The sequence below is a fragment of the Molossus molossus genome, unplaced genomic scaffold (genome assembly GCF_014108415.1).
Source record: "Molossus molossus isolate mMolMol1 unplaced genomic scaffold, mMolMol1.p scaffold_m16_p_2, whole genome shotgun sequence".
In the NCBI taxonomy this organism is placed as follows: domain Eukaryota; kingdom Metazoa; phylum Chordata; class Mammalia; order Chiroptera; family Molossidae; genus Molossus; species Molossus molossus.
In genome coordinates, this window is record NW_023425355.1 from 11,686,834 (window position 1) to 11,975,191 (window position 288,358).

At 36.3% G+C, this 288,358-nt stretch overlaps 2 protein-coding genes and 3 pseudogenes across 2 annotated transcripts; 4 read left to right on the forward strand and 1 right to left on the reverse strand.

The window, feature by feature from the left end:
• The first annotated feature begins 79,856 nt into the window (after positions 1 to 79,856).
• POU3F4 (POU class 3 homeobox 4) lies at positions 79,857 to 81,178 on the forward strand. Its single transcript, XM_036271485.1, has one exon. The coding sequence runs from the start codon at positions 79,915 to 79,917 to the stop codon at positions 80,998 to 81,000; it is 1,086 nt and encodes a 361-aa protein (XP_036127378.1). The 5' UTR covers positions 79,857 to 79,914; the 3' UTR covers positions 81,001 to 81,178.
• Positions 81,179 to 82,229: 1,051 nt separating this feature from the next.
• On the forward strand, positions 82,230 to 223,815 carry LOC118636080 (annotated as a pseudogene).
• Positions 223,816 to 227,845: 4,030 nt separating this feature from the next.
• Positions 227,846 to 229,548, reverse strand: LOC118636081 (annotated as a pseudogene).
• A 43,614-nt stretch (positions 229,549 to 273,162) lies between these two features.
• Positions 273,163 to 273,737, forward strand: LOC118636428 (annotated as a pseudogene).
• A 32-nt stretch (positions 273,738 to 273,769) lies between these two features.
• On the forward strand, positions 273,770 to 286,473 carry CYLC1 (cylicin 1). The gene is made up of 5 exons (XM_036271136.1): positions 273,770 to 273,795; positions 275,482 to 275,522; positions 277,553 to 277,671; positions 279,048 to 280,781; positions 286,441 to 286,473. Exons 1-5 carry the CDS (start codon positions 273,770 to 273,772, stop codon positions 286,471 to 286,473), a joined length of 1,953 nt encoding a protein of 650 aa, XP_036127029.1.
• Positions 286,474 to 288,358: the final 1,885 nt, after the last annotated feature.

Consider the following 288,358-nt stretch of genomic DNA (forward strand, 5'->3'; position numbering starts at 1 on the left):
CAAAGATAGACCACATATTAGGGAACAAACTAAGTCTCTACAAGTTCAAGAAGACTGAAATCATATCAAGCATCTTCTCAGATCACAATGGCATGAAACTAGAAATCAATTACAAGAAGAACATACAAAGACATTTGAACACATGGAAGCTAAATAGCATATATTAAACAATGAATGGGTTACTGAGGAGATCAAGGAAGAAATTAAAAACTTCCTGGAAACCAATGAAAATGAAGACACAACAACACAAAATCTATGAGATGCAGCGAAAGCAGTTCTGAGAGGGAAGTTCATAGCACTACAGGCCTATCTCTAAAAAACAAGAAAAATCTCTAATAGACTATCTAACCTCACAATTTAAATAACTAGAGAGCAAACAAAAAGAAAACCCCAGAGCAAGTAGAAGGAGGGAAATAGTAAAGATCAGAGCAGAAATAAACGACATAGAGGCAAAAAAAAAAAAAAAAAAAATTCGAAGGATCAATGAAACAAATAGCTGGTTTTTCAAAAAGATAAAAAGATTGATGGACCCTTAACTAGACTCACCAAGAAACAAAGAGAGAGAACCCAAATACACAAAATCAGAAATGAAAGAGGAGAAGTAACAACTGACACCACAGAAATACAAAAGATGGTTAACAACTACTATGAACAATTATATGGCATAAAATTCAACAATCTAAGTGAAATGGACAAATTTCTAGAAACACATAGTCTCCAAAACTTGAACAGACCAATAACAACAGAAGAAATTGAAGATGTAATCAAGATTCTCCCAGCAAACAAAAGCCCAGGCCGGATGGCTTCACGGGGGAGTTTTACCGAACATTCAAAGAAGAACTAATACCCATTCTCCTCAAACTATTTCAAAAAATTCAAGAAGAAGGAACACTTACAAACTCGTTTTATGAAGCCAGCATAATTCTAATTCCAAAGACACTACAAAGAAAGAAAACTACAGGCCAATATCCCTGATGAACATAGACACCAAAATCCTGAACAAAATACTAGCAAATCGGATCCAGCAACACACCAAAAATATTACCCACCATGACCACGTGGGATTCATCCCAGGGATGCAAGGCTGGTACAATATTTGCAAATCAATAAATGTGATACACCACATAACTAAAATGAAGAAAAAAAAACACATTATCATATCAATAGATGTCAAAAAAGCCTTCAACAAAATCCAGCATCCATTTCTGATAAAAACACTCAGCAACGTGGGAATAGAGGGATCATATGTAGACATAATAAAGGCCATATATGAAAGACCTACAGCCAACATCATACTCAATGGGCAAAAACTAAAAGCATTTTCCTTAAGAACAGGAGCAAGACAAGGATGCCCACTTTTGCCACTCTTATTTGACATAGTACTAGAAGTCTTAGCCACAGCAATCGAACGGGAAGTAAAAATAAAAAGGATCCAAATTGGAAAGGAGGAAGTGACACTGTCATTATTTGCAGATGACATGATACTATACGTAGAAAACCCCAAAGACTCCATCAAAAATTTACTAGACTTGATAAATTAATTTGGCAAACTAGCAGGATATAAAATTAACGTCAAGAAATCGATGGCATTCTTATACATCAATGATTAACTCAGAGAAAGAGACACTAAAAAAACAATCGCATTTATCATCGTGGCAAATAATTATGATACCTAGGAATAAACTTAACCAAAGAAGTAAAGAACCTATTTGCAGAAATCTAAAGGTCATTGAAAAATGAAATAGAGCAATATATAAATAAGTGGAAGCACATACCTTGTTCATGGATTGGAAGAATTAACATCATTAAAATGTCCATAATATGCAAATCAATCTATAGATTCAATGCAATCCAATCAAAATACCAATGACATATTTCACTGAACTAGAACAAATTCTTCAGAACTTTATATAAAACCAAAAAAGATCACAAATAGCCAAAGCAATCTTGAAAAAGAAAGACAAAGTAAGTGAGATCACAATACCGGATATCAGGGTGTACTACAAAGCTACTGTAATCAAAACAGCCTGGTACTGGCACAACAACAGGCATATAGATCAGTGGAAAAGAACAAAGAACCCAGAAATTAACCAAAGACATTTTGCTCAATTAGTATTTGACAAAGGGGGCAACAGCATACAATGGAGTAAAGACAGTCTATTAAATAAATGGTGTTGGGAAAATTGGACAGCTACATGCAAAAAAATGAAGCTATACAACCAACTTACAGCATACACATGAACTAACTCAAAATGGATAAAAGACTTAAACGTGATTCATGAATCAATAAAAATCCTAGAAGAAAATGTAGCCAACAAAATTTCAGACGTCACACGCAGCAGAATTTTCACTGATACATCTCTTAAGGCAACAGAAACAAAAGAAAAAATGAACACAAGGGACTACATCAAACTGAAAAGTTTCTGCACAGCAAAGGAAACAACCGTTAAAATGGAAATGGAACCCAGTGTATGGGAGAGCATAATTGCCAATGGTACATCACATAAAGGGTTAATTTCCAAAACATATAGAGTGCTTATACAACTCAACAAAAGAAAGACAAAAACTCAATTGAAAATGGTCAGAGGAGCTAAATAGACACCTCTCCACATAGGACGTACAAATGGCCAGAAGACATGAAAAAATGCTCAGCAGCACTAATCATCAGAGAGATGCAAATTAAAACAACAATGAGGTATCACCTCACACCTGTCAGAACAACAAGTGTTGGTGAGTGTATGGAGAAAAAGGGACTCTAGTACACTGCTGGTGGGAAAGCAGACTGGTGCAGCCACTATGGAAAACATTATGGTGTTACCTCAAAAAATTAAAAATTGAATTGCCATTTGACCCAGTGATCTCACTTCTAGGAATATACCCTAAGAAGCCTGAAACACCAATCAGAAAGAATATATGTATCCTCATGTTCATAGCAGCACTGCTTACAATAGCTAAGATCTGGAAACAGCCCAAGTGTCTATCAGTAGACGAATGGATAAAAAAGCAGTGGTACATATACACAATGGAGTACTATGCAGCGGTAAGAAAGAAAGATCTCTTATCCTTTGAGACGACATGGAGGAATCTGGAGAGTATTATCCTAAATGAAACAAGGTAAGCAAAGAAAGACAAATATCACATGATCTTATTTATTTGTGGAATATAATGAACATAACAGTCTGAGGAATGGGGTAGTCCCAGAGATGTGGAATAGGGTACAGACTGACAATTCTCAGAAGAGGGATTGGGGGGGGATGGAAGAGATAAACCACATAACTTATATGCATGTATGCATAACCAATGGACATGGGCAACAAAGCTGGGGACGGGGTGAGGGGGATGGGGAGGAGGGTGTCAATGGGGAAAAAGGAGAAACATTTGTAACAAAAATAAATTAATAAAAAAGAAGAAGACAGGGAACAAATGAAAAGAAGTTATGCAAAGTTAAATAGCAGTGAGAAAAAGTTAAAGCAAAAGAAATAATGGAAATAAAAAGGCAGAAATACACCAAAACAAGGTAGAGTAAGAAAATGAAGGAGGCCAATAATGGATATAAATATAACAAAAGAGAAAAGAGCAAAATTATTAACAATAATTATAATAATATTAAAGTGAAAAATGCAGAATCTATTGAAAAAAAACAAAAAACAAAACAAAATTTTTTTTAAAATTTTAAGTCAAGCGATGGTTGTCTGGGAAGTTTATGTTGTCTGAAACTCACTGTTTTGTATAATAATTTAGGCCTCCTGGGAGGTACTTTTGTGTCAGCCAGTGTCAGGAGTTGTCCATATTTGTCTCTGGGAATCTTGTAGCTGTGGTCGGTTGAAGCTTCTCTGAGCACCACCTTCACCTGTCAGCTACTCTACAACCCCCTCCCAGGTTGCTTGGTTTTCCTCTTGTATCTTCCTAAGAGAATCATTAGTGTGGAGCCAGGCTAGCACAGCTGGGGCTAGTGAGCCTCCTACTTATAGATTTTCCTGTCAGGTACTCAATGAGGGGGGATTAATCTCTTCTTCAAAGCCAAACCCCTCAGTCTTTGCCTTATCCTCCAACTCTAGTTCTCCATAAGGTGTCCTGGTGCAGGTTCAGATTGGATACAGTCTGCCACCTTTTCTACTGTAGTTTACGTTGCCCTGGGCTGAGTGGGATTGATGAAAATAGTCTCAGTTGAGCATGTTGCTGTCCAACCCACAGGAAGGGCTAAGCATTTTTTACTGATGCCAAACAATAGCCTCTAAGCGTCTTACTTTTGGAATATCCTTCTCTGAACTGTTTTCCCTATCCCCACTAAACTGTAGGCTTATCTGGGGCTTCAGAGAGCTGATCCGCAACCTTTCCTTTTGGAGGTAGTGTTCCCAGCCAGCAAGAGGGGCAGAAGTCCTGAATTCCTCCTTCCTAGTGCTGACTGGCTGAACTCACAGAATGCCCAGTTCAGCCTCCCCACAATGCAGTCACAAAGCCCAGCTAAGTCTCCTGAGTGCAAGCCTTCCCTGGGGATTCCCTTCTAGGCCATCTAAGAATAAAAACAAGCAAACAATCAAAAATCCCTGCTTTGCTAGGGCCCATCACCCCCACACTACAGATCCAAACAGAATGGGTTACCAAGTCAGCCCTTCACAGGACTCCACTCTCTGCACACAGTTGGTCTCAGTAAAGCTAGAGAGAGTCCCAGATCTGCTCACTCTCCCAAAACTCCTCTTTGTGTGCCAAGAATCCCAGATCTGCCCTGCTAACAGCACCACTGGATGGAACAGCTTTTGCATTCCACAGGTGGGTTGAGGAATCCCAAAACAGCCCTGGAGGTGGGATTCTACTCTACCTAGTCCCCATGCTGTATAGCCCAGTTGCTCTCTGGGGCCCTGTACAAGGCTTTTCAGGAAAGCTAAGGGTCCCTTTAAGTCACTGTTGGGTGCAGCCCTCAGACCCCTCCCTTTCTATGCTGTAGCCACACACTGTGGCACAGCTTTTCTAGCAGTCAGATCCCAGGGTGAATCTTTCCCATTGGGGCTGCCACCATTAGGTGCACTCTTTATCTGATAAGGTAAGGACTCAGCCTCCCAGGCAGACCAAATCCATCTGCCTGATGCTGCATGGCTCTCCTTCCAGTCTCTGCTGCTCTGGGTTTGGGATCCCTGCTTGGGGATGGGAGCCCACACTCTCAAATGGAGGGAGCTTTACAATCAATATCACCTGTGCTTGTCAGCCAAGAACCAGCTCCAGGGGAGGTTCCCCCTTTCTGCTACTCCCCTTCTCTAACCAGTGTCTAAGGTGTTTCTTCAGCACCCCTTAGACAAAATATATCCAATCAGATACACTTCTCCTGATTTTTCATACTGATCATGCAGTATTTTAGCTGTAAATCTGATCCATGGCTGGGAGCAAGGACACTCAGTCACCTGCTACACCACAGCCATTTTAATTCCCTATTGTGTATGTTTTTATATAAGCACAGTAAATGACAACAATTATACAAGGGACAAGAAGGAGGAATTTAAATTATTTTGTTATCTTAAGGTACTGATGCTGTCAATGAAATGGTATAGTGTTATTTAAAGAGTTATTGCATTAGCCCTGGCAAGTTTGGCTCAGCGGTTGAGTGTCGGCCTGTAGACCAGAGAGTCCCGGGTTCAGTTTCCGCTAGGGGCATGTACCACAAAAAAAAAAAGTTATTGCATTAGTTTTAAATGTATATTGCAAAGTAGGACATCCATTAAATTAAACAAAAGACATATAACAGGTATGCCAAGAAAGGAGAAAAATGAATCATATAAAACATTCAAAACCACAAAAGGCAGAAAGGGATGGGAAGACAAAAATGGAAGCAAAGAGCAAAGGCAACCAAGAGAAAAATAGCAACTAGTATGGTAGGTATGAATCTAACTATGTTGATAATCATTTTGAACATTAGTGATTTAAAGGCATCAATTAAATTATGGGGATTGTCAGAGTGGATAATAAAAGCGAGACTCAATGATACATTCTCTGCATAAAACTCACTTTAAATATTAATACACATATACGTTAAAAGTAAATGGATAGAAAAAGATATGTCATCATATCTCTAATAAAAATAAAATACTAGTAACTTTATTATTTCAGACAGAACAAACCTAAAAGCAAGAAAACGTATCAAAAATAAAGACGCTTACTCCATAATGACAAAGAAGTAAATTACTCAAGAATAAACTACAGTTCTTAATGCGTATGTGCCTAATAACAGAACATCAAAATATGTGAGACAAAAGCTGATAGAATTGCAAGGATTAATAGATTAATTTCCTATGATAGTTTAGACTTTATTGTTCTTCTATTAGAAATGAACAGACCTCACAATCAGAGAATCAATGAGAATGTAGTTGAAATCAATAACAGCATCACTCAAACTGATATATTGGATATCTATAGACTACTTCATCCAACAAAAGATATACATACTTCTCAGATTAATACAAAACATTTACCAAGATAGGCCTCATTCCATGCCATAAATCACAACTTAACAAATTTAAAATAATGAAAATCATACAATATCTACTCTCAGACCCAATAAATTTAACTAGAAATCATTAACAGAAAAATAACTGGAAAGTCCTTAAATACTTAGAGATTAAACAGCACACTTACAAATAACGAATGAGTCAAAGATGAAATCCAAGAAAAAAATTTTAAAAACATTGAGACCTAAGTAAAAACAAGAACACAATTTATCAAAATTTATGGGATGCAGTGAAAGCTTATAGGGAAGTATTAGCATTGATTGCATATAATAGAAATGAACAAAGGTCTAAAAGTCAATAATGTAAACTTACTTATTAGGAAACTAGAAAAAAAAAGAGAAAGTTTAACTCAAACATAAGAAGAAAACTATAAATAATAAAAATTAGAGTAGAACAAATGAAGTAGAAACAAGAAAATTTTATTTGATGGTTACAAGAGGGAAAGGAGTGATGGAAGACAAAGAGGGTAAAAGGGATAAAAAATATATGGCAATGAAAGAAAACCTGGATTAAGGTGGTAGGCACATAATAAAGTATACAGACACTGCATTACAAAGACATACATCTGAAACATATATATAATGTTTTTGTTAACTAAACTAATCCCAATAAATTTAATATAATTTTAAAATAGGAAATCAGTCCTGGCCAGTTTGGCTCAGCAGTTGAGCATTTGCCTGTGGACTAGAGAGTCCCGGGTTCAGCATTACTAATCACCAGAGAAATTAAAATTAAAAACACAATGAGATATCACCTCATACTTGTCAGAATGGCTATCATCATTTCTAGCCTGCGGACCAGAGAGTCCTGGGTTAGATTCCCGCTAAGGACACATACCAAAAAAAAAAAAAAAAAAAAAAGAATGGCTATCATCAATAAATCCACAAAGAGTAAGTGTTGGTGAGGATGTGGAGAAAAGGAAACACTTGTACACTGCTGGTGAGAATGTAGACTGGTGCAACCACTAGGGAAAAGACTATGGAGGGTCCTCAAAAAAAAATTAAAATGGTACTGCGTTATAACCCAGTGATTGCATTTCTGGGGATTTATCTGAAAAAACTCAAAACAACAATTTGAAAGAATATGTGTACCCATATGTTCATTGCAGTATTATTTACAATAGCCAAGATATGGAAGCAACCCAAGTGCCCATCAATAAAAGAATGGATAAAGAAATTGCAGTACATATATACAATGGAATAGTACTCGGCCATAAAAAAAGAATGAAATCTTACCATTTGCAACAGCATGGATGGACCGAGAAGACATCATGCTCAGTAAATTAAGTCAGACAGAGAAAAACAAATACCACATGATTTCACTTACATTTGGAATTTAAAGAAAAGAATAATTAAGCAAACAAAATTGAAAGATTCATAGACATTGAGAGTGGACTGGTGATTGCCAGAGGGGAAGGTTTGGGGGACTGAGTGAAAGACGTGAAGGGATTAAGAAATATAAGTTGGTAGTTACAAAATAATCATGAGGATATAAAATACAGCATAGTGAACACAGTCAATAATAATGTAATAATTACATATGTTGCCAGATGAATACTAGAAATATTGAGGGGAACACTTTGTAAAGTATATGATTGTCTAACCACTATATTGTACTCCTGAAATCAATACAAAATAATATTAAAAGTAAACTGTCATTGAAAAATACAAGCATTTTTTTTTTTTAAAAAATGTACTGGTGTCTGAAAAAAATCTCAGGAAATAATTTTGACTATTGAAAACATGTTTCTAAAGTTCATATAGACACAAATGACCCAGAATAGTCAACATACTATTAAAGAAGACCAAAAAGTTAGAGAACTGACACTTCCTGACTTTATTATTTATTATAATTTGAGAGAGAATAGACAGACAGATCAACAGAACAGAAGAGAGAGCCTAGAAATAGGCACACATAGATATAATCAACTTGAACAAAAGAGCAATGGTAATACAATGAAGCAAACATAGTTGTTTTAACCAATGGTATTAGAAAAACTGAACATTCACATGTAAAAAAAAAATGAGTTTAGACACAAACCTTACCTTCTTTACAAAATTAACTCAAAATGATTCAGACATAAATGTAAAATTCAAAACTATAAATTTCCTAGAGAATTTCCATAAGAGAAATGCTAGTCATTGGATTTGCAGTGGTTTTATAAATATGACTCTAAAGGTATAATCTATTAAAAAAAAGAATTGATAAACTGGACTTCATCAAAATTTAGAATTTCTATGCTGTGAAAGACATTGTTAAGAGAATGACAAGACAAGCCATAGACAAAAAGAAAATATTTTCAAAGGGTATCTGCAAAAAGAATTGCTATCAAAAATATACAAATAACTTTTAGAACTCAACATAAGAAAGCAAATATCCCAAATAAAAAGTGGACCAAAACTTTAACAGATACCTCACCAAAGAAAATACACAATGAAAAATAAGCATATGAAAAGATGCTTAATATCACATCATCAAGAAAATGTAAATCAAAACATGAGGTACTACAGCACACTCTTCAGAAAGTCCAAATCCAACAATAAATGCTGATGAAGCTGTGGAGCAGTGGGAACTCTTATTTATTTATGGTTGGAATGCAAAATGGTACAACCAATTTAAAAGACAGTTTAACAGTTTCTTATATAACTAAACATACTCTTCTCTTACAATTTAGTAATTGTGCTCCTTGTATTCACCCAAAGGTCTTGAAAACTTCTATCCACACAAATCCTACATAAATGTTTATGGCAGCTTTATTTATAATTACCACAACTTGGAAGCAACCAAGATGTCTTTCTATGGGTGAATAGGTAAACTGTGGTACATTCAAATAATAGAATAGTATTCAGTACTTAAAAAATGAGCTATCACACCATGGAAAGACATGGAGAATCTGTAAATGCATATTACTAAGTGAAAGAAGCCAATCTGGAAAGCCTACACATTGAATGAGTCCAACTTTATGGTATTCTAGAAAAGACAATGCTAAAGCTATGGAGACAGTAAAAAGAAATAAGTGATTGCCTGGAGTTAGGGGCAAGGAAGGCATGAATAGACAGAGCACAGGAGATTTTCAAGGCAGTGAAATTACTCTGTATGATACTATAATGGTAATTATATGTCATTATACATTTTTCCATATCCACAGAATGTACAAAACTAAGAGTAAACTCTATATGCAATGGATGATTATTGATATGTGGGTTTATCAATATAACCAATGTACCACGTTATTGGGAGATGCTGATAATCCAAGAGGGTATTCATGTGTGGGGGTGGGAGAGTACATGGAAATTTTTTGTTCAATTCTGCTGTGAACTTAAATGACTCTAAAAACAAAATTTATTTTAAACTACATTAACATAAAAAGTAAAAAGAAACATAGGCTGCAAATAATATCCACAGTATGATGCTTTATTAAACATAAAGTATACATAAATATACATTTGTCGCTATATAAAAAGCTCTACATCAAAATAATAGTAGTGATTTTCTTTGAATATTTACAAATTTTTTATTCATTATTTTCTAAATTTGTAATTTTGTACAAGTTGTAAAAATGGTAAACCTATTTCTATTTTGGAAAAACATCAGTAAGTAAAGATCATTAGGACTTTGGTGACGTATTTCTGTTCTCAAGCAGTATATGTTTGCATTAATTAACTAAATATCAAAGATGTTTTACATTTACATAAAAGGCTTCTACTGTGTTGTTCATTTAGTTTTTGAATCTAGGAAACAATACCTAACTGTTTCTACAGTTGACATGGCCTGATCTTCATAAATTGAGTTTATATTTTTCAGTATAAATATGCACCCCAAATCCATAAAACTAAATATTATCCTTCCAAAATAAAAGGATATTTGTGTTATTTTCCATCCTTCCTCAAGATTAACATATTCAGCCTTAAGTACTTAGTATATTAGTTGTCCACTATAAATAAATGTTGAAAGGATAAACTGTTTCATAAAATATTATGTCTGCAAAATTGTAAATGAAAACCATGTCAGAAAAAAATATTGGCATTCTTAATGGAGAACATTGCATAAAACCATTTTTTCCTCCTACCTGAGACATCTCAGAGAAACCTCTAATGAAGAAATTGGAAACTGTCCTTTCAATGAAACAGTGTGCACAGATAGAAAAGATTTACTGCAAGAGTGAGGAGATATGATATATTTTAAAAATCAGCAGATATTCATAGTAATTTCTTCATGAAGTATAAGCCAACAAGTTAACTCTCTCATGTGTATACCTACATTATTATCGATATCCATAGAGGTCTCTTCCACCTAGTACAATATGTCATCATTTACTAACATGTGCTCCCTCTGCTGGATTGCTGGTCATACAACAAGAAAGAACATTGGGTATGGGTAAATATTATTATTCTTAGTCATTATATCTGTCTTGTGTGAAATATACAAGTATTAATTATTTTAAATTTAATAAATATAAATAAATGTCATAACTTCGTGACAGGCATTTTTATGGCTTGGCCCAACTACTGTTTTTCAGGGATCGTGAAATGTGTATTTGTAGCCCAGGGTGCCTTTAAAACAAGACATTTGTCATTGTGATATATTTTTCAGATCCACTATCATTTTTTCTCGAGGCTGATATCTTATTAGTGGATAAGGTAAAAGATTTCATGACTATGATAAAAACAAAAATTAATCTCCACTGTAGAAATTTATTTTACTTTTAAAAGTTATTTATTTTATTTAATTTATTTATTTTTGTTACAGATTTTTTCCTTTTTCCCCCAACTGATACCCTCTTCCCCCATCCTCACCCCTCTCAATCTTCACCTCTCCAGCTTTGTTGTCAATGTCCATTGTTCATGCATACATGCATATAAGTTCTGTGGTTTATCCCTCCCTCCCCACATCTTTTCTGGGAATAGTCAGTCTGTACCCCACTTCCAAATCTCTGGGGCTACCCTGTTCCTCAGACTGTTATGTTCATTATATTCCACAAATAAGTGAGATCATGTGATATTTGTCTTTCTCTGCTTGGCTTGTTTCACTTAGGATAATACTTTCCAAGTCCCTCCATGTCGTCTCAAAGGATAAGAGATCTTTCTTTCTTACAGCTGCGTAGTACTCCATTGTGTATCTGTACCACTGCTTTTTTTTATCTATTCCTCTACTGATGGACACTTGGGCTGTTTCTGGATATTAGCGATTGTAAATAGTGCTGCTATGAACATGGGAGTACATATATTCATTCTGATTGGTGTTGCAGGCTTCTTAGGGTGTATTCCTAAAAGTGGGATCACTGGGTCAAATGGAAGTTCAATTTTTAATTTTTTGTGATAACAGCATATTATTTTCCATAGTGGCTGCACCAGTCTGCATTCCCACCAGCAGTGTACTAAAGTCCCCTTTTCTCCACACCCTCGCAAACACTTGTTGTTTGATGATTTGTTGATGGTGGGCCATTCTGACAGGTGTGAGGTGATAACTCGTTGTTTTAAATTGCATCTCTCTGATGATTAGTGGTGTTGAGCATTTCTTCATATGTCTCTTAGCCATTTGTATGTCCTGTTTGGAGAGGTGTCTATTTAGTTCGTCTGCCCATTTTTCAATTGGGTTCTTTGTCTTCTTTTGTTGAGCTGTATGAGCACTCTATATGTATTGGAAAATAACACCATATCTGATGTATCACGAGAAATTATGTTCTCCCATAGAGTGGGTTGCCTTTCCATTTTGATGTTTGTATGTTTTGCTGTGCAACTTTTGAGTTTGATGTAGTCCCATGTGTTCATTTTCTCCTTTGTTTCTGTTGTCTTAGTGATGTATCAGTAAAAATTCTGCTGCGTATGATGTCTGAAATTTTGTTGCCTACAGTTTTTTCTAGGACTTTTATGGATTCTTGAGTCACACTTAAGTTTTTTTATCCATTTTGAGTTTATTCTTGTGTATGGTGTAAGTTCATGGTCTAATTTCATTTTTTTGCATGTAGCTGTCCAATTTTCCCATAACCATTTATTAAAGGGGCTGTCTTTACTCCACTGTATGCTCTTGCCACCTTTGTCAAATATTAATGGAGCATATTGTCTTGGGTCCATTTCTGGGTTCTCTGTTCAGTTCCACTGGTCTATATGCCTGCTCTTGTGCCAGTACCAGGCTGTTTTGATGACAATGGCTTTGTAGTATAACCTGAAATCTGGTAATGTGATCCCTCCAACTTTGTTCTTCTTTTTCAAGATTGCTGTGGCTATTCGAGGTCATTTTTGGTTCCATATGAACTTTTGAGGTATTTGTTCTAGTTCTGTGAAGTATGTCGTTGGTATTTTGATGGGGATTGCATTGAATCTATAGATTGCTTTGGGTAGTATGGACATTTTAATGATGTTAATTCTTCCAATCCATGAACAAGGTATGTGCTTCCACTTTTTTACATCTTCCTCTATTTCTTCTTTCGATGAACTGTAGTTTTCTGCTAATAGGTCCTTTATTTCTTTGGTTAAGTTTATTGCTAGGTATCTTAATTTTTTTGCCATGATAGTTAATGGGATTGTTATTTTAGTTTCTCTTTCTGTCAGTTCATCATTGGTGTATAAGAATGCCATCGATTTCTTGACATTAATTTTGTATCCTGCTACTTTGTCAAATTTATTTATCAAGTCTAGTAAATTATTGATGGAGTCTTTGGAGTTTTCTACGTATAGTAGCATGTCATCTGCGAATAATGACAGTTCACTTTCTCCTTTCCAATTTGGATCCCTTTTATTTTTTCTTCCTGTCTGATTACTGTGGCTAAGACTTCCAGTACCATGTTAAATAAGAGTGGCAAAAGTGAGCATCCTTGTTTTTCTCCTGTTCTTAAGGGAAATGCTTTTAGTTTTTGCCCATTGAGTATGATGTTAGCTGTGGGTCTTTCATATATGGCCTTTATTATGTCGAGATAGAATCTCTCTATTCCCACATTGCTGAGTATTTTTATCAGAAATGCATGCTGGATTTTCTCGAATGCTTTTTCAGCCTCTATTGATATCATATGATTTTTATCCTTCATTTTGTTTATGTGGTGTACCACATTTATTGATTTGTGAATATTGTACCAGCCTTGCATTCCTGGGATGAATCCCTGTTGGTCATGGTGAATAATTTTTTTGATGTATTGCTGGATTTGATTTGCTAGTATTTTGTTCAGGATTTTGACATCTATGTTCATCAGGGATATTGGCCTGTAGTTTTCTTTCTTTGTAGTGTCTTTTTCTGGTTTTGGAGTTAAAATTATGCTGGCCTCATAAAACGAGTTTGGAAGTGTTCCTTCTTGAATTTTTTGAAATATTTGGAGGAGAATGGGTATTAATTCTTCTTTGCATGTTTGGTAAAATTCCCCTGTGAACCCGTCTGGGCCTAAGGTTTTGTTTGCTGGGAGAGTTTTCATTACATCTTCTATTTCTTTTGTTGTTATTAATCTGTTCGAGTTTTCTATCTCTTCCCGGTTCAGTTTTGGAAGACTATGTGTCTCTAGAAATTTGTCCATTTCGTTTAGATTGTCGAATTTGGTGCCGTGTAATTTTTCATAACATTTGTTAATGATCCTTTGTATTTCTGTCGTGTCAGTTATTATTTCTCCTCTTTCATTTCTGATTTTGTGTATTTGGGTTCTCTCTCTCTTTGTTTCTTGGTGAGTCTAGCAAAGGGTCCATCAATCTTGTTTATCTTTTCAAAGAACCAGCTCTTTGTTTCATTGATCCTTTGAATTGTTTTTTTGGTCTCCATGTCATTTATTTCTCCTCTGAACTTTACTATTTCCTTCTTTCTACTTGCTCTGGGGTTTTCTCTTTTTTTGCTTTCTAGTTCTTTAAGTTGTCTCCCACCCATATTAACATGGTTTCTCTCCCAATCATTTTGTGCGCAGAACTTATCTAGTCATTCCTCAAATATTCTTCAGTGTGGATTGCTCTGTCTATAGGAGTGGATTCAATGTGTTTGTGGAAAAAAGTGAGTTTAGGGTCTTCCTACACTGCTATCTTAGACAGATTAAAACTTAATTTTCTTAATCAGAATGCATACAATTTAAACTCTAAGATTATATGGTATATTTATGATAGTTAGAAGACTTAATTTTAAAAATTTTAGTTCCTTTTTTTTCTTAAAAGATAGAGCAAAATATCTCAACATTAGTGTATATAAAAATATCATTCGTCTCAAAGGATAAGAGATCTTTCTTTCTTACAGCTGCATAGTACTCCATTGTGTATATGTACCACTGCTTTTTCATCCATTTGTCTACAGATGGACACTTGGGCTGGTTCCGGATCTTACCTATTGTAAATAGTGCTGCTATGAACAGGGGGGTACATATATTCTTCCTGATTGGTGTTGCAGGCTTCTTAGGGTATATTCCTAGAAGCAGGATCACTGGGTCAAATGGAAGTTCAATTTTTAATTTTTTGTGATAACAGCATATTATTTTCCATAGTGGCTGCACCAGTCTGCATTCCCACCAGCAGTGTACTAGAGTCCCCCTTTCTCCACACCCTCGCCAACACTTGTTGTTTGATGATTTGTTGATGGCAGCCATTCTGACAGGTGTGAAGTGATACCTCATTGTTGTTTTAATTTGCATCTCTCTGATGATTAGTGATGTTGAGCATTTCTTCATATGTCTCTTGGCCTTTTGTATGTCCTGTTTGGAGAGGTGTCTATTCAGCTCCTCTGCCCATTTTTTAATTGGGTTCTTTGTCTTCCTTTTGTTGAGTTGTATAAACCCTCTTTATATATTGGAAATTAACCCCTTATCTGATATATCATTGGCAATGATGTTCTCCCATACAGTGGGTTGCTTTTCCATTTTGATGGTTGTTTCTTTTGCTGTGCAGAAGCTTTTTAGTTTGGTGGAGTACTATGCAGCGGTAAGAAAGAAAGATCTCTTGTCCTTTGAGATGACATGGAGGGACCTGGAAAGTATCATCCTAAGTGAAGCAAGCCAAGCAGGAAAAGACAAATACCACATGATCTCACTTATATACGGAATATAATGAACATAACAGTCTGAGGAATACGGTAGACCCAGAAACATGGAAATAGGGCACAGACTGACATCCCTCAGAAGGGGGGTGGGGGTAGGAAGAGATAAACCACAGAACTTATATGCAGGTTTGCATGACCAATGGACATGGACAACAAAGCCGGGGACGGGGCGGGGGTGGGGTGGGGAGGGGGGTGCCAATGGGGTAAAAAAGGAGAAACATCTGTAACAAAAAAATAAATAAAAAATTTAAAAAATATATTATTCTAAAGATAATTTATGAAGAACAATTATTCAATATATTTTACAGGCTTCACATATAAAAATTCTTGTCATTCAACAAAATTTATTTTCAAATCTATCCTTTCTAAATAACTTTTAAATATAGTAGACAGTAATTTTTCTCTGATTGATTATGTTTTATTTAATGCCACTTTCTAGATAGATAAGAATGTGACTGAATCAAGAAAATCCTGTGTTAAGTTTCCCATGAATAAAAGAGAGGAGACTTGGTAACCAAAGCTGAAGAACTTTGATGCGTAGTCATTTCACAATTAACTTCCTTGAGACATTTTCTAAAAGCAGAACTTATGCAATTGTATTGAAACTGCCCATTTACCTTTTACTCTTTACAAAATGGTTAATGAAAATATTTTAAAGTAAAAATGAAAATTTTATTTCACATATTAAAAATACCCCATCAATCTTATCTGTCAAAAGGTGAGATATTAAAGCTTTATTTTTTAAAAATCAGACACTTGAAATTCATCTGAAAAATGATTTATACATAATAATTTAAAATAGTTACAATGGGAGAGATTAGAAAAATATTAGCGACAAAACCTTCAAAAACTTTAATATCTAAGAAAATTTATCAGAGTTGCCCTTATTCTCTTTGCCTAGAGCCCTTTGATAAACATGCTTTGTATTATTTTGTGTTTCACTTTATTGTGAAACATTATCATTTATTTATTTGTTTTTAAATAACATATTTTTTATTTTGACATTATTGCAGGAGTTCCCCTTCCTACCCCCTTTACGCACTTCCACACTCCCTTGCCTCCTACTTTCTTGGCATTTACCAAATTATTGTCCATGTCCATGGGGTATGCATATATGTTCTTTAGCTATTGCCTTTACATTCTTTATCCAGTCACCCCCCGCACCCGTCTTCCTTTGGGAACCAGTCTGTTCTATGTATTCATACTTCTGGTTCCATTTTGATCATCAGTTTATTTTGTTGATTAGATCTCACATATTACTGATATCATGTGATATTTGTGTTTCTCTGACTGGCTTATTTTGTTTAGCATAATACTCTCTAGGTCCAAGCATGCTGTCCCAAATGGTAACACTTCCTTCTTTTTTACAGCCATGTAGTATTTCATTGTGCAATCTGATATATGACTTTATTTTAATTTATCTTTATTGTTGAAAGCATTACAGGTGCCCCCCCTTTTTAAATTTTTTCTTTATTGATTTTAGAGAGAGAGGAAGGGAGAGGGAAAGAGAGATAGAAACATCGATGAGTGAGAGCATCAATTGCCCACCTCCTGCATGCCCCCCACTGGGGATTGTGCACACAACCTGGGCATGTGCCCTGACCAGCATTTGAACCTGCGACCTCTTGGTGCATAGGTCAACACTCAACCAGTGAGTCACATCAGCCAGACTAGGTGTCCCTCTTCTTTTTCCCCATTGATGCCCTCCATCCCACCCACCTCCCACCCCGGTCTTCACCACACTATTTTCTGTGTCCATGGGTTATGCATATATGCATATAAGTTCTTTAAAGCCTCATTATAGATCATTTTGAATTTATCTCCCAATTTAATTTCCTCTGTTTGGTCCTGCCTTCCATTTTTGTCCTTCAAAATTTATTTAGCTCTCAAATGCTTACTTATCTCATTATGTTGACTTTGTTCTTTAATGTATACATGACCAGAGAGAACTGGCAACTTAGACCAATTGACTTTCTTCTTTCTAAAAAAAAAAAAAAAAAAAAAATGTCCCTTTAACCCTTCTCATTTAGCTTTCAACAGCATTAGAACACTAAGCTTAGTTTTTTTGTTGCCCAGAACTAACTTGTAGCTTCACTCTGTTAGCCATAAGATATAAGAAATACTATTGCCTTAATTACTTATATTCCTCTTGCTGTCCAAAATTCTGCTTCTCCCATCAAAAAGTTCAAACTTCAGAGAGCTTGATTTTCCCTCTTATTCCTTCTATCGATGTTATTAAAGCTTCTCAGATGTATTAAGTGATCTTTATTTTAAAATCTGGCTTGTGACTAAGACTAGGAAGTAGCTAGTTTATCAAATATTTTAAGAACTACTTGTGAATGTTTTAGAGTTGAACATTTACATAAAAAGAGAATATATTTAAGTTACAGAGTAGATGAATGCCTAATACATGTAGTACATTCTTACCACTAATGATTTTTCTATGCAGACGTCTATAAAGTGAATTTCTTGCATTGTAATTAGTTTCAAACTGTTAACAGCAAGCACATAATTTATCTGTATTTTCTACCTGCAAGTTATATCTTTCAATATTTTCTCATTCCATTTATACATTTTAATTTGCTTTAAAATACACCTTTAAATTTTATTTCACTTTAGATAAAATCCAAGGTGGTTTCTCAGTAGTCTTGATGGTGTCTTGGGGCTTTAGGTTTTCTGTTTACTAATATATACCATTATTATTGTTAGTGGAATTAATTTTTAAAAACTAATTCTTTTACTGATACAACTTGAGCACCTTAGAGCAACTTGAATGCATAATGTCTCAGTTATAAGAAGCACTAGAATTCAAGTAGTTTTTAAAGAGGGATCTGATTTGTCCATTTATAATTATTTTTTATTAACTGATTTTGTCTATCACAAAGATAGAATTCAGAGATGAGATATACATTTTGTTTTCAATGCAGTAATTTTTATTGTATTCATGGCTATGCTTTTTATGTATTCATTAGTGCCCTTTGTTTCCATAGTCATCATAGTCAAGGAAAGTAATCTGGAACAAAGCAATCCTTTTAACTATACACAAAGGACAAAGAATCACACTAAAGTAGAAAGGCCTAGGAATAACTCTTGGTTAAACAAAGTGTTTCATTGCAAGATATATCTGAATATTTGTGAGCAGGCAAGGTGTGCAACATTATGCCATCATTATTTACCCTATTAAAATAGCAGTTTTCACAAGAGCAGTGGGAAGTCGGAGCCCGAAGGGACTGGTGCAATCTAGCTGCCCAACCGTGGGACCTGTGGGGTGCTGAACCACCAGAGAGGCCTGTGCAACCCAGCAGTCCATAATACAGGCATAGAGCCGGATCCCCAAAGGGACTCTGCTATTCAGTTACCCATCGGACCTACAGGGTGCAGGAGCACCACAGAGGCCTGTGTGACCCAACTACACACAAGATAGGCATAAAGGATGTGAAAATGGAGGCAGAGTGAATAAAAACTACACAAACGATCTCCCAGAACCAAATGGGAATTACAACTAAAATAAAAACAAATCCTCAGAAAAAAGCAACAGAAAATCAGCAGGACAGGACCATATAACTAGGGGCATTGGTAGGATCTATGGAGGCACAAGGAGGTGGTGAGCTGGGAGCCTACGGACAGCAGTAGTCTTAGCTGTGAGCAGTGCCCTTGGAAAATAAAGACCAAGCCCATTCCACAGCACAGAGAGCAGGGAAAGAGCGCTAAGATAGCCGCAGCCACTCACCTGGGGGCTACAGCACAGGGAGGGTAGACTGGGCTGGAACTCTGTGGGGACAACTGGGATTTGGAGGGCACTCAGAGTTTTTGCTGAGTTGTGGCCACAGAGGACAGTGGCCAATATGCTCCTTCCCTGAGCTGTGGGTAAAAGCAGCAGCCATGCCCCTCAGAGATTCAGCCTTTCCTAGGTGAGGCAAAGAGCAAATTGAGGCTCATTAACAACCAGCATCTATCCGAACCTATTGAAATCCTCTTATGCAGACCACTAGGGCTACATTACAAGGCACTGAGTAACTGAGACTACTAGCCTCCAGGAAAAAGCTAGAGGATAACTGAATCTTTCCTGGGCTTTCAAATCTACCCAGAACAGTAAGACTTGACAGTGGTGCTTAATGTGGGCCCGCCCAGGCCCATCCAAACCCAGTGGAGGGAGCCACAAACATCAGAACACCAACACCCACAGGGAAAATTTGGCAGGCTCCAAAACCCACTGAAATAGCCAAAATGGTGAAACAAACAAACAAATCCCCAATGAAAGAATGGGACAACTCTATCAAAGATGATATCTGGGAAATGCAGCAAAGCAAATTATCAGAGGTAGAGTTAAGACCCATGATCTTGAGGAAGCTCAACAGCATGAGTAAGGACATCAGCACCATGAGTAAAGATATAGAAACATTGAAAACCAACCAAGTGAAAGTGAAGAATGACATAACAGAAATTAAAAACAGATTGAAAGGAATAATCAGCAGAGTAAAGGAAGGTGAGGACTGGATCCGTGAATTAGAAGACAGGGTAGAAAAAATCAACAAATCAGAAAACCAAAAGGAAAAACAATTACAAAACAGGAGGATAGCTTAAGAAAACTGGGACAACTGGAAACGTAATAACATTCTCATTATAGGAGTCCCTGAAGAGGAAAAAATGGGCAAGGGTTAGAGAATATATTTGAATAAATAGTGACAGGAAAATTCCCTAATTTGGTGAAGGAAGAAGGCATTCAGATTCAAGAAGCACAGACAGCCCGAAGTAAGAAGAACCCAAACAGGCCCACAACAAGACACATAGTAATTAAAATGTCAAAAATTAAAGACAAAGAGAGAATCTTAAAGGCAGCAAGAGATAAGCAACAGGTTATCTACAAAGAAAACCCCATAAGGCTCTCAGCTGACTTCTCACAAGAAACACTACAGGCCAGAAGGGAGTGGCATGAAGTAATCAAGGTCATGAAAAACAAGGATCTGAATCCAAGACTACTCTACCCAGCGAGGCTATCATTCAAATTAGAAGGTCAAATAAAGAGCTTCCCAGACAAAAAAAAGGCTAAGGGAATATATTAACACCAAACCAGCACTGCAAGATATGCCAAAAGGACTGCTGTAATTAGTAGAAGAAATGGGAAGAAAAATAGAACCACACTAAACGAAAATGGCAATAAATAAGTACATATCATTTATCACCTTAAATGTGAATGGTTTGAATGCTCCAATAAAAGGACACAGAGTAGCTGACTGGATAAGAAAGCATGACTCATATATATGTTGTTTACAAGAGATCCACTTCACGCCCTGGCCGGTTTTGCTCAGTGGTTAGAGCATCCACCTGCGGTCCGGAGAGACCCGGGTTCGGTTCCCGCTAAGGGCATGTACCTCGGTTGCAGTTTGTCCCCGGCCCTGGTTGGTCATGCGGGTGGCAGCCACTTGATGTGTCCCTTTCACATCGATGTTTCCCCCTCTCTCTCTCTTCCTCTCTCTCCCTCCCACTCTATCTGTGCAAAAAATGGAAAAATGTCCTCCAGTGAGGATTAAAAAAAAAAAAAGGAAAAAAAAAGAGATCGACTTCACAACAAAAGACTCACATAGGTTGAAAGTGAAGGGATGGAATAAAATCTCTGAAGCAAACAGAAAGGAACAAAAAGCTGGGGTAGCAATACTCATATGTGATAAAGTAGACTGCAAAATGAAGACCATAACCTGAGACAAAGAAGGACACTACATAATATTGAAAGGATCTATCCAACAGGAAGATAAACCTTGGTAAACTTATATGCACCCATTTTAGGAGCACCAACATATATTAAAAATGTTCTGGAAGATTCAAAGGAAAAATCAACAGCAATACAATCATAGCATGGCAATTCAACACCCTGCTGACATCACTGGATAGATCATCTGCACAAATAATTAACAAGGAAACATAGACTATAAATGAAACACTAGACCAAATGGATTTAATGGATATCTACAGGGAATTACACCACAAAACTACAGAATTCACATTCTTCTCAAGTGAACATGGGACATTCTCAAAGATAGACCACATGTTAGGGCACAAACAAGTCTCTACAAATTTAAGAAAATTTAAATCATATCAACCATCTTCTTATATCAAAATGGCATGCAACTAGAAATCAATTGCAACAAGAACATGCAAAGACATTTAAACACATGGAGGCTAAATAGCATGTTATTAAACAATGAATGGGTTACCGAGGAGATCAAGGAAGAAATTAAAAACTTTATGGAAACCAATGAAAATGAAGACACAACACAAAATGTATGGGATTCAGCGAAAGCAGTTCTGAGAGGGAAGTTCATAGAACTACATGCCTACCTCAAGAAGCAAGAAAAATTTCTAAGAGACTATCTAACCTCACAACTTAAAGAACTAGAAAGCAAACAAAACGAAAACACCAGAGCAAGTAGAGGGAGGGAAATAGTAAAGATCAGAGCAGAAATAAATGACATAGAGACCAAAAAAAAAAAAAAAACAATTCAAAGGATCAATGAAACAAAGAGCTGGTTCTTTGAAAAGATGAACAAGATTGATGGACCCTTAGCTACAATTACCAAGACACAAACAGAGAGAACTCAAATACACAAAATAGAAATAAAAGAGGAGAAATAATAACTGACACCACAGAAATCAAAAGGATCATTAACAAATATTATGAACAATTACACGGCAACAATTTGACAATCTAAGCGAAATGGACAAATTTCTAGAAACACATGGTCTCCCAAAACTGGACCAGGAAGAGACAGAAAACTTGAACAGACTAATGACAACAAAATAAATAGAAGATGTCATCAAGACTCTCCCAGCAAACAAAAGCCCAGGCCTGGATGGCTTCATGGGGAATTTTACCAAACATTCAAAGAAGAAATAATACCCATTCTCCTCAAACTATTTCAAAAAATTCAAGAAAGAAGACTTCCAAACTCGTTTAATTAGGCCAGCATAACACTAATTCCAAAACCAGAAAAAGACATTACAAAGAAAGAAAACCACAGGCCAATATCCCTGATGAACATCAAAACAATTATTCACCATGGCCAAGTGGGATTCATCCCAGGAATGCAAGGCTTGCACAATGTTTGCAAAGCAATAAATGAGATACACCACATAAACAAAATGAAAGATAAAAATCATATGATCTTATCAATAGACACTGAAAAAGCATTTGAAGAAACCCAACACACTCAGCAATCTGGGAATAGAGGGATTAAATCTCGACATAATAAAGGCCATATATGAAAGACCCACAGCCAACATCATACTCAATAGGCAAAAACTAAAAGCATTTCCCTTAAGAACATGTGCAAGACAAGAATGCCCACTTTTGCCACTCTTATTTAACATAATACTGGAAGTCTTAGCGACAGCAATCACACACGAAGAAAAAGTAAAAGGGATCCAAATTGGAAAGGAGGAAGTTAAATTGTAATTATTTGCAGATGACATGCTACTATACATAGAAAACCCCAAAGACTCCATCAAAAATTTACTGGAATTAATAAATAAATTTGGCAAAGTAGCAGGATACAAAATTAACGTCAAGAAATTGATGGCATTCCTATACACCAATGATGAACTCACAGAAAGAGAAACTAATAAAACAATCCCATTTACCAATCGCAGCAAAAAAAAAAAAAAAAAAAAATAAGATACCTAGGAATAAACTTAACCAAAGAAATAAAGGACCTATTCACAGAAAACTACAGATCATTGAAAAAAGCAATAGAGGAAGATGTAAAAAAGTGGAAGCACATACCTTGTTCATGGATTGGAAGACTTAACATCATTAAAATGTCCATATTACCCAAAGCAATCTAAATTCAATTCAATGCAATCCCCATCAAAATACTAATGACATACTTCACAGAATGAGAAAAAATACTTCAAAAGTTCTTATGGAATTAAAAAGACCCCAAATTGCCACAGCAATCTTGAAAAGGAAAAACAAAGTTGGAGGGATCACATTACCAGATTTTGGGTTATACTACAAAGCCACTGTAATCAAAACAGCCTGGTACTGGCAAAAGAACAGGCATATAGACCAGTGGAACAGAACAGAGAACCCAGAAATGGATCCAAGTCAATTTGCTCAATTTGCTCAATTAATATTTGACAAAGGTGGCAAGAGCATATAGTGGAGTAAGGACAGCCTCTTTAATAAATGGTGCTGGGAAAATTGGACAGCTACATGCAGAAAATGAAACTAGACCATCAACTTACACCACACACAAGAATAAACTCAAAATGGATAGAAGACTTAAATGTGACTCATGAATCCATTAAAATCCTAGAAGAAAATGTAGGCAACAAAATTTCAGACATCATACGCAGCAGAATTTTCACTGATACATCCCCTAAGGCAAAGAAACAAAGAAGAAAATGAACACATGGGATTACATCACACTCAAAAGTTTCTGCACAGCAAAACATACAAACATCAAAATGGATAGGCAACCCACTCTATGGGAGAGCATAAATGCCAATGATATATCAGATAAGGGGTTAATTTCTAATATATATAGATTGCTCATACAAGGAAGACAAAGAACCCAATTAAAAAATGGGCAGAGGACCTAAATAGACACCTCTCCAAACAGGACATACAAATGGCTAAGAAACATATGAATAAATGCTCAACATCACTAATCATCAGAAAGATGCAAATTAAAACAACAATGAGGTATCACCTCACACCTGTCAGAATGGCTGCCATCAACAAATCATCAAACAACAAGTGCTGGCGAGGGTGTGGAGAAAAGGGGACTCTAGTACATTGCTGATGGGTACGCAGACTGGTGCAGCCACTATGGAAAACAATATGGTGTTACCTCAAAAAATTAATAATTGAACTGCCATTTGACCCAGTGTTTCCACTTCTAGGAATATACCCTAAGAAGCCTGAAACACCAATCAGAGAGAATATATGTACCCCCATGTTCATAGAAGCACTATTTACAATTGCTAAGGTCTGTAAACAGCCCAAATGTCTATCAGTAGACGAATGGATAAAAAAGCAGTGGTACATATACACAATGGAGTACTATGCAGCTGTAAGAAAGAAAGATCTCTTATCCTTTCAGACTACATGGAGGGACCTGGAAAATATCATCCTAAGTGAAACAAACCAAACAGAGAAAGACAAGTATCATATCATCTCAGTTATTTGTGGAATATAATAAACATAACAGTCTGAGGAATGGAGTAGTCCCAGAGACATGGAAGTGGGGTACAGACAGGCAATCGCCAGAAGATGGTGTGGTGGGGGAGAGATAAACCACAGATCTTATTTGCATGTATGCATGAAAAATAAACATGATCAACAAAGCTGGAGACAAGGCAGGGAGGGAGCCAGAAGGGGGAATCAGTGGGGGGAAATGGAGAAACATCTGTAACAAAAATAAATTAATTAATAAAAATAAATAAATAAATACAAAATAATTAAATAAATAAATATGGGTGAGAGAGATTGAGACATGGTATATAGTAGGAAAAACACACCCAACACCTTGTCGTGCATTAGGAAGGAATCACTGAGAAGTACATGTACAGATTGTCTTGTCCTGGAAATACAGGGAAAAACAGTCGCTTCATGGGCACCTAGAATGTATGAGTAGGAAATCCATTTACTAACCCTGGAGCATTTGCCAAACAGGAGGGGACCTGTGGAAAATTTCTATAATGTTGGAAGCACTAGACAGTGACATTTGTTGTATTTCCCCCACTTCCATTTTATACAAAGGAGCATGATCCAGGTACTCTGCTGGCCAGCTAAGGTACTCACAGTGTGCCCCAGCACCCAGAGCCAACAGCAGCTCTGTGGCCTGTTCCTGGGACTCCCAGGACCTGAGGCCCCCTCAATAAAACTCCAACCAGCCTGCTAAGATGGCCCCATACAGCTTGTCCCCTTGATTTCTCATATACCACACCCATTTGAGCTATAAGTCTGGACTCTGGCAAAGCTTGCCCCTGGTATACTCTTTTTTTTGTTTTTTTATCCTCACTCGAGGACACTTTTCCATTTTTTGTACAGATAGAGTGGGAGGAAGAGAGAGGAAGGAAGAGAGAGAGAGAAACATCGACGTGAAGGGACACATTGAGTGGCTGCCACCCGCACGACCAACCAGGGCTGGGGACAAACTGCAACCGAAGTAGGTGCCCTTAGCGGGAACCAAACCCGGGTCTCTCCAGACCGCAGGCCGACGCTCTAACCGCTGAGCCAAACTGGCCAGGGCACCCCTGGTATACTCTTTATCCTGAGCTCACCACAACTACAGCTCCAAAAGCCCTACAAAGAGGTCTCAGCATGACTTACCCCTGAGACTCCCTGTGGCTTGAACTTGTTATATTTATAGCTCTGGGCCCCAGATTGGCTTACTCTCGGGATTCCCTGCAGCCGGTGCCCACTCCAACTCCAACTCCAACCAGCCTGCAAAGGCTAGCCCAGTTCAGCATGTCCCTGAGTCTTTTCCTGGTCTGAAACCTATACAGCTACATCTTTAGCCAGTTAGCAAGGTAGCCCCAGCATGGCTTGTCCCTGGAGATGTTTTTTTATCTTTATTGCTGAAAGTATTACAGATGTCTGTCTTTTTTTCTTTCCCCATGGACACCCTCCTCCCTGCTCCTGCCACCTCCCTGCCTTCACCACACTATTGTCTGTGTCCAATGGTTATGCATATATGCATATAAGTTCTTTGGTTTATCACTTCCCGCCCCCACCCCTTCCCTCTGATGTTAGTCAGTCTGTTCCCTACTTCCATGTCTCTGGATCTATTTTGTTCATCAGCTTATTTTGTTCATTATATTATACAAATAAGTGAGATCATATGATACTTATCTTTCTCTGACTGGCTTATTTCACTTAGCATAATACTCTCCAGGTCCCTACATGTTGTCTCAAAGGGTAAGAGATCTGTCTTTTTTACAGCTGAATAGTATTCTATTGTGTAAATGTACCACAGATATTTTTATCCACTCATCTACTGATGGACATTTGGGTTGTTTCCAAATCTTAGCTATTGTAAATAGTGTTTCTATGAACATAGGGTTGCATATACTCTTACTGATTAGTGTCTCAGGTTTCTCAGGATATATTCCTAGAAGTGAGATCAGTAGGTCAAATGGCACTTCAATTTTTAATATTTTGAAGATGCACCATATTATTTTCCATGGTGGCTGCACCAGTCTGCATTCTCATCAGCAGTGTACTAGAGTCACCTTTTCTCCACACCCTCAACAGCACTTGTTTGATGATTTGTTGATGGCAGCCATTCTGGCAGGTGTGAGGTGATATCTCATAGTCATTTGAATTTACATGTCTCATATGAATAGCGATGTTGAGCATTTTTTCATATGTCTCTTGGCCATTTGTATGTCCTCTTTGGAGAAGAGTCTATTTAGGTCCTCTGCCCATTTTTAATTGGATTGTTTGTCTTCCTTTTGTTAACTTATATGAGTACTCTATATATTTTGGATATTAACTCCTTATTCGATGTACCACTGGCAAATATGTTCTCTCAGAGAGTGGGTTCCTTTTTTATTTTGATGTTGGTGTTGTTAGTTGTGCAGGAACATTTTAGTTTGATGTAGTCCCATTTATTAATTTTTTCCTTTGTTTTTCTTGCCCTAGGTGATGTATTGGTGAAAATTCCACTAGGTGAGATTTTTGATATTTTGCTGCCTACATTTTCTTCTAGGATTTTTATGGTTTCACAATTTACATTTAAGTCTTTTTATCCATTTTGATTTATTCTTGAGTATGGTGTAAATTAGTGCTTTATATTTTTGTTGTTGTTTTGTTTTTTGCATATACCTGTCCAATACTCCAAACACCATTTATTGAAGTGACTGTCTTTATTCCATTGTACGTTGTTGCCTCCTTTGTCGAATACCAATTGAGCATAATGTCTTGGGTTGATTTCTGGGTTCTCTTTTGCATTCCATTGATTTATGTGACTATTTTTGTGCCAGTACCATGTGGTTTTAAATACAATGGCTTTGTAGTATAACCTGATTTCCAGGATTGTGATCCATCCAATATTGTTCTGCTTCTTCAAGATTGCTATTGTTATCAAATGGTTGTAAAGAGATGTCCACCCTTTTCTGTCATTCTCTCAAAAAAATTAATCATAGACACTCAACATAGGAAAGAACCTTGCGGGTCATCTATTCCAGTGCCTCCAAAAACTTCAATTATAGAGACCAGTAGACTGCTTTTACTTTGTAAATGTTTATGAGGAAACTTACATTGAGTTGTCAAATTGTTTTGCTAGAGAAGAACATGTCATTTTTTTCTAACACCAACATTAAGAATACATTTAGTTGCATAAAATTCACTACATGTTCTATATAGTTCCTCATTATGCCAGCATTTGATTCTTCTCTCTATAAGCCCTACATGCACTTATACAGATGTTTAAACATATCAAGTGACAGAATTTGCAATTTCCTGAGACAATCCATTCCAGTTTTTGTCAGTTGTGACTGTTAGAAAGTTCTTGCTGGAATTCAAACAAAGTTTGCTTCCCCTTGACTTCCATCTATTGATTTAATTCTGACTCTTGAAGTGATAAAAATCAAGTGTAATTAGTTTTCTACATGATGGTCCCTTAGACATTTGAAGACCTCTATTTTGTCCCATTCCAAATCTTTGTTAAGCAAACAGAGTAATCTATTTCCAAGCTAAATAGCCTCCATTTATTTTAGCTGCTCCTCATGTGATGTGGGCTAGCTTCAACTTAATCATCTTGGTCACTTTCTTACCACTTCATGTTTTTTGTTTGTTTGTTTTTATGACTGACATGATTGATTGACTGAATATTTATACTACTCTGAATAGACTTCAGTTTATCAATGACTCTCTTCAAGAATAGCACCAATAACTGGATTCAATTACTAGAGGATCTCCATATCAGGAAGATTATAGTTCATTTTCTCTGTACCTCTACATGTAATATAAAATAAGGTACAACTAAACATCAGAAAAAAAGTATTATTTTTATAAATGACACAAAATCATATGAGTGCTGAAATTTAAGTATTACTTGGTACACAATGACAGTACCCAGAAATGAAACCTGCATTCAAAGTGTAGTCTGAAGTGCATGGAGCATAACACAGTTATTACCTCTGTTAAACACAATGCCTTGACTATAGGGAGCAGCCACATGATGTTTCCTTAACTATTAAATGCAATGATCTAAACAGTCAACTTTCTCAAGTAACTTAATTCAGCAATTCTTTACTGAGTAGGACAGTTGTTTGAATGCACAGACTCTGCCCGTTGTAAAATACAGTAGCAGTATTCTTCATGGTTTCCTTCCTTGCACATGTTGAATAACTCATCTGCATCCACTTTAAGTAGTTAGCTATAAAAATGACACTTTCCTCTCAAATTTAACTTTTATTCAATGTATTATTCATTTATCTTACCTCTGGGAGGAAATACTGTTTCATTGAGTAGGTTTCTCTTTTGACTTTTCAGCAAAGTTTGCAGTGAATAAGAGAAAGGAAAGATTTTTTCACTTTTCCTCATTCCATGTTCTGTATGCTTCCATTCTGACCCCTATGTGGTTTTTTTGTTTGTTTGTTTTTGTTTTTTGTCTGTATGATGTTTTATTTTGCTTTTTGATAAGATAATAAAAATCATACCAAATTTCTGTTATGTTTCATTGCATGCACTACTTTTAAGAGTGTATTTTGAGAGTATTTTTATAATTATTAAAAAGTAACGGATAAAAATGACAATGATGTATCACCTCACACCTGCCAGAATGGCTGCCATCAATAAATCAACAAACAACAAGTGGTGGCGAGGGTGTGGAAAAAAGGGGACTCTAGTATGCTGCTGGTGGGAATGCAGACTGTTGCAGCCACTATGGAAAATAGTGTGGTGTTTCCTCAAAAAATTAAAAATTGAACTGCCATTTGAGCCAGTGATCTCACTTCTAGGATCTATCCTAGGAAGCCTATCGCACCAATCAGAAAGAATATATGCACCTCTATGTTCATAGCAGTGCTATTTACAATAGCTAAGATCTGGAAATAGCCCAAGTGCCCAGCAGAAGAGTGGATAAAAACAAACAACAACAAAAAAAAACGTAGTACAGCTCAGCCAATGTGGCTCAATGGTTGAGCGTCAACCCAAAAGGTCACCAGTTTAATTCCTGTTCAGGGCACATGCCCAGGTTATAGACCTGATCCCCAGCCTGGGGCATGCAGGAAGTAGCCAATCAATGTTCTCTCTCATCAATGTTTCTATCTCTCCTTCTTCCTTCCTCTCTCTTTCTAATATCAATAAAGAAAAAAATTATATAAAAAATCTGTGGTACATTTAAGAATGGAATACTATGCAGATGTAAAAAAGAAGGATTTATTACCCCTTGAAAAAGCATGGAGGGACCTGGAGATTATGCTAATCAAAATAAGTCAGTCAGAGAAAGCCAAATATCACATGATCTCACTTATATGTGGAATCTAATAAACGAAATAAACTCATAAATAAAATAGAACCAGAGACATGGAAATATGAAAAAGACTGACATACCTCAGAGAGAAAGGGGTGGGGCAGGAAGAGAATAACCAAATAACTTATTTGCATATATGTGTTGCCCATGGACACAGACACTAGGATGGCGAAGGCCTGGGGTGGGGCAGGAGCCAGGTAGAGGGGGATAATGGCAAAAAAAAGAGGCAACATCTGTATACTTTCAACAATAAAGATAAAAAAAGAATAAGAATAAAGTATTTACTCCATTTATGCAAATGTTATAATTATTTTCCAATTCTGAAATTAATTTCTGTCATAAATCCTGATATGACAATTTAGAGTTTCAAACATTCATTCATTCATTCAATATTATCCACCATTTGTACTTTAATAACATAAGAGAGCTTAACTTATAGCCTAAGACTTTAAGGTAAAGAGATGATTTGGAAAAGGCAGAAAATAAGAGTTCCTCATAGTGTACAAATATTTCAGGAGTAATTTTTGAGGGAATTTGTCATACTATTCAATTGCCAAATTATTGCTTCAGAAAGAGCATGACAATGAAAGTCTTAAATATCTCAGTTTGAACCTCCATTTTGCTTCTTTCTTTGCCCTCAGTTAGCACATGTTCAAAATTGAGATAATAATAGTACTGGCTCTTACTATCTCACAGACTTTGTGAATTTCAAAGGAGATGGGGGATGCCTTTTCTGGCCACCCTCCAGGTAACATAAGGCCCCCAGATTATAGTGTTGTTAGAAGCATTCTATATGTCTTTTTGTAGTATAAATTTTCATTTAAATCAATAATTTATGTTATTTTTTTAATGGTTCTTATTCCTCTTGAGATTAAACTCCTTGAGAACAGGAAATGCCTACTGTCTTGCATACTACTGTATCTTTGAGAAGAGGACAGTGAATGATACAAAGTAGCCAATATATAAATATTTAATGAAAATGCCTTACAAACTTTACAGCAATTTACTGATTTTGTTATTGCTATGATCTGTTAAAAGGAATGACAAAATTCTGGCCAGTGTGGCTTAGTGGCTTGAGAGGTCCTGGTTTGATTCCCAGTCAGGGCACATGTTTGGGTTACGGGCTCGATCCCCAGTAGGGGGCGTGCAAGTGGCAGCTGATTGATGTTTCTCATATGGATGTTTATCTCTCTCTCCCTTCCTCTGTCTCTAAAAAAGTCAATGAAAACATATTTTAAAAAGGAAATAAATAAAACCTTTTTAAAAAGTGATGACTAAAACACAATTGTACTGTGTTTCAACAACAAAAAAAAGCAACTGGAAAGATTTGGAGGTGATGGATATATTTAGTACCTTGGCTGTGGTGATGATATCACAGGTATGTTAACTAATCAAAATGTATACAGTAAAAATTTGCATTTTTGTATATCAATTATACCTCAATAAAGTTTAAAAACAAAAAAATAGTAATCATACTAAAAATCATATTTAGCAATTAGATGAAATTATACTCTTAAAAATTTTACAGATAAAACACTTAAAGATAAGGAGCAAAACTAAAATCATAGAAGAAACTAGGTAGTAAAACCTCATTTTTCTCTCATAACAACATTTTTATTGATATATCTCTTATGGCAAGGGAAACAGAGGAAAAAATAAACAAATGAGACAGCATCACACTAAGAAGCTTCAGCACAGCAAAAGAAACCATCAACAAAGTGAAAAGGGAACCCACTGAATGGGAGAACATATTTGCCAATGACACATCTGATAAGGGGTTAAGTTCCAAAATATGTAAAGAACTTACGCAATCTGACACCCAGAAGATAAACAACCCAATTAAAAAATGAACAAAGAAACTGAATAAAAACTTCTCCAAATAGGACATACAGATGCCCAATAGACATATGAAAAAAATGTTTAATGTCACTAATCATCAGAAGAATGCAAATTAAAACCACAATGAGTTAACACCTCACAACTGTCAGAATAGTTATCATCGATAAATCAACAAACAAATGCTGGTGAGGATATGAAGAAAAGGGAACCCTCATGCACTGTTGGTGGGAATGCAGACTGGTGCAGCCACTGTGGAAAACAGTATGCAGTTTCCCCAGAAACTTAAAACTACCTTTCAACCCAGCAATCCCACTTCTAGGAATATATCCTAAGAATCCCGAAACACTAATTCGAAAGAATATATGCACCCCTATGTTCATAGCAGTGTTACTTACAATAGCTAAGATCTGGAAACAGCCCAAGTGTCCATCAGTAGACGAGTGGATCCAAAAGCTGTGGTACATTTACACAATGGAGTACTCTACAGATGTAAAAAAGAAGGATCTCTTACTCTTTGAGACAGCATGGAGGGACCTGGAGACTATTATGTTAAGTGAAATAAACCAATCAGAGAAAGACAAATACCATTTGATCTCACCTGTATGTGAAATCTAATGAAAAAAATAAACTGATAAACAAAATAAAAACAGAGGCATGGATACATAGAACAGACTGACAGATGTCAGAGGGGAGAGCAGAGGGAGAGAACTAGAAGAAAGAAGGTGAAGGGATTAGCCAAAAAACATATATGTATAACCTTTTGACATAGAAAACAGTGTGGTGTTGGCCAGAGGGAAGGGGGGTGCAAAAGCTGGGTGGAGGTGTACAGGGAAGTGGGTAATGGGGACATCTGTAATAATGTAAATAAAAATAAAGTAAAATATGTATATACTAAAACAATCAGTTAAATTAGTGAATTCAAGCAGGTTGAATTATTAATAAGCATTATTTTTAATTTTTTTTTATTTTAGTTTTAAATACTGAAATTATTATTTTCATTACAGATGTCCCTCCTTTTTCCCCCTTTGACACCCTCCTCTCTGCTCCCAACCACCCCTATCAGCCTTCACCGTACTGTTGTCTGTGTCTATTGTTTATGCACATATGCATATAAGTTCTTTGGTTTATCTCTAAATACCACTGTTCTCTCCATCAAACATTACTTTTCATGATGAGAATACAAATTATTCTCAAATATATTTATTCAAATATATAATGCACTACAGTATTCTTAAATATTAAATAAATTCAAAGAGGGGTTCCATTCCCAATGCTGAATCACTGAACTATGATAGAAACTTATTTTCCTTTCCCATATCCTCACTTCTTTCCCTGTTTGTGGCTTCACATACTGGAGCTTCATTATGACAGTAATATAAAGGGCCCAGTGACAAACTTGAAGGATTAAGTCCTCCTGCTTCTGAGAAGTGTTTTATAGAACCTATGTCTATCAGCCACCATATTCCTCTACACTCTGTGTCAACCCACACCTTGTACCCCTCCAACATGGGCACACAAATCCATCCTACTCTCATAAGGACCAGAAGGAACTCAACAATCAAACGGTTTTAAAAACATTGCATGTGCTTACAATTTTTTGAGTTTTACTATTTTAGAGTTTATTTTCCTAATGTGCACTATTAACACTATGCCATAATATAAAACATCTCTCATTTTTTACAGAGAATTACTGTCTCTTAAATTTGATAGGAGATGGTTAGCTTTAATTTGCAGAGTGAAAAGAGCTTCCAAACTTTAATCTGAATAGAGGGTCACAATGACCTCTGGTAACGAGTTTGGTAGTTTAAAAATGTTCCTCATTTTTATTCTTTATAGCAAAATACATATAGTCATAAATCAAATCCAACTAGGGATTGTGTGGGGAATTTCTATATGATATAAAACATAAAATGTAACCTTCTTATTTAAAATTAAATCTGATGGAATTAGTAGTCATGTTATTAGAGACAGGATAAATGTCAAGAATTCATTACTTTGTTTCAAACTTAGTTTATCATAAATCTGCCCTATGACACATAATAACTTGTACTGTTTTGCAGGTTATTTGATAGCAAGTTCAACAGTGTAGGTGAGTGACAACGTGAGCTGCATGGTAATGACTCCCCAGGGAAATCAGCCTTTAGGACACAGTCTCAGGCATATATGGGCTTTTATTCAAATGGAATAAAAACATATGCAAAAGTTTATTTTTGCTTTTGTAAGACCATCAGCTAATATACAGAAAAATCAATTCAATCAGATAAGTAAGCTTAGAAAAATAACATAACTGAAAAAAATATAATGACTCTGCTAATCTAAACTAAAAATATTTATCATGTGTTCTGAAACGTTTGAGTTGATTGTATGTAACAAAATTTATTTTACATGGTTTTGGTCTGTTACAGAACTATACGTTAAAGAAATGGTAGTCTAATCTGGTTTTGTTATGAAAAGATAGAACTATTAATTAGAAAGCACATAAATTAATCATTTTAATTGTTCCATATACAATAAATGTATCTAAGTATGAATATGAACTGTATTAGTAAAGAACATAAATCAATAGAAATATATGAACTTTTCTGCACAAATCATTAATAGGCATTAATATATAGCATTGTTTATTTGTTTGTTTTCCCAGGAGATGGATTAAGCTTAAAACTTGAAATTTAGTAGTTACCTGGTTATTTTTTTGTGTATGGAAAATGTCTGTGTTGGAAATGTGCAGTGAGAAATGTCCAATTAAACATATATATCATGCTTTTAAAATGCTAAACACAGCCCTTTCCAGTCCTTAGTTATAGAAATGCTAGCAAACGGCCACCAACCTAACATAGTGATATCAAAACTCCCACCACACGATCCTGCCTACTAATTGTCCCTGTACAGTGGAACTTTGGGTTGGTTAACTTAGTCTCATTTTTCACTAAGATTTTCAGATTTACAACTTTACTATTTATTTTTGTCACAAGACATGCATGTTTTCTTTGAAAAGTTTGTGTGAGGAAGATAATTTATTTTTAAGAAATATGCATTGATTTTGTTCAAGAAATAGCCAACATTTATTCTAAATAACAACTTGAAATGGTTGAAATATTTCTACACTACTCATGCGATTAGATACATGTTGTGCTTGTCAAACACTCTAATTTGCTTTAAAAATACATTCACCTACCCCTTTGTGTGCAGTGAAAGTCTGACTCAGAACACATCCCTGGTCACTGAAATAAACATTAGGCTTTACTTTCAAATTTTCTTCTTGAGTTTGAAATATTATCATCCACACATTTATATTTCATTCTTATTTTACTGTATGTCTTCAGCGTGAAGAAGCAAAAGTTCTTGGAAGATTTTATCAAACATTAAAAATAAAATCATGGGACTGAAAGAGACCTTATAGGTCATTAATAATCAAAGAATGGCATTTTCATACATATATTGGCAAGTTACACATTTCCAGTTACCAATTTGATTATGTTCTTTTATTGTCTTTGGCATGACAGGTTATCCATTAAAAGAACAGAAAGAAAAATTAGTGCAAGTAGCATATAATAAATATAGTATAAATACAAGAGAAACATGAATCCTAGAAAGAATTATATTCAATTAATAGCTTAGCATGAGAAAAATCTGTGTAAAAATAAAACAGCAGTATTACAACCACATAGCTTTTTCTATCTATAAAGGTATTAACAAATTGTTATTTTAAATGTATTTAAATAAAATTCAAAATTTGAATGAAAAACTGTAATAGGCACATGAAATATTGTTCTTTAGTACCTAATACTAAACTACTACTAAATGATTTTTGAATCATTACTTGCACACACCAAATTTTCCCTTAAAACTTTTCAATAATGTTAAACAAATAGTTTTAAATTCTGAATTATAATATAATATTGAAAATTTGTTCTCAAAAAATGCAAATATGAAAATCACATCAGATAACTATAATATACTCTTGTTAACTAAAGTTATTATTTTGCTTAAATGATCAGTTTGAAATGAAAGTTGGTAGTATATGTTGAATGATATAGTATAAAAACATTCTTATAATGTACAAATATTAATACACACATTTTCTGAAAGGTAATTTAACAAAGCTATTCTTGGTTTTTCTTCTGTGTGGTCTTTTAGAACTCTCATTGCCAGTTTTCTGTTTATTAATGTGCTTACTTTAAAGGGAATTTGCCAAGTTATCCCTAGACTCCAATATTTAGGTCTATTTTCAGGACAAATTAATATCTATAGAAACCCAGTGTTCCTCAAATACTATCTATCAAATGCAGGATCAATGGAGACACTATATAAGTATCTCTGTATAGATTGCTGGGGATGCAGGAACAGGGAGGAGTACCTTGAAGAAGTAAAACAAAATAAAGTACACGATAAAGTCAATAGGCTTTTAATTTTAGGTAATGACATTTAAAATAAAATAATAGGGACTTCGGTCAAGATGGCACTGTAGGTAAACATGGTACTCGCCTCCTCCCACAACTATATCAAAATTACAACTAAACTACAGAACAACCACCATTCAGAACCATCTGAAATCTAGCCAAACAGAAGTCCAACAACTAAGAATATAAAACAAGAACCACATGGACACTGGTAGGAGAGTGGAGGTGGTGGGCTGGTCCTACATACACATGTGGTGGATAAAACCAGGAGAGATACCTTGGCTGTGAAAGTCCTTCCTAAGGAGTGAGGGGTCCCCGTCCCACACCAGGCCCCCAACTCAGGGTTGCGATGCCAGGAAGAGAAGTCCCCATGACTTCTGGCTGTAAAACCAGCGGGGAATAGAGGCTGAGGGAGGCTGAGGCTCCTAGAAGCCCAGGAAGCTCCTCTTAAAAGGGCCTGCACATGCACTGGACTAATTTGGACTTGTTCCTTCCAGGCCAGCATGGGGGAGACAACTTGAAAGGCACCAGAGACATATCCGGAAGAACTGAGTTGTTTGGCATCAGGGCTAGAATTATAGGACAGCTTTCTCCCAGACAGACTTGCTGGTGGAGGCCATTGTTCCTTTGGTGAACTCTTCTCCCACAGGGCAGGCAGATGAGCACCATACCTGGAACTCCAGAAACCTGGCTCACACTGTTTGCCCCACCCTGGTATTTCTCTGAGGCCCTGCCCCACCCACCTTCCGGCCATCCCACGCTGTTTTCAGTGGCTTTACTATAGGATTGGCCTGTCTTGGCTCCTGCTTCAGAGTTTCCTAAATTCTCTCAAACAAGCAGCATTTGGCCTCAGCGAGCCCCATACCTCTCAATAAGTGTCCCCAGGCCTGGCACTTGAAGCAGCCAGCTTTGGTTCACAGGTTGACTTTGAGGTACATCAGTCTAACAACTGATTTATACTTCTTAATAACTTCACCTTTTTTGTCCATCCCACCAACCGCTCTCACATCTGGCAATCAACAAAAACTTATCTGTAGCTATGAGTCTGTTTCTATTCTGCTTGTTCATTTTGTTTGTAGATTCAATTGTTGATAGATATATATTTAAAGCCATTTTATTGTTCATATTTTTATCTTCTTTAAGAAGATCCTCCAACATTTCATGTAATACTGGTTTGGTAGTGATGAACTCCTTTATATAGGTTTCAGGTATGCAATTCTACAATACATCATCTGTATATTGTGTGTTTACCACTCCAAATCAACTCTCCTTCCACCTCAATTAGGAAAAGAGGAAAAACTCATGACTCTATGTCTGGTATATATTTCCTATGGCTAAATATTTTCAAACCACATTTATCAGCAAAACAAGGAAACTTTCACACTTGATGTCTCCTTTCTGCATGAAGCATCTTTAACATCAATGAAAACTCTAAAAATAATTATCAGTATATATGTTTAGGTAACTGTAGGATACTGACATTATAGAATATAAAATAGTCCTCCCCACCCCCCCCAAAAAAAACGGAAGCTAAGGAAAAAAAAATGGCAGCGGAGTGAATGGAAGCTACACACACCATCTCCCAGGACCAAACTGGATTTACAATGAAAATAAAGACAAATCATCAGGAAGGGGCAACCGAAAGGCAGCCTGGAGGACCACATAACCAGGGACACTGATTCAATCCTGGTAGGCTTGTGAAGACGCAAGGGGGTCGGGAGCCCATGGTCCTCAGTGGCCTGGACTGGGACCAGCGGACTTGGCTGGAAGCTACTGGGGCCTTGGCTGCGTCCAGCTACCATGGATGAGTCCTGAGAACTCAGCTGGGTGCTACACCCTCGGGTGGTGCCACAGACTCCGACACCCTTAGCTGGAAGAAGCGCCCTCCGGTTAAAAATCCCGGGCGGTGCCCTGGCCGGTTTGGCTCAGCGGTTAGAGCGTCGGCCTGCGGTCCTGAGAGACCCGGGTACGGTTCCCGCTAAGGGCATGTACCTCGGTTGCAGTTTGTCCCCGGCCCTGGTCGGTCGTGCGGGTGGCAGTCACTCGATGTGTCCCTTTCACATCAATGTTTCTCTCTCTCTCTCTCTGTTCCTCTCTCTCCCTCCCGCTCTACCTGAACAAAAAACAAAAAAAAAACAAACAAGAAAAAATCCCGGGCGGCTCCAACATGCAGAGTTCGGACAGAGGCTAGATTGGCAGCAACCACTCACCTTGGGCTTCAGCAGAGGGAGAGCAGCCTGGATTGGAACTGTGAGGGGACACTCGGGATTTGGAGGGTGCTCAGAGCTTTTGCTGAGTGCAGCGACGCAGGACGGTGGTCATCTTACTCCTTCCCAGGGCCCTAGGGAGAGGCAGCGGCCCCTCCCTCAGAGATTCAACCCCACCTGGTGGCCATCAAAATGCTAATTGAGGCCCATTAACAACCAGCATCTGCCCCACCCTCAAGAAATCCTCTTACACTGAGCACCTGAGGGAGTTTGTCAGGCAACTCAGAAACCAAGGTTCTTCAGGTGACCTCTACTAATAGCCTCCAGGCAAAAAACCCTAGAAGATAACTACCATTCCCTGTGCTAGCAACTCTAACCAATATAGTTACGACATAACAGTGGTGTTTAAAGTGGGTTCTCCCTGCCTCATCCAAACCCAGGAGAGGGAGCCACAAACAGCAGAACACCAACACCCACAGGGAAAATTTGGCAGGCTCCAAAGCCCACTGTGATTGCCAAAATGGTGAAAGACAGAAACAAAAGCCAACTGAAAGAACAAGAGACCTCAACCGAAGATGAGATAAATGAGATGCAGTTAAGCAGGTTAACAGAACTAGAATCCAGAGCCATGAACTTGAGGAAACTCAACAGCATGTGTAAGGACATAGAGATGCTGAAAATAAGCCAATTGGAAATTGAAAACCACCAAGAAGAGATAAAAATGACATATCAGAAATGAAAACACATTGGAAGGTCTAAAAAGAAGAGTAGAGGAAGCTGAGGACTGGATTAGTGCATTAGAAGACAGGGTAGAAAAAACAACCACTCAGAAAACCAAAAGGAAAAAAAACAATTAAAAAACAAGAAGAAAGCTTAAGAGAACTGTGGGACAACTGGAAATGTAATAATATTCGCATCATAGGAGTCCCCGAAGACAGAGAAAATGAGCAAGGTTTAGAGAATATATTCAAAGAAAGAGTGACAGAAAACTTTCCTAATTTGGTGAAGGAAGAAAGCATTCAAGTTCAAGAAGCACAGAGAGCCCCAAGTAAGAACCCAAACAGGCCCACACCAAGGCACATAGTAATCAAACTACCAAAAATTAAAGACAAAGAGAGAATCCTAAAAGCATCAAGAGAAAAGCAACTGGTTACCTACAAAGAAAACCCCATAAGGCTCTCAGCTGACGTCTCACAAGAAACACTACAGGCCAGAAGGGAATGGCATGAGATAATCAAGGTCATGAAAAACAAGGATCTGAATCTAAGACTACTCTACGCAGCAAGGCTATCATGCAAAATAGAAGGTCAAATAAACAGCTTCCGCCACAAAAAAAGGCTAAGGGAATACATTAGCACCAAACCAGCACTGCAAGAAATGTTAAAAGGACTGCTACAATTAGCAGGAGAAATAGAAAGAAAAATAGAACCACACTAAACAAAAATGGCAATAAATAAATACATATTAATAATCACCTTAAATGTAAATGGATTGAATGCTCGCCTAAAAAGTCACAGAGTACCTGATTGGATAAGAATGCATGACTCATCTATCTGTTGTTTACAAGAGACCCACCTTACAACAAAAGACTCACATAGGTTGAAAGTGAAGGGATGGAAAAAAATCTTCCAAGCAAACAGAATGAAAAAAAAAAAATGGGGTAGCAGTACTCATATCTGATAAAATAGATTTCAAAATGAAGGCCATAACTAGAGACAAAGAAGGCCACTACATAATATTGAAAGGATCTATCCAAGAGGAAGATATAACCTTGAAAAACATATATGCACCCAATATAGGAGCACCAAAATATATTTAAAAACTTCTGGAGGACTTCAAAGGAGAAATAGATAGCAATACAATCATAGTAGGGGATTTCAACACCCCTCTGACATCACTGAATAGATCCTCTAGACAAAAAATTAGCAGGAAAACAGAGAATCTAAATGAAGCACTAGACTAAATGGATTTAATAGATATCTACAGAGAATTACACCCCCAAAACTACAGAATTCACATTCTTTTCAAGTGCACATGGGTCATTCTCAAAGACAGACCACTTGTTAGGGCACAAACAAAGTCTCTACAAGTTCAAGAAGACTGAAATCATATCAAGCATCTTCTCAGATCACAATGGCATGAAACCAGATATCAATTACAAGAAGAATATACAAAGACATTTGAACACATGGAGGCTAAATAGCATGTTATTAATCAATGAATGGGTCACCAAGGAGATCAAGGAAGAAATAAAAAAGTTCATGGAAACCAATGAAAATGAAGACACAACAACACAAAATTTATGGGATGCAGCAAAAGCAGTTCTGAGAGGGAAATTCATAGCACTACAGGCCTACCTCAAAAAAACAAGAAAAATCTCTAATAGACTATTTAACCTCACAACTTAAAGAACTAGAGAGCAAACAAAAAGAAAACCCCAGAGCAAGTAGAAGGAAGGAAATAGTAAAGATCAGAACAGAAATAAATGACATAGAGATCAACGACATAGAGCTGGTTTTTTGAAAAGATAAACAAGATTGATGGACCCTTAGCTAGCCTCACCAAGAAACAAAGAGAGAGAACCCAAATACACAAACTCAGAAATGAGAGAGGAAAAGTAACAACTGACCACAGAAATACAAAAGATTGTTAACAACTACTATGCATAATGATATGGCAACATTCGACAATCTAAGGGAAATGAACAAATTTCTAGAAACACGTAGTCTCCCAAAACTGGACCAGGAAGAAAGAGAAAACATGAACAGACCAATATCAACAGAAGAAATTGAAGATGTAATCAAGACTCTCCCAGCAAACAAAAGCCCAGGCCCGGGTGACTTCACGGGGGAGTTTTACCGAACATTTAAAGAAGAACTAACACCCATTCTCCTCAAACTATTTCAAAAAATTTAAGAAGAAGGAACACTTACAAACTCGTTTTATGAATCTAGCATAATTCTAATTTCAAAACCAGAAAAAGACACTACAAAGAAAGAAAACTACAGGCCAATATCCCTGATGAACATAGATGCCAAAATCCTGAACAAAATACTAGCAAATCGGATCCAGCAATACACCAAAAAAATTATCCACCATGACCAAGTGGGATTCATCCGAGGGATGCAAGACTGGTACAATATTCACAAATCAATAAACGTGATACACCACATAAATAAAATAAAGAATAAAAACCACATGGTCATATCAATAGATGCCAAAAAAGTCTTCGACAAAATCCAGCATCCATTTCTGATAAAAACACTCAGCGGTGTGGGAATAGAGGGATCATATCTAGACATAATAAAGGCCATATATGAAAGACCTACAGCCAACATCATACTCAATGGGCAAAAACTAAAAGCATTTCCCTTAAGAACAAGAGCTAGGCAAGGATGCCCACTTTCGCCACTCTTATTTCACTAGTACTGGAAGTCTTAGCCACAGCAATCAGACAGGAAGGAAAAATAAAAGGAATCCAAATAGGAAAGGAGGAAGTGAAACTGTCATTATTTGTAGATGACATGATAGTATACGTAGAAAGCCCCAAAAACTCCATCAAAAATTTACTAGACTTAATAAATGAATTTGGCAAAGTAGCAGGATACAAAATTAATGTCAAGAAATCACTGGCATTCTTATACACCAATGATGAACTCACAGAAAGAGAAACTAAGAAAACAATCCCATTTACCATTGCGACAAAAAATTTAAGATACCTAGGAATAAACTTAACCAAAGAAATAAAGGACCTATTCGCAGAAAATAACAGGTCATTGAAAAAAGAAATAGAGGAAGATATTAAAAAGTGGAAGCACATACCCTGTTCATGGATTGGGAGAATTAACATCATTAAAATGTCCATATTACCCAAAGCAATCTATAGATTCAATGCAATCCCCATCAAAATACCAACGGCATACTTCACAGAATTAGAACAAGTACTTCAAAAGTTCATATGGAACAAAAAAAGACCTCAAATAGCCACAGAAATCTTGAAAAGGAAGAACAAAGTTGGAGGGATCACATTACCAGATTTCAGGTTAGACTACAAGCCACTGTAATCAAAACAGTCTGGCACTGGCACAAGAACAGACATAGAGTCCAGTGGAACAGAACAGAGAACCCAGAAATGGACCCAAGGTAATATGCTCAATTAATAATTTACAAAGTTGGGAAGTTCATACAGTGGAGTAAGGACAGCCTCTTTAATAAATGGTGCTGGGAAAATTGGACAGCTACATGCAGAAAAATGAAACCGGACCATCAACTTATACCCTACACAAGAATAAACTCAAAATGGATAAAAGACTTAAATGTGACTCATGAATCCATAAAAATCCTAGAAGAATATGTAGGCAACAAAATTTCAGACATCATACACAGCACAATTTTCACTGACACATCACCTAAGACAACAGAAGCAAAGGAGAAAATGAACACATGGGATTACATGTAACTCAATAGCTTCTGCACAGCAAAAGATACAATCATCAAAATGGAACGGCTACCCACTGTATGGAAGAGCATAATTTCCAATGATACATCAGATAAAGAATTAATTTCCAATATATATAGAGTGCTCATACAACTCCACAAAAGGACGACAAAGAACCCAATTAAAAAATGGGCAGAGGAACTAAATAGAAACCTTTCTTTTTTTTTTTTTTATGAATTTTTATTTATTTTTTTGTTACAGATATTTTACCTTTTTACCCCATTGGCACCCCCCACCCTACCCCCCCTCCACCCTGTCCCCGGCTTAGTTGTCCATGTCCATTGGTCATGCATACATGCATATAAGTTTTGTGGTTTATCTCTTCCCACCCCCCCACCCCCCATCCCCTCTTCTGAGGGATGTCAGTCTGTGCCCTACTTCCATGTGTCTGGGTCTACTGTATTCCTCAGACTGTTATGTTCATTATATTCCGTATATAAGTGAGATCATGTGATATTTGTCTTTTTCTGCTTGGCTTCTTTCACTTAGGATAATACTTTCCAGGTCCCTCCATGTCATCTCAAAGGATAAGAGATCTTTCTTTCTTACCGCTGCATAGTACTCCATTGTGTATATGTACCACAGCTTTTTTTATCCATTCGTCTACTGGTGGACACTTGGGCTGTTTCCAGATCTTAGCTATTGTAAATAGTGCTGCTATGAACATGGGGGTACATATATTCTTCCTGATTGGTGTTTCAGGCTTCTTAGGGTATATTCCCATCAGTGGGATCACTGGGTCAAATGGAAGTTCAATTTTTAATTTTTTGAGGTAGCACCATATTGTTTTCCATAGCGGCTGCACCAGTCTGCATTCCCACCAGCAGTGTATTAGAGTCCCCTTTTCTCCACAACCTCGCCAACACTTGTTGTTTGATGATTTGTTGATGGCGGCCATTCTGACAGGTGTGAGGTGATACCTCATTGTTGTTTTAATTTGCGTCTCCCTGATGATTAGTGATGTTGAGCATTTCTTCATATTAAATAGACACCTTTCCAAACAGGATATACAAATGGCTAAGAGACATATGAAGAAATGCTCAACATCACTAGTCATCAGAGAGATGCAAATTAAAACAACAATGAGGTTTCACCTCAGACCTGTCAGAATGGCTGCCATCAACAAATCATCAAACAACAAGTGTTAGCGAGGGTGTGGAGAAAAGGGGACTCTAGTACACTGGAATGTAAACTGGTGCAGCCACTATGGAAAACAATATGTTGTTACTTCAAAAGATTAAAAATTGAACTTCCATTTGACCCATTGATCCCACTTGTAGAAATATACCCTAAGAAGCCTGAAACACCAATCAGAAAGAATATATATACCCCCATGTTCATAGCAGCACTGTTTACAATAGCTAAGATCTGGAAAAAGCCCAAATGTCCATCAGGAGATGAACAGATAAAAAAGCAGTGGTACATATACACAATGGAGTACAATGCAGCTGTAAGAAAGAAAGATCTCTTATCCTTTGAGACAACATGGAGGGACCTGGAAAGTGTCATTCTAAATGAACCAAGCCAAACGGAGAAAGACAAGTATCATATGATCTCACTTATTTGTGGAGTATAATGAACATAACAATCTGAGGAATGGGGTAGTCCCAGAGACGTGGAATTGGGGTACAGACTGACTATACCCAGAAGAGGGGGTGGTGGGGAGAGATAAACCCCAGAACTTATATGTATGTATGAATGGACAACAAAGCTGGGGAGAGTGTGGGGAGGGAGGGAAAGGGGGAATCAATGGGGGGAAAGGAGAAACGTCTAACACAAAAAAATAAATTTTTTAAAAAAGAATATGGATAGAATAAAACAACTTGCATAAAAATAAAGAATGTTTGCCACAAGGACACTCACTAAAGGAAATTCTAAAGTGTTCACCAGGTAAGAAAAGTAATCCCAAATGGATGATCACAGAAGCAAGTAGAAATGAAATGAAGAGTGACAAAAAGTGACAAATATGTAGAGAAGTCTATATAAATATTGGACTTATAGACAAATAATATCTCGTGTGGAGATATATATATGTGGAGAGAGAGAGAAAAAAAAGACACAGAAGAGAAAGAAGAGGGAGAAGAAGGAGGAAGATTAAAATAAAAGCTATGGACAGGGTGGCAAAACTGAGTTCAAGTGTTATAAGGTCCATGCATTGTTCTGGAGAAAGCTAAAAATAACAATCATCATTCTGTTTCATATTTCATGGATATCTATGTAATTTTTACTGTAACTAAAGTGTGTGTAACTTTGAAACAAATAGATGGTGAAATGTAATAATAAAAATTACCTAAAAATAAAAAAGCAAGCAATAAAATGAGAAGAAATGGAAAATAGGACATTAAATGCACAAAATAAGATGATAGATTTAAAACCCAATGCATCATTGACCACATTAAATATAAATGAATTAAATGCAGTAAATGTAAATGGACTAAATTCTACCATGGTACACACACACAAATATATACATACATTTGTATATATAGTCAGCCTGGTTGAAAAAAACTAAATTATATGCTCTTTTCAAAAGACAAATAAAAAATACAGGGAAACAGAAACGTAAAAATAAAAAGATAGAAAAAGACAAAGCATTAAATAAAAGAAAGCAGATGTGACTATAGAAATCTTAAACACATTTTAGAGCAAAAATATTGCTAATATCAAAAAGTTAAATATAGAATGATAAATGTTTATTTTATCAGGATGATATAAAAATTCTAAATGGCTGTGCACCTAAGTACTACAAAGTAAAACTTGATAAACCTATAGGACAAGTATACAAATCCACAACTTTAATATATTTTTGTGTGTCATTAAGAGCACAAGCAGAAAAAAACTTATTATAAACCCAGATTTGAATATTATAATTAACCAATTTGACTTAAGGCAATTATGTTTATATATATACCCAATACAACAGAATATACATTCTTTTAAAAAATACATGAAATATGCCCTGGCCGGTTTGCCATTTGCTCAGTGGTTAGAGCATCAGTCTGTGGTCCAGAAAGACCCTGGTTCGGTTCCTGCTAAGGGCATGTATCTCGGTTGCAGTTTGTCCCCGGCCCTGGATGGGTTGTGCAGGTGGCAGACACTCGATGTGTACCTTTCACATCGATGTTTCTCTTTCTCTCTCCCTCTTACTCCCTCTCACTCTGTGTGAACAAAAAATGGAAAAATGTCCTAGGGTGAAGGGAAAAAAAATAATACATGTAATATTTGTTTTAAAAGAAAGACCATGTATGTGGCCTAAAAGCAAATATCAATATGCACCAAAGAATTGAAATAGTACAGAATATGCCCTCTGTCACAATGTAAGAATGCTCAAACACAGTAACAGATAAATAGAAACGTCCCCATATGTTTGAAAATTAAGAATACATTTTACATAAGTATTTTTGAAATTAGAAAATTAAAATATTTTAAATTACATAATAATGAAAATTCTGAATATTGTAACTTGTGGGAAGTCAATGTAGAGTGTAAAAGAAAATAAATAACTTATAAAGTTGTACTAGAAAAATGTGAAAATTAATCTGCTCATAATCAGTTTTAAGTAATTAGGAAATATATATCAAAATAAGCCCAAATAATAAAGTGTCGGGGAAATAGATAAATACACAAATTAATAGAGGAATAATTTAATATAAAGAAAAACAAAAATCTAAAATGTAGTTATTTGAAGGGTTCATAACAAACACACTTTTTAGAAAGGAGCACACACACAAAAAAAAGTAAGCACAAGTAACCAGCATCAAGAATAAAAAAAGACAAAACCACAAATCCTTACTTCTTTATAAAGATAAAGAGATTGTTATTGATAAATATATGAAAATTCAAGTGGAAAGTTTAGTCAAAATATATTCCTAAGAAAATACAGGTTATCAAAAATATCCCCAAAATAAATAGAATGACTGAAAGGTACTGTAACTATTAAATAAATTTAATACATAAGCTAAACATTCCCAATAAAGAAATCCATGACCAGGTGACTTTACCACTGAAAGAAGTAACTTCAATTTTACACAAGCTCGTCCAAAGAGTAAAGAAGAGATATGTTTCAAAATTTATTTTAAGAGGCTACCACATTGTTGATACCAAAATGTCAAAAAGAGGACAATGACATCAGCAAGATGGAGGGCTAGAAAGTACCAACAGTCATTCGAACACAGAAACATCAACATAACAATAAAATAAACACCAAAAATATATATGATTACCAGAATCCAAATAAGAAATTGTTGCATTCCATGAATGCAGAAAGCTGAGAATAGCCACACTGAGATGACTAAGAAAAGTCATTTTAATTTTTCCATATCAGCCCTAAGCCAGCACAGGTCTGCACTTGGAGATAATGCTCCAGCTTATGACTCCTACCTTCGGAGAGAAACAGAAGAGTTGAGCATGAGTCCAAAGTTCTAGTTTTTGGAGGGTTTTCCAAAGGACTGGTTTCTGTTTCATCTCATTTGGAATGCTAATATAACCAATATAGTTTGGAAGCCTGGGAGCCACTCACAGCAAAAAAAAAAAATCGAATTGTAGACAGCTTGCTGTAATCAGCATGGTTTAGCACAATTGGGTGAAGGCACACTACATGAGGTTTCTTTCTCAGGAGGGAGGGAAAAAGAAGAGAATGCATGTCTAGCATTCCAGATATTTAGAGAACTTCCTGTGACATAGTACAAATCTTACCCGACTCAGGGTACTAATGGGGAACTGGCATAGTTTGGATGTTTGCTGGCCAGGAAATCTAAAGAGAGAAGGGCTGTTTACTCTTGTAAAACCAGAAAACTTGCAGTGGTAGAAAGAGACACTAGAAGGAGCAAGAGATTATGAGCTCCTGAAAGAAAAAAATTACAAATCCCCTTTTATTAAGAAATTGAACAAAGAGACCAAGAGAAGTTGCTTCCCTACTCAAATGATTTCATAACCCCCAGAATGTCTAGCCATGTTGATTAGTGACAGTCTTCACCTATAAAAATTCAGTCCATAAACACCGGGAGAGATGGTTGTTTCATCAAATGCACATATCCCAACACAAAGTTAAAAGACATTAAAAAAAAAGAAAAAAGAAAACATGAAATTGTGGCCTCCATAAAAGAACAAAATAAGTTTCCAGAAAATTATCCTAAAGAAATTCTGTTTCTGTCATAAAATTCCTCTCCAGACTTGTGAAAATAATATATAAATAAAATGAGAATATGAACAACAGTATAGAGACTTTTTTTAGAAAAATGAAAATTTTTTGAGCTAGAGAATACAAGAAGTGAACATAAGAATTCTGTAGAGTGTACCAACAGCAGATTTGAACAAAGAGAAAAAGAATTAGTGAAAGGAATGGCATGGCATTTGAAATTATCCATTCAGGGGAATAAATAACAATAATATCAATAACAATTTGAAAAGTAAAGAAAATTCAAAAGGCGTATGGGACACCATGGAGCTGAGCAATATAAGCATTATTATAATTGCAGAGAGATAAAAAAAAAAAAAAAAAAAAGGCCAAATGTTTGATTTAGAGAACTAATGGCCAAGAACTACCCAAATCCAAAATAAAGGAAGTAGACATTCATATGTGAGTATCCAAAAGAAATTCAACAAACAGGAATCCAATAAAATCCACACCAATATATACTAATCAAACTATCAAGATAAAAGAGAATTTGAAAGCAAGAGAAAAGCAACTCAGCACATACCAAAAATAATCTACATATAACTAGCAGTAATTTCTCAACAGAAACCTTGCAGATGAAAAGGGAGAGTGATTCAAAGTGCTGAAAGAAAAATATTCTCATCAAAAATATTATACATAGAAAAATAATGCTTGAAAAATAAAAGAGAGGTAAAGACTTTCCCAGATAAACAAAATCTCAAGGAATCCATCATCCCTAGAATTATGTTAACAGAAATGCCAAAAGAAGCCAAAGTTGAAATTAAAAGATGTTAAACAGCAAAACGAAAGCATATTAAAGTATAAAGGGTGATGATAAAGGTAAATGTATAGACAAACAGAATATTGTTGTACTATAATGGTGATATATAAATTAATTTAATTTTATATAGAATTTAAGAGAAAAATAACTATATAAAATGTTAAAAGATACACAATATAAACATTATTTAATTTGTGACATCAATAAAATAAAGTGTGGGGGAAAGAAGTAAAACTGTAGGTTATTTGTATGTGACTAATGTTAACAGCTTAAAATATGTTGTTATAACTATAAAACATATTATATAAATTTATTCTAACCATGAAAATATTCCTATAGAAAATACACATGTATTTCTTTGCATGTCATGGCAAAGAAATCAACAAAACACAAAGGTAAACAGCAAGAAAGTAACTGAAGGAAAATAAGATACAAGAAAGATAGGAAACAACAAAATGGAAATAGTAAGCTTTTATGTATCAATAATTACTTTAAATGTAAATGAGTTAAAATATCCAGTCAAGCCCAGTGGGTGTGGCTCACTGGTTGAGCTTAGACCCATGCACCAAGAGGTCTCCAGTTTGATTCCTCGTCAGGGCACATGCCCAGTTGTGGGCCCAATCTCCAGTGGAGAGCATGCAGGAGGTGGCCAATCAATGTTCTCTCTCATCACTGGCCAGTTTGGCTCAGCGGTTAGAGCGTCGACCTGCGGTACCGAGAGGCCCGGGTTCGGTTCCCGCTAAGGGCGCGTATCTCGGGTGCAGTTTGTCCCTGGCCCTGGTTGGTCGTGCGGGTGGCAGCCACTCGATGTGTCCCATTTACATCGATGTTTCTCTCTCTCTCTCTCTCTCTCTGTTCCTGTCTCTCCCTCCCACTCTACCAGAACAAAAACAAAAAACAAAAAAAAGGAAAAATATCCTCGGGTGAGGATAAAAAAAAAAATGTTTCTATCTTTCTTTACCTCTCCCTTCCTCTCTCTCTAAAATCAATAAAAAAGAAAAAAAATTAAAATAGAATAAAATATCCAGTCAAAAGCTAATAAGTTCTTGAATGGATAGTAAAACAAGATCCAACTATGTACTGTGTAGAAGAGACACACTTTATATTTAAGTACACACAAAGGCAGTAAGTAAAAGGATGGGAAAAGATTTTCCATAGAAATGGAAACCAAAAGAGAACAAAGGTGGCCAAAGTTAAACAGAATAAACTATAAGTCGCCAGCAAAAGTTTATAGAGTCAATTAACCAAGAAGGTATAATAATTATAAATGTTTATGTACTCAACATTACAACACCCACATATATGAAGCAAACATTGATAGAACTAATGAGAGATATAGACAGCAGCACAATTATAGTGGGGACTTTTAATATCACGCTTTCAATAACAGATAAAACATCCACACAAAGGATCAACGGGAAAAAAAAAAAAAAAACGTAAAGATTGAATGACACAATAGATCACATGGACCTAACAGACATATACAAAACATTCCACCAAACAGCAGCAGAATACGCATTCTTCTTAAGTGAATATGGGACATTATCCAAGATAAATGACATCAGGTCGCAAAGCATTTCTTTAAAAATTAAGAGATTGATATTATACCAAGTATCTTTTCTGACAATAATTAAATTAACTACATATTAATGGCTAAAGAAAAACTAAAAAAAATAAGTAATATATAAAAATTAACTCTTGCATATCTAATGTGTCAAAGAGGAAATCGAAAGAGAAATTAGTAACTATTTTGAGACAAATGAAAATAACGCACATATCGAATCTTATGTGATGCATCAAAAGCAATATTGACAGGAAAGGTTATGGTGTTAAATACATACATTAAAAAAGGAGAGAGATCTTTAGAAGACAATCTAACTTTAAAGCACAAGATATTAGAAATAAACAATCTAAGTCCAATGTTAGCATAAGGAAATGTGGAACTTGAGAAAGAAGATATCTACAAGGACTTCTGGTGGGTAACTAGGCTCAAATTTCAAAGCAGAGCATATTCAATAATAAAGATACATTAAAAATATTTTTAAAATAAAAATTACATAAATTATAAACTTACAGAATAAATAAAAATAATCTATATGCATGCTGCATGATCACAGATAATAGTTTGGTGAAGGCCAAGGGAGGGAGAAGCAGGAGTGGGTGGAGGTGGGCAAAGGCTGGGGAAAAGGGGGACACCGTCCATTATAAACATTAAAATTTTTTAATAAAAATGCAAAATAGTCCGGCCAGTGTGGCTCAGTTGTTGAACATAGACCCATGCACCAAAAGGTCTCTGGTTCGATTCCTGGTCAAGGAACATGCCCAGGTTGTGGGCCCAATCCCCTGTGGGGGGCATGCAGGAGGCGGACAATAGATGTTCTCTCTCATCAACGTTTCTCTCTCTCCCTCTTCCTTTCTCTCTCTCTAAAATCAATAAAGGCAAAAAATTTTTTTAAATAAAAATACAAAATAAATGGGGGAAAAGATGTTATTAACTCCCATCTGTAATAAAGATAATAAAGAAAATAAATAAATAAAAGCAGAGCTTAGCAACCATGTATAAACAAGGACCTCTCTGGAAACTGCACTTCAGAGAGAAGCTTGCACTGAACTTCCTGCCTTTCGCACTGAATGTACTGCTTGCTCTCTCTTTCTGCTATCTGAGCTAGTTCTTATAAAGGAGTTCCCAGAATTGTTTTTCAACTGATAAGACTGAGGCTTTCTCCATCCAATCAGAGATGGACAGTAAAATCCTATCATCAATTTCACCAACCAATCAGAGCAACTCTACTCTGACCAAACTGCTAGGATTTAGAATCCTCATTTGCATGAGAATGGGCTAATCAGGGACCAGGGCTTAGGACTTTATTCTCTATTTCCTTCATTTTTGCTCTAATCTTTTAAAATACTTTTTCATTATTGATTTTAGAGAGAGAGGAAGGGAGAGGCAGAGATAGAAACATGGGTGAGAGAGAACATCGATTGGTTGCCTTCTGCATGACCCCCACTGGGGATTGGGCCCAAAACCCAGGCATGTGCCCTGACCAGGAATTGAACTGGAGACCTCTTGGTGCATGGGTCAACATTCAATCGGTGAGCCACACCAGCTGGGCTAGAGAGTGAGCATTCTTGTCTAGTTCTTAATCTTAGAAGAAAAGATTTTAACTTTTCACCATTAAACATGATGTTAGTAGTGAGTTTGTCATATATGAACTTTAACATGTTATATTCCTTCTGTACCTTAGTTGCTCATAATTTTTATCATTAAAAATGCTGGATTTTGTCAAATGCTTTTTCAGCATCTATTGAGATGATCATATAAGTTTTATCATTAATGTTGTTAATACGGTGTACTATGCTGTTTAATTTGTGAATGTTGAACCATTCATGCATCTCTGGAATAAATACTATTTGACCATGGTATATTATTTTAATGCATTGTTGACATCAGTTTAATAATATATTGTTGAGAATTTTCATATCTGTTTATCACAGATATTGGCCTGTGATATATATCTGTGCTTGTGTGTGTTGTGTGTGCATGTGTGTGTGTGTGTGTGTGTGTGAAATATCCTTGTCTGCTTTGGGTATTAGGGTAATGCTGACCTTGTAAAGTAAATTTGGAAGCTTTTTCTACTTTTCAACTTTTAGGATAATTTTGAGAATAATAAGTATTTAATCTTTGAATGTTTGGTAGAATTCACCAGTGAAGCCATCTGGTCCTGGATTTTTGTCTGCTGGAAGGTAAATTTTTTAAACATATTTTTATTGGTTTTTAGAGAGGGAAGAAGAGAGAGAAAGCAAGAGAAACATCAATCTGTGGCCTCCTGTATGCACCCCGACCAGGGATTCAACCTGCAACCTGGATATGTGCTCTGACCAAGAATCAAACTGGCAACTTTTCTGTGCATGGGGCAATGCTCAACCAATGGAGTCGCACTGGCCAGGGCAATACTATCTCCTTAAAGAGTCTATCCAGATTTTTTATTTCTTCATGTTTCTGTCTTAGAAGATTGCATGTTTCTAGCTATTTATTCATTTCTTCTGAGTTATACAATTTGTTGGTGTATTACTGTTTTTATTTTTTTATGGCATTCTTTTTTTTCTATTGTTGAAAGTATTACAGATATCTATCCTTTTCCCCCCATTGACCTCCTCCTCTCCACTCCCACCCCTCTTCTGCTTTCCCCAACCTAATGTCTGTGTCCATTGGTTGTGCATATATGCATATAAATTCTTTGATTTATCTCTTCCCACCCTTCCCACCCCCATCCCTCTGAGGTTTATCAGTGTATAACTGTTTATAGCAGACTTTTATGGGTTTTTTTGTATCTATGTGGTATCAGTTATAACTTCTATGTTATTTATGATTTTATTTATTTGAGCCCTCTATTTTACTTGATGAGTATATGTAAATGTTTGTCAGTTTCATTTATCTTTTCAGATAACCAGCTCCTAGGTTTTGTTAAATCTTTTTTAGTCTCTATTTTATTTATTTTTTACTCTGATATTTATGAACTTTGAGCTTCGTTAATTTTTTTATCGTTCCTTTGGGTGTAACATTAGATTCTTTATTTGAGATTTTTCTTATTCCTTTTTTTTTTAAAGATATTTTTATTGATTTTTTTTTTTTAAAGAGAGGACGAGAGGCAAACAACGATGTGAGAGCAAAACATCCATCGGCTGCTTCCTGCATGCCCTCGACTGGGTATTGAGCCCAGAACCAGAACATGTGCCCTGACGAGGAATGGAACCAGCAAGCTTTCCATGCACAAGAAAATGCTCAATCAACTGAGCCACACCAGCCAGGGCTTCTTATTTCTTAAATTAGCTTGTATCACTATGAGCATTTATCTTATAACTGCTTTTGCTGAATCCCATAGGTTTTAGTATGTTGTATTTCTATTTTCATTTTTCTCAGGAGATTTTTATATTGTTTTTTATATCTTCATTGACCTATTGGTTGTTCAGTGCCATGTCTTTTAATCTCTATATAATTTGTGACTTTTCCGGTTTTCTTTTTTATTGATTTTCAGTTTCATACCATTGTGATCTGAGAAGATACTTGATATTACTTCAATTATCTTAAATTTATTGAAACTTTTTTTGTTGCCTAACATGATCTATCCTGGAAAATGATCTATGTGCACTTCAGGAGAATGTGTATCCTGCTGCTTTTGACTAAAGTTATATCTAATTTCCATTTGATCTAATGTTTAATTTAAGTCAAATGTGTTTTTATCTAAATGATGTATCCATTAAAAAAAGTGGGTTCTTAAAGTTCCCTACTATTATTGTATTACTGTCAATTTCTTCCTTTATGTCTGTTAATATTTGCTTTATATGTTTGTGTTCTTATATTAGGTGCATATATATTTATAAATGTTATATTTTGTTGAATTGACACCTTTATCATTATTTAGTGTCCATGTTTGTCCTTTATCACAGTATTTGTTTTCAAGTCTAAAGTAAGTATAACTACCCAAGCTTACTTTTGGTTTCCATTTGCATGAAGCAATATTTTCTATTTTTTCATTTTTTGTCTGTGTCCATGTATCTGAAGTGAGTCTCTTGTAAACAGACTATATGTAAGCCTTGATTTTTAAAATCAGTTTAGCCATTCTATGGACTTAATTTGATAATTTAGTCTATTTTAATTTAAAGTTATTTTAGATAGCTTTATGCAAATTGCCTTTTTGTTAATTTTTTTTTTCTGGCTGTTTTCTGGTCCATATCTATCTGTTTCTTCCTTCTTCTTCTCTCTTTGTTTTTCCTTGGGGCCTGATTACTTTAGTGTTAAATTACATTCCCAGTGTCTTTGTGCATCTACGGTAGGTTTTTGTTTTGTGGTTATCATAAGACTCACATATATCAGCCTATATATATTTCAGTCTATTTTAAATTGATAGTAAGTTAAGTTTGAACATATTCTAGAACTCTACATTTTTACTCTCCTGTTCACATTTTATGTTTTATGTCAAATTTTCTATCTTTTAATTTTACATACCCCATTAATTGTTTTAGTTATAATTAATTTACAACTCATAGACACAGACAACAGCATGGTGATTATCAGAGGTAAAGGGAGTTGGGAAGAGGCAGAAGAGGATATAGGGGGGATAAATGGTGATGAAAGGAGACTTGACTTGGGGGTGGTGAATGCACAATACAATATACAGATGATGTATTATAAAATTGTACACCTGAAATCTATATAATTTTATTAACCAATATCACCCCAATAAATTCAATAAAAATAAAAATAAATGAAAAGAAACAAATAAGTCCTTAAAACCAATTATTAAATAAAATAAAATAAAATAATTTAGTCCGTTACATTCATTATACATTTATCTTTACCAGTGAAATTTATATTCACTTGTGTTTTCTTATCACTTATTACTACCCTTTCTATTCAGCTTAAAAGGTCCCTTTAAGTTTCTTTTAGATTAATATAATTGTGATGAACTTCCTTAGTTTTTGCTTGTCTGGAAAGCTTTATCCCTCCATCCATTCTGATTGATAATCTTGCTGGTAGAGTATCCTTGGTTGGCAATCTTGGCTTTCAGTACTTTGACTATATCATGCCAATCCTTTCTGACCTCCTTTTTTTGGGGGGGGGGGGGATGAAAACTGCTTAGAGGCTTAGGGTGTTTCTGTGTATATAACATGTTGTTTTTCATTTGCTGCTTTTAAGATTTTCTTTTTAATTTAACATTTGATATTTTGATTACAAAATGTCTTGGTATGAATCACTTTGAGTTTATATTATTTGAAAGTCTCTGTGCTCGCTGGATCTGAATGTCTGTTTCCTTCCACAAGTTAAAGAGGTTTTCAGCCATTATTTCTTCAAATAAATCTGTCTCTTTCTTACTCCCTTTTCCTTTTAGGACCAGTATAATATACATTTATTCTGCCTAATATTATTTCAAAAATATCATAAGCTGTCTTTACTTATTATTATTTTTTTTTCATTTTCTGATCTATTTTAGTGAGCTCCACTGCCTGTCTTCCAGGTCATTGATCATTCTTTCTGCTTCATGCAGTCTACTGTTGAATCCCTCCATTGTATTTTTCAGTTTAATTATTCTGGAACACTGTGACCTCTTTTTGGTCTTTATTATATTTTCTATTTCTATTTCTTTCTTTTCTTTTTTTGGTATGTGACCTTAGCGGGAACCGAACCTGGGACTCTCTGGTCCGCAGGCCAACGCTTCAACCGCTGAGCCAAACTGGCCAGGGCTATTTTCTATTTCTTATTTGAAGTTATCTATGTGTTCATCCAATCTTATCCTGACATCAATGCACACATATATAATTATTATTTTAAACTCTTTAAAATTACTGCTCTGGCCAGTTTGGCTCAGCGGTTGGAGTGTCAGCCAACGGATCAACGATTCGTGGGTTTGATTCTAGTCAAAGGCACATATCTTGGTTGCAGTTTGGTCCCCAGCCCTGGATGGGGTCATGCAGGAGGCAGCCAGTCAATGTGTCTCTCTCATATCGATGTTTCTCTCTCTCTCTCTCTCTCTCTCTCTCTCTCTCTCTCTCTCTCTCTCTACCACCTCTACCACTCTATCTGAAGATAAATGGAAAAGTAGCCTTGAGTGAGGATTGAAAAAAAACATAAAAGGTAGATTAGTTATCTCCATTTCATTAGTTCGCCCCCCACACTGGCGTTTTGTCTTCTTTTTTCCTTTGGAACAAATTTCTTTGTTTCTGTTTCTTGCTTGACTCTGTGTTTGTTTCTAAATATTAGGTGAAACTGCTGTCTCTCCTAGTCTTATGGGAGTCTTCACAGGAAGACTAGGCTTGTGCTTTAGTCTATTGTATGTACAATACCCTGAAGTGGTAGTTTGCCATAAACTCTCTCTTTGATTGTTTCAGTCTAGTTGGGCCCAGAAAAATAAGTCCCCTGGACACCAGCACTAGGCATTCAACATGCATCCTCTATATGGAGTATATGCACCCTCCGGTTCTGGCAGGGCAGTGCTGTGATGGAAGAGCATCAGGCTAGGCAGAGTCCACTTGCTAGGTGTGGCAGGGGGAGGTGCCATGTTGGAAGTAAACCAAGCTGGGAAAAATCTGTCAATTGGGTCTTATAATGTGTGGGCCAGTGTGAAGGATTATCAGGATGGGCACAACCAAGGAGGAGTGCTAGGCTGGGACATGCATATTGGATGAGGCAGGGCTGCAGAGGAACACCAAGGCTGTAAAAGACACACTAGCAACATGGAGAGCACTAAAAATGGTGCCCACCAGAACCCATCTAGCAAGGTAGAAGGAACATACAAAAATAATACCTGACATCACCTTCATACGTTGGAGATAGTTTAGAAATATACCTGACCCTTATGTGTATGCCCAAGATTAGTCAATAAATATCCTTCATATGCGGGCCAAGCAGTTTTCTTTTTTTTTTATCAACATTTATTTCCTCTATGCCTTCTTCTAACTCCACCCATCCCCCTGTCATCCCCCCTCTGTAATCACTTCCCTGTTGTTCATGTCCATGAGTACTCTCTTTTTTTTCTTTCTTATTCAATCCCTCCACTCCCCCTGGACCAGAGTTGTCAGCCTGCTCTCTATCTATCAGTCTGTCTCTATTTTGCATGGTAGTTCAGTTTGTTCATTCAATTCTACATATGAATGAAATCATATGGTACTTGCCTTTCCTGACTGGCATATTTCACTTAGCATAATGTCCACCCATGCCATGGCAAAGAGTAAAATTTTCTTCCTTTTTACAGCAGAGTAAAATTTCATTGTGTAAATATATCACAGCTTTATCCATTCATCTACTCATAGACACTTGGGTGGCTTCCAAATCTTGGCTATTGTAAATAATGCTGAAATGAACATAGAGTACATATATTCTTTCAAATTAGTGTTTCTGATTTCTTCAGATAAATTCCCAGAAGTAGAATCACTGGGTCATAAGGTAGTTCCATTTTTAAATTTTTGAGGTAACTCCATACTTCTTTCCACATTGGCTGCATTACTCTGCATTCTCACCAACAGTGCACAATGGTTCCCTTTTCTTCACATGCTTTTCAGCACTTGTTCATTGATTTATTGATGATACCCATTCTGACAGCTATGAGATAATATCTCATTTTGGTTTTAATTTGTATTTCTCTGATGATTAGTGATGTTGAACATCTTTCCATATATCTTTTGGCCATCTGAATGTCCTCTTTGGAGAAGTGTCTATTCAAGTCTTTTGCCCATTTTTAGTTAGATTGTTTGTTTTATTGGTGTTGAGTTTTATAAGTTCTTTATAAATTTTGGATATTAATCCCTTATCAGTTGTATCATTGGTGAATATGTTCTCCCATTCAGTGGGTTGTTTATTCATTTTGTTGGTGGTATCCTTTACTATGCAAAAACTCTTTAGTTCCATTTGTTTATTTTTCCATTGCCCAAGGAGATACATCAGAAAAAAATATTGTTATGAAAAATGTCTAATATTTTACTGCCTATGTTTTCTTCTAGGATTTTTATGGTTTCGAGCCTAGTATTTAAGTCTTTGGGCTAAGCAGTTTTCAAACTGCTTCCATTGTGCCAGGACTCAGAGCAAGTGAATTGTGCACGAGCCCTTTAGGAAGAGATTCTCAGTTTCTTACGGGCTTTGCTTCTCCCAGACATAAGCCCCACTGGTTTCCAAAGCCAGATGTTATGGAAACTCATATTCCACATGTAGGTCCCAAGGCCTGGGATGCTTGATGTGGTATTCAAACCCTTTTCTCCTCATGAAGAAGTTATATGTTTGTGATATCCATCTTAAATGTGGGTTGACATGCTGGGGATGTGGAAACTGAAAAGACCACATATCTGCTTCTCTTACTCATCTCAATGTGGCTTATTCTTTTTTCTCTTAAGTTGGGGAGTAATTGTTCTGCATGTCTTCCAGTATTTTTCAAGGAGAGTTGTTCCATATGTACTTGTAATTTTGATGTGTTGTTGGGAGGTGGTATGCTCAGAAGCTTCCTATGCTGCCACATTGAACAGTCCCCAAATGTCCATTTGCCCCTCAGAGACCCACAATATAACAATAAAGAAGAAAATAATATGATTGTTTGAATACATGGAGAAACTTTATTTGGTAATATTTGACAGCCCTTGATGATTTTTTTAAAAAAGACTTAGTAAACCAATGATAAAAAGAAACCTTCTTCATGTTTTTTGAAAAGTAAATACTACAATCCACTACAAAATCATACTTACTCATGGTATATTGAAAGCTTTTTACTTGAGATAAGGAAAAGTACAATAAAACCTAAAACAGGAAGTCTTAACTAGCACAGAAAGTGAAGAAAATGGTTAACTTAACAGAGATAATTTAATAATATGACTGTGTTAAAGAGATATTAGAAGACTGAAAAGCCAATTAGGAACACTGAGGTGACAAGAGGGTAACTTTAGTAACAGATACCAACCCTAGGGCTGGAGAGACCAAAGAAAGAGTTTAGGGTCATCGGATCCTAGAAGTTTTGAGGAAAGGTCATAAGAGTCTGGTATCCAGTTCTATATGAGGTGTGCTGCCTGGTTAGTGACGGTACTCAGGAGCTTGAAGGGGGACCTAATGGAGTTAAGATTCAGATATTTGATGAGAGGGTATAATTAATATTAGCAACTTTCGTTAATACCTCTGAGAAAGTACAATGAACCTGGTTCTTGGAGCAGGAAAACTACTGAACACTGGAGCCAACTGCTACTGAAACCAAATGTCACTTCTGCAATAAAGGGACATTGGTTGAATGATGTTCACAGGAATAGGAAGCAATGAAGAAATAGAAAATTCCTTTTCCTCTTCTCTAACTTTAAAATCTTTTTCTAATGTATACTATTGAATATATCTGAGGTGTAACTATCTTGCAAAGAGAAATTCACTGTGTGGTGCAACAGTGTGGTGATAGCCAGAGAGAAATGAGGGTGGGAAGAGGTGGTGGTGGGCAAAAGGAGAGGAGGAAATAAGGATGGAAAGACACTTTCCTTGGGGTGATGGGTACATGATACAGTGTACAGATGATGTTTTATTGAGTTGTACACTTGAAACTTGCATAGTTTTGAGAACCAATGTCACCAGAATAAGTTCAATTTAAAAATAAATAAAGTACTATTTATAATAAGCAAAAATATGTAAAGTGTTTGGACATTAATGAAGACTATATAAAATGTCTTGTTAAAAAAGAAAACCTTTTATGAAGAACACAGAAGTTGATTTGAATAAATGCAGAGCCATATTCTTAGAATGAATAGCAATATTATAAAGATGTCAGTTCCCTCCAAGTTAACCAATAAATTTGATGAAAAAAAAAAAAAAAGTAAAGATTACTGCCCTGGTCGGTTTGACTCAGCGGTTAGAGCATCGGCCCGTGGACTAGAAAAGCCTGGGTTCAGTTCCTGCTAAGGGCACATATCCTGGTTGCAGTTTGTCCCAGGACCTGGTTGGGGTTGTGTGGGTGGCAGCGAGTTAATGTGTCTCTCTCACATCGATGTTTCTCTCTCTCTCTCTTCCTCCCTCTCTCCCTCCTGCTCTATCTGAAGATAAATGCAAAAATGTACTCGGGTGAGAATAAAAAATAAAATAAAATAAATAAATAAATAAAAATTACATCTGATTTTACTATGGTAATGACTCTAATAATTCAGCAACATTTATATCTTGTTCACATGACTTAAGAATTGCGGGTTGGCTGAAGTTATAGTCAGCTCTGCTTGGCTTCAACTGTCTTCTTGGTCTTGGCCCCAGTTTAAGCACCAGCCCCTATCTGGGATATACTCTTCTTCAGACAAAGATCACACAAGTGTAAGAGAGCTTAAGCCAATCAACAAGGTGTCATTTAAAGCTTTGATTGAAACATGAAAAACATATTAATTCACATGCCATTAGCCGAAGCATGTCATATGTCCACTTCCCAAGTCATTGATGTGAAAAGTATAGCCCTTCCGTGAGTACTAATGGATGAAAAGGGATACACAAACAAGTCACGTAGCAATGGTCTAGGTTGTATAATCCTATTGCACAGAGACAATGAATAGCTGGGGAAAATAATCCAGTGCTCTATAGCTTTGAAAGGCAAACATAAAATACTTCTAGATTATGTGACTGTGCTCCTAGAAAATTCCACGGAATCTACATGTAAAATTTTAAATTCATTAAATATTTTAGTAATATTGATCTAAATAAAACAACAAAGTGAAAAACAATTTATTGTATTTCTATAGAATAGTAACAAATATTTATAAAATAAATTTTGCAAAAGCGTGCCCTATACAAAATATCAACAAATAATAAGACAAATAATTTGTGAAAAAATATAAAACTTTAATGACAGAAAATAAAGACCTAAAAATATAGAGTGATACCATGCTTATGGATTGAAAGACCCCATATGCTATAAAAACATGTATAAATGTAATGATATCCCAATTAATATGACAGTAGGATTTTTGTGAAAACTGACAAGATTATTCTAAAATTTACATTGAAGCACAAAAGTCTAAGAATCGACCAGACATCCTTTATGAAGAACAAATTGGAACAAGATTGTTAATAAGATTGATAAAGATTAGTAATAAAAAAATACAATATTTGGACAAAAATACTAAAGAGACAGAATTGAGACTCTTGAAATAGAACAATGCCCATAGAACCCTTTGATTTATGCTATTTGAACACTGTAAAGTAGTCTTTTCAATATATAATGGTTAGACAGGTAAGTATACATATAGGAGAAAGAGAAATTAGAGCCCAACCTCATACCATCACAAAATAAATCCCATGTAGATTATAAACCTAAATGTAAAACACAAAGAACAAATTTTCAGATGATAACATAAAAGAATGTCTTTATGCCCTCAGGATAAGAAACTATTTCTTAATACATAAAAAGCACTAACCATAAGTGGAAAAATGAATATATTTGACTTCTAAAACTAAAATTTTATATTTATTAAAAGACACATTAAAAGAGTGAAAAGGGAAGGCGCAGGATGGTAGATGATAATTGGAAAAACATAATCAACAAAGGGATCTTTTTCAGTACACAGAAATATCCCAAAGCCATAAGAAAAAATCAGGCCATTCAATAAGTATGTGCATACTACTTAAAATCTTTACAAAAGAAGAAATCCACTTAGTCAATAAATATATTGAAATTCCTTTAACCTTATTAACAATTAGATAAATGCAAATTAAAATAATTAAATACCCATATACACATGTCAAGTGTCTAAAATTTAAAACTTAAAAAATCAAATATTATCAATAATATAGAACAATGAGAAATCTCTTACCCTCAAGATGGTATGGAAGGAGTAAGGGTTGCTAATTTGTACAACCATTTTGGAATATTCTAGTAAAATTGGCGATATCTTACAACTCTAATTCTATATGCCTAATGCACATATAAAAATTCTCATAACACCATTGCACATAGACAAAACTAGAAACAACAAAAATGTTCAACAAGAATAAAGAGCTGAATGTATTTTAATATATTCACCCAAAGGAATACTATACAGCAATTTTGATGGATATTCTATAACTTGTACAACAGTGTGGATGAATCTCATCAATATTCTATTGAGAAAAAGCAGCCAGACAAAAAATATAATATACAGTGTGATTCTCTTTATATAACGTTCAAATACAATGAAAATAAAACTATGTGATTAAGGAAGTAAACACAACTACAAAATTAAAAAGAAAACCAAGTCAGAAGAACAGTAATCTCCAAATGGAGGACAGCACTATATTAAAGAAAAGGTACACAGGGAATTCTAGAGTATTGACAATGTTTTGTTTCTTCACCTGGGGAATTATACTTGGAGTTGTTTTACAATTATTTTAAATTTATATTGTTATGTATAGTATGCAGGTTACAATTCACAATAAAATGTAAATATAAGTTATTGATTAGCCAAAATATATTTTATGAAGTCTTTAGTCAAAATAATTAGGCTTGAATCAGACTGTAAAATCTTGGGCACGTCTCTGAACTTTCCTGAGCCTACATTTTCCCATCTGTAAATTGAGAATAGCTATATCTATTCACCCCAAAGTGACAAATGTGATTCTATGCTTACTAGAGTGGAACAAGTAGTTTTGGGGACCAGTCACAAAGCCAGATACTTTCATATATATTTATTTAACACCATACAGCAATGTGATCACACACATATTTTCTAAATTTTTTAAATTGTTGACACTTACAAATGTACCTTTTTTTCCCCTTTTTACTCTCCTTCACCCAGCCCCCAACCCCACCCCCTGCCTTCAACACATTATTGCTGCTGTCCATAGGCTATGCATATATGTTCTTTGGGTAATCTCTTCCAGTTTCTCCAACCCTCTTCCCCTCTGATATCTGCCAGACTTTTCCATGCGTCCATGCCTCTGGTCCTATTTTGTTCATCAGTTCATTTTATTCATTGGGTTCTACATATAAGTAATATCACGTGGTATTTGCATTTCTCAGACTTGCTCATTTTGCTTAGCATAACAATCTCTAGTTCCATTCATGCCATTGCAAAGGGTAAGAGATTCTTCTTTTTTACAGTTGCATAGTATTTCATTCTGTAAATGTACCACAGCTTTTATATCTACTCATCTATTGATGGGCACTCTGGCTGTTTCCAGATTTTGGCTATTAAATGAACATATGAGTGTCTATATTCTTTCTGATTTGTGTTTCAGGATCCTTAGGATATATTTCTAGAAGTGAGATTGCTGAGTCAAACAGCAATTTCATTTTTAATTTTTGAGGAGACTCCATACTGTTTTCCATAGTGGCTGCACCAGTTTGCATTCCTACCAGCAATGTACTAGGTAAGGTTCCTTTTGCTCCACATCCTTGCCAGTAGTTGTTGTTTTCTGATTATTAGTAATAGCCATTTTGGAAGGTGTGAATTGGTACCTCAATGTCACTTTAATTTGCATCTCTCTGAAGATTAGTGTCCTTGAGCATTTTTTCATATGTCTATTGGCCATTTCCATATGATACTTTTTATTAATCATCTTTAAATCTTCACAACTTAAACAATTGATTCTTTTGTTACTTGTAGATATGTCATTATCGCTTTAAATATGCCACATATGGCATTTTTTTCAGGCAATTTAGAAACTCAGTCCACTACCTCCATAGGTGTATTAATCATCACTTACATATTTCTATACGTTTTCAGTTTTTCATAAAATAATTAAAATTTCTATTGAATAAAGTTTTAAACTGCTTTCAAAAATACATTTGGAATCACCCTGGCTGGCATGGCTCAGATGTTTGGAGTGTCGTCCCATACACCAAAGTGTTGTAAGTTCTATTCGCAGTCAGGGCACATACCTAGGTTGTGAGTTCGATTGCTGGTCATGGTGCATACAGGAAGGCAACCAATCAATGTCTCTCTCTCTCTCTCTCTCTCTCTCTCTCTCTCTCTCTCCTCCCCCTCTCTCCCTTTTTCCCTCCCTCTGTGTCTGTACCTTACCCTCTCTCTAAATCATAAAACCTTTTACAAATAAATTCGGGTTCAAATATAAATGACACTATATATAGTATTTGAAAAGTTTTTAAAAAATCATATGTACATTATGGTATACCCTCAAGATAAATTAGTATGCAATATTTCAATATACATTTAGGAAGAGTTTGTAATAACATAGGAAATTCATATGATATAATGTTAAGTCAAAAATATAAGCAGATAAACTTGCTCATAAAGTTTTATCACAATTATGTTTACCGATAATTAAAAGCAAAGAAAAAAAAAGGAGAAAGTCACCAAAATGTTAAATGGGAGTGATGGGATATTTATTTTCTACATTAGGGCAAGTATGAATCTTAAACAAATAGCTACTGAAAAATTGAATGCAGTCTTAGGTCATATTAGTGAAATTATAGCTTATTATTCAAAAAGAACAACAATCCCACTTCTCAGATCTCACCTGCTTTATGTCACTACATTTTAAGAGTAACTGACTATACCAGAAAGTAAAGTGTACGGAATCCAGGATAGTGAGTGTTATGGACTGAGTGTGCTCTTCCCCCAGTCGTATGTTGAAGACCAATCCCCCATGTAACTCTACCTGGGGATATGGTCTTTAGGGGGTAATTGGGTTAAATGAGGTCACAGGGGTGGCACCCTAACACTATAGGATTTATGAGGAAGATCTCTCTCTCTCTCTCTCTCTCTCTCTCTCTCTCTCTCTCTTATATATTAGCAGGCTAATATATAAAGTGATCTTAAAAATCACTTCAGTAATGAATGGGTGGAGTAACTAAAGTTATTAAGAATGAGGAAAAAGCCCTGGCAGGTTTGGCTCAGCAGTTGGAGTGTTGGCCTGCAGAGCAGGGAGTCCAAGTTTGGTTCCTGCTAGGGGCATGTACAAAAAAAAAAAAAGAATGAGGAAAAAGAGGAGCAAGGTGGGGCAGGTAATTTTTTTTCAAATATTTAAAGATGTGTTATGTGGAAACAGAAGTAATCTTGTCAAACTAGAAGGTTGAAAGATGGGTTCAATATAAGAAATATATTTCTAATAAAGCTATGCCAAAATAAGATGAGCTGCTTTTGGAAGTGGAGAGCTCCTTACTAGTAGACATGTCCCAGTAAAAACTAGAGGACCATTGCTCAGGAATGCTGTAGAGCAGTGGTTCTCAACCTTCCTAATGCTTCGACCCTTTAATATAGTTCCTCATGTTGTATGTGGGCATATTTGCATGTGGGAAGACCTGCCTCGAGATGGATAGAGGAGTGGTGTCTTGGTTCCTAAGACCATCGGAAAAATGTGTTTTCCGGTGGTCTTAGGCGACCCCTGTGAAAGGGTCGTTCGACCCACAAAGGGCTCGCAACCCACAGGTTGAGAACCACTGCTGTAGAGGATATCTGTGCATTAATTTAGATAATTTTTGAAGACCCAATTAATTTCAACTTTCTCTGGGTCGAAGTTTTATCCTAACATTCCACACTGCTAAAGGTTTTTGAAATTTTAATTCTCATACAAAATATTAATTATCCCTAAAAATATCTAAATATGATATCTATGCTTTCATTTCAGTCATTCATTAAAAATGAAATATAGAGCAAGGCCTAATACAGAGCCTTATCCCACACTCCTAGAAAATTTGGATTCACTAGCCATTAACAATTTCCATAATACAGCTGTTCTTTATGTGATAATTTTTGCTGGTTATCTATACCTATACTTATGTTATTTGTTTAAAATCCACTTTGACATTATTGTCTGTTCATAAAAATTAATATTCTTACCTCAACTGATCTATTTATTTGACTAAAACCTAATTTCTGCAAATGTGAATAGTGACAATGAAATCCATGATAAGAATTTTAAAACTTATGTCTTTGAGAAAAACACTTATTTTTTTATACACAAAAAAAATAATTAAAACATTGCACATTTTTTCATAGAAACAGGCCTTAACTACCATTTATAACTTTATTTTTGTGAGATAGTATTTCTGAATTTAAGCTCAGGCCAATAGGAAAAAATCTTCTTCCACTTAAGTATTAGAAACAGACTCAGTCTTGGCAGAAGTAGCAAGACCTGTGCCCCAATCCTACTCTTGTCACATTTCCTCTGGAAGGGGTTTTTGGATAAATTCCAGGAAAAAGAAACATCTTACAGGGACTGTGGTTCTATAGGAGGCTTTGCATGCCAAGGATAAAAGTTGAAATGTTTGGGAAAGGCCCACAGGGGCTCTTGTATTAAAGGAAAAGATTTGCAGCAGTATTGACGAGGTTCCAGAAGAACTGCCAGAATACAAACAAGAATAGAAAATAGGACTTGGGGTAAAGAAGAGGGAAATTATGATGGCAAGTGATTGTTGGTAGGGATACTAGTGATAGTAGTTTCTGAGTAGGACAGCAAGGGCCATTCCTCTACATAGTTATTTTAAAAACCCATATTGGGAAAGACATGCAATGTAAAATTGATATTTAAATAAAATCAAATTAAGCCCTGGCCAGTTTGGCTCAGTGGTTGAGCGTTGGTCTGCCGACCAGAGAGTCCTACGTTTGGTTCCTGCTAGGGGCACATACCACAAAAAATAAAATAAATAAAATAAAATTAAGATGAATTATAGAAATATCACAATAAAATAATAAAACATATATATTTTAAAATCATTAACACTCACTAAGCATTACTATAAGTCAGGCACCATGATGAGCATTTTATATATATCATGTCATTTAATTCTAATAACAAACCCATGAAGTAAGTTCTGACGCTATATTCATTTCTCTAAAGGGAAGTCAAAGCCTCAAAACCTATATGTGATTTATGCTCATTTATTAAGTGGCAGGACTGAGATAGAAACCTGAGTCTGCCTAACTCTCAGCTAAACTCAATGAAACTCTATGCTATTCTATGCACTTGCTCTCACTGAGAACTAAAGAATATCTGGCTTTGTCCCATGACCAATCTCCCATTTTGGAGAAATATACAGCTAGTCAATGTGTTGAATATTAAAAAGTGTATTTCACTACTCAATACTGTCTATCAATCATTTCACTTCTACGCCCCTCAACCTTTGACAAAGCATTATAGTGTAAACAAATTTGGGGGCCACTGTGTGATTATTCCCACTTGAAAATTATACTGTTTCCCTTCCATAAAACTAAACAGAAGGTCTAAGAGAAAGGAAATTATTAAGCATTCTACTGAGTTTTTTCCCCAACAGAAACTAAGATAGAGGTCAATGAATAAGTATGTGCAGACTGGAACTTGAATCCTCTAGGGTGACTGTAGGCTAATTAATAATTAATGCCAGAGCCATGGTGTTTGAAATGCAGATGTGATAACTGGAGGCCTGGCAGTGCTGTTCAGAGGAAGCAGATTTAGATGCTGTAGGGAATAGACACTCCCTTGCCGGCTGGCTCAGAGAGCCAGCCTGGGTGCAAAGCAGGGCCTATGGTTTAGATTATATTCCCCTCAGCTGTTAATTACCTGAACCTACTTTGAAGTTCTTCTCTTCTTATCCTCTGCATGAAAAGAGATTGGTTCAGCCAAGGGACTTAGAGAAATGATCAAATGCATGGGGTGGAGGGAAAGGGGTGGGAATAGAACTTCATATATAAGAAGATAATGAAGAAAAACGCATAGAACATACAAGAACATACATTATTAGAAAATGTCGAATTGGGGCTCATTGTTTCAAGCACGTTGTGTTTCTCAGTTGTTCTAATAAAGTTGATTTTAAGTAAGTGTGTAAACTTTCTCTGAATACATATAACAGAATTTCTGTGTGTATTACTATAAAAAGTGGTGCCTTGACTAGAGATAGGTGTTTTGTAATGTCATATTTAATTCAATACAATCATTTAAACTTCTTCATATTTGCAGCTATTTACAGATGAAGGCAACATTAATAGAATTAGCCACAAACTGCTTCTATGTAATCTGTTTGTGTTCAAATCACTCATTCTCAGAACAAAAGTAGAAAGTGCCATTGTTCAATGGAGGAAGCTATAGGATATTAGAAAATTGTAGAAACAGACTGCAGTTGAAAGAAACCTAAAAATAAATTATGATAGGTTTAACTGAATGAAAAAGCACCCTGGCTTGTTTTTAGGATGTGTATGAATGCACACAAGTTAAAGAAGCATGGCCATTAACTATTTAGCAAGTAGAATACAACATGTCTGGATTAGATGTAAAGCTGAGGTTTATTTTAAATATTATTTTTAGTTCAACTACTCAAGGCAAAATAATTTGCTGAGATACATGCTACTCACATATGAATAAGATTATCTCCTTTGCTGTGAAAGCACACAGTCACAAAATAGCTAAGTTTCACGTGTGAGAGTTTTTCCGAATTTTTTTGACAGAAAATGGTACTGAAAGTACCACCAAAGGAAAGTGTGTACATACATTGAAACTGACACCTGTGGATACAGTATCATCTGACTAAGATGGCAGCAAATGCACACAACCAAATGAGTGAGTGATGATCATAGGCTCAGACACAACACATAGACCTCCATGCAGTGATCTCGTTTGAAGAGTCCATTTTATTTATTTTTATTTCCATTTACAGGGGCATTTTTTGAGTACAGGCCCTAATCTTTTAACTCAGGATGAAAAAGTAGAAATTTTCTCATTAAAATCTATTGCTCAAAATGCAAATTCTCAAAAAAAAGTAGGCTTGCATTATTGCACAATTTTAATTTTCTTAAGCAAGAAAATCTTCATGTAACTAAAGATCTAATATCAAAGGCAAACACATTGAGAATTTTTACAATTTGTATGTAAAACAGCTTTCCCGATTGTGGTTTTCATTCTAAGAACACATATAGTATATGGAGAGTAATATTATATAAAATTAACAACAAAAAACAAATCCATGTCCATGCAAGTTTGATTCTAACTTATACTGACACAAGGCAGGAGGACCAAGTCACAGAAAACAGTCTATTTTCATACTGATTTTATCACCAATCAGCTATCTCTACAGTATTATATTGCTAGTGTCCAAACTGTTAATGAATATATAGCAGTTTTTTCAGGTTTTAAATATGAACTTTGCATATTGAGTTCCCTGCTACTAAGAAAAAAGAAAAAAAAGAGTGCTTGAAAGTTTAAGCAGCAAACTTAATTTTTTAATTTTGTTAATTTTTATTAAAAAAATGCAAACACTAAGATCAGCACCTAAGAATTTATGGCCATAGCTCATTTCCTCTATGGACTTTCAAGATTATGCGTGTGTTGTTGGTAACACTCAATTTTAAAACACAAACAAAAACAAAACCCATTTCCTATACTAGAGCTGCAGTTCTCTTTCAAAGATGAAGTCCTAATTTTGAATTATTGTACCTCAATACCAAATGAAACAACATTTGAGACTGTTCATGTTGGGGCTTCATTTGCGTTTTTTTTTTTTTTTATTTAAATGTTGTTATATTAACAATATGCTAACAATTCAATTTATTTATATATTTTCAATTTATATTTTAACACTCCCATCATGTGGTCAGTCCGATTTAGAAGATAGTTGAAAACTTTATCTCCACCTAAAATTCAGTGGGAACATGTCTTACCTTAGAGATATATGAAGATATAAACTAAAACCACCCAATCATGTCACCACAGCATTAGATTAAGCTTTCTACTTTATTTCACCCTGTATGTTTACATCCCCACTTCCATCACCCCCACATGACTGTCTCTTTGACTAACAATTCCATATTTTATAAAGACTTATTCAATTTATCAAAGCAAATTTTTAAAAGTTTTAATGTGATCTAGTGGGATAATCTTGCATAAGTCTGCAAATTTTAATATATTTAAAAATAACTCTTCCCATAGCAAAAAAATATTTAAGTCATAGAAAGTTTAAGGCATAGTTATATTAATTTGGAACAACTAAAGCTTTCTTGTCCATGTCAACTATATTTTAAATGTTTTTTCCTCTTGATATATGCTTTCCACAGTTCAGTTTTTATCATACTTCATATTGTAAAACTGCTTATGATTAGAAACTCCTACACACGTGCACAATGTTCTGACTCTCCACTGCAATCTAAAATGTGGTTAGATTATCTAATTTGTTTTGTGTTCTTTTTACCTGCAGCTACAGGGAGACTGAAATTAAGTTCTCAGTACTTTATTAGTAAAATGCAATGGAAAAGTAAATAGATCTTAACAGAAATTTTTTTTTGTGTGTGTGTGTGTTTGTTTGTTTGTTTGTTTTTGCCTCCAGTATGAGTGATGTATGTTGCATAAGCTATGCACTGCAAAGCGGAGGGAGACTTCTTTACCCTGCAAAAGGAAAAGTAAAACATTGAAAAATAATATTAATGAAATCATAACATTAAAATAGTTTTATATTAAATCCCGCTAATTTTCTAGGTGAAGGCTGTGAAGTGAATGTGAGGAAACATTAAAAGGGAATTGAATTTGCATTCCTTATGCTACAGGCACGTGTTTACATGACCTTTAAAACAGAATTAAAGCTGTATCATCAGCAGCTGTAGGCAATTCACATTACTAAAGCAATCAAATCAGAATGCTAAACTAACTATAAAACATAAAATAAACTGATACAGAATCATCTCAATTCACTAGATTTACTTGCAATCTACTTATATACTACTAGTCATTTCAAAGCAGTTTGTAAATCCACTAATTCAGAAATACTCCAACACATCTGAAAACAGTGTCCAGCTATAAGTATGTAAACTAAGAATACTTTAATATATCCTCCTCAACAAACCTCCATCATTCATCATAACTAGCTTATTTAATGATCATTATTTACTTCCAGTAATCAACTCCAAAAGTATCATCCCATGAAGGCACAATGCTCTCTGATATGTTGTAAATGGAAGAGATGATTTTTACTTCCAAACCAGTACTTGGAAGAGTTTATAAAGAATGCTTAAAGGCTACTAAAAGTTAACTGCACTTTTTTTTTTCTCTCTAAACTTTATTGTATTGTTTCCCAGCATCCCCCACACCTTATAATAACTCCATTCTGGTTTCCTTTAATAGCATTTACATGTATCATATATTTTAAAATATAGTAGAATTGATTATAAAGGAGTTTTTAATCCAATTGTCTGGGATGAGACTTTCTCTAAAGCGATAAAAAGAGAAGAGAAAATATATTTATAATGTGAGTCATCTCATGAGAAGGGTTTTTAGAAAGCTTGGTCACTTTCCATTTCCAGTAGTAAAATCTCAGAAAAACAATATTCTATCCTTTCTAACATGTTTCTATTTGTGTGTTATGACTTATTTCCCTCATTTTTAGAAAAATTTGCAGATTTTTTGATAATATTGATAACAGAATGTATTTGACAACGCAGTTCTGTTACTTTAAGCGGTAACGAAAGTGAGGGAGGACTAAAATGCTTCTCTCCATCACTAATGTGGGTGTTTGTATAGGACAAATATTAGTTCTTCACAAAGCTGTAAACTAGATGTTCAAAGAAAACTAAACTTCCACAGCTATAAAACTCAGTTTCTGGAGAGTTCAGATCCATAAGTAGAGTTCAGATTATTTTTGAAGGCAATTTACACTCAAATTTATTTGTTATTAATATGCAAAACTTGAGCCATGTAATTTCTCTCTCTCTCTCTCTCTCTCTCTCTCTCTCTCTCTCTCTCACACACACACACACACACACACACACACACATACACACACAAAGCTGTTCAGGATCCATTTGTTTAAGGAGAGGGGGAATATCTAATGTTTACATCAAGCGCCTGAGGAAATATTGTATTTAAAGATAAAGATGACAGCAGATGTGATTGAATTATAGATTAACAACAGGAAACCCTCTTTTTCTCCAAAAGTAGAAGTAGTAAAAAGAGGGTAGGTGGGAGAAAAGAGAGAGCTTTATTCTCACTATCATTTGAGTAAGTTAAAAACCAATATTTAGAATGTACAAAAGAAATTTGAGCTGTTGGTATTTAGATTATCCAGAGTTTTTTTGTTTGTTTGTTTTTTTAGAAGCCTAAGGTTTCTCTTGCTCCTGTTAATTGTTAAAAAACAAGCAATTTGTTCTTTTTAAGGAGGATTAGGCAGGTTTCAATGCTGCTAACCTCAATGTGATCTGAGTGAATATCCTAGTGCCCGAACAAAATATTTTAGGGTGACTGTCACCCCCAATACACACAAGAAAAGTCATGGGGTGCTGCTCTTCTAAGCATACTTCAAGGGAGGGTGTCACTGAGGCAGAGCTGTAGTAACATACAGCATTTGGCAATGAAGGGGCTGGGAATTCCCTCCTGAGAAAGGGTTTCCTTGAGTACTTTTGTGCCTGCCTAGAGAGGGGTACATTGGCATTAGGAATGCTCAAGGGTCCCACCTGGCAAGAGACAGAGTCTTCCAGGGACAAAAATGCTGGGCTTCCCTGATCAGGCCCAGAGGATTCCGAGAGACTCACATCTAGCATGTACCGCTCTCATGCAGCTCATACAGCTGCCTTGGTGCCAGCTCTTCTAGACCTTCACTCCCTCCATTCACTTCCAACCAGGGAAATTCAGCTTCACATCCATCCTAAGAACCCTGCTCCAAATAGAGGACAAGAGCCTGGGAAAGGCAGGGCAGTGAGGGCCAGGGGGCTGGCAAATTAGTCCCTCTCACTGTCAACCCACCAAGTTATCTTAAGACAGGATTTCTCAACTGAACACTGCCACCCTGGTTATGGCCCAAAAACCTCTATTTAGAAGGCTTAGGTCTGCTTTAGTCACTGGGATTCAATCCAGTATTTTAGCCAGGCAATCCAAGAGGTGAGGGAGCCTGTTATTGTTCAGATAGCTCCCCCTCCCATCAGTGAGGTGGTGCACTGAACTTTGGAATCAGTTCCTGGATTCTCTCTGGCTGTGACTTTTTGCAGGGTGGAGCTATCAGACAGGCTAGCCAAGAGGGAGTCATGGCCTGGGTATCAGACCCACCAAGAGGAAAAACTGTTAGGGGTTAGGTTCTTTTTCTGGCTGCCTGAGCAGCAGTAACTTAAAGGGATTCCAAAAAGTTATTAGCTATAACACACACACACACACACACACACACACACACACACAATGGCATGTATGTGCAGGCAGCAGAAATCCCAAATACCAGATAAAGTAGATCTTTCTGAGCAGGGAAGCCACATTGATTGCCCCAACGGGGAGTGAGGCAAAGTGCAAAAGATGTCCTAAAGACAGTTACAGGAGATTTTAAGAGCACCTGGGAAACCAACACCCCTCCCCCAATAACTGACACAACAATAACAACATAGGAAGCATTATCATTCTTGTAAAAAACAAAGGCTTTTCAAAAGTCTTTGCAAAGTGGATTTTTCCCTAAACTCCCTCTCACCCTCCCCCCCTTTCCTTTCCCTTCTTTCTCTCCTCTCTCCTCTCTCCTCTCTCTCTCCTCTTTCTCCTCTCCCTCCTCTCTCTCCTCTACTCTCTCTCTCTCTCAACAGAGAGATATAGACATGGATATAGATGTATAGCTATAGATATTATATATATGTATTTAATCAGTTTTTCTCAGAATCCTCAGCCCTTTTCTCTGCCTAATCCCATAAAAATAATATAAATTTTGTAATAATGATAGCAGGTTAAATCTGGTTGCCTGCACATTTTCAAACGTGATATGTGTTCTTTACCAATGTGAGGCCCAGAAATATTACCATGAGCCCCCAACACTCAGCAGATTACATACTTAAAGTGTTTTCCTAGAAGGAGCCTATATTTTGCCCGGTAATCGCGTTTTCCATAGTTCCATCACCTCAACTCACGAAGACAAAGAATGCCAGTTATTTCAATAAATACTATTTGCTGAGGAAGGTGGGGGGCCAGTGCAAGGAAAACAAGGTCTCTCATTTATAAATGAAGTCAGAGCATTCTTACAATTTTGCATGTTAAAACATTAATCCATCCACAAAGAAGGAAGTGAATTGCAATTTTGGGTGCCTCTATTAACTACTAAAGTGACTTATAAAAAGCTTCTGTTGTTCAACAAGGTGACTTATTGATGCTTTGAATACTGATCCACAGACTTTAAAGTAATAGATCATCTCTACATGCCTTCTGATCTATCACGCAGCTGGAATTATTTTTTCTTATCTTTAAATACCTCCATCATTTCTGACCTTAAGAAAAAGTCAAGATACAAATAAAAACAACCACCACGATTTAAATTTGGAAACATTCTGCTACTCCTTTAAAAAAGAAAAAAAAAAAAAAGAAAAACAAGGCAATTTCACATGGAGTCTGTATTTTGTAAAACCGTCAACTGGATTCTTCAAAACTATGCTCTGTCTGCAATGCAAAACAAGTGACTGGCAAATGCCCACAATAATTCCTAGACACCCCAAATACTGGTGCAGGGTAAATTATAGCCACACAGAGTACTGCACAATAGCTCTGTATCCATAAAGCTCTTTCCCTGGGACCCTGGAAGAGCAGGGTTCAACCGCTGACAATGGCAATGGCAAGAGAAGAAGTGACCTCAGAAGAGAAACTGAGACTGGATCAACATGACTTTACCAACTCAGCGGTGGGAGCTAGAATCCTTTCCCTCCACAGTGAGGGTCTCTATTGTCCCAGCCTATCCTCTAACCATCCTGTCGGCAGCCGCTACACAATACCTCAGCACTTCCCCACTGACATTCGATTTTGCTAGCAAATGACCAGTGTTCTTGAAGGTCGGGGGTATTTTTATTAAAATTTTATGGTGAATATTTTATGTTTTAAATTACCTTGTATTTTCTGTGGCATTCGCTGTATTCTACCACTCCTTCTCCTCCCTCTTGCCTTTCCTCTAAAGATTCTTTTCCTCACATTAAGAAAAGCCAACAGAGATCTAAAAAATAAACTAATTGAGCTTGAATCCTTATTGGCTAATGTCTGCTAATGCGGGTTTTTTTTTTTTAATTTCCCCAGAATATTATGAGCCTCTTACCTTCCCCCACGCAGTTTGCCAAGAATTAAAAAAGAAGAAGAAGAAGGACAACAATGACAACTATTAGAGTGGGCTGGTGCTCCGAAGGGCAGCTGTGTCTCACACCAAGAAAGTCTCATGAGCTCTATGTACAAACACCAAGAAAAAGGCTTCTTTCTCTGCTGCTTTCAAAAGCTGTTCAATTGTTTCCCTTCCCTTATGAGCTCCCCGGTTATAAAAAGAAAATGTATGCTTATCGCTACCAAACCCAATCTAACTCATCCTGTTTCCAAAGTGAACTTGTGTTGAAGGTGAAGTTCTCTATCGTGAGGTCACGCCTATGTTCCACATTCTATGATCTGGAGCTTCATGCTGTATTATAGACATTAAAATCTGGCCTTTTGGACTTTCCTGACCCTGCTCTCCAACGTCCAACAGCCCCAACCCCAGACTGCCTCCCCTTCCTCCAATTTGTAGGGATAATGAGTATGCTTCTTAATCTATACTCATATATGAAATCTATAAGAGGCATAATCCCCGTGGCTGGGGCACTTTCTGAAAGAGCCTGGCACAGGCTGCCCAGCTGCAAACATGCTCTCCTTTTTTCCACAGGAGTGCAACCTGAACCACATTAATAGGCTTAATTTATTTTGTGAGTCTTTTCTTGCCGGAAAGGAGGGAGGGGGTTTCCTGGGAAGACTCTCAAGAGTTGTTATATATCCTTAGATGTTGTGAGGGAAGAGAGCCACTGTGAATTCCCAGGTTACAAATAATTGAAAAACATACAAGTAAATCAAGCCAATCTGACTTGCTTTTGTAAATTAACTGAATTGCCCTCTTAGAAACCAAGCAACATGATGGGTAGTGTGAGGTGGCTGGCTAATTGAGGTATGAAGGCAACCCAAGGAAGAATGAAGTTGGTGTCTTGTACTAGCCTGGCAAGGGAAGGGAAACTTGTGCTGCCTTGCTGGAGATGGGTGTGTGGATTTACTAAAATTACATTTCGTCCACTTGTAAGTCAGGCTCTTCTCCAGGGGAACTTTTAGCTGCCCCAACCTGACAGGGTTGTGGCAGCTATTATTATATTAAAACCATAGCTCTAGAGGGGGTGGGGTAAAGCAGATCTGAGGACCCAGCAGTGGACTTCAAGATCAAGGTGAGGAAAACACTAATCTGTGTATATTGCCAGCTATGCAAGAGAGCAGTTTACCAGTGTCAATGTTGAGTTTAAAGCAAAATTCAGTCTATGAAAAATAAGTTACCAACTATTTGCAACAGTAGCTTCACATGGACTTATTTTTCTCCCATGTCCAGATGGGGTCGGCTATTGAATGAGGCTCTTTTATTTTGCATGGGGCAGGGGATTTGTGACCATGGTCCCCCCTTTTATTCCTCTCTCTATGGAAACCCAGATCATGGGGAGAAATATGCGAAGCTAAATAAAGAGAAGCCGCAGAAAGGAGCGCTTGAGAGCGGCATCTGTTACACTTGGGAAGTTAGACTGACAGGAGAGGGCCAAGGAAACCTCTCCAGTAGATTAGTTAGAACAGCAAGAAGATTTGGCTATATTCAGATATTTTCTTCAAAAACAGAACACCTTACTTGGAAGAGAAGATTCTACCACAGCTGCTGTAGGATGTGCTTGCACCTAAATTTCATAGGTGTTATCTGTATTCATGGGAACTATTTTTTAAACAAATAGAAACAAAGAGAGAGAGAGAGAGAGAGAGAGAGAGAGAGAGAGAGAGAGAGAGAGAAGAATAAGAGGGAGGGAAGGAGGGAGGGAAAAATAAAGAAAAGGAAAGGAAAGAAAAACACTGCAGTCAGGTTTTGCTCCTAACAGAAGGTATTCTTGCATTAAAAGAATGCAAAACAAGGGTGTAAAAACCTGTCGCTGGGCACAGATGCCTCCTACTCCATAATCCCCCCCACCCCCGCCCCCGCAAGCCTGGGAACAAATTGTCTGAACCTTTTTTGCGTGTCTGGCCAAACCAGTTGCCCAGAGCAGAGGCCAAGGGCAAGAGGAAGGTTGATTGTAAGAACTCAGGCAAATCAGACTTGGAAAAGGACCCCCTTCTTCTTCATGCAAAAGCCTTATCAATTGATAATTGCCTTAACCCCCTGAATGGTCAGACTAAGATTAGCAACTCTTTCACCCAAAGGCAGCTGCAAGGTGGGGGTGGGGAACCTACCGCCGCCAACAACAACGTGGCAATGATCATGATTTTTTGCTGGTAAGGTTTTTTTTCAATGTGCTTCCTTCTGACCTCTAAAGTGACCCAACAGACTGGCAAATGGATCCTCAAACAGGCAGCCTAATAGAGCACCTGAAAACTTTTATTTTTGTTTGATTTTAACAATTTCTTTTTTTCTTCAGGAAGCAAGAGTTCAAGCACAAATAAGGCTGCCTTCTTGCAAAGGAAGATACATGCAGTGGCAGTAAAGAAACGAGGTAGCTTGGCAGGGAAAAAAAGGGGGGGGGGAGAGAGCGGAGAGAGAGAGCGAGAGACTGGTTCTAGGTTAAAAGCAGATAAACCTTTACAATAGGATACCAGCAAATGAAAGCACAATTTCAGTGAGGGAGGAGGAGGGAGGAAAATGGCAAACGATCCTATCTGCCAATAATTATTAAACGTTTATCCTTTTTTTAAGAAAGAGAAAAAGAAAGAAATACATCTCAACCAGATGCCAGGTTTTTCTGCCTAAGACACAATTTACATTTACCAACATAAACTCCTATTGCTCTGTGCTCTCATAAGTAATTACTTATTTCACAGGAAATAGATGCTCTTTAGCTATATAAAGGAATGGCAGAATAAGCTCACCTTGTTTTTATTTTTCTCATTTTCTTGCATTTTCTTCAGATCTGTCTTCTTAGAGAAACTAATGCCTTAATGACTTTCTGGTAGCTGCAAGCCTTCTTTTATTTCTGCTAAATATATGAAAATGTATGCAAATTTAAATCAAGCTTAACCTAGGAGCTCTTGCAATATATTTAATGGAATTTCAAACCAATAAGGGAACTCTAATGCTGTCTTCTGTAAGTGCAAAAATAATTATGCAGCTAGGTTACCTCAAATATTATGCAATGAAAGGTCATTTTTAAAATTCAGAGATCGCATTGTGTATCCGGTGTTTCCTTATCCCAGCTAGAGCAAATCTTTGTATTTCATCCCACTCTGCTTACATGCAAAACCTTTACTGTGGGGCTCTGGAGCACACGAACTTATCCTTCCCTAACTTCTAAAAGCTTAGGAGGAGTGCAAGTCTTTCTCCCTTTCTTCTAACTAAAAATTAAAACAGTCTTGTTCTCTCAAGCTGAAACAAATTCAAGCTTGATGGGGATGATGAGGGTAGCGGTATTAATGCCAAGCAATCTCTCTCCCTCTTTCCCTCTCTCCCTCTCTCCCTCCCCCTCTCCCTCTCCCTCTCCCTTCTCTCTCTCTCTCTCCTCTCCCTCCCCTCTCCCTCCCCCTTTTTCTCCAGGGCACACTAAATAATTCCCACTTACTTCAACTGGTCTTCGATGATGGTGGAGGAAATAGATACGTGTTAAAAAACAATTTTCCCAAAAGACAGCATAGGTCGCGGTAGCGGAAACTTCTCATGTGTACCTATTGGGAATCGGTCTGCTGAGAGTCCGGGGTGAGTATGAGGAAGGGCTGCCAGCTTCTGCCTCTGACAGAAGTTGTGGGACCTTTGATGGGAGCTGACATACAGCCATAATAAAAACCAAGTCTTCCAATTAACCAACAGGATTGGAAGGCAAACTTCAAAATAACTTTGAATTTTGCCAGTATCCCATTAGATTTCACTTTCCAAGAATATTCCAGTTCTTCATGCCTTAAACAATGTTTTTTTTTTGTTTGTTTGTTTTTTTCTTTTTCTCCAGAAGAAACTGGGCATCTCTTTCTTACATGGCTTTCTGACCTTGGCATCAAGTTTGTTATAAATGTAAAATGAAATATATAAGTCAAAATAACTCTTATTGGAAACATGGACTTCAGTCTATAGATTCCAGTTCCTACCGAAGACATCCCCTTTGCTCAAAGTTTGTAGCGAAATTTTATTTTGCAGTCCTTTACACACAACCAACCCAGAAAGCCAAATGAATCTGAGGAAAAAAATCCATATGAATTAATATATAGATGGCATTTAAACTGGTTACATTATTTTCTTAATATATTTTTCGTTCTCCATTTGAGTTAACCTAAATAATGTAAAAGCCAGTTTGCAGCCTCACCCCCTATCAGCCTAAACACACACACACAAACAAACCCATCCCTCTAATTCTTCCCCCTCCACTACAGACAGGGACGAAGTATGTGGTGGTGGTGGTCCTGGTGGTGGGTTAACCAAATAATCTGCTGCCGCCACTCAGCGCGAGGCAGTCAACGAAGCAGAAAGATTTGATTCACTTCCTGCTTGGATCTCACTGAAACTCTCAGAGCTTCGCCAGCCTAATTTGGAAAGCTAGCCCAGCCTCCCGCACAGCCATTGGCCGAACCCATGGCTGGCCAGGCCGAGACCCGCTGCGATTGGCCGCGGTGAGTGCCGGTAACTCGCTCTGGCTGCTTTGGCTCCCCCGCACGATAGATGTCAAAGGCTGAAGCTGCTCCCTTTGCCACATTATAACTAGTAGGGGTTCCTCACCGACCATGGCCACAGCTGCCTCGAATCCCTACAGCATCCTCAGTTCCAGCTCTCTGGTCCATGCGGACTCTGCGGGCATGCAGCAGGGGAGCCCTTTCCGAAACCCTCAGAAACTTCTCCAAAGTGATTACTTGCAGGGAGTTCCGAGCAATGGGCACCCCCTCGGACATCACTGGGTGACCAGTCTGAGCGACGGAGGCCCATGGTCCTCCACACTGGCCACCAGCCCCCTGGACCAGCAGGACGTGAAACCCGGGCGAGAAGACCTACAGCTGGGCGCGATCATCCATCACCGCTCGCCTCACGTCGCCCACCACTCTCCGCACACTAACCACCCCAATGCCTGGGGGACGAGCCCAGCTTCGAACCCGTCCATCACGTCGAGCAGCCAACCCCTTAACGTGTATTCGCAGCCGGGCTTCACCGTGAGCGGCATGCTAGAGCACGGGGGGCTCACCCCACCACCGGCTTCTGCCACCGCACAGAGCCTACACCCAGTGCTCCGAGAGCCCCCAGACCACAGCGACCTAGGCTCACACCACTGCCAGGACCACTCCGACGAGGAGACGCCAACCTCGGATGAACTGGAACAGTTCGCCAAACAGTTCAAACAAAGAAGAATCAAGTTGGGTTTCACACAGGCCGACGTGGGGTTGGCACTGGGCACATTATATGGAAACGTGTTCTCGCAGACCACCATCTGCAGGTTCGAGGCCTTGCAACTGAGTTTCAAGAACATGTGCAAGCTGAAGCCGCTACTGAACAAGTGGCTGGAGGAGGCTGATTCGTCCACAGGGAGCCCGACCAGCATTGACAAGATCGCAGCGCAGGGCCGCAAGCGCAAGAAGCGAACCTCCATCGAGGTGAGTGTCAAGGGTGTACTGGAGACGCATTTCCTCAAGTGTCCCAAGCCTGCGGCGCAGGAGATTTCCTCGCTGGCAGACAGTCTCCAGTTGGAGAAAGAAGTGGTGCGTGTCTGGTTCTGTAATAGAAGACAGAAAGAAAAAAGAATGACTCCACCAGGGGATCAGCAGCCACATGAGGTTTATTCGCACACCGTGAAAACAGACACATCCTGCCACGATCTCTGACTGCAGGAAGCAAGCAAGTGACCTGCCGCACTGGGAGCAGCGCGGATTCCTTTCTCTCCCACTCCCTTCCTTTCAATGCAGCTTCATTATTGCCATTTTCTAGATCTCTCTCTCTCTCTCTCTCTCTCTCTCTCTCTCTCTCTCTCTCTCGTTTTGTTTTAATTTTCTTTCTTTACCCTTCCCCCCTTTCAACAGGGGATCCTAACTTATGTTAAGAAAGGAAACACACACACATTCAAGGCTTCTTAACGCTGATACACAGTTTCATTAAGCAGTCCAGGTGGGGACTTCTTATCCCCTGCGGCCCAGGCAACATTTCTCTCCGGCTTTTTCTACTGATCAATACATATTGTTTACTTTGAGTAAGATTTGTCTGGTTGCTCCTCTCTAGGAAGAGCAAGGAGTGGGGTAACTTGGGGGCGGGGTAGGGATGTGGGAGGGAGGTGGGAAGACAGATGTGTGCCTCTGAATAACCTTTCAGCGCCTTGGTTATAGCAGCTGTATTTCAGGTGAAATCTGTATTACAATAGACTAGTTTTGCATTTTTTAAAACTTCTATAGCATTTCTAAATGTCTGCGGTGTTTTACTACAAACTGTACACAATATTTGTGAGATAATTTGTATCTAATCGACCACTCCATATTATTATTGGTATTATTATTATTCCTTCATTGAGCTGATGGTTTTTTAACTGCTTAGAAAAGGGAGGTGAGGCTGGGAGGAGCGGAGAGATGTGCCTACCACCATTCACTCACCCTCCCCCATCCCAAATCTGTAAGGAGAAGAGAGAATACAATGGAAAGAGTTATTGATGATACACACACGTGTATATATATATATGTTTGTTTTGTTTTTTGTTTTTCCCCATGGGTGGAGCGCCTAGAATGGGCAGAATAGGCAAGCTGATTGGGTTTGCAAACTAGTGCGAAGTAGGAGAGGATATTTTGAGGGATTCTGCCCTCCCTGCCAGAACTGTTGAGCCCTTGCTGGGCTTCTGCAGCGAAGATCTGGGTGCCAGAGAAGAATTCGGCAGCAGTGCTCCAGCGATAGAGGTCGGCGGCGAAAGGAGCTGAGGGGACTCTGAAGGTACCGAGGTCTGGAATGCCTGCATTCGGAGCTCCCCAAAGGCCCAGAGCCTCTCCAGGTCAACCACCAGCGCTACCCCACCTCGACCCTCCTAAGCGAAGGACTTTGCCTTCACATGCTATGAATTTCGCTGGAGACTACGATGCCGAGACGCTGGCGACAGACTGGGTCAGCGCCTCCCCGTTCAGTTCACCTCCAGTTCAATGCCTGCTCCTTGAATGAGAAATCCTGGGGAAAGGGTAGCGAGGGCGCTCTCTGCTTTGTGAAGAACGACAATGAAATGATTGGCAAAGGTCACAGGGATTTTGGTCTAGCCTTTTACCACATCCTTTCCCGTGTATATACCGCTTTTGCTGAGTGGGCTCACACGGGTGGAGCCATCTCCATGCCTCGGACAAGCACAGCTGGTGGAAAGTCCATGCAGACTATTGAGCTAGCTAGTGAGCGTCTGGGTGGCTGGGTTTCTGTTTTTTATCTCTCTGTGTGTATGCGTCTCTCTGTGTGTGCGTGTGTGAGCGTGCAAACGTATGTGTGTAGATAGTTGTGTGTATATTATTACTATTTACAAGAAACAAAAACTACAAAAAAATCTCGCTAGGCTATGTAGATATCCAAAAATATGCATTTGCTGTGGCTTTACTGCTAGCTCTGAAGTCCACATGCCAGGTCCACAGACAGACCTCATTTCCAAGGAGCATACATGTGCTGGCCAGTCAAGCACCCAACACCCAGCCGCTGCCCGCCAGAAATGCCTGGGAACTTGTATGCCCTGGCTGGCCGCCTAGCTGGGCCTCCAGGCGCAGCTGCAGTAGACAAAACTTCAAACTACCTAAGGACCAGATAGCCTAGGGCCCCTTGTGGAAGATGCTCCAGTATGAATTGCCAGAACTCTGGTCCACCACACTGTGTTCCACAGCTGCAGGTCCAAGAGCACGAGTTAATTCAAATCCCGAACCGTTTTTCTCTTTTGTCAAGCCTCTGCACTCTGTTGGTACTTGGGTTTAGTTCTGTGATTTTTTTTCCACATTGAGTTTATATTTTACAACTGTTAGGATTATTCGTTTGTTTCTATTTTTTTCTTTGCAGTTAAATGCTATGGTTCAAACCTGAGTTAACCCAAATATTTCTGCCAACTTTATAATTGTACAGTTTTGTATATTAAACGTTTTTGAAGTTATTAATTTAAAGAAAGATCATTTAGTTTATTCATTTAGTAACTGATGTATAATAAACGCTATTTTCATTAAGAGTTGCTTTTTCAACTATTTTATTCAAATTGCCTATTGCAGTTGCCAGCAATTATTTATTTTCAATAAATTCTGCATTGTGTTAAAAAGGAGACTCTTTCAAAGATGAGTTGGGTGTCAGAAAGAAAACAATTCGCTGTAATGTTTGATGTGAACAGTTTTAGCAAGGGGTTTATATTGACACAATATTTTATTGTTGTAAAAGATTAAAAACGTTTAAATAAAACATTTTTCCAAAAAAAAATCTGTTTTCTTTTTTTCTTCCTGGCTGTATCGTGTGGTAGTGTGTGAAGTGAAACATTGAAGCAGAGGCACATTCTGGGTGAACATTGCATCTGCTTTGCTTCAGGTTAGAAATCATTAGTCAATGTTTTGATTCCTGATTCTCTCCTTCTGATTTTTGGCCTTTCATACAGTTGCACACACAGCAGGGCCCGTTATCATGCCCACGCCCACACCCATACTCAGACAAAACACACCCCAAATGTTGGGAAACACTGTGGCTTAGGGAAGGCTGGCAGGGCAGGAGGTTCATTTCAGGAGGTGCTATCATTTTAATGTTCTTCTAAAGCAGTGTCTGTCTCTCTAGTCTAAAAGATAGATACTTCTCTGAAACTGTGCCTCCTGAAATTGGACCCAGACCTTCTCTGTGGCATTTATCTCATCTAGTTGCAACCACCCCTCTTCTTTTTCTTTCCCATGCCTGCCCAGTGCTCTTCTGGTAGGTGAGCCCCCATTCTCCTGAGAAGGGATAGGCAGGTGACCATATGAAAGGAGAAATGCTCTCCTTTTCCTTGGACCCAGAAACTCGGGTAAATTGTCCACCTTGTGTTTCCCACTAAAGCTAAGTTCTATTCATTCTTATCTGAGTTTTGGAGGAAGGAAAAAGATTACACAAAGACATTAGGAAGAAAAGTTCGATTTATTACTCTTCATCCTACTTTTGCATACCATTTCACTTCTGTTATTTTATCACAAGACTCTCCATAAAATATGGGAGAGTTAAGCTGTAGTGATGACTGAGGAGTAATTTACTAAATGAGAAGCAGTTATGTGTTAAGGCTTTGTATGTACAAGCATGGCTTTTCCAACTTTTATTTGGTAGATGCATATCAAGCAATAGATAAAATATTTAACTATAATTTTCCAACAGTAAAATCCTTCTCAATTCATACTTTGAAGTGTTTTTTTTTTTTAGACAAAGCAAAATTACTTAATCATTTAATAAGTAATGATTATCATGTGTAATGTCTTGCATTTTTCAGATTGCCATGATTTACAGCTACACAGTGCACCACACACATATGAGCGTTGTATAGAAAATATGCTATATGTTGTCTGTATACTCATGGGCATATTTCTCTTTATAAATAACACAGATTTTATAGAGATGTATCTGCAGACACAAAATCCGTAGTCTTAAACCTGTTGGTCCTCTATCGGTTCAGACCAACTAACCTCTTTCTCTTTCAATATTATATAACATTAAATTTCTTTTCAGTTACAGTTTACATTCAATATTATTTTGTATTAGTTTCAAGTGTACAGTGTAGTGATTAAACAATCATGTACTTCACAAAATATTCTCCCTGATATTTCCAGTGCCCAACTGACACTATACTTAACTATTACAATATTATTGATTTCCTATGCTATACTTTACATTCCCAAAATGATTTTGTAACTAACAATAAGTACTCCTCAATCCCTTCACCTTTTTCACCCAGTTCCCCCCAACCTTTTTCCCTCTGACAACTATGAGTCTGTTGTCTTGATTTGATTATAAAAGTTATAGCTTATCTTAATAAAGTACACAGAATCCAACTAGCAATGTATTCTGAACTCTTTAATGAACCCACAAAGCAGATATTTTAGGAAATACTTATATAAATATAAATAGACATTTGTCACTATAAGAATTTTTACTAAGTATTACTGATACATATATTTAACACATATTTATAGGACTTGTTTCCTTTATTGCCTCTTTTCTTTCTCTTAAAATATAACCATAGTTTAGTTGGCTTTCATGGTGACCTCCTTAACAACCTCATTATTTGATCAACATTACATTTTCATTAAAATTTAGGGGATGTTGGTGCCTCTGCCTGGGACTTTCTTTGCATTAAGGTTACCACCACCCCAATTCCAACCAGGCCTTTGTAGGAGAAACAGCTTTAACCTCAGTTTCTCTCAGGCCTGGGTAACAGTGGCTCTCTCTCCCATAATAAGAATTTGTGGGTTCAAAACAACAATAATTCTTTACCTTATTTAATTGGATAACAGAAAAAAAAAAAAAAGCTACATTCTTATCACCTAATCAGAGCAATAGAAAATAAAGATGTTGGATAGTGGAATGGGATATGAAAAGAGTAAACATTTAGGTGCTACAAATATGTAAACAAAGTCACAAATGCAAATCAAGTATACATTTTTATGGTAGACAGACATAGATTGATTGTCTATATGGCTGTGACTTTCCGCATGTGTAACAAAAGGGAAATGGATTATTAAACTTTAGCATTTATCTTTCGAACAAGAAAAGAAAATAAATGTCATGCCTGGAAGTCAGTTCTTATCTTAAAAAAAAAAGGGTAGGGGAAACCATTGCCTAAATTAGTACCTGAACTGTGGTTGTCTTTAATAAAATAAAACACATTTCCCTTGGAACTGTTTAACATTTAGATATTTCCCTTGCTCTCAAGTCAGGGTGCTGTTGTTGTTTTAATTTTCCGTAGGCTATAAGTAGCCTTAACATAAATTTCTGTTTTTATGTTATTTATATTTTTAGTAAGAATGGAAGAGAAGAAGAATGAAGATATAGAAAATTATAAGAGGTTAAGATATAGTGTTCCAAAGAAACAAATGTATTTTTCCACCTGTCGGGTCTTTTTAAATACACGTACGGTACCTCAGAATTGAGAAATTACATCTATGATATGATATGTAAAAATCCAAACATGTCACCCTTTAAAAAAGCCTTGAAAGGAAGAGAAAGTAACAACGAAAAACAATATCATGTGAATCGATAACACTCACACTCATCCATTGTGTAAAATAAAAAGATAGAACACTATACATGTCCCAGATAGTAGTTTTAAAAACAGCAATCTTCCAATTTACTCATTTACATATATTAATGTTTAAAACATTAAGAAAAGTGAATATAAAATATGTGAAATCAATTAAGGTATTTTTTTATGAAAGAAAATAAATGTATCTTTTCTTAAGAGCACTGCTGATAGAACATTTCCAATATTAGGCAATTATTTAAAAGAATACAGTCTCAAAAACGAATTCCAGTTAACTTCTGTTACATCTGAAAAGGTGGAGGTTAGGGTAACCCATACAAGACTTCAACTATTGTTTTTGTAAAGAGAATTCACAAAATTAAACTCTTGCGCCTTCTGGTGAAAAAATGCATTAAATCACTAAGCATTCTTTCATAAACATGAGTATAGAACCTCTACCTATTTAGACATGATATAACTCACTGACTAGAAAACTAGGTTCCCTTTACAACACTATTTTTTATCAAGGAGGATTTAATATAAGATGGGTTCATTTTGGATAGCTTCCAATGGGGCTTGTTTACTCAACTATCAAAGGGACCTTGTGAGAGGTGGCTTTACTCTCTAAAGGAGGAAATCATGGGACAGTTTGCTTTTGGGTGAAACTACAGTATTTAATATATGTGTGTAGACACATAGGGACAGCTGTAAACACGCTCTCTTTTCCCTCACCCTCCCTTTATCCCTGCCCTTGCACAGAGACAGGGTGATTTAACAGAAAGCAGACTGTCTTCAAAGACAGGAAAGAAATCAACTCATTGACCAATTCATTAGGTATGTCTTTTCATCTCTCCAGCTACTTACACTGTGTCCACACTATTCTGACACAGGCAATTGAAATTAAAAAAAAAAAAAAAGTCTATCAAACTCTTGTTTTATCTGTATAATGTCAAAAAACCTAGTTTGAGTGTCCTGCCCCAAACTCTTGACATACACCCTGAACTGACGGCTTGCATTATCATCTTGTAAACAATGTTTGCTAGATTTCAGCATCGATTCTTGAGACTGGGTTCATATAAACATTTTTAAATTGCTTTTTTTCTTGTCTTTCCAGTTATTTTTCACATGCTGGAAAATCTCATTATAATATGGCTGATTATCTCCAATATTTGACCAGACCAGAGATGAGCCTTTGCTCTGCACCCCCCTTTCCACAGACATGGAAAAGTCTGCTATAAAAGTGAACATGTAAACTGGGTTTTAGTATCACCCCAACAGACCAATATTAAAAATAGTTTTCTTCCACAGAATTTATATCTGGTAAAAGATTTTCCTTTACCTTATACTTGCAATCTAAGCACAGAAAACCACCCACATATACATACCACCTGCTAAGATTACTTCTTGAGGTCTTTTTTTTAAGGCACCAAAAATAGTGGGCTATGGACAAGGGCAGTAGTTTACTGAACTTCAAATGGCACATAATTTCAAAGTGCAGAGAATAAGCTACCAGGGGCCCTGGCTGGTGAGGCTCAGGTGGTTGGACCGTCACTGAAGTGTCACAGGTTTCACTTGGTCAGGGCATGTTTGGGAGGCAACTGATGGATATTTCTCCCCCACTCTCACACCAGAGTTTCTCCTTCTCTTTCTCCCCTTTGTCCTTCCTCTCTCTCTTAAAAAAATCAATAAAATAATAGCTACCTGGGTGAATTCAATGCACAGAGGAATGTTATTTTTCTTAATGTTTTACTATTCAGTCTATCTTTGGAGATGTTGGTAGTATTGTTTAATTAACATCAGTTTTTTAAAAATTTATCTTTATTGATGAAAGTATTATAGATACCCTTCCTTTATCTCCCAATTAACACTCTCCTCCCTGCTACTGTATCCCCTGCCTTCATCACACTGTTGTATGTATCCATTGTTATGCATATATACATATAAATTGATCTTTGGTTGATCTCTTCCACCCCCACCCCCTTTCTCTCTGAGGTTTGTCAATCTGTTTCCTATTTTCATGTCTCTGGACCTATTTTGTTCAATAGTTTATTTTGTTCATTATTTTCCACAAATAAGTGAGATCATGTGGTACTTGTCTTTCTCTAAGTGGTTTATTTCGCTTAGCATAATGCTCTCCAGGTTCCTCCATAGTGTCTCAAAGGGTAAGAGATCTTTCTTTCTTATAGTTGCATAGTATTCCACCGTGTAAATGTACCACAGCTTTTTTATCCACGCATCTACTAATGGGCACAGGCTCTTTTCAGATCTTAGCTATTGTAAATAGCACTGCTATGAACATATAAGTGCATGTATTTTTTTCTGCTTGGTTTTTCAGGTTCTTAGGATATATTCCTAGAAGTGGGATCACTGGGTCAAATGGCAGTTTCATTTTAAACTTTTTGAGGAAACACTATATTGTTTTCTGTAGTGGCTGCATTTCCACCATCAGTGTGCTAGAGTCCCCTTTTCTCCACACCCTAGCCAGCACTTGTTGTTTGATGATTTGTTTATGGCAGGCATTCTGGCAAATGTGAGGTGATACATCATAGTCATTTTAATTTGCATCTCTCTGATGCTTAGTGACACTGAGCATTTTTTTATATGTCTCTTGGCCATCTGTATGTCCTCTTTGGAGAAGTGTCTCTTCACGTCCTCTGCCCATTTTTAATTGGAGTGTTTGTCTTCCTTTTGTTGAGTTGTATGTGTACTCTCTATAATTTGAAAATTAAGCACTTATGCAATGTAACTTTAGCAAATAGGTTCTTCCGTAAAGTGGATTCTCTTTACATTTTTATGCTGGTTTCTTTTGCTGTGCAGAAGCTTTTTAGTTTTATATGGTCCCATTTATTAATTTTGTCCTTTGTTTCTCTTCTCCTAGGTGATGCATCATTGAGAATTCTGTTATGTTTAATATCAGGTTTTGCTGCCTACATTTTTTTTCTAGGATTTTATGGTTTTACAACTTACATTTAAGTCTTTTATTCATTTTTAGTTTATTCTTGGTATAGTGTAATTTGGTGGTCTAGTTTTTGTTTTTTGTTTTTGTTTTGCATGTATATGTTTTCCCAACACCATTTATGGAAGAGATTATCTTTACTCCATTGTATGCTCTTGCCTCCTTTGTCAAATGTTAATTGAGCATAATGTCTTGGGCCAATTTCTGGTTTCTCTGTTCTGTTCCACTGATCTATGTGCATTTCTTGTGCCAGTACCAGACTGCTTTGATTACAATGGCTTTAATATAGTTGGATATTCTGTGTTTTGAGCCCTCCAACTTTGTTTTTCTTTTTCAAGATTGCTATGGCTATTTGGGGTCTGTTTTGGTTCCATATAAACTTTTGAAGTTTTTTCTAAATCTGTGAAATATGCCATTGATATTTTAATAGGAATGGCATTGAATCTATAGATTGTTTTTGGGTAGTATGAGTATTTAATGATGTTCAATCTTCCAATCCATGAACGTGGTATATGCTTCCACTGTTTTATATCTTCCTCTATTTTTTTTTTTTTCAATGTCATGTAGTTTTCTGAGAACAGGTCTTTTACCACCTTGGTTGAGTTTATTTCTTGGTATCTTAATTTTTTTGTTGCAATAGTAAGTGGGATTGTTGTTGTTTTTTCTCTGAGTGTTCATTATTGGTGTATAAAAATGCCACCGATTTCTGGATGTTAATTTTGTATCCTGCTACTTTGCCAAATTCATTGATTAAATCTAGTAGTCTTTTGGTGGAGTCCTTAGAGTTTTCTATATCATAACATCTACGAATAATGACAGTTCCACTTCCTTCTTTCTTATTTGGATGCCTTTTATTTTTTCTTCTTGTCTAATTGCTGTGGCTAAGACTTCCAGTACTATGTTGAAAAAAAGTGGTGAATCAGATATCTCTGTCATGTTCCTGTTCTCAAGAGAAATGTTTTAAGATTTTGCCCATTGAGTATGATGTTGGCTGCAGGTTCTCATATATGACCTTTATTGTGTTAAGGTATGATGGTATGGTCCCTCTATTCTCAGTTTGCTGAGGGTTTTTAATCAAAAATGGGTGTTGGATTTTGTCTAATGCTTTTTCAACATCTGTTGATATGATCATATGGTTTTTATCTTTTATTTTGTTTTGTTGTGTATCACATTTATTGATTTGCAAAAATTGTACCATCCCTGTACCCTAGGAATGAATCCCACTTGGTCTTTGTGAATAGTTTTTAAATATATTGCTGCATCCTATTTGCTAATATTTTGTTGAAGATATTGGCATCTATTTTTAACAGGGATATTGGCCTGTAATTTTCTTTCTTTATAATGTCTTTATCTGGTTTTAGAATTAGAATTATGCTGGCCTCATAAAAAGACTTGGTAGTCTTCCTTCCTCTTGAATGTTTTGGAGTAGTTTGAAGAGAATAGCTGTTAGTTCTTCTCTGAATATTTGGTAAAACTTTCTTATGATGCTCTCTGGACCAGGGATTTTGTTTGTTGGAAGTTTATTAATTACTGCTTCAATTTCCTTAATTGTTATTGGTCTGTTCAGGTTTTCCGACTCTCTCTCATTGAGTTTTGGAAGCTTGTATGATGTTAGGAATTTGTCCATTTCACCTAGGTTGTCCAACTTGTTGGCATATAATTGTTCATAATATTTTCTTACATTCTTTTGTATTTCTGTGATGTCAGTTATTACATCACCTCTTTCGTTTTTTATTTTATTTTTTGGGTCCTCTCTCTTTGTTTCTTCATGAGTCTGACAGCAGTTTTTTGTGTTTGTTTTTTTTTAATTGCCACAGGAGCACATGTATATTCACATGTAGAAAAAGTCATTATCAAGGAAAGTGGTCTGTCTTGAACCTGTGATTGCCTAGAAAGTAGAATAAGATTTGTGAGACCTATTGGCATAATCAAGGACTGTGTTTGTTCAAAACAGTGTACATAGCCACTGTTAAGGGATAAGGATTGACTTGCTCAAAAGTGAAGAGCAATTTTCTATAAATGAATTCCTTTCATCATAGGAAAAGGAGTCACATGTGTTTAACCTAGAATTCTAAATTCTGACCTTTTGGGGTGAGAGTGTTTGAAATTCTAGATGAACATATTTTCTTTATTCACTTTCATTTTTTGTTATATCCTGGGAGAGAAAACCTGAACTTCTCCAGATTTTACATTAACCATGAAACTAAAGTGCTATTTCAAAGTAGCTCTTTATCCACCTTGAGTTCTCCCTCTATCGCTGTCCATCAATGAGTGGGCAGTGTTAGCTCTGCAGATTCTCCCCACTGGCCTCCTTAAGGCAGGTGTAAGAAAATTGTCATGGAATGGATTTCAGGACAAAGGGCCTGCTGCCCACCCTGAGTGCTCCAGTCTCTCATCTACAATGGAAATTCAAATAGTATATTCTCCTCTACTGCTTAGTGTTCTGTTTCTGCACGTCCTGGTATAGTATCTTATGTAGAATTAGAAAGCCAACTAGCTTTGTTTTCAATGAATTGAAAATATGTCTACAAGTGGAGATTTCAAAATTGCTATTCAGAAATAATTTTATTTTCCACAGATTTCTCTTGCACTGCATTTGCACTTTGTACTATATTTATGCGTGCTTTAGAAAACTTGCAAATAAAATAATTTAAAGTAAAGGCAACGATAATATTTTTAATTTATGCACCTAAGTTTCCTTTGTAAAGATCCTTAGGCGCCTTAGAAATAATGTATACACTATACTCTGCAACAAGCAATATGCAAATCACAACAAAAACGACCACTTCAGGCCATATAAAATGACCACACTCAGTCCAGGCAAAAACTCATTAATATCAATAGGAGTTCTGTGCACAATCGAAGGGCAGTATATGCCATGGGTTGCATTCATTGGTGTGTGAGAGTATAAAAGTACATGGGCTCACACTGCAAAGAAATAAAGTCTTATATTTTAAACTCATGTCATATAGGAGGAATAAAGACAAATAGAATGCACACACATTCAATAATATTGGTTAAATTAGTTTTTAGCCTTTTGGAGAAAAACAAATTATTTGGTAAGTGAAAAAGCAGTGATATTTGAAAGTAATTATGTATTTGGGATGTGTAATATTTTAAATTAAAATCGTTGCAAACATCATAGAAAAATCTTAAAAGGATAAATAGTTAATTTTAAAATCACAGTCTTTGGGCTACTCCTAATTATACACAGACACACAACATTATAACACACACTCAGGATTTCTTATTTTAAAAGTAACCATTGAAACTATTCTTAAGCTAATAATAATCACTGTGTGAGAAACTCCCTTATCCCCCACTAACACCACCCACATTTCAGTCTGTATTTTGTGAAAATGACCAAGCTGTTCAGATGAAGGGCGGCAGACTTGATATGTTTTAAATGTATTTAGGTAAAGGGGACTTTGAGGGCAGAGACCCTTAATACTTAAAAGAGAGTAATTTATTTTCTGGCTCACTTTTAACCCTTTTGACAATGAGATATGTGATGAAAATGGTGACTCCTCTTTACTGAAAGCAGTGCAAACTATACTGTCATTACCTTCCGATGGTATGCAAACATTTTTCTTAATTTTCTGAAAAACACATCAAATATCAACCTCCTTAAAATGAAGCATATTATTTACAAGAAACTATTTGTTGCTCTAAACTCTTTGTGCCTGCCCTGACCCTACTGCATGCCTCTGGCTGTCAGAATTGTGTAGGGCCTGCTCAAAGCTCAATGTCAAATTAAAAAGTGACAAGAATGGGGCAGCATAATAATAGCTTAAAGCTATTCTCCACCTTTCCACATACACACATATGAATTTCAAAACCAAGTAATGTTTTAGCTAAAAAAAAATATGTAAAAAATGTTACAATACAAAAAAAGCAACAACATCTGATTTAACAAACATTTATTAACTGCATACTATTTAGAAGACATTGTTGGAGTGGGATGTAAAGAATGTGGAGGAAGGTATGAACTTTGCTTTGAGGAGCTAGTAATGCCTAGTGAAAATAAAAATAAGAGAAATGTACACACTAACTATTAATTAAATGATATTCAGAGAGTGCTGGAGATATGTATTATTGTCAATTTCAATGCCACTACTCTATATTTTTATTGTTAATTTTTATAATACACTTTAATATTCAAAAAAGCATGTATTTATACTAGTTTCATAGTATTGTGCATCTTTGTTAATTCCCAGATAAATGCAATAGTTAATTAACTTATCTGTAAACACACTAAAAATTATAGCATGATTTATTAATTCCTAAAATTGAATTTATCCCTGATGAGCTTGAATTATTCTTGTAGAAAAATTTTTAAAAGGGGATAAAGTGTGGAAAGATAAACACATGGCAAGATTCTAAATCTTGCTTCCTTTCTCTCTTTTGCACATTTTGAAAACTTGGGATAAATATCAGGTAAGATGAGCAAAACAAAATGTTTTCCTACTTTCATCTCTTTCTTCATTAGAAGATTAGTCTATTCCACAGTTCTGCAACTATTAAGTTCGGCTTGAATTTAGAGAAGTGAAATCCTCACTAGCAGATGTTGAGAATCATACTGCAAAACAGCTAGATGCTGTGCAAGTATTTCACTCTCCCTATGGATTTCAATGCACTAGATTTATGACATGGTACAAACAGTAGGCAAAGAAGAGCATGAAATATATATTTCCAGACCCAAAATTCCTGTTGGAAAATTTAAGGGTGTTGTGATTTAAATAAAATAGAAAAACACAAGTTTGGCAATCACTTTCTTTTTGTAATCAAATTGTTCCCAGATAAAAGCCAACCTTATTGAGATTTGTTTGTGTCTTTCTTTTGATTAGCAATAGGTAAAATAATATCTATGAATTCAGAAACCTGTGGGAAAATGGCATTGATACTTAAAGTGTAACTGTTTAGTTTACTTGTTAGGATGATTTTTAGATATTGAAGAAAACTAAATTTCTCACTAAGACTCATTAAGTGTGAAATGCATTCTGTTCTTTTTTTTTTTCTTTTCTTTATATATTTTTTCCTTTTCCAAATGCACTCAACAAAGTGGGACTTGTAGCACTACTTCAAAATGTCCAATTATTTTGGGGGAAATATTTTCCTTAACAATGGTAAAATAAATAAGTAGCGGAATAAGAAAATCATTCTCAATGGACCTATATTTGCAGAATTCAATAAGCAAAAGTAATAAGATGTAGAGACATGATTATCTTAGGGGAAAGGGCTAGAAACACAGTGGACAGTTCATGATTGTACTGTCTTCTTAGATAAGCTTTCTAAGACAGAGTGCCACTGCTGCTTGCCACTTTCTTCAGGGAACAGAGATAAACTTTGGGTAGAGTCACATAAGTGCAATAATAGACAGTGGGCCAATGGGAACCTAATTGACTAAGCAAATGCATTTGAGTTTGTCAAAAAACAACCCAGGTGTATCTATATCAATATCTTAGTTGTGATATTGCATTATAGTTTTGCAAGATGTCATTGGGCGAAACTTGGTAAAGTGTACACCAGTCTTTCTATAGTATTCCCTACAACCTTGTATATATCTAAATTATATCCATAAAAAATTTATTTCAAAAACCAAAGTACAATTTTAACAATGAAAAATAGCTGATATAAATTATTTTCTTGCCATTCAGTACTTCAAGACCCTAAACATTGATCCTTCATTTTTCTGCTTTTTTTTTTTTTTTTTTTAAGGGAAAGGAGATGGTGTTGGGGAGCAGTGTCATAATAAAAACATTCTGCCCTCAGTTCTTCTTAAACTAGAAATAAGCTCCTGTTGCTGGTGCTTATAGAGCTCCCAAACACACTCTGACTCTGGAAACCTGGTGATTTACCTGAAATTATTTCTGGTTTGTTTAATATAGTCTGTTCTTAGCTGAGTTGACTGCTTACAAAACCAGTCTTAGCTCCAACTCAGGGAAAGGCTACACAATTAACTGAATACCCAATGAATACTTCCTCAAAAAACAGATATAGACTTCCTGAGGGGATAGGGTTTTTATGATTCAAGAACAATTCATTAATTCAACAAATATGATGAAAGTCTGGGGGAATGGTAGCGGGGTGGAGGGGGTCAGTACAGGAAAAATCAGGGGACATCTGTAAAACTTTCAACAATAAAGATAAATTAAATATATATATATATATTGAGCACCTGCTATATCCCAGAATTTTATAATCAGTACAGCTTTTGGGTATATATTTTTTGGACTCTTAATTTTGACCTGGTTTGGAAATCCAGGTCTGCAACTTAACTACTTATAAGATATTGAGCAAATTCTTTAACTTCTGTGTTTAATTTTCTCATCTGTAAAATAGGAACGATAATAATTTCATCTAACTAATAGGGTTTCTGTAAAAATTAAAAATATAATCTATGCCAAATGTTTAACTTATTGCCTGACACACAGTAAGTAAGTAATCATTTGATATTGGCTCTTATTGCTTTGCTCACTTCTTCTTTTTTTCTATGTGCTATAGTTATAAAGAACATTGAAATATGGTTGGAATTTATCCAAACAGAATGGAAAGAAAAAAACCTTTTTGGTAATGACTACTGTTGTACTTCACAACATTCACCCGCCCCCCCCCCCCCAAGGCAATACACGTGACAGTTGACATTTATATGAACAACACAGGTGATGGTTTTTCTCAGGGTTAATTTGAATTCCCTGGACATTAATTGTAATGCAGGAGCTTGAGAGTTACAGCATGAAGAGAATCTGAAATGTTCTGATTTAATTTTTTTAAAAGCAAAAAATACACATACTTTGTTCTTAAAACTATCATCAATAGCACATTCTTTGTGACACAACTCACAACACATTAAACACAATAGTATGTTATCACACCAACTTTGAAAATTGTTTATACAGGGATGTCCATAAATTTCTTAAACTAAAGCACAGGCAACAAATAATGGTATCCTCTGGATTTAAGCATTTTAATGACCAATGTGTCCTATTCCCATTAAGAAAAAGAATTCAAAAGTATCTCCACTATAACAATGTAGGAATTTCTTGAAAAGAGTGTTAAATATCTCTTTTGTGTTCAACATCACACTATCTTATTTTCGTACACATTTCTAACTTAAATCCAAAATGGTTTCCCTGAAATTGTGCTACCTTATATACTCTTTATGATGACAGATTTTCAACCGGCGTGCAACAAGAATTTGTAAAACATGCAATACCTGATGATTTAGTCAGGAGCATTGACTCTTTTTCCTTACGTTTCCAAATTTAAAAAAATGACAACAGCCAACACAACAGTAGTTGTCCAGTGGGAATGTCTTTTCTTGAACCATAAATATATAGGTCACATGGTAAAGTTGTATCTTATTGGTCTCGTCGCACAATAAGGTTGTGTCTAATTGGTTAATTTTTGGTACCAGAAATCCTTATTGTATTATACAAGTATTGGCACCTGCATTTATCTTTCTTTTTTTTTAAAGATAGGTAATTATTATTGTTATATTTTTGTAAATCAATAAAAATGATAACTGTTTTTGCCAGATTGGCAAAATATATACTATACTTTTTGGTGTGCTGCAGAATTTTAGTAACTAGTTTGCATGCCATGAGGTGAAAAAGGTTGAAAATCACTGTTCTAGGTGAAAGAAAAATTTTGACCTTTACAGGATTTCTGCAGTTTGGTTCACTATCCATTCTTATTCTTTCTGTTTACAGTCTCAGTGAACTGTAGGATTAAAGCATTATGTGCAGCCAATCAAAATACAGAATATTGAAAAGGTTAAAGTCTGTGTTTATGAGTCTATTAAATTTTCATAGTTTTCACAGACTGTACTAGGCATTAAAACTATTGGGTCTCATTCTGGTATTAAACATTGCAGCAAGAAAGAAATGGACAATCTCCTTCTTAAGGCAAATTTTGTAATGATATTACAAAATGTAGGTATTAATTTGTTCCCATGACAATAACTTTAAGAATAATAGAAAATAGTACAAACTTAGAGTGACAACTTACATTTGATGTTTTGGAGAAAGGTAAGGAACTTGGAAACTCCCATAAATGCGTAACCATGAACCAAGATTTATTTCTAGCTTTTCTAGCCAAAGACTGGTCACCAATGTGATTTTCATTTGTCAGGCTTCATGTGATATTATTTACATGTCTGTTTTACATTTGAAACTTATTGTTATTTGCCTGCCTAACATCTTGAAGCATCTACAGCTTCATAGCATAATTATATGATATAAAAATGCTGTTTTTGTCTGATCCTTAGATCAGATGTTAGTCCGCATAATAAGTAAAGAAAAATATCTTCTGTATATTATTATCACCTAAGCTAACTATATTTAGAATTCCTCCTTTCAGAAAAGCTAAAATATCTCAGTGTAAATGACACAGATTGCTAGATGTCAGCTGCAGCTACACTGACCAAGGTTGAAATATATTAATTAATTTTTTGTTTTGTAAGTGAATTTTATAAAAATTTCCAAATTAAGGCAACTAATCAATGGTTCTCTCTCACATCGACGTTTCTATCTCTGTCTCCCTCTTCCTTCCTCACTCTCTAAAAAAAAAAATCAATAAAAATATATTTTTTAAAATTTCCAAATTATACTACAAATCCTACCAAAAAGAGCAGTAAACACTCCTGTTACAAGTAAGTTTTCTTGTACCAGAGAGGAATAAAGAGACATTTTAGGTTCTCTGGAAATGTGATTTTTATTATATACAGCTAAAGTATATAATACAGTTTGACAATACCCACATTTAAAATTATACCATTTTGAGAATGTTGGTGGAAAAAATTAATTACTAATCACCAAACACAATAAGATCTAGTGAATAACATATAACTTAAGTAGAGAAGTAGAATTCTAATCTGCTTTTAAATGACATACATCATCTTTTTTTTTCTGTTTCCAGAATTTTTAGAGAAAGCAACCACTCAAGTCAATAAAAGTTGGAAAGAAAATAAAAATTAATATAGAACTATCATAATGAGCTAAAAATCCTTGCAAGTCTAGATGCTTCATTCTAATAGAAGAATGTTTAGTATATTTAATGAATGAATAACAATTTTTCTCTGTACTGCAGGCCGACGCTCTAACCGCTGAGCCAAACCGGCCAGGGCATGAATAACAATTTTTATACTAAAGGCCTCTAGCTTCTCCCAAAAAACATTTTAAGGAGGATAAAATTTAACTTAGGCACTTATCTCTGGACTTCTTGCACAGTTACTCTTCCTTTTTTAAATTAATTAATGTTTTTATTACAGATGTTCCTCCTTTTTCCCCTATTGACACCTTCCTCCGCACTCCACCAGCCCTGCTTTCACCTTACTGGGGTCTCTGTCCATTGGTTATGCATATAAGAATATCAGTTCTTTGGTTTATCTCTTCCTGCCCCCTCCCCTTCCTTCTGAGGTTTGTCAGTCTGTTCCCTACTTCCCTGTCTCTGTCTCTGGATCTATTTTTATCATCAGTTTATTTTGTTCATTATATTCCACAAATAAGTGAGATCATGTGATATTTGTTTTTCTCTAATTGGCTTATTTTGCTTAACATGATACTCTCCAGGAAAGGGTGAGAGATCTATGGAAAACAATATGGTATTTCTTCAAAAAAATTAAAAATGGAACTACCATTTGACCCAATGATTCCACTTTTAAGAATATGTCCTAAGGGGAGCCTGAAACGCCAATAAGAAAGAATATATGCACCCCTATGCTCATAGCAGCTCTACTTACAATAGCTAAGAGCTGGAAACAGCCCAAGTGCCCATCAGTAGATGAGTGGATAAAAAAGCTGTGGTATATTTACACAATGGAATACCATGCACAGTTACTCTTGGCTGCCCAAGCACTATAGCACCCTACCAAGTCCTAACTATCACCTAAATGTTTCTTCCTTTCTCCTTCCCACTCCATTGGAAGATTGTGCCCTCATTGAATGTACTCACCACCTTTGGAACAGATGTCCTCTTGGTATTTTTCCCATTAAAAAAAAAAAGATTACTTATATATCTAAGTCCTTGTCCCAGAAGCCCACCCTTTCTTTAATTTAGAATAGTCACAGAAAAGATTCTTATTTTTTCTATTTTAATATCAGATGTTTACCTGAGGGATGTGGCTTTATGTAAGCAACAATGATAGCTACAGCTTATGTTAACACATATTATGTATCATTATACTAAGTACATACTTTAAATGTTTTAGGTCATTTTATTTTCATAATCACCTTAAAATGTAAGTGTTCTTATTTTTATCTTAATTTTAGAAAAGAGGAAGCTTAGGTCAGAAAGATTGTGGAAATTGCCTAAGGTCATATTGCTAATAAGTGTCAGTGAGCTTCAAACTTGGACATCTGGCCCTAGAATCTGTGCTCTTAAGCATTCTATTATATTGTCTTCCTGCAGAAACTGTAAGCAATACAACTTAATTTGGGTTCTCAATTCTTCCTGTTGATTTTTTTCTTTGATTGGTGGCGTTTTCCTCATATATGCAGATTGTATGCATGTGTGTTTCCCATAATAATGTATCTTTAGTTTCCAGGATTGAGAAATGAGGTAATAAATTAAAAATTAGAAAGTTTTAGTGGCTGTGGCTCATGATGAGAGTAAAAGCCTGTAATTTGGAGGTTTCCCAAAGTCTATTTGTGTTATATATTTAATTTAACCAATTTAAAGCTTCCATTTGAATTTTTAAATTTGGAAACTACATTATAACATTTAATAAACCACTTTTGATCTCTATAATAATGATCAAGTAAATACAATATAAGTTTATTATGTTACACAATTATTTTTATTTTATGATCAGATGCTAAAACAACAGTTTCAGTTATCTGTCTTAGATTAAATAGTCACTATCCAATACTGAAGTCAGGGACCGTACCATACCTTATTTCCCCAAAACCTAGAGGCAGGACTTAGTCATTATATAAATATACACACACATAATGAATACACTTAATGGATATTTAATAAGTATACTGAGTAAGTGAACTAGAGCTACTAGTAATGATTACTTACCAAGTAGAAGGTACTGTGCAGCATGATTTAACTATATTATGTCGAATACTTTAACAACCCAAATATGATAGGTATCATTATATTGATTTTATAAATTGGAAAATTGAGGTCTAGAAAGTTTAATCCTTTTGAATCCTTTTGTACAAATTATTAATTGACAGAAGCATCCTCAAACTTATGTTATATTCCAAAGACTATGTACTTCTTATGACATCATTTTGCCAGGATAAGTGAATGAGTAGATGGTCAATTTTTCTCCATTCTGGATGAACACAAATTTTCATCCAGCTTCATGTCTCAGTTCTGAGTTAAATATAGTTCTTAGCACAAAAAAGATTAAGAAAGATAAAAGGAGAATGAAAAATAGAGAGGAAAAATGGCGGCGGAGTGAACGGAAGCTACACAGACCATCTCTCAGAACCAAACTGGAATTACAACTATAACACAGACAAATTGATGGGAAAAAGAAACAGAAAAGCAGCTTGCGAGGACCATATAACGAGGGACACTGACTCCATCCTGGTAGGCTTGCGAAGGCGCGAGACGGGGGCTAGGAGCCCACGGTCGGCAGCTCAGCAGCGGCCTTAGATAGGAGCAGCACCCTTGGGTTACACTCCCAAGCGGCTCCACAGCGCAGAGCCGGGACAAAGGCTAAAAAAGCCACAGCCACTCACCTTGGGCTCTGGCAGAGGGAGGGCAGACTGGACTGGAACTGTGTCGGGATATTCCGGATTTGGAGGGTGCTCAGAGCTTTTGCTAAGTGCAGCCACGCAGGATGGTGGCCATATTGCTCCTTCCCAGGGCTCTGAGGAGAGGCAGCAGCCCCTCCCTCAGAGATCCAACCCCATCCTGTGGGCCATTGAAGTGCTAATTGAAGTTCATTAACAACCAGCATCTGCCCCACCCTCGTGAAATCCCCTTGTGCTGAGCAGGTGAGGGAGTTTTTCAATCAACTGACAACCCAAAACTCATTAAGTAACCTCCACTGCTAGCCTCCAGGCAAAAAGCTAGAGGATAACAGTACCTTTCCTGGGCTGGCAACTTTAACCAGGAAAGTAAGACTTGACAGTGGTGTTTAACGTGGGTCCTCCCTCGCTCATGTAAACCCAGGAGAGGGAGCCACAAAGAGCAGAACATCAACACCCACAGGGAAAACTTGACAGGCTCCAAAGCCCACAGTGATAGCCAAAATGGTGAAACACAGAAACAGAAGCCAAATGAAAGAGCAAGAGACCTCCACCAAAGATGAGATCAATGTGGAGCATTTAGGCATGTTAACAGAGCTAGAATTCAGAGCCATGATCTTGAGGAAGCTGAACAGCATGAATAAGGACATAGAGACACTGAAAATAAGCCAATTGGAAATTAAAAAGATCAAGAAGAGATAAAAAATGACATATCAGAAATGAAAAAGACATTGGAAGGTTTAAAAAGCAGAGTAGATGAAGCTGAGGACCGGATCAGTGAATTAGAAGACAGGGTAGAAAAAATCAACCAATCAGAAAAACAAAAGGAAAAAACTATTAAAAAACAGGAAGACAGCTTAAGAGAACTGTGGGACAACTGGAAACGGAATAATATTCGCATCATAGGAGTCCCCAAAGAAGAAGAAAACGAGCAAGGGATAGAGAATATATTCAAAAAAATAGTGACAGAAAACTTCCCTAATTTGATGAAGGAAGAAGGCATTCAAGTTCAAGAAGCACAGAGAGTCCCAAGTAAGAAAAACCCAAACAGGCCCACACCAAGACACATAGTAATAAAAATGCCACAAATTAAAGACAAAGAGAGAATTCTAAAAGCAGCAAGAGATAAGCAACAGGTCACCTACAAAGGAAACCCCATAAGGCTCTCAGCTGACTTCTCACAAGAAACACTACAGGCCAGAAGGGAATGGAATGAAGTAATCAAAGTCATGAAAAACAAGGATCTGAATCCAAGACTACTCTACCCAGCAAGTCTATCATTCAAAATAGAAGGTCAAATAAAGAGCTTCCCAGACAAAAAAAAGGCTAAGGGAATACATTAGCACCAAACCAGCACTGCAAGAAATGTTAAAAGGACTGCTGTAATAAGCAGTAGAAATGGGAAGAAAAATAGAACCACACTAAACAAAAATGGCAATAAATAAGTACATATCAATAATCACCTTAACTGTAAATGGATTGAATGCTCCCATAAAAAGACACAGAGTAGCTGATTGGATAAGAAAGCATGACTCATCTATATGTTGTTTCCAAGAGACCCACCTCACAACAAAAGACTCACATAGATTGAAAGTGAAGGGATTGGAAAAAAATTTTCCAAGCAAATGGAAAGCAAAAAAAAAGCTGAGGTAGCAATTCTCATATCTGATAAAATAGATTTCAAAATGAAGACCATAACTAGACACAAAGAAGGCCACTACATAATATTGAAAGTATCTATCCAACAGGAAGATATAACGTTGATAAACATATATGCACCCAATATAGGAGCACCAAAATATATTAAAAAACTTCTGGAGGACTTCCAAGGAGAAATCAACAACAATACAATCATAGCAGGGGACTTCAACACCCCATTGACAGCACTGGATAGATCCTCTAGGCAAAAAATTAGCAAGGAAACAGAGACTCTAAATGAAGCACTAGACCAAATGGATTTAATAGATATCTACAGAGAATTACACCCCAAAACTACAGAATACACATTCTTCTCAAGTGCACATGGGACATTCTCAAAGACAGACCACATGATAGGACAAAAACTAAATCTCTACAACTTCAAGAAGACTGAAATCATATCAAGCATCTTCTCAGATCACAATGGCATGAAACTAGAAATCAATTGCAACAAGAACATGCAAAGACATTTCAACACATGGAGGCTAAATAGCATGTTATTAAACAATGAATCGGTCACTGAGGAAATCAAGGAAGAAATTAAGAACTTCCTGAAAACCAATGAAAATGAACACATAACAACACAAAATCTATGGGATGCAGCAAAAGCAGTTCTGAGAGAGAAGTTCATAGCACTACAAGCCTATGTCAAAAAACAAGAAAAATTTCTAATTGACTGTCTACCTCACAACTTAAAGAATTAGAAAGCAAAAAAAAAAAAAAAAAAAAAAGAAATAAAAAAGAAAAGAAAATAAAGAAAACCCCCAAGCAAGTAGAAGGAAGGAAATAGTAAAGATTAGAGCAGAAATAAATGACATAGAGACCAAAAAAAAAAACAATTCAAAGGATCAATGAAACAAAGTCCTGGTTTTTCGAAAAGATAAACAAGATTGATGGACCCTTAGCTAGACTCACCAAGAAACAAAGAGAGAGAATCCAAATACACAAAATCAGAAATGAAAGAGGAGAAGTAACAACCAACACCACGGAAATACAAAAGATCGTTAACAACTACTATGAACAACTATATGGCAACAAATGGACAAATTTCTAAAAACACACAGTCTCCCAAAACTGGACCCAGAAGAGATAGAAAACTTGAACACACTAATAACAGCTAAGGAAATTGAAGAGGTAATCAAGACTATCCCAGCAAACAAAAGTCCAGGCCCAGATGGCTTCACGGGGGAGTTTTACTGAACATTCAAAAAAGAACTAACATCCATTCTCGTCAAACTATTTCAAAAATTCAAGAAGAAGGAAGTCATACAAACACATTCTATGAGGCCAGGATAATTCTAATTCCAAAACCAGAAAAAGACACTAAGAAGAAAGAAAACTATAGGCCAATATCCCTGATGAACATAGATGCCAAAATCCTGAACAAAATATTAGCAAATCAGATCCAGAAATACATCAAAAAAGTTATTCACCATGACCAAGTGGGATTCATTCCAGGGATGCAAAGCTGGTACAATATTCGCAAATCAATAAATGTGATACACCACATAAACAAAATGAAGAATAAAAAACACATGATCATATCAATAGATGCTGAAAAAACATTCGACAAAATCAAGCATCCATTTCTGATAAAAATGCTCAGCAATGTGGGAATAGAGGGAGCATATATCGACATAATAAAGGCCATATATGAAAGACCCACAGCCAACATCATACTCAATGGACAGAAACTACAAACATTTCCATTAAGAACAGGAATAAGATAGGGATGTCCACTTTCACCACTCTTATTTAACATTGTACTGGAAGACTTAGCCACAGCAATCAGACAGGAAGAAAAAATAAAAGGGATCCAAATTGGAAAGGAGGAAGTGAAACTGTCATTATTTGCAGATGACATGATATTATACATAGAAAACCCTAAAGACTCCATCAAAAATCTACAAGACTTAATAAATGAATTTGGCGAAGTAGTAGGATACAAAATTAACATCAATAAATTGACGGCATTCTTGTGCACCAATGATGAACTCACAGAAAAAGAAACTGAAAAAACCATCCCATTTACCATTGCGCCAAAAAAATTAAGATACCTAGGAATAAACTTAACCAAAGAAGTAAAGGACCTATTTGCAGAAAACTACAGGTCATTGAAAAAAGAAATAGAGGAAGATATAAAAAAGTGGAAGCACATACCTTGTTCATGGATTGGAAGAATTAACATCATTAAATTGTCCATACTACCCAAAGCAATCTATAGATTGAATGCAATCTCCATCAAAATACTAATGACATATTTCACAGAACTAGGACAAACACTCCGAGAGTTTATATGGAACCGGAAAAGACCCCGAATAGCCACAGAAATCTTGAAAAAGAAGAACAAAGTAGGATAGATCACATTACCAGATATCAGGTTATACTACAAAGCCACTGTAATCAAAACAGCCTGGTACTGGCACAAGAACAGACGAATAGATCAATGGAACAGAGCAGAGAACCCAGAAATGGATCCAAGGCAATACGCTCAATTAATATTTGACAAAGGTGGCAAGAGAATACAGTGGAGTCAAGACAGCCTCTTTAATAAATGGTGTTGGGAAAATTGGACAGCTACATGCAAAAAAATGAAACTAGACCATCAACTTACACCATACACAAGAATAAACTCAAAATGGATAAAGGACTTAAATGTGACCCGTGAATCCATAAAAATTCTAGAACAAAATGTAAGCAACAAAATTTCGGACATCATAAGGAGCAGAATTTTCACTGATACATCACCTAAGGCAACAGAAACAAAGGAAAAAAATGAACACATGGGACTCCATCAAACTAAAAAGCTTCTGCACAGCAAAAGAAACAATCATCAAAATGGAAAGGCAACCCACTGTATGGGAGAACATCATTGCCAATGATGTATCAGATGAGGGGTTAATGTCCAATATATATAGAGTGCTCATAAAACTCAACAAAAGCAAGACAAAGAACCCAATTAAAAAATGGACAGAGGAGCTGAATAGACACCTCTCCAAACAGGACATACAAATGGCCAAGAGACATATGAAGAAATGCTCAACATCACTAATTATCAGAGAGATGCAAATTAAAACAACAATGAGGTATCACCTCACACCTGTCAGAATGGCCGCCATCAACAAATCGTCAAACAACAACTGTTGGCGAGGGTGTGGAGAAAAGGGGACTCTAATACACTGCTGGTGGGAATGCAGACTGGTGTAGCCGCTGTGGAAAACAATATGGTGTTACCTCAAAAAATTAAAAATTGAACTTCCATTTGACCCAGTGATTCCACTTCTGGGAATATACCCTAAAAAGCCTGAAACACCAATCAGGAAGAATATATGTACCCCCATGTTCATAGAAGCACTATTTACAATAGCTAAGATCTGGAAACAGCCCACGTGTCCATCAGTAGACAAATAGATAAAAAAGCAGTGGTACATATACACAATCGAGTACTATGCAGCGGTAAGAAAGAAAGATCTCTTATCCTTTGAGACGACATGGAGGGACCTGGAAAGTATTATCCTAAGTGAAATAAGTCAAGGAGAAAAAGACAAATACCACATGATCTCACTTATATACGGATTATAATGAACATAACTGAGGACAGTCTGAGGAATACATTATACCCAGAAACGTGGAAGTAGGGCACAGACTGACATCCCTCAGAAAAGGGGGTGGGGGAGTGAGAAGAGATAAACCACAGAACTTATATGCATGTATGCATGACCAATGGTAATGGACAACTAAGCCAGGGATGGGGCGGGGGTGGGTTGGGGAGGGGGGTGTCAATGGGGTAAAAAAGGTAAAATATCCGTAACAAAAAAATAAATAAAAAAAATTTTCAAAAAGAAAAATAAATCATTATCCTGGCCAATGTAGTTCAGTGGATTGCACATTATCCTATGGACCGAGAGAACCCTGTTCGCTTCCCTGTCAGGGAACATGCCCAGGTTAGGGGCTCGATCTCCAGTAGGGGGCGTGCAGGAGGCGGCCGATTGATGTTTCTCTCTCACATGGATGTTTCTCTCTCTCTCTTCCTGTCTCTCTCTCTCTAAAACATCAATAAAACATTTATAAAGATATTAAAGTAGAAAATAAAGCAGATGAAAGGAATGAGTAGCTATATATTATCACAGCATGCTATATATAATTCTAGTCATGCTTTATTATAATAGGTTATTTACTTGTTCATCTCTCCAACTATACTGTGTACTTCCCCAGGACAAGGCAAGTATCTTTCATTATACAATTGCTTACTGCAGGATTTGGTACATAATAAATGATCAAAAACATTTGTGGAATAAATGAGAAAATGAAATTTGGAGGAAAAAAAAAAGGAGAAGAAGCAATACAAAAAATTCTGGAGCAAAGAGCTGCAATGGGACAAACATGTACCTGACAGGCTAACAAATTCAAATGCCTTCAGGCTAATGCAAGTAATTTAAGAAAGTGATGCAAGCTGAGTATTAGACTTTAGGGAGTAACAGTGACTGAGGTGAACTGGAGAACACATACCGCTTCTAAAAGCATTATGTAAAAAATAAAATTAAAACTAGATATTAGCTAAACAAATTTTCTTTACAAGCTGGATTTGCCTAAGAAGGGGAGGGGAGTATAAGACTCTGGTCTCCAATTACTTAAATATAAATAGAAATTGATGAGAAAAATATTTATCCTTCATTTAAACAAATGTCTGAAATATTTTCCATTCAACAAATGATTTTTGAGTGTCTGATATGTGTAGATATTGGGCTAAGCCCTAGAGATAAAATGATAATCTCTCACAGTTCATTGAAAGAGATACACAAATAAGACTAGCAGATCTATTCTCACTCAGTTTATGGTCTAGGAGACACAGAAGCCTTGCTATAAAGTAGTATTCCAGTGTTTGCCTTTAGCATCTTCCTTTCTGTCTTTCCCGAACTCCTCACTCTAAACCATCATTCTCCATATTATCTACAGGTCTCATTCTCACCTCTGGCTATCCCAAATCACTTTTTTTCAGCCTTCCTTTCTCAGAAGTGTTCCAGTTTATTTTTCAGTGTATTCAAGGTACCTATGCATGAATTTGGACAATGTATTAACATTAAACTAATAATGGACATTGGAAGCTGTTGATCTAGGACACTGCAGTTTATTTTATCTCATTTTAAACATATTTAAAAAAGAGACAACCTCTGATATACTATCTTTAAACACTGGCTTTGATTCATGTATATGTCATGTCTCAGCAAAACTGTTTCATTTTTGGTTTTGTTTTGTTTCTTGAAAGCAGAAACAGAGTGTATTTAATCTTGGTATCTTCCTTTGCACATAGAACAGTTATTAATTTTAAAAAGTAATAAATCAATTCCTATAGACATAAATAAATATTTGGTGATATTTGATCATAATTGATATCCCCTTTATTAAATGATAAACTGACCGTATGTTTAAGGTACTCTAAGATTCAATGTGCTAAAGATTTCTTCTAGTTTCAGTGTGTGTATTTTCACTTCTGCAATTAACTCCTTGTATGCTTAATTAGTCACTTGTGAACACAATTAGCCACTGGCCTATTTTATTTTTTAGGGTATTCAGTGGCAAAGTGTAGGTGCACTTTTGGGACCCATAACTAGTTGCAGCTGAAAAAGAAATGCAAAAAAATTTAGAAGCCGACTGTGATCCCTTGATAATTTGTCTCATGGTGTTCTAACTCTTGCAACCATCAAATCTTTAATATTTTCCCTCAGCTTCATTGTCAGTGATTTTATGGAAGTTTGAAAAAGTGATTTGTTCTTAAATAAAATTAGAACATGTAAGTGAAAAAGAAAACAATGAAAAATATATCTTGGAAACCAATTTCTGCAGAAACTATATCAAGGGGCATTGGCAGATTGAAAGTAGACTTGAGTAAAATCTCCATTTTAGAAACCACTTTTTTCTCTTCTACAGAAAATTCCTATTTGAGTGAATTCACATTTTGTACAGTTTTAGGACAAATTATGCAAGATGAATTCAAAAGCCCAGTAGTGGACCTTTTCAGCCAACCTAAAGCTTCACATGATAGAGGCTTACCTAAAGGAAAAATATATTTTGCATACTATGTGATTTTCAAATATTTTCTCCCATTCTATAGGTTGACTTCTTACTTTGCTGATTGCTTTTTTGCTGTACAGATTTTTTTTTAAGTTTTGTAGTCTCACTTGTCTATTTTTGCTTTTGTTGCCTGTATTTTTGGGTCGTATTCAAGAAAACATTGCCAAGGCCAATATCAAGAAGTTTTATTCTTATTTTCTTATAGAACATTTACAGTTTCAGGCCTTATGTTTAAGTCTTTAATTCACATTGAGTTAATTTTGGTGTACAATGTAAGATAAAGGTTCAATTTTATTATCTTGCATGTGTATATACAGTTTTCCCAATACAATTTATTGAAGACATTATCCCTTCCTTGTTGTGTATCATTTCTCCTATAGACAGAGATAAGTTTGCCATAAATGCATGAATTTGTTTTTTATCTCTCTGTGCTGTCTTGTTGGTCAATAGATATAATTTTATGCCAGTACCATACTGTTTTGATTACTATAGTTTTATAATATATTTTGAAATGGAGACATGTGATGCCTTCTGCTTTTTTTAAGATTGCTTTGGCTAGTTGGGGTCTCGTAGGGCTTAATATGAAACTTTGTATAGTATTTTTCTATTCCTGTAAAAGAAGGCCATTTTGAATTTTTAAAGGGATTGCTTTGAATATCTAGATTACTTTGGCTAATATTAGTATTTTGACAATATTATTTATTCCAATTTATCAGGACAGTATGCCTTTTCATTTAGTTATTGTGTTTTTTTATTTTGTTCACCAATTTTTATAGTTTTCAGTGTACACATTGTTTTTACTTCCTTTGTTAGGTCTATTCTTAAGTATTTTTATAAGCAGGCAAAATAACTGAATCAATATTTCACAGCTATATGAAAATGTGCTCAACTTCACTAATCATCAGGAAAATGTAAATCAAAACCACAATGAGATATCTCCTCACACTTATTAGGATGGTTATTATCAAAAAAGGAGAAGAAGAAAGAAAAAGAAACAAGTGTTGGTGAGGATGTGCAGAAAAGGGAATCCTTGTACACTGTTGGTGGAAATGAAAATTAGTACAGCCATTAACAGTATAGAGGTTCCTCAAAAAAATAGAATTACCATATTATCTAACACTTCTGGACTTATACCAAACAAAGTGAAATGATTATCTCAAAGAGATATCTACCCACCCATGTTCAATACATAATTATTCACAATAGCAAGGATATGGAAATAACCTAAATATCCATTAACAGATGAATGGATAAAGAAAAATGTGTTATACACATACAAAGGAAAGTTTTACAGCCTTACAAAGAAGGAAATACTGCCATTTGTGACAACATATACTTATCTTCAAACTCATCATGATGTATACATAAAATATGTACAGTTTTGTATGTCAATCATACCTCTATAATAAAAGGAAAGATATAAAACTAAAATATGTTACACATTAGGGGTGATTTCTGTAGAAAAAAAAATTCATAGATATAATGAAGAAATCTACTAGCCCACATCATTCTTAGATTCTAAATAACTGTTTCTGCTCAGCAGTCAACCATAAGGAGTCTTGGTTGGCTATTGTTTCAATAATACTCTAATAAACCACCTCCAAAACACAATGAATTATAACCCAAATATTTTTATTTTTTTGCCAAGCTTATGACTTAGACTCTCGTTTGATTGGACTTGGATATTCTATAAATTGGGTTTAAATCTGTTTCTCATTTTTTTCATTTATTCTTGGACCATCAGGGCATACATTTATTAAGACAAATCACAGGAGGACAAATAATTCCCGTATATTTTCAGCATCTACTGACATCACTTCTAATATCCTTTTATTGGCTGAAGCAAGTCACAAGGTCAGACATACAACACCCATATTGGGAGAATTCTAAAAATGTACTTGTCAAAGTGTGTGGATGTATAGTTCTATTAGCAATGAAGTGAAAAATCATGACCAATAATCCAATCTATTACAGTTAGGTACATCAATATTGACTCTGCTTAATTATAGTGCCTCTGTAAATTTTGGGAAATGATAATACAAAAGATTGCTGAACGAGCTGGAAATTTTAGTCTGCAGAAGATAAAACCTGTTAGGAATGGTAGAAAATAAATTATTGTTTTGGTGAAAAGTCTGGATAAAGTATGTTCTAGCTCTAGGAGAGTATATGGTTATTTTAGACATTTCCTTGCATGAAGTATTATTTAGCAGACTGAAGAGAAGTGCAGTAGATTTGGTGGGGCAGAGATTTTGATCACAGGGTAAGATTTCTATACATTGTACGGGTTGCTTTTGTTTGCTTTGCTTTTAAAAGAAAACATATATATATATAATTGTTCATGTTGTTACATATCCCAAGCTCTGATCTCAGGGTTTAATCATTTGTTTCAAAATGGTGAAGAACATAAGCCTGGTTATCTGAGATATTTTGTAGGTATTTCAGTTCCTACTTAACCAGAAAATTACCTGTATAAGCTTAACAAATTATCCCCTCCATTTTTTTATTTGCAAAATTATGGAGTTGAACTATACAATCTCAAAAGGAGGGGACAAAGATACTGGCAATTACTGAGTAACTTCTATGTGTCTTACACTGTGTTGTATGTTTCTACAGGTTCTTGAAGCTCTGGGAGTCTATGTTTCTATGATTTTATATTGCATGTCAGCACCTGTAGGTAACAATACCAAATAGAAGAAAAACTCTGTGAACTAATGTTGCCATCTAATGGCATTTTCATAAAACTGTTCATAAAATTCACATCTGTGACCTTTCTCATAACATTCCTTTCTTCATGTTCTTCCCCAAAAGGTAATAGCCTCTGATTTATTCAGCCATAAAACTCAGCATGATAATGGATGATCTGAAGTCCTTTAAAAGAGCTTCAGTTTCAATCACTCTCAAGAGATGACCCAGTGGTCAGAGAGCTGAATTACATCCCAGTTACTGAGGTTTCAGCAGACTTCAATATTAATGATAATAGCTATAATTTATTGAGCATCTATTTTATGCCAGAAACTATGGTAAATGCTTTATATGTGTAATTTCTTTTAAGCAATGATCTTTCCTGTGGGCATTTATAGTCATGGCCTCTTGGGCTGCAAGAATAAACACAGACAATTATTAAAACCCTGTGTACTGAACCTGATACTAAAGTTCAATCTAATTTAAATATTTTCCCTTGAGGTCTAAATAGTTTTCAAAATTAAACATGCTCCACACTGTGCCCTCATTATTAATTTCTTCATGAATTGAAATTTTATTACCTTAAACAATGTATTCCATGACTTAGTAAAGCATTGGAAACATTTTCTGGGAAATTAATGTAGTTAGTAAGCTTTTAGAATTGAGATATATACCTAAGTGAAAGAAGCCAAGCAGAAAAAGACAAATACCACATGATCTCACTTATATACGGAATATAATGAACATAACAGTCTGAGGAATACAGTAGACCCAGAAACATGGAAGTAGGGCACAGACTGACATCCCTCAGAAGAGGGGATGGGGGGTGGGGGGTGGGAAGAGATAAACCACAGAACTTATATGCATGTGTGCATGACCAAAGGACATGGACAACTAAGCCGGGGACAGGGTGGAGGGGGGTGGGGTGGGGGGTGCCAATGGGGTAAAAAGGTAAAATATCTGTAACAAAAAAATAAATAAAAATTCATAAAAAAAAAGAAAAAAAAGAATTGAGATATATAAACTTCAAATTTTAGGTCAATAGTATTTCTTTGGATACAAGTTCTGTGATAACATTTATTAATTATACTATAGAATTGTCCTCATATGTTGAGTCCATAACTACTCAGAATAATAAAATTTACTGAGTATTTGTTAAGTACCAGGCCATGTTCAAAGTATATTTTACATAAATTACATAAATTTACACAGTGCATCAACTCATTTAATCCTCATAGTAGTCCTATAAATATGTATTATCATCTTCATCCTTCTTATAGATAAGAAAGTGAAAGAGATGTTAACAAACTTGCTCAAGGATACACATTTAAAAAATAGCATTTAAACTAAGACGTTTAGTTCTAGAATATGCCCTCAAAATCACTTTGCTATGATGCTTCTGGAGAGTTATATAATAGGACCTAATATACCTGCTTTAATCACATCTGTTGGTATTAGTTATTTTTTTCTTGAACAGTGATCTGAGATTTTAGACTACAGACAGTGTTTTTCTCTTTTTATTAGGCAATTAGCTTTGGGCCACAGAAACTCTATTTGACTATTGAAACATTCTTAACAACTATTCTGGGCTAAGTACATAATTTTTAGTACCCAGTGCAAAAATAAAAATGCATGGCCCCTTGTTCAAAAGGTAGGGGAAGCCCTGGCTGGTTTGGCTCATGGGTTGGAGCATTGGCCTGCGGACCAGAGATAACCTGGGTTCAGTTCCTGCTAGGGGCATGTACCAAAGGAAAAAAAAAAATAGGTAGCGGAAAAGTGCTGTTAAAAATAATAAAATCAAAAGTTCTTCTTTTTTTTCTGCAGTCTTTTCCATAATCTGACCTGTTATTTTTATTTGCTATTGAATGTCACAGTCTCTTAGGCACAGAGAGATGGGATGAGGCTGGGTTGTATGTGAGCAAAGATTCCAGTCCCCTAGCACATGTTCCATTTCCTCATTAGACATCACTTAGAAAACATAAATTCAAAGATAAATATGTTAAGAATTTTATGACAATGATCTCAGACCCCAACCATGGGAACCTTTTTAGGATGTGGCCTTTTGTGACTGTACTGGTTATATGCCCATAAAGTTGGCCTCACAACTATCTCACAAAAATGTTTAAGGCAGTGTTGTATAGTTGTTGAGTTAGAGTATCCTGTTTTTGAGTCTTGGTCCCTTGAATTATCACATTTGTATGGTACCTTAATCAAATTATTTTATCTCTTTAAGACTGGGTTTATTCATCTGTAGTTATTGTAATAATAAAATACAGTGATACCTCGGTTCTCGAACGCCTCGGATTTCGACCAAATCGGTATTCGACCAGGAGATTTGAGAAACTTTTGTCTTGGAATCCGAACAAATATTTGGAACTTGAACTTCCGAGATGAGCCGAGTTGAGCCGAATGGCGTTCATTCGGCCCAGCGCGCCTTGCTTGCGTCGTCAGTGTGAGTGCAGAGAGAGAGTCACGCTTTGTGGAGAGAGTCACGCTTTACACTGAATTTAACCCTTAGACATACTGTACACTTTATTTCTTGTTGAGACTTATGTTTTTCTACATATTATATACAAATTAGGCCAGTAAATAGGCATTTTCTGGGGCTTGGAACGAATTAATCCAGTTTCCATTATTTCCTATTGGGTTTCATTGCTTCGGTTCTCGAACAATTTGGTTCTCGACTGTCCTCCTGGAACGAATTATGTTCGAGAACCGAGGTATCACTGTAATATTTCTCATAGGATTACACTGAAGTTTAGGTGAGACAATTTACATGTGTACACATTGGTTGGCATATCACCCTACAAATGTAAAGTATGTACTTTAATTATTAAGAGATAGTGTGAGATTTATGGGAATGTTTTAGAATTAAATATATCTGGTGGACACTTTCCCCCCAGTAATTCTCCCCTATTCCTGCAGAATGCTTTCATTCTGGACATTGCCACCAGTCAGTTTTGAGTATTCAGAGGAAATGAAGCTGGGTTTCGGGAACCACTGGAAACTGAAATTCAATCAAAATACTCCTCTAGCCTCTGCTTCTTTCTGATAACATGCTTCATTTTTTCTTTCCTTCTTTAATTCCTGTCTTTGGTTTCTATGAGGTACTCCAGGATCCTTAATATAAACTGCTCTTTCAGGTCAAATTATTTTGAGATGGGCTTCCAATACTTCCAATCACAAAAGATCTGTCTATATACCATCCCACTATAGAATTCTGATTTCAAGAATTAATTTGCATTTTTTACCTTCTTCATTTGTGTATTCACTATATTACACATAATACAGCTATTCAAATTCTACCATATGAATAAAATCCAGATCAATAATCATCGATTGCACAAAGACTTCCTGAGCGCCTTAGTAAAAAACAATCTTTTTCTTCCCCGAACGCCTGAAGAACTCTCTCTCTCTCTCTCTCTCTCTTTTGTTTTACAATCTATGGTATTTACTCCATACTCTTTTTGTGGCTATCACATTATTAGTTAAATTTTGGTTTAATTATTTGTGTATGTCTTACTATAACTATTAGAGTGCAAATGAGGCTCTATCTAGAGTTTTTATCATTATTAATAATCACTCTATTCTTTCAAAGCAGTAGAATTTTAATAAAAAAATATTGAAAAAGTGAATACAATAATGAATTAATAGATAAATAAATCTTGGAGTTAGCCAGCAGCATCCTCCTTATATTTCCACATGTTATTAATGATAGTGATGCCTAGCTCTGTTAAAAAAGTTCTATGCTTATTTGCTGTGTAAAAATAAGCACTGCAAATAAATTATCACCTTTAACATTCCACCAACACAATAAAGTTCACCAGTAGAAAAATTGTTTAATCATTAGTCCAAGAATGCAACACTAACTTTTTATGCTTCTACATACTTTATATGTAAGAGACTTTTATAATTGCTTTTACTCATTCTCTTTCTACCTTGGCAAAGACAGATATTCCCATTTCTAGACACCAGACTCCAATAACAACTTTAGTCAACATCTTTTGTGTTTTGATTTGGTTATTGAGCCTTAATTCTAACATTAGCAGACTTTAACTCATTGTTAGAAAAAATGGGAAACCAATATGAATTCAAAATGATAGTATATCTTACTAAAATGTTTAACCTTGGTACTATTGACATTTTAAGCTGGAAAACTATGTGTCGTGGGCAAAGGGGAGGGTGCCATGTGAATTTTAAGATATTTACCAGCACTCTTGACTTCTATGTACTAGATGCCAGTAGCAACCCCTGCCCCAATGTGACAAGCAAAACATAATCAAATACTCTTTGGAGGAAAAATTGCCCCTGTTCAGAACCACCAATACAAAAAGAATATAATTACTCTACCATATTCTAACACTGAAGGGAAAATGATTTCTAATTAAATAACAGAAATCACAAAATTTTAGTATTGAAAGGGACTTGAAAACACAGACTATAGTGAGATGAAGGTCTGGGATAGGGGCACGAGCAGGGTGGAGGAAGAAAATGGGGAGGAAAAGTCAGGACATTTGTAATATGTTCAACAATAAAGATTAATTAAAGAAAAAACAGAATTATGAGAACATCAAGGAAATGTGATCTTAATATATGAAGGTATTAGAAAAATACTAATTTGTTTAAATTTTATATTAATAAGGAACCTTTACCTATTAGATATTTTTTTTATATGAAGTGATATTTATCTGGCATTTGCTTTTAACTAACATAGTGGAGAGTGAAGAAATAGAAAATAAGGGCATGCCAAGTGTCCATCAGTAGATGAGTGGATAAAAATGCTGCTACATTTACACAATGGAATACTATGCAGCTATAAGGAATAAAGATTGCTTACCCTTTGAGATGACATGGAAAGACCTGGAGAGTATTCCACAAAGTGCAATAAGCCAGTCACAGAAAGACAAATATCACATGATCTCACTTATTTGTGGAATATATTGAACAAAATAAACTGATGAACAAACTAGACTTAGAGACATGGAAGCAGGGAACAAACTACAAACCTTAGAGGGCAGGGAGTGGGAGGGTGGGAAGAGATAAACCAAGGAAATGATATGCATATATACACAAACAATAGACACAGACAACAATACTGTGAAGGTTGGGGTGAAATGAGATGGGGAGGATGATGTCAAAGGGGGAAAAAGGAGTGACATCTCTAACAGAAAGAAAGAAAAAGAGAGAAAGAAAGAGATAAAAGAAAGAAAAAAGGAAAGAAGAAGGAAGGAAGGAAGGAAGGAAGGAAGGAAGGAAGGAAGGAAGGAAGAAGAAAGAAAGAAAGAAAGAAAAGAAAGAAAGAAAGAAAGAAAGAAAGAAAGAAAGAAAGAGAGAAAGAAAGAGAGAAAGAAAGAGAGAAAGAGAAAGACAGGAAGAAAGAAAGGAAGGAAGGAAGGAAGGAAGGAAGGAAGGAAGGAAGGAAGGAAGGAAGGAAGGAGGGAGGGAGGGAGGGAGGGAGGGAGGGAGGGAGGGAGGGAGGGAGGGAGGGAAGGAAGGAAGGAAGGAAGGAAGGAAGGAAGGAAGGAAGAAAGAAAGAAAGAAAGAAAGAAAGAAAGAAAGAAAGAAAGAAAGAAAGAAAAGAGAGGGAGAAAGAGAGAAAGGGAGAAAATAGGACTACAGATGAAGCAAGATTTGTCAATTTGAAAATTGTTTAAGTTGGATTATGGGTACATGGAGTTTACTATACTAATTTTCTACTGTTATATATATTAAAATTTCCCTTAATAGAACTGTTTTTAAAAGCAAAAAGAATAAGCTACACATAAAAAGGTAGAAGCTATGCATAAAAATCTAGAGGAAATAAAGAATGATATAGATGTTATGAAAAATACCTTAGAAGGGTTCTATAGTAGATTAGAAGAAGCTGAAGACCAAATGAGCGACTTAGAAGACAAGGTAACGAAAAACACTCAAATAGAGCAGCAAGTGGAAAAAAGGGTATAAAAAGCAGGAGGAGAGTTTAAGGGAGCTGTGGGACAAAACAAAATGTAACAACATTTGCATTATAGGGGTACCAGAAGGAGAAGAATCAGAAAAAGGAATAGAGAACCTGTTTGAAGAAATAATGACAGAAATCTTCCATAAACTAGTAAAGAAAAAAGTCACAGAAGTCCAGAAAACACAGAGTCCCAAGCAAAATGAACCTCAGAAGAACCACAGCTAGACACATCATAATAAAAATGGCAAACACTAAAGTCAAAGAAAGAATCTTAAAGGAAGCTAGAGAGAAACAGAAAATTACCTACAAGGGAGCTCCCATTAGACTGTCAGCTGATTTCTCCATAGAAACGATGCAGGTCAGAAGGGAATGGCATGAAATATACAAAGTAATGCATGGCAAGAGTATGAATCCAAGACTACTCTATCCAGCAAGGCAATCATTCAAAATTGAAGGAGAAATAAAGAGCTTCACAGATAAGCAAAAATGCAGAGAAAGACAGAAAAATGGCGTCTGAGTTAATGGAAGCTACACAGACCATCTCCCAGGACCAAACTGGAATTACAACGAAAATAAAGACAAATCGTCAGGAAGGGGCAACCGAAAGGCAGCTTGGAGGACCACATAACCAGGGACACGGACTCAATCCTGGTAGGCTTGCAAGGATGCAAGAGTGGGCCAGGAGCCTATGGTCCACAGCGTTCTGGCCGGGGACCGGCGACCCCTGCTGGGTCCTGCAAACTTCCCTGGGTACTATGCCCTCGGCTGGGAGCTGCTGCAGCCTCAGCTGCCCTTAGCTTGGAGTGGCGCCCTCGGGTTAAAGTCCCAGGTGGCTCCACGGCGCAGAGCCCAGACAGAGGCTAAATTGGCAACAGCCACTCACCTCCGGCCCAGGGAGAGCAGACTGGACTGGAACTGTGTGTGGACACTCGGGATGTGGAGAGTGCTCAGAGCTTTTGCTGAGTTCAGCCACACAGGACTGTGGTCATCTTACTCCTTCACAGGGCCTTCCTTTGGGGATTCAACCCCACCTGGTGGCCATTGAAATGCTAATTGAGGCCCATTAACAACCAGCATCTGCCCCACTCTCAGGCAATCCTCTTACACTGAGAACGAGAAGGAGTTTTTCATTCAACTCAGAAACCAACATTCTCCAGGTGACCTCTACTAATAGCCTCCAGGCAAAAAAAGCTAGAGGATAACTATCATTCCCTGGGCTAGAAATTTTAAACAGGAAAGTTAAGACTTGACAGTGGTGTTTAAAGTGGGTCCTCCCTGCCTCATTCAAATCCAGGAGAGGGAGCCACAAACAGCAGAACAACAACACCCACGGGGAAAATTTGGCAGACTCCAAAGCCCACTGTGATAGCCAAAATGGTGAAAAACAGAAACAAAAGCCAAATGAAAGAACAAGAGACTTCTACTGAAGATGAGATAAATGAGGTGCAGTTAAGCAAGTTAACAGAACTATCATTCAGAATCATGGTCTTGAGGAAGCTCAACAGCATGTGTAAGGACATGAGCACCATGAGTAAAGACATAGAAATGTTGAAAATCAACCAGCTGAAAACTAAAAACCAACAGGAAGAAATGAAGAATGACATATCAGAAATAAAGAACACATTGGAAAGTCTAAATAGCAGAGTAGAGGAAGCTGAGGACCGGATCAGTGAATTAGAAGATAGGGTAGAAAAAAGTCAACCAATTAGAAAAACAAAAGGAAAAAATAATTAAAAAACAGGAAAACAGCTTAAGAGAACTGTGGAACAACTAGAAACGTAATAATATGCGCATCATAGGAGCCCCCGAAGGAGAAGAAAATGAGCAAGGGTTAGAGAATATATTTGAAGAAATAGTGACAGAAAACTTCCCTAAGTTGGTGAAGAAAGAAGGCATGCAAGTTCAAGAAGCATAGAGAGCCCCAAGTAAGAAGAACCCAAACAGGCCCACACCAAGAAACATAGTATTCAAAGTGCCAAAATTTAAAGACAAAGACAGAATCCTAAAAGCAGCAAGAGAGAAGCAACAAGTTACCTACAAAGAAAACCCCATAAGGCTCTCAGCTGACTTCTCAACAGAAATACTACAGGCCAGAAGGGAATGGCATGAGGTAATCAAGGTCATGAATAGCAAGGATCTGAATCCAAGACTACTCTACCCAGCAAGGCTATTATTCAAAATAGAAGGTCAAATAAAGAGCTTCTCAGACAAAAAAAGGCTAAGAGAATACATTAGCACCAAACCAGCATTGCCAGAAATGTTAAAAAGACTACTCTAATTAGCAGGAGAAATAGGAAGAAAAATATAACCACACTAAACAAAAATTGCAATACATAATTACATATCAATAATCACCTTAAATGAAAATGGATTGAATGCTCCCCCCCAAAAAAACACAGAGCAGCTGATTGGATAAGAAAGCATGAATCACATATACGTTGGTTACAAGAGACCCACCTCACAACAAAAGACTCACACAGGTTGAAAGTGAAGGGATAGAAAAAAATCTTCCAAGGAAAAGGAAACAAAAAAAAAGCTGGAGTAGCAATACTCATATCTGATAAAATAGATTTTAATATGAAGACCATAACTAGGGACAAAGAAGGCCACTACATAATATTGAAAGGATCTATCCAACAGGAAGATGTAACCTTGATAAACATATATGCACCCAATATAGGAGCACCAAAATATATTAAAAATCTTTTGGAGGACTTCAAGGTGAAATAGACAACAATACAATCATAGCAGGGGACTTCAGTACCACGCTGACATCACTGGATAGATCCTCTAGACAAAAAATGAGCAAGGAAACAGAGACTCTAAATGAAGCACTAGACCAAATGGATTTAATAGATATCTATAGAGAATTACACCCCAAAACTACAGAATTCACATTCTTCTCAAGTGCACATGGGACATTCTCAAAGATAGACCACATGTTAGGACACAAACTAAGTCTCTACAAGTTCAAGAAGACTGAAATCATGTCAAGCATTTTCTCAGATCACAATGGCATGAAACTAGAAATCAATTGCAACAGGAACAAGCAAAGACATTTGATACATGGAATCTAAATAGCATGTTATTAAACAATGAATGGGTTACCAAGGAGATCAAGGAAGAAATTAAAAACTCCCTGGCAACCAATGAAAATAAAGACACAACAACCCAAATTCTATGGGATTCAGGGAAAGCATTTCTGAGAGGGAAGTTCATAGCACTACAGGCCTACGTCAAAAAACAAGAAAAATCTCTAATAGACTATCTATCCTCACAACTTAAAGAACTAGAGAGCAAACAAAAAGAAAACCCCAGAGTAAGTAGAAGGAAGGAAATAGTAGAGATCAGAGCAGAAATTAACGACATAGAGTCCAAAAAAACAATTCAAAGGATCAATGAAGCAAAGAGCTTGTTTTTAAAAACAATAATCAAAATTGATGGACGCTTAGCCAGACTCACTTAGAAACAAAGAGAGAGAACCCAAATACACAAAATTAGAAATGAAAGAGGAGAAGTAACAACTGACACCACAGAAATACAAAAGATCGTTAACAACTACTATGAACAATTATATGGCAATAAATTCGACAATCTAAGCAAAATTGACAAATATCTAGAAACACATAGTCTCCCAAATCTGGACCAGGAAGAGATAGAAAACTTGAACAGACCAATTACAACAGAAGAAATTGAAGATATAATCAAGACTCTTCCAGCAAACAAAAGCCCAGGCCCAGATGGCTTCACGGGGGAGTTTTAGCGAACATTCAAAGAACTAACACCCACTCTTCTCAAACTATTTCAAAAAATTCAAGAAGAAGGAAGACTTCCGAACTTGTTTTATGAAGCCAGCATAATTATAATTCCAAAACCAGAAAAAGACATTACAAAGAAAGAAAACTACAGACCAATATCCCTGATGAACATTGATGCCAAAATCCTGAACAAAATACTGGCAAATTGGATCCAGCAATACACCAAAAAAATTAACATACATGACCAAGTGGCATTCATCCCAAGGATGCAAGGCTGGTACAATATTCCCACATCAATAAACGTGGTACACCACATAAATATAATGAAGAATAAAAACCACATTATCATATAAATAGAAGCTGAAAAAGCCTTTGACAAAATCCAGCATCCATTTCTGATAAAAACGCTCACCAATGTGGTAATAGAGGGATCATATCTAGACATAATGAAGACCATATATGAAAGACCTACAGCCAACATCATACTCAATGGGCAAAAACTAAAAGCATTTCCCTTAAGAGCAGGAACAAGGCAAGGATGCTCACTTTCGCCACTCTTATTTAACATAGTACTGGAAGTCTTAGCCACAGCAATCAGAGAGGAAGAAAAAAATAAAAGGGATCTAAATTGGAAAGGAGGAAGTGAACCTTTCATTATTTGCAGATGACATGATAGTATACTTAGAAAACCCCAAAGACTCCATGAAAAATTCACTAGACTTAATAAATGAAATTGGCAAAGTAGCAGGATACAATATTAACGTCAAGAAATTGATGGCATTCTTATATACCAATGATGAACTCACAGAAAGAGAAACTAAGAAAACAATCCCATTTACCATTGCGGCAAAAATTTAAGATGCCTAGGAATAAACTTAACCAAAGAAATAAAAAACCTATTCACACAAAACTATAGGTCATTGAAAAAAGAAATAGAGGAAGATATAAAAAAGTGGAAGCACATACCTTGTTCATGGATTGGAAGAATTAACGTCATTAAATTGTTCATACCACCCAAAGCAATCTATGGATTCAATGCAATCCCCATCAAAATAACAACAGCATAGTTCACAGAATTAGAAAAAATAATTCAAAAGTTCATATGGAACCAATAAAGACCTCGAATAGCCACAGAAATCTTGAAAAAGAAGAACAAAGTTGGCGGGATCACATTACCAGATTTCAGGTTATACTACAAAATCAGTGTAATCAAAACAGCCTGGTACTGGCACAAGAACAGGCATATAGACTAGTGGAACAGAACAGAGAACCCAGAAATGGACCCAAGGAAATATGCTCAATTAATAATTGACAAAGGTAGCAAGAGTATACAGTGGAGTCAGGACAGCCTCTTTAATAAATGGTGCTGGGAAAATTGTGTAGCTACATGCAAAAAAATGAAACTAGACCATCAACTTTCACCCTACACAAGAATAAACTCAAAATGGGTAAAAGACTTAAATGTGACTCATGAATCCATAACAATCGTAGAAGAAACTGTAGGCAACAAAATTTCAGACATCATACTCAGCAGAATTTTCACTGATACATCACCTAAGGCAATAGAAACAAAGGAAAAAATGAACAGATGGGACTACATCAAATTCAAAAGCTTCTGCACAGCAAAAGATAAAATCATCAAAATGAAAAGGCAACCCACTCTATGGGAGAGCATAATTGCCAATGATATATTAAATAAGGGGTTAATTTCCAATATATATAAAGTGCTCATGGAACTCAACAAAAGGAAGACAAAGAACCCAATTAAAAACTGGGCAGAGGAACTAAATAGACACCTCTCCAAACAGGACATACAAATGGCTAACAGACATATGAAGAAATGCTCAACATTATTAACCATCAGAGAGATGCACATTAAAACAACAATGAGGTATCACCTCACACCTGTCAGAATGGCCGCCATCAACAAATCATCAAACAAGTGTTGGCGAGGAGGTGGAGGATAGGGGACTCTAGTACACTGCTGGTGGCAATGCAGACTGGTGCAGCCACTATGGAAAACAATATAATGTTACCTCAAAAAATTAAAAATTGAACTTCCATTTGACCCACTGATCCCACTTATTGGAATATACCCTAAGGAGCCTGAAACACCAATCAGAAAGAATATATGTGCCCCCATGTTTGTAGCAGCACTATTTACAATAGGTATGATTTGGAAATAGCCCAAGTTTCCATCAGTAGATGAATGGATAAAAAATCTGTGGAACGTATACACAATGGAGTACTACGCAGCTGTAAGAAAGAAAGATCTCTTATCCTTTGAGACTACATGGAGGGACCTTAAGAGCATTATCCTAAGCAAAACAAGCCAAACAGAGAAAGACAAGTATATGATCTCACTTATATGTGGAATGTAATGAACATAACAGTCTGAGGAATGGCGTAGTCCCAGAGACATGGAAGTGGCGTACAGACTGAAAATCCCCAGAAGAGGGGATGGTGGGGGAGAGATAAACCACAGAAGTTATATGCATGTATGCATGAATAATGGACATGGACAACAAAGCTGGGGATAGTGCAGAGAGGGAGGGGGAGGGGGAATCTGTGGGGGAAAATGGAGAAACATCTGTAACAAAAATAAATTAATAAATTAATAAAAAACCAATAATAATAAAATAAATAAATAAATAATTTAACTTAAAAAGAAAAAAAAAAAAAACTCATATCTCTGTACCGTGACTACCACTCAGAAGTGAATAGGAATCAACTATTGATATATGCAGCAGCTTGGATGTCTCTCTAGGGAATTAGTGAGTTTAAAAAAAAAAAAAAAGCCAATCTCACAACATTCCAAACTTAATGATTACATTCATAAATACTATAAATAATACAATTATAGCAATGGGGAACAGATTAGTAGTTGTCAGTGGTACAAGAGGTTGTGCTAGAAGGTGGGTAGTGTCCCTGGCTATAATAGGGCACAATATAATAAGGCAGCACAAGAAATTTTTGTGATAGAACTATTGTGTTCCTTTTCTGTGCAAGTGGTCACACAAACCTATACATGTTTAGTTCTAAAAATGCATAGAACTAAACACACACACACACACCAGCACATGTACAACTGGTGAAATCTGAATTAATGTCAATTTTCTGTTTATTATACTATACTATATAGTTAGGAAAGATGTTATCATTTGGGGAAAGTGATTTAAAAAAAAAAAAAGCAGAGAAATTTACCACCACCAAACCAGCACTGCAAGAAATGCTGAACAGACTGTTGTAAGAAGAAGAAACAAAGAAAGAGAGACAGAGAGAGCAACGCAGGCATAAAATTAAAATGGCTACTAATAACTATCTATCAACAATTACCTTAAATGTAAATGGCTTAAATGCTCCAATCAAAAGACATAGGGTAGCTGATTGGATAAGAAAACATGACCCATATTTATGTTGTCTACAAGAGACCCATTCACAACAAAAGACACACAAGATGAAAGGGAAGGAATGGAAAAAAATTTTCCAAGTAAATGGAAATGCAAAAAAAAAGTTGAAGTAGCAATACTCATATCTGACAATATAGACTTCAAAATGAGGACCATAATAAGAGACAGAGAACGTCACTACATAATATTAAAATGATCAATCCAACAAGAGGATATAACCCTGGTAAACATATATGCACCAAATACAGGAGCAACAAAATATATTTAAAAACTTCTGGAGGACTTCAAGAGAAACATCAGTAGCAATACAAATATAGTGGGTGTCTTTAACACGCCAATGACACCATTGGATAGATCTTCTAGACAAAAAAAAATTAACAAGGACATGGAGTCCTTACAAGACAAACTTAATCAGATAGACTTCATTGATATTTACAGAGCATTTCACCCCAAATCTGCAGAATATACATTCTTCTCAAGTGCACATGGGACATTCTCAGAGATAGACCACATGTTAGGACACAAAGCAAGTCTCTATACTCAAAAAGATTGAAATCATATCAAGCATCTTATCAGATCACAGTGCCATGAAACTGGAAGTCAATTACAATAAAAACACACAAAAACATTCAAACACTTGGAGGCTAAATAGCATGTTATTAAACAATGAATGGGTTACTAATGAGATCAAGAAAGAAATTAAAAACTTCCTGGAAACCAATAAAAACGAACACACAACAACACAAAATCTATGGGACACAGTGAAAGCAGTCCTGAGAGGGAAGTTCATAGCACTACAGGCCTACCTCAAGAAACAAGAAAAATTCCTAATTAACTCTCTAACCCTACAACTTAAAGAACTAGAAATTAAACAAAAAGAAAAGCCCAGAGCTAGTAGGAGGAAGGAAATAGTAAATGTCAGAGCAGAAATAAATGACAGAAAGGTGAGGAGCGTGTCAATGGGGGGAAAATGAGAAACATCTGTAACATAAACTAATTAATAAATAAGAAAAAGAAATAAACAACATAGAGAACAAAAAAAAATAATTTAAAAGATCAATGAAACAAAAATCTGGTTCTTTGACAAGGTAAACAAGATCGATGGACCTTTAGCCAGACTCACCAAGAAACAAAAAGAGAGAAACCAAATAAACAAAATCAGAAACAAAAGAGGAGAAGTAACAACTAACACCACAGAAATACAAAGGATCATCAACACATACTATGGACAATTATATGCCAACAAGTTGAACAATATAGGAGATATGGAAAAGTTTCCAGAAACACACAGCCTCCCAAAACTAAACTAGGAAGAGATAAAACACTTGAACAAACCAATAACACTAAAGGAAATTGAAGATGTAATTAAGACTCTTCCAGAAAACAAAAGCCCAGGCCCAGATGGCTTCACAGGGGAGTTTTACCGAGCATCAAAAGAAGATCTAATACCCATTCTCCTCAAACTATTCCAAAAAACTCAAGAAGATGGAATACTTCTCATTTTATGAGGCCAGCATAATCCTAATTCCAAAACCGGATGAAAACACTACAAAGAAAGAAAATTACAAGCCAATATCCATGATGAACACAGATGCCAAAATGCTTAACAAAATATTAACAAAATGATCCAGCAATACATCAAAAAAATTATTCATCATGATCAAGTGGGATTCATCCCAGGGATACAAGGATGGTATAATATTCACAATCAATATGATACACCACATAAACAAAATGAAGATAAAAACCATATGATTATATCAATAGAATCTGAAAAAGCATTTGACAAAATTCAGCACCCATTTCTGATAAAATGTGGAAATAGAAGGATCATATCTCGACATAATAAAGGCCTTATATGAAAGCCCTACAGCCAACATTATACTCAATGGGCAAAAACTAAAAGTATTGCCCTTAAGAACATGAAAAAGACAGGGATGCCCACTTTAGCCACTCTTATTTAACATAGTACTGGAAGTCTTAGCCACAGCAATTAAGCATGAAGAAAAAATAAAAGGGATCCAAATTGGGAAGGAGAAAGTGAAATTGTCATTATTTGCAGATGACATGATATTGTACATAGAAAACCCTAAAGACTTCATCAAAAATCTACTAAAGTCAAATAAACTTGGCAAAATACCAGGATACAAAATTAGCGTCAAGAAATAGATGGCATTCTTATACAACAATGATGAACTCACAGAAAGGGAAACTAAAATACAATAACATTTACCATCGCAGGAAAAAATTAAGATACCTAGGAATAAACTTAACCAAAGAAATAAAGAACTTCTTCAGAGAATACTACAGGTCATTGAAAAAATACATAGAGGAAGATATAAAAAAGTGGAAGCACATACCTTGTTCATGAATTGGAAGAATTAACATCATTAAATTGTCCATACTACCCAAAGCAATCTATAGATTCAATGCAATCTCCATCAAAATACTAATGACATATTTCACAGAACTAGGACAAACACTCCAAGAGTTTATATGGAACCGAAAAAGACCCTGAATAGCCACAGAAATCTTGAAAAAGAAGAACAAAGTAGGATAGATCACATTACCAAATATCAGGTTATACTACAAAGCCACTGTAATCAAAACAGCCTGGTACAAGAACAGACAAATAGATCAATGGAACAGAGCAGAGAACCCAGAAACTGATCCAAGGCAATATGCTCAATTAATAATTGACAAAGGTGGCAAGAGCATGCAGTGGAGTAAGGACAGCCTCTTTAATAAATGGTGTTGGGAAAATTGAACAGCTACCTGCAAAAAAAGGAAGCTAGACCACCAACTTACACCATACACAAGAATAAACTCAAAATGAATAAAAGACTTAAATGTAACTCCTGAATATATAAAAATTTTAGACAAAAATGTAGGCAACAAAATTTTAGACATCATATGCAGCAGAATTTCACTGATACCACACCTAAGGCAAGACAAACAAAGGAGAAAATGAATACATGGGACTACATCAAACAAAAAGCTTCTGCACAGCAAAAGAAAGAATTATTAAAATGGTAAGGGAACCCACCATATGGGAGACCATAATTGCCAATGATGAATCAGATAAGGGGTTAATTTCCAAAATACATAGAGTGCTCATACAGCTCAACAAAAGGAAGACAAAGAACCCAATTAAAAAATGGGCAGAGGACCTAAATAGACACCTGTGCAAACAGGACATACAAATGGCCAAGAGAAATATAAAGAAATGCTCAACGTCACTAATCATCAGAGAGATGCAAATTAAAACATCTATGAGGTATCATTTCACACGTGTCAGAATGGCTGCCATCAACAAATCATCAAACAACAAGTGTTAGAGAAGGTGTGGAGAAAAGGGGATTCTAGTACATTGCTGTTGGGAATGCAGACTGGTGCAGCCACTATGGAAAACAATATGGTGTTACCTCAAAAAGTTTAAAGTTGAACTTCCATTTGACCCAGTGATCCCGCTTCTAGGAATATACCCTAAGAAGCCTGAAACACTAATTAGAAAGAATATATGTACCCCTATATTCATAGCAGCACTGTTTACAATAGCTAAGATCTGGAAACAACCCAAGTGTCCATCAGTAGATGAGTGGATAGAAAATCTGTGGTACATGTACACAATGGAATACTATGCAGCTGTGAGAAAGAAAGATCTCTTATAATTTGAGATGACATGGAGGGGTCTGGAGAGTATTATGACAGAGAAAGACAAATATCACATGATCTCACTTATTTGTGGAATATAATGAACTAAACAAACTGCTGAACAAAATAGACCCAGAGTCATAGAATAGGGTACAGACAGACAAACCCCAGAAGAGGGGATTTTTGGGGGGAAGAGATTAACCATAGAACTTATATGCATGTATGCATAACCAATGGACATAGACAGCAAAGCTGGGGAAGGGGTGGGGGGAATGGAGAGGAGGATGTCAATGAGGGAAAAAGGAGAAACATCTGTAACAAAGACAAATTAATAAAAATAATTTTAAAAAATAATAAAGAAAGAAAGAAATAAAATGAAAAAGCAAAAAAAAAAAAAACACAAAAAAAACAGAAGATAATTTTCTCGTTTTTGTAATAGAGAAATTGAAGGTCAGAGAATACAGAAACTTCTTCACAGTCAGCAAGTGAATTAATTGCCGGAGTTATACGAAATTTCTTGAACTCTACATAGCATGCTCAAATTAGGAAATCCTTTCAACATTGTCACAGTTTGCCAGTAGGTCAATTGGGTTACCTCTTAAAATTAGTTGACTGACTAAGCCTTTCTCAGGACTGGGTGCATAATTTGTAGGTCTTAGTATAAAATCAAAATGTGTGACCCCTGTTCTAAACACAAGGAAAAGTGTTGTTAAAACTTGTTTTGTTTTGTTTGTTTGTTTGTTTTCCTTTTCATGGTTGCTATCTTGACCTGTCATAGTGTGTTTTATTTGATCTCTATTATTGCAATCCCTCAGGAATGGGGATACTTGTCAGGTAACTGCAAGCCAGGGCCTGCCCCACTACTTTGTGTATGTCCATCAGCTGCTCTGCTGTGTTCTCACTCCTGTCAACCTCTGGATAAACGTACCATGCCTTTCCAGAGATAGAAAAGAAGATGAGCAAAGAATCTTTCTTTCCCACAACCCTACTCGCAGTTGATGAAGGAGCCCAGAAGGTGATTGAGAGTGGTGGACAAGCAGAGGTTCACTCACCAAGGCCATGAAACTGTCATCCCAGGGCAGAAATGGCCAACACCATGCCCAGGTTGTTGACTTTCCTTTTCCATAGTGGGCAGAAAGCTTCAGTGTTTGCTCTGCAGCCATGGATACCAAGAAGTTATCTCAGGAGGCAAAGATGCAATGAGAAGAAGGTTACATGTGAGATTGGACTCCAAACTCCTGTCACATATTCTGTTGTCTTTTTAAACTTTTTGTAAACACACACACACACAACAACAACAACAACAACCCACAATTCAAAGATAAAATTTCTAAGAATTTTTAGATGGTGACTTCAGAGCATTAAACCCTATGCGTTGGAACCCCTCCTGAGTGAGGTTCTATGTACCATGGCACTGGTAGTATGCCCATGATTACTTACCTGCTCAACAGAACTAGAATGTAAAATTTACCAGTACATGGTTATCTAAAATGAAAATTCTAAAAAGCAAATTCAACAATGTTATCTTTTATTACAGGAAAATAATTACTGCCAATTTTGTTTTATCATGATCCACTCTGCAGTCATGATCATTTAAGGAGTTGGGGGTGGGGGGTTCTTTGGAAAGCACATTTTACAATATCATTATGATTCCTTGCAAGGTTTTGAACTCTGAGAAAATATACCAAATAACTATAACTTACACAAAATTGTGGATGTTTTCATTGTACTCAGTACAAGAGAAATAAAGTAGTACCTCCTTATCCATTGGAAACCCCTTGTCAAGATGCCCAGTGATTCCCTGAAACTTCAGATAATACCAAAACCTATATATACTTTGCTTTTTCTATAGATACATATCTATGATGAAATTTAATTTATGAAATAGGCACAGTGAGAGATAACAATAACTATGAATAAAACAGAACAGTTATAACAATACACTGCAATGAAATGTGCATGACTATGGTCTCTCCCCCTCGCTCTCATAACCAATATGATAATTGGTAACTAATGGACAGGTAGCATATACAGCCGAATATGTTGGACAAAGGGATGATTCACATCCCAGGCAGACTGAATTGGGGTGACATAAGATTATATTATGTTACTCAGATTGGCATGTGATTTAAAATTATAAATTGTTTATTTCTAGAAATTTTACTTCATATTTTCAGGTCATGGTTTACCATGGGTGGACAAAACCATGGAAACTGTAATTGTGATAACAGGGGACAGTACATTACATAAGTCTCATGAATTTGTAATAAAAAAAGGTATTTCAAACTTTGGGTCTCACGGTGAGAGCATAGGGCAAGAAATAGGAGAATATGTATATTTTCTTTTTTAAAAAATCTGGCATGTAACCTCTGTACTTCAATTTATGTAAACCTAGAGAAACTATAAACAAAACAAGAAGTTTGAAAAAAATGTGATCATATATTCAACTATTCATTTAGACAGCATCATAAATCATTTGAATGTAGTCTGGGGATGTTCCATTAATTCTCCCTCTACATTCAAACGATTCCAAGATGGCTAAGGCAATACTTACAGATATAACTGTCAACTCAGTTAGGAATATTCTACCAGTAGGATTATAGATCATCAAGAAGTTTGTTAATAATTATCTGGACAAGTTGAACCTAGGGAGACAGAGTTTGATGACTACTTTTCCAGAGCAAGGGTGAAAAATTTATCAATAGTCTTTTATTTGTAAGTGAAACATAGCCCAGCTATTGAGTCTGCTTGATTCTATAAGAAGAGTTACAAAAGCAGTTGATAGTATTTAAATGAGAAGCTAACAGCAGGCTAATGTAGGAACTTGGATTCCAAGTAGTTGACATGGAAAATTAATTCAACTCATTAATAGTTCTTTGAAACAGAGGCCTTTGAAAACCATCTTGATGGTTTCATTTAATAAGTATTCAACACTTACAGGCAACTCAACTAGACTCTTTCACCTTTCACTTTCCTCTTGGTGTTCCTTGCAACCAGTCTCTGTTGCCTGTTAACAGTCATTGCTGTGGAGAGAAAATGCTTTATAGGAGAATCAACAGCAAACACTCTAATGTATGTATGAACAAACACAAGGTATATTTCCCTTGAATATTAAAGTGATTTCCCAGGCAAATTTTCAGAACAGAGCATAGTTAGAAAGACACTGTAGCAAAATAAAGATTGTTTCTGGGACTGCACCTATGGAGATGAGTATCCAGGCAAAGATTGTCAGTGTTCAGCATCATTAGCATGGATGTGGGCTATATGGATATAAGTGGCCTGACATTAAGCTTTACTGTTTGTCCAGACATCTCTTAACCTAGTTTGATGAGACGAAAACATTCACAGAATGTCAGAGCTAGAAGAGTCCTATGAGATTATTAAATTTTCCAGAGGGTCCTGAAAGGTACTATTAACCACTGAAGGTCTCATTGGAATTCAAAGCTCTAACTCTGTCACAACTTAAAATGTCTGCTGAGGACTTGATTTTTGAAAAGGCAAGCTAGTGTAAAAATTGGTAAAGAAAGGGGGAAAATAGTAGATATGAGTAGGCATATTCATCAGCTCAGCACCCTATCAACTTGGGGACTCCCCACCCAAAGTGAAGTAGAATATCAAAGCAATTGGGTAAGTAATTTAGTTCAAAACACACTCATTTTAAATGACCAAATAATTGAAGCAATATTTGTTGCCTTGAATTATCTTGATAGTTGTATCAATTATCTACTTCACAGTGTGTATAGACTCAACCAGTCAGAAAGATCATAATTATAACTACTTGACCTTAATCTGATCTCTTCTCTTGTAAAATAGTTACCAATGTTGTCGGACATGGACCAGGACCAAGTCTAGTCTGCTAAACTAGTCTGGAAATGGGTTCTTGTAAAGTCACAAGAAAAGCATTTCAGGGACTGATGCATAGAAGAATTTAAGTTATAGTGACAAGATTTAATGGAAGGTTACACAGAGCATAGAGGCTGCCACACTGCCTCATCCACCACCAGGTGGCTTAGCTCCTTCTCACAGTGAAAGAAGTCCAGCCTCTAGGGCTGCAAGCCAGTACTTGCCTCACCAAGCCCAGAAGGAGGGCCAGGACCCAGAGCTGCTGTGCCATTAGCCTGGCATCTGAGGCTTTAATAGTCCAGCACAGTCTCTGTTCCCATCCAGGGCCTTTTCAGCCTGTGCTTCTGCACGTGCCACTGCCACACCGGGGCCTCCAGAGCTATTAGGAAAAAGAGCGCATGGACAAACCTTAGGCCTTTGTTAAGCTTTGATTATATTTCCTTAGGCTTGGGAGAGAACAGGGTTTCTTTCAAACTATCCAATCTTCTTCCGAATTTTTTCTTTCTTTTTTTTTGCCAGGTTGTGCTGGACTTTCTCCTATTCAGTCCCTTTCCTTGATCTTCCAGAGTTTCCATGTCCTTATCCTATAAATATCTGCTTTGTCATTGGGCATCTACTTCATGTCTCAGTAGAAGGACCTCCTCCTGCACCATTTTGGCTTCTACTGTGCAAGCACCCAACAAAGGAATGCCCCCCTTACTGTTTTAACCCCCCCCTTATTAATCTATGGGGAGGGGCTGATTGTTTCCTGGGAAGATTGGAAAATTGGTCTTTCCTACCCATTCTGGGATCAGTTCATTTGGCTAAGGATACAGCTGTCCCCTGGGGTGTCTGTGAAGCTGTCCCTTTCTAGTTAATCCAGCTTAATTAGATGTTGAATCCCTTCCTTTTATTAATATCTAACTAGCTACCTACTGTAACACCAGTAAATGTGAACCTAAAGGCAACTTGAAGAGGTGTGGGAAATAGATTGCAGTGCCCTTTAAGTATCTGCAGAAATAATAGAAATTTTGAAATGGAGTGTGTGAATTGTGTGTGTGTGAAATCACTTTGAATTTAGAAATTGCACCTGTCGTCAAAATCAACCATTAAGGATTTGTCATTACCTAAGTACAAGAGAGCAACAGTACTTTGCATCTTCCTTGAGTGAAGGAATTTAATTTAGTTGCATATATATATAACCAATATATATATATTTCTCTTATGAAAAACCAAGGTTAACAGCTTTTTATTTTATTTTTATTTTCTGATTGTTTGAGGTAATGCTGACTTTTTTATGTATTAATTAATTTTTATTACAGATGTTTCTCCTTTCCCCCCTGTTGACACCCTCCTCCTGATCCCGCCCCAGCTTTTTATTTTTTTAATTTTTTTAGCTGCATTTTTTTTTTATCCTCACCCGAGGACATTTTTTCCAGTTTTTTGTTCAGATAGAGTGGGAGGGGGAGAGAGAGAGAGAGAGAGAGAGAGAGAGAGAGACATCGATGTAAAAGGGACACATCGAGTGGCTGCCACCCGCACGACCAACCAGGGCCAGGGACAAACTGCAACCGAGGTACATGCCCTTAGCGGGAACCGAACCTGGGTCTCTCTGGATCGCAGACCTATGCTCTAACTGCTGAGCTGAACCGGCCAGGGCTAGCTGTATTTTTTTAAATTAATTTATTTTTGTTATTGATGAGTAAAAGAATAATGGGTGGCAATTTCTTTCTTTTTTAATTTTATTTATTACTTTGTTTTTGTTATAGATGGTTCTCATTTTTCCCCCATTGACACCCTCTTCCCCATCCCCCCTCCACCCTATCCCCAGTTTTGTTGTCTATGTCCATTGATTATGCATAAATGCATATAAATTCTGTGGTTTATTCCTCCCCCGGCCCCAGGATTGTCAGTCTGTACCCTACTTCTTCTATAACTCTGGGTCGATTTTGTTCATCAGTTTGTTTAGTTCATTATATTCCAGAAATAAGTGAGAGGATGTGATATATGTCTTTCTCTGCTTGGCTAGTGACCACCCCAGCTTTTTAAAAGAGGTTAATTTAAGTGACTTTCACACATTACACAAAATACATTATGGTTTATTTTCAGATAAGAGCTTAGTTGCAAATAGACAGATCAGCTATGTCTAAATATACCTCTTCTCCATACAAAGATGTGGCTATTTAACAAATGGATGGATGGGATTTACTCTGGATAATCCATTCCCTTTTGGGTTTTTATTGTGTTCCCATTAAAGTAAATTTGAAAATGTTAAAGAAACAAAAATTTCATAACATTTGCTTGCTTTTAGCTTGGGGAAAGGAACATAGTGAAGAAATACCTGGACATTTGTGTATAAACTTTGGACTCCTGTGGAGAGAAAAGAGTTTATAAATATTTGCTATAAGACATCTCATTTTGTATATTTAAAAAGATTTAAAATCAACTTTTGTTATTTTCACCACTATTATCAAGAAGTGTTGTCAGTGTAACATAGTAGTTGAGTTCACAGTCTCTAGAGCCAGTTTGGCTGAGTTCAAATTTTAACTACAACTTACTAGTTATATGAATTTGGTCAAGTGTGTTAGCCTCTTTTATGGTAGAAGGTTAAGTGTCCTTAGCTGTAAAATGAAGGTAAGTGATGCTGTGCATATCCTAGTGTTGTTTTGAAGACTAAATGTTCAGGAATTGATTATAATTGTACCTGCAGCATTGTGAAGACCGCTCTAAGTTGTAGCTATAATTATTATTTCATTTTCCTTGGTGGTATGTATGTGTAAGGGCATAGATTGACATTAGAAGGTGAAAATCAGTACAAGTTAGAGATACTCAAGGGTAATTTTCTGCTAGAGCTTACCTTAGTATTAAAGAACTATGACATCACCTGGTTGGTGTGGCTCAGTGGACTGAGTGTCTTCCTATGGACTGAGAGGTCCTGGTTCGATTCCCAGTCAGGGTACATGCCCTGGTTGCAGGCTCGATGCCCAGTAGGGGGCATGTGGGAGGAAGCTGATTGATGTTTTTCTCTTACATGAATGTTTCTATCTCTCCCTTCCTCTCTCTCTAAAAAATAAATAAAAACATATTTTTAAAATAATAATTACAACATCAATGCATTTGAAGGACTCTTTTATTTGCTGTTCCAATCACCTCATTTATCAATGAGGACATAAGTTTAAAAAGAGGAGTGAATTTTTTCAAAGTTATACTGCTATGAAGCAACAGAGCTGGACAAGATGGCTGGGACCTAGAGAAGCTTAAAGTCCAGAGACCAGCTTGAATCTAATAAATGAGGTATGTTTTCATTTGTCACCCAGCATATATAAACAATCATTTATTCATGATCATTTTCTTCTTCTTCCGTTTGTTTAAAACTTTACCATTTTTTACCTTTTTTTTCTTGCTAGAAAAAATAAAGAGGTGACATTTGAGGAATATTCCCTGGGTGATCTTTTAGAAACCTGAAGACATTTCAGAAATATTGTGGTATTCTGAGAAGTGAGGTAAGAGACTAGGGGGATTAGATAAAAAACAAAACAAAACAAACAAACAAAAAAACCCCACAAATATCAGTAAATTGGAAAGCAAAAAAATAACACCAATGAAGACAAGGCGTGCTAATCAAGGTAGAGTAGCCTAGAGAATTGAGTTTCTTCCATGGTCCAGTACTATTTTCAGCCAGGCTTATATAGCTATTTTCATCTTTTCTGCCACTGGGGCTTCCAAGATAACCCTGGCCAGAAACATTTCTCCAGTTCTTATCACCATCTCTCTTTTTAATCTTTATACCCCAGCAAATACCAAGAAAATTCAGAAGTCAGTTTGAAGCATAAGCATCTCAATACTTTTCTTCATTGAAATCAACTTTTTATAGCCATTAAAAGCATAGCATGCTTTGATTTAAAGAAAATTATATGTGGAGAGCAAAGCAATATGTACAGCATTTCTTATCCACTTTTCTTTCAGAGCTATAAATTTACTTAATCGATGTTTTCCCTCATATCAGAGGTCCTGTAATAGGAAGGTGGTATATAATGCTAGCTAAGAGTTCAGGCAGCCTATGAAACCATATTACTAAGTTAAAAATACCAGTTTTATGTTGCCCTAAAATTGCTTTACATAAACATCTAGCAACAGAAGAACTTGGAGGAAGCAGAGATCAGTGAAGGCTAAGGTGTTTAGGGAAGGTTTCTTGGAAAAGGTGATACTAAAGGATAATCAGTATTTGGAGATGAACCTCTTTTGGGTGAAATTGATCAACTACATTCATTTTTTTTGTTTCATTCATTTTTTTTTTCAGTCCCATTAATTTGGATGCTGCCAAAATCACCATGGTAGCTACTTTTTGCTAATTTGCAGAGACATATTTCTGAAACCAATAGGTCATATTTCCATATCAAATTGATTGAACAGCATACATATGGAAAAACTTTAGGACACCTTTTAATATATAAGTAAATATATATTTTCCTCAGAGCAAAAGAGCTCGTGAGAGTTTGGTAGTTGCAATAATGGTACTCAAAACTGCATCAAGAAAAAAGATGCATTACACATGTCTCTGAAGTCTAAGCCATCTGATTGCAAAAGGAGAAATAAATAACACAGAAAACAACCCTGTTTCCCTCCCTTGGTACTTTCAATTCATTGCAATGGTAATAAAATCAACACAGACAGGAGAAAAAAGGAATCGGGAAATAAGAATCTTAAAAAAAGAAGCTAGAAATTCTGTTCAAAATGGAAAACCATAGTCCAGAGATCTCTGAATCCCTCTTCCTCCCAAGCAATTGCAAAGGACTTTCAATCACATTAGAAATCTGTACATTATATATATTTTTAGTCTCTACTGAAGACATTTTTTATTAATTTTTTTTTTTTTTGGAGAGAGAGAGAAACATCAATGTGAGAAAGAAACATCGACCAGATGCCTTCCTCTATGCACCCCAACCTGGGAATGAACCTGAAACCTAGGTATGTGCCCTGACCAGGAATTTAACCCACAATCTTTTGGTGCACCAGACAATGCTCCAATCAAACGAGCCACTTGGTCAAGGCTGTAAATCTTTATGTTTTCAGCATCAAATTTCATCCTCTGTCTGTCCCTAATGATATTGTAGATGTGTTATATCAAGAAAAATAATTAAACACAGAAAAATAGAAGAAATGATTAAAAATGGCAGTATCATGGAAAAACAGGACATTGTATTTGAAAGGAACATTCGATGTGAAACCACTTTCCATTTCATACCTACTTTTTGTGTGAGTGATTGTCATATGTTAATGGCACATAGACGTACCTCCAGGGAAAAAAAGAAAAGGCAGTTAGAAAAACCGTATGATTCCACCCATATGCGGGATATAAAATTGAAAGTAACAAATGAACAAACTAGAAAAACAAGCAAACAAAAACTCATAGACACAGACAACAGTATGGTGACTGCCAGAGGGAAGAGGGGTGGGGAGATAGAAAAGGGTAAAGAAGATAAAATATATGGTGTTGGAAGATGATTTGACTTTGGGTGGTGAGCACACAATGCAATATACAGATCATATATCATAGAAATATACACTTGACCCCTATACAATCTTATTAATCAATGTCACCCCAATAAATTAAAAAGAAAGACAGGAAAAGGCAAAAAAGAAAACAAATACAGGAAGCAGGAAAGAAGAGAGGAATTGAGAGAGAGAAAAAGAGAGAGAGAACGAGAGAACAAGAGACTAGAAAGAAACAGGGCAAGTTAGAAATAAAAAAAATTAAAAAATGAGTTATTCTTACATAGTACCCTTTATAATGAACCAATTTCTCCTGACTTTCCAAAAACTAATACAAAATAAAATATAACTCCCAACTTGTCATTCAAGCAATTTTTTAATTTCCAGGGCTTTGCAATATAGATGGACCAGAAATGAATCTGACAAGAAGGATAAAGCAGCTAAATGATCAGACATTAGTTAAGGGCCTAAAGTAATGTCAAGCACCTGTAAATTATGTCCATCAGCTTTCGTTTCCTTGTATCAGGAAAGCAGTGCTGTGGAAAGAGGAGTGATGGGGAAAGGGACACAAATCTGAAACCAATATAAACGTCACTCTTCCTCCCTGCAAAGAGATACAAATATAATATGACTTTCCAAAGCTATCAGGCCCTTACATTTAAATATTTAAAATCATAATGATAAATACATACTCATATTACAGACGACAGTGTGGTGATAATCAGAGGGAAAGGGGGATGGGGAGTAGGTTGAGGTAGGTAAAGGAAAGGGGAAATGGGGACAGAAAGAAACTTTGTTTGAGGCGATGGGCACATGATACAGTGTCCAGACAATGTTTTATTGAGTTATACACTTGAAACCTGTATGGTTTTGCTAACCAATGTCACCCCAATAAATTCAATTAAAATTTACTCACACAACTCAACAAAAGGAAGACAAATAATCCAATTAAAATGGTCAGAAGACCTAAAGAGACACCTCTCCAAACAGGACATACTAATGGCCAAGAGACATATGAAAAAATGCTCAACGTCACTAACCATAAGAAAGATGCAAATTAAAACAACAATGAGGTATCACCTCACACCTGTCAGAATGGCCGCCATCAACAAATCATCAAACAACAAGTGTTGGCGAGGGTGTGGAGAAAAGGGGACTCTGGTACACTGCTGGTGGGAATCCTTTTATCAAAGGATAAAAAGCTATGGTACATATACACAATGGAATACTATGCAGCTGAAAGAAAGAAAGATCTCTTATCCTTTGAGATAACATGGAGGGACCTGGAGAGTATTATGCTCAGCAACATAAACCAATCAGAGAAAGACAAATATCACATGATCTCACTCATTTGTGGAATATAATGAACAAAATAAGATGGTGAACAAAATAAACCCAGAGACATGAAAGTAGTACATTTCTATGATACACGATCCGTATGTTGCATTATGTGCCCACAATACACAGTCAAATTATCTACCATCATGTTTTTGGCCCTCTTTACCTTGTACTATTCTCCCAACACCCTTTTCTCTGGTAACCATGATACTGTTGTCTGTGACTATGAGTTTCAGTTTTAAATCCCATATATGAGTAAAATCATGTGGTTGTTAGCTTTTTCTGACTGACTTATTTCACTTAGTATGATATTCTCCAGGTGCATCCATTTTGTTGAAAATGAAAGTATTTCATTTTTTCTTATGGCTGAGTAGTATTCCACTGTGTATATATGTACCACATCTTTATTATTCGATCATCTAGCAAAGGACACTTTGGTTGTTTTCATGTCTGGGCTGCCATGAATAGTGCTGCAGTAATAATAGGGGTGCATCTATCTTTGTGAATAAATATTTTCCTTGTTGGGGGTATATGCCCAGAAGAGGGATTGCTGGGTCATATGGTAATTAAATGAGGAACTTCCATACTGTTTTCCATAGTGGCTTTATCAGATTACATTCCCTTTATCAGGGAATGAGGGTTTCTTTTTCTCTACAACCTCTCCAACACTTGTTATTTCTTGCCTTGTTGATAATAACCATTCTAACAGGTGTGATGGGGTATCTCATTGTAGTTTGGATTTGCATTTCCCTACCAGCTAGTGAAGCTGATCATATTTTCATATGTCTATTGACCATAGACATATGGTCAATATGGGAGAAGAATTAGATTGGGAGAAGAATTAGATTGTTTGTTTCTTTGGGTGTTGAGTCTTGTGAGTTCTTTATATATTTTGGATACTAATTCTTTGTCAGAGCTGTTGTTTGCAATTATCATCTCACATTTGGTCCGTTGCATTTTGATTTGTTTGAGGTTTCCATGTGTTCTTGTAATGCTCTTTAATTAATATAACAGTTATATCTGGGTAGGAGTAAGTCATGGGAGGAGCACTAAGAGGACACTCACATGTTTTCTGCCACAGGGGCCTTTGCTGAAATTACATTGATACCTCCCCACTTCATCTTCTGTGACCCTTTCTCACCTAAATCCTTCTCATATTTTACTCTGGCTGTCAGAATTCTATCCTGACCAACACCAATTTACCCTGATACTTCTTTCCCTCACACAGAGCCCTACTTTAAAATATTGTTTTCCCAATTCTTCCCCAAAGTCCCAACCACACAAACCACTTTTGTTCCCTGTAAGCCTTGATTTTCCAGAGGAATAGAAATTTGATTAATTAAGGTGTGACTTTTCCCAATCCTGCAAAACCATTAGGAAAAATCAAATAAAATATTAATTAAAAATGTATTTTATTGTTGAAAGTATTACAGATGTTCTCCTTTTCTTCCCCAATTGACACCCTCTTCCCCACTCCCTCCCCGCCCCTGCCTTTACCACAGTATTGTCTGTGTCTATTGGTTATGCATATATGTATATAAGTTCTGTGGTTTATCTCTTCCGACCCTGCCTCCCCCTTTCCCTCTGAGGTTTTTCAGTATGGTCCCTGCTTCCATGTCTCTGGATCTATTTTGTTAATCAGTTTATTTTGTTCATTATATTCCACATATAAGTGAGGTCATGTGATACTTGTCTTCCTCTGACTAGCTTATTTCACTCAGCATAATACTTTCAAGGTCCCTCCATGTCATCTCAAAGGGTAAGAGATCTTTCTTTTTTACACTTGCATAGTACTCCATTGTGTATATGTACCACAGTGTTAGCAGCACTATTTACAAAAAGTATTATTAAAAATTTTAAAAAGATGTGATTTTCCCATTTTAAAGCACTGCTTATGAGCCCAAATTAATTATGCATCACTAATCTTCTGTTGCCTACACACACATATACACATACACTCACATAGAAAAATTGTCCTTTTGTATTTTATGCCTAGTCCCCTAGTATGCAGTACTTCCATCAATGTCATATACCAGAAGGTTTGGGAATCATATATTGGTACCTATTGTTCTAAGGATTATTTCCTTAGGTCGCATATTCAACTTTTTGTTTTGTGGTGCTGCATACCAGAACTATGTAATACAACTTGATACCACAAGAAAATTCTATAAACTAATAATAATAAAATATATTATATATATATATATATATATATATATATATATATATATATATATATATTTGGTTTTGAATCAGGTTAAGAAGAACCTACTTCTCCCTTCATACTATTTTATTGAGGACTGTGTTATAATGAAGCATTTGACCCTGGTTTTAGGGCACAAAAATGATACCATTCTAAGGCACAATTATAGCAAGGAATTGAGGATCCTGTACACTTCATAAAAATTATCTAATCCAAAGCTCCCCAAATACCAGTATACAGACTAGCTACGTCAGAGTCATATGAAGAATTAGTTACAAAGTCAGATTCATAATCCCCTACACTAGGCCAATTAAACTAGAATCTCTGAGGGTGGAACTTAATGAACAGATTTAAAGAGAGTAACTTGCTCAAGATGTCCCAGCAAATAGGGTTTGGAGAAGTGATTCAAATCCAGATCCACTGATTATAAAACTTGTACTATTAATTTCATTATCCTCTCTGCAGGAATGATTGCCACAAATTAACTTAAATGGGGCAGATGTGAGCTGGAATGTCAGGGGGAAAATATCAGTTGTAGCTTTATATATCACTTGCCTGTTGGAGGAAGCTGGAAGACATACTAGCAAAATTTAGAATGGGATGATTAAGCTTTCTGGTGAGAAAAAATTAAATTGCCTATAAAGATAACCAAGGAAGATTAATTAAACAAATAGCAATTTTCACTATGTAGCCACAAAACAAAGGACATTTTTTTCTGACTATATAATTTGCAAGACTCAATGAAAAATAAACATTTGGGGAGCCTCGTTCTTACTACAGAAAGAAATGCGCCATTAAAGTTACTAAAATGTAAAATTGTTCCTTTCTTCTATGGTCTTTCTCTGTACTTGTCATAGTGTTTTTTATTTGCTATTTATTGTTGTTAAAGGCAAAAACAAACTAAAAATAAAATTATTAACATATACATTTTTGTATTGTGCAATGTCAGTTTAAACGCAAATATAAATTATATGCAGAATTACTTATATTACTAAATTATCATTTTGTAGCTTGTATAAACACATGTATTTTTGTTCTTACCAGAGCACTGGAAATGCTTCACAAAACTAACTCAACCGTTTTTTAATTCACTTTTTGGTAGATGCAACTTCTACCCAACACTCTCACTTTCTACTTTGGCCTCCTAATGAGTAAGAAAGGACTGAAAAGAAAAGAAACTATGGATTGCCCTACATTTTCCCTTTGTTCTACGTCATCATTTTCAGTGAATGAGGTTGGCTAACACAAGAAAATAACATGAGTAAGAAAGAATATTATAAGGTTTCATGGTTGTTTTTATTTCTTAGAATGTCATCATCTTCTTTCTGTTTGAAGCAAGTTTTGTTGTGAAAGAAAAGTGTGGCTCTTAGGGCCAGGCTTACTCATTCATAGTGACATAACTCAATTAACTTGTACTTGCTTTGAATCTTCCTCACCTCCCACATATGGTGGGACCAACAGCATTCGGTACTTTTGAGGCATCACAAAAGCCATATGAAAAGGAGTGACAAGAAATAATAGATGTGTATATTGTGCATATTTCCTCTACTCACAAACATACTCTATTGTTACTACAGTTAATTTAGAAAATACCCTTTGAAGATAAAATTAAGAGTTCTAAGACACTGACAACAGAGCTTTAAATCAATCATGGAGCTCTTCTGTGCATGTGGCTCTATGCATTTGCATAGGCTGCACACACATGGTTTCAGTCTTGTGTGTATATATACTCCTATTAGGGAAACGTCCTTACAAGCCAACGATCAGGGTTAGAGTTCTTTAGGGCTTTATCACAACATCTATGCTGGAAAAAGGACACAAGATTATGAAAATATATTGTCACTCTTGGGAGCATGCCTGTGCTTTTCCCTTCTGACCCCCCACCCCCACCCCAGGCACAGTATCTTCACCCTTCCTTCTCCTAAGCTCTAGGGGGTACTTCTTCTGCTTCTGTAACTTGTTTCCTGAGCCTACACAGCCCAGCTGGCTCACTTCTACTACCTCAGTAACTTTATAAATAAACTTCTCTTATAATTTTTTTTTTTTTTTTTGGCTTAAATTTTCGGGAGCTTGTTCCCAAGTGTTTTATTCTTTTTCATATTATTACAAATGTAACTTTTTTCCTTAATTTCATTTTTGGATTTTTCATTGCTAGTGTATAAAAATATAATTGATGTTTCTATATTATTCTTTTTTTTTTTTTTTTTTTTTTATTATGAATTTTTATTTATTTTTTTGTTACAGATATTTTACCTTTTTACCCCATTGGCACCCCCCACCCCACCCCCTCCACCCTGTCCCCGGCTTAGTTGTCCATGTCCATTGGTCATGCATACATGCATATAAGTTCTGTGGTTTATCTCTTCCCACCCCCCCACCCCCCATCCCCTCTTCTGAGGGATGTCAGTCTGTGCCCTACTTCCATGTGTCTGGGTCTACTGTATTCCTCAGACTGTTATGTTCATTATATTCCGTATATAAGTGAGATCATGTGGTATTTGTCTTTTTCTGCTTGGCTTCTTTCACTTAGGATAATACTTTCCAGGTCCCTCCATGTCGTCTCAAAGGATAAGAGATCTTTCTTTCTTACCGCTGCATAGTACTCCATTGTGTATATGTACCACAGCTTTTTGATCCATTCGTCTACTGGTGGACACTTGGGCTGTTTCCAGATCTTAGCTATTGTAAATAGTGCTGCTATGAACATGGGGGTACATATATTCTTCCTGATTGGTGTTTCAGGCTTCTTAGGGTATATTCCCAGCAGTGGGATCACTGGGTCAAATGGAAGTTCAATTTTTAATTTTTTGAGGTAACCAAAACAGCCTGGTACTGGCACAAGAACAGGCATATAGACCAGTGGAACAGAACTGAAAACCCAGAAATGGACCCAAGGCAATACGCTCAATTAATATTTGACAAAGGTGGCAAGAGCATACAGTGGAGTAAAGACAGCCTCTTTAATAAATGGTGTTGGGAAAATTGGACAGCTACATGCAAAAAAATGAAACTCGACCATCAACTTACACCATACACAAAAATAAACTCAAAATGGATAAAAGACTTAAATGTGACCCGTGAATCCATAAAAATTCTAGAAGAAAATGTAGGCAACAAAATTTCGGACATCATACGGAGCAGAATTTTCACTGATACATCACCTAAGGCAACAGAAATAAAGGAGAAAATGAACACATGGGACTACATCAAACTAAAAAGCTTCTGCACAGCAAAAGAAACGATCATCAAAATGGAAAGGCAACCCACTGTATGGGAGAACATCATTGCCAATGATGTATCAGATAAGGGGTTAATTTCCAATATATACAGAGAGCTCACACAACTCCACAAAAGGAAGACAAAGAACCCAATTAAAAAATGGGCAGAGGAGCTGAATAGACACCTCTCCAAACAGGACATACAAATGGCCAAGAGACATATGAAGAAATGCTCAACATCACTAATCATCCGAGAGATGCAAATTAAAACAACAATGAGGTATCACCTCACACCTGTCAGAATGGCCGCCATCAACAAATCATCAAACAACAAGTGTTGGCGAGGGTGTGGAGAAAAGGGAACTCTAATACACTGCTGGTGGGAATGCAGACTGGTGCAGCCGCTATGGAAAACAATATGGTGCTACCTCAAAAAAAACTTCTCTTATAATTTGAAAATAAAAATATTCATAGTCAAATTACATTAATCTTTAAATTCAGGAAATAAAGGATCTAGTCAATTCTACAAATATTTGTACCTATTTTTTGTAAGTATGCTCTATGCTATAAATTATAGGGAAACACAAGTACATAGCATTCTGCCCTCTAGGTGCATACAGTTTAATGGGTCTGACAGACCTCTTTAAATCATCTTGGATATAAAATAGAACAAACTGAGTATTATTCTAGAGATATAAACAGATAAGAGGGTCATAAGAATAAATGAATCAATTCTGAGTTTGTGAATTGGAAAAGCTCCATGGAAGAGGTGGCGATATTTGAGGCAGGATTAAAATATGTACAGGATATATATAAACTGAGTCAGTGGAGGCCATTCCAGGCTGACAGAAGAGCATGAATAAAGGGACAACATGTGCTGGAGGATATAACATCAACTCATATAACTAGACATATGTATAGTTTAAGGGAGTAATTAGGAGAGCATATTAGTCAGCTTGGGTTGCCATAACAAAATACTGTAGAAAGGTGGCTTAAAGAATAGAAATTTATTTTCTCACCATTCTGGAGGCGGTAAAGTTCTGATCATAGTGACAGTTGTCTTGCTGGCCATTATACATTTGCCTTCTTCTCTATGCTGTTCCTCACATGGCAGAGAAGAGGAAAAACAGAGCAGCTTCTCCGGTGTCTCTTCTTATTGGGCACTATTCCCATTTTGAATGTCCCACCCTCATGATCTTATTTAGCCTTAATTATCTCCAAAGACCTCATCTCTACATACCATCACATTGAGAACAGGGTTTTAACATATGCATTTTACAGGGGCACAAACATTTATTCCATAACATTATAGTTCTTGCCCCTCTAAATTCACATGCTTCTCACATGTAAAATACATTAATTCTATCATAATAGCTCCCAAAGTTTTAACTCATTCCAGCATCAACTCTAGTGTAAGGCCCAACTTCTCATTGAAGCATCATCTAAACCTGATAAGGTTAGAAGTTAGAGGCATGATTTATCTTGAGGTAAAATTCCTTTTCAGCTGTGAACCCGTGAAACCAGACAAGTTATGTACTTCCAAAATAGAATGCTGGATAGACATAGGTTAGAAATTTCCATTCCAAAGGGGAAAAATTAGAAGGAAGAAAGGGCTGATTGGTCCTATGGAAGTTTCAAACCTAGCAAGGTAAATTTAATTAGATCTTAAGGCTCAAGAACATTCCTCTTTGATTTGATACTCTGCCCTCTATACCCAATGGGGAAACAGTGTCACCTCCATGGCTCTGTGGGGAGATTCTATTCCTTTTGCCTCAGCGTGGGCCCCACCCAAGTGGCTATCAACACTGGGTGATGTCTTCCTGGCCTACTTAAACAGAACAGGTGGCTCCACCTTTGAAACCAAGGAGGAAACACTCTTGGGAGTGGCAACAATGATGAACTCTGAATACTCTTTCCATTCTGTCTGGCTTCCTCAGTCTCCTTTAGTTCAAATAGGCAGTGATTTTACTAGTATAACCCTGTCTTTATTTCTGGATTCTGTTGAGATGTCTGAGTGAATCTCTAAGTCACACCCATATTTTGTTTTTTATGAAATGGTTGTTCAGCCACATTCTTAGTGTTCCTTTCAGATAAAAAAAAAAAAAAAAAGCTTTCTCATTTATTACACTATGAATAGGCTGCAAATTTTCCAAACATTCAAGTTTTGAGTCATATTTGCTGAGCAATTCCTTCTTCAACTCATCTCTCCTTTTACATTTTACAGTAAGCCGTCAGAAAGAACCAATAGATTCTTTCAACATTTTGCTTAGAAATCTTTTTTAGCTAAATATCCAGTTTCGTTGATCAGAATTTCTACCTATCACAAAAAAAGCTAGAACTTAGTTCAGCCAGGTTATATGCCACCTTATAACAAGGATTGCCCTTTCTCCAGTTTCCAAAACCACGTTCCTCATTCACATCTGAGACCTCAACAGAAGTGTTTTTTACATCCATATTTCTAGCATGCACCTCAGCCTCAAACTGTTATCCAGTTCCAAAGCCTCATCCTCATTTTTAGGTATTTGTTACAATGGTACCTAATGTTTTGATATTAAAATATCTATTAGTCAAATTAGGCTGCTATACCAAAATACAATAAATGGGGTGGCTTAAATAACATAAATTTATTTTCTCATAGGTTTGGAGGCTGCAGTCCAAGATTAAATGCTGGCTAATTTAATTCTAAATGAGGTATGACCTACTTTCATTGTATCCTCACTTGCTGGAGGTGGTGGGGAGAGATAGAGAGGGGAAGGGGGAAGGAGGGGGGAGGGGAGGGGAGAGGGGAGGGAAGAGGAGGGGAGAGGAGGGGAGGGGAAGGGAGGGGAGGGGAGGGGAGAAGAAAAGAGGGAAAGTTCTCTGGTATTTCTTGTTACAAGAGCACTAATCCTATCACAAGAGCCCCACTTCAATGACCTCATCTAAACCAAATTACCTCCCAAAGGTCTTACTTCCAAATACCATTTTACTGGGGATTAGGACTTCAGCATAATTATTGGTTGGGGAGGGAAGGGGAGATGTGAACAGTCAGTCTATAACAGAGAGACACTAACGGTAAGTCCATAACACAGAGATCAATAGAGACATAAAGTGTCCAAATGAAGCAATGTCCAAATTTGAATACAATGCTTGACAGTAAATTACTGCTAATTTGTGAGAATCCAAGCAACATGTTTGGACTGACGGTTTATAGAAATAATTCTCATTCCAGTGGGAATATTGGATTATAAGGAAAGGACAAAAGAGATATTGTGATGGCAGTGGGAATGGAAAGTAAGGGGCCAGTATAAGAAAATATGAAGAAATAATTTACAGGACTAATGGACTGATGCAATGAATGAGATAAGTGAGAGAGAAAAAAAGGTAAAATATATATTTGAGATTAATTAATTTTTAGGTAACAGAGTTAACAGAATACCCAAATTATCTCAATTCTTAAAAACCTTTCTAAAACCTATGAGTCTCTTTTTCAAACTTATTGAGTGGTGAAATTAATATAATTAAATGTTTCTTTGTAATTAAAGATATACAGGTGCTTAGAAGTATTATTTTGAAAAAAAATAATTCTCATTGTAGAAAACTATTGATGTAAGTATATATAGACAAAGATCTAATGTAATTTGAATATATACAGAGCCTTAGATACCCTGGGGATTTGGGTATCATATTCCTCTACTTATTACTATCGAAATCTTTAGAGGAAGGAAAGGTGATGGCGAGACAGAAACGCTGATGACAGAGAACACCAATTGGCCGCCTCCTACATGCTCTCCATTGGGAATAGGGCCCACAACGTGGGCATGTGCCCCAACTGGGAATCGAACCAGAGACCACCTAGTACATGGGTCGAAGCTCAACCAATGAGCCACACTGGCCAGGCTGTCTCCAAAATTTAATGTAGCAAAAATTCTGATTTAATATTTGGTTTCAGGTCTTAATCTTTATTTGCATCTTATATTTTCAATTTGATTATTTTATTTTCTTTATTTATTTTAAAACAATATTTTAAATTTTTTTCCTTTATTGATTTTTTTAAAGAGAGAAGTGAGAGGGAGAGCGAGATAGAAACATTAATGAGAGAGAATATTGATTGGCCGCCTCCTGCATGCCCCCACTGGCGATTGGGCCCACAACCTAGGCATGTGTCCTAACTGGGAATCAAACAGGTGACCTCTTGGTGCATGGGTCAATGCTCAACCACTGAGCCACACCAGCCGGATGTCAATTTGACTATTTTAATTTTAGAAAAAATTATGTCACACTTACTGTATTTAAAGTACAGATATTTTATTTATAGAAATGTATTATTTCCTTTAGAGAAGAATTTCATGAAAATGCTTTCTATATCTTTTTTAATATGTTTTTATTGATTTTTTAAAGAGCAACATCAATGTGAGAAACATCGATCAGCTGTCTCCTGCATGCTCCCTACTGGGGATCAAGCCCAAAAGCTGCACATGTGCCATGACCTGGACTCAAACTGGTACCGTTCAGTCCATGGGACAACGCTCAATCCACTGAGCCACACTGGCCAGGCTATTTGCTATATCTTAAGAGTAATTTCATATAGTTTAACTAAATTTCTTCACAACACAGTACTCATTTAATTTGATCTATAAAGCCAAATGCAAATGTTTTCACTTAGCATGATTTCAATATACATAAATTTTGTTAACACATATTTTAATCATGTGATTGATCCTACAAATTAGATTTTACAAAATTCTTAAGACTAATGATAATTAGATACAGTGCAAATTTTAAAATTTTGTATTGAAATAGATATGACTTGATATTTTAAATATTTTAAGTATGTAATTCAGAGGCACTGATTACATTCATAATACTGTACAACTATCACCACTATGTATTTCCAAAACATTTTTATTACTCCATACACTCCACACCATTTAACAATAATTCTCTTTTGAAAAAATGTATTTATTTATTTATTTGTTTGTTTTCATTACAGATGTTTCTCATTTTCCCCCCATTGACACCCACCTCCTCTTCTCCTGCCCCATCCCCAGCTTTGTTTTCTATGTTCATTGGTTATGTATACATGCATGTAAGTTCTGTGGTTTAGCTCCTCCTCCCGCAACCCCCTCTCCTCTGAGGCTTGTCAGTTTGTACCCCACCTCTATGTCTGGGATAATTTTGTTCAGCAGTTAGTTTAGTTTATTATGTTCCACAAATAAGTGAGATCATGTGATATTTGTCTTTCTCTGCGTGGTTTGTTTTGCTTAGCATAATACGCTCCAGGTCCTTCCATGCCATCTCAAAGGATAAGAGATCTTTCTTTCTTACAGCTGCATAGTATTTCATTCTGTACATGTACCACAGCTTTTTAATCCACTCATCTACTGATGGACACTTGGGTTGTTTCCAGATCTTAGCTATTGCAAATAGTGCTGCTATGAACATAGGGGTACATATATTCATTCTGATTGATGTTTCAGGTTTCTTAGGGTATATTCCTAGAAATGAAATCACTGCGTTAAATGGCAGTTCAATTTTTAACTTTTTGAGGTAACACCATAGTGTTTTCCATAGTGGCTGCATCAGTCTTCATTCCCACCACCACTGTACTAGAGTCCCCTTCTCTCCACGCCCTCGCCAACACTTGCTGTTTGATGATTTGTTGATGGCGGCCATTCTGACAGGTGTGAGGTGATACCTCATTGTTGTTTTAATTTGCATCTCTCTGATTAGTGATGTTGAGCATTTTTTCATATGTCTCTTGGCCATTTGTATATCCTGTTTGCAGAGGTGTCTGTTTAGGTCCTCTGCCCATTTTTTAATTGGGTTCTTTGTCTTCGTTTGGTTGAGCTGTATGAGCACTCTTTATATTTTGGAGATTAACCCCTTATCTGATGCATCATTGGAGATTATGGTCTCCCATATAGTGGGATCCCGTTCCATTTTGATGCTTGTTTCTTTTGCTATGCAGAAGCTTTTTAGTTTGATATAGTCCCATGTGTTCATTTTTTTCTTTGTTTCTCTTGCCTTAGGTGTTGTATCAGTGAAAATTATTCTGGGTATGATGACTGATTTTTTGTTGCCTACATTTTCTTCTAGAATTTTTATAGATTCACGAGTTACATTTAAGTCTCTTATTCATTTTGAGTTTATTCTTGTGTATGTTATAAGTTGGTGTTCTACCTTCATTTTTTTTTTTTGCAAGTAGCTGTCCAATTTTCCCAACACCATTTATTGAAGAGGCTGTCTTAACTCCACTGTATACTCTTACCACCTATGTTAAATATTAATTGAGCATATTGTCTTGGGTGAATTTCTGGGTTCTCTATTGTGGCCCATTGATCTATGTGCCTGTTCTTGTGCCAGTACCAGGCTGTTTTAATTAAAGTTCCTTTGTAGTATAACCTGAAATCTGGTAATGGCATCCGTCCTACTTTGTTATTTTTCAAGATTTCTGTTGCTATTTGGGGTCTTTTTTGGTTCAATATAAAGTTTTGGAATGTTTATTCTAGTTCTCGGAAGTATGTTGTTTGTATTTTGATGAGGATTGCATTGAAACTAAATTGCTTTGGGTAGTATAGACATTTTAATTATGTTAATTATTCCCATCCATAAACAAGGCATTTGTTCCCACTTTTTTATATCTTCCTCTATTTCTTTTTTCAATGACTTGTAGTTTTCTATGAAGAGGTCCTTTACTTCTTTGGTTAAGTTTATTCCTAGGTATCTTATTTCCTGCAATGATAAATGAGATTGTCTTTTAGTTTCTCTTTCTGTGAGTTCATCATTGGTGTATAAGAATGCCATTGATTTCTTGACATTAATTTTGTATCCTGGTGCTTTGCCAAATTCATTTATTAAGTCTAATAGATTTTTGATGGAGTCTTTAGGGTTTTCTATGTACAATATCATGTAATCTGCAAATAATGACAGTTTCGCTTCCTCCTTTCCAATTTGGATCCTCTTTATTTTTTTCTTCATGTCTAATTGCTGTGGCTAAGACTTCCAGTACTATGTTAAATAAGAGTGCCAAAAGTGGGCATTCCTGTCTTGTTCCCGTTCTTAAGAGGAATGTTTTTAGTTTTTGCCCATTGAGTATGATGTTGGCTGTTGGTTTTTCATATATAGTCTTTATTATGTTGAGATATGATCCCTCTATTTCCACATTGCTGAGTGTTTTTATCAAAAATTGGTGCTGGATTTTGTTGAATGATTCTTTAGCACCTTTGATATGATCACATGGTTTTTATCTTTCATTTTGTTTATGTGGTGTATCACATTTATTGATTTGCAAATACCATCCATGCATGCCTGGGATGAAACCCACTTGATCATGAGGAGTAATTTTTTTGATGTATTGCTGGATCCGATTTGCTAATATTTTGTTAAGGATTTTGGCATCTGTGTTCAACAGTGATATTGGCCTTTAATTTTCTTTCTTTGTAGTGTCTTCATCCAGTTTTGGAATCACAATTATGCTGGCGTCATATAATGAGTTTGGAAGTGTTTTATCATCTTGAATTTTTTGGAATAGTTTGAGGAGAATGGGTATGAGATCTTCTTTGAATGTTTGGTAAAACTCCCCGATGAAGCCATCTGGGCCTGGGGTTTTTTTCTGTTTTTTGTTTTTTTTTGCTGGGAGTTTCTTGATTACATCTTTGATTTCCTTTGTTGTTATTAGTCTGTTCAAGTTTTCTTTCTCTTCTTGGTTCAGTTTTGGGAGGCTGTGTGTTTCTAGAAATTTGTCCATGTCTCCTAGATTGTCCAATTTGTTGGCATACAATTGTTCATAGTATGTTTCGATGATCCTTTGTATTTCTGTGGTGTCAGTTGTTACTTCTCCTCTTTAATTTCTGATTTTGTTTATTTGGTTTCTCTCTTTTTGTTCCCTGGTGAGTCTGGCTAAAGGTCCATCAACCTTGTTTATGTTTTCAAAGAACCAGCTTTTTGTTTCTTTGATCTTTTGAATTGTTTTTCAGTCTCCATGTCATTTATTTCTGCTATGACCTTTACTATTTCCTTTCTACTAGCTCTGGGTTTTTCTTTTTGCTTACTTACTAGTTCTATAAGTTGTAGGGTTAGAGAGTCAATTAGGAATTTTTTTTGTTTCTTGAGGTAGGCCTGTAGTTCTATGAACTTCTGTCTCAGGACTGCTTTCGCTGTGTCTTGTTGTGTGTTCATTTTCATTGCTTTCCAGGAAATTTTTAATTTCTTCCTTGATCTCGTTAGTAACCCATTTGTTATTTAATAACATGCTGTTTATCCTCCAAGCATTTGAATGTTTTTGTTTGTTTTTATTGTAATTGAGTTCTAATTTCATGCCACTGTGATCTGAGAAGATGCTTGATATGATTTCAATATTCTTAAATTTGTATAGACTTGCTTTGTTAATAAATGTCTTTTTTATTGAATTTATTGAAGTGATTTGGTTAATAAAATTATACAGGTTTCAGTATACAATTCTAAAATACATCATCTGTACATGGTATTGTGTGCTTACCACCCCAAGTCCAGTCTCCTTCCATCACGATTTATTTCTCCCTTTAACCTCTTCTATCTCCCCTCACCCCCTTCCCTTTGGTAGTCACCATACTATTGTCTGTGTTCATGAGTCTTTGTTTTCTTTGCTTAATCCCTTCACCTTCCTCACACAGCCACCAGCACCCTCCACTCTAACCTCTGGATAAATCTGGAAAGCCTTATGCTAAGTAAAATATACCAGTCAGAGAAAGGAAAGGACCATATTATTTCCCTAATATGTGGAATCTAATGAAAAATAAAATAAAATAACAAAGTGGAGGCAGACTGGTAGATTCAAGGATGCATTTTTTGCCAATTTTTATTAATTTATTTTTGTTACAGATGTTTCTCCTTTTTTGCCCCTAGACACCTTCCACCTCATTGGGCCACTCCCCCCCCCCATAGCATACTTGTCTATGTCCATTGGTTATGCATACCTGCATGTAAGTTCTTTGGTTCATCTCACACAACACCCGGCATCCCTATTCTGAGGTTTGTCAGTCTGAACCATACTCCTTTCTATATCTCTGGGTCTATGTTATTCGTCAACCCACCTTGTTCATTACATTCCACAAATAAGTAAGATCATGTAATATTCGTCTTTCTCTGATTGGTTCATTTTCCTTAGCATGATACCCTCGAAGTCCCTCCATGTTGTCACAAAGGATAAAAGATCTTTCTTTCTTACCGCTGCTTAGTATTCCATTGTGTATATGTACCACAGCTTTTTTATACACTCATCTATGGATGGATACTTGGGCTGTTTCCAGATCTTAGCAATTGTAAATAGTGCTGCTATGAACATAGGGGTACATATATACTTTCTGATTGGTGTTTCAGGCTTCTTAGGATGTATCCTTAGAAGTGGGATCACTGGGTCAAATGGAAGTTCCATTTTTAATTTTTTGGGAGAACACCATACAGTTTTCCATAGTGGCTGCACCCACTAGCAGTGTACTAGAGTCCTCTTTTCTCCCACTAGCAGTGTACTAGAGTCCCCTTTTCTCCACTCCCTCCCCAGCACTTGTTTGATGATTTGTTGATGGTATCCATTCTGAGAGGTGTGAGGTGATACCTCATAGATGTTTTAATTTGTATCTCTCTTATGATTAGTGACTTTGACCGTTTCTTCATATGTCTCTTGGCCATTTGTACGTCCTTTTTGGAGAGGTGTCTCTTTAGTTCCTCTGCCCATATTTTAATGGGGTTCTTTGTCTTCTTTTGTTGAGTTGTATGAGCAGTCTATATATTTTGGAAATTAACTCCTTATCTGATATATCATTGGCAATTATGCTCTTCCATACAGTGGGTACCCTTTCCATTTTGATCATTGTTTCTTTTGCTGTGCAGAAGCTTTTTAGTTTGATGTAGTCCCATGTGTTCATTTTCTCCTTTGTTTCTATTGCCTTAGGTGATGTATCAATGAAAATTCTGGTGCATGTGATGTCTAAAATTTTGTTGCCTACACTTTCTTCTAGGATTTTTATGGATTCATGAGTCACATTTAAGTCTTTTATATCCATTTTGAGTTTATTCTTGTGTATGGTGAAAGTTGATGGTCTAGTTTTATTTTTATTTTTTTTGCATGTAGCTATCCAATTATCCCAACACCATTTATTAAAGAGGCTGTCCTTACTCCACTGTATGCTCTTGCTGCCTTTGTCAAATATTAATTGAGCATATTGCCTTGGGTCCATTTCTGCTTTCTCTGTTCTTTTCCACTGGTCTATATGCCTGTTCTTGTGCCAGTATCAGGCTGTTTTGATTACAGTGACTTTGTCGTATAACCTGAAATCTGGTAATGTGATCCCTCCAACTTTGTTCTTCTTTTTCAAGATTGCTGTGGCTATTCGAGGTCTTTTTTGGTTCCATATGAACTTTTAAAGTATTTGTTCTAATTCTGTGAAGTATGCCGTTGGTATTTTGATGGGGATTGCATTGAATTTATAGATTGCTTTGGGTAGTATGGACATTTTAATGATGTTAATTTTTCCAATCCATGAACAGGGTATGTGCTTCCACTTTTTCATATCTGCCTCTATTTTTTTTTTTTTTTTCAATGACCTGTATTTTTCTGCGAATAGGTCATTTATTTCTTTGGTTAAGTTTTTTCCTAGGTATCTTAATTGTTTTGCTGCAATGGTAAATGGGATTGTTTTCTTAGTTTCTCTTTCTGTGAGTTCATTATTGTTGTATAAGAATGCCTTCGATTACTTGACGTTAGTATTGTAACCTGCTACTTTTCCTAATTCATTTATTACGTGTAGTGAATTTTTGATGGAGTCTTTGGTGTTTTCTATGTATAATATCATGTCATCTGCGAATAATGACAGTTTCACTTCCTCCTTTCCAATTTGGACCCCTTTTATTTTTTCTTCCTGTCTGATTGCTGTGGCTAAGATTTCCAGTACTATGTTAAATAAGAGTGGCGAAAGTGGGCATCCTTGCCTAGTTCCTGTTCTTAAGGGAAACGCTTTTAGTTTTTGCCCATTGAGTATGATGTCGGCTGTAGGTCTTTCATATATGGCCTTTATTATGTCTAGATATGATCCCTCTATTCACACATTGCTGAGTGTTTTTATCAGAAATGGATGCTGGATTTTGTCTAAGGCTTTTTTGGCATCTATTGATATGATAATGTGGTTTTTATTCTTCATTTTATTTATGTGGTGTATCACGTTTATTGATTTGCAAATATTGTACCAGCCTCGCATCCCTGGGATGAGTCCCAATTGGTCATGGTGAATAATTTTTTTGGAGTATTGCTGGATCCGATTTGCTAGTATTTTGTTCAGGATTTTGGTGTCTATGTTCATCAGGGATATTGGCCTGTAGTTTCCTTTTTTTGTAGTGTCTTTTTCTGGTTTTGGAATTAGCGTTATGCTGGCTTCACAAAACGAGTTTGGAAGTCTTCTTTCTTCTTGAATTTTTTGAAATAGTTTGAGGAGAATGGGTGTTAGTTCTTCTTTGAATGTTCAGTAAAACTCTCCCGTGAAGCCATCTGACCTTGGCTTTTGTTTGCTGGGAGAGTCTTGATTACATCTTCAATTTCTTCTGTTGTTATTGGTCTGTTCAAGTTTTCTATCTCTTCCTGGTCCAGTTTTGGGGACTATCTGTTTCTAGAAATTTGTCCATTTCGCTTAGATTGTCAAATTTGTTGCCATAACATTGTTCATAGTAGTTGTTAACGATCTTTTGTATTTCTGTGGTGTCAGTTTTTACTTCTCCTCTTTCATTTCTGATTTTGTGTATTTGGAGTCTCTCTCTTTGTTTCCTGGTGAGACTAGCTAAGGGTCCATTAATCTTGTTTATCTTTTCGAAAAACCAGGTCTTTGTTTCATTGATACTTTGAATTGTTTTTTTTTGGACTGTATGTAGTTTATTTCTGCTCTAATCTTTACTCTTTCTTTTCTTATAGTTGCTCTGGGGTTTTCTTTTTGTTTGTTTTCTAGTTCTTTAAGTTGTGAGGTTAGATATTTAATTAGAAAATTTTCTTGTTTCTTGAGGTAGGCCTGTAGTGCTATGAACTTCCCTCTCAGAATTGCTTTCGCTGCATCCCATAGATTTTGTGTTGTCGTTTGGTCATTTTCATTGGTTCCAGAAAGTTTTTAATTTCATTCTTGATCTCCTCGGTAACCCATTCATTGTTTAATAACATGCTATTTAGCCTCCATGTGTTCGAATGTCTTTGTATGTTCTTGTTGCAATTGATTTCTAGTTTCATGCCATTGTGATCTGAGAATATACTTGATATGATTTCAATCTTCTTGAACTTGTAGAGACTTAGTTTGTGTCCTAACATGTGGTCTATCTTTGAGAATGTCTCATGTGCACTTAAGAAGAATGTGAATTCTGCAGTTTTGCAGTGTAATTCTCTGTAGATGTCTATTAAATCCATTTGGCGTAGTGCTTCATTTAGAGTCTCTGTTTCCTTGCTAATTATTTGTCTAGAGCATCTGCCCAGTAATGTCAGCAGGGTGCTGAAGTCCCCTGCTATGATTATATTGCTGTCAATTTCTCTTTGAAGTCCTCCAGAAGATTTTTAATATATTTTGGTGCTGCCATATTGGGTGAATATATGTTTACCAAGGTTATATCTTCTTGTTGGATAAATTTTTTCAATATTATTTAGTGGCCTTCTTTGTCTCTAGTTATGGTTTTTATTTTGAAATCTACTTTATCAGATATGAGTATTGTTACCTCCCCTTTTTTTCCTTTTCATTTGCTTGAAAGACTTTTTTCCATCCCTTCACTTTCAACTTATGTGAGTCATTTGTTGTGAGGTGGGTTTCTTGTAAACAACATATAGATGAGTCGTGCTATCTTTTCCAGTTAACTACTCTGTGTCTTTTTATTAGAGCATTCAAACCATTCACATTTAAGGTGGCAATTGATATGTACTTATTTATTGCCATTTTTAGTGTGATTATATATATATATATATATATATATATATATATATATATATATATATTTCTATTTTTTCTGCTTATTACAGCAGTCCTTTGAACATTTCTTGCAGTACTGGTTTGGTGCTAATATATTCCCTTAGGTTTTTTTTGGCTGGGAAACTCTTTATTTCACTTTCTATTTTGAATTATAGCCTTGCTGGATAGCATAGTCTTGGATTTAAATTCTTGTTTTTCATGACCTTGATTATTTCATGCCATTCTCTTCTGGCCTGTAGTGTTTCTGTTAAGAAGTCAGCTGACAGCCTAATGGCAGTTATTTTGTAGGTAACATGTTGCTTATCTCTTGCTACCTTTAGGATTCTCTATTTGTCTTTAATTTTTGGCATTTTAATTATTATGTGTCTTGCTGTGAGCCTGTTTGTGTTCTTCTTACTTGGGGCTCTCAGTGCTTCTTGAACTTGAATGCCATCTTCCTTCAGCAAGTTAAGAAAGTTTTCTGTCACTATTTCTTCAAATATATTCTGTAACACTTGCTTATTTCCTCCTGCTTTTGGAACCTCTATGATGTGAGTGTTGTTAGATTTGCAGTTGGCCCACAGTTCTCTTAATCTGTCTTACTGTTTTTTTATTTGTATTTTTTTGGTTTTCTGATTGGTTGATTTTTTTTTCTACCATGTATTCTAATTCAGTGATCTGGTCTTCAGCTTCCTCTACTCTGCTGGTTAGTCCTTCCAATGTGTTCTTTATTTATGCAATGTCATCTTCATTTCTACTTGCTTGGTTTTCAATGTTTATATCTTTACTCATGGTGTTGATGTCCTTACTCATGCTGTTGAACTCCTTCAAGATCATGGCTCTGAACTCTACCTCTGATAATTTGCTTAACTGTATTTCCTTTATGTCATCTTCTATCAAATTATCTTGCTCTTTCATTTGGAATTTTTTTGTTTGTTTGTTTCACCATTTTGGCTGTCTCAGTGGGTTTTGGAGCCTGTCCAATTTTCCCTGTGGGTTTTGGTGTTCCACTGGTTGTGGCTCCCTCTACTGGGTTTGGATGAGTGTGGTAGGATCCATGTTAAACACCACTGTCATGTCTTTTCTGGGTAGATTTACAAGCCCAGGAAAAGTTCATTTATTCTCTAGTCTCAGTTACCTGATGAGTTTTGGGTTGTAGTCCTCCAATGAATGAAAAACTTCTTCAGATGTTCAGTGTAAGAGGATTTCCAGAGGGTGGGGAAGATGCTGGTTGTTAATGAGATTCAATTTGCATTTCTTTGGCCCAGCTGGGTGGGGTTAAATCTCCAATGGAGGGGCTGCTGCTTTTCCCCAGAGCTGCAGGAAAGAGCTTCTGGAGCAAAATGGCCACCTGCCAGTGAGGTCATGACTAAGTGAAAACTCTGAGCTCCCTCCAAATCCTGAGTGTCCCCATACAGTTCCAGTCCAGTCCACCCTCCCTCTGCCAAAGCCCAAGTTTAGTGACTATAACTAATTTAGTGTTCTGAAGCGACCCTCTGTACTGTGGAGCTGGCTTGGAATTTTAACCCTGAGGAAGCTGCTCACGGCTAAATCAGCTGTTGTCCGTGAACTCCCAGCTTGCCCTCTCTCACACCACTGCATGCCTACCAGGCTTGATTCATTGTCCTCTTTTGCTGTCCTTTTTATATGGGTCCTCTCATGCTGCTTTTCTGCTGCTTTTTCTCAATGATTTGTTTTTATTTTAGTTGTAGTTCCAGTTTGGTCCCGGGAGATGATCTGTGTAGCTTCCATTCACTACGTTGCCATTTTGGAATTTCCCAGGGATGCATTTCTGATACCCATGAAATATAGATATATTTCAAAGACACTATGCTGAATGAAAGAAGGCTGTCTAAAAAGGCTATATTCTTGTGTTTGCAATGTATAATATTCTCAAAAAGGCATTATGGAAGTAAACTTGAACCCATGCAGAACTACTATTGCATTCTCATTAAAGTGATTAAAATTAAAAAGGCTGATTATATCTTGTGTTGGCAAAGATTTGGATACCTAGAACTATCATATACTGAAAAATACCTAGAGGTATATAAATCACACAGAGAAGGACAAATATTATAAGATATACTTATATGTTGCATCTCAAAACAAAACAAATGAATAAACAAAACAAAACAGAAACTGGCCTGTAGATATGATAACAAACAGATGAGTACCAAAGAGGAGACATGTAAAGGGAAGAGAGGGGGGAAATCTGTACTAACAAACTTGCTGAATTGTTAAAAGCAAAAACTGTATGTAAATTTTAAAAAAATGACTAGTCAAAATGCAGAGGCTGAAAAATTAATTTGTCAAGTACCACGAATAACCAAGGTAGCATGACAGGACTAAAAGAAAATTAAATGTCTCCAGAACCAAATTCAGATCAAGAAAGACTGTGATTTAAATGACAAAGACTTCAAGATTGTGGTTATTAACAAAATCAATGACATACAAGAAAACCCAGAAAAACAGTTGAACTAGCTCAGGAATAAAAATCAATAAGTAGAATTAATGAATCTGTAAAATATAGATTGGATCTGTAAAATTTTTCAGAAAATCTGGAGCTGAAGGACTCAATAATTAAGATGAAGACTACATTAAAGGACATTAGAAATAGAGTAGACTAGATGGAAAAGAGAATTTGTGAGCTTGAAGTTAAAAACTTAGAAATGATTTTGGTAGAAGAAGCAAACAAACTAAAAAGTTAAACAAATTGAAGTACTCTACAAAAACTGTCTGATTCCATTAGAAAAATCAACATAAGGATAATAGATATACCAAAAACAGAAGAGAAAGTGAAAGGAACGGGGCATCTATTCAAAAGAATAATTGATGAGAATTTCTTAAATCTACGGAAAAAAACTGGACATTCAAATCCAATAAGTTAATAGAGCACTTAAGAATCTTAATATTAAAAGACCTCATTCAATGTCGATTATATTAAAATTATCAAAAGTTAATGACAAATAAAGAATTATTAAAATAACCAGGGAAAAAGACAGTAAACTATGCTAAACATTCTATCAAATTATCATCAGAGTTTTCAGTAGCAACCCTACAAGCCACGAGATAGTAGAATGATATATTAAAAATGTTGAAAAAAGGAAACTACTGGACAATAATAATATATCTAACAGTTATTTAGATAGGAAGGAAAAATAAAGGTTTTCCCAGAAAAACAAAAGATGAGGGAATTTGTCACCATAAGGCTGACATTACAAGAAATGTTTAAAGAGCCTCTTCTACCTAAAACAAAAACACAAAAGTATACAGAACTTTCAGTAAGATGACAAACAGACAGAAATAGAAAATTGCAACTCTACTTTCAGAATAAGGTATTGAACACTTAAAACATGAAAGTTAAAGAAAAAAATATTAACAATAACTATAATTATTACAATTTGGTAACAAATGCACAACATAAAAAGAACTAATTTGTGACAAAAACACAAAAGGAGAGGAAGTAAAAATTTGAACTTATATAGCTGAATGAAGGTAAAATGCAAAAATGAAAAAGGACTATTGTATCTGTGAGACACTTTATACAAACCTAATGGTAACCCCAAAGCAAAAATTCAGAGCTGCTTCAAAAAACACTTTTTGAAAACCATTTAAAAAACAGCATATGGCCCTGGCCAGTTTTGCTCAGTGGTTAGAGCGTCGGCCTGCTGTCCGGAGAGACCCGGGTTCGGTTCCCCCTAAGGGCATGTACTTCGGTTGCAGTTTGTCCCCGGCCCTGGTTGGTCATGCGGGTGGCAGCCACTCGATGTATCCCTTCATGTCGATGTTTCTCTCTCTCTCTCTCTCCCTTCCTCTCTCTCCCTCCCACTCTATCTTTACAAAAAATGGAAAAATATCCTCGGGTGAGGATTAAAAAATAATAATAATAAATAAATAAAAAACAGCATATGGGGAAAGAGTCATAGAAAACTGACAAAATTAAAATAACAGAAAGAAACAAAAGGGAAAAAAAAAGTACTTCAGATCCAGAGCAACCAGAAAACAAAAGATAAAATGGCTGTATCCAGTCCTCATATATCAGTAATCACCCTAAGTATAAGTGGACTAAACCCACTAATCAAAAGGTACGTAATAGCAGAATGGATTAATAAACAAGATCAAACTGTATGGTACCTTCAGGAGACCAGTCTCAGCTTCAAAGGCAAATGTAGGTTTAAAATGAAGGGTTGGAAAATAATATTCCAAGCAAGGCATCTAGAGGAAAATGTAGTGGAGGTAGCCATACTCATACTTATGGCAGACAAAATGTATTTTAAAACAAAAAAGGAAACAGGAGACGAAGATGAATATTTTATAATGATAATTAAGGCAATCTGTCAGGAAAATATACACTTAAAAATACATATGCACCCCACCTGGGATCACCACAATATATAAAGCAATTATTAACAGGCCTAAAGGGAAAAATAGAAAATATTACAATAATAGCAGGGAATTTTAATATTTCACAAACAACAATGGGTAGATAATCTAGGTAAAATGTGAGCAAGAGAATATTGGCCTTAAATGACATATTAGATCAAATGAACTTAGTTAATATTTATAGATATTTCCATCCCTCAATGACAAAATATACATTCTTCTCAAATGCAAATTGAACTTCTCAAGAATAGAACATATGTTGGAAAGAAATACAAGTTTTAATACATTTGAGAAGATTGAAATAATACCAAGTATCTTTTCTGACCACACAGTATGCAACTGAAAATCATTTACAAGAAAGTTGAATCTTAAATTACCTTAACTTTTTTCTATCTGACTTATTTCACTTAACATGGTATTCTCAAGATCCATCCATATTGTCACCAGTGGCAGTATTTCATCTTTTGTTACACCTGAATAATATTCCATTGTATGTATGTACCAAATATTCTTTATGATTTCACTCACATGTGAGATATAACACTGAAAGCAACAAACAAACAAATAAGACAAAACAAAAACAAAAACTTATATACACAGACAACAGTATGGTGGTTACCAGAGAGAAGGGAGGTGGGAGTGCTTGGTAAAGGGTAAAGGAGGTCAAATATATGGTTGGATGATGTTGTGACTTTAGATGGTAGATACAATGCAATATTAAGACCATGTATCATCAAATGTACATTTGAAAGTTATTTAATCTTATTAACCAATGTTACTCCAATAAATTTAATAAAAAAGAAAACTAGAAAAATAACAAATATGTGGAGAATAAACTAGATGCTACTGAATAACTATTGGGTAAAAGAAGAAATCAAAGAAGAAATCAAAAGACACATAGAAAGAAATGATGTGGAAGTAGGGCACAGACTGACATCCCTCAGAAGAGGGGATGGGGGGTGGGGGGGTTGGAAGAGATAAACCACAGAACTTATATGCAGGTATGCATGACCAATGGACATGGACAACTAAGCCGGGGACAGGGTGGAGGGGGGGTAGGGTGGAGGGGGGGTAGGGTGGGGGGTGCTAATGGGGTAAAAAGGTAAAATATCTGTAACAAAAAAATAAATAAAAATTCATAAAAAAAAAAAAAGAAATGATGACTATACACATACAAACATTTTTGTGATGCAGCAAAAGCTGTACAAAGAGGAAAGTTTATAGCAAAACAGGCCTACTCTAGAAACAAGAAAAATCTCAAACAATTAAACATACACCCCAAGAAACCAAAAAAAGAGCATATGAAACCCAAAGTCAGTCGAAGGAAGGAAATAAACAGCACTCATAGTGGAAATAAATGAAATACAGACTATAAAGGCAATAAATATCGTTAATGAGATGGTTATTTGAAAAGATAAACTAAATTAACAAATCTTTAATTAGACTCACTAAGGAAAAAAGAGAGAAAATTTTAATAAATAAAATCAGAAATGAAAAATGAGAAGTTGCAATGGACACCACAGAAATACAAAGGGTTATACAAGAATAATATGAAAGCCTATATGCCATGAAATTAGAAAACCTAGAAGAAATGCACAAATTCTTAGAAGTTTACAATCTCTCTAGACTGAATAATGAAGAACTGGACTACCTAAATAGACAAGTCACTAGTAAGGTAATTGATACAGTAATAAAAACATCTCCAAAAACAAAAGTGCAGGAAGAGATGGCTTCACTGGTGAATTTTACCAAACATTGAAAGAACATTTAATATCTATCTCTCTCAAACTCCTCCAACAATTTGAAGAAGAGGAAATGATTCCTAACCCATTTTATGAGGCTTAAATATGCTGATACCAAAACCAGGCAAGGACATCACAAAATTAAAATTATAGGCCAATATCTCTGATGAACATAGATGCAAAAATCTAGAACAAAATATAACTAAATTAAATACAATACATTAAAACTTTCATACACCAGGGATTCAAGGATGGTTGAACATCCACAGATCAATCAATATGATACACCACATTTAAAACTTGAAGAAAAAATTATGATTATGTCAATCAATTTTTAAAAAAACATTTACAAGAAAAAAACATGTATTAATTATTAAAACACTCAATAAAATTAGTAGAAAAGGAAAATATCTCAACATAATAAAGGCCATATAGCACAAACATTAGCTAATATTATACGCAATGGTGGAATACTGAAAGCTTTTTCTTCTAAGATCAAGAAACCAGACAAGGATGCCCAATTTTGGCACTGTTACTCAACATAATACTGGATGCCCAAGCCAGAACTACTAAGCAAGTAAAATAAATAAACAGTATCCAAATTGGTAAAAAAGTAAAACTATCAATATTTTCAGATAAAATTATTCTACATCTAAAATCCCTAAAAGATTTTACCAAAAATTAGTAGGAAAAAAAAAATAAAGGAATACATGAAGTAGCAGGGTTCAAAATTAAATATGCAATAATCTGTTGCATTTCTATATACTGACAACAAAATATCAGAAAGAGAAGTACAAAACCAGTCCCAATTACAGATGCAAAGAAAAGAGTAAAATACCTAAGAATTTACTCATCAAAGGAGTTCAAGGACCTGTACACTGCAAACTGCAAGGCACTGTTGAAAGAAATTGAAGAAGATACCAAGAAATGGAGTTTATTTGTATTCATGGTTTAAAAGAATGAACATTGTCAAATGTCCATATAACCTAAGAAAAATTACAGACTCAATGCAATGCCTATCAAAATCCCAGTGGCATTTTTCACAGGAATAAAACAGCAAATCCTCAAATTTGTATTGGAACACAAAAGATACTGAATTGCTAAAGCAACCCTGAGGAAAAACAACAACAACAAAGCTAGTGCTATCACATCCCCCAACTTCAAACTATACTACAAAGCTTTAGTAATCAATGCAGTATGGTATTGGCAGATAAACAGACATGGTCCAATGGAACTGAACTGAGATCCCTAAAATCAATGCACACATACATGGACAACTAATTTTTGACAAGGGAGCCAAGGCCTTACCATGAAGAAAGAAAGCTTCTTAAATAAATGGTGTTGGGAAAATTGGACAACCACATGCATAAGCATAAAACTAAACTGGTATCTGCAGTCTAGTAAAAACTTGAATGTAATACCTGAAACAACAAAATGCATGGAAGAAAACACAGGCACTAATCTTATGGACATGGTTATCAGAGTTTTTTCTATGAACTTGGCTCCAAAGACAAGGGAGACAGAAGCAAACATAAACAAGTGGGAGTATATCAAACTAAAAATCATTTGTACAGCAATACGAACCATCAACAAACACATAATGCAACCAACTGAGTGAGCAAAGATATTTGCAAATGATATTTCCAGTAAGGAGCTAATATCTAAAACATATAAAGAACTCATACGACTCAACAGCACCAACAAAAAAGCAAACAATCCACATATACATATATATATATATATATATATATATATATATATATATGTGTATGTGTATGTGTATGTGTATGTATATGTATATGTATATATTTTAATTGTGGCATTATTTACAATAGCCAAGACATGGAAAAAACCTAAGTGTCCATCAATACCACATTTTTATTATGTATATATTAGAATACTAAGCCATTAAAAAGATGAAATATTGACATTTTGACCACATGGGTATATTGAGAGTATTGTGAAATAAGTCAAATGAATAAGGACAAAAAATATTTAATTTCACTCTTATGTGTCATATAAAACAAAAAAATAACAAATATCCTAACAAAATACGCACCTAACCTCATAAATACAAACAAAAGAATGTAGGTTACCAGAGGGGAAGGGGGATGGGGGCAGAGTCATTTGGGTAAAGGTCAAATACATGGTAATGGAAGGAAACTAATCTTTGGGAGGCAAACATGCAATAGAGTATATAGATATTTAATTATAATGTTGCACACCTGAAATATATATGTATTTAATCAGCACTACCTCAATAAATTTAATTAAAAACTCATCAATTTACTCATAATTAGATAATTTTATTATAAAGTTATTGTACATAAATTATACCTCAATAAATATAATTTTAAATAAAAAATAAAATTAAATGTAAGGGACCATCATCATCATCCTTTTATACTTGAACAATACTTCACATACATGATCATTTTACCTTCAACAGGCAGACTTTGAGAAATGTGATATTAGAAAAATTTATGAAGCATATACGGTCCTTTTGAAATGTTTTACTATTTTTTTTTTTCTGAGCCCCATAGATAGAGAAGCTAAGATGATTTTTACTTTATCACCTAATATCTCAGCAGAAAACACATGGCACACTCAAATATATTTAATTTATGAAACTTTAATAAAAGTACTTTTTCCAGAGGTGTCATCAGGATTAAATAATCCATAAAGAATCATACAAATGGCTAAGAGACATATGAAGAAATGTTCATCATCACTAATCATCAGAGAGATGCAAATCAAAACAACAATGAGGTATCACCTCACACCTGTCAGAATGGCCGCCATCAACAAATCATCAAACAACAAGTGTTGGCGAGGGTGTGGAGAAAAGGGGACTCTAGTACACTGTTGGTGGGAATGCAGACTGGTGCAGCCACTATGGAAAACAATATGATGTCACCTCAAAAAATTAAAAATTGATCTCCCATTTGACCCAGTGATCCCACTTCTAGGAATATACCCTAAGAAGCATAAAACACCAATCAGAAAGAATGTATGTACCCCCATCTTTGTAGCAGCACTATTTACAATCGCTAAGATCTGGAAACAGCCCAAGTGCCCATCTGTAGACGAATGGATCAAAAAGCTGTGATACATATACACAATGGAGTACTACGCAGCGGTAAGAAAGAAAGATCTCTTATCCTTTGAGACTACATGGAGGGACCTGGAAAATATCATCCTAAGTGAAACAAGCCAAACAGAGAAAGACAAATTTCATATGATCTCACTGATTTGTGGAATATAATGAACATTACAGTTTGAGGACAATCCCCTAAGGAGTGGGGAGGTGGGAGAGGGATGAACCACAGAACTTATATGCATGTATGCATGAACAGTGGACATGGACAGCAATATGGGGAAGGGGCAGGGAGGGAAGGGGGAGGGGGGAATCAGTGGGGGAAAAAAGGAGAATCATTTGTAACAAAAATTAATCAATAAAAAAAAAGAATTATGAAATATACTGAGTTTAGCAAGAGTGTTAAATCTTTTCTAGTTGAAGGGTCTGAAGGGGCATGAGAAAGAACTGTATTACTAGAATATGGCAAGAGCTAGAGCTGTAAGAGAGAAGCTGAACAACAGGAACCCTGGTCACACAGCTGTTGCAGAAACAAAGAAAAATATACCATGACTTCTTTCTCCTATAACCCAATTTATTGTCTCATATTGCTGAGGCCAACTGAAAATCAGGAGGCAAGAGATTCTCGGTTTTATAGCTAATGGAGATCAGTCTCCTATTGAACAGGGCAGTTAGAGGAGGATGGAGAATAGATATTGGGGGAGTAGAAAGCAAATAGACACTATAAAACACACTCACCATTTTATTAAGAGGTTTGCCCCTATAAAAATGCTATTACATAAAATAATCCATCAAAGTATAGAGGAACACACTTAAGTGGTATGACTGAAAAGATGACTCTGAAATTGTATTATGTAAGTGCCTTCCTTTGTATTTTAACTAGTTTCTTCATCTGCAAAAAAATCTTCTTTATTTTACTTCTTTATAAAAAATAGAAATGGGTCTAGAAGTGGTAATGCCACAACCTGCTATTGTTTAAAGGAGGAAAATTAGACTATTGTTTGCCAAATCTAAGAAGGACTGTGACGGTGCCATCTAAGAAAGTGAGAAGTGTCCTGAAATAAGAAGAGAGCGAAATAAATGAATAAACAAACCACTGTTGCCAAGGGCTGGAGCTAGTTGTCAAAGAATTCTGGACCATGTCCAGAAGAGTAACCTGGTTAGAGCCTAGTCAATTTGATAAAAATGCAAAGTGCTACCCTTATGTTATTTATGACACACCTTCTCTTTCTGACATTTTGGAAGAGCTGGTGAAAAATTTGCATGCTGCTTGGAAGGTTTTGAAGGCCAAAGGATTGCATGAGGCTTTCTGCCTGAAAATAATGAAATAAAGCTTCAGTTTCTAACACACATGACCCTTTGGTTTTGAAGTAGTAAGCGCTTACTGTTCTTTAATGCTTAAGAGAAATCAGAGCTATTTTCTTCTGTTTGACACATCCTAACTAACTATCCTGGGGAAAACAGTTTATCTCTAAGCCCAGGCCTTCAGGTTCAGTGTGTAGTAAGAATATATTTAATATTAGAATAGGTAACAAACTATCCCTTTAATCCCATTTCTAGCCGAAATAAAATACTTTTTGTTTTGTATTTATTATTTATAATAAATTAATTTTTGTACAAATAACCAAGTTTCAGACATCTTGTTAGATGCTTTTAAGACTTTGTCAAATTTATCCTTATATCCTTAATGATGAGAAACATAAAGTGTAGCGATGTTAAGTAACTATCCACCAGTCTCATTTCTAGTAATGGGCAGAACTAGAATTTTAACACATGATTAGGAAGCCTTTCACCTACAGCATGTATTAGGATCCCAATGATTTGCATATAGCAGACTTTAAATATATGTTTATTAACTCAAATATTTTATTCACTTATTATTTATTTATTTACTTAATAAACAAAATGTAAATGGATGTGTGTAAGTGCAATCATGTGTGTGTGTGTTACATTTAGATAGAATTTAATCCAACAACATCAAAATGCCACAGAAAGTTTCCCAGAACATTTTTTATAGCTTAGGATCCCTCTGAATAGCAAGACTTCACTCAAAGGAGGACAATGTGCATTGCAGAAGAATAAAATTTGGAGTTACATAGATATGCTTGGCATTATTTGGGCTTCCAAAATGTAGTAGCTATGTGGCCTTGAGAAAGTTACTTAATCTCTTTAACCTTAGTTTCTCCATCTGTAAAATAGAAACTAAATAATTTATATTGATATTAATATTTGAAATTAAGGCTCGCTTACCTAGAATGTCTTATCATTTCCCTTAGTTAATATACACCCACACATATACCTTTTGGCTAATTCATTTATTAACAAATCATATTTAAACACCATATCCTTTGGAGACTATGACCATCTTTTCCCCACTCTACCTAAAACTTTTCTGTTATCCCATGTGGTAGCAATACCTAGAACAGTGCTTGACACTAGATAAGATCCTTAATAAAGATTTGTTGAATTAATTAAGTAGGACTCTTATAAATATAAATATCTGTAGTTTAATTAATTATTTTGCCAGATACGAGAATCATTAGCTACTCCCTTCTTTCCAGTGTTGTTTTCTTCCTGAATTTGAAGAGGTATTCAAATATCCACTATCTGGCCTGGTTGGTGTGGCTCAGTGCTTGAGCATCGACCTATGCACCAAGTGGTCGCTGGTTCGATTCTCTGTCAGGACACATGCAGGTTGTTAGGTCTGGTCCCCCGTGGGGGCATGCAGGAGGCGGCCAATCGATGTTCTCTCTCATTGATGTTTCTATATCTCCCTCCCTCTCCCTTCCTCTCTCGCTGAAAATCAATAAAGAAAAAAAAATTCACTATCTAAAGTATTTGTTTGGGCCCCAGAATGCCCAAGTTCTAGTACTATACCTAACAACTAAGAACCTCAGTAAAAATTTAACAAGTCTTTGTCCTACTTCCCTTTACCTAAAGACTAGAGGTTCATTATTAATATTAGCTGGATATAACAAGAGAATGTAAGTGCTTTACTGACATGCAGAATTTACTGAGGAAAAATTAGACAGGCATAGAACTCCAGACACAGTAGCTCAATATCATCCTCGTGCTAGGTAACCAGACCTTGTGCTTTTGGCTATCATACAGCACTTCCCTCTAGAAGGCCAAAGATATGTATTCCACTTGAAGACTTAAACTCCCTTTTTTAGACTATGTTTCAGGTACACATATTGGTATAATTTTCCATGGAATGTTCCAGAATCTGCTGTCCAGGACCGAGTGTGCTCTTGCTTACAGACATTCTTCTAAGAACAGATTGATCCACGGGTATGTTTATCCTTAGGCCTAGAGGTGGCCAAGAAGCAGTTGTTTTCTGATTGAAAGAAATGGATGGAGCTTGAGTATATGAACAGGCATGTGTACACATACCCAAGAGGCCTTTGTGGTGCAGGACAGAACTATAGTGGGGAAGAGAAAAAAAGTGAAATATGTGGCTCAATATTCCTCCATTTATATCCTTTCTCTGGACCTAGAAAATGTTAAAGGTGAGACTGTAAGAAGTCTATGTAGTTTGGTTAACCAATCAGAAGACAGATAATGGGCTTGGCTCAAATATAAAATATTTTCCAGCTTTCCCTCTTCTTAGGATACCTAATTTGATTCCTCTGAGTTCCCCCTAGTCTATTCATTAGTCAGAGCTTCTAACAGAACTGACTTACATAGACCTTTCTCAGATCCAACAAAAAATAATCGTCTTTCTCCACTTTTCTGAGTCAAATTTTATATTCTGTAGAATTCCAAATTCTGTTAAACAGGAAAGAAGGATTTGAAATCAGAACTACATATGAGCCTATATTTATAGTTTATGTAACCTTGAATAAGTTATTTTACCTCTATAAATGATAACATTATGTGCAAAGTATTTTCACAATACAGCGTGGTGCAAAAGTAGGTTTACAGTTATTTGTAAGGAAAAACAATATAATTTAGTAATAATTAATAATACAAGAATAAACTTTGTTTCCAGTACTCAAAACTATAAACCTACTTTTGCTGCACCCTATATTATCATGTACAAAATAAATCAAATGGAGTTAATACAAATATCTTCTTCATATGGTTCTTATTAAATATAAGAATAAAATAAAGCCCGGTCAGTGTGGTTCAGTGGTTGAGTGTCAACCCATGCACCAAGAGGTCACCAGTTTGATTCCTGGTCAGTGCACATGCCCCAGTTGTGGGCCAAATCCCCAATGGGGAGCATGCAGGAGGTGGCCAATTAATGTTCTTTCTCACTGATGTTTCTATTTCTCTCCCCTCTCCCTTCCTCTCTCTCTAAAATCAATAAAATAAATAAATAAAATTAATGGAGAAAAAAAGTTTAAAAAGAATAAAGTAACAACATTAGAAGTAATATTTATTGAATCATACACTGTGAACACCTTATAATCATTATATTTATTTCTATAAAAAACAAAGATTAATAGTTTTATTGTATTGCTTTACAAATGAAGAAACTGAAGTAGACGTTAAGTAAACTTGCTCTCAGTCATTTAGGTAAGTCGTAGATCTCAAACCGGAATTTAGTTTTGTTTGGTCTTGCTGTTCGACTAATGATATATATGTAAGCATGTCAGGTATTATAATTTTTATAACTAAATCATTGTTAAGTGCTAATGACCACTTAGAATTTACTTATTTGATCCAAGTGTGTGTATTTTAAAAGAGGACTACCCATAATACAATGCTTTATTCTGAGGAAAGGAATCTCCAACTGTTGAATTTAAGGCAGTGGGACAGGGAAGTAGGGGCCTCTTATTCACACCATATAAATCAGTAGCTCTCAACTTAAAGTGATTTTTCTCCCCAGGGGACATTTGGCAATGTCCAAAGATATTTGATTGTTACAGTTCCTGAGTGGTGCTACTGTCATCAAGTGGGTAGAGAACAGGGATGCTGATAAACATACTACAATGCACAGGACAGCCCTTACAACAAAGAATTATCCAATCTAAGATGTTAGTAATACTAAGGTTGATAAACCATTTTGTAGATGGCCCTTGCTCCTAGAAGTACTATCTGGGAATAATTCATTGAGATTTACCTCCTCATAATGTTGACTCATAGTTCAACCTTCTGTAGACATTTATCAATATTTATTTTTGCATTTAGGTTGCAAATTTATGAATGTTTCAACCATTAGCTTAGACTTAGGTAGATTTAGAAACCTAATTTACAGTGTATTTTTTTCATTTATAAATATCAGTAACACATTTGTTTTAGCAAACATCTGAGAAGCTTCACCAGGACTCCAAGACTTTATAAAAAGTTGGCTTCAGGAATTGCAGAACAGCAGGCAGCTCAGAGAACTGGGAACCTCATGGTCTTGGTCTCATGACACATTACCTCCTCCAAAGCTTCAACCATACATGAGTTATGAGACTGCTCAAGATAAAATATTTGGGTTACAAATAGAATCCATCTGTGCCTTTGGTTTTCTCCATCAGACAATTTAAAAATATTTCACACATAGAACATTTCTAGCAATGTATGATCTCAGTAAACTTTATAAAACCACTCACTAATATCCTAAAAATATTCCTGACATTGTAGGTGTGTAAAAATTATTGTTAACTTAGAGAAATGGGAAGGAAGGCAATCATTAAGAAACAAACTTTGCTTTTGCCAATCAAGGCTACAGCCAAGGATTTTAGACTTATATTTCTCAGTCAAATCACTAATAATTCTATTATGCTTTTTTGTTTAGTTAAAATCATTGATCACAGTAACTGGCTACTGAGTTAGAAAACAGTGGATGTTAAAGAAGAGACCAACACCAAAACTAAAAGCAGAAATAATTTCATTAAGAGGTCTTGAGATTTTCAAAAGAGATAAACACTAAAGGCAACACTTTGAGGAGATTCATGGAGGAGATCAGATGGAGGAATACAAAAGCTCACTTTTATATTTATTTCTTAAGAAAATGCATTGGTGACAAACCACAAATCACCACCTTTTGGATTATATTAACCTCATCTCCCAATACATCACAATGCTGGGTAAAAAATGAGATCATTAACATTACTAAGCTTTCAGACAAAAGGTTAAAATATGTTATTACTTAAGTATCCAAGCAGCACTGTGTTATATTTGAATTTTGAACAACCAACCTTTCAGAAGAAGTAGAAGGCAGTGATGACAACATTTCCCCAGAATTCCATCAAACTAAGATGATCATGGTTGCGGCCTGGGTACTTTAATATTAAATTTTTTAAATTATTTGTTTTAAAGAGCCTTCTTCTCTAAAACCTTGCTAGAGAAATCTAAATTTAACTAGCAGCCCAGAGCCATTCCTGAATACAAACAAAAGCATATAGGCAATTGCTCCTTGGGGAAGAATCAGTATTCAAGAGTTAAGATTCCATTTTTCTTTGCTTGGACCAGAACTTTGTAGATAGAATAAGTGTTTAACTTAAAAAATAATTGCTTCCTATTCAAGGGACTAAATGTGTTGGGAAGATGAGTATGACTAATAAATGTTTAAATTCACATTTCAACAAAGGGGAAGTCCAATTCAATCCTTTCATTTCTCAAGGCTAAGGCTCAGGCAGCAGACAAAAGGGAGAAGGTGAATAAGAAGTGTGACTAAAACGGACCAGTGCTAAAATTTAACCAAAGGACTAGGTCCCTTTCTAGGCAAAGTTTACATTTGCAGAACAATCCAAAAGTGTCAGGAAGGTTCACATAATTTTTTCTTATATTTTTCTTATAACATACTTTGCTGAGAGAAAGATCAGCTATTTCCAAATCTAAACTAGCAGAAAGAACATGAGCTTTTGTATTAAATAGTCCTAAGTTTGTATCTTAGTTTCCCTATGTTTTTAATTGGTTAATATTAAGCATGATTCTGACTTTCTAACATTTATTATTTATGTGTGTATGTATATACTTATTTATTTATTTTTATTAAAGTTAAGTACATTTAATATTTTTCTGCAAAATATTTGCAGATTTCAAAGGAACAGTGTTAAATATACTTCTAAGTAATTCCTGAGTTTTCTAACCTTTCTATGGGAATATAATATTTGTATCTCTTATATAATGTACAAAAAGCACATAGCATTTAGTGGGCCTTCAAAAGTATACCCTTTAAGAAGCAAGGTTCTAACTGAGCTTGGTATCACCTATATTTCAAAATAAAAAAATATATATATATTTAAAGTGGCAGTACATTTCTAGCAAGTATTATTTTGAACTTGAGAGTGGCTTAGTATTAGCAAATCACTCACTTGGGGCAGAGGATATCTGGCATTCCACAGGAACTGCATATGTAGACTTCCCAGTCTACAGTAGATTTTTCCTGGGAAAGGGGGGCCACAAAGTTAGCAGGCCCCACTCTCACAAATTAAAATCAAGGGCAAAATCTTCATGCAACTTAACATATCAGAGGGAACAGTTGATTAAGAGGATGGGAACTAGAACCCAAATTTTGGGTTCAAATCTCAGCTCTACCCTGTACTGGTTATGTGATTCAGGTCATAGGTTATATTGTTTAATTTTGCATTGTTTCTGTTTTTTCGTTTGTAAAATGGAGAAGATAGAATACACCTCATAGTGTGCTGTAGCTGAATCATATCTGCTCAGAAAGAATCAATTTTTAATTTTCAGGTATTTTGTGAACGGGATGTTAAACATAGCCAATACTAAATTTGAAGTATATAAACTTAATATTAAGTAAATTGTATTTTTAAAAAATGAATAAATACTCAAAACATATTGTTACTAGACCACTTCCATGACAGAAGCTGGCCCTTTCTAGGAACTTTCAGATGTCAGGCAAACTCCAGGTTCTTGACTTGCTTAGGAAAAATTTCAAGGAAGAGTCTGGGTAAGAAGCTAGTTTTATTCGGGTAGAGAAAAAAAGAAAGAGGCCAGGGTGCAGGCACCAGTATGAAGGAAACAAAAAGTATGCATCCAAGTGGATGTGGGCCAACTCACTAGAAACCTGTGCACATGGTCAGTTAGTTCTTGGGATTTTATATGTTTTCAGGGAGGGGGGTTGCCTCCAAGTTTTGTGGCACCAAATTCTGACTCCCCCTTGGGAGGGACTCTTGTTCCTAATATGGTCCATTCAGAAATGGCATGGAGTTTGTCCCTGTCGGCTCCCATTCTACTTGTGGTTTCAATGTTAATATAATGATGGTACAATGAGCTTTGGGGTCATTCTTTGGTCAGTTTTTCTTCCATCTTGGATTAGTCTGGATCTAACGAATTTTTGTTATCTACCATCCTGACTTTCATGATTTAAATCATCAGCTCTTAGGCATCTTTATTTAAGGAAGATAGGGTCCTGTTTGATTCGTGCCAAGGGCAGTACCGATTGTGGTTTGTTCCTGGCCCTGGTCGGGGTGGCACAGGAGGCAACCAGTCGACGTGTCTCTCTCACATCAATGTTTCTCTCTCTCTCTCCTCCCTCCCTTCTAAGCTGTCTTAAGATAAATAGAAATCCTCAGGTGAAGATAAAAAATAAAATAAAAAAAATAAGGAAGATAGGGTCTCGTGATTTATTAGCTGACTATTAATTGCTCAGTCATTCCAGCTGTTTGTTTAGCCATTACTCTTAGTTTCCTCATTCCACTTTCACTGGGAATTTTCCCACAAGTGTTGGCAAGGGTGTGGAGAAAAAGGGACTCTAGTACACTTCTGGTGGGAATGCAGACTGGTGCAGCCACTATGGAAAACAATATGGTGTTACCTCAAAAAACTAAAAATTGAACTTTCATTTGACCCAGTGATCCCGCTTCTAGCAATGTACCCTAAGAAGCCTGAAACACCAATCAGAAAGAATATATGTACCCCCATGTTGGGAGCAGCACTATTTACAATAGCTAAGATCTGGAAACAGCCCAAGTGTCCATCAGTAGAGGAATGGATAAAAAAGCAGTGGTACATATACACAATGGAGTACGATGCAGCTGTAAGAAAGAAAGATCTCTTATCCTTTGAGACGACATGGAGGGATCTGGAAAGTATTATCCTAAGTGAAAGAAGCCAAGCAGAAAAAGACAAATACCACATGATCTCACTTATATATGGAATATAATGAACATTACAGTCTGAGGAATATGGTAGACCCAGAGACGTGGAAGTAGGGTACAGACTGACAACCCTCAGAAGAGGGGGTGGGGGGTGGGAAGAGATAGACCACAGAACTAATATGCATGTGTGCATAACCAATGGACATGGATAACAAAGCTGGTTACTGGGGTGGGGGGGGTGATGGGGAGGAGGGTGCCAATGGGGTAAAAAGGGAGAAACACCTGTAACAAAAATAAAATAAATAAATAAATAAATAAATAAAAGACACATATGGATGTTGTGTCTAGAGATTCTTTATCTGAATCTCAGCACCGGAGCTGAAAATCAAGACTGCTTCTCAGGTCAAATTGACTTGGATATTATATACAGGAGTGGGATATTTTGTTCTTACTGTATAATTTCAAACAGCCAAGTTTCTAAAATGTTTTAGGAAACAATGTTCTCTGGTGAGTAAGACAGCAGTAGCCACTCAAAGGGGCATATATGACATTTACAGTTGCAAATGCTGTTGGGAAATGTATTATTTCTTGTTTACATTGCAAGCTACTTTATCTCTTTTTTTAAATATGTTTTTATTGATTTTAGAGAGAGAGAAAGGGAAAGGGAGAGAGAGAAACATCAGTGAGAAACATGAATGGGCTGCCTCCTCCATGCCCCCTGCTGGGGTTAGAGCCTGCAATTTTAGCAAGTGCCCTGATGGAATCAAACTGGTGACCTCTTGGTGCATGAGACTACGTTTAACCAGCTGAGCCAAACTGGCCAGTCTATCTCATCTTTTATTCCAGCATAGTCATTAGCAGGGAAAAAATGTATAGTCTAAGTTATTTTTTATTTCCCACACTTCCTAATCATGTTATATATTTTACTATGTTCCTGAGATTATTTACATCTATTTTATTTATATGATGGAAATACTATATAAGGATTTGCTACTCTACATCTCTTCCCCTGACACCATGCTGCCAGCTTGAAATTGACCATAGTGGAGCTTTTATTACCACATAAATCAGAGACATTACACATTCAGATTATTTTTTCTCCCCAGAACTAAAGATTTACCAGTACATCACCACTCACAAGGTTATTGTGAGGACTGAATAATTTAATACATGCAAAGTGTACACAACATTACTTGAATATATAATAATCATTAAAAATGTTAGTTGTTATTAGTAGCATGAAAAAGTAGAAGAGAAGAGGAGAGGAGTAGTAGTACTAATAACTATGAAACACAATTGTAAGAATTTAACATTTTATAGTATGCCTACTATGAAATTCTAAGATGGCATCCCAGATCATTTCTCCCTTATGTACATGACCTACGTAATCCATGGGACTATGGTGACTCTTGATTTTATGATTAGGCTGTGTTACATGGCACAGCTCATTTTATTATTTTTTATTTTTTATTAAATTTATTGTGGTAATGTTGGTTAACAAAATTATTTAGGTTTCAAGTGTACACTTCTATAATAGATTATTTGTGTATTGTATTTTGTGTTTATCTTCTAAAGTTAAATCTTCTTGTGCTACATATTTGACCTGCTTTACCCTTTACTACTTCCCCCTCACCTCTGCTTTCCTCTGGCAACTACCATACTGCTATCTGTGTCTACGAGGGTTTTATTGTTTGTTTGTCTTCTTCGTTGATTTATTGTTTTTAGTTTTGTATCCCACATATGAGTGAAATCGTATGGTTCTTGACTTTTTCAATATTCCTTATTTCGTTTAGCATGATATTCTCAAGATCTACCCATCTTCTCACAAAAGGCAGCATGTTATCTTCTCTTATGGCTGAGTAATATTCCATTGTATATATGTACCACATCTTCTTTATCTAGTCATCTTTCAAAGGACATTTCAGTTGTTTCCATGTCTTGGCCACTGTGCGTAATACTGCAATGAACATAAGTATAATGTATCTTTACAAATAAATATTTTTAAAAATTTGGGGTAGATACTCAAATAAGGGGTTGTTGAGTTTTGCAGTAACTTTATTCTTAATTTTTTGAGAAACCGCCATAATGTTTTTCATAGTGCCTGTACCAGTTTACATTGCCCCCAACAGTGAATGAGGGTTCTTTTCTCTCCACATCTCCAATACTTATTGTTACTTGTCTTGTTAATGATAGTCATTCTAATAGATGTGAGGTGGTTTCAGTTTTGATTTGCATTTCTCTAATAGCTAGTGAAGTTGAGTATCTTTTCATATATCTGTTGGCCTTTTGTATGTCTTCTTGAGAGAAGTGTCTTTTCAGGTTCTCTGCCTATATTTTAATTGGATTGTTTTGTTGCTGCTGGTGAGTTGTATGACTTATTTATGTATTTTGGGTATTAACCCCTATCAGAGGTGCTGTTTGAAAATATCTTCTCCTATTCAGGTGGTTGCCTTTTTTTTTTTTATGATATCTTTTTCATTGCCGAAGCTTTTTAGTTTCGTAGAGTCCCATATATTTATTTTTTGGCACAGCTAATTTTAAGATAGTGAGATTATCTAGATAAGTCTAACCTTTTCCCATGAGATCTTTAATTCTTAGTTTATATGTCAGAGACAGAGTAAGTGAGAAAGTTGAAGCATGAGAAGGATCTTGTGCATTAATGTTGGCTTTAAGATTAAAGTGACTATGCGTCAAAGAATGTGGGTGGATTCTAGGAAATAAGAGCAGTCCCTGGCTGACAGCCAGCAAGGAAATAGAAACCTCATTCCTACAAATGCAAGGAAATAAATACTGTCAATATCAAAAATGAGCTTGGAATTTGATTTTTCCTTGAATCTCCTGTAGAAGAACTCAGTCTGTCCAACATCTTGATTTTAGCCTATACACAGAATTTAGTCAAATTCACCCATCGGTATTCTGATCCCCATAATTGTGAAGTGATAAATAGATGGTGTTTAAAGATAACATGTTTGTGGTGATTTGTTATACAGCCACAACGACAACAACAACAAACATAAATTTCCTCATGTTTATTTATTGTTTTATTATATGATCAGTTTCACCAAAGAGAAATGTAGTAAAACTCTTAAAGCAAAATGTCTATGCACTGTTCCATAAAAGCAGCAGGAAGAAAGGAGCTGGAGGAACAAAATGCACCATAAAAGAATGGGAACACTCCCTGAATTCTTTTTCTCATTTGCAATGTCTTTAAGTTAAGAGTACAGACAAAGAATGGAGGGAAGGAACCTTATATCTTCTTACCATGTCGACCAATAAATGTCCTCCTCTTAAAACCACTGTGAGGGGTTTTACAACGGACACATAAATTAGCTTAACCTCAGTTATTGTTATTGTGAGAATGAAATAAAATAATTTTATAGGGTGTGTGGCACATGGTAGACACTAATTTTTCTAGTCATTCACATTTTATTAAATATCACTACTACTATTAATAATACTTGTAGTACTATCATTTATATATCACCTAAGAACACACTATGAGTTAGGATAAAAATTGGTTCTAAAGTTCAGGTCTCCTTTTGCCAAAGTTACATATTAGAGGAGGGTATAACAATAATATAACAACTACAATTTATTCAACACTATATGTGGCACTTCTGTGTTAATACTTTCACATTTATTACCTTTAACACTTTCAACAACACTATGAAGAAGGAGATGCTGTCTTTGGGACTGAAGAAAAACAACAACAGAAGTAAGGCTCAGAGCTTGAGAATGTGTCTGTTGGACTGAAAAACATTCACCATTCTATACCACCACACTGATTCACTAGTACCTCAGTATAAATGAGTTTTGTTCCACTTTTTCCTGGTGGAGGCAAGGTGGGTCATTATATATAGGAACTGGAATAAGGAAGGCTGGAAGATGAAGATATATCACTTTTATCTAATTATTTTCCAAAGCCTGATTCTAGCTGTGATACATAAACTTTGTGTCAAATATTAAAAAATAATGAATATTTCTATATTTCTGACACCTGACAAATAATTACGTCATTCCCATTTTAAGTACCTATAATTTTATAGTATGTTGTTATTACTATTACTATTGCATATTTACAAAGACTGAGCCCTACTTATACCATGTACTGTGCTAGGTATTTTATACTCTTAATGATAAAATAACCTTATGTGATATGTATAAATAGTTCCATTTTATTTTATTTATTTATTTTATAATTACATTTTATTTTATTTAATTATTTTTTAATTAATTTATTTATTTTTGTTACAGATGTTTCTCCTTTCCCCCCCACTGATTCCCCCTCACCCTCTCTCCCTGCCCTGTCACCAGCTTTGTTGTCCATGTCCATTGTTCATGCATACATGCATATAAGTTCTGTGGTTTATCTCTACCCCACCACCCCCTCTTCTGAGGGTTGACAGTCTGTACCCACTTTCCCCATCTCTGGGACAATCCCATTCCTCAGACTGTTATGTTCATTATATTCCACAAATAAGTGAGATCATATGATACTTGTCTTTCTCTGATTAACTTGTTTCACTTAGGATAATACTTTCCAGGTCCCTCCATGTAGTCTCAAAGGATAAGAGATCTTTCTTTCTAACAGCTGCATACTACTCCATTGTGTATATGTACCACCACTTTTTTTTCCATTCGTCTACTGATGGACACTTGGGCTGTTACCAGATCTTAGCTGTTGTAAATAGTGCTGCTCCCAACATGGGGGTACATATATTCTTTCTGATTGGTGTTTCAGGCTTCTTAGGATATATTTCTAGAAGTGGGATCATTGGGTCAAATGGAAGTTCAATTTTTAATTTCTTGAGGTAACATCATATTGTTTTCCATAGTGGCCACACCAGTCTGCATTCCTGCCACCACTGTACTAGAGTCCCCTTTTCTACACACCCTCTCCAACACTTGTTGTTTGATGATCTGTTGATGGCGGCCATTCTGAGAGGTGTGAGGTGATACCTCATTGTTGTTTTAATTTGCATGTCTCTGATGATTAGTGATGTTGAGCATTTCTTCATATGCCTCTTAGGCATTTGTATGTCCTGTTTGGAGAGGTGACTATTAAGGTCCTCTACACATTTTTTAATTGGGTTCTTTGTCTTCCTTTTGTTGAGTTGTATGAGCACTCTCTATATATTGGAAATTAACCACTTATCTGATATATCATTGGCAATTATGCTCTCCCATACAGTGGGTAGCCTTTCCATTTTGATGATTGTATCTTTCCCTGAACAGAAGCTTTTGCGTTTGATGTAGTCGCATGTGTTCATTTTCTCCTTTGTTCCCGTTGCCTTAGGTGATGTATCAGTGAAAATTCTGCTGCGTATGATGTCTGAAATTTTGTTGCCTCCAGTTTCCTCTAGGATTTTTATGATTCATGAGTCATATTTAAGTATTTTATCCATTTTGAGTTTATTCTGGTGTACGGTGTACGTTGATGGTCTATTTTCATTCTTTTGCATGTAGCTGTCCAATTTTTTCAACACCATTTATTAAAGAGGCTATCCTTACTCCACTGTATGCTCTTGCCATCTTTGTCAAATATTAATTGAGCATATTTTCTTGGGTCCATTTCTGGTTTCTCTGTTCTGTTCCACTGGTCTATATGCCTGTTCTTGTGCCAGTACCAGACTGTTTTGATTACAGTGACTTTGTAGTATAACCTGATATCTGGTAATGTGATCCCTCCAACTTTATTCTTCTTTTTCAAGATTGCTGTGGCCATTCGAGGTCTTTTTGGTTTCATATGAACTTTTGAAGTATTTGTTCTAATTCTGTGAAGAATGCCGTTGGTATTTTAATGGGGATTGCATTGAATCTATAGATTGTTTTGGGTAGTATGGACATTTTAATTATGTTAGTTCTTCCAATCCATGAACAGGGTACATGCTTCCACTTTTTTATATCTTCCTCTATTTCTTTTTTCAATGACCTGCAGTTTTCTGTGAATAGGTCATTTATTTCTTTGGTTAAGTTTATTCCTAGGTATATTAATTTTTTTTTTTTTTTTTTTTTTTGCCGCAATGGTAAATGGGATTGTTATTTTAGTTTCTCTTTCTGTGAGTTAATCATTGGTGTATAAGAATGCCATCAATTTCTTGAGGTTGATTTTGTATCCTGCTACTTTTCCAAATTCATTTATTAAGTCTAGTTAATTTTTGATGGAGTCTTTGGGGTTTTCTATGTATAGTATTATGTCATCTGTGAATAATGACAGTTTCACTTCCTCCTTTCCAATTTGGATCCCTTTTATTTTTTCTTCCTGTCTGATTGCTGTGGCTAAGACTTCCAGTACTATGTTAAATAAGAGTGGCAAAGTGGGCATCCTTGTATTGTTCTTGTTCTTAAGGGAAATGCTTTTAGATTTTGCTCATTGAGTGTGATGTTGGCTGTAGGTCCTTCATATATGGCCTTTATTATGTATAGATACAATCCCTCTATTCCCACATAGGTGATTGTTTTTATCAGAAATGGAATCTGGATTTTGTCTAAGGTTTTTTTTGGCATCTATTGATTTGATCATGTGGTTTTTAGTCTTCATTTTATTTATGTGGTGTATCACGTTTATTGATTTGTGAATATTGTACCAGCCTTGCATCCCTGGGATGAATCCCATTTGGTCTCGGTGAATAATTTTTTTGGTGTATTGATGGATCCAATTTGCTATTATTTTGTTCAGGATTTTGGCATCTATGTTCGTCAGGGATACTGGCCTGTAGTATCCTTTCTTTGTAGTGTCTTTTTCTGGTTTTGGAATTAGAGTTATGCTGACTTCATAAAACTAGTTTGGAAGTCTTCCTTCTTCTTGAATTTTTTGAAATAGTTTGAGGAGAATGGGTGTTAGTTCTTCTTTGAGTGTTTGGTAAAACCCCCGTGAAGCCATCCGGGCCTGGGCTTTTGTTTGCTGGGAGAGTCTTGATTACATCCTCAATTTCTTTTGTTGTTATTGGTCTGTTCAAATTTTCTATCTCTTCCTGGTCCAGTTTTGGGAAACTATTTGTATCTAGAAATTTGTCCATTTCTCTTAGATTGTTGAATTTGTTGCCATATCATTGTTCATAGTAGTTGTTAACGAACTTTTGTATTTCTGTGGTGTCAGTTGTTACTTCTCTTACATTTCTGAATTTGTGTATTTGGGTTCTCTCTCTTTGTTTCTTGGTGAGTCTAGCTAAGGGTCCATCAATCTTGTTTATCTTTTAGAAAAACCAGCTCTTTGTTTCATTGATCCTTTAAATTGTTTTTTTGGACTCTAAGTTATTTATTTTTGCTCTGACCTTTACTACTTCCTTCCTTACTTGATCTGAGGTTTTCTTTTTGTTTGCTCTCTATTTCTTTAAGTTATGAGGTTAGATAGTGTATTAGAGATTTTTTTTTTTCGTTTTTTGAGGTAGGCCTGTAGTGCTATGAACTTCCCTCTCAGAACTACTTTTGCTGCATCTCATAGATTTTGTGTTGTTGTGTTTTCATTTTCATTGGTTTCCAGGGAGTTTTTAATTTCTTCCTTGATCTCCTCGGTAACCCATTTATTGTTAAATAACATGATATTTAGCTTCCATGTGTTCAAATGTCTTTTCATGTTCTTGTTGCAATTGATTTCTAGTTTCATGCCATTGTGGTCTGAGAAGATACTTGATATGATTTCAATCTTCTTGAACTTGTAGAGACTTAGTTTGTGCCCTATCATGTGGTCTATCTTTGAGAATATCCCATGTGCACTTGAGAAGAATGTGAATTCTGTAGTTTTGGTGTGTAATTCTTTGTAGATATCTATTAAATCCATTTGGTCTAGTGCTTCATTTAGAGTCTCCATTTACTTGCTAATTTTTTGTCTAGAGGATCTATCCAGTGATTTCAGTGGGGTGTTGAAGTCCCCTGCTATGATTGTATTGCTATCTATTTCTCCTTTGAAGTCCTCCAGAAGTTTTTTAATATATTTTGGGGCTCCTATATTGGATGTATATGAGTTTATCAAGGTTACATCTTCCTGATGAATCGATCCTTTCAATATCATATAGTGGCCTTCTTTGTCTCTAGTAATGGCCTTCATTTTGAAATCTATTTTATCAGATATTAGTATTGCTACCCCAGCTTTTTTTTCTTTCCGTGTGTTTGGAAGATTTTTTTCCATCTCTTCACTTTCAACCTATGGGAGTCTTTTGTTGTGAGGTGGGTCTCTTGTAAACAACATATAGATGAGTCATGCTTTCTTATCCAATCAGCTACTCTGTGTCTTTTTATGGGAGCATTCAATCCATTTACAGTTAAGGTGATTATTGATATGTAATTATTTATGGCCATTTTTGTTTAGTGTGATTCTATTTTTCTTCCTATTTCTACTGTTAATTACAGCAGTCCTTTTAAGATTTTTTGCAGTGCTGGTTTGGTGCTAATGTATTTCGTTAGCCTCTTTTTTTCTGGGAAGCTTTTCTATTTTGAATGATAGCTTTGCTGTGTAGAGTAGTCTTGGATTAAGATCCTTGTATTTCATGACCTTGATTATCTCATGCCATTCCCTTCTGGCCTGTAGTGTTTCTTGTGAGAAATTAGCTGAGAGCCTTATGGGGTTTAATTTGTAGGTAACATGTTGCTTCTCTCTTGCTGCTTTTAAGATTCTCTCTTTGTCTTTAATTTTGGCACTTTGATTACTATGTGTCTTGGTGTGGGCCTGTTTGGGTTCTTCTTACTTCGAGCTCTTTGTGCTTCTTGAACTTGAAAGACTTCTTCCTTCTCCAAATTAGGGAAGTTTTCTGTCACTATTTCTTCAAATATATTATCTAACCCTTGCTCATTTTCTTCTCCTTCGGGGACTCCTATGATGCGCATATTATTATGTTTCCAGTTGTCCCACAGTTCTCTTAAGCTGTTTTCCTGTTTTTTAATTATTTTTTCCTTTTGGTTTTCTAATTGGTTGATTTTTTCTACCCTGTCTTCTAATTCACTGATCCGGTCCTTAGCTTCCTCTACTCTGCTATTTATACTTTCCAATGTGTTCTTTATTTCTGATATGCCATTCTTCATTTGTTCTTGGTGGTTTTCAATTTCCAACTGGTTGATTTTCAACATTTCTATGTCTTTACTCATAGTGCTCATGTCCTTACACATGCTGTTGAACTTCCTCAAGATCATGGCTCTGAATTCTAGTTCTATTAACTTGCTTAACTGCATCTCATTTATTTCATCTTTGGTAGAGGTCTCTTGTTCTTTCATTTGGCTTTTGTTTCTATGTTTCACCATTTTGGCTATCACAGTGGACTTTGGAGCCTGCTAAATTTTACCTGTAGGTGTTGGTATTCTGCTGTTTGTGGCTCCTTCTTCTGGGTTTGAATGAGGCAGGGAGGACCCAAGTTAATCACTACTGTCAAGTCTTACTTTCCTGGTTAGAGTTGCTAGCCCAGGGAATGCTAGTTATCTTCTAGCTTTTTGCCTATAGGCTATTAGTAGTGGTCACCTGAAGAACCTTTGTTTCTGAGTTGAATAAAAAACTCCCTCAGGTGCTCAGTGGAAGAGGATTTCCCAGGGTGGGGCAGATGCTGGTTGTTATTGGGCCTCATTTAGCATTTCAATGGCCACCAGGTGGAGTTGAATCTCTCAGGGAGGTGCTGCTGCCTCTCCCCAGGGCCCTGGGAAGGAGTAAGATTACCACAGTCCTGCGTGGCTGCAACTCAGCAAAAGCTCAGATCCCCTTCCAAATCCAGAGTGTCCCCACACAGTTCCAGTCCAGTCTGCCCTCTCTCTGCCAGAGCCCAAGGTGAGTGGCTGCTGCTATTTTAGCCTCTGTCCTGGCTCTGCGCTGTTGAGCCACTTGGACTGTAACCCGTGGGCGTTGCCCCCAGCTAAGGCCATTGCTTCCAGCAGAGGCTGCCGCAGGTCCAAGCTGAGGCCGCAGGTCCCAGCCCAGGGCCAGGGCGCAGCTCCCAGCCGAGTCCACTGCAGCTCCCAGCCCAGTCTGCTGCGGACCATGGGCTCCCGGCCCCCTCTCATGTCTTTGCAAGCCTACCAGGATTGAGTCAGTGTCCCTGGTTATGTGGTTCTCCAAGCTGCTTTTCGGTTGCCTTTTTCTGACGATTTGTCTTTATTTTCGTTGTAATTCCAGTTTGTTCTTGGGAGATGGTCTGTGTAGCTTCCATTCATTCTGCCGCCATTTTCAGTCTCTCAATATTTCCATTTTAACAGTAAAGAAGGACATATGAGGAAATTGATAACTTATTTTAGATCACATAGCCACTAAGTGGTTTGAGGTCAAGTATGATTGGCTCAAAAATTTTGATGCTTAACCACTACACTGCACTGATTCTCGTTAGAGTATATACTCGGTTCTTGGTAGCAGCACTGGTTCATGGCCAAATAATCACCAACTTTTAAAGTACATAGTCTTTCATATAATCAGCAACATGCAATACCTTTACATTAGGTTCTCATCAGAGAGCATAACCTAAAACTTACTGTTGCTCAACATTTTAAAACTCTAAATGGACAGAGCTTATATTTATGGAGAAGTCTCTGAATTGCTACTTTCTTTCACTTGGATGCTTTACAATCTATTGCTGAATTAAGCAAGTCCACCAGAGAAATGTGAATATAGACCATTGAATTACTTTATTTTGACATTGCATAGCTCTATGATGATTTTTTGGGGAAAACAACTTGATATTATGGCATCAGTTTATAACTTGCAAAATTATTACAAACAAGTTTTAAGAAACATGTCGCTATGTTCACCAAGGAGGTGCGATTGATATTGCTCACAATATCTTCTTTATTTTTTCAACATCTTCTTTCTTTTTTTTTTTTTTTTTTTTTTTTTATCCTCACCCGAGGATATTTTTCCATTTTTTGTACAGATAGAGTTGGAGGGAGAGAGAGAGAGAGAAACATCGATGTGAAGGGACACATCGAGTGGCTGCCACCCGCACGACCAACCAGGGCCGGGGACAAACTGCAACCGAAGTACGTGCCCTTAGCGGGAACCGAACCCGGGTCTCTCCGGACCGCAGGCCGACGCTCTAACCGCTGAGCCAAACCGGCCAGGGCTCAACATCTTCTTAAAGAGTTCTCATGAGAGAATAGTTTTCTGATCTTAGTAACAATAGTTCTACTTCTTAGAAACTAGTCTAAATTTTTTGTTTAGAACAGTTGAATCATACAACGATAAGGTTTCCCTCTCTGCATTGATAGCTTAAAGTTCAGAATCAAATTTGTAGCTCGTGTTGAGCAAATGTGAATATATTTTCAAGCAGCATTTTGCAAATTAACTGAATTCAGACATTGTTAATTCAATCACTGCTATATTCTCATTTCTAAAGACATACATTTTTCTAAGCTTTACTGAAGTCATATGTGTAGTGGTTATAACCATAGCTTTTACAGTAGATTGTCTGTGTTTGATTCTACTTTATGTTGCTTTATATGTAACCATGGGGAAGGTATTTACCTACTCTGTACCTTAGTTTCTGCATTCATCAAGTACACATAATAATAGTACTTACCTTCCAGAGTTGTTATAAGTATTATGTTGAGGTAATTTATGTAAAGTGCTTCGAACAGAGCCTGATACTCGGTAGCATGGCATTGGATAACTCCAGAGGATATTATTTACCTAGAATGCCTTGTGAATGGTACTTCCTAAATTTGGACAATGTGGGTGCTCTGTTGAAAGATAATGAATGTCATATGCATGTTAGCTATTGTTATTACTGTCATATGCTCATGAAGTACAGTTTTAATGAACACAATGAATGGGATTTCACCTATTTCTATATCTCTGGGTTTCCACAAAGTAAGGTGGATGCATAAAAACTCCAGCTGTCAGACAACTTTCTAAAGACTTGCAAGTCTGTCTCTCCACCTGTAAATAGAGTCAGCTGCAATTCTATTTTGTTATTTTGTTGTCTACTAGGTTAGTGAAAGGGGAGAAGCATTTGACATCCAAATATTATATGCCAACATGATGTTAAGTAGGCTATTACATCAAATTTGTCATTCTAACTTTAATTATTTATCCTCACCTGAGGATATTTTTTCATTTATTTTTTTAGAGAGATTGGAAAAGATGGAGAGAGAGAAAGAGAGGGAGAGAGAGAGAGAGCAACATCGATGTGAGAGAGACACATTGATTGGTTGCCTCCCACATGACCCTATTCGGGGCCTGGGAAACCTACAATGCAGGCACATGTCCTTGACTGGAATCAAACCTGAGACCCTTTGGTCGGTGGACCAGTGCTACAACTGCTGAACCAAACTGCCCAGGACATGATTCTAATTTCAAACAGCATGTAGAGCACAAAGAAAGATTTAATTTGGCTGGTAACCACAAACTTTCATAAGTTTTTTTCAGTAATTCTAATGCAAAGGTTATACTGGGTTAGACTTGACATTTTTTGGCTCCTTGGTTTAAAGTCTCATTTGAATTTAAGAAGACATTTTAAAACATTAATGCCAAATAAGCATATACTTCAAATATATGTACTCCATCACTGCCTCCATCACAAATACTACCACATATAATTTGCTTAATCTACCAAACTGTCTGACAATAACCATCTTGAATGACAGAAACATGAGAATGCAAAGGAAAGTTTGGAATGGTTTGAAAAATACATGAATATCAAAATATTAAAACAAAAATCATATATATATATATATATATATATATATATATATATATATATATATAGTGATATAATAGTCTCACTTCAGATGGAAATGACCCTAAGAGAAGAGGAGTTTCTCCTTGGAAGACTAAGAATAGATCTAGTTACTGGTTGAAAAATCTGGCAGACAATTCTGAAGGCCAACACATAAGCCTTGACCTTTACAAAGGTTATTCCATTTTTTAACAAACAGTCAAGGAAAGGTTATAGTACAAGGGGTCACTGTTTTCCCCCTTCCCCTTGGATTGATTAGTTGAGTGATTTTAAATATTTCACAAGGAATTGTGAATTACCACTTCACTTTACTCTGAATCAGAATGAAATTTTAATTGGTTAAATGTGAGCTACAATCATTAAATTGTCCCTGGTTCCTAAATATTAGAGCAAACTCTCTGTCTAACTTATTTAAGATTAGGTATCAACAATAAACTGCATCATTTTTTAAGCCAAATTGCTAATGTTTTTCTTCATAAGTCCCATTCAAGACCCTCCTACTCGGTCTACTTCTAGTCAAAGACCAAACCAATAAAAAAGCCAAAATAAAAAAATATGTGAAAACTCCATTTACCCACAAGTCTATATATCTAAGACTAAGGTTACACTGCAGGGAAACTGCTTAGCTCATTGTTCTAAGCCTTACACTAGAAAACTGTGTGGAAAAATTATTCCATACAGAGCTTTTGGTAATTGAATATGATTCCTATCTAAAATCTCTACAACACAGTGGTTCTCAACCTTCCTAATGCCACAACCCTTTAATTCAGTTCATGTTGTAGTGACCCCCAACCATAAAATTATTTTCATTGCTACCTCATAACTGTAATTTTGCTACTGTTATGTTTTAGGCAACCCCTGTGAAAAAGTCATTTGACCCCCAAAGAGGTCCTGACCCACAGGTTGATAACCGCTGCAGAATAGTAACACCCCATGTTTCCTGGGTACAAAAAATAAAATAAAGCAAATCAAGGAACCTTATGATCACCATTTGCTTCTTCTAGACTATAATGGTTTAATACTTTCTCAAAATATTTATTGAATATTTATTGCATGAAAAACACTGGTCAACAGACTGAGTTAATAATCCTCTACTACCTAAGAGAAAAAAGCAAAACAGTACAGGTTCTGTACTTAAAGTTTAAATAGACAGTCTGTCTGTTTATTCAATTTTGCCTAAAGACATTGAAATAAAAGCTTATTATTGAAGTATAGTGTATTTTAAAAGATCTCAGTCAATGTTAGGAGTTGAAATGTGTCCCTCTAAAATTTATATGCTGAAGTCTTATCCTTTGGAACCTCAAAATGTGACCTTATTTGGACATAGTGTCTTTAGAAAGTTAAACTGAGGCCATTAGAGTTGGCCTTAATTCAATATGACTTATGTCCTTACACAAAGGAGAAATTTTGAGACAAACTTGTATACATGGAGAACATAATGTGAACAGATAGACAGGCAGACAACCACAAGCTAATGAGAAAGGCCTGGAACAAATCCTTCCCTCACAGCCCTCAGAAAGAACCAATCCTGCCAATAACTTGAGTTCAGACTTCCAGCTTCCAGAACCATGAGACAATACAATTTTGGTGCTTAAGCCACCCAGTTTATGGTACTTTGTTATAGAAGTTATAGAAAATTAATACCGTCATTATAACAGCTCATAATTATGTAGTAGCCTACATTTTCAATCTGTTTAGAAGTATATACACAATATGTTTATATGCACACACATACATATACACAACATGAGAAAACTTAGAACAAGTGTTGGCAAGGGTATGGAAAAAAGGGGACTCTAGTACACTGCTGGTGAAAATGCAGACTGGTGCAGCCTCTGTGGAAAACACTATGATACCTCAAAAAGTTAAAAATTGAACTGCCATTCGACCCAGTGATCCCACTTCTAGGAATATACCCTAAGAAGCCTGAAACACCAATCAGAAAGAATATATGTACCCCCATGTTCATAGCAGCACTATTTACAATAGCTAAGATATGGAAACAACCCAAGTGTCCATCAGTAGATTAGTGGATTCAAATGCTGTGGTACATGTACACAATGGAATACTATGCAGCTGTAAGAAAGAAAGATCTCTTATCCTTTGAGATGGCATGGAAGGACCTGGAGGGTATTATGCTAAGCAAAACAAGCCAAGCAGAGAAAGACAAATATCACATGATCTCACTTATTTGTGGAATATAATGAACTAAACAAACTGAACAAAATTAACCCAGAGACATAGAGGTGGGGTACAGACTGACAAGCTTCAGAGGAGGGGGGCGGTTTGTGGGGGAAGAGATAAACCGCAGAACTTAAATGCATGTATGCATGACCAATGAACATAGACAACAAAGCTGGGGATGGGATGGGGGGAAGGGGAAGAGCGTGCCAATGGGGGAAAAAGGAGAAACATCTGTAACAAAAACAAATTAATAAATAAAAAAATAAAAAAAACAGAACTCACTTCCACGTTTCTAAAAATTAACACTCCCATTTTATTTTTAATCAAAAAGTACCTATGGCTTTAATTTTATAAAGTGATAAAAACACTGTATTGAAGCAGTCCCAGAAATTATTTGTATTACCAATACTGAATCACACTGGATAGTTCTCAAAGTTGGATGTCAATGACAAAAACACAGCATTATGAAGAAGAAATGGAAATGGACACGTTCTACAATAGAACCCTGGTGATGGCTGCTTTGGGAATAACATTCTCATAGCTTCATTCTTCTCTGGCCCATATGTAATCCATGCTAGGGGGGCTTATACTTTTTTAACAGCAAAATCTCAATGTGCCAGAAAGGGTGCAGTTTGAACCCCAGCTGCTCCTTAAGGGTAAGAAGATAGGGAAGGATACATTTGACAACAAATATTGAAGTTACTATAGATTAAATGATTTCTGAGTTATTCAGGGTAGATTCTTTGAAAGAGTACTTAAATTAGAATTTTTAATCAAGTTTTTTCCTACAGTTCTAAAGCAATAAGACAAAATTCAGGTATATTTCTAAAGCAGCAGTGTGAATAGCCATATGAATAAAATTTCATATACCTACATATACCCATACACATTATTACATTTCATTTCATGATTATAATATCATTCTGTTAAATGTTGAGGGGTGTGTGTGTGTGTGTGTATTATATTGTCCACTGTAGAAATTTAAATATACCAGGGTGGTCAAACGTTAAGTTCTTAACCAGCAACCGCAAAAATTATCAGTGAAACTTTCAGCTGAAGAGACTTGGGATGAGGTAGTTGATAGTGGATTGAAGGAAGTATAGAAAGGTAGGACAAAGTTTGTCACATATTCTTTTTTTTTTTCCTCACCCGAGGACATTTTTTCATTTTTTTTTTTTTTTGTTCAGGTAGAGTGGGAGAGAGAGGAACAGAGAGAGAGAGAAACATCGATGTGAAAGGAACACATCGAATGGTTGCCACCCGCACAACCGACCAGGGCCGGGGACAAACTGCAACCAAGGTACGTGCCCTTAGCGGGAACCGAACCCGGGTCTCTCAGGACCGCAGGCTGACGCTCTAACCGCTGAGCCAAACCGGCCAGGGCTGTCACATATTCTTTACCTAAGAACATTCCTGAATGGGACAAGATAGGTCAAAGGATAGTGAGAAAACTGGGGAATTCTATATCATCTTTTTATCATTTAATAGTCAGAATACACATAGACACTTAATGCTTCTCTCCAGGTAAACTTCTGTGGAAAACATCAGAAAGAGCATTGTGTGAACAGGAGATGGTTTGGCTCACTTCCTGAGGCTGGATAAGAAGAACTGCCAATGACTGAAGGAATTTAGAAAAGTTTAGTATTTTCTGGACTTCAGTCTTTAGAAGTTCATTACAATACTGTCCTCTGAAAACCTGTTTAATAATATGTTCTCATTTATTCCAGAAACTACAATTAATAATGATGGATGTGTTTGTCTGGATGTGAAATCTTTTGTATCTTACCTGGTTGTGGTAACCAGTTAAATTTTTCTTCTTCTAGTTATGTTAATAATTGCCATATTTTGAGTGCCATGTACTGGGATAGGCACTTGATATTTAAACTTCAAAACAGCGCTATAAGTTACATGTTATTGTTTTAATTTTACAAAGACATTGCACTTTTAGTGTAACATTTGAATTCAAACCCAACTATTTTGAATTCAACCCCAATTATTTTAATTCCAAACTTGTGCTAGTTCATTTCAAATTACCATAATTAACTGGATTTGAATGTGTCACCTATTTCTTTACATATTCCTGATTATTTTAACAGTTCACATATTTTCCTTCTAGTATTCTGCATTTTAACAAATTTCATTAATAAATGGTTTTCCTTTAAGATTTTTATTTATTTTTTTATCCTCACCCGAGGATATTTTTCCATTTTTTGTACAGATAGAGTGGGAGGGAGAGAGAGGAAGGGAGAGAGAGAGAGAAACATCGACGTGAAGGGACACATCGAGTGGCTGCCACCCGCACGACCAACCAGGGCCGGGGACAAACTGCAACCGAAGTACGTGCCCTTAGCGGGAACTGAACCCGGGTCTCTCCGGACCACAGGCGGACGCTCTAACTGCTGAGCCAAACTGGCCAGTGCTCCTTAAAGATTTTAAAATGAAGGACAGAGAGTGTCAACAACTTAGGGAACATTAGTCATCCATTTTAAAAGCTCAGAAGCCTTGAAGAACTTTTTTCCATATCAGCTCAGCAAAGACACACATAAGAATACTCCTCAATGTCGTTCCCTTTGATGTTGATGTCAGCCCATTGGGAAAGGCCATCAGCTTCGCACTAGAACCTACAAAGCTGGGTAAGATTGAAGAATGATGGGTCAATCTTAGTTCCCAATAGACTACTAAGTCTTCCTTAGTTACCACTTCAGAGAACTTCTAGAACAATGTGGTTACCTCAGTTTTTAGGAGCAGTAAGTCCAGAAGAAGACATTTGCACATGATTTATATTTTATTCAACATCTAGATATTACACAGGAAAACAGATTGCCCAGCCAGTTACAGGAAATGGAAGTCAGTTGGAAACTGCTTAAGAAAGTTAGTGTGATTCAGTGAATTCCAAGATGGCTACAGAGTGGGTGGAAGCTACACTGACCTGCTCTTGAGGCCAATCAAGATTTTAAGCTAAATTATAAAGCAATAAACCTGAATAACCAAATGAAGACTAAATGAACTGAAATGTTATAACCAAGGAGTTACAGAAGAATCCACTTAGAGATTTGTAATAAGGGCAAAGATGTGGGAAAAGGATGATGTGCTGTGGCTAAGAAGGTAAAGAGATATCTTGGCTGCAAAACTCCCTCCTCCCAGGAATGAATGTAAGGTCTCAACCCTATGTAGCGATCTCCAACCCAGAACAACAGACATGGAAAGAGGAGCCTGCAGAGCACTGGCTGGTGAAACTCAATGAGGAATCAGTCTGCCTAGGAGAGAAGTGAATCTAGTCTGCTGGAGACCCAGATGCCACCTTTCCAGGGTCGAACACTCCTATTGTTACAGCACTAGCCTGGGAAGTGCACTGTGCGGTCCTCCAATTACTGGCAGTAGCACCCTGCCAAGCTCAAGTCCTGCAGAAAGTTTTGCTGGCTGTACATAACAGAGACGTTTGGGGAGCTCTTTTTTTCTGGAAAAGATTTTGGCAGAACTCAGGCAGTGATTGAACTGTGTAGCTTTGGAAAGGGAACCATTATTCCCTACCTCAACTGCGCAGCTGGTGTCCCCCAACCTGTTGAATCACTTGGCCTGCCTTTCTACTCACTGTAGCCCTATGTATATATAATATATTATAATATATATATATATATATATATATATATATATATATATATATATAATCATAGACACAAATAACAATAACAATATTGTGATAGCCAGAAGGAAAGGAGATTGGAGAGTTTGGAAGAGGGCAAAGATGGCATAAATAGGAATAGAAAGAGATTTTACTTTGGGTGATGGGTGCACAATGCTGTATACAGATGAAGTTTTGTTGAGTGTACACTTGCATCGTGTATGGTTTTGTTAACCAATGTCACCTTAATATGCTCAATTAAAAAATAAGTAACTAAACATTAAAGGAGAGCTAAAGTCTTTCCTTAAAAAACCAAAACTGAGGAAGTTCACTGCTAGGTCTGCCTTAAAATAAATCCTAAAGGGAATTCTTCAAGCAGAATTTAAAAGGTGCTAATTAATATAATAAGAAACTTAAATGCAGTTGTAAACACCTCTGGCGATAGTAAATATATAGTCAAAATCAGATTCTCTAATACTGTGATGGTTGTGCATAATTCACTTGCATGCCTTGATTAAAAATTAGAAAACATATGTTTTAACAATAACCGTAACTACAATAATTTGTTATTGGAGACACAGTATAAAACATATGTAATTTATAACATCTATAACCTAAAATGTGATAAGGAGAGAATAAAAGTATACAGTTTATGTATCCTATCACATTTATGTTGCTATCAGCTTAAAATATATATAATGTAAGCCTCAGGGAAACCAAAAAGGAAACACATTTAGTAGTTACACAAAAGTTTATGAAAAAGAAATCAAAGAGTACACTACAAAGAGTCTTCCTACATGAGACTCACTTTAGCTTTAAAGACACAAGTAGACTGAAAGTGAAGGGATAGAAAAGATATGGTTTCAAGCAAATGGTAACACAAAGAAACAGAAGTAGTTATACTTACATGAGACAAAATAAACTTCAAACTGGAAATGACTAAAAGAGACAAAGAAGGCCTAAATAATGACAAAGATGTCAATTCACCCATAAGAAAAAACTGCTTAACCAAATGTAAAAAATTAGGGACCTAACCTTCAAGTACCTAAATAAATTGAGCAAATACAGAAATAAAAGCAGAAATGAATAGCAATGCAACAATAGTTTGGAACTTTAATACCTCTCTTTCTCAACAGTGAATAGATCATCCAGACAGAGAATTAATTAGAAAACAATGTATTTCCACTACACTATATATCAAATGGACCTAACAGACATAAAGATAACTTTTTTTTTCCCAACAGCTGAAGAAAATATATTCTCTTTAAGCGCACATGGAACATTTTTTAAGATAGAGTATATGTTAGCAACAAAGCATGATTTATCAAATTTAAAGTAGAAATCATACAAAATATCTTTCCTTACCATAATCTATAAAACAAAAAATCAATAACAGGAGGAAAATGGAAAACTCAAAAATATATAGATATCAAGCAGCACACCCCTGAACAACCAATGGATCAAAGAAGAAATTAAAAGAGAAATAATAAAGTATCTTGAGACAAGGAAAAATAGAAACACAACATAGCAAATTGTATGGATCATAGCAAAGACAGTTCTAAGAAGTTTTAGTGATCAAAATATATATATAAAGAAAAAAAGAGAGATCTCAAATAAACAACCTCAGTTTACACCTCAAGGATCTAGAAAAAAACCTAGGATCAAAGTTAGCAGATGGAAAGTACTAATAAGATTAGAGTAGAGATAAATAAAGAATATGAGAATAGAAAAGATGAACAAAAGTAAGAGTTGGTTCATTGAGAAGATAGGCAAAATTAACAAAGATTTAGCTAAACTAACAACAATTTATAAACACAATTATAAATATAGAATAGGCATTACAACTGAATTCCAGAAATACAAAGAATCATAACAGTCTACTATGAGCAACTACAAGTAAAATAAATGAACCAAGAATAAATGCAAAAATTCCCAGAGACTTACCAAGACTAAATCATGAAAACAGAGAAAATCTGAACAAACTGATAATGAGTAATAGCATTAAACTAGTAACCAAAACCTTGCAAAAAGAAAATCCCCTCTATATTATATACTACCTAGATGATATCCCCGGTGAATATTAACAAGTATTTAAGAAAATTTAAAGTTAATCCTTATTAAACTGTTTCAAAATATTGAAGATGAGTGAAAACCCCAAACTTATATGAGGTCAACATTATCCTTATACCAAAGGCAAACAAGAACATTACAAAAAAAAAACAAACAAAAAAACCAATATAATCCTGCAGCATTTTATACTTATACTGATACCCCTAATGCAACAAGGAACAACAAAAAGAATACACTTAACAAACACTGGGAACCAGGTGAAAATATATAAATTGGAAACATATTCGACTCTTCTAATGTATCCATTTAACCTATGGTTGTTTTAATCATGAAGATTACCTGCTATGATTGCTTAACACCAAGGAATGGTAAGAAGTGTAGTACATGTAGTGAGGCTAAAAGTAGCAGGAAATGTGAAAAAGTACACTTGAGTCAAATTGTGAAAAACTTTTTAACGAGCTAGCATTGGGATTTCATTCTGTTGGCAACAGCAGAAGCTGGAAAGATCCAACTATGTATGTAAAGAAAAAAGACTACAATCACAGTATCCGTTTTCTCACTGCTTTACATCTGGTACATAGCACAATGCCTGGCACATTGCAAATTCTCATAAATGTTTGTGGAATGAATATATCAATGAATCAACCAATGAACAAATGAATAGTTAATAAATTAAACTGAGGTTAATTAATGGATAAAAGCCAAATTAAAAAAAAAAAAAAAAGATGAGATGGGATAAGATCAATACCTACAGGACTTGTCAGCCTTGGGTATAAGCAGATACATTTCTTCAGAGATAGAAATAAAGGTAGGACACAAAAAGGCACCAATAATTGAGAAATACTCAAGGATTTTTTTGTTACTAAAATTGGATACAATTTGTCCTTAGAGGAACAGTGCTTAGCAAACTCTATAGCTATAGGATTAAATTAAACTAAAGTGCAATATGCCTAATTTTAATAATTTTTATTGTGGAAATATATATATATAATTAAATTTACCAGTTTAACTCTGTTTGAATATACAATTCAGTACACACTATTGTGCAACTATATTTGTCTACAGAATGTTTCCATCATCTCAAATTGGAACTCCATACCCACTAAACAATAACTTCCCTATAACCTGCCCCTGGTCCTGGTAACTAACATTCTACTTTCTGTCTCTATAATTCTAGTTACATCATATAAGTGGAATACTACAGTATTTGTCCTTTTATGTCTGTTTTATTTCACTTAGTATAAAGTTCTCAAAGTTCATCCATGTTGTAGCATGTATTATAAATACATTCTTTTTTTAGAGTAAATAAGAATAATGTTTATTTTCACAAGGAAATAGTCTCTCCTGCTTTTTGAATCATTAAGGCTTCTAGATTTTTTTTTTTTAATTGGAAAACCCTTGTTAGAGATAGAGAAACGAAATATTTACTCCAAGAAAAACAATAAATTTGATGACTTATAGTTTACATTCAGCTTCTCTATCAAAGATTCAATAAATTGATGGGTGCCCTGTTGAGTGTACAACTGCTACATTCTTTTCAACGGTTGAACAATATTACATTGCATGTATATACAACATTTTTTTTTTATTCATTCATCTACTGACTTACGCACGGGCTATTTTCACCATTTGGCTATTCTTCATAATGCTGGTATAAACATTGATGTGCACATGTTTGTTCAAATCCCTGCTTTTAATTCTGTTGCTATATACCTAAATGTGGAATTGCTGAATTATATTAATAACTCTGTGCTTAAAATTTTTGTGGAACCACCATATTGTCTTCCACATCAGCAGCACCATTTTACATTCCCACTAGCAATGTATAAGCGTTTCAATCTCTCTACAACATCAACATTTATTATTTTATTTTTTCTATCCTAATTTGTGTGACATGGTATTTCCTTGTGGTATTGATTTGCATTTCCCTAAGGGTTAATTATGTTAAATATTTTATAATGTACTTATTGTGCAATTGTATATCCTCTTTGAGCATTTGCCTATTAAAGTCCTTTGACTAATTTTAATTGGGTTGATTATTATTATTTTTTTTAGTTTTTGAAGTCTTGGTGTTTTTTACATATTCTAGTATCAGTCTCCTAATCAGATATATGCTATATGTTCTTCCATTCTTACAAGATACATGATTTAAAATGCTTCTCCTAACTCTCTTGATAGTGTTTTTTGATGCAGTTTTTAATTTTGTGAAGTTCAATTCACCTATATTTCTTATGTTGCCTGTGCTTTTGGTGCCATATTCAAGAAATCTTTGCCAAATCCAATGTCATAAAGCTTTTTGTTTGCTTTTTTCCTAAGAATCTATTTATAGTTACTTTTTCTAAATGTATGCCTTTGATCCATTTTGAGTTAACTTTTGGTGTAAAATAAAAATATATGGTGTAAGGTACAAGTCCTGCCTCATTCTTTTGCATGTGGATGTCCCATTTTCCAGCATTATTTTTTGAAAATATGGTCTTGCCCTGGCAGGTTTGGCTCAGCGGTTAGAGCGTCGGCCCACAGAACAGAGAGACCTGGGTTCGGTTCCCGCTAGAGGCATGTACCTTGGTTGCAGATTGTCTCTGGCCCCGCTTGAGGTTGTGTGGGTGGCAACCACTCGATGTGTGTCTCTCTCACATCGATGTTTCTCTCTCTCTCCTTCTCCCTCTCACTCTATCTGAAGATAAAGGCAAAAAAAAAAAAAAAATGTCCTCGGGTGAGGATTAAAAAAAAAGAAAAGAAAAAATATGGTCTTTTCTTCTATTAAATGTTTTTGCCAAACTTGTTGAAAATTTTTTGACCATACATATAAAGGTTTATTTCTGTGTTCTCTATTCTACTCTATTGGTCAATATGTCTGTCTTTATGACAGTATCATCACACTCTTTTGATTATGGTAGCTTTGTACTAAGTTATCAAATCAAAAAGTATAAAAAAGTCAACTCTGTTATTTTTTTTAATTAAATTTATAGGGTGACATTGGTTAATATAGTTATGTAGGTTTCAAGTATGCAATTCAATAATACATCATCTATATATTGCATTGTGTGTGTATCACCCAAAGTCAAATCTCCTTCCATCACCATACATTTGACCCTCTTTAATCTTTGCAACCTCTCCCCAATTCCCTTTCCCTCTGGTTAATTGATATCCCCTGAGCTTATACATTAATTTTAGGATACATTTAAAATTTTTTTTATTTTATTTTTTATTAAATGCATTGGGTGGCATTGTTTAATAAGATTATATAGGTTTCAAGTGTAGATATCTATGATACATCATCTGTATATTGCACTATGTGCCCACCACTGAAAGTGAAGTTATCTTCCATCACCATATATTTAACTCCATTTACTCTATAGTACCTTCCAACCTTCTTCTATCTGGTAACCACCATACTGTTGTCTGTGTCTATTAGCTTCAGTTTTATATTCCACACATAAGTGAATTTATATGGTTCTTAGATTTTTTAAATCCTCACTCAAGGATATGTTTTCATTGATTTTACAGAGAGAGGAAGGGAGAGGGAGAAAGAGAGAGAGGGAAACATCAATCAGTTACCTCCTATATACACACCAACTTGGGATCGAACTTGAAACCTGGGTAAGTGTCCTGACAGGGAACTGAACTCTGACGTTTTGGTGTAAGGGACAATGCTCCAACCAACTGAACCACAGAACCCAGGGATGGTTCTTAGCTTTTTCTGACTTATTATTCTTTTTTTATTTCTGCAAAAAATGTCATTTGGATTTTAATAGGAATTGCACTGAATCTGTAGGTCAGTTTAGTCAATATTGAAATATTTGAACTGTTAAGCCTTCCAATTAATGAAATCAGGATGTCTTTATATTTATTTATATTCTTTAATTTTAGCAGTTTTTGTAGTTTTCAGTGTCCAACTCTTTCACATCCTTGGTTATGTTTATTCCTTAATATTTTATTATTTATTATACTACTGTTAATGAAATTATATTACTTTATTTTTATTGTTGACGCTATTACATATGTCCCTATCCTTTCCCCTTTGCCCACCTCCACCCAGCCCTCACCCTCCCTTCCCTCTGGCCATCACCATACTGTTGTCTGTATCTACAGGTTATGCATATATGTTCTTCGGCGAATCCCTTCACCTTCTTTCATCTAGTTCCCCTTCGGGCCTCCCCTCTGACAGCTGTCAATTTGTTCCATGTATCCATGCCTCTGTTTCTATTTTGTTCATCAGTTTATTTTGTTAATTAAATACCACACATAAGTGACATCATATAGTATTTGTCTTCCTTTGACTGGCTTATTTCATTTAGCATAATAATCTCCAGGTCCATCGATGCTGTTGCAAACGGTAAGATTTCCTTCTTTTTATGGCCACGTAGTATTCCATTGGGTAAATGTACTGCCCGCTTTTATTTATTTTATTTTTTTCTTAATAGTTTTTAATGTTAATATTATTGCAGGTGTCCCCCCTTTTTCTCCCTCTTCTCCCCCTTCCCAACCTACCCACCTCCCTCTCCCCCTCCCTTGTCCTTAACAAAACTACTGCCCCTTTCCATAGGATAGGCATATATGTTCTCCAGCTAATCCCTTCAACTTCTTTATCCAGTTATTCTATGCTCCTCCTCTGGCACCATCCAAACTCTTCCATGTATCCATGCTTCTGGTTCTATTTTGCTCATCAGTTGATATTGTTCATTAGATTCCACATATTAGTGAGATACCATGGTATTTGTCTTTCTCTAACTGGCTTATTTCACTTAGCATAATACTCTTCATGTCCATTCATGCTATCACAAAGAGTAAGAAGAGTTTCTTCTTCTCTACAGCCTCACCAGTCTGCATACCCACCAACAGTGAACTAGGGTTCCCTTTTCTCCACATCCTCCTTAGCACTTGTTTGTTGATTTATTTATGATAGCCATTCTGACAGGTGTGGGGTGATACCTCATTGTAGTTTTTATTTGCATCTCTCTGGTAACTAGTGACCTTGAGTATTTTTTCATTAATCTATTGGCCATCTGTCATCTGCCCAATTTCTTAATTGGACTGTTTGTTTTCCTGGTGTTCAGTTGTATAAGCCTCTATATATTTTGGAAATTAACCCCTTACCAAATAGATCATTGACAAATATGTTCTCCCATACAGTGGGTTCTCTTTTAATTCTATTGATGTTTTTGTCTTGTTTTTTGTTGTGCAGAAGCTTTCTAGCTTTATGCAGTCCCATTTGTTTACCTTTTCCTTTGTTTCTCTTGTCCTCAGAGACATATTAGCAAAAATACTGCTATAAGAGATGTCTGAGATTTTGCTGCCTATGTTTTCTTCTAAGACTTTTATGATTTTGTGACTTACATTTAAGTCTTTTTTCCATTTTGAGTTCAGTATTGTGTATGAAGTAAGATGGTGCTCTAGTTCTATTTTTTTCCAAATGTACCCGTTCAGTTTTCCCAACACCATTTATTGAAGAGACTATTTTTACTCCATTGTATGCTCTTGCCTCCTTTGTCAAATATTATTTGACCATAGAGGGGTGGGTTGATTTCTGGACACTCTGTGTTGTTCCATTGGTCTGTATGCCTGTTCTTATGCTAGTACCAGGCCATTTTTATTACAATGGACTTGTAGCATAGTTTGATATCCACCATTGTGATACCACCAACTTTCTTCTTCTTTCTCATGATTGCTGTGGCTATTCTGTGTCTTTTTTGGTTCCATATTAATTTTTGACATATATGTTCTAGTTATGTGAAATATGCCATTGGTATTTTAATAGTAATTCTGTTCAACCTACAGATTGCGTTAAGTAGTAAGGACATTTTATTTATTTATTTTTTATCCTCACCCTAGGACATTTTCCCATTTTTTGCTCAGATAGAGTGGGAGGGAGAGAGACAAACATCGATGTGAAAAGGACACATCGAGTGGCTGCCACCCGCACGACCAAACAGAGCTGGGGACAAACTGCAACCGAGGTACGTGCCCTTAGCAAAACCGAAACCGGGTCTCTCTGGACCACAGACGGACGCACTAACTGCTGAGCCAAACCAGCAAGGGCAGTAAGGACATTTTAATGATGTTAATCTTTCAATCCATGAACATGGTTGTATCTTCCTTAATTTCTTTCTCCAATGTACAGTTCTCCAAGTAAAGGTCTTTTATCCCTCTGGTTAAATATATTACTAAGTACCTTCTTTTTTTTTTGTTTGTTGTTTTAATAATAAATGGGGCCCTGGCCAGTTTGGCTCAGCGGTTAAAGCATTGGTCTGCAGTCCACAGAGACCCGAGTTTGGTTCCCGCTAAGGGCGTGTACCTCAGTTGCAGTTTGTCCACGGCCCTGGTTGGGTCGTGCGGGAGGCATCCACTCAATGTGTCCCTTTCACATCGATGTTTCTCTCTCTCTCTCTCTTCCTCTCTCTCCCTCCCACTCTATCTGAACAAAAAAATAGAAAAATTGGGAGGACTCCTGAAAATGGCGGCGAAGTGAACGGAGCGACACAGACCATCTCCTAGGACCGAACTGGATTTACAATGAAAATAAAGGCAAATCGTCAGGAAGGGGCAACTGAAAGACACCTTGGAGGAACACATAACCAGAAACACCTACTCAATCCTGGTAGGCTTGTGAGGACGCGAGAGGGGGCTGGGAGCCCACGGTCCACAGTGGCCTGGGCAGGGACCAGGAATTCGGCGGGAAGTTACTGCTACCGCCTCCCTTGTGACCCTGCATGGGTCCCGGGAACTCTGTTGCCTGCTCAGCCCTCAGCTGGTGCCACACAGGCTCGCAGGGACCAGGGGACTCGGTAGGACACTGCCACCAAGGCTGAGTCCCGCGAACTCTGCGTGCTAAGCTCTCGGCTGGTGCCACACAGACTAGCGGGGACCAGGGGACTCAGCGGGACGCTGCTACCAAGGCTGAGTCCCGCGAACTCTGCATGCTAAACCCTCGGCGAGTGCCGCACGAACTCACGGGGACCAGGGGACTGTGCTGGACGCTACTGCCACCTCTGCAGTGTCCCTCTACTGTGGATCAGTCCTGGGGCTTCTGCTGAGTGCAACCCCCTCAGCTGGTGCCACAGCCGCAGCCTTCCTTGGGTGGAAGCAGCACTCTCAGGTTAAAAGTCCCAGGCGGCTCCACGAAGCAGAGTCTGGACAGAGGCTAAATTGGCAGCAGCCACTCACCTTGGACTCCAGCAGAGGGAAGGCAGACTGGAGAGGAACTGTGTGGGGACACTCGGGATTTGGAGGGTGCTAAGAGCTTTCGCTGATTGCAGCCACGCAGGACTGTGGTCATTTTACTCCTTCCCAGGGCCCTGGGGAGAGGCAGCGCCCCTACCTCAGAGATTCAACCCCACCTGGTGACCATTGAAAGGCTAATTGAGGCCCATTAACAACGAACAGCTGCCTCACTCTCAGGAAATCCTCTTACACTGAGCACCTGAGGGAGTTTTTGAGGCAACTCAGAAACCAAGGTTCTTCAGGTGACCTCTACTAATAGCCTCCAGGCAAAAAACGCTAGAGGATAACTACCATTCCCTGGGCTAGCAACTCTAACCAGGAAAGCTAAGACTTGACAGTGGTGTTTAAAGTGGGTCCTCCCTGGCGCATCCAAACCCAGGAGAGGGAGCCACAAACAGCAGAACACCAACACCCACTGGGAAAATTTGGCAGACTTGAAAGCCCACCATGAGAGGGAAAATGGTGAAAAACAGAAACAAAAGCCAAATGAAAAAACAAGAGACCTCTACGGAAGATGAGATAAATGAGGTGCAGTTAAGCAAGGTAACAGAACTAGAATTTAGAGCCATGATCTTGAGGAAACTCAACAGCATGTGTAAGGACATGAGCACCATGAGTAAAGACATAGAAATGTTGAAAATCAACCAGTTGGAAATTAAAAACCAACAGGAAGAAATGAAGAATGACATATCAGAAATGAAAAACACATTGGAAGGTCTAAAAAGCAGACTACGGAAAGCTGAGGACCGGATCAGTGAATTACAATACAGGCTAGAAGAAATCAACCAATCAGAAAACCAAAAGGAACAAACGATTAAAAAACACGAAGACAGCTTAAGAGAACTGTGGGACAACTGGAAACGGAATAATATTCGCATCATAGGGGACCCTGAAGAAGAAGAAAACAAGCAAGGGTTAGAGAATATATTCAAAGAAATAGTGACAAAAAACTTCCCTAATTTGGTGAAGGAAGAAGGCATTCAAGTTCAAGAAGCACAGGAGAAATGGGAAGGAAAATAGAACCACACTAAACAAAAATGGCAATAAATAAGTACATATCAATAATCACCTTAACTGTAAATGGACTGAATGCTCCCATAAAAAGACACAGAGTAGCTGATTGGATAAGAAAGGATGACTCATCTATATGTTGTTTACAAGAGACCCACCTCACAACAAAAGACTCACATAGATTGAAAGTGAAGGGATGGAAAAAAATCTTTCAAGCAAACGGAAAAGAAAAAAAAAGCTGGGGTAGCAATACTTATATCTGATAAAATAGATTTCAGAATGAAGGCCATAATTAGAGAAAAAGAAGGCCACTACATAATATTGAAAGGATCTATCCAACAGGAAGATATAACCTTGATAAACATATATGCACCCAATATAGGAGCAACAAAATATATTAAAAAACTTCTGGAGGACTTCAAAGGAGAAATCGATAGCAACACAATTATATCAGGGGACTTCAACACCCCGCTGACATCACTGGATAGATCCCCTAGACAAAAAATGAGCAAGGAAACAGAGACTCTAAATGAAGCACTAGACCAAATGGATTTAATAGATATCTAAAAGGAACTACACCCCAAAACTACAGAATTCACATTCTTCTCAAGTGCACATGGAACATTCTCAAAGACACACCACATGTTAGGGCACAAACTAAGTCTCTACAAGTTCAAGAAGATTGAAATTATATCAAGCATCTTCTCAGACCACAATGGCATGAAACTAGAAATCAATTTCAAGAAGAACATACAAAGACATTTCAACGCATGGAAGCTAAATAGCATGTTATTCAACAATGAATGGGTCACCGAGGAGATCAAGGAAGAAATCAAAAACTTCCTGGAAACCAATGAAAATGAAGACACAACAACACAAAATCTATGAGATGCAGCGAAAGCAGTTCTGAGAGGGAAGTTCATAGCACTACAGGCCTACCTCAAAAAAGAAGAAAAATCTCTAATAGACTATCTATCCTCACAACTTAAAGAACTAGAGAGCAAACAAAAAGAAAACCCCAGAGCAAGTAGAAGGAAGAAAATAGTAAGGTTCAGAGCAGAAATAAATTACATAGAGACCAAAAAAAAACAATTCAAAAGGTCCATAAAACAAAGAGCTGGTTTTTTGAAAAGATAAACAAGATTGATGGACCCTTAGCTAGACTGACCAAGAAACAGAGAGAGAGAACCCAAATACACAGATTCAGTAATGAAAGAGGAGCGATAACTGACACCACAGAAATACAAAAGATCGTTAACAACTACTATGAACAATTATATGGCAACATATTCGACAATCTAAGTGAAATGGACAAATTTCTAGAAACACATAGTCTCTCAAAACTGGATCAGGAAGAGATAGAAAACTTGAACAGACCAATAACAACAGAAGAAATTGAAGATGTAATCAAGACTCTCCCAGCAAAAAAAAAGCCAGGCCCAGAAGGCTTCACAGGGGAGTTTTACTGAACATTCAAAGAAGAACTAATACCCATTATCCTCAATCTATTTCAAAAAATTCAAGAAGGAAGACTTCCAAATTCGTTTTATGAAGCCAGCATAATTCTAATTCCAAAACCAGAAAAAGACACTACAAAAAAAGGAAACTACAGGCCAGTATCTCTGATGAACATAAATGCCAAAATCCTGAACAAAATACTAGAAAATTGGATCCAGCAATACACCACAAAAATTATCCACCATGGCCAAGTGTGATTCATCCCAGGGATGCAAGGCTGGTACAATATTCGCAAATCCATAAATGTGATACACCACATAAATAAAATGACAAATAAACACCACATGATCATATCAATAGATGCCAAAAAAGCCTTAGACAAAATCCAGCATCCATTTCTAATAAAAACGCTCAGCAGTGTGGGAATAGAGGGATCATATCTAGACATAATAAAGGCCACATATGAAGTCCTACAGCCAACATCATACTCAATGGGCAAAATCTAAAAGCATTTCCCTTAAGAACAGGAACAAGGCAAGGATGCCCACTTTCGCCACTCCTATTTAACATAGTACTGGAAGTCTTAGCCACAGCAATCAGAGAGGAAGAAAAAATAAAAGGGATCTAAATTGGAAAGGAGGAAGTGAAATTGTCATTATTTGCAGATGTCATGATACTATACATAGAAAACCCCAAAGACTCCATCAAAAGTTTACTAGACTTAATAAACAAATTTGGCAAAGTAGCAGGATACAAAATTAACGTCAAGAAATCAATGGCATTCTTATACACCAATGATGAACTCACAGAAAGAGAAAGTAAGAAAACAATTCCATTTACCATCGCGGCAAAAAAATTAAGATACCTAGGAATAAACTTCACCAAAGAAATAAAGGACCTATTTGCAGAAAACTACAGGTCATTGAAAAAAGAAATAGAGGAAGATATAAAAACTGGAAGCATGTACCCTGTTCATGGATTGGGACAATTAACATCATTAAAATGTCCATATTACCCAAAGCAATATATAGATTCAATGCAATCCCGATTATAATACCAATGGCATACTTCACAGAATTAGAACAAATACTTCAAAAGTTCATATGGAATCAAAAGAGGCCTTGAATAGCCACAGCAATCATGAAAAGGAAGAACAAAGTTGGAGGGATTACAATACCAGATTTCAGGTTATATTACAAAGCCACTGTAATCAAAACAGCCTGCTACTGGCACAAGAACAGGTATATAGACCAGTAGAACAGAACAGAGAACCCAGAAATGGACCCAAGGCAATAGGCTCAATTAATATTTGACAAAGGTGGCAAAAGCATACAATGGAGTAAGAACAGCCTCTTTAATAAATGGTGCTGGGAAAATTGGACAGCTACTTGCAGAAAAATTAAACAAGACCATCAATTTCCACCCTACATGAGAATAAACTCAAAATGTATAAAAGACTTAAATGTAACTCATGAATCCATAAAAATCCTAGAAGAGACTGTAGGCAACAAAATTTCAGACATCATGAGCAGCAGAATTTTTACTGACACATCACCTAAGGCAATAGAAACAAAGGAGAAAATGAACACATGGGACCACATCAAACTCAAAAGCTTCTGCACAGCGAAAGATACAATCATCAAAATGGAAAGGCTACCCACTGTATGGGAGAGCATAATTGCCAATGATATATCAGATAAGGGGTTAATTTCCAATACATATAGAGTGCTCATACAACTCCACAAAAGGAAGACAAAGAATCCAATTAAAAAATGGGCAGAGGAACTAAATAGACACCTCTCCAAATAGGACATACAAATGGCTAAGAAACATATGAAGAAATGCTCATCATCACTAATCATCAGAGAGATGCAAATTAAAACAACAGTGAGGTATCACCTCACACCTGTCAGAATGGCCACCATCAACAAATCATCAAACAACAAGTGTTGGCGAGGGTGTGGAGAAAAGGGGACTCTAGTATACTGCTGGTGGGAATGCAGACTGGTGCAGCCACTATGGAAAACAATATGGTGTTACCTCAAAAAATTAAAAATTGATCTTCCATTTGACCCAGTGATCCCACTTCTAGGAATATGCCCTAAGAAGCCTAAAACACGAATCAGAAAGAATATATGTACCCCCATGTTTGTAGCAGCACTATTTACAATCGCTAAGATCTGGAAACAACCCTAGTGTCCATCAGTAGACGAATGGATCAAAATTGTGGTACATATACACAATGGAGTACTACGCAGCTGTAAGAAAGAAAGATCTCTTATCCTTTGAGACTACATGGAGGGACCTTGAAGGTATCATCCTAAGTGAAACAAGCCAAACAGAGAAAGACAAGTATCATATCATCTCAGTTATTTGTGGAATATAATGAACATAACAGTCTGAGGAATGGAGTAGTCCCAGAGACGCGGAAGTGGGGTACAGACTGACAATCCCCTAAAGAGGGGGGTGGTGGGGGAGAGATAAACCACAGAACTTACATGCATGTATGCATGAACAGCGCACATGGACAACAACCTGGGGAAAGGGCAGGGAGGGAAGGGGAGGTGGGAATCAGTGGGGGAAAAAGGAGAAACATCTGTAACAAAAATTAATTAATAAAAAAAAAATAGAAAAATGTCCCCGAGTGAGGATAAAAATAAATAAATAAATAAATGAGGTTATTGTTGGTTTTTTTTAGTTTCTCTTTCTGATAGTTTATAATTAGTGTATAAAAATGCCATTGATTTCTGGATGTTGATTTTGTATTTTGCGAATTTGCCAAATTCATATATTGTATCTAGTATTTTTCGGTGGAATCTTTAGGTTTTTTTTTTTTAATCCTCACCCAAGGATATTTTTCCATTTATCTTCTGATAGTGTGTGAGGGAGAGAGAGAGAGAAAGAGGAACATTCATGTGAGAGAGACACATTAATTTGTTGCCTCCCGCACAACCGGGACCAGGAGTGGTGACCGAACCACAACCAAGGTACATACACTTGACTGGAATCAAACCCGAAACTCTTTGGTCCAAGGGCTGATGGTCTAACCACTGATCAAACTGGTCAGGGCTCTTTAGGGTTTTTCATACGCAAGATCATGTCATCTGAAAATAATGACAATTTTCCTTCCTCCTTTCCAATTTAGATGCCTTTTATTTCTTCTTGTCTGATCACTATGGTAGAAGGTCAAGCATTATGTTGAATAAGAGTGGTGATTGCCAACATCCTTGTCTTGTTCCCGATCTTAAGGGAAACACTTTTAGATTTTGCCCATTGAGTATGATGTTGACTTTAAGTTTGTTATATATGGCCTTTTTTATGTTGAATTTTGATCCCCTATATTCCCGTTTTGCTGAGTGTTTTTATTGTAAATGGGTGCAGGATTTTATTGAATGCTTTTTCTGCATCAGTAAACCTTAAAGATACCCATAGGGTAACCCTCAGAATTGTAAATGCACATTCCCTTTTACTCTGAGATTCTTCTTAGGGAATGTAGCCTCAGAAACACTGTATGTAGACACAAGATTTGTTTCCCATGATGCTTGCAGCTGTATAATTAGTAATAACATGAGATTGGGAATCACTAAATATCCTTTATTGAGGAGATGGTTAAAATAATTCTGGTATATCTGTGCTATAGAATGTGGTAAAGACCATGGTCGAGCCCATGTGTGACATGGAAGGATTGCTAAGATTCACCATTAGGTAGAAAAATTCAGGTTGCAGAACAATGAGTATAACTTCATATAATTTTACTTTGTGTTTTTTAAAAAAACTGACATTTATGTGTGAATATTTAGGTTATTAAAATATATAAAAGGTCTAGAAAAAATATGAATGGAAGATAATTATTTCAATTATTTCACCTAAAATAGAATGAAAGAGAAAAACAGTTTTGTTTTCCCTTTTCCCAAGATATTCAAATGTCATTTGAGTACTAAAAATGACAAGTCTAAACTTATAAATGAGAATCTTAATGAAAAGGGCATTTTTAATACTTACTATTTGAAGGTTAGTGGTAAGCATGCCCCCTTCTCTGTGAACATAAGCCAATATTTTTTAAATTACACATTGGGAATAATCTCTAAGACACAGTTTCACAACATTTTGCATTCATTTAAAAAAGAAGTATATTTTATTTGTCTTCTAGCCAAGATTTTGAAGTCTCCCTCCTGGGCTTCTGTCCCTTTTTTAAGAGCCCCTTAGGACTGCTTTGATGCTCCTCAAATGAAATATTCTACACCCTAGAACACATGAGATTGTCAAAATTGGACTCTTTCCCAGAATGAGAGAGACTGCTGAAGGGAGAAGAATTTAAATAGAATTATATCTATTGCATCCTGAGTTGGTATTCCTATTGTCAATAGTTTTTAAAAAGTGCTGGCAAGAATAATAATCACAGTACTAAACCTGAATTACTGAAACAAGCATCATAATTTCCAACAATAATAATATTATCTTTTCTTTTTAACAACCTTTTCTTCCTAGTGATACATTTGGCTCCAATAATTGGAGGGTGAATACTCAATACTCTATATTATAATTAGGGAACAAAATGACCCAGAGCTACAACTAAAGTGCTACTTTTTTTTTAGTTAACCCACTGGTCCTATAATTAATAACAACAAAAATATTTTAACTTTATATAGTTTTCTCCTTAATTTCAAAGAAAACTCAGATCAATGACCAAAAATATTACAGAAAGTTTATAGTGTATTTTACATTGAATGAAAATGGCTTTAATTATCAATTATCAGTCTGTAAAATGAGAATACTAATATGTTCAGTATCTATTATGTGGATATGCTGTGAGGGTTAAATGAGGAAGTACATGTGGAAGCACTTATGTGTATATAATTGTTTATAGAAGAAACAAATGGTTTTATTTACAGGTTTTTTTTTATCTGTATTCAAATGCTACCACAAAACAAACTGAAAGGGGAATGTATCTTCAATCTCCTTGAAAGCAAATAATAAGTTTCACGAAAATCGATTGTTTTAGTCCTATCTTTTATTCATTGTATAAATGTCATTAAGCTGTTGCCTCACACTGTATCTATTTTTTTACACATAAATAAAACTGATATTTATTGCTCTGGTCATTATGAAACAGTTTTCACAATGGGATCGGGGAGAGCAGGCTGTGTGATACCAAAGAATCAGCCTGTAATGTAAAAATTTTGTCAATCACCCAGTTTTTCTCAATATGAAACCAGAAAAAACAGGTTTTCTTAACTATTCAACAAAATTGATTAATTCCTTTTGGTAACCTGTAGTGAAACACGGTAAGTTATAGGAAGTGTTACTATTTACAATAAATGAATTTGCATTTTAGTTTCTGATTTCCAGTAGCAAGTGTCAGACTGCCCTCTACAGTTCTGAAAGGAAGATCACATTTGTTTAGACTGAAGAAGATGGAAACTTTATTTGAAAAATCAAATATAAGTCAAGATACTGAGAAATTGGCTTTAATACACATTTTCAGCTTGATTTCTCAACGAAGTTGCCCCTCCCCTGCACTTGAAGCTACTTGTTACCTTGAATGATCCTAGCACTTCCTGTTCTCTGTTCATTGTACTCCTGCCTATGCTTCCTTTCTAACTGACTAATCAGAACACTGCACACCATTTCTGCCTCCATCATCAAATGACACACTGTCTCTCTGTGTCTGTATATGTTCAAATTTTGCTCTTCTCATAAAGAATTCACATGTAATATTAGGGCCCACTTTAGCCCAGTATGACCTAATCTTAACTTGATTATATCTGCAAAGACCCTATTTCCAAATTAGGTTAAGTTCACAGTTACCAGATTGTAGGAGTTGACTATACGTTTATATTGAACACCACTCAATCTACAACACTGAATCTCTAGTATATCATCATTTTTTATTTTTATTTCCAAACTTTATTGAGACATAATTGACATATAACATTATATAGGTTTAAGGTGTACAATGGGGTGATTTGTATATTACAAAATGATTACCACAGTATTTTTAGTTATCACCCTAATCACACCACATAATTATCATTTTCCTTTTTTGTGTGTGTGGTGAGAACATTTAAGGTTTACTCCCCTTGCAATTTTCATGAATATAGTACAATATTGTTAACAATATTTACCATGCTGTATATAAGAGCCCAAGAACTTACTCATCTTATAACTGGAAGTTTGTAACATTTGACATCTTCACATTTCCCACACCCTCAGCTCCGGAAACCATCATTCTATTATCTGTTTCTGAGTACGACTTTTTTTACATTTCACATATAAATGAGATCATATGTTATTTTTATCTCCTTCTGATTTATTTCACAAAACATAATGCCCTCTAAGTCCACTCATTTTGTGCAAATGGTAAGATTTTATTCTTTCCCATGGCTGAATTACATTCATTATATATCATATTTTCTTTTTATTTATTAACAAAATTAGAGTCGTAGCCTATTTTCCACACCTATACCATCCTTCACACACACACTTCCCCTTTCCTCTGGCCATCACCAAACTATTGTCTGTGTCCATTGGCTATGCATATATGTTCCTTGGTCAATGTCTTCACCTTATATCATCCAATCCCCTTATTTCCCTCTCTTCTGACATTTGTTAGTTTGTTTCATGTATCCATGCCTCTGGTTCTCTTCTGCTTGTCAGTTTATTTTGTTCATTAGATTCCACATATAGGTGAGAACATATAATATTTGCCTTACTCTGTTTGGTTTATTTCATTTAGCATAACAATCTACAAGATCATCCATACTGTTGCAAAAGGTAAGAGTTTTTTTTTCTTTTTTACAGCTGCATACTACTCTATTGTTGTGTAAATATACCAGAGCTTTTTTATCCACTCATCTACTGATGGACACTTGGGCTGTTTCCAGATCTTGGTTATTATAAATAAGACTGCTATGAACATAGAAGAGCATATATTCTTTTTGATTGATGTCTCTAGATTCTTAGGATATATTCCCAGAAGTGGGATCACTGGGTCAAAAGGAAGTTTCATTTTTTATTTCATGAGAAAACTCAAAACTTTTTTCTACATTTACATTTAAGTCTTTTATCCATTTTAAGTTTATTCTTGTGTATGGTGTAAGTTGGTGGTCTAGTTTCAATTCTTTGCAAATATCTGTCCAATTTTGCAAACACAATTTATTGAAGAGACTGTTTTCTCTCCATTGTTTTGTTCCACTGATCTATATGCCTGATCTTATGCCAGTACCAGGATGTTTTAATTAAAATGTCCTTGTAGTATAGTTTTATGTTTAGTGCTGTGATACTTCCAACTTTGTTCTTCCTTCTCAAAATTGCTAAGGCTATTCAGAGTATGTTTGGGTTTCATATAAATGTTTGGAATATTTGTTCTAGGTCTTTGAAATGTGCCATTGGTAGTTTAATAAAAATTGTGTTGAATCTATAGTTTGTTTGGTTATTATGGACATTTTAATGATGTTGATTTTTCCAATCTATGAATACAGTATTTGATTCTACTTACTTCTATCTTCCTCAATTTCTTTAATATCTAACAGTTTTCCTAGTACATGTTTACCTCCTTGGTTAATTTTTTTTCCTAGGTACATTATTTTTTTGTTGTTGTTGCAATAGTAAATGGGGTTGTTTTGTAGTTTCTCTTTCAGATAGTTCATTATTGGTATGTAAAATGCCAACAATTTCTGAATGTTAATATTATATCCTTCAACTTTGATGAATTCATTTATTAGATCTAATAGATTTCTGGTGGACTCTTTAGGGTTTTCTATGTACGTTATTATGCTATCTGCCAATAATGAGATTTTTAATATCTCCTTTCCAATTTGGATACCTTTTATTTCTTCTTCTTGTCTGATTTCTGTGGCCTAAGATTTCCAGTACTATGTTGAATAAGAGAGGTGAAAGTGGACATCCTTGTCTTGTTCTTTATCTTAAGGGAAATGCTTTTATAATTTTCCCTTTGAATATGATGTTGTCTGTAGGTTTTTCATATAGATCCTTTATCATATAGAGGTATGGTCCCTCTTTTCACACTTAGCTGAGAGTTTTTATCATAAATTGGTGCTAGCTTTTATTGAAAGCTTTTTCTGCATCCATTGATACGGTCATGTGATTTTTAGCTTTCATTTTGTTTACATGGTATATCATATTTATTTATTTGTGAATATTATACCAACCTTGTATCCCCAGAATAAATTCCACATGGTCATGGTATATTATTATTTTAATATATAAATGGACCTGATTTGATAATATTTTTTGAGGATTTTATCATGTATATTCATCAAGGTTATTTGTCTATAATTTCCTTTTATTGTAGTGTCTTTATCTGGTTTGGGAATTAGGATAATGCAGTCCTCGTAAAAAAGACCTTGTAAGTCTCCCCTCCTCTTGAATTTTTGGGATAGTTTGAGGAAGATAGGTGTTATTTCTTCTGTTAATGTTTGGTAAAATTCCCCTGTGAAGACACTGGTCCAGACTTTGCAGGGAGTTTTTATTACTGCTTTGATTTTATTAGTTGTAATACTTCTATTCAGATTTTCTAATTCTTCCTGATTCAGTTTTAGAACATTGTATCTTTCCTTTTTTTTAATTAATTAATTTATTTTTGTTACAGATGTTTCTCCTTTTTCCCCCACTGATTCCCCCCTCCCCTTCCCTCCCCGCCCTGTCCCCAGTTTTGTTGTCCATGTCCATTGTTTATGCATACATGCATGTAAGTTCTGTGGTTTATCTCTCCCCCCACCCCTTCTTCTGGGGATTGTCAGTATGTACCCCACTTCCACGTCTCTGGGACTACCCCATTCCTCAGACTGTTATGTTCATTATATTCTACAAATAAATGAGATCATATGATAACTTGTCTTTCTCTTTTTGGCTTATTTCGCTTAGGATAATACTTTCCAGGTCCCTCCATGTCATCTCAAAGGATAAGAGATCTTTCTTTCTTACAGCTGCATAGTAATCCATTGTGTATATGTACCACGGCTTTTTTTATCCATTTGTCTACTGATGGACATTTGGGCTCTTGTATCTTTCTAGCAATTTGTCCTTTTCCACCAGGCTGTCCAATTTGTTGGCATATAGTTTTTCATATTGTTTTCTTACAACTTTTGTATTTCTGTGGAGTTTGTTTTACTTCTCCTCTTTCATACCTGATTTTATTTATTTGGGTCCTCTTTTCTTTTCATTTTTTTTTTTTTCATGAGCATGGTTAAGGGTTCATCAATCTTCTTAATCTTTTCAAACAACCAGCTCTTGTTTTCATTTATCTTTTCTATAGTTTTAAAAATATCTATGTCATTTATTTCTGCTCTGATCTTTATTCTTTCCTTCCACTTACTCTAGTCCTTTCTTAATATTCTTTTTCTAGTTCTTTTAGGTGTAAGGTTAAATTGTTTATTTTAAATTTTACTTGTTTTTGAAGTAGGCCTTTACTGCTATGAACTTCCATTTCAGTATTGCTTTTGATGTGTGCCATAGGTTTTTACTTGTTGTGTGTTCATTTTCATTTGTTTCCACATAATTTTTTATCTCTTCCTTGATCTCATTGGTAACCCATTAATTGGTTAATAAAATGTTATTTAACCTCCATATGTTCTAATGTTTTTTAGTTTTTTTTTGTTTTGTTTTTTATTATAGTTGATACCTAGTTTTATACCATTGTGTCCCTAGAAGATGTTAGATATGATTTCAATCTTCTTGAATTTGTTAAGTCTTATTTTCTGTTATAACATGTGGTCTGTCTTTGAGAATGTCCCATGTGCACTTGAGAAGAATGTATATTCTGCTGCTTTGGGATGAAGTATTCTGTAAATATCAATTAAATCCACCTAATCTTGAGTGTCATTTAAGATTCACTTTTCTTGTTGATGTTTTGTCTGGAAGATCTATCCAGTGATGTCAGTAATTTGTTAAAGTTCCTTATTATGACTCTATTACTGTTGGTCTTTCCCCTAAAATCAACAGAGAATTTTTTGTTTGTTTGTTTTTTAATATAGTTCGGTGCTCCTATATTGGTTGCATATATGTTTACTAGGGTTATACCTTGTTGGATAGGTTCCTTTAATATTATATAGTGACCATGTTTATTTCTTGTTATGACCTGTTTTGAAGCCCATTTTGTCAGATATAAGTGTTGCTACCCCAGCTATTTTTCTTTGTTTCCATGTGCAAGGAAAATTTGTTTTAATCTCTTCACTTTCATGTTGTTTGAGTCTTTGGTTTTGAGGTGGGTCTCTTATAGACAGCATATACATGGGTTATGTTTTCTTAACCATTCAGCTATCCTAAGTCTTTTGATTGAGCATTTAACTTATTTACATATAAAGTTATTATTGATAGGTATTTATTTATTGTCATTTTTTCTTTATACCTATATTTTCATCTCCCTAGTTCTTCTTCTTCTTAAACAGGATATTTAACATTTATTGCAATGCCCCTTTAGTAGTTATAAACTCCTTTAGTTGTTTTTGTTTTTTGTTTTGACTCAAAAGCTCTTTATTTTCAAATGATAGCTCTTCCATTTCAAATGATAACCTTGCTGGATAGAGTAGTCTCATATGCAGGTCCTTGCTTTTCATTACTATGAATATGTCATGCTAATCCCTTTTGCTTTAAAGTATTTCTTTTTGGAAGGGTAGAATGCTTCAAGTCTTTTTAGTTTTTTTTTTTTACCTTTATTGTTGAAAGTATGACAGATACCTCACTTTTTCCGTCATTGACCCTCTCCTCCCCAATCCCACCACCCTCCTTATGTTCATCGCAGTGCTATGTACAGTAGCTAAGATCTAGAAACCACCCAAGTGTCCATCAGTAGATGAGTAGATAGAAAAGTTGTGGTACATTTACACAATGGTATACTATGCAGCTCTAAGAAAGAAAGATCTGTTACCCTTTGAGATGAGATGGAGGGACCTGGAGAGTATTATGTTGAGTGAAATAAGCCAGTCAGAGAAGGACGAGTACCATATGATCTCAATTATTTATGGACTATCATGAACAAAATAAACAGTTGATCAAAATAGATCCAGAGACATGAAAGTAGGGAGCCGACTCACAATCCTCAGAGGGAAGGGGGGCATTGGGAAGATTGAAGTGTTTCTTTTGGGAAATCAGCTGATAGCCTTATGGCAACTCCCATGTAGGTAACTAACTGTATCTCTCTTGGAGCTTTTAAGATTCTTTCTTTGTCTTTAGCTTTTGCCATTATAATTATGATGTGTCTTAGTGTGGGCGTCTTTGAGTTTATCTGGATTGGGCATTGCTGTACTTACTGAACTTTTGTGACATTTTCCTTCACCATGTTAGGAAAGGTTTCTGTCTTTTTTTTTTCCAAGCAGGTTCTCTGTCCATTGATTATTATTATTTTTTCCTTCTGGTACCCCTATGATGCAGATGTTGTTATGTTTCATTTTGTTCCTAAGTTTCCTTAAACCAGCGGTTCTCAACCTGTGGTTAATGACCCCTTTTGGGGTCGAATGACCCTTTCACAGGGGTCGCCTAAGACCATCTCACATGCAGATACACCCATATACAACATGAGGAACTGTACTAAAGGCTTGCAGAATTAGGAAGGCTGAGAACCACTGCCTTAAACTATCCTCATTTTTTTTTTTTAATCCCTTTTCTTTTTTCTTCTCTGATTGGGTATTTTTATACCTTGTCTTCCAAACTGCTGATTGATCCTCTGTTTCATCAAACCTATTAGTTATACCTTTTAGTGTATTCTCAATATTAATTGTTGTATTCTTCAGTTCTGACTGGTTATTTTTCATGATTTCTATGTTCTTTTTCATGCTGTTGTCATTCTCTCTAAGTTTCTTGAACATTCTTTTTTTTTATTTAATTAATTTATTTTTGTTACAGAAGTTTCTCCTTTTCCCCCCACTGATTTCCCCCTCCCCTCCACCCACCCTGTCCCCACCTTTGTTGTCCATGTCCATTGTTCATACATACATGCATATAAGTTCTGTGGTTTATCTCTCCCCCCCCACCCCCTCTTCTGGGGATTGTCTTGAGCATTCTTATAATCGTTACTTTGAGCTCTATATCTGATAAACTGTTTGCTTTCTCTTCATTTAGCTCTTTTTATGGAGATTCCTTCTGTTCTCTTTGGGGGAGCTCTTTCTTTGTCTCCCCATTCTGGCTGTCTGTTTGTGTTTGTTTCTATGTATTAGAAATATTGGCTATGACTCCCTCTCTTTGTTGAGTGGCCTTATGTTGTAGGTCTCTTATCGTGCCCCGCAGTGCAGTCTCCTTGATCTCCTGAGCTTGGTGTTCTAAGAATGTCCCTTGTGTGGGTTATATGGTCCCTCCTGTTGTAATTGGGTCTTAGTTGATTTTGGCCAGTTCATAGGTAGGATTGATTCTCAGGCTGACTGACTGTGAGGCTCAGTCTTGACCATGGCATGCAAGCTGCTGTGCAGGTGCAGCCTCAAGGTGTCTTGTTGGGCTCAGTGGCACAATCTCCCAGGTCACCTGAGCTCTGTGCTCCAGGATGTCTCTTGTGAGTTATGTTCACTCCTTGTTGTAGTTCAGGTTTTATTGCTGTTGTCCCTTTCATTGTTAAAGTTAACCCTTCAGGCTGGGTGACTATAAGGGTAAACCTCTATCACTTTGTATAAGAAACTCTAAAGAGGAAGCCACCCCTAGGCAGGGTTGTTTCCAGTAGGTCTGGTGCCTGCCAGGATCCTCCTATGGGTGTGCCACTTGAGTGGCTACTTGAGATAAGCTCTGGTGTGGTCTGCAGTCCATCCCTGCTTGTGTAGGTTTTGGTCCACAAGGCTGGGTTTCAGGTACAGGTTGCTGTCGGTCACTGTGTCCACTTCTTCTAGATCTGCGTGGGTATGGGAGGGGCCAATCAGTGTAAAAAGGTCAGCTTCTTTCAGCTTAGATCTGGGGTCAGATCTGTGATGGGACCAAGGCTTTCTATTAACTTCATCTGTCAGCTACTCCACCTCCCACTTGAGGTTGCACTCAATGAGGGAAAATCGGTCCCTTTTTTAAATCCAAACCTCTCCATCTCTGCCATAGTCTCCAGCTTTAGTTTCCTTTAGTGGGGCTCACTCCAGGATCATGTTGAATAGAGCCAGCCATCTCCTCTACAGAAGCAAGTTCAGCCACAGAAGGCTCATGGGGATAGATAAAAGAAGTCTCTCATTGAGGATGATGACAGCCTATTCTGCAAAAGACAGCTAAGCACTTCTTCCTAGTCCCAGACAATAGCTTCTGTGGGGCTCACACTTTAAATGTCCCTGCTGTGAGTTACTCTACCTTCCCCCATGGAACGTGCCCAACAGTAGTATCTAGGACTTGACAGGGCTGACTCAAACATTTTCCCATTTGGAGTGGTGCCTACAACTTGTAGGAGGCTGGGGAGTCACCACAGTGTGAGCTGAACTCACAAGGGAGCTCGGATCCACATCCCTGCAATGCAGCCACAGAACCCAGCATTCAACCATCTGGCTCCCAGGCAAAAGTCTCCCCAGGAGATACAGTCCAAAAATCTAACTCTTTCATACCTCCTCAGCACCCCAATACCACCAAACTATGCAGGAGTAGGCCCCAAAATAGCCCAGTGTGACACTCCAATCTCTCCACATGGCTAGTCTCAGCAGGGTGTGGCTAAAATACCACGCTCTGCTCAAGCCACTAACCCAGTAGTATGGACAAAAAAAACCCAGTGTTGCACCATTCCCTTGTGCCATTGAACCCAGCAAGACAAGACAAGACAAGAAACACAACAGGTAGGGAGAGAAGCACCAACCATGCTCTTGAGGTGGGAGAGACCATTCCTTTCTACCAAGCCACACAGTTTGTTCACTCACTGGGTCTCTGCCCAAAGCCTTTCCAGAGAACAGAGGGCTCCTCAAAGTCATTGCTGGGTGTAGCCCCAGACCCCAACACAGGACCTGAATAATGCAGCCAAGCCTCTCCAGCAGTTGGAGTCCAGAGCAAACTACAGATTGGTGCTGTAACAATGGGAACACTCTTCACCTGGGATGATACAGTCCAAATCTCCCAGGTGAACAGAATACTCACTGATCCCAACCACATAATGCTATATGGGCTCCTCTTCCTATTTCTGTTGCTATGAGTTGGGGATTCCAGCTTGGGGTTGAGACCCCACACTCCTAATGGGAGGGAGTCTTACTGCTACACTATCTCTCCAGCCTCTAAACTGCCCCTGTGTGAGGGGGCTCTCCCTTTCTGTGTCTCTGCCCTTCTTACCAGTCTATATGTGGCTTCTTCTATAATTTTGGTTACAATATTTCAGATCAGCTATATTTCAATTTGTTTTTCAAGCTGATTGCTCTGTAATTTAGCTGTAATTCCATTTTGAAGTTGGGAGCAAGTGGACACAGCTTCCAGCTATTATGAAGCCCTCTTGGAATCCCTCCTGTCACATTTTCTTTATCCATTTATCTAGAGGCTAATATTTAGGTTGCTTCCATATCTTGGCTATTGTGAAAATGCTGCAATGAATATAGGAGTACAGATATCTCTTTAATAAAGTAATTTTATTTCCTTTGCTTATATACTCAGAAAGATGGGGGTATTGCTAGATCTTATAGCAGTTCCACTTTTTATCTTTTGAAGAACCTCCATTCTGTTGTCCACAGGAGTTATACAAATTTACATTTGTGTCAAGAGGGCACAAAGGTTCCCTTTTATCTACAGTCTCTACAACACTTGTTTTGTTTTTCTCTTTTTTGGTAAGAGTCATTCTAGTAAGTATGAGATGATATCTTATTCTGGATTTCATATGGATTTTCCTGATGATTAGGGATGTTGAACATCTTTCTTATATACATGTTGACTATTTGCATGCTGTCTTTGGGAAAAAATGTATATTTAGTTCCTCTGCCCTTTTTCATTTATTTTTTTATCCTCACTCAAGGACATTTTTTTGCATTTATCTTCAGATAGAGCAGGAGTGGGTGGGGAGAGAAAAAACATTGACGTGAGAGGTACACATGGACTGGTCACCACCCACATGACCCCAACCGGGGCCAGCGACAAACCACAACCGAGATACGTGCCCTTAGCAGGAATCGAACCCGGGATTCTCTGTTCCGTGGGCCAACACTCCAACTGCTGAGCCAAACTGTCCAGGGCCTTCTACCCATTTTTAATCAGATTTTTTTTTTTTTTTTTTGCTATTGAATTGTATAGGGTTCCTCATGTATTTTGACTACCAATTCTTTATCATACAGACAGTTTGCAGATATGTTGTCCCATTTTGTAGTGTGTCTTTTTATTTTGATGATTATTTCTTTTGCTGAACAGAATCTTTTCAGTTTGATGCAGTCTCTCTTAATTATTTTTTAAGCATTTAATGTATTTTTTCATGTACTTATAGGCCATTTGTATGTCTTCATTGAAAATTTCCATTTAAGTCCTTTGCTTATCTTTAATCAAGTTACTATTTTACTACTAAGTTGTATGAGATTCTTAACTAATTTGGATATTAATGCCTTTTCAGATAATTTCCCTACAAATATTTTCCTATTCTATATATTGCCTTTTCATTTAATTGTTATTTTGCTGGACAGAAATTAAGTGATTTAGCTTCACATGTTATTTCTGCTTTATTTGCTTGTCTTTTTGGTCTCATATCAAAAAAACTCAATGTCAAGAGACTATCAAGCTCTTTTTTTATTTTCTTCTAAAAGGTGTGTAGTCTAATTTCTAACGTTTAAGTCTATAGTCTATTTAAGTTAGCGTTTGTTTGTTTGTTTGTTTTGGTTGTATAATATATTGGTGTAGTTTAATTCTTTTACATGTGGATATCTATATTCCATTATTGAAGAGATTATGCTTTCTTCATTGTGTATTCTTGGTGTCCTTGTAAACAATTAGTTGATCATATAGACATGGGTTTATTTTTGGACACTCGATTCTGTTTATTTATCTACATTTTTTGTTTTTGTAAAGGTAACATAGTGTTTTGTATAATATAGTTTTGTATATAGTTTTCAAAACAAAAGTTTGATACCTCTAGTTTTATTTCATTTTCTAGGGCCTGTTTGGCTATTTATACTCTTGTAATTTTATAGACATTTAAAATTTTATTTTTAATTTCTATTAAAAATAACTTTGGGATTTTTATCAGGATTGCATTTAATCTATAAAGGCTGTTAAAAGTATGTGTTTTTTTTAAAATAATATTTCTGATCCATGAATATGGGTAGCTTTCAATTTATTGGTATCTTCTTAATTTTTTATTAAAGTTTTATAGTTTTCAATGTACAGATTATTAATTTCTTTGGTTAAATATATTGTTTTTTAAAATCTTTATTGTTGAGAAAATTACAGATGTCCCCCTTTTTTTCCCCCAATTATTCCCCTTCTCCTGGTTGCCATTCCACCCCAGGCCTTCACCACTCTGTTATCTGTGCCCATGGGTAACGTATACATGCATATCTTTTCTTTGGTTAATCTCTTTCCCCCTTCCCTCTGAGGTTCTTCAGTCTGTTCCATGTTTTTATGCCTCTGTTTCTATTTTATTTATCAGTTTATTTTGTTCATTAGTTTCCACATATAAGTGAGATCACATGATACTTGTCTTTCCCTGAATGACTTATTTCACTTAGCATAATACTTTCCAGGTCCTCCATGTCATCACAAAGGGTAAGAGATCTTTCTTTCTTACAGCTGCATAGTATTCCATTGTGTAAATGTACTGCAGCTTTGACATCCACTCATCTACTGATGGACACTTGGGCTATTTCCATATCTTAGCTATTGTAAATAGCACTGTTATGAACATAGGAATGCATATATTCTTTCTGATCGGTGTTTTGGAATTCTCAGGATATATTCCTAGGAGTGAGATCACTGGGTCAAATGCCAGATCAGTTTTTAATTTTTTGAGGAAATTCCATTCTCTGATGCTTCAGAGGGTGGTTCCTGTAACTTTTGGGGGCTGAAGAGGTAGTAATTTAAAAATGCACTTTTTATTAATTAGTTTCCAAACACAAGGAAAGGCCTTCGGATAATTTATGGGCCATTTAATTCAGAGCCCCGGTTTTTATATTGAACAATGAGAAGATTAACGTATTTTAACCTTTAACCTTGGTGGCAGAGAAATTTCTCATCTTTTTGCAGCCTTTGTTTTCCCTTTTAGTGCTCACTGACTCCTCAGCTCACTGACTGAGCTCTTCTTTCCTCTGCTGACCCACACTTCTGTGACCAGGTTTTGCTATGGGATTGGAGACCTGAAAATTCTCTCGTCTCCAGGTGCTCAATAACTACCTGATACACAAGAGCTATCTTGAGTAGTACATGCCATCACAAGCAGATGTGGCAGTATGTGAAGCAGTCTCTGGCCCACAACCTGCTGACTCGTTTCATGCCCTACGTTGGTATAATTATATCAAATCTTACAAAAAGAAAAAGGCCAACCTTCCCAGAGTATATAAAGCTTTGAGGAAATACGGCCCTGCTAATGTGGAAGACACCACAGGAAGTGGAACTACAGATAGTAAAGATGATGATGACATTGATCTCTTTGGATTCGATGAGGAGAAGGAAAGTAAAGAAACAAAGAGTCTAAGAGAAAAATGCCTTGCGCAGTATGAATCAAGCAAAGCCAGAAAACTTGCACATGTCAAGTCTTCCATCTTATTAGATGTGAAACCTTGAGATGATGATATGGATATGGCAAAATTAGAGGAGTGTGTGAGGAGTACTCAAACAGATGGCTTGCTCAGAGGATCTTCGAGACTGATTCCAGTGCGGTATGGAATTTAAAAACTTCAAATACAGCCCTGGCTGGTTTGGCTCAGCGGTTGGAGCGTCTGCCTGCGGTCCAGAGAGACCCGGGTTCGGTTCCCGCTAAGGGCATGTACCTCGGTTGCAGTTTGTCCCCGGCCCTGGTTGGTTGTGCGGGTGGCAGCCACTCGATGTGTCCCTTTCACATCGATGTTTCCCTCTCTCTCTCTTCCTCTCTCTCCCTCCCACTCTGTCTGTACAAAAAATGGAAAAATGTCCTCGAATGAGGATAAAACAAAAAAAACAAAAAACAAACAAACAAAAAAAACCTTCAAATACAGTGTAGTGGAAGATGATAAAGTTGGGATAGACATGGGAGGAGTGGGTGACTGCTTTTGAAGAATATGTTCAATCAGTGGATGTGGCTGCTTTCAATAAGATCTAAAAGCCAACTGCATCATTGCCCTTAAAAACTTGAAAAAAATCTAAATATATTCTTTTTTTGTTTGTTTTGTTACAGATGTTTCTCCTTTTTTACCCCATTGACAGCCTCCTCCCAATCATGCCCCCTTCCAGCATTATTGTCTATGTCTTTGTTTACCAATACATGCATATTAGTTCTGTGTTGATTTTGTTCCTCAGCTTGTTTTGTTCATTATATTCCATAAATAAGTGAGATAATGTGATATGTGTCTTTCTCTGACTGGCTTATTTTGCTTTGCTTAATATTCTCCAGGTCTCTCCATGTTGTCTCAAAGGATACGAGATCTTTCTTATGGCTGCATAGTATTCCATTGTGTATATGAGACCCAGCTTTTTTATCCACTCATCTACTAATGGATACTTGGGTTATTTCCAGACCTTAGTAATTGTTAATAGTGCTGCTATGAACATAGGGGTACATATATTCTTTCTTATTGGTGTTTCAGGCTTCTTAGGATATGAAGTGGAATCACTGGATCAAATGGCATTTCATTTTTAATGTTTTGAGGAAACAACATATTGTTTTCCATAGTGGCTGCACCAATCTGCATTCCCACCAGCAGTGTACTAGAACCACCTGTCCTCCACACCCTTGCCAGCACTTGGTTTTTTAAAATTTATTTTTGTTACAGATGTTTCTCCTTTTCCCCCATTGACACCCTCATCCCCATCCCTGCCACCCCATCCCCAACTTTGTTGTCTATGTCCATCAGTTATGAATACATGCATATAAGTTCCTTGGTTTATCCCTTCCCTACACCCCCCCCCTCTTCTGAGGATTGTCAGTCTGTACCCTACTTTTATGAGTCTGGGTCTATTTTGTTCATTGGTTTGTTTAGTTCATTATATTTCAGAAATAAATGAGATCATGTGCTATTTGTCTTTCTCTGCTTGGCTTGTTTCGCTTAGGATAATACTTTCCAGGTCCCTCATTGTTGTCTCAAAGGATAAGAGATCTTTCTTTCTTACAGCTACATAGTATTCCATTGTATATATGTACCACAGCTTTTTTATCCACTCATCTATTGATGGACACTTGGGCTGTTTCCAGATTTTAGTGATTGAAAAAGTGCTGCTATCAACATAGGGGTACATATAATCTTTCTGATTGGTGTTTCAGGCTTCTTAGTATATATTCCTAGAAGTGGGATCACTGGGTCAAATACCAGTTTGATTTTTAACTTTTTAAGGTAACACCATAGTGTTTTCCATAGTGACTGCACCAGTCTGCATTCTCACCAGCAGTGTACAGTGTACTAGAGTCCCTTTTCTCCACACCCTCACTAGCAATTGTTTGATGATTTGTTGATGGCAGCCATTCTGACAGCGGTAAGGTGATACCACATTGTTGTTTTAATTTGCATCTCTCTGATGATAAGTGACCTTGAGCATTTTTTCATATGTCTCTTGGCCATTTGTATGTCTGTTTAAAGAGGTGTCTTTTTAGGTCATCTGCCCATTTTTTAGTTTGGTTCTTTGTCTTCCTTTTGTTGAGTTGTGTGAGTACTCTATATATTTTGGAAATTAACCCCTTATCTGATGTATCATTGGCAATTATGCTCTCCCATATAGTGTGTTCCCTTTCTATTTTGATGGTTGTTTCTTTTGCTGTGCAGAAGCTTTTTAGTTTGATGTAGTCCTATGTGTTCATTTTTCCTTTGTTTCTCTTGCCTTAGGTGTTGTATCAGTGAAAATTCTGCTGTGTATGATGTCTAAATTTTGTTGCCAGCATTTTATTCTAGAATTTTTATGGAATCACAAGTCACATTTAAATCTTTCATCCATTTTGAGTTTATTATTGTGTAGGCTGTAAGTTGGTCGTCTGGCTTCATTTTTTGCATGTAGCTGTCCAATTTTCCCAGCACTATTTATTAAAGAGGCTGTCTTGACTCCACTCTATGCTCTTACCCCCTTTGTCAAATATTAATTGAGCATATTGTCTTGGGTCAGTTTCTGGGTTCTCTGTTCTGTTCCATTGATCTATGTGCCTGTTCTTGTGCCAGTACCAGGCTGTTTTGATTACAGTGGCTTTGTAGTATAAACTGATATCTGGTATTGGCCAGCACCTGTTTTTTGATGATTTGTTGATGGAAGCTCTTCTGGCAGGTGTGTGGTGATTCTCATAGTTGTTTTAATTCACATCTCTCTGATGATTAGTGACGTTGAGCATTTTTTCATATGTCTCTTGGCCATTTATATGTCCTGTTTGGAGAGATGTCTATTTAATTCCTCTGCCCATTTTTTAATTGGGTTCTTTTTCTTCCTTTTGTTGAGTTGTATGAGTACTCTACATATTTTGCAAATTAGCCCCTTATCTGATGTATCTTTGGCAATTATTCTCTCCCATGTAGTGGGTTCCCTTATTATTTTGATGGTTGTTTCTTAAGTGTCTTAGTGTTTTTGATACTATTGTGAATAAAATTTTATTTTTTTATTATTTATATATTTTTTAATTATTAATTTTTTAGGAAATAATCATTTTAATCTATTAAGCATAATCTATGCCCAAACTTATTAAGTTCTGCCAGAGTTTTGGCCTACATAACATATCTTATTTTCATTTTCTTTGTGATCTGTGTACTACCTCAAAAAGTAACCTATCCTGTCCTGGATTCAATTAGAATAAATCATATAATTCTGTGATACCTATTTAATAAAATAAAATATAAACAATTATTGTATCTCCTAGAATTGTTGAACTGTTCCTGAAGGCCTAAAAAAATGCTCCAAAACAATTAAGCTGTTTTATGCAACATGTAATAGATAGTTTTCATAAAGTAAAGCTTGAATATTTAGGTTTTGCTATTCTATTGTATTGCCATTAGCATTTTAGTATATACGTTTATAGATTTAGTTTGCCATTTATGTATGTAGTTAATTTCTCTTTATATGTAACTAAATATTTTAAGGGGTGTAGACTATAATTCAGAAACAATTTAGTCATAAGAACTTAGAAAGAATCAGGAAAGAAATATTTAACAGTATTGCCTAATCTTATAAAATTGTGAATGTTCATCAAATTGATATCTCTATGCTCTTATTTATAATGTTTCCTATATGCTTATATAATGCTGCTTAGCAAATAGCATAGGTGCTGATATAAGTTTTATCTCATTTAGTTGTAAAAAAATTCTAATTTGTTAATCAGTGCATATAGTCCTCTTCAACTACTTAACTATGTTATTCCAGAATTAATCCTTTGAAAGAAAGTAATCATCCAGAGTGGAAAAAACATTGCAGAGTTTTAGCTCTTCCTTAAACATTTTCAAGTACTATAGGAACACAAAGTCATTAAAAAAGCTAATGAAAATTTTGACATTCTATTTTGTTTTACTAATTATGAAATAACAGAAAGAGATATGAACAAATGTTATTTATATTTATCTGCTTAACATAATATTATGCTAAGAAATACTGTAACTGTTTATGAGCTATTTTCTAGCTTCTTCAAGTATGGGACAGAACTACTGTTCTATTAATGAGGAGAAATGAATAATCAAGCTTAGGTAACTCAAAAGAAAAATGAAAGGCATAGAAAACATAAATTGATTTTGGCAATCAGTAACTTACTGTTGCCCTGGCCAGTCTGGCTCAGCGGTTAGAGTGTCAGCCCGCAGAACAAAGAGTTGCAGTTGTGATTCTGGTCAAGGGCATGTACCTCGATTGTAGATTGGTCCCCAGCCCTGGTTGGGATTGTGCAGGGGGCAGCCAGTCAATGTGTCTCTCTCACATTAATGTTTCTTTCTCTCTCACTCTCTCCATCCCACTCTATCTGAAGATACATGGAGGAATATCCTCAGGTGAGGATTAAAAAAAAAAGAAAGAAAGAAAGAAAGAAAGAAAGAACTTACTGTTAAAAAAGAAAGGAACCTACTGTTGACCCTGAAATGCCAAATTTAACCATAACAACAGTAAACAAAGCATTACCGCAGCAAGTCACCATTATACCACATATTAAGAATTCTGAAACAGGCAATAACTGTTTATTCTCACTACTCATTCTGTTTTATCTTCTTTTCGCTTTTACTGGTTTTGGTTGCAGACAGTTCAAGGCTTGCCCATTGTACCGGTTCAGCTTTTCTCATGGTGATCTCAACAGTTGTTGCAGTCATTGTTACATAACTTCACTGTACATCAGTCACACTCCATAATTTCACATTTTGATCAAATCCCTTGTCTCCTTCCAATATAATGTGCACGTTTAACAATGTACTATTTTCTAACACTTGACTAAGTTCTAGAAATGTACTTTTAGCATATACTGAAATGGTGACTTCACCCTGACTCTGAGCCAGTTATATGTACATGGAACAAGTTTTTCTCAGCATCCTTTAAAATCCACATATGTTTCTCTGTTATACAGCTGTCTTGGGGTAAAAATGTATTAAATCAGTTTTTTTTTCCTGTAACAGCTCCAGTATTGCATCTCTTCATTGAAAATAGGTTCTCCAGAATTATGTACACTGACTTCTTCTAGACTCTGTAGACACTGCTATGATTTTGAACACCATTCATTTTTACATGACAGCCCAATCTTAATTTTATCACTGTCTTCTTTCTTCATTCCCTGATGACAGTTTAAGTTTATCAAGTGCTTGTTTTAGCAAGTCAGATACTTTTTATGCCAAATTTGTCATTGATTCATCTGGACTTGATTTCTAGTTACATACCATAGTAATCTGAAAAGATGCTTGATATTATTTTAATATTTTAAAATTTATTAAGACTTGTTTTGTGGTTTACCGTGTGATTTATCCTGGAGAATATTTCATGTGCATTTGAAAAGAATGTGTATTTTGCTGTTTGGGATGGAATATTCTTTAAATATCTATTAAGCTTATCTGGTCTAATGTGTTGTTTAAGGCCAACGTTTCCTTGACTTTATATCTGGATGATCTATCTATTGATGTAAGTAGAGATTTAAAGTTTCCTACTGTTATTGTATTGCTGTCTATTACTCCCTTCAGTTCTCTTAATATTTACTATATATATATATATATATATATATATACGCTCTAATATTGGGTAAATATGTGTTTGCAGTTCTTATAGGCTATTGATAATTGGCCACTTTATGTTATGTAATGACCTTTTTGTCTCTTCTTATTGCTTTCTACTTAAATTTTATTTTGTCTGCCCGGCCAGTGTGGCTCAGTGGTCGAATGTTGACCCATGCACAAGAGGTCTCCAGTTTGATTCCAGGTCAGGGCACATGCCCAAGTTGTGGGCCCAATCCCCAGTGCGGGGCATGCAGGAGGCAGCCAAACAATGTTCTTTCTCATCAATGTTTCTATCTCTCTCTCCCTCTCCCTTCCTCTCTCTCTAAAAGCAATAAAGAAAAAAAATTAGTTTGTCTGATATAAGTATATACAGTTTTGTTATTATTTGCTTACTGTTTGAGCTAAATATCCTTTTCCATATTTTCACTTTTAACTCATGTGTGTCCTTATACTAAAGTAAGTCTCTTATAGGCAACATATTATTGGATCTTGTTGATTTATCTATTTAATTACTCTATATCTTTTGACTAGATAACTTAATTTATTTACATTTAACATAATTACTGACAGTTAAGTGTTTACTATTCCTATTTTTTAAAGTTTTCTGACTGCTTTGTAGTTACTTGGTACTTTTCATCCACTCTTGCTGTCTTCTTTGTTACTTGATATTTGGTATCGGTATGCTTTGATTCCATTTTTAAAGTCTTTTGTGTCTATTATAGTTTTGTTAATTTGAGGTTAACATTAGGTTTATTTAAATCATTATATAGATATAATATTACATTTAAGCTGATAACAGCTTAACTTCTACTGGATAAAAACTATACTTGAACTAATTTCCCCCTCATATTTTGTTATTGAAATCAGATTTTACATCTTTTGTGTATGGTGTATCTATATTTATTTTAAGACTAATTTCTTCTAACTGTTGTATACTAAATGTTATTTATGTACCATCATGCATTATATTTTTATGCTGTTGCCATCTTTCTTTTTTTTTCCCCATAGGTAGAGAACTTTTTTTACTTTTATATTCTAATTTTCTTTAAATTTATCTTCATTGTTGAAAATATTATATGTGTTCTCATTTTTCCCCCATTGACCCCTCCTCCCTGCTACTGCCCTCATTTACCTTCCCTACACTATTGTCTGTGTCCGCTGGTTATGCATATATGCATAAAAGTTCTTTGGTTTATCTCTTCCTGCCCTCCTTGCCCCCTTCCCTCTGAGTTTCCACAATCTGTTTCCTGCATGAAGACCTCCCTTTATCATTTATTGTTAAGCAGGTCTAGTTGTGACCAAATCCAACAGCCTTTATTTGACTGGAGAACTCTTTGTCTCTCCTTCATTCCTGAAGGACAACTTTGCTGGGTATTTTTGGTTGGTTATTTTATTCTTTCAGCACTTTGAAGTTTTAACCCCACTCTCTCATGGCCTGCAAGGTTTTTTTTTTGGGAAAACAACAACAAGGATAGACTTATGGCAGTGCTCTTATATTAAGAAATTTTTCTCTTGCTACTGTTAAAATTGTCTCTTTGTCTTTGATTTTATACACTTTTATCGTAATGTGCTTTGGAGAAGATTTGACTGGGTCAGATGTGTGTGGGGAGGTGTGTATGAGCTTTATGAACTTGGATATCCTCACCCTAGGTATTATACAATGCTTAGTATATTATCATCTAAATTACAGAACATCATATTCTGTCTGACACAACGGAAGCTGCTGTTGTACACATGTCGTTATATAGCTTTCATGTATGTGTAAGATTTATTTTCTGATAGATTTTAGTTCAAACTTATTGTAAATTCACCACAAACAATCCAGAAACAAACTATAGATAACTGAAATTTGACAGAATAGATCAATAGTGGATGGATTTTTGTAAATTATCCATATAATCAATTTTGGAAACTATATTTTTGTTGACATACTGGCTCAATTTCAATCAGAAAAGTAATTAAATGAGGTTATACCCAGAAGATTGGACCTATTCACAGTCCTCCTAAATGGAAAATCTAGTTCAAGGCTCATTTTAAGAAACCACTCATACCACAATAGTTGAGTAAGTAGAATTATAATCCTAATATAAACCAACTAGTCAATCAAAACCTTGCAGAAACTCTACTTGCTGACCTCCAAATAAAATATGAACTAAAATAAAACTAAAAAAATTATGAAATTGTTAAAAATTGTAGTAAGCCTGTGTCTTCTGCAAAACCACTGTAACAATATAACCAGTCTATCAGAATTTATTTGATATAACACATGAATTTAATTCATTATTTTATTTCAAACCAATTCTAGACTGAAATATAATTTATTTTTTATTAGTGATTTAGATATTTCTTGGATAGCTGAATCCTTTGTTAAGAAAGTAAGAGATGGTTTAAATTTAAATATTAAATGCTTTCAACATTTGGAATAATTTCTGACCATTCCAAATAATAGAGTCCATCTATTGCTGACAAAACTTTTTTTAGGACAAAACTTTTTTTTAGAAGGTTTTGTTAATGGGGTTTAGAGTTTCAAATTCGTATGCCTATGCAAAAATCAGTATTGAACATAATGTGTGTAGTATTATAGGGTGCAATGGATGAGATAAAAGATAAGTATACACATCTAATATGATACATAAGATAAGGGGATAGTTTCCAAAATATATAGAGGACTCATACAACTCAGCAAAAGGAAGACAAAGAACCCAATTAAAAAATGGGGAGAGGACCTAAATAGACACCTCCACAAAAAGGACATACAAATGGCCAAGACACATATGAAGAAATGATCAACGTCCCTAATCATCAGAGAGATGCAAATTAAAACAACCATGAGGTATCACCTCACACCTGCCCGAATGGCTGCCATCATCAAATCATCAAACAACAAGTACTGGTGAGGGTATGGAGAAAAGGGGACTCTAGTAACTGCTGGTGGGAATGCAGAGTGGTGCAGCCACTATGGAAAACAATATGGTGTTTCCTCAAAAAATTAAAATTTGAATTGCCATTTGACCCAGTGATCCCACTTCTAGGAATATACCCTAAGAAACCTGAAACACCAATCAGAAAGAACATATGTACCCCCATGTTCATAGCAGCACTATTTACAATAGCTAAGATCTGGAAAAGTGTGCATTTTATAGTCCATAATATTTCACTATAGAAAGACAAAGAGTTATTTGGCTTGTAGATTTTTCATATAGATAAGATTTTATTGATTGTAGTGGAACCCTGGTCAAAATCTTAAAAACTAAAGCGGCCCAGCCCTGGCTGAGTCACTCAGTTAGTTGGAGCATTGTCCCATGCAGCATAAGATTGTAGGGTCAATTCTGGTTAGAGTACATACCTAGGTTGAAGGTGAGATCCCCAGTCTGGGGAAAGTATGAGAATCAACTTATTGATGTTTTTCTAACATCGATGTTTCTCTCTTTCTCTCTCTCCTTTCCTCCCTTCCTCTCCTAAAAATCAATAAGCATATCCTCGGGTGAGGATTTAAAAAAAAAACTAAAACAATCATTTAATCACCACAGAAAAAGATCTTTACTCTGGACCCAACACCTTAATCAAGGTTGTACATTTTAGGTTAAGAAAGTGACATTGGACAAGCACTTTAACTCTTTACACATACATTTATGTCGTTCTCAAAAGCAAATCATAATGCTTGTCCAGCACAGAGTAGTTGAGTAAGTTAATTTGAAGCACTCTGAAAAACATAAAAGAACTATTCACATGTAGTTTTGAAGGCCACCCTGTTTACATCTTATCAAGTTCTTATGACCTGTGTCAAGTTCCATACCCTTCAAAAAGTCTCTCCAGAGAGTAACAATGTACGTTATGCTCTCATATTGTTTGCTATTGAGTTATATGCCGTAAGTTTCCACGTAACGTTGTCGATAGGTTCTGCAACTTTAACCAAAACGACATATAACAAAACCAATTTTACCATAGACTAATTGATATAAACAAGATTTAAGTTCTATGGCATCTCATCAATGATACAAAACAAACAAACAAACAAACAATCTTGAGCAAAACAACGTTATTCAAGGACCTGTTGTACTTATATTTTGCTTTTTTTGACTATAAGTTGACAATAAGAATGGACATACCTTATATTTGTTATGTACTTTACCTAACACAGAACTAAGCAGATAGACATTTAACATTGTTTTTATTGTTGTAAAAGTAAAGCCTAGACATGACATTAAACCTTCCCTATTAAATAATGCAAGTGTGCAGAATAGTAATGTTAACTATATGCAGCATATCTCTAGAAAATTTTAATCTCTCATAACTGAGACACTATATCTATTGTACAGCAACACTATTTTTCCATCTCTATAGCCCCAGGAAACCATGATTCTTCTTGAATAATTTTTTTTTATATTCAAAATAATTTGGCTAAAGGATGTTCAAGGTCATTAGCAAAATTAAGAGGTTCTGGTCCTATGATCAGTGATACTCTTCAAGACACTGTCAAAGTAGATTATGTAATAAAAGATAAATAGAACCCTCCCTCTAGCTTATTTTATATCTTCACAGAGGTGAGGTATCTTCTTTGCAGATACTTGGCTGATCATGCACCTTTCTTACTATTAAATTTTCTGTCTTTCATTGAAAAAGAGCATAATATGACATATTCTGATTTTTAGGGTCAATGGTGGAGACAACAAACCTGAATGTAAAATTTATTAAATAACTGATGAGTGTTTAATAGCTCTTATCTCTATCCCTAATCATTCTCCCTTCTCCTAATCTACTCCATCCAAGCCTAATTTCTTCTGATCTGACTTATTGTAAGGCTCCCTAACAGGTTTATAATTCTAATACAACTTATTTATTGCCAATGGAATAATGCTTCTAAAACATTTTCTTTGATCATGGCATACACTTATTTGAAACCATACAATATGTATATTGCCCAAAGAATCAAGTCCAAACTACTTCACATGAAATTCAAATTACTCCATTTGTGGTTCTAAACATATCATCCCAACACTACTGCATATTGCATTCCGACCTTACATTTTAGTCAAATCAAATGTTTGCCATCTTAGGACTCCTCCTTCAAAACTTTACTGAATTTACATGTGTTCATGATATTTCTTTCTTCTGAAATATTTTCAGCTTATTAAAACACCACCTATTCTTCTGGATGTAAATTAAACAATCGTTTCATAATTCCTACCAAATCATTTTTAGACTGCTCTTACATTGTTATATTCTGCTTTGTGTTACACTTAATCAAATATAATTTATGTATATTTTGTCACCTCTACTAAAAGGAGAAAATTATTTGTGTTCATTTGTATATCCAGCTACAGTGCCTAGTCCATAAGACACACTCAAAAAATGTCCATTAAATTGAATCTTTTGTTTTATCAAAAGGAGTTTTCAATAAAATATATTAAGAAATTCAAGATTAGCCCGGCCGGTGTGGCTCAATGGTTGAGTTTCGACCCATGCACCAAGTGGTCGCCGGTTTGATTCCCGGTCAGGGCACATGCAAAGGCTGTGGGCCCAAACCCCAGTGGGGGGCATGCAGGAGGCAGCTGATAGATGTTCTTTCTCATCGATGTTACTATCTCTTTCTCCCTTTCCCTTCCTCTCTCTCTAAAATCAATAAAAAAAATTAAAAAAAAGAAATTCAGGACTAAATTTTTAAAAAATTATATTAAGAATGCTGTTAGGCCCTGGCCGGTTTGGCTCAGCAGTTAGAGAATCAGCCTGCGGTCCAGAGAGACCCGGGTTCAGTTCTGCTAAGAGCACGTACCTCGGTTGCAGTTTGTCCCCAGCCCCGGTAGGGCTTGTGTGGGTGGCAACCAGTCGATGTGTCTCTCTCACATCGATGTTTCTCTCTCTCTCTTCCTCCCTCTCTCCTTCCTGTTCTATTTGAAATGTAAAAATGTCCTTGGGTGAGGAAAATAAATAAATAAATAAATAAATAAATAAATAAATAAATAAAAGAATGCTGTAAGCACAACATTTTTTATTGTATATTAGAAGGGGAGAAAATACTTTGTGGTTCTATAATGTATGTTATTCTAATAACTATGAAAATCTATGCTGCAATAACAAACAACATATATGAAAAATGTGCAGCATACAAGCTGTACATGTGAAATTTTGAACAAAAAAAAGGGGCTACCTTGCTAATCCTGACAATGAAAGCAACTGAAAGCAACCACACAGGATGTTTTTATCAAAAAACAGTTCTTAACTGAGCAGTTTATATTGGAAAGTAACATCTTAAGACCTATGTGATAGATTAATATTTACATTAAGCAAGCCTTATTCATTTTTTTTGTGCATCCAAGATTACATATTATAAAGGTCAGAATGATCTCTTCTCCAGACCTCCAGAAATAAACATCCCTGCTACTGGGGCAAAACAACCCCAATGCTTTGATCTACAAATTATATATACATATTTTGTAGGAATTTTTTAAAATGCAAAACATATAGAGAAAATAAACTATTCATACTATTATCAAAATTTTTATTTTTATTTTCTTTCCTTGCCCAATAATTGTATTTGCTTTATGTAGTATATATCAAGCTGTATATACAGTTATAGGTTCCTGTTTTTTTTTTAATCATCTTCTACTTTTTATGTTTTTTATTGATTTTTTTAAAGAGAGAGGAAGGAAGAGATAAAAACATCAATGTGGCAGAGATATATTCATTAGCTGCCTCCTGCACGCCCCCTACTAGGGATTGAGCCCACAAATCAGGCATGTGCCCTGACGGGGAATCCAACCAGGACCTCTCACTCCATGGGACGATGCTCAGTCTACTGAGCCACACCAGAAGAGCTGTTACTGTTTATTTTTTATGCAAATGTTAAGGACAAAATTAGTATAAAAAAGACATGATTCCTACCCTTAATGGAATTTTAACCTAGTTATTACTGAAACCATTTTCTAATGTTAGATATTTAAAGTATTTCTAAATTCTAATGTTTTATGTGAAGCTATTATGAACATCTTTATGCTGAAAGAATAAGTTACTTAGGATGCTTTCCTAGGAGTGGAAAAACTGAATCTAAGGGTAGGAAGATTTTTTTAAGACTCTACACATAATTATTCCTTTACATGCTTATGGTTCATTTTTCACTTAAAATTCTAAAGGCTGAAGATTATTATGCTAAGAGAAAGAAACCAGTCAAATACCACATGATCTCACTTATTTGTGGAATCTAATGAACAAAATAAGCTGATGAACAAAATAGATCCAGAGACATGGAAGTAGGGAACAGACTGACAAACCTCAGAGGGAAGGGGAGTGGGGGTGGGAAGAGATAATCCAAATAATTTATATACATATATGCACGACCAATGGACACAGACAATAGTGCAGTGAAGGTAGGGAGGTAGAGGGGGTGTGAGAGCCAGGAGGAGGTTGTCAATAGTGGGGAAAGGAGAGACATCTGTAATATTTTCAATAATAAATATTTTTTAAAAAGAATAAACCGAAAGGGTTCAAGTTTAAAAAAATGAATGGCTTTGTATTACTTCCCTTCATAAAGCAATACTATGTGACAGGCTTGTAAAGTTAGTTTGGCCAACGGAAGGTTTCTGAGATCTCACACTCTATAGCACTTCTCAAGCTTTGATATATTGAATTATATTTTCCTTCTATTTTCTAAAAATGAAATAGTGTCAGTATTACATAAAAATATAAACTTTCAAAAATAAAGAAAAATGTAATGGCAAAAGGTGGTTAAAAGCGAAAAATAAATAATGAAATGGCTTCTCCTGGGGCCAAAGATGCTCAGTTTCTGTAATTTAGAATACATAAAAGACAATTGTCTGTACACATCTTTACCTCTCACACAAGTTTCTATTTCATATAATTAAAAGTTCAGATTTGGAAATTTCCTACCAAGTAGCATTTGATAACTTGTTGTAACATAAACTTTTCAGGTTTGGGGAGAAAAAACACATTTTTCAGGCTTGTCGGTACTATTTTATTAATTTTTATTGGATTTATTGGGGTGACATTGGTTAATAAAACCATACAGGTTTCAAGTATAAAACTCTATAACATATGATCTGCTAGTACTATTTTAATAGTCATTTTATCTTTGCTTAATTTAAAAATCTAGGAATAAACTATATTCAAGTAATTTTGAGGGAAAATCATTGTGAACATATACATAACTTATAAGAGGAAAAGCCTGAATATGAAGAAAATGTGTAGAATTACTGTTGCTCTTTGTAGGGAAATGTATATATTTTTCTTTTTTTCTTTAAGTCAATATAGCTCTTTTATACACACATACACACATTTATATGCATCTGTTTTGTGTTTAATTGAATTTATTTGAGTTACATTGGTTAATAAAATTATACAGGTTTCAGGTATATGATTCTACAATACATCATCTGTATATTGTATTGTGTGTTTACCATCCCAAGTCAAGGCCCCTTCCTTCTGTATGCACGTATCCATGTTCCAAACTAGTGTTAGAATATCAAATGTATATGTTTATTAAACAGCCAGATAGATTTAATTGATGAAAATTAATTCTCCCATTCAAGTTGTTCAACACTATGTATGAAAAGAGCTACAATTTTAGGTTTCAGAAACACCTATGCACTGTAAAATATAATTACTCTGTCCTTTCCCTTTAACTTCCTGTTGTTCACAGTCTCTCTATGATGTCATCAGTAAACATTACCAGTTGAAACTTACTTTGCTGCAGTCCTGGCTACATATAGGCAGGGAAAATGTCTCTTCTAAGATTGTAAGTACTCTTTTTAATACTTTTCAGTCTTTTTAATGACTAATATGCTCAATTTAGCTACATATTTATATTGTTTAATATACATAATGTTTCTCTCATCATAATTGTATTTACAGATTAAAATTTCTATTTTAAACAGATAAATGAAATTCCCATCAATATCTTGAGTGTTTTGTTTTGAGATTTAGCTAACTCAGGCTATTTCACAAAATAGCTGCATGACCTTGACCATTTTATCCCTCAATGTGTGTGTGTGTGTGTGTATTTATAACCACAGCTTATTTTAGAAAAAAAGGGAAGTAATTAATGTGTGTGGAAGCACTTTAAAAGGTAAAGCAGGATAAAACATAGTAGGATTGTATTATACTTTGATATAGTTAATTTTATGTATCAGGAAAATTTGGTCATTCCATGTCATGATAAGAAGGAAAACTTAGTATTATTTCCAATGAAGGAAAGCATAGTGAGTTGACTTTTTTAAAAAAATCATTCAATGGACAATAAAATGTAAGTGGATAATAAAATGTTATTCATAGCTCTGGCTGGTTTGGCTCAGCAGTTAGAGTATCTGCCTGCGGATCAGAGAGGCCCTGGTTCAGTTCCCGGTAAGGGCACGTACCTTGGTTGCAGTTTGTCCCTGGCCCTGGTTGGGGCCCTGTGGGTGGCAACCAGTCAATGTGTCTCTAGCATTGATCTTTCTCTCTTTCTCTCTCTCTCTCTTTCTCCCTCTCCCCCTCCCTCTCTATCTGAAGATAAGTGCAAAAATGTCCTTGGATGAGGATAAAAAAAAATGTTTTTCATACGGAATTAAACAACAGTATTCTGCAGGTTTTAGCGGTTGTACCTTTCAATTGTTGGTCATTATTTTAAAGGCAATGTCCTTTTGCTGTGGCCAGTGTTGCTCAGTGGTTAAAGTGTCAGCCTATGCACTAAGCGGGTTTAATTCCCAATCAAGGGCATGTACTTAGGTTGCAAGATCTATTTCTGACCCTGGCTGGCCAATTAATGTGTCTCTCTCACCTCTCTTTCTCTCTCTCTCTCTCTCTCTCTCTCTCTCTCTCTCTCTCTCTCTCTCTCTCCCCCTCCATCCTTCCACTCTCTCTAAAAGTCAATGGAAAAAAATCCTCAGGTGAGGGTTAACAACAGCAACAAAAATGACAATGCTCTCTAAAAGATAGTGCTAAAAGTAATACAAAACATTAGGATAATATAGAGCACATTGATTTGGAGCTACCAATTAATATCCATGTGCATTAAGGTAAACCATGTGAGATTATTTTCAACCATGTTTGACTAGTGAAAATTTCTTTTGGTAAAATCGAATATAAAAATCTTGTAAATAAAAAATCAATATGAAAGATACAATTAAGGTGGAATAAAAATACTTAGAGTATATGAACAGGTAATTTATAGAAGATAGGTGTAGAAGAAATTATTATGACAAATTGAAACACATGAAATGGTGTACAAACTTAATAATGAAAAAAAATTTAGAAAATCTTTGAATGCAAAATTTAAATTCTAAAAATTGACAGGGCTTTTTCCTTTTTAAGTGATACATACTGTTTGGATCTTTTCTATGTGTATGTATCACTTTTAGAACAGGAAAATTCAGTAACTGAAAGAAATAGAATGGGAAAATAAGGACATCTCTAGTAGTGTCAACAATGAAAATAAAGTTTAAAAAAGAATGATTTGATCTACAAATTAAAATTAAGTTCCTTGATGCTTTTATAAAGATATTCTCAGCCTGATGCTGCCCACATCTGATCTTTCTGCTTACATCACAAAGGCCTCAGGATTATGTTACCATTGGCCATTATCTCTTTAAAACACATTATCAACCACAAAATCCTTTGCCTCCTATTTGAATAATACCTCCACTTTCTTGTCCTATCTGAAACTTAGCTTTCTCTCAAAGAACATCGATTGGCTGCCTCCTGCATGCCCCCCACTGGGGATCTGGCCCACAACCTGGGCATGTGCCCTGACCAGGAATCAGACACGCAACTTATTGGTGCATGCATGGGTTGATGCTCAACCACTGAGCCACAGCAGCCAGGGTAGTAGAGAATGTTTTTCTCCTGGCATTCTCTCTTACCTATAGACCCAGGGAAGAAGTAGGTGTGTGCTTGGTGACTCAATGGCATTTCTAAGGAATATTTCTTCTCTATTACCTAAAATTAGCCAGTTGTGAATCTCATGTCATCAGATTTTATAACCTGCTAACTTTCCTTGTTATATTTATCGACTGACACCTAGGTCACTTCCTTTAATTTTGACATGATTTTCTGTTTGACCCACTCACTCCCTTTCCGTTTAATAGTATTGTCTTATTCCTGATTATTTTACTCTCTATATATTCATTATCACATACTAACATCTCAATTCTTTGACTGTATCTTCTCCAATTATCTTGAATTCCATCTTACTTCAGTGGCTCACACCCATATACACCCCTCCTAAATCTCAATTTTAAACATTTTACTCTCCAATACTGCCTTAGATACCTCTAATAACTGTACACCAACAATTCTTCCATCCCTCTGAAGCCAACCATTGATTTTACCACCTTTGAACTGTTGCTCACCAATGCCCTCTCAGTGTTTTTACTTATGTTTTTACCAATTTTACATCTTTACCTATTTTTGATCCTTACAGACTCAGGATCAATCAGCACAAATACTTGTCTGTATTTATCCTCAATTCCCTTTCTCCTTTCTCGTTCTCTTTTGACATTTATGCTGGCAAAACTTTTATTTTAGATAAATCAAAATATGCCATTACTCCCAAGTAGAACCTTTGCAAGCTGAATGTGATTGAGGAAAAATCTATAACCATGATAACGGGCTTCAACTTAAAATTATTATGACAAACTGAAAGTGATCCATTAATGTTAATCTGGCAATGGTACTAAACTTCTGTTGTCTGTTCAAGGAATTTTTACTCTTAAAGATGAGTATTTCTCAAATGTCCCTGGCTTCTCACTCACATCTACAATAACTTCTTTCCACCCCACTCTGAGCTAATAAAAAAATAAAATAGAGAAAAATTTCACCATTATCACCACTGAATGCAATAGTTTACATGCATCTTTAAATACCTAATACCTATTCTCTGTATTTTCTATTATCAATCTTTTCTTTTATCCTCAACCGAGGACATTTCTGCATTTATCTTCAGATAGAACAGGAGGGAGAGAGAGAGGAGGAGAGAGAGAGAGAGAAACATCAACATGAGAGAGACATATCGACTGGTTGCCACCCGCACAACCCCAACTGGGGTCGGGGACAAACTGCAACCGAGGTACATGCCCTTAGCGGGAACTGAACCCAGGACTCTCTGATCCGCAGACCAACACTCTAACTGCTGAGCCACATTGGCCAGGGCGCCTTTTCTACTATTAGAGCAGATGCCCTCTTCATGTTCATACCTAAGTATAACTTAGACTATATTAGTTTACTAGGGCTGGTAAAACAAACTACTATAAACCAGGTGCCTTAAAACATCAGAAGTTTATTTTTTTCACACCTCTGAAATCTAGAAGTCCAAAATCAGGGTGTCAGTAGAAATGATCCCTTCTGGTGTTCTAAGGGAAAATCTGTTTCATGCCTTTCTCCTAACTTCTGGCAGTTGCTGGCAGTCCTTGGTGTTACCTGACTTGTAGGTGCATCACTCCAGTTGCTGCCTCCATCATTCCAGGGCGTACTCTCCCTGACTGTGTTTATGTGCAAATGGTGCTGTTCTGATAAGGTCACTAGGCATTGTATTAGGGACCACCTTAATCCAGTATAACCTCATTTTAACATGATTACATATTCAAAGGATCTATTTATAAATAAAGTCAAGTTCACAGGTACCAGATGGTAGGACTTTAATATATCTTTATGGGAAAAACAATTCAACTCACAACACTGGATATTAAATTTTCAGCAATGCTTAAGGATATAACTCCTGTAATTAACTCACTTCTGTATACCAAGGTTTGAAAAGACATAATCGACACAGAACATTGTGTAAGTTTAACGTGTAAAATGTGATGATTTGATGTATGTATATATTTCAAAATGATTACCGCAGCAGAATTAATTAACACCTTTATTATATAACATAATTATAATTTACTTTTATTTTCTTTCTCTTTTTTATTAATTAATTTATTTATTTGTGTTACAGACGTTTCTCCTTTTTCCCCCATGATTCCCCCTCCCTCTCCATCCCTGCCCTGTCCCCAGCTTTGTTGTCCATGTCCATAGTTCATGCATACATGCATATAAGTTCTGTGGCTTATCTCCCCACCACCCCCTCTCTGCGGATTGTCAGTCTGTACCCCACTTCCACGTCTTTGGGACTACCCCATTCCTCAGACTGTTATGTTCATTATATTCCACAAATAAGTGAGATCATATGATACTTTTCTTTCTCAGTATGGCTTGTTTTGCTTAGGATAATACTTTCCAGGTCCCTCCAGGTCGTCTCAAAGGATAAGAGATCTTTCTTTCTTACAGCTGCATAGTACTCCATTGTGTATATGTACCAAAGCTTTTTTATCCATTCATCTACTGATGGACACTTGGGCTATTTCCAGACCTTAGCTATTGTAAATACTGCTGCTCTGAACATAGGGGTACATATATTCTTTCTAATTGGTGTTTCAGGCTTCTCAGGATATATTCCTGGAAGTGGGATCACGGGGTCAAATGGAACTTCAATTTTTAAGTTTTTGAGGTAACAGCATATTGTTTTCCATAGTGGCTGCACCAGTCTGCATTCCCACCAGCAGTGTACTAGAGTGCCCTTTTCTCCACACCCTCGCCAGCACTTGTTGTTTGATGATTTGTTGATGGCAGCCATTCTGACAGCTGTGAGGTGATACCTCATTGTTGTTTTAATTTGCATCTCTCTGATGATTAGTGATGTTGAGGATTTCTTCATATGTCTCTTGGCCATTTGTATGTCCTGTTTGTGGAGCTGTCTATTTAGTTCCTCTGCCCATTTTTTAATTGGGTTCTTTGTTTTTCTTTTATTGAGTTGTATGAGCACTCTATATATATTGGAAATTAACCCCGTATCTGATGCATCATTGGCAATTATGCTCTCCCATACAGTGGGTTGCCTTTTCATTTTGATGATTATATCTTTTGCTGTGCAGAAGATTTTTAGTTTGATGTAGTCCCATGTGTTCATTTTCTCCTTTGTTTCCGTTGCCTCAGGTGATGTATCAGTGAAAATTCTCTTGTGTATGATGTCTGAAATTTTGTTGCCTACAGTTTCTTTTAGAATTTATATGGATTCATGAGAAACATTTAAGTCTTTTATCCATTTTGAGTTTATTCTTGTGTATGGTGTAAGTTGATGGTCTAGTTTTATTTTTCTGCATGTAGCTGTCCAATTATCCCAACACCATTTATTAAAGAGGCTGTCTTTACTACACTGTATGCTCTTGCCAACTTTGTCAAATATAAATCGAGCATATTGCCTAGAGTCCATTTCTAGGTTCATTGTTCTGTTCCACTGGTCTATATGTCTGTCCTTGTACCAGTACCAGGCTGTTTTGACTACAGTGGCTTTGTAGTATAACCTGAAATCTGGTAATGTGATCCCTCTGACTTTGTTCTTCTTTTTCAAGTTTACTGTGGCTTTTTGAGGTCTTTTTTAGTTCCATATGAACTTTTGAAGTATTTATTCTAGTTCTGTGAAGTATTTCATTAGTATTTTGATGGGGATTGCATTGAATCTATAGATTGCTTTGTGTAATATGGACATTTTATTTATTTATTTTATTTTATGTTATTTTACTTTTTATTAATTAATTTTTGTTACAAATGTTTCTACTTTTCCCCCCACTGATTCCCCACTCCCCCTCCCTCACTGCCCTTTTCTCAGTTTGTTGTCCATGTCCACTGTTCATGCATACATGCATATAAGTTCTGTGGTTTATGTCTTCCCCACCACTACCCTATTTAGGAGATTGTCAGTCTATATCCCATTTCCACGTCTCTGGGACTACCCTCTTCCTCAGACTGTTATGTTCATTATATTCCACAAATAAGTGAGATCATATGAAACTTGTCTTTCCCTGTTTGGCTTATTTCACTTAGGATGATACTTTCCAGGTCCCTGCATGTAGTCTCAAAGTATAAGAGGTCTTTCGTTCTTACAGCTGTGTACTACTCCATTGTGTATATGTACCACAGCTTTTTTATCCATGCGTCTACTGATGGACACTTGGGTTGTTTCCAGATCTTAGCTATTGTAAATAGTGCTGCTACAAACATGGGGGTACATATATTCTTTCTGATTGGTGTTTCAGTCTTCTTATGGTATATTCCTAGAAGCGGGATCACGGGGTCAAATGGAAGTTCAATTTTTCATTTTTTGAGGTAACACCAGATTGTTTTCCATAGTGGCTGCACCAGTCTGCATTCCCACCAGCAGTGTACTAGAGTCCCCGTTTCACCACGCCCTCGCCAACACTTGTTGTTTGATGATTTGTTGATGGTGGCCATTCTGACAGGTGTGAGGTGATACCTCACTGTTGTTTTAATTTGCATCTCTCTGATGATTAGTGATGATGAGCATTTCTTCATATGTTTCTTAGCCATTTGTATGTCCTATTTGGAGAGGTGTCTATTTAGTTCCTCTGCCCATTTTTTAATTGGATTCTTTGCCTTCCTTTTGTGGAGTTGTATGAGCACTCTATATGTATTGGAAATTAACCCCTTATCTGATATATCATTGGCAATTATGCTCTCCCAAACAGTGGGTAGCCTTTTGTTTTGATGATTGTATCTTTCGCTGTGCAGAAGCTTTTGAGTTTGATGTAGTCCCATGTGTTCATTTTCTCCTTTGTTTCTGTTGCCTTAGGTGATGTGTCAGTAAAAATTCTGCTGCTCATGATGTCTGAAATTTTGTTGCCTACAGTCTCTTCTAGGATTGTTATGGATTCATGAGTCACATTTAAGTCTTTTATCCATTTTGAGTTTATTGTCATGTAGGGTGTAAGTTGATGGTCTAGTTTCAATTTTCTGCAAGTAGCTGTCCAATTTTCCCAGCACCATTTATTAAAGAGGCTGTCCTTACTCCACTGTATGCTCTTGCCACCTTTGTCAAATATTAATTGAGCATATTGCCTTGGGTCCATTTCTGGGTTCTCTGTTCTGTTCCACTGGTCTATACACCTGTTCTTGTGCCAGTACCAGGCTGTTTTGATTACAGTCGCTTTGTAGTATAACCTGAAATCTGGTATTGTGATCCCTCCAACTTTATTCTACCTTTTCAAGATTGCTGTGGCTATTCGAGGCCTTTTTTGGTTCCATACGAACTTTGGAAATAATTGTTCTAATTCTGTGATGTATGCCATTGGTATTTTGATGGGGATTGCATTGAATCTATAGATTGTTTTGGGTAATATAGACATTTTAATGATGTTAATTCTCCCAATCCATGAACAGGGTATGTGCTTCCACTTTTTTATATCTTCCTCTATTTCTTTTTTCAATGACCTGTAGTTTTCTGCGAATAGGTCCTTTATTTCTTTGGTTAAGTTTATTCCTAGGTATCTTAATTTTTTTGCCACAATGGTAAATGGGATTTTTTGCTTAGTTTTTCTTTCTGTGAGTTCATCATTGGTGTATAAGAAAGCCATCGATTTCTTGACATTAATTTTGTGTCCTGCTACTTTGCCAAATTCATTTATTAAGTCTAGTAAACTTTTGATAGAGTCTTTGGGGTTTTCTATGTATAGTATCATGTCATCTGCAAATAATGACAGTTTCACTTCCTCCTTTCCAATTTGGATCCCTTTTATTTTTTATTCCTGTCTGATTGCTGTGGCTAAGACTTCCAGTACTATGTTAAATAGGAGTGGCGAAAGTGGGCATCCTTGCCTTGTTCCTGTTCTTAAGGGAAATGCTTTTAGTTTTTGCCCATTGAGTATGATGTTGGCTGTAGGTATTTCATATATGGCCTTTATTATGACTAGATATGATCCCCTATTCCCACAGTGCTGAGTGTTTTTATCAGAAATGGATGCTGAATTTTGTTGAAGGCTTTTTCAGCAACGATTGATATTATCATGTGGTTTTTATTCTTCATTTTATTTATGTGGTGTATCACATTTATGGATTTGCGAATATTGTACCAGCCTTGCATCCCTGGGATGAATCCCACTTGGTCATGGTGGATCATTTTTTGGTGTGTTGCTGGATCCAATTTGCTAGTATTTTGTTTAGGATTTTGGCATCTGTGTTCATCAGGGATATTGGCCTGTAGTTTTCTTTCTTTGTTGTGTCTTTTTCTGGTTTTGGAATTAGAATTATGGTGGCTTCATAAATCGATTTTGGAAGTCTTCCTTCTTCTTGAATTTTTTGAAATAGATTGAGGAGAAAGGGTATTAGTTTTTCTTTGAATGTTCGGTAAAACTCCCCCGTGAAACCATCCGGGCCTGGGCTTTTGCTTGCTGGGAGAGTCTTGATTATATCTTCAATTTCCTTAGTTGTTATTGGTCTGTTCAAGTTTTCTATCTCTTCTTGATCAAGTTTTGGGAGAATAAGTGTTTCTAGAAATTTGTCCATTTCGCTTAGATTGTCGAATTTGTTGCCATATTATTGTTCATAGTAGTTGTTAACGATCTTATGTATTTCTGTTGTGTCAGTTGTTATCACTCCTCTTTCATTTCTGATTCTGTGTATTTGGGTTCTCTCTCTTTGTTTCTTGGTCAGTCTAGCTAAGGGTCCATCAGTCTTGTTTATCTTTTCGAAAAACCAGCTCTTTGTTTTATGGATCCTTTGAATTGTTTTTTTGGTGTCTATGTCATTTATTTCTGCTCTGATCTTTACTAATTTCTTCCTTCTACTTGCTCTGGGGTTTTCTTTTTGTTTGCTCTCTAGTTTTTTAAGTTGTGAAGTTAGATAGTCTATTAGAGATTTTTCTTTTTTTTTTGAGGTAGGCCTGTAGTACTATGCACTTCCCTCTCAGAACTGCTTTCGCTGCATCCCACAGAATTTGTGTTGTTGTGTCTTCATTTTCATTGGTTTCCAGGAAGTTTTTGGTTTCTTCCTTGATCTCCTCGGTGACCCATTCATTGTTTAATAACATGCTATTTAGCTTCCATGTGTTCAAATGTCTTTGTATGTTCTTCTTGCAATTGATATCTAGTTTCATGCCGTTGTGATCTGAGAAGATGCTTGATATAATTTCAATCTTCTTGAACTTGTAGAGACTTAGTTTGTGCCCTAATATGTGGTCTATATTTGAGAATGTCCCATGTGCACTTGAGAAGAATTAATTCTGTAGTTTTTGGGTTTAGTTCTCTGTAGATATTTATTAAATCCATTTGGTCTAGTGCTTCATTTAGAGTTTCTGTTTTCTTGCTCATTTTTTGTCTAGAGGATCTATCCAGCAATGTCAGCGGGGTGTTGAAATCCCCTGCTATGATTGTATTGCTATCGATTTCTCCTTTGAAGTCCTCCAGAAGTTTTTTTTAATATATTTTGGTGCTCCTATATTGGGTGCATATATTTTAGTCAAGGTTATATCTTCCTGTTGGATAGATCCTTTTAATATTGTGTAGTGCCCTTTTTGTCTCTAATTATGGCCTTCATTTTGAAATCTATTTTATCAGATATGAGTATTGCTACCCCAGCTTTTTTTTCTTTTCCGTTTGCTTGGAAGATTGTTTTCCACCCCTTCACTTTCAATCTATGTGAGTCTTTTGTTGTGAGGTGGGTCTCTTTTAAACAACATATAGACGAGTCATTCTTTCTTATCCAATCAGCTACACTGTCTTTTTATGGGAGCATTCAGTCCATTTACATTTAAGGTGATTATTGATATGTACTTAGTTATTGCCATTTTTGTTTAGTGTGGTTCTATTTTTCTTCCTATTTCTCCTGGTAATTACAGCAGTCCTTTTAACATGTCTTGCAGTGCTGGTTTGGTGCTAGTGTATTCCCTTAGCCTTTTTTTTGTCTGGGAAGCTCTTTATTTGACCTTCTACTTGAATGATAGCCTTGCTGTGTAGAGTAGTCTTGGATTCAGATCCTTGTTTTTCATGACCTTGATTACTTCATGCCATTCCCTTCTGGCCTGTAGTGTTTCTTGTGAGAAGTCAGCTGAGAGCCTTATGGGGTTTCCTTTGTAGGTAACCTGTTGCTTATCTCTTGCTGCTTTTAGGATTCTCCCTTTGTCTTTAATTTTTGGCAGTTTGATTACTATGTGTCTTGGTGTGGGCCTGTTTGGGTTCTTCTTACTTGGGGCTCTCTGTGCTTCTTGAACTTGAATGCCTCCTTCCTTCACCAAATTAGGGAAGTTTTCTGTCACTATTTCTTTGAATATATTTTCTAAGCCTTGCTTATTTTCTTCTTCTTCAGGGACTCCTATGATGCGAATATTATTCCGTTTCCAGTTGTCCCACAGTTCTCTTAAGCTGTCTTCCTGTTTTTTAATCATTTTTTTCTTTTGGTTTTCTGATTGGTTGATTTCTTCTAGCCTGTCTTCTAATTCACTGATCCGGTCCTCAGCTTCCTCTACTTTGCTTTTTAGACCTTCCAATGTGTTTTTCATTTCTGATATGTCATTCTTCATTTCTTCCTGTTGTTTTTTTTTTTTTTTTCTTAATCCTCATCCGAGGACATTTTTACAGACAGAGTGGGAGGGAGAGAGAAGAAGAGAGAAAGAGGGAAACATCGATGTGAAAGGGACACATCGAGTGGCTGCCACCCGCACGACCAACCAGGGCCAGGGACAAACTGCAACCGAGGTACATGCCCTTAGCGGGAACCAAACGCGGGCCTCTCAGGACCGCAGGCGGACTCTCTAACCGCTGAGCCAAACCGGCCAGGGCTCTTCCTGTTGGTTTTTAATATCCATCTGGTTGATTTCCAACATTTCTATGTCTGTCCTCATGGTGCTCATATCCTTACACATGCTGTTGAGTTTCCTCAACATCATGGCTCTAAATTCTAGTTCTGTTAACTTGCTTAACTGCACTTCATTTATCTCATCTTCCATAGAGTTCTCATGTTCTTTCATTTGGCTTTTGTTTGTGTTTTTCACCATTTGGGCTATCACAGTGGGCTTTGGAGTCTGCCAAATTTTCCCTGTGGGTGTTGGTGTTCTGCTGTTTGTGGTACCCTCTCCTGGTTTTGGATGAGCCAGGGAGGACCCACTTTAAACACCATCTTCAAGTCTTAGCTTTTCTGGTTAGTGTTGCTAGCCCAGGGAATGGTAATTATCCTCAATTTTTTATTTGCCTGGAGGCTATTAGTAGGAGTTACCTGAAAAACTCCCTCAGGTGCTCAGTGTAAGAGGATTTCCTGAGGGTGGGGCACCTGTTGATTGTTAATGGGCCTCAAGTAGCATTTCAATGGCCACCAGGTGGGATTGAATCTCTGAGGGAGGGGCCTCTGCCTGCCTCTCCCCAGGGCCCTGGGAAGGAGTAAAATTACCACAGTCCTGCGTGGCTGCACTCAGTGAAAGCTCTTAGCACCCTCCAAAATCCGAGTGTCCCCCACAGTTCCAGTCCAGTCTGCCTTCCCTCTGCTGAAGCTCATGGTGAGTGGCTGCTGCCAATTTAGCCTCTGTCTAGACTCTGCGTCTTGGAGCCGCCTGGGACTTTTAACCTGAGATTGCTGCTTCCTGCCAAGGGTGGCCATGGCTTTGGCACCAGCAGAGGGTTTTGCACTCAGCAGAAGCCCCAGGACTGAGCCGCAGTAGCAGGACTCTGCTGGGGTTGCAACAGCTTTCAGCAGAGTGCCCTGGTCCCCGCGAGTCTGTGCAGCACCAGCCGAGGGCTTAGCATGCAGAGTTCACAGGAGTCAGCCTGGGTAGCAATGTCCAGTAGAGTTCCCTGGTCAGAGCCAGTTTGTGCCAGCCCATGCGACACCAGCCGAGAGCTTAGCAGGCAGCAGGGTTTGCAGGCCTCAGGCGGGGTCGAAGCGGAGGCTTTAGCAGCAACTTCCCACCGCCGCCCCCGTGTTCCCTGGCCCCAGCGATTCCCTGTGGCACCAGCTGAGGGTTTGGGAGGCAGGAGAGTTCGCAGGACTGGGGTGGGGTCGCAGCAGATGCTTTAGCAGCAACTTCCCGCCGCGGAATCCCCTGTCTCCACCCAGGCCTCTGCGGACTGTGGTCTCCCAGCCCCCTCTCGCATCCTCGCAAGCAGACCAGGATTGAGTCGGTATCCCTGGTTATGTGGTCCTCCAAGGTGTCTTTCGGTTGCCCCTTCCTGACGATTTGCCTTTATTTTCCTTGTGAATCCTGTTTGGTCCTGGGAGATGGTCTGTGTAGCTCCATTCACTCCGCGGCCATTTTTTCTTCAATATGGACATTTTAATATGTTAGTTCTTCCAATCCATGAACAGGGTATGTGCTTCCACTTTTTTATATCTTCCTCTATTTCTTTTTTCAATGACCTGTAGTTTTCTGCAAATAGGTCCTTTATTTCTTTGGTTAAGTTTATTCCTAGGTATCTTAATTTTTTTGCCATGATGGTAAATGGGATTGTTTTCCTAGTTTCTCTTTCTGTGAGTTCATCATTGGTGTATAAGAATGCCATCGATTTCGTGACATTAATTTTGTATCCTGCTACTTTGCCAAATTCATTTATTAAGTCTAGTAAAGTTTTGATAGTCTTGGGTGTTTTCTATGTATAGTATCATGTCATCTGCGAATAAAGACAGTTTCGCTTCCTCCTTTCCAATTTGGATCCCTTTTATTTTTTCTTCCTGAATGATTGCTGTGGCTTAGACTTCCAGTACTATGTTAAATAAGAGTGGCAAAAGTCGCCATCCTTGTCTTGTTCCTGTTCTTAAGGGAAATGCTTTTAATTTTTGCCCATTGAGTATGCTGTTGGCTATAGGACTTTCATACATGGCCTTTATTATGTCCAGATATGATCCCTCTATTCCCAGATTGCTGAGTGTTTTTCTCAGAAATGGGTGCTGGATTTTGTCGAATGTTTTTTCAGAGTCTATTGATATGATCATATGATTATTATCTTTCATTTTGTTTATGTGGTGTATCACATTTATTGATTTGCAAATATGGTACCAGCCTTGCATCCCTGAGACGAATCCCACTTGGTCGTGGTCAATAATTTTTTTGATGGATTGCTGGATTCGATTTGCTAGTATTTTGTTCAGGATTTTGGCATCTATGTTCATCAGGGATATTGGTCTGTAGTTTTCCTTCTTTGTAGTGTCTTTTACTGGTTTTGGAATTAGAATTATGCTGGCCTCATAACACCAGTTTGAAAGTGTTCCTTCTTTTTGAATTTTTTGAAATAGTTTGAGGAGAATGGGTATTACTTCTGCTTTGAATATCCGGTAAAAATCCCCCGTGAAGCTGTCAAGGCCTGGGCTTTTGTTTGTTGGGAGAGTCTTGATTATATCTTCAATTTCTTCTTTTGTTATTGGTCTGTTCAAATTTTCTATCTCTATCTGGTTCATTTTTTAGAGACCATGTGTTTCTAGAAATTTGTCCGTTTCACTTAGATTTTCGAATTTGTTGCCCTATAATTGTTCATAATATTTGTTAAAAATCCTTTGTATTTCTGTGGTGTCCTTTATTATTTCTCCTCTTTCATTTCTGATTTTGTATATTTGGTTTCTCTCTCTTGTTTCTTGGTGAGTCTAGCTAAGGTTCCATCAATCTTATTTATCTTTTCAAAGAACCAGCTCTTTGTTTTATTGATTCTTTCAATTGTTTTTTTGGTGTCCATGTCATTTATTTCTGCTCTGATCTTTACTATTTCCTTCCTTCTACTTGCTCTGGGGTTTTCCTTTTATTTGCTTTTCAGTTCTTTAAGTTGTGAAGTTAAATAGTCTATTAGAAGTTTCTCTTGCTTCTTGAGGTAGGCCCATAGTGCTATGAACTTCCCTCTCAGAACTGCTTTCGCTGCATCCCATAGATTTTGTGTTGTTGTGTGTTCATTTTCATTGGTTTCCAGAAAGTTTTTATTTTCTTCCTGATCTCCATGGTAACACATTCATTGTTCAATAACATGCTATTTTGCCTCCACATTTTCAAATGTCTTTGTATGTTCTTCTTGCAATTGATATCTAGTTTCATGCCGCTGTGATCTGAGAAGATGCTTCATATAATTTCAGTCTTCTTGAACTTGTAGAGACTTAGTTTGTGCCCTAAACTATGGTCTGTCTTTGAGAATGTCCCATGTGCACTTGAGAAGAATGTGAATTCTGCAGTTATGGGGTATAATTCTCTGTAGATGTCTATGAAATCCATTTGATCTAGCACTTCATTTAGTGTCTGTGTTTCCTTGTTAATTTTGTTGTCTAGAAGATCTGCTCAGTGATGTCAGCGAGGTATTGAAGTCCCCTGCTATGATTGTATTGCTGTTGATTTCTCCTTTGAAGTGTGCCAGGATATTTTTAATATATGTTGGTGCTCCTAAATTGGGTGCATATATGTTTACCAAGGTTATATCTTCCTGTTGGATTGATCCTTTCAATATTATGTACTGACCTTCTTTGTCTCTAGTTATGGCCTTCATTTTTAAATCTACTTTATCAGATATGAGTATTACTACTCCAGCTTTGTTTTTGCTTTCCATTTGCTTGAATGACTGTTTTCCATCCCTTTACTTCCAACCTATGTGAGTCTTTTGTTGTGAGGTGAGTTTCTTGTAAACAACATATATATGAGTCATGCTTTCTTGTCCAGTCAACTACTCTGTAACTTTTTATCGGAGCATTCAAACCATTCATATTTAAGGTGATAATTGATATTTCTTTACTTATTGTCATTTTTGTTTAGTGTGGTTCTATTTTTCTTCCTATTTCTTCTACTAATTACAGCAGTCTTTTTAGCATATCTTACAGTGCTGGTTTGGTGTTAATATATTCCCTTAGCCCATTTTTTTTTTTTTTTTTTTTGGTCTGGAAAGCTCTTTACTTGACCTTCTATTTTGAATAATAGCCTTGCTGGATAGAGTAGTCTTGGATTCAGATTCTTGTTTTTCATGACCTTGATGATTTTATGCCACTCCCTTCTGACCTGTAGTGTTTCTGTCGAGCAGTCAGCTGAAAGCCTTATGGGGTTTCCTTTGTAGGTAACCTGTTGCTTATCTCCTGCTGCCATTAGAATTATCTCTTTGTCTTTAATTTTCGGCAGTTTGATTACTATGTGTCTTGGTGTGGGCCTGTTTGGGTTCTTCTTACTTGGGGCTCTCTGTGCTTCTTGAACTTGAATGACTTCTTACTTCACCAAGTTAGGAAATTTTCTGTCACTATTTCTTCAAATATATTCTCTAACCTTTGCCCATTTTCTTCCTCTTCAGGGACTCCTATGATGCGAATGTTATTACGTTTCCAGTTGTCCCACAGTTCTCTTAACCTGTCTTCTGTTTTTTAATTGTTTTTTTCCTTTTGGTTTTCTGATTGGTTGATTTTTTTCTAACCTGTCTTCTAATTCACTGATCCAGTCCTCATCTTCCTCTAATCTGCTGGTTAGTCCTTCCAATGTGTTCTTAATTTCTGCTATGTCATTCTTTATTTCCACTTGGTTGGTTTTCAATGTTTCTATATCTTTACTCATGGTGCTGATATCCTTACTCATGCTGTTGAGCTTCCTCAAGTTCATGGCTCTGAACTCTACCTCTAATAATTTGCTTAATTGCATTTCATTTTTTCATTTTCAATAGAGTTCTCTTGTTCTTTCATTTGGGATCTGTTTCTTTGTTTCACCATTTTGGCTATCTCAATGGGTTTCGGAGCCTGCCAAATTTTCCCTTTGGGTGTTGGTGTTCTGCTCTTTGTGGCTCCCTCTACTGGGTTTGGATGAGCCTGGGTCCATGTTACACACCACTGTGAATTCTTACTTTCCTGGGTAGATTTGCAAGGCCAGGAAGTGTTCAGTTATCCTCTACCTTTTCCCTGGTAGCTAGTAGTCTCCATTACTGAGTGCCTGGGACTATAGCCTTGGTGTTTGCATGAGAGGATTTCCAGATGGTAGGATAGATGCTGGTTTTTAATGAGCCTTGATTTACATTTCTTTGCTTCACCTGGGAAGGGCTGAATCTCTAAAGCGGGGGGGGGGGGGGGCAGGGGGCAGGGGGCGGCTGCTGCTTTTCCCCACAGCTCTGGGAAAGAGCACACTGGACACCATCCTTTCCAGCTGCAACTCAGGAAAAATTCTGAGTGCCCTCCAAATCCTGGTGTCCTCACAGAGTTCCAGCCCAGTCTGCCCTCCCTCTGCTGTAGCCCTCAGATGAGTGGCTGTGCCTATTTTAGTACTCTGTTTTGTCTCTCTGGGCTGTGGAGTGGGCTTGGTCATTATTTCTCAAGGGCGCTGCTCACAGCTAACACTGCTACTATTTGTGGGCTCCCAGCCAGCCACACTCTCATGCCTCTGCAGATCCTACCAGTGTCCCTGGTTCTATGTTCCTGTCCTCCTGCTTTTCTCTTGCTTTTTTCCAAGGATTTGTCTTTATTTTAGTTGTAATACCAATTTGGTCCTGGGAGATCATCTGCATACCTTCTATTCACTCAACCTCCATTTTCACATCCTCTAAGCCTGTGCATAGCTGGGTTGCACAGGCCTCCTGGTGCTCCAGGACCCTACAGGTCCTGTGGGTAACTGGATCGCACAGTCCCTTTGGGAACCCGGCTCTATGCCTATGTTATGGGCTGCTGGGTCTCACAGGCCTCTCTGGTGCTTTGGCACCCCGCAGGTCCCACGGGTAACTAGATCGCATAGTCCCTTCTGGTTCGCACAGGCCTCTCTGGTGCTTCAGCACCCCACAGGTCCTGTGGGTAACTGGATGGCATAGTCCTTGCTGGGTTGCTCAGGCCTCTCTGGTGCTTCAGCACCCCACAGGTCCTGAGGGTAACTAGATCTCACAGTCTCTGCTGAGTGGCACAGGCTTCTCTGGAGCTTCAGCACCCCACAGGTCCCATGGGTAACTGGGTAGCACAGTCCCTGCTGGGTTGCACAGGACTCTCTGGTGCCCCTGCACCCTGCTGTTCTGGTGGGTGGACAGCTGGATAACACCAGTCTCTCTAGGGCTCTGGCTTAGCACTGCACTTGTGAGCTACTGGACCACAGTGGCCTCTGTGGAGCTCCAGGTCTTGCTGCTGGCAGCTGGGGAGTGCTGCTGCCCTGTGGGGCTCAACTCCTGCTCAGCTTTTGCTGTAGTTTTTTGGGATGGGTCTCAGCTGCTGGTCTGTGCTTCTGTTGCCTGGGGATGGATGTCTGCTCCCTAGCCTCTGTTGCTGGGGGTATATCTGGACTCTGATGGAGCTGCTACTATGGGGGATGGTGCTGGGCTCCCGGCTGTCCCTGGGTACCACAACCAGCACCTTGGGAGTTCCACTACTGTACACAGGTCTGTGTTGACACAGAGTATCCACTGGTCCAATGGTGCCAGGTGTGTTGGTGGGCTCAGGTTGCTGGGCCCTAGACACTCCCACTGCCTCCTCCCAGGGAAGACCCGGGATCTTCCAAAATGGTGGGACCTCCCCATGGTGCAGAGAGAAGCGCCCTGAAGGGCTGCTTACCGCGGTAGCTGGCTGCTCCCATCCACAGCACAGGAACCTTCTGCTCCAGGGTTCTGCACTGCTTGGATTTGGCCATCCACCTTCAAGTCCACTCACATTCTCTCACACACTCGCTCACTCTCTCACATACTCACCCTCGCTCCGGTACTACCCACCACCATCTTCAGTTTCTTCACTATTCACTTTTAAACTGAATTTATTTGGGTGATATTGGTTTGCAAAACCATACAAGTGTACAACTCAATAAAACACTGTCTTCACACTGTGTCATGCACCCATCACCCTAAGCAAAGCCTCATTCCATCCCCATTTTTCTCAAGAAGAAAATGTCACCATCGCCCTGGTCAGTTTTGCTCATTGGTTAGCGCATCAGCCTGCGGTCCAGAGAGACCCGGGTTCGGTTCCCGCTCAGGGCATGTGCCTTGGTTGCGATTTGTCCCTGGCCCTAGTTGGGTCGTGTGGGTGGCAGCCACTCGATGTGTCTCTTTCACATTGATGTTTCTCTCTCTCTCTCTCTCTCTCTCTCTCTCTCTCTCTCTCTCTCTCTCTCTCTTCCTCTCTCTCCCTCCCACTCTATCTGAACAAAAATGGAAAAATGTCCTTGGGGGAGGATAAAAAAAAAAAAAAAGAATATGTTAGCATTTATTTGTGTGATGAGAACATTTGAAGTCTATTATCTTACCAAATTTCAAGCGTACGATACAGAATTATTGTTAGCAGTAGTCTCCACACTGTCCATTAGATTTCCAGAACTTATTAATTTAATGAAAGTAAGTTTGTATTCATTGAATGACATCTCTGTATTTCCCCCACCTCCCAGCCCCATCACAATTCTGTTATATTTCACTTAGCATAATGCCCTCAAGGCAATATATATGTATATGAACATTTCCTTGACAGAGTGATTTTATTTCCTTTGGAAATATCCCCAGAAGTGTGATTGCTGTATGTCATGGTAGTTCTTTTTCATTTTATTTTTATTTTGAAGAACCTACATTCTGTTGTTCATAGGGGTGGTACCAATTTAAATTTCCACCAAGAGTGCACAAGCGTTCTCTTTACTCCAGAGCCTCACCAACACTATTGTCTCTTCTCTTTTTTATAAGGTGACTATCTCAAGTTGGTTTTGTTATGTATTACCCTGATAATTAGGGATAATGACCACCTCTTTATGCAACAGTTGGCCATTTGTATATCTCCTTTGGAAAAATGTCTATTCGGATCTTTGCACGTTTCTTAAATCAGATTTTAATTTTTGCTATTGAGTTATATGAGTTTCTCATGTATTTTGCAACGTAACTCCTCATAACACAGATGGTTTGCAAATATTTTGTCCCATTCCAAAGACTGTCTTTTCATTTTATTGACTGTTCCTTTGCTGTGCAGAGGCCGCTAAGTTTGATGCATTTCCACTTGATTCTTTTTGCTTATGTTCCCTGTACTGTTTGTGACACATGAAAAAAAAATCAATGTAAAGAAAATATGAGCCCTGGCCAGTTTGGCTCAGCGGTTAGAGTGTCGGCCCACGGACCAGAGAGTCCTGAGTTCGGTTCCTGCTAAGGGCACATACCTGGGTTGCAATTTGTTCCCGGCCCAGGTTGGGGTCCTGTGGGTAGTGACCACTCGATGTGTCTCTCTCACGTTAATGTTTCTCTCTCTCTCCCCTCCCCCCCTTCTCTATCTGAAGATGAATGCAAAAATGTCCTCGGGTGAGGATAAAAATTTTTTTTAAAAAAGAAAATATGAGTGCTTTTTTTCCTGTGTTTTGTTGTAGGAGTCAAATATTTTCAACTTATGTTTGTCTATAATTCATTTCATGTTAATATTTGTGAGTTGTGTAATATAGGGTTCCATTTATTTATATATATATATATATATATATATATATATATATATATTTATTTATATATATATATATAAACTTTTTTAGACTGGCTGGTGTGGCTTAGTGGTTGAGCGGTGACCCATGCACTGAGAGGTTGCTGGTTCAATTCCCGGTCAGGGCACATGTCCATGTTGTGGGCTTGATCCCCAATAGGGGGTGTGCAGGAGGCAGCTGATCAATGTTTCTCTCTCATTGATGTTTCTATCTCTCCCTCTCCCTTCCTCTGTCTCAAAATCAAATAAAAATCTTTTTTTAAAATTATATATAATTATATATATATAATAATATATATATAATGTTGACAGTATTGCAGATACTCGTTAATCAGCCTCTGGCCAGTCCTTAACGCTCAAGGCCTTCACCACATTATTGTCAGTGTCCATGAGCTATGCATGTAAGTATATAAAATTGTTGGTTTATGTCTTCTTGTCCTCCCCCCCCAAGATATGGCAGTCTGTTCCATGCCTCCATGCCTCAGGATTTATTTTGTTGGTCAATACATTTTGTTCATTAGATTCCACAGATAAGTGAGATCATGTGATGTTTGTCTTTCTCTGATTGGCTTACTTAACTTAGCGTAATACTCTCCAGGTCTCTTCATGTCATCTCAAAGAGTAAGAGATCCTTCATACTTATAGCTGCATAGTGTTCTATTGTGTACATGTACCACTGCTTTTTTATCCACTTATCTATTGATGGGCACTTGGGCTGTTTCCAGACCTTAGCTATTGTAAATAATGCTGCTGTGAACATAGGGGTGCATATATTCTTTCTGATCGGTGTTTCAGGATTCTAAAATACATTACCAAAAGTGGGAAAACTAGGTAAAAAGGCATTTCTGTTTTTAGTTTTTTAAGGAAAGTCCATAGTGTTTTTTATAGTGGCTGCACCAGTCTGCAGTCCCACCAGCAGTGTACTAGGTTTCCGTTTTCTCCATATGTTGCCAGCACTTGTTGTTTGTTGATTTATTGATAGTAGCCATTCTGACGTGTGAGTTGACATCTATTTGTGGTTTTAATTTGCATTTCTCTGATGATTAGTGATGTTGAGCATTTTTTCATATGTCTGTTGGCCATCTGTATATCCTTTTTGGAAATGTGTCTATTCAAGTTTTTGCCTATTTTAAAATTTGCTTGTTTGTCTTCCTTTAGTTTAGCTGTATGAGTACTTTATATATATATTTGGAAATTAAGACCTTGTCAGATGTATCTTTGGTAAAGATGTTCTCCCATACAATGGATTCCCTTTTCATTTTGATGGTGGTTTATTTTGCTATGCAGAAGCTATTTCGTTTGATGTGCTCCCATTTTTTTTTTTTTTATTTCCCTTGTTTCTTTTGCCCTGGGAAATGTATTGTTGAAAATTCTGCTACACGAGATGTCTAAGATTTGACTGCTTATGTTTCCTTCTTGATTTTTATGGTTTTATGACTAACATTTAAGTCTTTTATCCATTTTGAGTATATTCTTGTGCATAGTGTATGTTGGTGTCTAGTTTCATCTTCATGCATGACTGTCCAGTTTTCCCAACACCATTTGTTGAAGAGACTGTCTTTACTCCGTTGTATGTTCTTGCCTCTTTTGTTAAATATTAATTGACTGTAATGGTGTGGGTTGATTTTTGGTGTCTTTTTTCTGTTCCATTGGTCTTTATGCCTGTTCTTGTGCCAGTACCAGGCTGTTTTGATTATGATGGTACTGTAGTATGACCCGATATTCAGTAATGTGATCATTCCAACTTTTTTCTTCTTTTTCAAGATTACTGTGGCTATTCCAGTGTTTTTGGTTCCATATAAATGTTTGGAATATTTTTTCTAGATCTGTGAAATATCTGTTGGTATTTCAGTTGGTATTTCTTTGAATCTATAGATTGCTTTGGATAGTATGGACATTTTAATGACATTAATTCTCCCAATCCATGAACAGGGTATATGCCTCCACTTTTTCTCATATCTTCCTCTATTTCTTTTTTCAATGTCCTGTAGTTTTTTGAAAACAGGTCTTTTATCTTCTTGGTTGCATTTATTCCTAGGTATCTTAATTGTTTTGTTGCAATGATAAATGGGAATTTTTTTTTTTAAGTTTCTCTGTCTGTGTGTTCATTACTGGTGTACAAAAATGTCATACATTTCTGGATGTTACTTTTGTATCCTGCTACTTTGCTGAATTCATTTATTATATCTAGCAGTATTTTTCTGGACTCTTTAGGGTTTTCTATGTACAATACCATGTAATCTGCAAATAACGACAATTTCACTTCCTCCTTTCCAATTTGGATAACTTTCTTTTTTTTTTTCTTGTCTGATTACTGTGGCTAAGACTTCCAGTATTATGTTGAATAAGAGTAGTGAGGGTGGATATCCTTGTCTGGTTCCTGTTCTTAACAGAAATGCTTTTACTTTTTGCTCATTGAGAATGATGTTGGCTATCGGTTTGTCATATATGGCCTTTATTATGCTGAGATATGATCCCTCTATTCCCACTTTGCTGAGAGTTCATAAAAAATGGGTGGTGGGTTTTGTCAAATGTTTTTTCAACATTTATTTATATAATCAGATACTTTTTCTGTCATTTTTAATATGGTATATCCTATTTACTGATTTACAAATATCGTACCAGCCTTGCATCCATGGGATAAATTTCACTTAGTCAAAATGTCCAACACTAAAGACAAAGATAATATTAAAGGCAGCATGAGAGAGACAATTAGTTACCTATAGAGCAGCCCCCATAAAGCTGCCAGCTGTTTTCTCAACAGAAACACTTCAGGGCAGAAGGAATTGGCATGAATTATTCAAAGTAATGAAAAGCAAGAACATGCAACCAAGATTGCTTTATCCAGCAAGGCTATCATTTAAAATTAAGGTGAAATAAAGAGTTTCTCAGACAAAATAAGGCTAAAGGTGTTCAGTAAACCAAACCAGCATTGTGAGAAATGCTAAAGGGACTACTTTAAGGAGAAATAGAGAGAGAAAGGAACATAAGTTTAAAGGAAAAAAATGAAATTAAATAAGTACATATCAATAATAACCTTAAATGTAAATGGATTAAATGTTCCAATCAAAAGGCATAGGATAACTGAATGGGTAAGAAAACACAACCCATATATGTGCTGTCTACAAGAGACCCACCTCAGAACAAAATATTCACACAGGATGAAAGTGAAGGGATGGAAAAAAAATATTCCATGCAAATGAAAGAAAAAAGCAGGGGTGGCAATTTTCATATCTGATGAAATAGACTTTAAAATAAAGGCCATTAACAAGAGGCACAGAAGGTCACCACATAATATTAAAATGATCAATCCAACAAGAGGAGATAACCCTGTTAAACATAGATGCACCCAATATAGGAGTACCAAAATATATTTTAAAAAAAACAACTTCTGGAGGATTTTAAGGGAGAGATCAACAGCAATACAATCATAGTAGGGAACTTTAACACCTCACTGACATTATTTGATAGATCTTCTAGACAAAAAATTAACAAGTAAACAGAGACCTTAAATGATGCACTAGATAAGATGGATTTAATTGATATTTACAGGACATTTCACCCTAAAGCTGAAGAATATACATTTTTGCAAGTGCACACAGGGCATTCTCAAAGATATACCACATGTTATGATACAAACTAAGTTTATACACGTTCAAGAATATTGAAATCATATCAAGTATCTTCTCAGATCACAATGAAGTAGAAATCTATGACAAAGCTATGAACTAGAAATCAATGACAATAAAAGCACTCAAAAACATTCAAACACATGGAGGCTAAGTAGCATGTTATTAAACAGTGAATAGGTTAACAATGACATAATGGAGGAAATAAAAATCTTCCTGGAAATTAATGCAAATGAACACACAACACAAAATCTGTGGGATACAGTGAAAACCATCCTGAAAGGGAGGTTCATAGCTTTACAGGCCTACTTCAAGAAACAGGAAACATTTCTAATAGACTATCTAACCCTAAAATTCAAGGAATTAGAAAGAGAAAAACAACAACAACAACAACAACAAAAACCCAAGTAGAAGGATGGAAATAATAAAGATCAGAACAGAAATAAATGACACAGAGACAAAGAAATATATATAAAGATCAATGAAACCAAGAACTGTTTTTAAAAAGATAAACAAGATCGATGAAGCTTCAGCCAGACTCACCAAGAAACAATGAGAGAGGACCCACATAAATAAAATCAGAAATGAAAGAAGTAAAGTAACAACTGACACCACAGAAATACAAATGATTGTAAGAAAATACTATGAACAAATTATATGCAACAGATTGGACAACATAGGCAAAATGGATAAATTCCAAGAATCATACAAGCTTCCAAAATGCAACAAGGAAGAATCAGAAAACCTGAACAGACCAATAATAAGTAAGGAAATTGAAACAGTAATGAATAAACTCCCAGCAAACAAAAGCCCTGCTCTGGATGGCTTCGTTGGGGAATTTTACCAAACACTGAAAGAACAACACCTATTTTCCTCAACCTATTCCAAAAATTTCAAGAGGAAGAAAGACTTCCAAGCTTTTTTTATGAGGCCAGCATAATCCTAATTCCAAAACCAGATAAAGACACAACAAAGAAAGAAAACTGCAGGCCAATATCCCTAATGAACATAGATGCCAAAATCCTCAAAAAAATCTTAGCAAATTGGATCCAGCAATAGATTACAAAAATTATTCAACACTTATTTTTTGGGTACAGACTCCTAGCAGGAACCAAACCCAGGGCTCTCTGGTCCGTAGGCTGATGCTCCAACTACTGAGCCAAACCAGCCAGGGCTATTCACCACTTTTTTATTCTTTTATACATTTTAAAAATATTTTTTAAATTTTAATATTTTATTCATTAATTTAATTATTTTTGTTACAGATGTTTCTCCTTTTCCCCCCACTGATCCCCCTCTCTCCCTCCCCTCCCTGTCCCCAGCTTTGTTGTCCATGTCCATTGTTCATGCATACATGCATATAAGTTCTGTGGTTTATCTCTTCCCCACCACCCCCTCTTCTGGGGATTGTCAGTCTGTACCCCACTTCCATGTCTCTGGGACTACTCCATTCCTCAGACTGTAATGTTCATTATATTCCACAAATAAGAGAGATCGTATTATACTTCTCTTTCTCTGTTTGGCTTGTTTTGCTTAGGATAATACTTTCCAAGTCCCTCCATGTCGTCTCAAAGGATAAGAGATCTTTCTTTCTTACAACTGCATAGTACTCCATTGTGTTATGTACCACTGGTTTTTTATCCATTCGTCTACTGATGGACATTTGGGCTGTTTCCAGATCTTAGCTATTGTAAGTAGAGCTGCTATGAACATTGGGGTACATATATTCTTTCTGATCGGTGTTTCAGGCTTCATAGGGTATATTTCTAGAAGTAGAATCACTAGGTCAAATAGCAGTTCAATTTTTAATTTTTTGAGGTAACACCATATTGTTTTCCATAGTGGCTGCACCAGTCTGCATTCCCACCAGCAATGTACTAGAGTCCCCTTTTCTCCACACCCTCGTCAACACTTGTTGTTTGATGATTTGTTGATGGCGGCCATTCTGACAGGTGTGAGGTGATACCTCATTGTTGTTTTAATGTGCATCTCTCTAATGATTAGTGATGTTGAACATTTCTTCATATGTCTCTTAGCTATTTGTATGTCCTGTTTGGAGAGGTGTCTATTTAGTTTCTCTGCCTATTTTTTAATTGGGTTCTGTGTTTTCCTTTTGTTGAGTTGTATGAACACTCTATATATATTGGAAATTAACCTCATATCTGATGCATCATTGGCAATTATGGTCTCCCATAGAGTGGGTTGCCTTTTCATTTTGATGATTGTATCTTTTGCTGTGCAGAAGCTTTTGAGTTTGATGTAGTCCCATGTGTTCATTTTCTCCTCTGTTTCTGTTGCCTTAGGTGATGTATCAGTGAAAATTCTGCTGCGTATGATGTCTGAAATTTTGTTGCCTACAGTTTCTTCTAGGATTTTTATGGATTCATGAGTCACATTTAAGTCTTTTATCCATTGTGAGTTTATTCTTGTGTATGGTGAGAGTTGATGGTCTAGTTTCATTTTTTTTTTCTTTTTGCATGTAGCTGTCCAATTATCCCAACACCATTTATTAAAGAGGCTGTCTTGACTCCACTGTATGCTCTTGCCACCTTTGTCAAATATTAATTGAGCGTATTGCCTTGGGTCCATTTCTGGGTTCTCTGTTCTGTTCCACTGGTCTATATTCCTGTTCTTGTGCCAGTACCAGGCTGTTCTGGTTACAGTGGCTTTGTAGTATAACCTGAAATCCGGTAATGTGATCCCTCCTACTTTGTTCTTCTTTTTCAAGATTGCCGTGGCTATTCGAGGTTGTTTTTTGTTCCATGTGAACTTTTGAAGTATTTGTTTTAGTTCTGTGAAGTATGTCGTCGGTATTTTGATGAGGATTGCATTGAATCTATAGATTGTTTTGTGTAATATGGACATTTTAATGATGTTAATTACCATTTTTTATTCTTAAATTAGATGTCTTTTATTCTTTCTGCTGTCTGAATGTTCTTCGTAGAACTTTCAGTTATTTGTTGAATAAGAGTGGTTAAAGTAGACAATCTCGTCTCCTTCCTGATCTCAGGAGAAAAACTTTCAGTTTTTCAACATTGAATATAATATTAGGTGTTTGTCATATATGATCTCTATTATACTCAGGTAATTTTCCTCCACACACATTTTATTGAGTGTTTAAGAATAAATGGATGTCGTATTTTAACAATGCTTTGTCTGCACCTCTTGAAAAGATTGCATAATTTTTTATCCTTTGTTTTGTTATTGTGGTGTTCTACATTGATCAATTTGCGTATGTTCAACCATTTTTGTGCCACTGAAATGCATCCCAAGTGATTGTGATGTAGTATTTATAAATGTATTGTATTTGATTTGCTAGTATTTATTTAGGATTTTTGCATCTGTATTCATCAGAGATATTGGTTTATAGTTTTCTATTTTGGTGTTACCCTTGCCAGGTTTTTTTTACTAGGATTATGTTGGCCTCCTAAAATGTGTTATAAGGCCTCTTCTTTAATATTTTGCAAGAGTTCGAGAAAGATAGGTATCAAATCTTCTTTGAATGTTTGGTAGAATTCACTAGTAAAGACATCTGGTCCTGTACTTTTATTTTGGGGGAGGTTTTGTATGATTGTTTTAATTTCTTCACTGTTGATCGTATATTTAAAATTTCAAATTATTCATGATTCAACCTAGGAAGGTGATATATTTCTTGGAATTTGTGCATCTATTCTAAGTAACTGAATTTGGTAGCAGATAGTCTTTCCTAGTATTCTGGTATGATTCTTTGCATTTCTGTGATATCTGTGGTAACTCTTTTCATTTCTGACTTTATTTGAATCTTTTCTCTATTTCCTTGGTGAGTCTAGCCAGGGAGGGGTGGGGGGCGGTTGGTTTCAATTTTATTAATCTTTTCAAAGAACCTGCTCTTTGTTTCATTAATTGTTTGTATAGTGTTTTTGTGCATTATTTCATTCAATTCTCTAATTTTTATTATTTCTTTTTCTTCTACTGACTTTTGGTTGCTTTTGTTCTTCTTTTTCTAGTTCTTTAAAATGTAATATTTGCTTATTTACTTGAGATTTTTCTTGTTTCTTGAGGTAGTCCTGGAATGATATAAACTACCCTCCTATTATTGCTTTCACTGCATCCCAGATATTTTAATATGTCATATTTTCATTCCCATTTGTCTCTATATATCTTTTAATGTCACTATTTATTTCTTCTTTGATCCAGTCATGTTTTAGTACTATGTTGTTTATGTTGTTTTATCTTCGTATATCTGTGGGATTTTTTACTTCTTTTTTTTTTTTTTTTTTTTCAGTTGATTTCTAATTTCAAGGCATTGTGATCAGAGAATATGCTTGGTATAATTTTTATATTCTTAACTGTGTCTATCCTTCAGAATGTTCCATGTGCATTGGAGAAGAATGTATAATCTGATGTTCTGGAATAAAAGTCTCTGTAAAGATCAATTACATCCATTTGGACTAATATATCATTTAGGGCTGATATATCTATATTGATTTTTTCTTTAGATGATCTATCTAGTGGTGTCCATGGAGTATTTAGGTCCCCTACAATAGTTGTGTTTTTGTCAGTTTTTCCCTGTAGTTCTGATAGTAGTTGCTGTACATATTTTGGTGCTCCCTGATTGAGTATGCATATATTGAGAAATGTCATGTCTTTTTGATGTAATGCTTCCTTTATCATTATAAAATATACGTGTTTGTCTCTTCTTACCTTTTTTTATCTTGGAATCTTTTTTGTCAGATATAAGTATAGCTATGCATGGTTTTCTGTGGAGGCTATTCGCTTGGAGAATTAATTTCCACTCTTTCACTTTGAGTTTATTTTTGTCTTTGCAACTTAAATGTGTCACTTGAAGGCAGCAGATGTTTGGGTGATTTTTTTATTCAATTTGCTACTCTGTGCCTCTTTATTGATTAATTCAGTCATTTACATTTAGGGTAATTATCAATGTGTGAAGATTTCTTACAGCCATTTTATCTTTTGTTTTCTGGTAGCTCTTTACCTCCATTGATTCTTTCTTGTTTCTGCCTATTTTTTCTGTTTTTGTTGTTTGGTGGTATTCTGTAATTTTTCCCCTCTGTTTCCTCATTTTTTAAGTTATGTGTGTCAATTTTGGGATATGCACCATGACCATTAGGTTTATAAAAAAGAATATTTCATATATACAGTTCTTATTTCTTTTTCATGCATCTAATCTGCATCCCCCTTTCCAAATTCAGACCTTAACCCTCTCTCCTTTTATGTTTTTATTGTCACACTATTGAGTGAATGTGATCGCAACACAGAGGACAAGATTGAATATTTCAGGTATCAATGAAGGTTTCTTTTTCAAGACCATTTAGAGCTGTGATTCTTAATCAGAACTGAGTATCCAAATCACCAGAGAGAATTTTTTAAATGCAGACTTGATTAAGCACATCCAGTGATTCTGCTTCATGGATCCAGGGGTTCTCAGGAATGTTTACATTTTTAAAATTTCTAAGTTAATTCTGACATTTACCTTTAATTGAGAACAGCTGAACTAGATATTTTTATTACTTAGTGTCTCCAAATTATTTCCTAAGTAAATTATTAGTTATTTAATGATGAATATGGACTAAGCTTTGTGCTGAATACTAGAGCTTTACTTAGGAAATGAAAATATATTTGACTCAAGCATAAATATATTTGACTTTTTACTTATATATGTATTTATTTATTTATTTTTTTGCTTACTAAACTTGATGGTTTAGAAAAGTAAAAAAAAAAAAAAAAAAAAAAAAAAAACCAGCAAAAAGTTCTAAAGCATATATATATGTACAATCCCAGAATCAGAAATGGTCACAACTCACTGTCCCTTCTAACTAATAAGGAAGCATTATTTTAAAAATAAATTATGCCATGTATATCCTCAGTAAACAATATGATTATTACTAGATCAAATTGGCACTTTCCAAATGGAACATTTCATGTACCAACTTTCTCTGTGAGTTAGAACAGTTCAAAATCCAGATCAACAGTTACATATACAGTCGGCCCTCATTTATCACGGTTGATCAGTTCCAGACTTTACCACGATAAATAAGTTTCCAAGATTTATACTGTCCTCCCTCACCACTTGGCGCTTGGAATTTCGCGCCTTCACCCTATTGCGTTTTTTTTTTTTTTTCAATTATTCGAAGCACGAAGTGGCGAGGGACAACTGTACCACTATCACACATCATTAGTGGTTTGATTTCATCTAAGTACTGAGAAAAAAAAAATTTTTTTTTTTTAGGTCACTGCTTTCTTTATTACATTCCAGTCCTGAGGATACATGCTAGACACCTTGATTAGATTTGGGGCATTTACCAAGTCTTGTCTAAGATACATTCACAAGGGTCTGGAATGAGGATTATTTTCAGAACATATTTAGTGAACTTAGAAAATATATTAGTTCAGAGAGGCTGGAGAGGTCTCAGTTCAATTCCCAATCAGGGCACATGCCTAGGTTGCAGGCTCAATCCCCAGTGGGGAGTGTACAGGAGGAGGTTGGTCGATCTTTCTCTCTCACATCGATGTTTCTATCTTTCCCTTCCTCTCTCTATAAAAAATACAATAAAAACATTTTTTTTTTATTTTATTTATATTTATTTTTTTTTGTTACAGATATTTTACCTTTTTACCCCATTGGCACCCCCCACCCCACCCCCCCTCCACCCTGTCCCCGGCTTAGTTGTCCATGTCCATTGGTCATGCATACATGCATATAAGTTCTGTGGTTTATCTCTTCCCACCCCCCACCCCCCATCCCCTCTTCTGAGGGATGTCAGTCTGTGCCCTACTTCCATGTGTCTGGGTCTACTGTATTCCTCAGACTGTTATGTTCATTATATTCCGTATATAAGTGAGATCATGTGGTATTTGTCTTTTTCTGCTTGGCTTCTTTCACTTAGGATAATACTTTCCAGGTCCCTCCATGTCGTCTCAAAGGATAAGAGATCTTTCTTTCTTACCGCTGCATAGTATTCCATTGTGTATATGTACCACAGCTTTTTGATCCATTCGTCTACTGGTGGACACTTGGGCTGTTTCCAGATCTTAGCTATTGTAAATAGTGCTGCTATGAACATGGGGGTACATATATTCTTCCTGATTGGTGTTTCAGGCTTCTTAGGGTATATTCCCAGCAGTGGGATCACTGGGTCGAATGGAAGTTCAATTTTTAATTTTTTGAGGTAGCACCATATTGTTTTCCATAGCGGCTGCACCAGTCTGCATTCCCACCAGCAGTGTATTAGAGTCCCCTTTTCTCCACATCCTCGCCAACACTTGTTGTTTGATGATTTGTTGATAGCGGCCATTCTGACAGGTGTGAGGTGATACCTCATAGTTGTTTTAATTTGCATCTCTCTGATGATTAGTGATGTTGAGCATTTCTTCATATGTCTCTTGGCCATTTGTATGTCCTGTTTGGAGAGGTGTCTATTCAGCTCCTCTGCCCATTTTTTAATTGGGTTCTTTGTCTTCCTTTTGTGGAGTTGTATGAGCACTCTGTATATACTGGAAATTAACCCCTTATCTGATACATCATTGGCAATGATGTTCTCCCATACAGTGGGTTGCCTTTCCATTTTGATGATTGTTTCTTTTGCTGTGCAGAAGCTTTTTAGTTTGATGTAGTCCCATGTGTTCATTTTCTCCTTTATTTCTGTTGCCTTAGGTGATGTATCAGTGAAAATTCTGCTCCGTATGATGTCCGAAATTTTGTTGCCTACATTTTCTTCTAGAATTTTTATGGATTCACGGGTCACATTTAAGTCTTTTATCCATTTCGAGTTTATTTTTGTGTATGGTGTAAGTTGATGGTCTAGTTTCATTTTTTTGCATGTAGCTGTCCAGTTTTCCCAACACCATTTATTAAAGAGGCTGTCTTTACTCCACTGTATGCTCTTGCCACCTTTGTCAAATATTAATTGAGCGTATTGCCTTGGGTCCATTTCTGGGTTTTCAGTTCTGTTCCACTGGTCTATATGCCTGTTCTTGTGCCAGTACCAGGCTGTTTTGGTTACAGTCGCTTTGTAGTATAACCTGATATCTGGTATTGTGATCCCTCCAACTTTGTTCTTCTTTTTCAAGATTGCTGTGGCTATTCGGGGTCTTTTTTGGTTCCATATGAACTTTTGAAGTATTTGTTCTAGTTCTATGAAATATGTCGTTGGTATTTTGATGGGGATTGCATTGAATCTATAGATTGCTTTGGGTAGTATGGACATTTTAATTATGTTAATTCTTCCAATCCATGAACAGGGTATGTTCTTCCACTTTTTTATATCTTCCTCTATTTCTTTTTTCAATGACCTGTAGTTTTCTGCAAATAGGTCTTTTACTTCTTTGGTTAAGTTTATTCCTAGGTATCGTAATTTTTTTGGAGCGATGGTAAATGGGATTCTTTTTTCAGTTTCTCTTTCTGTGAGTTCATCATTGATGTACAAGAATGCCGTCGATTTCTTGACGTTAATTTTGTATCCTGCTACTTTGCCAAATTCAATTATTAAGTCTAATAGATTTTTGATGGAGTCTTTAGGGTTTTCTATGTACAATATCATGTCATCTGCAAATAATGACAGTTTCACTTCCTCCTTTCCAATTTGGATCCCTTTTATTTTTTCTTCATGTCTGATTGCTGTGGCTAAGACTTCCAGTACAATGTTAAATAAGAGTGGCGAAAGTGGACATCCCTGTCTTGTTCCTGTTCTTAATGGAAATGTTTTTAGTTTCTGTCCATTGAGTATGATGTTGGCTGTAGGTCTTTCATATATGGCCTTTATTATGTTGAGATATGATCCCTCTATTCCTACATTGCTGAGCGTTTTTATCAGAAATGGATGCTGGATTTTGTCGAATGCTTTTTCAGCATCTATTGATATGATCATGTGGTTTTTATTCTTCATTTTGTTTATGTGGTGTATCACGTTTATTGATTTGCGAATATTGTACCAGCCTTGCATCCCTGGAATGAATCCCACTTGGTCATGGTGAATAATTTTTTTGATGTATTTCTGGATCCGATTTGCTAGTATTTTGTTCAGGATTTTGGCGTCTATGTTCATCAGGGATATTGGCCTGTAGTTTTCTTTCTTCGTAGTGTCTATTTCTGGTTTTGGAATTAGAATTATGCTGGCCTCATAGAACGTGTTTGGAAGTCTTCCTTCTTCTTGAATTTTTTGAAATAGTTTGAGGAGAATGGGTGTTAGTTCTTTTTTGAATGTTCGGTAAAACTCCCCCGTGAAACCATCTGGGCCTGGGCTTTTGTTTGCTGGGAGAGTCTTGATTACCTCTTCAATTTCCTTAGTTGTTATTGGTCTGTTCAAGTTTTCTATCTCTTCCGGGAATAGTTTTGGGAGAGTGTGTGTTTCTAGAAATTTGTCCATTTCGCTGAGATTGTCGAATTTGTTGCCATATAGTTGTTCATAGTAGTTGTTAACGATCTTTTGTATTTCCGTGGTGTTGGTTGTTACTTCTCCTCTTTCATTTCTGATTTTGTGTATTTGGGTTCTCTCTCTTTGTTTCTTGGTGAGTCTAGCTAAGGGTCCATCTATCTTGTTTATCTTTTCGAAAAACCAGCTCTTTGTTTCATTGATCCTTTGAATTGTTTTTTTGGTCTCTATGTCATTTATTTCTGCTCTGATCTTTACTATTTCCTTCCTTCTACTTGCTCTGGGGTTTTCTTTTTGTTTGCTTTCTAATTCTTTAAGTTGTGAGGTTAGACAGTCAATTAGAAATTTTTCTTGTTTTTTGAGGTAGGCCTGTAGTGCTATGAACTTCCCTCTCAGAACTGCTTTCGCTGCATCCCATAGATTTTGTGTTGTTGTGTGTTCATTTTCATTGGTTTCCAGGAAGTTTTTAATTTCTTCCTTGATCTCCTCGGTGACCCATTCATTGTTTAATAACATGCTATTTAGCCTCCATGTGTTGAAATGTCTTTGCATGTTCTTTGTGCAATTGATTTCTAGTTTCATGCCATTGTGATCTGAGAAGATGCTTGATATGATTTCAATCTTCTTGAACTTGTAGAGATTTAGTTTGTGTCCTATCATGTGGTCTATCTTTGAGAATGTCCCATGTGCACTTGAGAAGAATGTGTATTCTGTAGTTTTGGGGTGTAATTCTCTGTAGATATCTATTAAATCCATTTGGTCTAGTGCTTCATTTAGAGTCTCTGTTTCCTTGCTAATTTTTTGCCTAGAGGATCTATCCAGTGCTGTCAACGGGGTGTTGAAGTCCCCTGCTATGATTGTATTGTTGTCGATTTCTCCTTGGAAGTCCTCCAGAAGATTTTTAATATATTTTGGTGCTCCTATATTGGGTGCATATATGTTTATCAAGGTTATATCTTCCTGTTGGATAGATTCTTTCAATATTATGTAGTGGCCGTCTTTGTCTCTAGTTATGGTCTTCATTTTGAAATCTATTTTATCAGATATGAGAATTGCTACCCCAGCTTTTTTTTGCTTTCCATTTGCTTGGAAAATTTTTTTCCATCCCTTCACTTTCAACCTATGTGAGTCTTTTGTTGAGAGGTGGGTCTCTTGTAAACAACATATAGATGAGTCATGCTTTCTTATCCAATCAGCTACTCTGTGTCTCTTTATGGGAGCATTCAATCCATTTACGTTTAAGGTGATTATTGATATGTACTTATTTATTGCCATTTTTGTTTAGTGTGGTTCTATTTTTCTTCCCATTTCTACTGCTATTTACAGCAGTCCTTTTAGCATTTCTTGCAGTGCTGGTTGGTGCCAATGTATTCCCTTAGCTTTTTTTTGTCTGGGAAGCTCTTTATTTGATCTTCTATTTTGAATGATAGCCTTGCTGGGTAGAGTAGTCTTGGATTCAGATTCTTGTTTTTCATGACTTTGATTACTTCATGCCATTCTCTTCTGGCCTGTAGTGTTTCTTGTGAGAAGTCAGCTGAAAGCCTTATGGGGTTCCCTTTGTAGGTAACCTGTTGCTTATCTCTTGCTGCTTTTAGGATTCTCTCTTTGTCTTTAATTTGTGGCATTTTAATTATTATGTGTCTTGGTGTGGGCCTGTTTGGGTTCTTCTTACTTGGGACTCTCTGTGCTTCTTGAACTTGAATGCCTTCTTCCTTCACCAAATTAGGGAAGTTTTCTCTCACTATTTTTTGAATATATTCTCTATCCCTTGCTCCTTTTCTTCTTCTTCGGGGACTCCTATGATGCGAATATTATTACGTTTCCAGTTGTCCCATAGTTCTCTTAAGCTGTCTTCCTGTTTTTTAATAGTTTTTTCCTTTTGTTTTTCTGATTGGTTGATTTTTTCTACCCTGTCTTCTAATTCACTGATCCGGTCCTCAGCTTCCCCTACTCTGCTTTTTAAACCTTCCAATGTGTTTTTCATTTCGGATATGTCATTTTTTATCTCTTCTTGTTGGTTTTTAATTTCCATTTGGCTTATTTTCAGTGTCTCTATGTCCTTACTCATGCTGTTCAGCTTCCTCAAGATCATGGCTCTGAATTCTAGCTCTGTTAACATGCCTAATTGCTCCACATTGATCTCATCTTCGGTGGAGGTGTCTTGCTCTTTCATTTGGCTTCTGTTTCTGTGTTTCACCATTTTAGCTATCACTGTGGGCTTTGGAGCCTGTCAAGTTCTCCCTGTGGGTGTTGGTGTTCTGCTGTTTGTGGCTCCCTCTCCTGTGTTTAGATGAGCGAGGGAGGACCCGCGTTGAACACCACTGTCAAGTCTTACTTTCCTGGTTAAAGTTGCCAGCCCAGGAAATGTACTGTTATCCTCTAGCTTTTTGCCTGGAGGCTAGCAGTCTAGGTTAATTGATGAGTTTTGGGTTTTCCGTTGATTGAAAAACTCCCTCTGGTGCTCAGCCAAGGGGCTTTCACGAGGGTGGGGCAGATGCTGGTCGTTAGTGAGCCTCAATTAACACTTCAATGGCCCACAGGGTGGGGTTGGATCTCCGAGGGAGGGGCTGCTGCCTCTCCCCAGAGCCCTGGGAAGGAGCAATGTGGCTACCGTCCTGAGTGGCTGCACTCAGCCAAAGCTCTGAGCGCCCTCCAAACCCCGAGTGTCCCGACACAGTTCCAGTCCAGTCTGCCCTCCCTCCGCCGGAGCCCAAGGTGAGTGGCTGTGGCTGTTTCAGCCTCTGTCCCGGCTGCGCTGTGGGGCCGCCTGGGAGTGTAACCCGCGGGCGCCGCTTACAGCTAAGGCTGCTGCCGAGCTGCCGACCGTGGGCTCCCAGCCCCGTCTCGCGCCTTCGCAAGCCTACCGGGATGGAGTCAGTGTCCCTCGTTGTATGGTCCTCGCAAGCTGCTTTTCTGTTGGTTTTTCCCGTCGATTTGTCTGTGTTATAGTTGTAATTCCAGTTTGGTTCTGGGAGACGGTCTGTGTAGCTCCGTTCACTCCGCCGCCATTTTTCCTTCCCAATAAAAACATTTTTTAAAAAAGAAAATAAATCTGAGTTTACTACTGTTTTAGACCTTTTTATTAGAAAACTGGAGATATACTGGTTGGATTTACTGTTCTATATAATTCAATAAAATATTTTAAGATATCAAAATAGGCCTCTTTGCCGCATCTACTGCGAGGATGAAGACCATTCTCAGCAATCAGACTGTCGACATCCCAGAAAATGTCACATCACTCTGAAGGGACACACAGTTATTGTGAAGGGCCCCAGAGGCACCCTGCAGAGGGACTTCCACCACATCAATGTAGAACTCAGTCTCCTTGGAAAGAAAAAGAAGAGGCTCCGGGTTGACAAATGGTGGGGAAATAGAAAGGATCTGGCCACCGTTCGCACTGTCTGCAGCCATGTGCAGAGCATGATCAAGGGTGTTACACTGGGCTTCTGTTACAAGATGAGGTCTGTGTATGCTCACTTCCCCATCAACGTCGTTATTCAGGAGAATGTTCTCTTGGGCTAAAAATACATCCGCAGAGTTTGGATGAGGTCAGGTGTTGCTTGTTCAGTATCTCAAGCCCAGAAAGATGAGTTGATTCTAGAAGGAAATGACATTGAACTTGTATCAAATTCAGCTGCTTTGATTCAGCAAGCCACGACAGTTAAAAACAAGGATATCAGAAAATTTTTGGATGATATTTATGTTTCTGAAAAAGAAACAGTTCAGCAGGCTGATGAATAAGATATGAGTTTTCCAGCTATAGAAACACCAAGATGCCGAATGATTTTCACACTTATTTGTGATATTTTAAAGATGCAATAAAAGCCTCGTATTGAAAAAAAAAAAAAAGATATCAAAATAGTGGGGCTGTTTTGTTTGTTTTAATTATTTTTATTAATTTGTTTTTTGTTATAGATGTTTCTCCTTTTTCCCCCATTGACACCCTCCTCCACATCCCCAGCTTTGTTGTCTATGCCCATTGGTTATGCATACATGCATATAAGTTCAGTGATTTATCTCTCCCCCCTATCACCCTCTCTTCTGAGGTTTGTCAGTCTGTACCCTACCTCTATGTCTCTGGCTCAATTTTGTTCTTCACTTTGTTTAGTTCATTATATTCCACAAATAAGTTAGATCATGTGATATTTGTCTTTCTCTGCTTGGCTTGTTTCACTTAGCATAATATTATCCAGGTCCCTCCATGTCATCGCAAATGATAAGAGATCATTCTTTCTTACAACTGCATCGTATTCCATTGTGTACATGTACCACAGCTTTTTTATCCACTCATCTACTGATGGACACTTGGGTTGTTTCCAGATTGTAGCTATTGTAAATAGTGCTGCTATGAACATAGGGGTACATATATTCTTTTTGATTGGTGTTTCAGGCTTCGTAGGGTATATTCCTAGAAGTGAGATCACTGGGACAAATGGCAGTTCAATTTTTAACTTTTTGAGATAACCCCATAGTTTTTTCAATAGTGGTTGCAGCAGTCTGCATACCCACTGGCAGTGTACTAGAGTCCCCTTTTCTCCACACCCTCGCCAACACTTGTTGTTTGATGATTTGTTGATGGCAACCATTCTGACAGGTGTGAGGTGATACCTCATTGTTGTTTTAATTTGCATCTCTCTGATGATTAGTAATGATGAGCATTTCTTCATATGTCTCTTAGCCATTTGTATGTCCTGTTTGGAGAGGTGTCTATTTAGTTCCTCTGCCCATTTTTTAATTGGGTTCTTTGTCTTCCTTTTGTTGAGTTGTATGAGTACACTATATATTTTGGAAATTAACCCCTTATCTGATATATCATTGGCAATTATGCTCTCCGATATAGTGGGTTTCCTTTCCATTTTGATGATTGCTTCTTTTGCTGTGCAGAAACTTTTTAGTTTGATGTAGTCCCATGTGTTCATTTTCTCCTTTGTTTCTCTTGCCTTAGGTGTTGTATCAGTGAAAATTCTGCTGCGTGTGATGTCTGAAATTTTGTTGCCTACATTTTCTTCTAGAATTTTTGTAGATTCATGAGTTACATTTAAGTCTTTTATCCATTTTGAGTTTATTCTTGTGTATAGTGTATGTTGCTGGTCTAGCTTCATTTATTTGCAAGTAGCTTTCCAATTTTCCCAACACCATTTATTGAAGAGGCTATCTTGACTCCACTGTATGCTCTTTCCACCTTCATCAAATATTAATTGAGCATATTGTCTTGGGTCATTTTCTGGGTTCTCTCAAATTATTGTTTGTATTTTATCTTTTTTTAAAATTTTGTTTAAGGTTGTGGTGAAAATACAGTTTTGTTCATCTATAACTTGATTTAGAGGACAGATGTAATACAAATTACAAATATACATTTTTAGATAATGGAATTCAGAAAATTCATAATATTTCTGAGTTGTATTATTAAGGGCCTATTATTAATAATAAGAATTATTATTATTAGCTATAGTACAAATTCAATTAAAGTATTTTTTTTTAACAGACAAGAAGTAAACATCAAAGCATATGATAATTCCATGCCAAGTAAGAATTTAGTTTTTGGGGTTCAATATCATCTAGATTTTATTTGAAAATAAGTTTATGGATAAATTATTAGTATGTTTCATTCAAAGCAATAAAATATAAAATGTCTTGGACTTTTGTTAAAATTTAAGAGAATCATATATGTGTGTGTATTTATATATTGGTATGTGTATATGTGTAAAATATTTCTGACCTTATGAGTTTGCACACATAATTTTAAAAGGAAATACTTAATTTGTTCTTTCTCATTACAAAAAACAACCTTAATTTCAGAAGGCTCCTTTGTGTTTAAAATCCACAATAACAAAACCAAAAGTAGACAAGGAAAATACAGTTAGAAAGATGAAAGTGGATAATCCATTTATTACACATATACAACTTTAAGAAAGTTCTTAATAAATTGAGTTTAAATCTGTCTGAACTGCTACAATGTTTACCCATTGGTTCTTCAAGAAACGCATAAAGAAGTCTCTAACTTTGTGATTAAGAGAATAGACGCTGGAGCCAAACTGTCTGTTTGAATTTTCTTATACTTTCTGATGTTGAGAAAATAATTTAAGCTCTCTCAGTGCTTTATTTTTCCACATCTATAAAATGGAGGCAATTATAAATTATATTATCTAATTCAAAGTGTTGTTTGAGCCTGGCCAGTGTGGCTCAGTGGTTGAGCATCGACCCATGCACCAAGAGGTTGCAGGTTCGATTCCCGGTCATAGCACATGCCCAGGTTGTAGGCCAAATCCCCAGTGGAGGGCATGCAGGAGGCAGCCAATCAATGTTTCTGTCTCTCTCTCTCCCTTCTGCTCTCTCTAAAATCAATAAAGAAAAAAAAACTTGTAAAAAAAGTGTTGTTTGAGGATTAAATGAGTTATGTATAAAGTGTTCAAAACACTGTCTGGCACAAAGTAAACCCTAGATTAGTGTTAACAGTTGCAGCTATTCTATACATACTATTACTACTATTCTTCCATATAGTATCTCCTTAAATATTTGAATATAGAGATCACATTTTTGGTTAATCTCTCCATCTCCAGGAGAACTGTCCTTTGTTACATTACCAGTTGCTCTTTTGACATAGCTACTAGCTAGTGTGATCCTCCTGATTACTCTGTTCTAGATACCTACAAATTTGTATATGTTCCTTTAATGCATCTTATTAAATTTATTGGGGTAACATTAGTTAATAAAATTATATAGGTTTCAAGTACATAATTCTACAACACATCATCTTTTTATTAGATTGTATCTTCACAAAACAATGTCAAGTCTCCTTCCCTTTTTAAAATAGAGTTCACAGAACTGAATGCAGTATTTTGGCATGTGGTCCTAATTCTTGCATCTTGGAATATCACTGAGGTTAGAGGAATGCTGAGATAAATTAATATATTTAACCAATTGAGATTTTTACTAATTACTTTATGCTCAGTATTGTGCTAGATATTATGGAAATTATACAATAGTCATACTGATTATAATATAATCAAAAGTACATAAAAGAAAGAAACCATGATAGAGACTATGAAGATGTTTAAAAAGAAACAGTAATTTTTTCTCAATTTTCATTCTTACAGTTGATCGTATTATTTTAACTATCATGATTTAAATATCTATCTGTAAAAATGTGTGTTATTTAGAAAATAATATTATATGTGGTGATGAAAGTAGATCTGACTTTAGGTGGTGTGCACACACTGCAATATACAGATGATGTATCATAGAACCGTAAACTTGAAACTTATATAATCTTATTAACCACTGTCATCTCAACAAATTTCATTACATTTTTCAAAATTACAAATGTCATTTTGAAACATAGTTATTGCTAAATGGGGAGATATTCTTTTATGGGACAATCTCATTGAAATTCCTAATTGATAGTCAAAGAAACTACATACTCCAGAAGGAAAAGAGATATTTTGAGTTATAGTTTAGTTTAATTTAAACAATGTATTTCTTACTCATGAATATCTAAGTAGTTATGAAAGTTTGTCTCCTAATAGCAAACTGTCTATTATCTTTTTTTATGTTAGTCAGTGAATCAAACAGAAAATTATGGAATCGCGAATACTTCACCTTGACATTTCCCAAACCACCTCAGCCATGTAGAAAAAAGAGATCAAGAACCTCAGAATTACACATCACAGTTCCTGTAAGTACTGAAAAGGTCATTTAAAAATGAAATCTAAGATTATGTATTAAATAAATATAGATAGATATGTGTAATTTGGATTTTACTAACTATTGGTAGCAGATATTTTAAAATGTATAATTCCCCATAAAACAGGTTTTCCTCACCTGTTTTAGATTAAACTTTTATTTATATGTAGCTCTCCATTTCAAAGGAATTATATAGCTAATAGAATAGGCAAGCTAAAGAACAAAATATTGCAAATGGTGGAATCTCTCAGGAAATTTTTACCAGCTGAAAAAACATAAAGTTTGAAATTTAGAAGAGTGGCTGATCTTGATGAGTTTTCAGAGGCTCTCTATTTTCCTTAATCTGGTGCTAAGGATACTAGATACTAGGAGAATCAAGTTTTATTTACTGATTTTATAAAATGGAGTTATCAACAGCAAAAAGAAAGATTAGTGCTCAGATATCAACCCATGCTGTTATCAAAATATGTTTTAAAAGCATTTCCCAAAGCAGAATTAAATTAGATGCATTTATTCAAGAATTAATCATTATATCCATAGTGATCTAAGTAGATGCTTCTTTTCATGGTCTTTCTTTAATTCTATATGACTTTCATTGACTGGTGATGTCTCTACAGAATAGTTGAATCAATGTAAGAAGCAAGTGTAAAATTAATCTATGTGGCCAGTATGACATTCTGATTTGACAAATGTTTGGATGGAAGACTAAAATAAATTACGCTACTGCTACACAAATTAACATGAATCAAACATTTGTTGTATTTTATCTCCTTGCTTTTGACAATACTATACAACAGGGCTCACAAGCTTTTAATTTGATCAGAGGCATCAAAACAGGAGTACAAATGAGGCTAGGTCTGAAGCCTACAGCTATCACAAGAATTGTCATGGCAATCTTGATGGGCATAAGCTTATTTTTTATCTAACTTGAGGGTGAAGGGTGCACAACATGATAAAAAAAAAATCTCTCCCATATTGTGGTCCAAAATGGATTCACAATCAATTTTATGTACAGGCCCTGAAATATCATGAATTCTTGTGGGTCTGCTTCAATCCCAATATGAATTGATATATGAATAACATTTCTCCTAAAGTAATTTTATTTACAAAGTAGAGTTATCGCACATAAACACACAAGCATACATAGGGTATTGAAAAATAAAAACAAAATCCATTTTAAATGGATGGTTAATAAGAAACTAGACTATTTTCAAGTTTCAATGTATAATTTATGAAATTTTAAATTAAATTTATTGGGGCGACATTGGTTTATAAAATTATATAGGTTTCAAGCTTACAATTCTATGATATATCATCAGTATATTGCATTGTCAAAAATTCTTGTTATCATTCTAACCAAATGTTTAGACATATGACGAAAGAAAATTGGAGGAAGTGCATAAGCCAGCTCATATATGGATAAGGCATTTTTTAAGAAAAATTTCCCAAAGACCATCTAATTACTTCACTGTCAGGAGACAGGCTCCATTTAGACATCCCTGTACTCCTAAAACCCATCTTGATAAGGCAGAATCGAAAGAGTCAGAAAATGACAAAAAGGGAACAAATTTTAAGAAAAATTCCAAGAAAAATACCGGCCCACATGAAACAACTCCAGAATCCAAGGACACGGGAAATGATAAAAAACCTAAAAGAGGAGACAAAGCAGATAAAACTCCATCAAAATCATCACATGAAAGTGAAGTATCTAAGAAATCAAAGTACAAGTCAGAAACAAATCCAAAATCCAAAGATTTTCAGGCAATCTTCTTAATGAAGCATCCATACAAAAGTAGGAGTGATTTCAAAAATTCCAAGGAGACAGACATGGAATCCATATGTACAAAAAAGGATTCTAAGACCTCAAAGAACAATTCTAATACCAAAACTGAAGCTTGCTCAAAAAATTGTTCAAATATGGATTTAGTGATATATTTAGAAGAGACTGGTCCTGAATCCATGGAATTTGATATGTGGTTAAATAATTACTCACAGAATAATTCAAAGAAGCTTCCAAAGAAGGAAGGAAATAAAGGCTCTGATGCTGAGTCTTTAGATTCAAAAGATGCAAAGAAGGATAAAAAAGGTTCAAAGAAGGAAGCAAAGAAAAGCTCTGATGCTGAGTCTTTAGATTCAAAAGATGCAAAGAAGGATAAAAAAGGTTCAAAGAAGGAAGCAAAGAAAAGCTCTGATGCTGAGTCTTTAGATTCAAAAGATGCAAAGAAGGATAAAAAAGGTTCAAAGAAGGAAGCAAAGAAAAGCTCTGATGCTGAGTCTTTAGATTCAAAAGATGCAAAGAACGATAAAAAAGGTTCAAAGAAGGAAGCAAAGAAAAGCTCTGATGCTGAGTCTTTAGATTCAAAAGATGCAAAGAACGATAAAAAAGGTTCAAAGAAAGACAAGAAGAAGAAGGATGCAAAGGACGCAGTGTCTACTGATGTAGAATCTGAGTCTGAATCAGAGCCAAAAAAGGGTAAGAAAGTTTCAAAGAAAGGTAAGAAAGATGACAATAAAAAGGATTCCAAGACGGACGTATTGTCAACTGATGATGATCTTGAATCTGGGGTGATTTCAAAAAATAGTGAAAAAGAGAAAAAGAAAAAGAAGAAAGGTGACAAAAATATGTCTGAAGAGTCTAGTGAAACTGAATCTGATTGGGAGTATAAAAAGGATAAGAAAGGTTTAAAGAACGCCAAGAAAAATTCAATGAAAGAGAACACAAAGAAAAAAATAGAGTCTACTGGTGATGAATCTGATGAGTCTTCCAAAAAAGACATAAAGAAGACCAAAATGAGAAAAAGTTCAGATGCTGAATCGGAAAAAATGAATAAAGCTGGGGCTAAAAAGAAAGATGATGAATCAGATGTAACATCTACAGATTCTAAGAAGGAAGCACTGGAACTGAAAAAAAATGTTAAATTGGCATTCAGAAGGACCACATTCAAAGAAAAAGAAAAAATACCAGTTACAGGTAGAATTCCTCCATCAAGAGAAAGTCCACTACCATCTCCTTGTGAGCCTCTGCAACTATCACCTAAGATCAAACATCGCTGTGTGTGCAAGATTGTTCTTCCACAACCAAAACCAAGATATGCTCCTTTGGTATGTTTACTCCTCTTTTATTTTAGAGATTTGTATTTGAACTGAAAGATATATTAGATATTCAAATTTCTATTTTCTCTAAAGAATAGTCCTCTATTTAAATCTTTATTGTTGAAGGTATTACAGATGTTCTCACTTTTTTCCCCCATTGACCCCCTCCTCCCCGTTCCCACACCCCTCCTGCCTTCACCAAACTACTGTCTGTGTCTATTGATTGTGCATATATGCATATAAGTTCTTTGGTTTATCTCTTCCCACCTCCCACCCCCTGCCTCCCTTCCCTCTGAGGTTTGTCAGTCTGTTCCCTAGTTTCATGTCTCTGGATCTATTTTGATCGACTGCTTATTTTGTTCATAATATTCCATAAATAAGTGAGATCACGTGGCATTTGTCTTTCTCTGACTGGCTTACTTCATTCAGGATAATACTCTCCAAGTCCCTCCATTTTGTCTCAAAGAATAAGAGTCTTTTTTTTTTTAGAGCTGCATAGTATTCCATTGTATAAATGTACTACAGCTTTTTTTTTAAATCGTCACTCAAGGATATTTTTGCATTTATCTTCAGATAGAGTGGGAGGGAGGGAGAGAGAGGGACAGAGAGAGAAACATCAGTGTGAGAGGGACACATCGACTGGTTGCCTCCTGCATGACCCAGACCAGGGCCAGGGATGAACCGCAACTGAGGTGTATGCCCTTGACTGGAATTGAATCCTTGACTCTCTGGTTCGCCAGCCGACGCTGTAATCGGTGAGCCAAACTAGCTAGGGCTGTACCACAGCTTTTTTATCCACTCATCTACTGATGAAAACTTGGGTTGTTTTAAGATCTTAGCTATTGTAAGTAGCACTGCTATGAGAATAGTCCTCTTTTACTGGAATATTGACAAGTTTGGGGCTCTTGGGTAAGAAAAATAAAAAATATGTTTAAATGACTCAAAATACTTGCAAAAGAAATGTCAAAAAGTTAAGAATGTTATATAGGCTTCAGCATAGAGAACTAGCTTGTGCTTTAAGAAAACATTTAAAATTACTTGTAAGGGGAGTCATATTACAAGTGTTTAACTGCTCTATACTTAAGAAAAATCAAACATGAAAATTGACTAAAACTTGTACAGGGGTATATTTAAGTAAGATATAAATACATTTTCTAGGAAGTTGCTGAATATGGTAAAAAACCCAACCAAAATCTAGACAGAGCTGGTTGGAAATATACCAAGATTCAAATAGGCAAAATATTAATTATTTAATCCATCTCTGAGTTAAACTTCTTCATGAGGCATTATTCTTACTGATGATCAGAAAAATGGCTAACTTGCCAGAAGTAACTCTATCTCCTTTGGTTTATAAATGTCTCTTTCAGGTAAACTCAGTTTCTTTGGGGATAAATATGCCATAAATTTAAATTTTCCATTTCTGTCCTCCAGGAGTTCTCCTCTTTCATATTCCTTTATCCAAAATCCAGCAGTAAGGAGAGGTTTAACTAGACATCTCACTTTGGATAGGGTTAGGGGGGCTCCTGCCCCTCTATGTTGTCTTCCCTGTATGGCTTTCTCTGATCTTTGGTTGAGGTGTAGTTCATTTGCATGGTTTCTGTACATCAGCCTATGTTTCTCTGCTTTCTCACAGCGTTTTTTGTCTGTTTTAAGTATGATCGGGCTGTTGCAGTCTGTACAGCTAAAATCAGAGAATCTGTAGATATGACTGGTTCTTGACCTTGAGCTTCTAATATTAATTTCTTCCTCCCCTTTCTCTACTTCTTCCTTGTCCTCCTAGTCGTCTTTTTTCTTCTTTCTGAAAGAGCTTCAGTCTTGTGAGAAACTTCATTTGTTTTTCATACATTTTTCATTTTGGGGAATTTATAAATTTATTTTATCTCTTTCAGAAAGGCTGGATTTTAACTCCATTTTCTCTTACTAGACTCAAAAAGTCAGCTTTGAGACTCAAAGCTGAATTAATAATGCCTTTGTTGAGAGGTCAGTTTTAGAGGTCAAGTCAATGAGGGGGTAGCCATTAGGGCAACAAGAATGAATATATATTGCTGGATAATTTTTAAGGTAATGAGAAAAAAAATAACCTCATATAGCTGGATTATTTTCCACAAGTAGTTTTTATAAAAAGTAAGTAAAATTTAAAAAAACAAGTCAAGGCCAAAGATAAATTTTATTTATGAAACACAACTTCAGGGTATGTTCTGGGCTTGTATACATTCACCACCAAGGCTCTTTAAAAACTTCAATATGCTTAGCTACCACCCAGTCAGGCTATTACATGCCTGCCTCTTCATTGTGGATTTATTCCTGGGCTCTCAATTATTTTCCATTGGTCTGTGTGTCTGTTTTTCTGCCAGTACTATGCTGTTTTGATTATTATTGCTCTATAGTATAATTTGAAGTCAGGTAGTGTGATACCTCCTGTTTTGTTCTTTTTTCTCAGGGTTGCTTTGGCAATTTGGGGTATTTTGTGGTTCCATACAAATCTGATGATTTTTTTTAATGTCATTGAGATTTTGATGTTGATTGCACTAAATCTGTATATCACTTTGGGTAATATGGACATATTAACTATATTGAATCTTCCAATCTATAAACACAGAATATCTTTCCATTTTATTGTGTCTTTTTCTATTTCTTTTAATAGTGCTTTGTAGTTTTCAGTATATAGATCTTTCATATCCTTTGTTTATTCCTAGGTGTTTTATTCTTTTTGTTGCAATTTCAAAAGAAATTGATTTTTTATTTATTTTTCTAAAATTTCATTGTTAGTATTTAGGAACACAATGGATTTTTGTACATTGATTTTTGTATCCTGCAACTTTACTGTCTTTGTTTATTGTTTCTAATAGTTTTTGGTGGTCTTTAGGATTTTCTATATAAAGTATCATTTCAGAAGCAAAAAGTTGCACTTTTACTTTTTTATTCTTAATTTGGATACCTCTCATTTCCTTCTCTTGCCTGATTGTTCTGGCTAGGACTTCCAGTTCTATCTTGAATAAGAGTGGTCAACCTGGTCTTGTTCCTGATTTTAGAGAAAAAAAATTTCAGTTTTTCACCATTGAATATGATATTAGCTGAAGGTTTGTCAAATATGGCCTTTATTATGTTGAAGTACTTTCCTTCTATACCCATTTTATTGAGAGTTTTCATCATAAATGGATGTTGCATTTTATCAAATGTTTTTCCTACATCTATTGATATGATATTATTTATCTTTTGTTATGTTAATGTGGTGTATTATATTGATTAATTTGCGTATGTTGAACCATCCTTGTGCCCTGGAATAAATCCACCTGATTGTGAAGTATCATTTTTTAAAATGTAGTGTTGTATCTGATTTCTAGTATTTTATTATCTTGAAATATATTTTGTCAGATATAAATATGGCTGCACCTGCATTTCTGTGGATGCCAGTTACTTATTGTTCACCTTTTTATTTTAACTCTATTTTTATCTTCGCAGATTAGATGTGTCTCTGGGAGATAACACATGGCTAGGTGTTCTTTTGTTTGTTTGTTTTTTTTGTTTTTGTTTTTTTTTTAATCCTCACCCGAGGATATTTTTCCATTTTTGGTACAGATAAAATGGGAGGGAGAGAAAGGAAGGGAGAGAGAGTGAGAAACATCGACGTGAAGGGACACATCGAGTGGCTGCCACCCGCACGACCAACCAGGGCCGGGGACAAACTGCAACCGAAGTACGAGCCCTTAGCGGGAACCGAACCCGGGTCTCTCCGGACCGCAGGCCGACGCTCTAACCGCTGAGCCAAACTGGCCAGGGCTAGGTGTCCTTTTTGATCCATTCTGTTACTCCATGCCTCTCTATTGGTAAATTCAGTCCATTTACATTTAGGGTGATTACTGATATATGAGGATTTCCTATAGCCATTTTATTGTTTGTTTTCTGTTAGCTCTGTGCCTCCATTGGTTCTTTCCCCCTGTATTTCTATCTGTTGTTTCTGTTTGGTGGTATTCTATAATTGTTTCCTCTGTTTCCTCTTTTATTTTAAGTTGTGTGTTTCAGCTTTGGGTGTGTGTGGGGGTAACCTTTAAGTTTGTTAAAAAGAAAGTTTCGTATATACAGTAGTCCTGTTTCCTTAAAAGTGCTCTTTTAATGGTGTTTTGTAATAACCTGTCCTCTCTGACAGCTGTCAGTTTGTTCAATGTATCCAAATACTTGTTAAGCATCATGGTGTCAGAAAGAATATTGAATTGTGAATAAGAGTGTTAGTGATAAAACATTTCTGAGAATAATATCAAGATCCTTATAATAAAAGGTCAAGAAATAGGAACAAATACTTTTTGCAGGATGAAATAAATATTAAAATAAAATCATGAAAAAATATTTACTGTGTAGTATTAGTAATCAAATAAACATCATGAGATCATTTTTATCTAATAATACAGTGTGTGTGTAGTGTGTAAATACAAAACATAAATTTAATATATTAACTATGTAAGATATATTGTATAGAGATAAGATTAGATGATAGATAGATGATAGATAGATGATAGATAGATAGATAGATAGATAGATAGATAGATAGATAGATAATAGATCTTATGTAAAGCTGTTGAGGCTTCAGGGTTAGTGCTACATTTATTCACTGCTTGTTGCAGAAGACGAATGACATAAACTGGCTTAAGTTTCTTCTGATCTACATGGGACTATGTAGAAAGGGTCATAATTGGAAAATACTATTGGACTCAGTAACCTCATTACTAGAAATGTATTGTAAAAGAAAAAATTAGCAGAAGGAAAAACAAGTTCTAGGCATAAAAACGATGAGTGCAATATTGTCTATAAGAAAAATCTTTAAAATTAAACTAAATGTATAAAAGTAAGAAAATTGTTTAGTAAAACATAAAACAGAATAGTATATATTCATTAAAATGATCATTATAAAACCTTGAGAATTCAAGGGAAAATTTCATACTATGATGTTGCAACTAAGCAAAAATCTTCATGTTTGTGTAGAAAGAGTAGACAAAAGTATGCAAATATAAAAATACTTGTATTGGTGTGGTATAATTTGGACTATCAGCTATTTGTAATGTTTTTTTTTTTTTTTTTTTAGTTTATTATCCATTTAAAAGTTATAGTATATTAAAATAGTTGTGAGACCTTAGATTTATAATGTTACATTGCTAGGACTTGGTTTCTTACACAAATGCTGGTGTTGGACTAGAATTCAGTATTTCTCATCTTTCAGTAGATTTTAAAATCACTCAGGAAAGTTGTTGAAAATGTACATTATTAACTCCATCTCAGAATTTATTGGTAGGTCTGGGTAGAGTCCATAGACCTATATTTTTAAGAAGAACTAATTAAAATTTATATTTAATTCTCTCCTACCTATGGCACTCTGTGTTTAATAGATAAATTGCCCTGGCCGATTTGGCTCAGCAGTTAGAGCATCAGCCCACAGACCAGAGAGTCCCGAATTCAGTTCCCACTAAGGGCATGTACCTCAGTTGCGGTTCATCCCCACGTGGCAACCAATCCATGTGTCTCTCTCACATCAATGTTTCTCTCTCTCTCTCTTCTTCCCTCTCTCCCTTCTGCTCTGTCTGGAGATAATGCAAAAATATCCTTGGATGAGGATTTAAAAAATAGATAAATAACACTTTACTTTTTATTTTCTTTTTTGTTTTACTTTATTCCTTAGCCTGAAGCAAAGTGGATTCACAAGCTGCTTTAAAAAACAACTGGGCGCTTGGTTTCACAGAATGACCTTACCACAGCGAACACTAGCTTCTCTCAAATGGGCATTTCTACTTCTGTGGGACTGTAATAAATAAAAACAAGTCTTCTGTGAGTACTATTGTTATAATGTGTCAGCGAGATAACCAGAGATGCACAGCCAAATTGTAAAGGAGCGTTTTATTCTTGTTGGCAGGCTGCAGAGGGCATAGTCTCCCCTCAGATCAGCAGCCAGGATTCTTCTTGCTCACCCGATTTTAAAGACAGAAGCCCCATCCTCCTTTTGCCCCGCCCCCTCCAGAGGACTGGTACAATAGTGGGAGTGACAGCATTACAGAAGTCAAAATGAGCATTATTCACCTGGGCACAAGTACCTGCAAATGCCTGCAAATACCAGTACTCGGAAGGAAACTGCAAATGCCTCCCAACACGTGGGGCAATATAATCTTAGGCAAAATTCCTTTACTTCTAGGGGTAGTTAACCTATTCTTGGAAAAATACCGAGGAAGGTCCACTGATAAAAATGGGGTCATTTAGTCACCTTTGCCCAGAGGCCTACATAAGAATGGAATCTAGTCGCCATAGCCGTGGGGCCCAGGTCGTTCCCCATTAGTTTTCCTGACAAGTCAAATCATTGACTCAACTTAGTTGTTATGAGGCATTTATTAGACATGGCCCAGAGGCTAGGAGTAAACATAATATAGCGAGAGGGCCGGCAATGGCAGACAATAGAGTTGTAAACCAGTTTTCATATTGTTGCCTTTTTCTTTCTTGTTCCTCAATATTTTTCCTAACTAGTGATAAACTTTCTTGAATAATCCCCAAATTATTCTCATAAAAACAGCATTTTTCTCCCAGTGCAACACATAATCCTCCTTCTTTAAGAAATAAGAGGTCTAATCCTCTCCTGTTCTGTAGGACCATTTCTAAGTTCCCAGTTTCATTGGGGCCCAGGTCTATAAGGATTCCCCTGTACAGTCATTACCAGAAAAATCAGAGTCCCAATAAATGCAAGAGTCTTATCTGGAGAGGCCTGAACCATCCATTTTGCTTTTTTCTCCCTCAACCGGGAATGGTGCTGATAGATGGGGACGCCATTGGTGCAGGCAGGATGACAGTGTATGGTCCCTTCCAGGCTGGAGTTAGTCCCTGGGTGGTGAACTTCTTTACCCACATCGAGTCCCCAGGCTGGAAAGGTTCACTGGGTCCGAGGTGGGCACAGGCAGGGCATCGCAGACATGTTTATGGACAGCTTTTTGGGCAGACTGCAGGGCCTGCAAGAACTGTAAGAGGGCGAGAGGGAGCAGAGTGGTCCAGTTTTCACCGGTTTCTAAAGTAAATTTGGTTAAGGTTTCCTTTAAGGTCCTGTGCATGTGCTCTACCTGCCCGGAACTCTGTGGGGAGCAAGCACAATTGAGTTTTTAATTTATATCTAACCCTTTAGAGATATCCTGTGATCTCTTTGCTATAAAGGCGGGGCCATTGTCTGATCCAAGGGTCAGGAGCAGCCTAAACCTGGTCCTCCCTTTACTACATCCCAGACTGCTATCCCACCACCAGAGACAAGCTCTCCCTCTCTCAGTGTCCTGTTTTCTTTCCTTCTTGATTATTCCTCCAATGTCCTGTCTCCATGTAATATGTATGTCCCTTTCTTTTATTTTCTCTGCATAATCCTTCTCTTTTCATTTCTTGCATAGACCCTCTGCGACTTTCCTAGTCCCTCCCCTGACATGCACCTGAGAGCTCGCTCAGTCCACCTGCCGTCTGCACATCCCCCAGCTTTCCTTCTCCCCCTCCCTACTCAGACCCACACATACCTGCTCCCCTCCGCCTTCTCCCTTTCCCTGGGACCTTACTGGACAGTACCTGCCTCTCAGGAGTTC

Bases quoted from the DNA above. Each gene is read 5' to 3' on its own strand.
- POU3F4 (XM_036271485.1), top strand. From the start codon at position 79,915: ATGGCCACAGCTGCCTCGAATCCCTACAGCATCCTCAGTTCCAGCTCT.
- CYLC1 (XM_036271136.1), top strand. From the start codon at position 273,770: ATGCCGAATGATTTTCACACTTATTT. The intron at 275,523-277,552 runs GTAAGAATTTAG...TTTTTATGTTAG, and splicing joins ATATGATAATTCCATGCCAA to TCAGTGAATCAAACAGAAAA. The intron at 280,782-286,440 runs GTATGTTTACTC...TTTATTCCTTAG, and splicing joins AACCAAGATATGCTCCTTTG to CCTGAAGCAAAGTGGATTCA.